This window comes from Amphiprion ocellaris, chromosome 12 (assembly GCF_022539595.1).
Source record: "Amphiprion ocellaris isolate individual 3 ecotype Okinawa chromosome 12, ASM2253959v1, whole genome shotgun sequence".
Lineage (NCBI taxonomy): Eukaryota > Metazoa > Chordata > Actinopteri > Pomacentridae > Amphiprion > Amphiprion ocellaris.
Genome location: NC_072777.1, coordinates 32,336,618 through 32,609,127, shown reverse-complemented (window position 1 = coordinate 32,609,127; position 272,510 = coordinate 32,336,618). Strand labels below are relative to the sequence as shown.

Below are 272,510 nucleotides of genomic sequence, written 5' to 3'. Positions count from 1 at the left end.
GGACGCAAGTTTTACTACAATAACAATCAAATCTTAGCCTAATTCAGATGTGTTATTGTAGGACGGTTATGTTATTGTATTGCAACTTCACTAGAAAAACTTATTCACACAGGACTACTATTACTATTGTTGACAATGGCCACAATTTAAGTAAAAAATCCTCCACACAAAAAAATCCTCCAAGTCTTTACAATACAAAAAGCAAATGCACTGTCTACAATAAAATAATTCCAGAGGTCAATAGGATCAGAGGATATATTAGTCCTGTTTGAATCAGCATTTCAAGGGGTAATTTTTTCCTTTCATTTGCATGTTTTTTGTTTTTTTCCAGCCTTCCTTTTGCCTCTTTTCTATTTGAGAATTTTGGAGGCTGCATTGGCAATTATAAATTAAAGTATGGAGCATTCTGGGTCGCTACATCGCATGGAGACACAGTCTTAAGATCCCATTTTGTCTTTAAGCATCACAAAAGAAAATTAACCTTTTGCCAATCTAATACAGAAAGATATAAAAGGTGGAGTGGATGTAGAGACCAACCCTATCCATGAATGCTGCTTTCCTAATTGCAGCTACCATTACATGACCTAACTTTGCTTTAACACTGAAGTGAGTCTTCCTACATTTTTTCATACGTTTTCATTGGCTTAATATGTTAGTATTTTACTATAGGAATTGATCTTACAAGTTACATTCACGCTATGTCTTCTTTTTTTTTTTTTTTTTTTAAACAACTTTACATTTATTTATTTATATTGACTCATGTATATTCAAGTTTTTATCCTGTTTTCTGACTTGCCTTATGCAGTTGCCTGACTTTTAACATATACAGCACTTTGGTCAGTTCTGGCAAAATGTGCTATATAAATAATCTTGATCTGATTTAATACTAAATATTTTTTAATGACTTATATCAAGGGGGGTTATTTTGTCCCCCAAAAATAAGTTTAGTCACTACAATGTGATTAGTAAGCAGGCTTATGTCCTCACAACATGAGTAATACCAGAGTAGAGGCTGACTCAGTATGTCTACACAAGTACAAACTTGAGGTATCTGTACTTTACTTTAGTATTGCTACTGCTTTATACTTCTACTCTGCTACATTTCTCACCACCTCCAGCAGCATCTACTCTGGCTTCCCTTCCAGTCTTCCCCACATTGTTACCTGTACAGGTACAGTAGCCAATATTCTTATGTCTTATAGTTCAGTACTTTGTTTCTCCTTTAGCCTCAGATTCTCTCTGACCTTAGAGGCCAAAGGCTCGACTCAAATCAGCCATCTGCTTGTCTGTCCATTCTCTTCAACAGCCCGGTTCACCTCTGAGCTTCAGCCTGCCACTTCCTTTCCAAGCTCCATTTCCCTGCCAGCTCAACCACTGGATCATTCCGGTCTGAATCCAACCCCCTGCCCTCCGTCAGTCATCACCCAACTTCTGAAACTCACATTTTGCCATAAAACCTTTTCAAACTTCCCTCAGAGTCTGTGAGCTGCATCCATTTGTTGCTGAAAGTTGACACTCCACTACATTTGTCTGACAGCTTTAGTTACTTAACAAATGAAGATTTTGCATATAAAAGTCAATGCTTTACTATAAATTAAACCAACTACACAACTACGTCACAGACAGAAAATTATTTAGTAACTATTTGTAACTAATGGAGTCATTTTTCAAAAAAAAGTTGCAAATAAATTCTTCATTCCAGCATCTCAAATATGAGGATTTTCAGTTTAAATGATTGGATTATGCTGTTTTTACTGAGCTTGGAAAATCCAGCTTTACTCATTGTGCATCTCCAACCTGGAACAACCTGCGGGAAAATGTAAAGCTGAACCCTGGTTTTTAATTTGATCTCATTTTGCTTCCAGATCCTCTTGTTTTAGTTCATTTGTTATTAACTGCCCTAAATTATGCTTATTTAATTTTACGAACTTTGGATTTTAAGATTTCTTTTACATTTTTTGAGTGTACATCTTTTATTTTCATATTCGGCTACATTCTAATGGGGCCGTCATACCTCAACATTCCTAGTATTCTAAAATGTAAGATTCCACAATGTGGTCCTAGGATTCCAGAATGTTGTCCTAGGATTCTAGAATGTTTTCCTGGTATTCTAGAATGTTGCAAGATTCTACAATGTTGTTGTAGAATTCTAGAATGTTGTCCTAAGATTCAATAATGTTGCTGGGTTCTAGAATGTTGTTGTATGATTCTAGAATGTTGTAAAATTGAACAATGTTGTCATAGGATTCTAGAATGTTATCCTAGTACTCTACAATGCTGTAAGCTTCTAGAATGTTGTAACATTGTAGAATGTTGTGCTAGTATTCTAGAATGCTCGGTGTGCTCTGAGTTTAAATAAAGGTTGAATAAATGAACCTCATGTGAGTTTCCCCGTTTTATTCCTACTTTGGGCATTCCGTATCCTTAGCTTGTTCCTCACACTGCATCTCCCCTCACCTCCAGATACACAAATAGCCTTGAGAGGCTCGTGGTAATGTGTTGGTGTTAGCAGTGTTGGTCACTGTCACACCTGATGAAGCCCGTCTCACCTGTGCAAGTGTTAAAGCTAAATGTGTGCTTGTCATATCTCATGTTGCTAAGCGGTGGCCTGCACGCTGTTATCAGGACTGTAAGTGTTGGAGTGGGTGAGAAAAGACAAACAGGGTCTCTTTCTGTCATGTGTCTCTGTCACAGCCTCTGGGATCAGCGTCTGGTCTGATAGCAGCCAGGAGCATCGTTTGTCACTTACTACATGCGTAAGAGCTTTTTGACGCGCAGATACCACCGATAGTCATGTATTTATGTGCAGGTGTTTGCCTTTTCTGTACTCATATAATGCCATAACCACCAACACAAACCCAAAAGTTATGTTTCTAAACTGAATTTTCATTTATGTTTTGAAAGGAATATATTTTGTCCGAAATACTTCGAAAGTCTTTGTTATGAGGTTGGAGGAGGCAAATACGTCCAACAAGACTTTCAGGTACGAGATGCATTTGGAGTGTTCTTAGACTTAAGTGGCATTTTCATGTGATATTTATTTACATTTCCACCAAAAGCGTGACTCAACTTTTTATTTCATATTGTTTTCAGTGGTCTCATTGGTCTTAATATGTTAATATCTTACTTTACAAATTCATCTTAGAAGTTGCTATCCACAACTATCCATTATGTTTAAATAGTTTTTTATAAGTTTTAATCCTGTTTTCTGTCTTGCCTTTTTGCATATATTTTTGTTGTCTAACTTATAATGTGCAGCACAATGGTGGAGCTCTGTTTTTATTTTAAAACATGAGTAATGAGTAATGTTAACCACAACCGTGCTTTTTTTTTTTTTTTTACACTTAACATGTAAATAAGCACTTTTTTCCTGAAACTTTTAATAATTATTTGCCATTTCCAATCATTAAAATACAAATACATATATTTACTCTTTCAAATAACAGCAAATATCTGTAAAATACTATTGTTTGCTGATTCAGATACAGTAAAAATAGTGTCATTTTATGGTTAGAGGTGGTAAAAGCACAAATTACTACTTCTAAAAATGAACCTATCAATACAAATTATTGACATAGACAATTTATCTACAGTTTTGGAATGTTTACATTTAGCATGTAAATTATTTTGGCTCTGTGATTTTACAACTTATCTGTAATTTAACAACACAGAGAAAATCAGCAAAATAACAGAAAATTGTTTAAAAAGTTAGAGCTAAAAAAAAAAGTTTGGCGGATATGTATAAAGTCTGTCCAATCGTGCAGTCAGTTACAGTTCAGCAATGCATTAAAATTTGCACTGTAGCAACACCTTGGCTCAAAATAAGCCACAACTTCATGGCTGGATGCCAGATGGTGGAATGCAAGTGCACTCCAAGGTACACCTTGTTACTTTAAACATTACTACAACTCTGGGTTTAGGCACCAAAACTACTGGTTGGGTGAGGAAAATGTCACGGTTTTGGTCAAATTATGACCCAATCACAAGATGTTCAAAACTTCTCCTCTATTCATAACCCATAAAAGGGTCACAAGTCTCATCCCATCTAATGTGTGACAGGGTGACAGAAAAGGCACAAAGGTAAAGTCATCAAATAAATGGCAAAAATATGTTGACTGTAAAGGGATTTTTAATACCTTGGAAACAAATATAATCTAGGAGAAAGTACACTTCCCTCAGCATTCAGTATCTTTGCATGATCACTATTTGTGCAAGAAATGACAGTCCGGAAGTGAAAGCAGAAAATGTATATCAAGAGCAAAGGCCACTGGTTTCTTTGTAATGTTGTCCAAGTCTTGCAATCTGCCTGGGAACAGAAATTCTCTCTACTCTTAAAAATACTGAGGCTTAGCAATTTCTTTGGCATGAGACCGACAGACCAACCAGGCACAAAGCCCTTCACCAAGACCTTAGATTTTGACATCGATCCAGGCTCTTAACTGTGATGTTATATGTATGAGGCCACTAAAAAAGATCTTTCACTATCATCCATATGCAGCAGCTTTTTCCTTCCTCCCAGGCAGCAGCGGTTGAGGGCTGGATGCTCCTGTCGAGTCCTCAGAATCCGACGCAGTGATTTCTTAATCTGTTTTCTTGGCCTCCGCTGCGGATACAACAGCAAAGTGTTTCTTATGTGTGTGCTTGTGTTTGGATTTCTGTGCGGATGTGTGTGAATATGATAACTGTGATGGGGTTATTTTAGAATCAGTTCCTCTGTTCCTCTGAGGCCGTCAAAGAGACAGAGAGGCAGGATGAAAAAATGGAAAAAAGAGCAAAGGAAGAGTGTGTGTGTGTGTGCGTGTGTGTGTGTGTGTGTGTGTGTGTGTGTGTGTGTGTGTGTGTGTGTGTGTGTGTGTGTGTGTGTGTGTGTGTGTGTGTGTGTGTGTGTGTGTGTGTGTGTGTGTGTGTGTGAGTGAATACAAACTGGCTGTATTTACATGGCAAAAGTTCATTTCTAGTCTTTGAAGTGGGGAGTATCAGTGTCTTAAGAAAACACTCAGAGGAAAAGGCAGTTGGCTGTGTTTGTGGCTGAGAAGGAAAGAGAAAAGCATGAGAAAAAAGATGAAACCATTAATAACTCTTTTATCTCAGAGGTCTCTCTTTGCCTTCATCTTCTCCTCATCCTTCTTCTGCTGCTCTCAATCTCTCCATTGGCTTTTCTTTCACTACTTGTCTCATAGCAGCAGAATGATGAGCCTCGGTGACTCTAGCCCTCATAAATTTGATAATGAGTCTCTTCATTACGGTAAAAAGTAGCTCCTCCCATCTCCTTGTGCATTTGCGTTTCGTTTCCCCCTGTCTTCACCCTTATCTAAGCCTCCTCGGAGACAGATTACATGCACAGAAAACAGTCAGAGACGACAAAGCAGTAGATTTATGAGAGGACGATAAAACACAAGTAGTGAGAAAAGTAGTGAGAGAGGGAGGTCCCACAGTATGAGCAAAGACAAAAGAAAATCTGAGAAATGCTGCTTGAAAAATAGAGCTGGACAGAAGTTATGGATGTTGAACTGCCCGTAAGTCGTGCCAAAAAGAGCAGAGGTTAAAACATAAAGCTACACAAAATCCTGAGTTCATACTGCTCCGTGTATCAGCACTTATGACACATAATATATCATATTGTATATATTCCCATCAGCCTCAGCTGTTCCTTGTGTTTAGCGTTAATTAGTGAATGCCAGCAAGTTAAATTTAGATCAGGACTTTACATACAAGGAATCCTTACATACAAGGAATTTGACTCCAGCAGTTTCTTTACTCTCAAATTACTTCAATAAAATAAAACATACATGCATTTGAGCAGGACAAAAATGTGTGTTTAATTTCGATCTACAACAATAGCTATGTGTAAAAGAGCATGTTCAGTGAAACAAAGATGTTGAACATGGTTAATAATATCCATCACATTATCAATTTACTTGCTAGTGAATGGGAGTCCTACATGACTGAGAATAAATTGTTTACATGTTTTAGGACATTTTCCTGCAACATATTTGCCATGTTTAACAATATTCTAGAATCCAGCAACATTCTAGAATCTTGGCCTTGGACAACATTGTAGAATCTTTCAACATTCTAGAATGCCATCATACACCAACATTCTACACTGTTGTCCTGGGATTCTAGAATGTTGTAAGATTCCAGAATGCATTCTTTGTATTCTAGAATGTTGCACGAGTCTAGAATGTTGTGGCATTCTAGAATGTCGTAGGATTCTAGAATGTTTAAGATTCTAGAATGTTGTCCTAGTATTCTAGAGTGTTGTCGTAGGATTCTAGAATGTTGTAAGATTCTAGAATGTTGTAAGATTCTAGAATGTTGTCCTGGGATTCTAGAATATTGTAATATTCCACAATGTTGTCAGATTCTAGATTGTTGTAAGATTCTACGATGTTGTAGGATTCCAGAAAGGTTAAGATTCGAGAATGTAGTCCTAGTATTCTAGAATGTTGTTGTAGGTTTCTAAAATGTTGTAAGATTCTAGAATGTTGTCCTAGGATTCTAGAATGTTGTAAGGTTCACAAGTGCTGTTGTAGGATTAAGACTGTTGTAAGATTCTAGAATGCTTTAAGATTCTAGAATCTAGAAGAAAGAAAGACCAAATAAATGTGTTTTAAAAATGTTTTATAGGTAGACTTGTGATGACACACTGAGTCTGTTACTCTGATTTTATCTAGAATGTAAAAACCTATTTTTCACAACATCACAGCCTCAGAGCAGACAAAGCTTCACGCCCCCCCTCAGATCTCTGGCGTCCCCCCTGGGGGGGCGCGGACCCCAGGTTGGGAACCACTGCTATAGACTGTACATAAAATATGGGTGTAGCCTCTGTGATATCACTTACTGGTTAGTGCACTACTGTTTTGAAGCCTTGAGATTGAAAGCTGGCCCTTAACATCTGTTTTTTTTTTTTAATTGATCGTGATGAGTGAGGCGTGGCTCATGCCCACACGGTAGAACTTGTGAATAACCACACCTTAAAGCACATCCTGGTTTATCTTCTATTTTACTGTAACTGGGACCATAATTTGCATGATGAACATCATGCTGTTTGGAAATTTACCTGAAATTAGTAATTAAGACAGAATGCAGGTGTAAGACACTTCATTTTTCAGACCTGGTGGCTATTTCCACCTTTATGTGTATATATATATATATATATATATATATATATATATATATATATATATACTTCATGAGCTGTGCACTCTAGAAACACTTTTGCCATCAGTATTTTTGAAATCAGTACTGTGTTAAATCACTGAAAACTATAGCTGTTGCAGGAAAGATCAGGATTCTTTGCAAATGTCATACCTAAACATTGCCCCACTTATATATATTTAAATATAAAACTCAAGATATGAAACAATGAGAATATCATCTGTCTAAAGCAAGGAAATTACAAGAAACACCTAGACTGGTTTTCCCAGATTCATCCACCAAATACTTGAAAACTGTTCACCCCAACAAAGACCCCTCACCCTTTATCCTCTCCACGTCATCCAAAAAGATTGTCCATAAAACTTTTGACAGGCAGCATGCGGGACTTCAGATGATGATACCATAAGATCGCATTTTTGGACCATTTGTCCATTAACAGGCGCAAAGACACAGCTTTGCGTACAACTACACACGGTCAACATGTGCGCGCCGGTTTTACTAACTCTGAGATGTCTCGTAATAATTTTTATTGAAAGTGACCTGTCTCCCCCGCTGCTCTCTCCTCATGGGCCGGATCCACACCAGACTGCCTCTTACTGTGCACTTCACATACTTCACACATCACTGTATATAGTTACTCTTAGGCACATATAGGGACACAACAGTTAGGGCCCCGAGAGCAGGTGGGGGCAGGAACGATGGGCTCTGTGGTGGGGTGGATGGCAGGGCTCTACGGCCTTGTCTCTTCCCCATCACCCACTTGCTTGCCTCCCCTGCTCTCTAATTTCTTTTTAATGCACCACACACACTCACACCTTGGGGGTAGGTCTGGGACGGCTCAGGGAACTTGGGCCAGGGCAGGCTGCAGAGTAGCCATCCTCTGTGGTCCTCTGGCCCGCCCCCTGGACGCCTCACCCAGCCTCCCCACTTTTAATGCACCACATGACACTCAGGGTTACACTATCACGGTGCAGGGATAATGTCTCCAGTCTGGGATCGGGAGACATATTAATAGGGAGTAATGGGGGGATTTCACTAATATGGCCTCGCTGGTGGGACCCGGCCCCCTTATGGCTATGGGGTGGCGGGGGTGGACCATCATCCGTGTTGCTGTGGCTGGGGGGTCCCCGGGACCTGGGGGCTGTGGTCGGGGGGGGTTCTCCTGCGTGCCCGATGGGTCCGGGCAGGTGCGATGGCTCTTGGTGGGCTGCGGGGGCTGGATTGGCCGTCCTGGTGGGCGCTGTGGCTGTACTGCGGGCTGGTGGCATGTGGTGGCTCTGTCCTGGTGGGTTGTCAGGGCGCATTGCGGGGGGTGGGGGCCCTGGGTGTACTGCGCTCGCCTGGGGCCTGGTGCGGGGGGTATGCGGGGTGCCTCCCTGTCGGCATCGCCGGGCCCCACCACACTGTCCATTTTTACTCTCTGGACTCGCATCGGGTCCCGGCTCCGATTTCCTCTGGCCGGCTCCCGGTGGTGGCCTGCCTTGTGATGGGCTGGTTGCCGCCCCTTCGGTGGGCCGCTCGGCCCCTGTGTCTGGCTTCCTGGCTGTGTGGGGCTGTTGGCCCCCTCGGGGGAGGGAGAGGGGATGGGGGTGGGCGGGTCGGGTGGTGGGGTGGGGGGTTCGGTGGGGGCTGGGGTGGGCGGGGTTGGGGTTTGGGTGGCGGGTGGGTCCTCGTGCCCCGGGCCGCCTGGGTCGGTCTGGGCGCGCTGGGGGTGTCGGTAGCTGCTCCCTCTTGTTCTCTGGGTCCTCGTCATTCACGGTGGCCCCGGTGGCTCTCTGGGGGTGCCGCCCTGTGGCTCCTACTGCCTGGGGGGAGGGGTGCCCTGTTGGCTTGGCCCTGCCTTGCCGTGATTGCTGTTCTGGGCTTCGGGGTTCTTCACACTTGCATGTTTGATCAGGTCTCGCCAGCTACTGCCGAGTCCCATTTCAGCAAATGATGGGTCCCGCCAGAATGTGCTGAGAATCTCTCCAGTCTCTACCCTAAACTCATTCTCTCTCGCACTAGCATCCTCTTCGGGCCTATTCTATTCTATTCTATACTATCAAGACACACACAATTATGGTGCTCAGTACCGTTTGTTCATTTATTATTGAATCTCTTTTTCTTTTGTGTTGGTTTGGTTTTCTTTTCTTTTTTCAAATTTTTATTTATTTTTTTTTTTTTTTCTATTGATGGACAGTTAGTAGTTGGGCATAACACACCACCTTACAATCTTTAATTGCAATAGCAACGCCTGTTATTTTCTATCCCTGTTCATCCTGTTCGTCCTGTTCGTCCTGTCCAGTCTTTGTTTCCCCCACACATCACTGAGGTGTAGCACTGCCCTCCCTGGCTCATAATAGGGAATTCTAATAAAGAATATCTGCTTAGCTTTCAGGGAGGGCTGGTGATGGTCACACACATGCACTAAATATTAAAATATTTGGTTGCAAGACTAAAATATGCATCGATCTCATATAATGTTGACTCCCCTTTTGTGGAGTTAAACAATGAGAACAAATGCAGACAAAAAAAAAGAAAAAAAAAAAAAAAAAAAAAAAAAAAAAAAAAAAAAAAAAGAAAGTGAGAGGGGGAACGGCGAGATAGAGTCAGAGCGAGACAGACACGTGGAGACAGAGAAGTGGGGAGGTCACTGCAGGAGCTGGTATCTCCAGATAAAATAATCTGGTTATTCTCAGCAACACCAGGAGGAGACATGCCTTTTACATGGCGTGGACCTCTGAGTGTGTGATTACGTATGTATGTGTCTTAATTACATCCACAGGGAAAAGATACGGTGCATGAACCCCGAGTACTCAAATAACTGAGGAAGTGAGAAGATGCTCTGAAATGTCAGAATGTTTATATGCATCCTGCACAGAAACACGTATAGTCATCGTAAAATTATAAATATATACTGCAGAGCTTGTTTGTGTCATGTGCTGACTCTTCAGAGTTAGAGTGATATTATTTTCTTATGATTTAACATAAAACTAGTACAGCTTCTTTGTGAAAACTGGAACAGTATCATGTGGTGAACTAACAGTTTCATTTTCTTATACTGCTGGTTAAGGCTTTTCATTAACAGCACCACATGATTTATGATTTTACCAAATACAATATGCTTGGTGCCCTCTAATTTTCTCTGTGGCATAATCTTGAAACAAAATCTCTCTGATTCATATTCTTTCTGTGTTCAGGCCAAAAGTTGGTTAACCTCCTGCGGGCCTCGGCACAGATCACTGACACTCAAATGTTTATGAGGAAAAACAGGAGTCCCTGGAAAATATTGACAATAAGTGGATTTTCCTAGTAAAATAAAGGTAATTGCCTTTGGAATTAGTGTTTTTCTTTTACAAAAACTCAATATTTTTGAGTATTTTTGTGGGATCTGAGAACAGAAGTTCACTTAAAAAAATAACGGATTAATCTTCTAAGGCTGATTTCTCCTTATGGAATATAAAGAAATTGTAATGAAATACAGAGAATTTGGCAGGCTAAATTCCAACTAACACATCAACTCAGACACGACACGACTATAGTGGAGTTTTCTCTCTTGTAAAACAGCACAATAATGCAGATTTAGCTTCAGTAACATGGAAGCAGCATCATTCTACGTGTTTCTAGAAAACTGTGAATGTCTTATAATGCCAGTAATTATCATTTTTTTGTCAAAATGGACCAGATGCTATTTTAAAATCTGCACCACCGTGTGAAGAAATCATTCTTCATTTGGTGCTTTGGTGTAATGATAAGATGAAGCTAAAGTTGCCTTTTTGTCCTTATAGTCAGTTATAATGACTGTGATTTTTTTAAAAAAGAAGACTAGTCAATACCAGTCTATGCTGAATAGAAAATCTAAATACTTTCATACTGCTTTCTGAATCCCACATTCACATTGAAGACCTGTGATGTGTCACACTTGGCTGATACTTTTACCAACAGTGAAAGCATGGTGTTGATCTTCAGCGCTCATGATGTAAAGGCCCTTTCGGCTCTGCTCAAATATCCTACCGCTCACACATTTTCAGGACTTACTGACTGTATTTAATGACATTCAGATGATATAAAGACTTCATTTCAAGGTTTCTACCCGGGACACAAATGAGACCTTGGCTGCAATCGTCACATGGAGACCAACCAGAAGAAGAAGTAAAAAAAGAGGCCTGTGACTTATTTTGGGTGCTGAGCCATAGCTTAAGTAACCACTATCATTGACAGCATTCAATAAGTCTATTTCCAACTGTTTTAGTGGCTCAATTTTCACTGCCCCATTGCAAACAGATTGTGGGTTTAAGGCCAGGAAAATAGTCATAGGTTGAAGTTGCATCCAAGCGTTTTAGAGCGTAGAACTTTTGATGAAGGGTCAAACTCTTTAATATGCTACTTCTGTTGACATAAATTATAAATTCAAAGGATTCTGTTACTGTTTCGGTACAAAAAAAATGGCAGCAGCACGAAAGCAAAAATGGAATAGTGTTATGAATCATCATAAAGTTTTCTATGCTTTTATATAGCCTGCTGGTCTTCGTCTGTCCTCCACTGGACACGTGTCATTTCAGCTCAGGAGTAGATTCAAACGCTGTCACTGAATCAGACTTATTGTGATTTCATTTCAGTCATAACTGTTAATGAAAATCTTCTCATGTGCCACTTCCTGAGAGACCGGGCAGTACAAAGACACAAAAAAAGGACAGAAAAAGAGAACTACTGTTGAATATTATGAGTGTTTTTCTGGATGATTTTCTCTGGAAACCCATCAAATCAGCTCAATAAAGCCAGAACCATGTGAGACTATGGGAGGTATGCGGTAGGTTTTTGTTCTCTCTCCATACAGCTAAGAGTATGTGTCTACAAACGCGTGTGTGGGTGATTGTACGACTGGTTTTATCATCAAATTTCTCAGAAAATGCTCAACTCTGGTCGTGATGATGTCATAGCCTAATTCTAACTGACCCATCAACATCTGGCCAATCGCACCTCACCACCAGCTATCACCATCATCATCATTTCATGTCATCGGTTTTGTCTTGGAGCCCGCATTCGTTGAGGTACCGCAGCTCTGCTGAAACAAGGTTTTATGTTGAGGGGAAAGGAAGAATTAAAGAAGAATCCTACAGCTTTAAATCCGCAGACAGAAAAAAAACTGAGCAAACTTCTGCCTCTGGTCCAGAATTATGTTAAAACTGCACCTTTGGGAGTCAAAGTGATCTTAAACCTCAGCGTTGTTGAGGTCAGGGAGTCAGTCAGTTGAAATACCACAGAGGCACATTTTCAAGAAGCAGGACTGTTTAGTAGCAAGATAACTGAGCATTATCAATGAATACCTCTGAAGGCCATGCCACACCAGGATGCACTCGCCCAGCATACAGAAATGGAAATGTGATACGCTTTTACAGGCATGCTAGAATCATTTCTGAAACTATTCTGAAATGGAGACAGGTTTCTTTAATGTATTACTGTGAATGAAGCCAGAAAGAGGCATACATGACTGGCTAAAAGGTCAGAGGACAGAGATATCACCACTGCCCTTAAACATTTGCATTGACATTGCAAAATGATAAGATCATTTCTAGGGCCAGTGCCTCACTGGGTCAGTTATCAATGAACAGATGTTCCCTCTTAAGGCCAGTTCACGCTTTGCAGTTGTACACATGACTAAGTTTGGTTCTTCACTCAAATCCAGACTACAAGTGTGCCAACTTGTCAATTAAAAGTTAGAATTGGCATGAGAAGACTGTGTGAAGAGATTTTTGACTATCCACACCTTTCTAATTCGTCATTAACAGAGTTGTAATTAAAGCAGTCGGTGCAGGACTTCACAGGAGCTTTGATACGTACGTTTTCCATCAACGGAGCCCAAACATAACGGGAAGTTCTAAATTCTCCAGATATCCTGTGTTACGTTCGCCTCAACGCACCTCAAGTATATTTACTGATATAATGCTACAGCCCAATCTACAAGTAGCTGCTATATCATGTTAAAACTGACCCAGGTGTTTTTGTGTGTTCGACATGAGGTCTAATGCCACCATCTGTGCAGACCACTTATTATAGCATGAACCACCTATCAGCTATTGCTCATGGAACTGGCCCTTGATCCTTACAGTTTTATGTTCTAGTTTAACCATTCAGATCAGTTGCGTTTATTTTTCAAGCAGCTACACAGTTTTATTACATATTTTTGTTTAAACATATAAAAGCAGCTTCATCATAGCAACATTAGCTAAGTTTGCTAACTAGTGTGATCTCAGGTTTTTACGCCATCAAACAGACAGTCTACTACTTAGAACATTCAAGTGAGTTTTTTATATTTATCGTGTCTCCAAACTGCATATTTGATAGAAGGTTGCACATTATATCATTTTCATATTGACATTTTGTTTGATGTGTGTATGCACAACAGTCACATTGCAGCCAAATGAACTCACAAACAACATAAAACACCACAACCTTATTTTTCTACTTGATATAAAAAGAAAAGTCCCACAGTTCGAATTCTCAGTGACTAATCTACAGGAGAAATCTGTTTGGTGCTACACATTTACTCTGATTTAAGGGTCCTTGCTCACACTGAATTCTGTTTTTAAGTTTATTTGCAAGACATAGAGTTTGTTGACATGCAGGTGCCACATGTGCACAGCAAAATGAGCGAGAAATGGGAGAGAAACACTAAAAACAAAGATCTGGTTCCAAAAAACAAAGCAAAACAAAAAAGTCAGCTGTATTGAAATATTTCATCTACAGAAGGGACGATGTTTATTAAAAACAGCGACTCTGCTGGCAGTGACTTGCAATTGTTGTCACCACACGAGGCAACACAAATAATTTGTTTGACCATTTAAATCAGCACCACAAAGGTCTGTAGAAAGAGTGCAAAGCCAGATCTGAATGCCATCCAAAGCAAGAAACGATTTCAGATGCCTTTGTCAGCGTTACACCATATGATAAAGATTCTGTACAGCTTTAACAAAAAAGAATAAAAAATTATTTTCTATGCGGCTGCAATCCCCCATGATCTTTCTAGAAAGACAATTAATTCCAAATAGAGTAATTCAGGACATCTGCAGAAAAATCTTGTTTTTTATGTGTATTGCAGAAAAGCTGAATATCGCAACGTCCAACATGTTCCAGTGTCATGCAGTCTTACTTTGTCATTGATGAATTTAAAGTGTTCCCACACAGCTAAAGTCTTCGGGATTTTGTCTTCCCTCTACTGCCTGGATGAACTGTAGCGTGACGTTTACTGCTAGAGAGAAGCGTGTCAGGCTAAGATGTATGTCTATATTTTAACACTGCAACTTAAAATTATAAATATAGTACAAAAATAGTTTACAGTTCACCTTCACTGAAAGCCTACATTTAGCAAAAGAAAAGGATCATCTGACTCCCAAAATTCAAACCTTTACAATTAATGATTTTCCAAATAGTATAATAATAGTATAATATTCCAAATTTCTTTCAAGCTCTGTTTCTATTAAAAGAGTGATGAATCAACATTTGATGAGTTTTTAAAAAATGTTGAATTCTTTTACTTTTATTGCATCATTAACACATTTTACGTAATAAGTTTATCTGATTATTTTACAATGCCTAATTAATGTCATATACATATAATATCTTAATATAATGTCAAACATTTGACACTTTGAGGTTAAAAGATGACTGGAACAGGCAGATTGAACACATGAAGTTCACCCAACTACTACACCAATTGTAATTTTAATTACAGATGAAGCAAATTAAAAATAAATCAATTCATAAAATGTCATTATCCTGCTTTGTTGGCATTGTTTTTCTTCTTTTTGTTTCTTTAAGAGGTAGCATTGCAAGAAAGAGGAAGAAATTGCAATGAAAGGCAAAAAACAAGGACTAAAATAAGAAATTAAAATCAATTCCAATACTGTTCTCTCGTATATCTGCTGAAATGCATCAGTGTGTAATAATATATGGAGAACTCTTCTACATTCTTTCCAGTAGAGACTGTTAAAGCATGTCACAGACCTTTAAACTATGTAAAGGTTAAGCGCTCTTGCATGGCTATTAAATCCTAACAATTACATCTGCTGTGTGAGTGTGTGTGAGTGTGTGTCGCTGTGTGTGTGTGTGTGGGTCTCACACAGGTATCATGGCACATTGAATGCATATAAAATTGAAGGTGAAAATTCATTTTTTCCTACCACCTAACTTTGCCCTGGTTTTTCCATCATGAAGCTGATCAGAAGTGGCACACACAAATATGACACACACTTTCTCCTGTTTCCTCTCGCGCACACACACACACAAACCACAAGCCCTCACAGACCTGTAAGTGCCTGTCTTTAAGCATTAAAACACTCCGAGGTCTCCAGGATGGACAGAAAGAGGGAGAAACAACATGTCGGTCAGCCAAGATCCAAAAGAAGACAAAGCTGGACTTGTCTCTGACAAACCTATTATACTAGTATTATCATAAACCTCCTATTGCTGCAGCCATATCAAGCATAAAAACTGCTACCACCATGACAACTTACATTCTCTAAGTGTTCTTCACTTCTTCTTTGATGTGTATCTGAAAAAAAAATCCTCAGTTTTCACTGGAAATATGGTCCATTCAAAAGCAAAAAGTAGGTTATTGGAGGTGATTTTTTTTCTTTAAACCTCTTTTTAAAAGAAGTTTGGAATATTAAGAAATCCAGCAGACCAGGTATAGTATCTGTGGAGAATGGTCTGACCCCATTCATTATCATTCTGCTAATAGGGGAAATACACTCTGGCTTGTTTGTATTTCTTTAAATCAATCACAATCATCGTGGGCGGCACTGAGCCCAGGATGCAGCAACAGTGTCCCTGCAATCATAGCATCAACAAGAACTTGTTAAAGTGGAACAATAAAGGCAGGGTTATGCTTTCTGCACAAATGAGCAGCGCGGACCTCGCAGATGAATCAAGCATAAAACAAGCTTTACACTCAGGGAGGTGAACATTATCAATAAAATAGCTAATTCTGAAAGAGTAAAGCAGGTCTGCCTAATGTCGCGATCCAAATATTCTATAAATATTTACATATTGTTATATATTTTATTTAACGTAATACACTTTTTAAAAAATGCTATTTTCATCTAAGTTGCTGTTTGGAGGTTCTTGTTTTTCTTAGATTGGATTTTGAAAATGGGAACATACTGATAGCGACAGGGAAGTAAAATGCAGCTTTAAATACACATGCAGAAATTTACATGAGTACAAATTTATACCCGCCATCTACATTCGATAAATCAGACTAATTGCACATAAACTCTCTCAAATACTCCAGCCATTAAGTGAAATTTATACTGCTATTATCGTGCAACATTTTAAGAAATATGATTATTTTCTTATAAGTGCCATGTCTGCGTGTAGGACAGAGCTGGAGTCAGCTTAGCCTAGCTTAGCATAAAAACTGGAAACAGGAAGAACAAGAACATACTAGTCTGTCCAAAGAGACATAAAACCATTCAAAAAGCTCTAAACTAAAGGATTAACATGTTACAGTCATGGAAAAAATAATTAGAATACCCTTGTTTTCGTCCATTTCTTGTTCATTTTAAGGCCTGGTACAACCAAAGATACATTTGTTTGGACAAATATAATGATAACAAAAATAGCTCATAAGAGTTTCATTTCAGAGCTGATGTCTAGACATTTTCCATGGTTTTCTTGATAATAACCAAAATCAGTTAAGTTCTTACATCAATAGCTATGGCACTGTTCTGCCAAAAACAGCTTTTAGGATTCCATGTTTTCTTTTCTGTCTGTTTTAGTCACATGATGCACACAGGAGTTAGTACTGATTCATATCCATTGTTTTTGATGAAATATTATGGAATCAGCTGCATTTTCTGTCCTTTTCATTGTATTCTTCAGGTAATACACCTTTAGTGGTACCAGGAATTAAAATGAACAAGAAATTAAAGAAAACATAGGTGGTCTCAATTTTTTTCCATGACTGTATATGTACTTGTTTAACAAGTAGAGAAGCAAAAATTTATGAACTTTAGGTGGAGTTGCATGTTAGAACTATTTGTTGAGAAAAAAGAGCCAGACTATTGGACAGATACTGTACTCAGCAACTTACTTGTTAATTAAGAAATAGTTTGATCAAGTAACTGTCAATTTTTACATTCTTGCTTCTCTATAGGTGAAATAAAAATGTCTACTCATTCTGTCTGTCTGTTTTAGAGTTGTTTGTAGACTTATTTTTAACTTTAGTCCAAATCAGGCTAAAGTTTAACCTGCCTCTAGTCTTAAAAGTTGCTTTTAAGCATCTCCACTGAATGTACACCGTATATTGAAGCGTAGTCTGATGTGCACCTCGTCAGAAATATAATCATAATACAAGGCAGCAACACTGAATGGAAGTGATTCGCCTGTTTGGTCGTAACCTGCTGTGTTCACACCACGTATGAATTTGTGTAAGGATAACACTTTAGTGACACACAGATGCTGTCATTGTATCTGACTTGGTCATGATGCAAACACAAGAGATTCTGGTTTTTATAGCTCTACCAGTCCTTGTATAGGCGCAATCGGTTGAGACATACTCTCTCTTTACCTCTCTGCATTAATTTAAGTGAAAGTAACTGTAGTTCAACGTTAATTAACTCCAACTCAAACATGATCTGCTCCATTACAGCTGCCATTGTTTTCTAGGACATGAAGAAACTCAGCGACATAGAAACTCCAGCGCTAACTAGTGTTTTGGTGGTGATTCAGACACACCAGCACACCGCTATAAAAGCTCGCAACGTGTAGATTTAACATACACCAAGCTCAATGCTCAGCTAGGCTAACCATCCAAACTGTAGCTCTACTATCTTCTCATCTATCCCTTAGAATAAAAAAGTAAATATACACCAAAATGCTGAACTGTTCCTTTTCCCTTTACTGACACAGAAGAATGTATCGGCCTGTGTTCAAGGTGCTGATGCATGCAGAGGAATGCACACAGTCGCTTTGTGTGATTCTTTCTTGAGAAACAAAGAGTACAAAATAAACAATATTTGAAGTCGACACAACTACAAAGTGGAAATCATCACATTGGCCGAACCACATGAAACAATAACTATTAAGTCATTCTCCCGTGCTCTTAAAATCCATAATATGTCCAGTCTGTTATTCGTTTCCTCGCTTTTTAAGATGACATGCTGAAATGTGCTGACAATCAAAATAGCATTTGGTTTATTTTCTCTCCTCATGGTTACTCTGTATACATGAACATAAAACATGAAATGCAACTCATGGCACTGGCCTCAAACCCTGCCAAGCAATGACTCTGTGTGTGTGTGTGTGTGTGTCTTTACCCTGTTGGGCTTCAGATTTATCTTGATTGTTTCCTTCCACGTCCCTTCAAAAAGTTTTCATGTTTCTCGAGGGTGAAACTTTATGTCGACTGTGGTCTCGGGGTTTGGTTATTTTTGAAAGCAAATGCGGAGGAAATATCCCAAACATTTTAACGGGCTTTCTTCAAAGGAAGTCAGCTCTCTGTTGAATTTAATTAACAGACAGAATTGAGATTGGCCTTAAATAGCTCGGCTTTTTACTGCACTTTTTCAAAAGTAAAACATAAAACCACATATAGCAGTCATCAAGTCTGTGAATCGCCACCCCAGTTTATTTAAGCACAAAATTAGGCTAAAATGGGAGAAATCTTTATAAACATAGCGGGACATTTCTGGGACAAGCTCGACTTGAGTGCAGGCATTCGCAGCCAACGTGCACCCTGCAAGTTTTTAACAGCTTACATTACTAAGAAAAATATGGAAATTAGAGAATTACTACTTTGCTGCAATATAAAACACTTTAAAGAACAGAATAAACAACTTGATAAAGTATTTGTTGACATTTTAGATGGAATACAGACTTATGGTGACATTTTAATTCCAGGATCAGCAGCTTTAACCTCTTGGCTCCCAGTACACCCAAAATAACCACTAAAAACCTTGTTTCTCCAAAATATCAGCTCTTATGAGTGGCAGTGTCAAATGTAGAGCTGCACCATTGTGGCCAAAATGCTATTCCTCATTATTTTTGATCAACATTTTGTATATTTATCCTGAAAGTGCTGCTTTAACTTTCATGTTGTGCTACATTCCTGCTAGAGGCAACATTTTTGCATCAAAACTGAAATAATACATAAGATTGTACTGAATGTCTTTACCCATATTTAAAACGGCTTTTACATTCACATTTCATGATGTAGCTTCGCTGTTGGATATGTTAGTAGACGCTATAGAAGCCTAGAGATACAGTGAGGTAGTGTTCATGCTATTTTATCTCTTTGCCTTCATGCATTAATCTTTTTGCAGTTTTTTCAGGAGATTGAACACACCCGTTGTGTTGCATTTTTTGCATTTGTTCTCGCTTAACATCTCTTTCCCTAATTCAAAAAGACTTCCAAACAATGGAATATGATCCATTTTAGCAACTAGCACAGCTTCTGTTTCAGACATCTGATTTTGCCTGTCTGCTTTCTGTTGTGTATCATGCTTCTGCTCTGGACTGCAGCTGCAACATGCAGGAAACTTTTGTCCAGGCTGCTGTTGCAAAGATGCATGGAAGGCGGCGTGACGGCTCCCCAAAAGAGAAGCCAAACCATGTCAAACCAGTGGCTGGTTGTTAGGATAGGAAGCGCTTTTTTCTATTAAAGACATTAGCTTTGGTTTTTTAAACATATGAAAGGAAGTAAAAGAAGGAGAAATTGTTCAACCCTGGAATTCCGTTATGATCCATTATCTGCCTTATCAGAAGTGGTGCACAGGGATGGAAATGACCAACAGTCGGACATGTTGGTTGACATCTAACATGTGATCTCCTGCAGTCCCAAACCAATGTTGGATTTGGAAAAAACTTTTTATAGCTCCCTATCTGAAACTTCAGATTTAGCATGTATTAAACTTTTGGTATAATGGAGTGGGTTTGGGCCTTCTGAAATATAGCAAAACTCCATAACAATAAGTACAGATTTTTCATTTGATGCAGAGTTTTCTTTGAGTCAAGTGGCATTTTAAAAATCCATATCACATTCAGTCATGGTTATTTAATCATGGGAAGCCAAAAATGTGATCAGAAATAATATTTGGTCAATTGTGCAGCCCGGATTGTTCAACTATAACATATCTTAAAAAGTGTAGGAGTGTTTTCGAACATCATCTCGATAACGAGTGTCAGTACAGCTTCAATAGCGGGCGACTGGACTTCTTTTTTTATGGTTCTATGTTCTGCCTCCCATCCAAGGTGTCGTCAGTCGTAGTACTTATTAGTCACATATTATACAAAACTGAGTCAGAACAGCTTCACCTCCATCTGCTCAACATGAGAAAGAGCTCCCCCCTGAGGCCGGCATCGATGCTGCACACAATTTCCCCTGAGAGACAATGGAGGAGAAAGGATGGAGGGCTCCAGATATGACAGAGAGGAATAAAAAGGGTGCAAGGGCAGGTAAAGTGACAGCACTTGTACATGTGTGATGTCTTCATTGGTCCAGTGTGTGTGTGTGAGATGTCTTCATGCTAGTCCCAGTGGGCTGCAGATTTTAACAGAGCATGGATCACAATTACTGTTCCTCAGAGGAAGAACAGCAAGAAAGGGACCTGAAAGCTCCCACTCTCACTCATACATCCACACGTCAGAGCTGCACAGCACACACACTACAGACATACTAACACACACACACACGCTCTAACACACACATCTGCTTTGCTCCTTAAGTCCAGCAGCTGAAATTCCCATCAGAACTTTAACATCGTAAAGCCCCATCATCATCACTGCTGCCTCTCTTTGGTTTCCTCCTTTGTTCTTCTGCCTCGCTCTCCATTCCTTCATCTCTAGGTCACACACTATTCTCTTACAGTATTTATTAAACACAAAAGAATAGTGTTTACTTTCATTGTCAAATCTAACACCGTTCAGCCCACTGGCCGCAAAGACGACTTCGTGACAATGGAAGCTTTTCAGCAGATATGAGAGTGTCAGCGGGTTTGTCCCCTCAAGGCGCCATCGAAGAGGAAAGATGGTAAAAGTTTTACTCGTCAACATGCAAAGCTCCCTAAAAGAAGACTATAATCTACACCAGTGATGCTCAACTTAGGGCTCATGGGCCAAAACAGTCCCTTGCTTGGGTGCTGGGTACCGGATAACTGACCGTTTTCTAATCTTAATGAAAAGAAATTAATTCATGCTACAGATGTTTTGTTTGTTCATGCTGTAAATGTTCCTTGGCTGTTAATTTGAATATTAATTGTTAATTTTATCTGATTAATATTATTATTTGTTTATTAAGAATGTGAACCCCAAGCAGTTTCTGCTCCTGCCACATTTTCACTCAGCGTAAGCCCATTTTTCACTGCAACATAAAGTCCAGCATCTCTATGGAAACAGCACAACTACGGCTAGAAGCACAAGCATAAAAACTTGAGTTGTTACTAATAATGATAGAAAACTGAGGCTTCATTAGCCATAGATAATTTGTCATTTACATCTCTGCAACCTCTAAATCTTGTGTTTTTTATACTACACTCTGCACATCACCTCTAGAAAGATATTTCACCATTTGGAATGTATCCTCCAGTAACTTGCTGAGTATATGCTACTCTACATACCATTTATGAGCCAAGCCACATATAGTTTTTTGAAGAAGTATGTTTTATTTTTCCTCTTCTTTGGTCTGTGTAAACACAGCTTGCAGTTCATCAAAAAAATTAACTAAATGTTTGTAACGTGACACAGATGACTCATACATAACTTGTACATTTTTTTTGTTTTTCACAAAATCTGGTGCAAATAGTTGATTTTTGTTGATGTTTCTGAATGAGAAATGTACAATAAAGTGATTAAATATCTAGATTTAAGGTCTGATTTGGTTGATTTTTCCATCTGATAATTCATTTGGTTGTTGCAGTTTCTTGCTCTAGTAAATGGTGTCATTTTTGGTGATATAAAGAAAACAAAAAAAAAAAACAGGGCTTTCAAAACCTTGCCTTTGGGTTTGTTGGGTTTTCTGTTAAAATTTATAGTCTTCACCTTGTTATGTGAAGCACTATGAGATGATATATGTTGTGAGTTGCCGCTATATAAACAAACTTGAATTGAACTGAATTGAATTGAGAAACCGGCACAAGGTTTAGAGCTTTAACTGGTCCTTCTCCCCCTGTCATTTTGCAGAAGTGGCCCCCAGACAAAGCAAGTTGAGTATCCCTGATTTACACCGCGATATAAGTGTGTGTTGGCTGCTTAGAAAGTCACACACAGTCTTTTCAGGCTGCCACAGCTTCACTAGAAGTCTTCCACATGGTCGTTCAGGGTGTCACAGAGGTGACAGCAGTGATGACTAAAGCAGAAGTCCCATCAGTTGGTGACACGAGGACACACAGGCGTGAAATGAGCCACCTCGGAGGCAACATCTTGCCAGCTCATTAGATTCACTTGGACAGTGGCCTTTAACACCCAGCGCCACCAAGAGAGCTGCACGGCCCCCCCACACTGCAACGTCCTCACACACACACACACACACACACACACACACACACACACACACACACACACACACACACACACACACACACACACACACACACACTCCGAACTGAGCTCAGAAAAACGTTAAATTAGTGAGGATACATGATTTTAGCTACATTTTACATGATTTATCTAAAAAAATGCTTTAGAAACCATCAGATGAGGGTTAAATATGCCTACAGTGTTTCTGCTGTATCACATGATCGTGGATGACTAATATATTTTATAGTGTTAACGGCCTTTTGCACTTGACAAGCTGTTTATTGCCTTCAACTAAAATAAGATGAGATCTGAAGGTCTTGTGTACAACGTGCTCATCCCTATAACATGCCACTGTCCAGGGTCAGAGGTCACAGGTCATCGTTAGGGCCTGCTGACATTCTGCTGACTGCTCCTTCAGCCAATCATCAATCAGTTTCCACTGTCAGGCTGCGTAACTGCAGCGACCAGCTCTGTCAGCAAGAGTGTGTGGGTGTGTGAGTGTGTGTGTGTGTGTGTGTGTGTGTGTGTGCGTGTGTGTGTGCGTACATTCCAACCACTGAAGTGGTGTGAGGGTTAAAGGTGAACCTTACGCAGCTCCTCATCAGCTCTCCTGGGGGGGGCTCGTCCCACAGACACAAGTAGATCCACACTTGTTGGCCACTTACTATTTAAGTGACACAAGTGAGTGTGACATAATGGTAACACAAAGACACAAAGTCACTGTTTGTTGCTAGGTGTGTTGACAGCAATCAGCTGTGTGTTCAGGGGTAAAAGATGAATGCTTTACTTCCACACAACCAGCTTTCTCCATGGCAAACTTGGTTTCATGTTTTGTAGTTCAAAACTAGTGCTGTCAAATTATTAAAATCTTTAACCAGTTTAATCACAGTATTGCTGTGGATTAATTTTGAAAATCACGATTAAAAATCATTCATTTTTAATCTAAAATGAGCTGATTAGCTTAGCTTAGCATAAAGACTGTAAACACATGAAAACAGTATGCCTGACTTTATCCAAAGTTCAAAAATGCACTTAATAGTATTTCTAAAGGTTTGTGCAGTGTGTTAATTCTGGCATCTGATTTTGATTTCATTTTAATGCTAGTCTAGTCAAATTTTAGTCATTTGATTGTAAGTAGTTTTAGCATCTTTTTAGTCAATAAAAACTAAAAACTTTGCTGTCTAGTTTTTGTCTGTGACATTTTTGTATCTTCGCATGCACAGCGGTAAGTCTACTGGGACAAACTTCTTGAAATGCTTTGCCAGAGACATTTTAAGGATTTTGAGTCATTCTGCGCTGCAGATGGGTTAACTGCATCAAAATTATTTATCAATTATTAATCCGCATTAATGCATCAATTTTGACAGCTCTATTCGAAACATTTAAACGGAAAATTAAATCGCTTTGAAATCTCATTGTCATTTTTCCATTTTTGTCCATTGCTTATATAAGGTAACACATTTTGCTTAATAATGTTCTTGCAAAGCTCATTAGATGACTGACCATTACCAACAAATCCACCATTCTGAAAACTTGAAAGCCTCGTAAAATACAGTACAGCCAAAACACTAATCAACAGAAAATGTAGGCATGCAAAAACAAGAAAAAAAGAGAGATAAAACTGGCAAAAAAAACACTGAGGGGAAAAAAGCTAATTAATAAAATAATAGACCTTAAAAATAAATGGAGCAATTAAAATTGAGGAAATTAATGAGGAATTTTATATGAGCAAATATTCACCAACTTTTATCATTTGTGCTATTCTCAGGCTATCTCTTCATGCAATATTTATTTTATTTGAAAAAAAAAACGATTTACAGTACATAATTCAGAAACATAGTTTGCATTAAATTAGGGCTGTGATACTTCTGGGAAATTTGATTTGCAGGCTTCAATGTGTACTGTGTAACAGATTTAAAACATGATAGAGCATTACCACACAGGACACAATCAAAAACTGCTCAATATCCTTGTGCAAAAAGAGAACTTAAAGATATGAAATGCTTCCAAAGTATACTAAAGGCAAGTTTTTAATTTGCATTTTATTACAGAACAATCAAACATAGAATAATTATCACCATAAATTACTAAGAAAAGAGTGAAATAGTGTGTTCTTGTGCATTATTTTCTTTTAAAATGTAATTTTATCTGCACTGACTGTTTTCTATTTCTATTTCAATCCTGTTCATTTAATTATGAAAAACTATAATCAAGATTTTGATTAATATTAGATTAACTGTGCAGTCCTGGTTCATGCTGTCTACTGCTCAGCTTCAACTAAAACAAATAAATATATAGCATAATGAAGCAGAGTCCAGCTAGGGTCTATTAAAGCAGCTCTACTGATGTTGTGCTCTTAACCGTCCTGTGTAATTTGAGTATATGACTGTCAGAGTGTTTTCAATAAAACTAGTTTTTTCATAGAAGCCCTTAAGTGAAAACATCCACCTGCACTATTTCCTCTCTGCATCCCCTCAGTCGGTTGAATTCTGTTAACTTTCCCTGCTTTCATCCTGTGTTTTCCTGAATCCACACGCCCACATCTAGCGACTCCCCTCCGCTCGGCTTTAAAGCGTTGCCTATCCAAACAGGAAAGTGGCCTCTGCCCCTGCAGCAGTCGAGGGCACAGCAGTGGAGATTTCATTAGTCACAGCTAACAGGCAAATTATCCGCTTCAGTGCACCTGTAAAACTTTACAGTGTGTCAATCTCGCGCAATCACAGACGCAGCTCGTAGGTGTGGGTGGGTGGGTTTGTGGACCTGTGGGTCTGTGGGCGGGTGTTAACCGGTGGGTGTGGAACAAACCCGTCTGGTTCTGTGTTAATATGTGAACTGTGTCAATCAGGGCTCTGTGGGCATGTGTGTGTTTTATATGGTATGAATGGCAATCAAAATCCAGGAGTTATTTATTTTTCAAAAGATTCTGTGATTAAACAGGTGTTAAGTTTGTGGTCTCACCATCAGCTTTTAGGATGTCATAAATTACTATTAACTAATATTTTAATATTAAAGGTCGAATACTTTCTAATTCCAGCCTCCTGTGCAGGAGTTTAAGGCGGTTTTTTGTCATACAATAAGTAGTTGGACAATTTAAGTAATTTGTGACTAAAATGTTGCCATCCATATTTAGCTCTTTGGAAAAAAAAAAAAGCAGGAACGCCACCCTCTGAGCATCTGCTTTGAGTCATTCACATCAATAGTGTGAAGAGGAAATAAAGAAGAAGCCTACAGGAAGTTTGGCTCCTTTTCATGAATGAAAATTTCAATAAACTCCCTCAAAGTGACACAGAATAATGAAATCTGTGCGCATTGCAAGTGTGGCTCAAACAAGACCAAAAAAGAAAAAAACACATCGAGCAGGTAAACTGTTCTGTATGATATAAATGAGATTCAGTGGCTCCATTAGGGGGATTCTGTGATGCTCAGCAACAGTTTTTTTAGTTCACTGTGAATTTGTGTTGATACCAAGTTAATGTACACATATAGTATTGTACAGGTACAGATGTAACATTCTGCAGATGTGTCTTGTTGGTAGTACAGCTGAACCCGAATATCCGAATATTCGGTCCCGACGGTGGTATCCGGATATTAATTTTGAGATCTGAATATTCGCCAATCCCCCCACCGCCACCCCCACACGGGCGTTACGAACTGAGCCCTCCGTTAGCTCACCACCTCTGACCTCACGGACCAAACCGAATATTTGCTTCGTTCCTCCGTCCGTCCATCCGACGGTCCATTTCCCCATCTCCCCTATTCCTGAACTCAAACACACACGGGACATGATGAAGGTACAGTACGAGCCACTTTATGCATTTACAGACCAAAGGCTGTGTACAAACACTGAATTTTTGTCCAAACACACAAATATTGCACATCTAGCAACATCTATTCACTGACTGATTAAATCTGTGTTGAAATAGAATCGCTGACTTTACCTTTAATGGCTAAGTGGTCAAGTACTTTTGAAACCTGAGAATATTTAGGCATTATTTGTTAAAAAGCCGATTTCTCACACAGTTCTTTCAACACTGGTGTAAAGTTACTCAATTTAAAGCTGAGTCTTGGCACTTCAATGCAGTATCCATTACTTCAAAGTGAATGTGCTAAATGTGCAGAGTCTAAAGAACTAAATCTAATTCTCTTTTACATTGGTCTGACTAGATGCCCTTTGACACTAATTGGCAAAGAGGAAGAGGAGCGAAAGAGTGGATTGCATTAATCAAATACCCCCGTTTGAAGGTTTAGGATTTCTGTGTTTAAAATAGCCTCAAATGGAGGGATGAAGGATGTGTGTGAAAAGTCTTTGAGGTCGAGGGAAATTCTCACCATTTTACAGTGAGCGCCAAAAACCCGCATCCTGCCCCATGAATAGAGCTGGAGACTCACAGCAAACACCGACACACACAGACACCGGTACCCCCTGTCTGGAAGCCCCTTTGTAGCCGTGTTGTGATTGTATCAGATGTGGGGCGATGGAGGCTTGAAGTATGGGGGTGTCGGTAGGGGCATGTGTGAATTTGTAATGTGCTTATGCTGGAACCGCAAAGACAGGAGATAGGGGCTCCGAGGCTGTGTTCTACTCCCACACACTCACTCAAACACTCACTGTGGGGCAGTGCAACTCTAGCTGCCTTTCATCCTACTGAAGGTGGAAGTGAGTGCAGGGTTTCCTGGAGTCACAGCGAGATACAGCGCTCTATATCCTCTGCAAAAACTGCTGCCAGCGACTACGTGTGTGTGTGTCTTTGCTCAGTTCAAAGGCTCAGGGTGCACAGTGTCGAGGTGAGCTATCAGTGTGTGATCTCTGTGGATATATATATAGCACATCACAGTTTGAATTGTTGCATTAGACCGTATAGCAGCTTTATTAAGGCGGCCAGCGGAACGGACGGTGAACAAGACGGGAGTTTTTAGCGATACTGTACATGTGTTGCTGATTTTACGGTCAGGATTTTAAGTTATTCTGGATATTTTTCTTCCTTGTACTGCTTTTAAGATCACACAGTTGGGCCTCCATGTGTGGTGGCAGTCGAGGTCCCGGAAGGTCACCGGGAGCTAAAGGACAAGCGGCAAATGGTGTCACTTCAGTTAACGGCAGGTTAGAGGTTAAAGGATACCGCTGGACTGGACTCAACATACCTACAGCACGCTGCACTGGTACACAAAAGCCATAATATTCTGTCAAATTAGTTTCCTTTGCTTTTATATAACGTGAAATTATATAGTAATGTATCTTATTTATGTAATTCCAATAAAGTCTATCTCACACATATCTATATAAAATGTACTGACTGTAAAATATCTGTTGATACCACATTAGTACTTATTGTGTAATAATGTGATGTAAAATTGGTCATAGGAAAAAGCAAAAGTGCAGTAGCAACTAGTTACTAATATGCCTTCTTAGGTAAACTTTTGTAAAATATGATAAATTGCAACAGTAAAATCAGATGCAATAAGCCTTTAGCATTTCACTTTTGAAATCATTAGTCAAGTTCTGTCACATTCAGCTGATGTGGTGTCAAGATACAGGATACAAGATCATCTACTTCTATCCTCTGGTTCAGATTCTTTCCTCACTTACATTTTCATTCTGGATGTTCATTAGTGAATGAATGAGCAAAAACCACCATGTTCTTTGTGTCTTGCTTAATAAATCCTTTTTTAAAATCCCTTGCATCCTAAAGTCTGGGAGCCAGACTTGACGAGTGCAGGGATTTTGTGTGTTCCCTGCACCACGACACACCCACAGCCACATATATATACACTTAACGTATGGGTGTGCCCCTCAAGCTGAGGACACACTACTCAACCTACTCCACTGGTCTTGTGACTGTTCACCCATCAGGCACAACATTAAAACCACTGATGGGTGAATGAGCATCTTGTTACAATGCAGAGTTCTGCTTGTTCCAGACCAAGCCCCCATCATTGCAACAGGACTCGCCTAGCAGGACAATGAGCTCTCCCAACCAGAAAAACTTCCACAGAAGGACTCAATGAAGGGTTGACCCGGCGCCAAACTCTCCACATCCCAATACATCAATCAAACACAGAACCCAAAGGTTCCCCCAACGTCTTGGGGTCAGACACCACAAGACATCCCCACAAGTTTTGCAGATGCCCCAATAGATCAGAGCTGTTTTAGCAACATGAGTTGGACTTACACAATATTAGTCAGGTGGTTTTAGTGTCGTGGCTGATCGGTGTGTTGCTGTCGTTGGGGGTTCTGAGCTTGTGATGTGGCACAGTCAAGCTTTTACTATTTGGGACCATAATTTAGCAACGTAAATCAACCTATCTACCCATCTTTGTCACAAATCTAGCTATGCTCAGAGTCTAACAAGAAAGCATGCACAAAAAATGATACGCAAGAAGTTTTAAGAATCTCTGGAATCGCTCAGTATTTCACAATTTGATGCCCCAACCTCACCTGTGATTCAGTTTCTCGCTGCTGATTCCTTCTTCTCTCTTTTCGAAAGAGGCAAACATTTTTATTTCGGATATATATCTAAGAAAATTACCCAGCAACTGCGTATTTAAGCTGCTACCATACTATTTATTCTATATGTGTGTTGCTGGCTTAATGAATCCTTTCATCGTTTTATTTTGCACTTTAAATCCTTTTTGTACCACCGAGATGAGTTGCATCTTACAGCCATGCAATGAAAATAAAAGGCATTCTATTGTAACTACAGAACTTGCCATTAAAATATGAATCTATTGTGATTTTAACAACCTAGACAAAGTATAATCCATCCAAAGTCTTGCAATGTCATTCTATTTATAACTCACCACAACTTGACCTCAGCATTGGTAGAAAATGCCGTTTACTTAACACCACTATAACACCAGCGCCACATTTTAAAATCTCTGTCCTGATAGATGGATTTAACCACTTGTCAAACTGCTGAGCAAGTTTTCACTGCAGTGTAGGATTGTTGTTACATTTGTAAGTGTGATTTTGAATGAGGGTGTTCTTATCGCAGGAATCTCAGCTTCCCTGCAGCTTTCTATCCCAATTATCCTCAAACTGCTGCCACCCAGTCCTGAGAAGCACAGACACACACACACACACACACACACTGAGGATTTCCTGTTGCTTGGTGTGGCAGTGTGAGGGTATCTCCTGGCACCGTGCCGTAGCCGGACAACTCAGTGGGGAAGAGGAGAGTGTTTACACACCTTCACCGCCACCACCACACAACACTGCCGGCTCTGGCTCCCGTCTCCCTCTGCTTCTTCATATAATATATCAAAGCATCTCTGGGTGTCTGTGGATCTCAGAAAATCCGCCCTCACTTCCTGAGCCGACATACTCTCTTTATCTCTCGCGCACACACATCATGCGTGGTGATGAAGGATGGTAACTCTCCTCTCTCCGGTCTCCAGCTGATTTACACACTCCGTCCTGGACAAAGCACCTGGAATAACACCTCAGACACATATACACACACTGGCAGACACACAAAGAGGCCAGAGTCTTCGCCACGGCTGTGCCAAGATAATCACGAAGCAGAAATTACACAACATTATGCTAATAAATGAAAAATAGTTTGATCTTTTCTCAATTTACGACATTCTAACTGAAGTTCTCCTCGTCGTTCAGTTACCAGATAAACTTTCATCACAGTGATCGTGGTGGGTTTAGATTTTCAATCACGTCAGCAGCATTAATGTCACGGAAAACTCCCATGAGCTAACATTATTCATTTGACCTCAGTTTCACTTGTTCCTTAACATGACTTCTGTTTTTTTGCCAAATGGCAGACAGGAGACTTCAGAGGACAAATCTGAGCTGGAGGACGAAATGGAACAAATGGAGCAAAGAAATTAAAAGAAAGTTTATGTCTTTTAGATTGTCATAGCCACTTTTCTGCACATTGTGCACATGTAGGGTGAGTAAAGACACCTATCTATGAATCCGCTTCCTGGTCAGGAGGAGGAGGAAGAAGAGGAGGAACAAAGATAAGAGTAAAAACAGTAGATCCATTCATGCAGCATTGGGGAATGTGGAGGTTTGTACAGGGAGGAAGAAAGAACGGGAGCAACTTCAAGATCAACCAAAAATAACAGAAATGATACAAAAATTAAATATATGGAAAAATTCTGAGCCTGTTTGATCTATATGTAGACACATATACAGTATACAGTGTGCCATGCGTGTGGTCTCATCCGCTCATCCTGTTTAGGAAACAGAGAGAGACCCTTGTTTCCTTTGGCTCTGAACCCTCTGTTGTGACTACATTACAACTCCTCCATCGCCACCCCCAACACCATATGTCTCCCATATTAAAGCCCTCTTCAGCAGAGTATAAATGAACAGGGGTTAATCCCTCATAGTGCCTTTTCTGGCTTTTAATTAAACACATTAGGGTTTAGGAAAACACATGGCAAATACAGTGTTGCTCTGCTGTCATTTTATCACACAGACAGTTCAGGTGACTACAGAACAATTAGTTTTGTTTTCCATGTTTCCCTGACATTTAATTTCAATTTAGATTCATTAATAACATCTTAACTTTGTGTCTTTCAGTGGTAACTTATCTTATGCAACATAGCCTGCATTTCAAAGAACTGAACATTTTGGGAGCTATTTTTTATTAAGAAGCCAGGTGCAGTGACAACTTAAATCTAAAATCACCCACTTTTTCATGCATTTGCTATACTCAACAGTGAGCTGTAAAACAAGATTTTGGAGTCTGACAAATCATGAACATTTTGCATCATCACCATCAGCAGCTCTGACATCTGTAAAATGTGGCTTAAAGCAATGTAGGATTGATTTAGTTTGAAAGAGTAATATACATGGCACTGGCAACAGAGTCACTAAATTTACACTCAGAATTTGGACACTATAATACAATAGCGGGCAGTAATTGTAGTGTACTGTGTAGTAAGTAGGGAGGGATCCTAACGGTGGACTTGCCAGGGAACCAGCTGGAGACACTCTGAGCAAAAATACTGCTCTTACATGATGAAATTGAACCTTTTTTGCCAATTTTCTATATTTTTGTGTATGTGTGCTTTAATAGAAGCAAAAAACAAGATGCAAAAAGTAGTACAGTCATCAATGAGCAATGATTTGTTACCAACCTATTTTTATGTCAAAAATGAAACTAAATTCAAAATTATAAGTTATATTACAACGTTGTATTTCAAGACGGCACCTATGACAAAATGCCTTACTCTTTTCATCAAAGAACAAAAACAAAAAAATAACGTTCAATTTGGACAAAAAACTAATCACTGCTTTAATGTAAAATGATTTTCAGCAACCTGCGGCATCTGTGAAAGTTTCCTCTTCTGCCAAATCCTTGTCTTGTTCAGCAGATTTATCGGTTTGATCTGTTGAACTGCTGTTAATTAAGGAGTCTTTGCATTCAGTGTTGTTACTTGTTTATCACTGCTGTCAAACAGTGTTTTCAGATTTATGAACTAAATTTATCCACAAATTATACTGGGCAGTGACAACAAAGCAGCCGAGACAAACTACAAACATGTTGGCAGCTGCTGACATTTATTAAACACTAACGCTAATCTAACACCGCTAATGTACCACGAGAGATGTGGAAGTGACGTTACTTTCTGTACGTTCCAGGATTAGTGATGGCGCTTTGTCTATGTTGTTCTCCAGATGTTGGCCAAAGAATTGCTGCTGGACAACTGTGTTAAGGTTTCCCAACAATTCAGCCTCTCAAGTTAAACCCAAACAGCAAACAGTGAAAAGGTGAGTGAATTATCTAGTTGGGCAAGTGAACATTTTACATTCATCTCTCCAATACCATAGTAACCATGCAAAAAGCTTTTTAAACACCCATTTATAGAGACATGCATTTAAATAACATTAATCTTTCTCTAATGCTCTGTTATTGCTTTTTAAAAAGGTTGCACTGTCTTTACTAATGCTTTCTTGTCTTCTTTTAATGTTTTGTCATTGTTTTCTTATGCGTTGTATACTTTATTGTTTCATAAAGCACCTTGTAACTACAGTTTTGGAATGTGCCATACAAGTAAAGTCTATCATTATTATTATTATAATGATGTCGGCAGTTATTGCCCTAAAATGCTTCGATGATGAATGAAAAAAGGCCAAAATTCCACAAAAATGTCACACAGAAAAATTAGACAATAAGGTTTTCTATTAACTATAAAGATACTAAAACTACTTAAAATCAAACAACTAAAATTTGACGAGACAAGAACTAAAATGAAATCAAAATCAGATGCCAGAATAAACACACTGCAAAAACCTTTAGAAATATTAATAAATGCATTTTTGAATTTTGGATAAAGCCGGGCAAACTGTTTTCATCTGTATACAGTCTTTATGCTAAGCTAAGCTAATCAGCTCATTTTCTGCTCCTTCCTAGAAAGAAAGTGAATAAGGCTATTTCCCAAAATGCTAAAACTAAGGAACAAAGGACTTTTAGATACACAGTAACATCTTTGTCTTGTCAAACTGATAGGAAATATACACAAGCAGTAAGAGAAAGAGAGGAAACCTGGAGCGAATTTCTTCATGTTTACCCAAAATATACAGAACCCAATTCCCTCCAACCCAGCTGAGCGCTGACAAATCCGCCAACCGCTTATCAAATTAAACCCCCATTAGCAGCATAAACATACAGGCTGACACACACTCGCACAAACAACCCATTACCAGCACAAACATGCTTGTGCCTCACACATGTTTAACTACCCTTCCTGCTCTTGGGCTCTTCAAATAATCCTGCACATCAGAACCAGACACGTTCTCCACGTCCAGGTAACCCAGCCTCCATGCAGTGAAAGCTCCTGACCTGTGCCTTCCACTGTCAGCGCCTGTCACCCCGCGCATCCGGAAGCGCTGCAGATTTACCCCCATGACGTCACACCTGATGAGACACGGCACCCAGCATGGAGTCGGCCGACTAATTCTTTCCATGCGCGCTTGTTAACATGTAGGATTTTCTTTTCAGCCGCCGTAAAGCAGAGCGTGCAGGTAACACAATCTCGGGAAACTTCGCGTTGTCTGGCAGCTGCTAGAGGGATTTACCTCGTAATGTAGTAATGCAAACCCCAAAAGTGAGACATCGGTGTAAAAAGGACAATTTCATTTGTCTTCCTGTGTGGCCCCCGGGGAACGCTCGGCCGGTAGTCAAAGGTGAGAGATTGGGGGAAGCAGGGAGTAAATGGAACACTTAATATGCACTCCATCAGCGTAAAACAGTCATCAGATGATTTTCAGGTGTTTGCATGAACATACGTTTATGGAGCGTGACCAGGATACAGGAGGAGTGGAGGAAAACCCAAGGGAAAGTTTTGGTAGAAGACAGCCAAGATCCAAACTTAAAGAGAATAGGGACAAAAACAATTCAGCATGGCTTCCAGTAAAGACAGTCTACGCATCATTAAGCAACGCAGCTAATGCTCCCTCGATACATTTCACACAACCGGCACGCGTTTCTCATCCATATAGCCTGGCCCAAACACACCAACGTGAAATGATTCACTCAAACATAACAGTAAACACATGAGGAATATCTGTTTTCCACACTTTGCTCTTATTAAACTGATACAAGCAAGGACAGCCACGTCTCAAGGTCTTAGTAGATGTATTAGCGGTTTGCCAGAACGTCTTTCACACTTCATCAGGGGGATGAGTTATTCTGGAGGCCTGTGGAAACAGAGGTAACTCATGCAGCTGCTCTAGCTCTTTTTGCTTCATCTTCATTTGGTCTTGTTTGTAAAAAGTTTATAGACGCTTGCTGAAATATGTTGTAGAGCCATTTTTTGCTGCTGGCCATTTTTTTCCTGAAAGCAGACCAACATTTGGATTACATTCTAAGTGAAATTACATTACTTACAGTGCTTTATAGTCTGGAGGCTTTCCATGCTTACTGCTGTAAAAAGCATCCAGTCACCTCTATTTAAGTCTGCTCCCTCATAAAAAATGGATCAAGAAGCTATTTTCATTGTTTATTTGCATATTGCACTGAGATACAATCTGTGGCTTTTAAAATGAAATGAATCCAAACAAAAACACTGCAGTCCTGCCTCCTTTTGTCCTCTTTCTTCTTTCTCCTCCTCTCTGGAATTCTACTCTCTCTCTATTCTAATAAATCTAAAGGGGCCTTTTCCTCTTTTACAGGAACAGCAACTCATTAAATGGTTGATTTCAGATGGCAGAGTGTGAATGTTTTGAGTTAACTTTATTGATCTGTGAGTGGGTCTGTGGGCCAGAGAGAAACGGACGTCCCCTCCAGCACATGGGCAGTAGATTTACACCTCTGCGTTTAAAGACTCCTCTAAACCCAGATGGCCACTGGCCTGCTCTCTCCTGAGCTGCACTGGAAGGAAGGGACACTGTGATCGTCTCTCCTGCACACATAAGCCCTTTTCAGACAGGAGATATGTAACATTACTGGGTTCATCAATCTGGTAAACCGACAGCATTCTGTCATTCAGAGAGGTTTTAATGTTTCTCACAGCTTCATTCAGACACAACAGTGATGTAGAGACTGTGCAATATTTGTCATGAACAGTACATAAAGTGATGTATCATACATAAAAAACAAAAGACTAACAGCAGCTTATCAAATTGTGAAAATATTTAATAGCCTAGTTTATTTATAATCTCCTAAATACTTCATATTCTGCTACTTTACCGATCCTGTCTCCATGTCAGGGATCATTTCTAAGTGTACGTAATTAGTGAAGGTACTGCTGTTGTGCACACATTAGGCGTTTTTCCACTAGCACCTACTCAGCTCAACTCGGTTTAGGTCGTTTCCATTACAACTGAGTACCGCCTCACACACAAACGCAACACAACAATGGATGACATCGAGGCGATGGTATACCTACTGCTCGGTTTATGGCTTTTAGTCAGATTCAAAGTAAAACAAGGGAGTCAGAGAAAGCTGAGGGCGGCGAGTCGAAACACTCAGGAGAACAGGAGAGTTTGGGAGGTGATACAGCAGTATCAAGCCAAAGACAACAGAATACAAACTAGACAACGTATCAGGGTAAGCTAATGCTCGTTCACTTCAGTTATTGTATATCAGTCCTGTGTACAACCCTGTAATGGCTGCAATTTATCGCTATTAGGTATTAAAATATGCATGCTGTGTAGTGTCGTCACTTCCTATCCAATCAGTGGCCTGCACTCCGCTGATGCCACATTATCGGCTCGACTCAGCTCGCTTGGAACCCCAGCCGAGTAGGTCCTAAAATAGCACCTAGTACCAGATACTACATCCTAATGGAAAACCTCACAAACCCAGTAGAGTCGAACCGAATACTAGTTTTTATTGTTTAATTTTGGAGACGTTTAGATATATCCTGCTGCTGTCTGACACTGCAGGTATTTATTACACTCAGAGGAAAGACTCCTACAAACAGCTGGAAGCAACAAGCTTCAACTTCAGCTCCTGTTATGATTTTGTCAGTACCCGGATAGCATTTATTATTGGTGAATCTCCTGAATCTGACCTGTTTGTCCCTGCTTCACACCTCAGTAAAGTTTTATTTTTAACACAAATGAGGAAGGTGAGGAATAAAGTCAGATCAAGTAAGACTGCCATCGCAACTTCTACAGAAACGTGAGCAGCACTTCTAGCTCCTTAAACTTGAAATGAAATTAAATCAAGTAATCAATTTACAAGTTACTCCCAGGGCTAGAAATGTCTTTTGGGGTGCGACTACGTACAATAGCAAGCATGATCATTATTTGACAGAAATATACAGATTTTCCTGTTATTTCTGACCATTTGGTAAACAGACATGTCTTATGCTCAAATAAATGAACCCCACTCAACAAAACTGGCTTACAAACACAAAGAAACCTACTTAATTCTCAGTTTTCAACAAATTCACATGCTGTCAGATAAATAGAAAGAAGCTAGAAGAAACTATTTTATTGTCTTACCTGCATGAATTCATGTTCTGAGGACTGCAGTGTTTCCTTTCAGCTCACGCCTGGTTTCCTTCAGCCTCCTTGGAACTTCAACTCTGGCTGCCTGTAGGACATAAAGAGGTTGTGTGGCAGCGAGTCAACAAACCCAAGCAAAAAATAATTAAAACACAATAACACTAAAAGTTAAACAATTATTTGAGGGGATTTTCTGTTTTATTAGACACTATATATTAAGACGTAATGATGGAGAAGTTGCAGATAAACTCAACGAGCCAAATATTAGCATAAAATTAATGGCAAGCAAGCTAGCTTTCTGAACCAAGAGAATTGAGCCAAATGATTTAATACTTCTGTGACATGTTTTTGAAATATAGCAGCGCCTTCGGTGAGCAACAATGAGAACTCAGGGGAATACAATTAAGAAGCCTTTGGTGTTTTCGAACTTGTATTCACCCTCCCTTCACCGTATCAGCCAGGGAGAACTTGGTCCGTCTCCTATGTATGATATCACTCCCTGACTATGAGCCATTTCCCATAAACCTCCAGGGTCCCCAGGGTTTCCCACCCACGAGATCAGGGAATAGGCTGGGTGATTGTGAAGACTGCCTTTTATCAGTAGTAAGTTAAATTTTATCTCCTCTATAACCGACCGACCAACAGGCTCCTGCGAGAGTCGACCGTGGAGGATATCATTTATTTTGCAGCTGTTTTACGCGCATTCAGTCATGTAGTCGCCATCTCTGTGTATCCTATTAATCTATTTAGACTGTCTTTGTCTCCATCTCCCCCTCAGGGCTGAAAGCATTGAGGCTGTGAGGTCCCTCTCTTCCCACAACTGCTCTCAATCACCCCTGTGACTGCTCGCCTGTCAATCACCTCCACATCAGACCCACACTGAGCAGATCAAGCCTGCTGGCATTCGCACACATACACCAAAAAAGAGGGATTTGAAGGGGTAGTGCAGAGATGAAGGAGGTCCTGTCAGCACCTGCTGGGCCTCATCGGAGAATCTGTGGACACACCGATACACCAGGGCACGTATATACACACCGCAGGGCACTACTTGTGAAGGTACCATTTTAATTTTGGTCATATTTACTCAACCTCCCTCCATGTCGCCTCCAACCACGCTGTCCCACAGTGTCAGCATGAGCCGCTCTGCCCTTTAACTGCAGCTTCAACCCGCTGGGCAGCTGTTGCAAAACACATACATGTACGGAAATGACACAGAAACACGTATGTACAGGGAGAAAGTCATACGGTTTCGCACGGCGAGCTGACATGTCAATGCACACCTAAAGTCAGGTATTTTCTATGAGCGACACAACCCTTGCAGAAGTGCAATTCTCAAGGTCTTGTGAATGCAAAACCTCCCAATTAATTTCATCTGTTTCTGCCCAAAAACCGCACTCGCTCACACACTGATGTGCAGACACGACGCATGCACACAAACATACACACAGAGTCCATTAGGCTCATGTGTTGGGCCCAAACCACGGCCCAGAGTGCTCTTTCATGGCTCCATCATTACATCAATAAGTCTTCACATTAATCTCAGCAGCAGAGCAGAGCACACAGGCTATTACCAGACCAGCCCTGCACCACAGAGGCTCACTCCGAAAGCAGACGTGGGCAAAATGGTAGTCGAGTATATTCTTAAAAAACACACAAAGGCGTGCTCGGTTTGTCTCGTTTTGCAAAGGGATGTGTCCAGTTCTGAGCGGAGGATAAATTACCTTCAAGTAGTTCAAATGCATGAAACCGTATCTCGATATATTTGGCCATGTGTGCTCTGAAAAGCTCTCAGAAAGACTCCTTTAAGAGTCTTCGGAGCTGATTTAATACACAGCCCAAATTATTTTTGAGGAGCTGGTTTCAATAGTGACTAACGAGAATCTTTCGCCAAAGCCTTTTCGAATCTGTGTAACATAAGATCATGCCCTTTTAATGAAGCTCTTGAGAGCAGTTTGGAAAAAAAAGAGATTAGCTTACTGCACTGCTTATTATTAAATCAGTCTGCAGTAAAAAGCACCTGTAAGAAAAAGGCTGGTTAATAATCAGTAGGATGAGCTGGAGGGGGGAGGCAGCTGCCGTCACAAACACGTCGTCAATCAGAACGCTGAAAAGCTGCATTTTTAGGGGCAGTGCAATGAAGCTCAGATGGAGAAAACAAGAGAGGGATTGAAAGGAGGCCTCGTCTGTCTGGACAGGAAAGGGGGTTCTTTAACCTTTAACCCGGGTTCGCTATTTGTCTCCGGGTGTGTATGTGTGTTTATCCCCTCAGAACAGGTTCCTTCAGACGCCGATCTGATGGACAGATGTTCCTCGTTGTCATGGCAGCCCATGCAGGTGCGTGGACTTTCCTGCCCTTAAGGTGCAGCAGGGCGGCTCGGTGGGATGTTTATTATCCGCTGTGCCAACGGGCAGCGGATTCCTGCCGCTCCCAAGGAACGATAGGGGGAAGGAAGTGGAGGGGGGAGGAATGAGAGAATGTAGGGTGAATGGAGACAGAAGTGGAGGAAACAGAGAGAGTGGTAAGCTGTAAAACTTTGGAGGAGCGTCCACTTTTATCACTCTGGATCTGTTCTTGGATGAAAAAAGCTGTGAAGTATGTTTTTCACTTGTCTCTCATTTTCTGCCATAATAAAAGAATAAAAGAATATTGCCTCAGAAACCTCCGCTGTTCCCGGAATGACGGCCTCAGCGCAGATGACCTCAGATATTGTTCCGTTTCTATTCTTTTTACTCTCTCTTCAACATTTTCGGACCGCAAGACGGGAGGAGGAAGGAGGAAGGAGGAGGGTGAAAGCGTGGAGGGAACTGAGCTGTAAGGCCAAGGGTCACCACTGCAGAGTCTCCCCTGAAGGCAAGTCCGCTGCAAACGGGGGTAATAATAAACGTTTGGCGTTTTGAGTTTCTGAAACCTCCACCACCACCCCGCCCCTCCGTCCTTCGAGGCCACCGGCTTCAGCTCTAGTACCGAACACACACACATCCAAGTCAGCACCAAAAAACTCGCTGTGAACTCAAATTTGAAGACTGTAAAACGCTCGAATAAAACTGTCCGTTTGTAGTTTTTATCTTTTTGTTTAACAGCGTGCACATTTTTTTGGTCAACTCATTCGACCAATCTGTTGCAGATTCAGCCCCCTGAACTCAGCAGCACTTTTACTGCCATTACTGCTTGCAAAGCTTATCTGGAATTATTTGGGTACATTCAGTCAGATCTAGTGTATTTTATTTATGCAGCTTTAAATAATCAAAACTTTACATTGATTTAATCAAACCGCATATACTGGGGGGAAAAAATCAAGTCAAATTTAACATTAAATTACGTTGCAATGTGCAGCCTCTAACATCTGCTATAAAAAAAAGGTACTTTAACCACAACAAACACCATTTATAGTTACTTAGACTTAATCTTGAACTGAAATTACATCAAGCAATCAATTAACAAGTTATTTCCATTTTTTTCTGAACATTTGGTAAACAAAAATGTCAAAAATTAAACCCTGCTTAACAAAACCGGTTTAAAAATCTTCATTATAATTTTGTTTCTGGTAATTTTCCTTTAGTTCTGCCCAAAATCTATTTTTTAAAGGGGGCCAAAATGCCTCGATGCACCAAAAAACCTGCATAAGTTAGGTAAATGTAAAAAAAAAAATAAGAAACTGTTTTACAATATTCAGCATCTAACATGTTCTTGAAAAACATGTATTTTTTAAAGTAATTTCATAACAAAAATACAACTTATAGCTACTTATACCTCCACTTGAAGTAAAGTTAAATTAACTAATCCCTTAATTTCGCTATTTCCAGGTTCAGAATGGGTCTTTTGATGGTGATTATGCACTACAATAAGCATAATCAGTCTGTGTACAATGAAGATACTAGTCTATGTAGCCTTATTTGATAGAACTATATGCATTTTCCTACTATTTATGGCCATCTGGTAAATAAAATTGTCAAAAATGAAACCCTACTTGACATAACTGGTTCAAAAATCTCAATTATAATTTTGCTTCTGTTAATTTTCCTTTGTTTCTGGCTAAAATGTCTTTGTGAGAGGGTGCCAAAAATGCCTCGATGCAGGAAAAAGCCTGAATAAGTTAAGAAAATTTTTAAAAAGTCAAGAAAAAAATAACATCACATCTCTCTGAGAACTAATTACTAAGGAAAATAAAGCTAAAACAGAGGATAAAAATCAAATAACCCTAGAAAGACATGTCCCTGCACATAAACATGGCTTGCCATACTAGAAATATGTCAGTACCAGCCGTCTAATCCCAGGCCTCGCTGTCTGCACTGTTTGTTTTTGTGTTTACTCTGGAATGTCAGCTATCCGAGGACGCAGCAGAAAAGAAAGTCCCCAGATCTCCGATGGCTCGACAAACATGATTAAATTCTAATTTGTTATAACAAGTTCACGTTGTGTAGCGCAGTGAAACCATTAACCGTTTCTCTGGTTATTTTCGTGTCCTTAAAGGTCTTTACCCGCTGTGAGAGCATGTCGGACAGAAAAACAGCAGGTTTGCATATCATGTGGGATCTCGAGCTTACAGTACATCATGCAAAGAAATCTGATTACAAGATAGAGCGCCATAAAATGCAGAACGTGAAACTAAGGAGCAGCTGAGGAAGTGAGGGCTTAAAGGTATAAAGGAGCTTAAGCAAGACCGCGATAGGGTGACTCAGTGTGTTTAAGCTGATAGTGAAAGAATTCAAAGCCTCAAAAACACAAAATTTACATTTATCTGTAAAAATATAAGCATGAAACGCCACAAGTGGAATTATTCATGACACAATTAGAAGATAATGAGATAAAAAGCTCTTAACCCTGTAAGACCCAAAAATAAATAAAGAAAACTTTAAAAAGTAAAAATAAAAAATAAAATAAAAAGTATATATTCAAATATAGAAAAAAGTTAGCAAAAATAAAACTAAGCCATATATATATATATATATATATATATATATATATATATATATATATATATAGAGAGAGAGAGAGAGAGAGAGATAGAATGTGGAAAAAATAATAAAACAAAAAATAACATAAAAATATAGAAAAAAATTGCAAGAAATAAAACAAAAATGTTTTTTATATACATATATATATATATATATATATATATATATATATATATATATATATATATATATAAAACAGAAAATAATTAAAAACAAAATTGATGTATTTTTGCAACAGAAAGGAAAAAATTGCAAAAAACATAAACTTATAAACGAAAATAATAATAATAACATATCAATTCAAATATAGAAAAAAATAAAATTTAATTTTTTTATTTTTATATATATATATATATATATACACATATATATACATACATACACATATATATATATATATATATAAATACATATAGAAAAAAATTATAAAAAAAATAAAACTGATGCTGTATTTTTTTCAACAGTGGGTTTTACAGGGTTAAGAAACTGATTTGATAATGCAGAGATCATAAAAGCTAACACTTTCCAGCTCATCTGTCAGAAAAATAAAACAGCCTGATGTATTGTGTGGAAGAGGAATGCAGTGCTGAAAGGGTTGTAAAGTCATTTAAGGCTCTGATAGACCTTCTGGCACTCCAACAGACATGATGGCTGTAATCATAACGACGCACTAACGAACGGGGAATATCGCTGCGGCCTCCATGAGGGGAACATGTGTTGCTGCTATGTGTGTGCACGAGTGTGTGGTGTGTACGGGGTGCACTCATTAGCGAAAAGCCTCGGTGCAGACTACCTCCAGTTACAGTAGTAAACGCTGCCTTTGAACTTTTAATAGAGCCCTGAAACCCAACTAGGCCTTAAAAAACACAGATCTGCTAGAGAAATGGAGAAGAAAAAGGGTAAAATGTTAACAATAAATAAATTCAAAGAAAATGTAAGCAAATGGAAAAGCTGCATTAAGAATGAAGACTGCTACTGTAATTAGTCACAACATGTTAAATGTAAAGAAGCACAACACACCTGTTAACATGTCTGATAGACTTTCTCAAGTGTTCACACATGCCAAAAATATTACTGGTGTATCAAGTATCTCTAAACTCTGTGTTTCTTTAGCACACATCATTATCATGGGAACTGGCTGCACCTGTATCTACGCCTGGACGCAGTAATTAAAACATGCAGACGTTTCTGTGTGGGTGTTTAAGGCGGTGAGTGTTTACCAGAGTGGGTGTCTGTGCTGCACAATCTCCTGGCATGCATTGCAATAAACAGATGTTGAGCCTTTATGAGGTCTTTACAACAGGTTCAGCGAGTGTGTGCGTGTACATGTGTGAGTCCGTGGGCCGAGTATGGAAACCTCTCATCAGCAAGGCATGAAAGACACCACAAATGGAAATGTAAACGTTCAGAGTAATTCAATTACTGCAGTGATACTTCAGGAATAAGGTTATGAGTTGTTATGGTTGCAAATATATTGAAATCTGCATATACAAGAGAGAAGTTGCATACCAGTATTATATCTAGTGCACTATAAAACAGCAAATTCTGTAAAAGAAAAAATGAAAATCTGTCTGCAAGAATGCTGGAAAAAATACATTGACAAATTAACAAAAAAACTGCAAAAACGGTGAAAATAGTGGCAAATATCTAAAACCATAGTGTAAAAATATTGATTTTCGATAGCTGATTGATTAGACATTATGCTCTCTCTTTGTGACTTTACTAGATGTTACCTGTAATTTAAAAATCTATAAAATTACAGTTTTAAAATGATCCATCATTTTTCATTCCTGAATGTTCATGTTTTCTTTTAAATCAAATGTCAGTTTTTATTAATTTTAATCATGTTAAAATAGCATAATTTTATGGTCAAACTTAAAAGAGCAAAACATCATTTCTAAAAATGCAGCAATTCAGCAATTCTGTAAATGACAGTAAACTGGCTAAGCCAACGTGAGATTCTTTAGTCCAGATCCAACTGTAATCAAAGTGTGTACAATCACTGGGGGAATATAGATATAACCACCGCTGTCCATGAGTACATTTTGAGATAAAATGTTCTGCAGGAAAGTGATGATTTTGGTTCAAAACGTCACTTGCAAATGACAGTGTTTGAGAAGATTTCTGCAGCCTCACAGAGCATCACAAAAGGGATTTACATTGCTGGGAACAGTCACACTGGTTCTGTTGTGCCAACCAAAAACAACAAAAAGCAGCAGTATAAAAGGAGTATAAAGCAGTACAAAAACATGCAACAAAGCATTAAACCTCTGGGAAATTATATAACCTTAAAAAAGAGGCAATCTATAAATGAGTTATGAAATACATCTTGTCTTGTATTTCCTGTTGCTGCAAATTAGAGACAGGTTGTAGTACGGGTAGAAAAACTTTTTTAAAAAGTTGCAAAAGGGTAATTGTGAGCGGAAGCAACAAAAACACTAACAAGCCTCCTATATTTTTCTACTCTACAATTTTAAAGTACAAAATATTGTGTATAACTGCAGTAAATTTCTGCAAAATAAAATAACCTTATTTAAAATGCAAATATATAGATGAATTATGAGCTCTATCTTTTCACATCTGCCTTTCAGTCCTAGAGTCCTTCTCATTAGTGAAATCAGAAGTAGATTTTAGTGCAGCTAGAACAACTTTTTTTTTTTTTTTTTTAAACTGTAAACATGAGGTCATTTTTTAAATTTTCTGATCGTCCGTCATTTTACGTAATCACATGTGATGTACGGTTCTGACACAAATTAACCATTTGCACCAGGCAAAAATTCTGCACTTCTCAGCACAACTTGAGAAGTTCGGCTGCAACCATCCGTCACGACAATAATTCTGTGGCTTTTCACCTGAACTGCAGACTGTGTTTACATACAGCAGAGAGGAGACAAGTATGGAAACAAATTAGCAACACTTGATAAAGAAAATAAATGCAGCATGGCTAAGAAATGGAGTAAGTTGTCAGCAAGTTGTTGGAAGATACATTCAGCATGTTGAAATGTTTTTCTAGAGCTGGCGAAAAGACATTTCTGAGTTCTCTCTACTTCTAGCCGTAGCTGTGCTGTTTCTAAAGAGCTGCAGGATGTCATATGAAGAGAGTACAAATGCTCAGAAACTGCTTGGGGTTCAGAGAGGTAACCAGAAAGTTCCTTTATATGAAGATTTCCAAGAAGAAAATAACCATAAAATCGAGCAACAACAAACATGAAAACATCAAAAGTAAAGCACATTAAAACAGCCAAGCGACTAAAGACACATAAAACAAAAATGCAGCTTAGAAACAGCAATGATCAGAACTTTGAACTTTCCCAGGAGACAAAACCATTACGCTGTAGTGTGATCTGAAGGTTATTCCAGGGCGTAAAAAAGGAGAAAGTCTTTCTAACAAAGCAAATCCTGAGCACCCTGCAGAGCAGCTGTTCACATCACAACAGCTGTTGGTAAGTGATAGAAGATTGCACAAGTAAGAAGAGAGTTTATGCAGCGTTGCTTTGTAAATAATAAAAAATAAATACTTAATGAAGGCCAAGAGTCCAGATCATAAAGTGCACAATGATGTGAACTGGACAATAAGTTGGATATAAAACATTAAAGTAGGTCAGTTCCAGCGAGCTAACATGCCAAACCCACAAAACTTGCACTAGTAAACATCTTATTATGGATGTAATTAAGCACACGTGTGTTTTCGCTGCTATCACATGTCCGAATCTCTGCAGATACAAAGATCTGTTCAGTGATGAGAGTGGAGACGGCCTGTGAGCCCGACTGTTTATTTGACTATGAGCTGTTTACAGAGATGGACGCTGTGGAGCTGAGTGACAGCATGAGAAAATACCTCTGATAATACACTGACATGCAGAGAACTCAGCAGTGAACCTGACTCCATGTTCTCCTCTCAGAACCTACGGGCATCACTCCACGTCCTGAGTCATCATTATGTTGCTAATTCCATTAAACCACATTGTAAAACGCTATGACATGTTTTAGAAAGTCCCGTCCAGTGATATAATTTGCATTATTTATTTCATCTGGACCTGGGTGTTGTAACGTAACGATGCGATGGACGTACAAAGCTATCTAAGTTTCTGTAATTATCATGTCGCCTCGTCCTTCTCAGCTTCAAAGTTACACCCTCGCCTTGTGATATGTGATTATCTGTACAAGATAAACACACATAAGGTCTGAGAGAGAGAGAATAAAACGACTACCAAGTGGCTGGACAGGCAAATACCGTTAAAATATTCTCACGTTTTCTGTTATTTCTCCTTTTTGTCCACACATCATGATGCAGGTCAGAATGTAGGAATGTTCAAATTGTTTTTATGCGATCATTATACTAGCTTTTTTGCACCCTCCAAAGAAATTCTACAGAATAATACATGATAAGACACTTTAGATGCCAATTAACTAGTTAATTGGCATCTAAATTCCTCAAGTACAGTCAACATTTGTGCAAATGCAATGGTTTTCTGTCAACTAATGTAACAGATTAATTACCTTTTCTGTACCGATCATATATGTATATAACATAGAAAAATAAGCTAAACTACAACTCACAAGTCATAGTTCAGTAGTAAAGTATGTAAGACAAAACATGACAACAAAATCTGTATGTGGTCTACCCTTCAAGTAGGTAAATAACAATAATATTAATAAAAATTTCCTGAATGATATACGCTGATCATAAATCCTCATTGTTCAGCCAATTGTCAACAGTGCAATATATTTACCTCTGTGGTTTGTTGTCACGCTTGTTCTCACTGTCTTATCAGCTCCTTTTGTGTGTATATATATATATATATATATATATATATATATATATATATATATATATATATATATAATTTCACTGTATATTGTGTGTGTATAATTACACTAAAAGCATTCTATTCTATAATAGCATAATATAATACATTGAGTGTATAGTATAATTAAATTTCAAAATATTTAACCAGTTCCATTGATTGAGGATTCACTAACTCAAGAATAATAAACATTTTGTGTATTAAAATGTCATAAATAACAGAAAAATGCATAGATATGTGTCATATAAGATAACACAGGCTCATTACCTTTACTATGCCAGCCACACTTATTGTCATAAACAGTCACTCCCAACGGCCCATAGTGAGCAATATATACTCTTATAAGTTCTGTATCGGATATTTGGTCCATTATTTCACGAATAATCTTTCTGGTATATGCACAACATTTAGAAAATTTAACTAAACTGCAGTGACAATAAACCACAGCACAAAAACACGACAACAGAAACTGTAGTGTGTGGTCTACCCTTCAAACAGGTGAGTAATATTATATCTTATTTCTAAATATTTGCAGTTTGGTTAATTTGGCTTTTTTTTCCTGCAGAATAATAGATGATATGGTTTAATAAAATGTCAGCCCCAGTCACCCGTCAAAGGCTCATTCTAAGCCTAGAAAACACTCTGCTATATGTTTTGTATTTGGTATTGTCTATATATTATATGCACAACATTTAGAAAATCAAACAAAGCTACAATTTGTAAGGCATAGTTAAGTAGGTGGCAATAAAGTAGAGCACAAAAGCACAAAACCATGACAATAAAAAGTGTTCAGTGGTCTGCTCTTCAAAGAGGTAATCAATAATACATCATCTTCTTTTTGACAGTTTAGTTAATTGGAATTTCATTTCCTGTAGAATAATAGACAGTCACCCCCCAAAGGTCCACTCTGAGCCATGAAATACAAGTAAAGACTGAAAAAGACATTTTATACATTATATTACAATTAAACTACAATTACAAGGCATAGCTAGGTATGTGACAATAAACTATACAGTATTATGTTATTTTAAAAAGGGCAAAAATGTCAGAAGCGACAGAAAAATGTCCAGATTTCTGTCACGTAACTAACACAGGCTTGTTTTTACGGCATGTGGAGCAATCATGCTTATTATCATGCACAGTCACCCTGTAAAAAGGCCCATCTTGTTCCAGGAAAATCATGTTTACTGTCTTAAAGCTGTTAACTTTCCTCGTAATTGTGACACAACATGATAACGGTTCAACTCATCCATCTGACGAATGACCCTTTTCTGAGAGTTGACTCTGAGCCTGCAGGTACAAACAACCTCCTGCTGCTGAAACAATGATCACCACCTGAACCTATTGTTAAACAGGGCTGAACACCGCTGCTTTTATAAGCAATAAAAGCGTTCATCGGAAGAGTCTGCAGATGTAAACAATGAAAATCCACATTTATTGTGTTTTCTCATTCTATCAGCATCTGTTTTTAACAGGGAGAGAGATTTGTGCAGGGGAATAAAAAATGAAACTCCACTTTTTCTTTTTTTTTTTCCCCTTTTCACAATAAAGTCCTCGACAGATGACAGCTGTGGACACACAGAGTGCAAGCTGCATGTTTTATCGCCTTCACCCATAAATAAAAAAAATGTAGAGTGGAAGAAATACAGTCAAAATGTAGGATTTATGGCAACGGGCACAGAAGGGAGTCTGGAGATTTCTTGGACAATATGAAAATAAAAGTGCAATAAAACTGCACGGGCCTTGATTGTGGTCTATGGAGAGACATGGAGGGACTCCAACACGGCTGACTTTATTACTTCATCAGAGAGAGCGAGAGAGAGGGAGACACACATCAACAGATTCAGAGACCATTACAGGCAAATCTTTTTCCCTAAGTGGCCACAGTCTCCATCTAAGAACCCCCAGCCTCCTTTTCACCCAGCGAGCGGGGGCACAGTGGAGGGCAGATCCTCCTGAATGCAGTTTATTTCTTATTTACATAAATCTTTACAGCATCATTTCATGGTAGGCATCACAGTAAGTGCTATTAAACCGATGGCAGTTACATAAACATTGGGAAAGAGGGATTAATGCTTCGAATTGTAAAACGGATCGTTGTTTATGTAGGCGGTTGGTAACCTTGCGATGTTTGCCAACTGAACAAATAATTTACCACCATTTTCATTTACCACAACATCACAGCGCCCAGCGAAGCATTTAAAATCACAGCCAGGAGGGGTAAAAGAGGCACATTTATGGAGCAATAGATAACTAAAAGATGCCTGACAGTGAAACAAAATGCTTCTGACTTAACAGTAAGGGTCTCCTCCTCGTTCCCTCGTATGAAAATAGCCTATTGTACACTGCTGCATCCCTCTTGGCTGCAGCTTCGCATCAGATGTGGGGTTTCACAGAGCCTACCGGGGGACCGGCGAAACCGGAGACAACAACAACAAATACAGTCTTGTATTTTTAGGTTGTGATTATAAAGCTCATTTCACAGTTTAATTCTCGAGGGAAACCAAACAAACTCCGTTGTATAAAGAAACCAGCATCCACAATCGGATCGAATATCTTCTGCTCTCAAATGCCCTCGAAAAAGAGAAGAAAGTACAGTACACGGAGAGGCCTCAGGTCGTAAAACACAGCGACAGATTTGTATAAAAGACACTAAAATACAACGTCCCCTGTTTGTGCAGAGTAATACAGTATTTCCTTTACACTTCAGTCTGTAGAACACAAAGACACAACTGATTACAGATGCACTAAATCTGATTTTTAAACTTTTATGTCATGGTTACTGCTATTATATACCATTACTGAGGCTGTTCACTATTTATGAAATATTGCTTTAAATATAAATAAATAAAAGTCAGGAAATGAATGTTTTATATACCCTTTTATTTATTTGGGAGCAACTTATAAAATATCCATAAAAGTATCTAATAATGTCACATAATTACAACTATTATTAATAATGTAAATCTTAGCCTCCTCTTTCAGTTACAAAAATTTTCATTTATTTTTGGTGTAATTGCAAATATTTACAAAAATATTCTACAAATAAAATTATACATTATACATTTTAAATAATATTTTAAAGTAACTTTAAAACTATCACTTCCTATCTGATTTTTGTTAGACTTTGCTGCCACCTGCTGTTCACACAGAGGTACCAAATTATTCTTTTGAATATATTACATTACTGTACGTAACCTACTAACACTGCTTGACTGCAAGAGTGGCAAGAATCTGTGGAATCAGCATCATGTATAAAAAAGCGCTGGTGAAGAAATGACACTTGCAGAAACAGAAAAAGTTGTGTCCCATTTCTATTCCTTTATAGATTTTTTATTGCTTTATAGCCTGTATTATTTTCCATCCATTATTATTATTATTAGTATTTTATTTCTTATTCATTCTATTCATCTTTTTCCTCGAACTTTATCCTAAATTCAGCGTCTTTGAGTTTTTGGAAAAGCGCTTTATAAATAAAATTTATTATTATTATTATTATTATTATTATTATTATTATTATTATTATTATTATTATTATTATTAAATATTGTTATTTTTCCTTCTGGATGTCCAACTTTTGCTTTGTCTGTCAAAACATTTGTTTTTAAAAGTGCTATAAAGTTAGTAGTGTACTATTATTATTGTCATTATTGATGAGTTATTATATCAATGAGCTCACATCTCATCAATACCATTGTCAAATTTAATGCTCTTTAATGCCATTTTAATGCTATACTGTAAAAATTTTAATGCCACGACTGTGAACTCAACAAATTACATGGGTTTGTGTTTTTGTAAAAGATGATTTTTCTATGAAAACTGTCCCTACATTTCATTATTTCTGAGTCCAGAAACCACCCCTGACCACCCACGGGCTGCAGTCATTCTACATTTCCCCATTTCCCAGCTCTCCTCCACCTGGTCCAGCCTGCTGGCCACTTTAAAAACATTACTTACAGTACTTTTTGGCAACTGTACCCGACCGGCCGGAACAATTATCGCAATGCTTCGGCATTTTTACGCAGATGCACATATCTGACGATTCTCTGTCTATAATTATATATTATTACTGTCAAATATTTTTCTTGAAAACTGCAGAAAGAATTTTTAATGCCACCGAGGATCAAATTTAATGATTTTTAACGCCATTTAAGGCCTTCATTTTCGCAAAATCAACTTAATGACTATTTTAATGCCCTGCAGAAACCCTGATTTTGGTCAATATTTCTTGACTCCCTTTTCAGAAATAAACTGCGGGTGTGAAACATTCATTTGAATTTCACAAGGAGAAATAAGCTTCTATACCAATATATATTATAATTTAGATTAGGGTTGAAAAAATTGTCAACTTCAAATCAATATTGCGGCTTAGAGAAATTACCAAATCACAAAGACTGCAGTCTAGCATATAGTCATACAGTGTCTGATTGATGTTTGTAATCTATTGTACAGTGAACATTTAACTGAAGCTTGACTACAGGTCAGAAAAATCACAATTAGATGCTTTCCTAAAATTATTGTGCCCTTACACATTCATGCACCATACTTCTAACGGTGTTATTAATTTGCATTTAGACCAGGTGAGACAACAACATACCTGCTGCTGTGCGCTGTCAGGTCGCTCCTCTGTGCTTTTGGTCAAAGCTAGCAAGAGGGAAAGAAGGTTAAAATTAGTATTTAGCCCTTTAAATGACTTAAGTGAAAAAAAAATAAAAATTAAAAGTTCGAATTGACCTTAAATGTAATGTTTAGAAACTGAGAATTTATGTTTAAGTGATAATAGCAAGTTGTTTTTTTAGCAAGCTAACCTGAGCTACATGTTAGCATTAGCTAGTTTTGCTAAGCCTTAAAGTAAACAAAATCAGATAATAGCAGTAAAATTCACCCATTTCCTGAAAACCTACAATCACACAAACTAAATTCAGCTCTGGACTGACTTAAAACTTCTTGACATTTATTCAAGTGTTCCTAAAGTGAAGTTTATGTTGGCTAAAGTTACAGAAGAAAGCGAAGAGTTACTCACATTACTTAGCTAGCTTAATGACAGGTGGGTTCTGGTGTCACAGGTAACATTTCTGCACTTCAACGTCTGAAAATAACGACACCAAAGTTTCCTATTTCACTTAGTTGTGTACTTACACTACCTCGAATGTCTCCAACAATGTTTAAAACTGTTTTATTCAATGAAACGGCGTGTTTTTCTGCGGTCGGACGTCAATTGCGTCATGACGTTAACCGTGAAAAAATGTACGTCACAGAATGCGAGAAGAAGAAGAAGAGGAAGGAGAAGAAGAAAAGAAGAAGAGGAAGAAGAAGTAGTTGGTGAACTAGCTCTGTTGTTTTTTCAATACGTTTTTTCTTAAGATTTATCGTAAACGTATTTTTCTTCTATTGTTTTGTCCACAGTAAGAAATGTACGAATATAAATATATAAATATACATATAAAATAATATGTTCATGTGTAACCTATGAAAACAATAAGAAAGCTTATTGTTACAAAAATAAAAATAAATCTTGTTGCACTTCTGGATATTGCTGCACATTTCCATTTGAGCCTAAACCTTTTAAAAGAAACCAGAAAACATTCTATTTGAGAAAAACTGTGACAGTAAATTAATAGTATATTTTCGGAAATTTTGGGGAATTGTTTTTGCTGAATTTTTAGATTTTTTTTTCCGACAAGAAAACAATATTTTTTGGTTCTGGTAAATAAAGACAACAGGATGGTTAAATATTACTCAAATGGATTAACTAATTATGAAATGGTTGGAGATTATTTTTGATAAGTGATAACTCATCTATTATTCCGATAATTGCTGCAGCAAGAGATGTGTCATGTATACGAATATCTTCTCTTTCTTTTTTACTCATAAGATAGCATTTTCTGTTAGTAAAATCCTTACCATTAAAGTAACTATGTTTGTGTCAGATTAAAGTAGCCTATCACTGTTATTTTCACTGTTGATTAATCTGTCGGTCATTTTCTTGATTAATTGCTTTCATTTTATTACTAATATAACACACAGGGTCCTTTTTATATAGAGAATTTTACTTTGATGTTATGTGATTAAACAAAATAAATAATAAAATACAAATATAATTGTAAATATATATGCTGTGTTGTAATTTTACACACTCTCAGCATGAGTGGAGCATCAAAATACCAATTAAATTTTAACAAATTGCTTTAGTTCATATCATTTTTAGATGTGTGGAATAATACCTTGTTGTAGACGGTGGCGTCCCTTTTTGTAGTCCATTAGCGGACTACAAATCCCGAGGTGCATTTCGCGTATCGCCATAGCAGCGGGAAGTTAGTTTGAGCTCGCCTCCATCATGGAGAGTCCAAGTCGGGTCTTTGCTGCGATTTTACCGGCTGAAGTGGACCGGGGGCTGGAAGTGAGACCAGCCGGCAGAGACAGAGCGAGTCACCGGCTCAGAGAGCTCCAGGTGACCGGCACAGCGGAGGTGTGTTGTCCGGCGGACCGAGCGTCGCTGCGGGTCGGTGTGAGCAGCAGCAAGGAGTCGGTGAGCGAGGCGACCAGCAGCGTTTCACGGAGGCTGGAGTATATTTTACAGGCTCTCAGGTAAAAACAGCCAAGATAAAGTTCATAGTGAGACAGAAACAGCTTCGATATTAGTTAGCTGCTGTTGTATTAGTTGTAGTAGTAAAAACATATAAATATTAATCGACCATTTTTCATGCACAGATTGGAGGACACAGGTAGAAAGACAACTTTCTATTGCACATAACAGTGTTACATTATGATTTATAATATGCTACTATGCTATTATATGCTACCTGTGTGTAAAACTAGTTAACTGTAAATAGAAGTCTTGCTTTATTAATTTGGATTGAAGCACTAATAACAATAGTGTGAAAAGAAACAGTGATTATTGTTCCTCAAAATAGCCCATCTGACTGTTCTGTCATTGTGTTTTTGCTACTGTTGCATTAATGTTGTATCAGATTTAGGTCAATCTTTTTCAAGCTTAAAAGAAAGTCATGTATTCTGTATGTAAAATTCACACCATTTAAGTACCTCTGTAAAGAATATGCAAGGAAATGAGAACTTCCTCGTGAAATATAAGAATAAAGTAACTTAAAATAAACACAAGCAGGGGCACAACTAAGGATAATCAGTGTGAATCATTGTTTCTAAAAGACCAACATGATGTCCTCAGAAGCCACAAATATACGATTAATTTACTGTCACAGAGGAGTAAAGAACACAGAAGATATTCACATATAGATAACTGGATTTGGAGAATTTAGGCTTTTATTTTTACAAAAATAAAGAAGCTGATAGTTAATTTGATAGTTGACAGTTAACTGATTATTTGATTACTAGTTGCAGTTCCAGTTGTATCTGATTTGTAAGATCATATGTTTCATCTAAAATTCTAACCATTAAAGTAACTCTGAATAATATGCAAGGGAGTAAAGGTGGAATACTTTCATCTGAAATCTAAGAATAAAATGTCTTCTAATATCTAGTAAGGCTGCAACAAATACATATTTTCCTCACTTGTTAGTCAATAAATTATTTTCTCAATTAATCAATTAGATGTTTGGTTTGTAAAATATCAGAAAATGGTCCAAAATGTCGATCAGTATTCAGTTTACTGTCATAGAGGAAAGGAACCCAAAAATATTCACATTTAATAAACTGAAATCAGACAATGTAGAATTTTTTTCTTTACAAAATTATCCATATCAATTGATCAGTTATATAAATAGTGATCAATTAAGTCAGCTTCTCAAGTTGTCTTTTTTTAAGCAACTTCAAAACAATGACAAGTTTTTCATAATTAAATGTCCACTGATTAGCTACTGCATTAAAACCACCTCCCCAATACCGTGTAACAGTAATAATAACAATAATAACTTTATTTTTTATAGGACCCTTAAGAACAGCGTTCATAAACATGCAACACAGACAATCAAACAAGATATAGGAGACAAGTCAGAGCAGTCAATTAAAATAAATAGTAAAAATTATAATAAATTAAATCAATAATTAGCTCGATTAGCTCGATTAGCACTCATATCAAACAAAGGAAATAGGCAGTTTTGAAAATTAAAGAATAAGACTGAGGGCTAAAATCAGAAATTAAAAATCCAAAAGTCAGAGAATAAAAAAAAATTAGAGAGACGACATCACACCAAAGAACCAGGCAGCTAAAAGTAAAATAAAACCAGAGAGAACGTTTAAAACAAACAGGACACAATACAAAATAAAACACTAGAACTAAGTAAAGCTAAAAGTAAACCTCACATAAAAGCAAGTCTGTAAAAGTTTGTTTTCAGAAGTGATATAAAACACTTTGCTTTCATGTTTCCTGCTTCTAGCATGAGATAATCTTCTCTTCTTTTGTCATTCTGCTCAGACAACACGGCCTCAGGGATGAAGACACATCAGTGAGGAGGTTCCTGCACCGAGATGCAGAGCAGTACTGTATGGATGCAGAGGTGGAGTATTTAGAGGAGCACTAACACGCTCATATATGTTCAGTTTCATGTCACAGAGTTACAAAATGTTCCCACAGGTGACGGTTACATTCTCAGACTTTGAGAAGATGGAGCGAGTTTGTAGAATCCTGCTGGAAAAGCTGGACAGGAGCGTTTATGTCGGGACGCCTCAGTTTTACCACAGCGCTGAATGTCTCAGTCGGATGAGGTATTAAAGAAGAAAAGCGGTTTTGTAATATCTGTTCAGATGCTCATTTTAATCCTAACCGGTGTGTGGGTGTGTTTTGATCTGTTTTCTAGGCAGCGTGCATGTGTGTCAGCGGTGGAAAACGCTCAACAGAAGGCCGGAAAAGTCAGTCAGCTGCTCGGACAAAGTCTGGGCTCCCCGCTAAACATTAAGGAAGAGAAAAGCAAAGAGTGGAGGACTGAGGAAGAGGAGGACGAAGGCAGGAGGCAGCGTTTTCACTTCCCTCATGTCCCTACGATCACCGCCTCCTCTCAGGTGTCTGCGTCCTTCAGCCTCAGAGACAGAAGCAGGAAAAAACTCTCATAAACCCAGAAAGTGGATTCTTTAAAACACTTTATTGCATGTTTGTGATGCTTAAATATAAGGTGCAACTTTCATCCAACACACAAAGTCATGTAAAGCATTTACTGTCATTATTTTACAACATTTCCAGCCTTTCAAGACTGTCGTTTAAAATCAGGATTTAAATTAAAGGTTTTTCTATATTTGTGAGACATATTATATTAAAATACTGTAAATTTGTGCATCTTAAAAGAGCTACTTCTTCTTTTTTTTTCAATAATAACCTCCAGATCCTCAAAAGGAACCATCACAAACAGGAGGAATTTGATCATTTTTCTTGTTCTGCACAAATTTTGGCACTTAAATCTACCAACCCTTCCTGAGGAAAACCTGTCGGGCATTTTACATCCAGTAGACTCCACAAACAATCAGCTGGAAGAAGAACACCACTCGAGTTAGAAAATAAAACTGTGTGTGGGATCAGTCTTTCAGGGCCGAGCAGTCAAGCGTCCTCCTCCTCGTCTTCTGGGAAAAGCTCTCGGAGCCACGGCTGCATGACGAAGCGTTCGCCGTCGAAGTGCGTGAAGTAATTCTCCAGGGTGGGGATGTCCGGCTGCAAACGTCCGGCAGTGGGTGAGAGATTCACTGCGTGTGTGATCGTGTGTGTTATTTCCAGGACTTACCCTCATCCCGGTGATGCGCTCCAGTTGAGTTTGTGGTAAATATGCGACCATCAGAGAAGAAGGTCCAGGACCATTGAACAGCACCTTGTAATGAGGCGTTCTCTCTGCTTTGGTGCCCTGAAAGAACACAAACATGGACAGTGAAGGGGCTGATTTTCAACCCTTACATGCAGATTAGATGCTTTCACTGGAATGCCTTCATGCGTTATACATGAATTTTGAACTGGGTCAATATATAATTGAGTCACTTTTGAAGTCCATGGGATATATCTTACATATATTTTCATTAAAAGTAAAAAACTAATGTTTTTTATGTTCATTATGATCATGTCTTTACAAATTTCAGAATTATTTATTATTATGGAAACAATCACTTAACAAAAATGATTGGATATTACTAAAATGTCAATAAATAACCGTCCGAATTTAATAACAACCACCTTCTAATTAGCTGAACAATAATAAAATTAGCTTATTCAATAATTGTTTTGATTGTGTTCTTTTTATTAAGTTGAAATAATCATGACAGATATTTCTTTTTTGGCAATATATCACATTTTATGTGAAAATAACTAATTGGATCTGTGTCCGAGAAATCACTTTCAACTAAGTTCCCCATCACAAAAACACCTCTCAAGGAAGTGTGTTAATTCCAGATCACATGACCTGCTCCACATGATGTCATTTCCTCTTGAAGAAAAGACTGGCCAGACTCCAAGGCTTTCTGAGTTATTTAATATAAAGTAGTCAACAGGTTGACTACAATATCTTTAGAAATGACTGAATTTTAATTTTATTCAATATTTAGAAGAATCTTTGTGTAAAAATGCCATGTGGTGTTTGGTTATAGGCGGCCATGTTGATTTTAGGCCCGAAAACAGCAAAAATGTCAACTGTGATAGAAAAAGTCCCGCAATTATATATTGACCCAGCTACAGCTCTATTTAGAATCCATAAAGAGCCTATTTTACATTAATGAATGGATAATTAATCCCTACCTTATGTTTAAGACTGCAGGAAGAATATATTTATTAGATTTACACCACTCATTTTTGTGAGTAAATATCTACTATCACACAATATCAAGTCCTATTTTACCTGAAAACATAACAGCAATAATGATTTAAGTATATTTTAGTAGCCCCTCTTTTTATCTGTGTCTTACCCTCAGGTATAGATCTTACGATTGTGTCAAGACACTCTCTGACCCCTGTATGATTTCTGCAAGATATGTGATCATTCCTAAGCAGTTTTACTCTTTCAGTATGTAGCGACTTAAACGAACAAGAGTTACTGAGAGACGGAGGCTGGGCCTGTTTGTCTGACGCGCTAAACAAAAGAATCCACTGAGATTCCAAACAATATATTTAACCTTTTTTAAAAAAAAAAAAAGATTATCAGCTTATGATAACATGCGCAAAGTCATAATCAAAGTAATCAAAGCGATCAATGGAAATAGCGGTCAACAAAAAATACTGTGACTCATCTCATTCCCTCTCAAACAATGAAAAAAGTCAAGACAGGTGAATATATCTGCTTAATTATCCCCACCTGTATCCATGTGATGCTATCCCTCTATTCAGTTTGATCACAACATAACATCATAGACAAACAAACACAAACAACATTTAATATGCCCCTTAACCTAACAATAAAACAACAACTCATTCATGGCTCCTACACAGTGCTTCAGGATTCCCCAATGACTCTTTATAGACTAACAGCTGAGTGTCTCTGAAAAAAACTGGGCACCTATCCATAAAAACACACAGGCATGGCATGTAGATTCCCCAAAAATCACTGTTTTCTCGATTTGACCCACACTGGAGGATCTAAAATCCATTTCAGTAGACAGGAGTCCAATTTGACCCAAAACAGCCTGAATGTACACACATTTGTAGTACCTGAACAAAAGAATAACATTTTTGTGTATTTTGGGTGACTTTAGGAAGTATTTAGGGTGTTTTCACTGCTGTGAAATGTCAAAATGGGTCAAACTTGACCCGAACAGTATGTAAGGGTGTAAATAATAGAAATAAATTGTGCATAAATTGAGCAGCTGCTAACCTCAAAGTCAGAATAGACTCTGTCCACCCATTCTGGAGGAGCTCGTAGCTCAGGGTCCCAGCTCACCACCACTCCCACCATCTGGCGATTCCTCTCCAGCACAACTTCACCCACTCGTAAGAAAACATATGGAGGTCGAGGGCTGCGAACCGTCTTAGAAGCTGCATAAATGAAGACAAACAGAAGCACTCATCTGCTTTGCTTCAGTAAAAGTACCTCTTAGGGCTGGACAATTTAGGTTTCATTTGTGATTTCTCTGACATATTGTAATTTTTACGATACACTGTTTTTGTTTGGGGGTTTTTTTTGCAGTGCAGCTTCAGAACAATATTCAACGTATTATAGATTTGAAATGTGTTGGAGGTTTTTTGTTCTTTCCCACTTTGGCCAAGGGTTTGCTTAAAGCGAATCCAACTGAAACTTTGGATTTGTTGGGTTTCTCTGTTTAAAATGTGGAGGGTCTTCACCTTACTATGTCAAGTGCTTTGAGATGACTTATGCTGTAAATATATTAGACTTGAATTGAATTTAATGGAGCAATTCTACATGAGACACCCTCAAATAAGTGACTGTCACTCAAGGAAGACGGTGTAAATTTGTAAATCCACTGACACAATATTTTAAACTCTGGGTTGAATGTGTTGCAGAATTCACAATTCACTAAGTTTATAGTTTCAAATATGGATTTAAAATGTATTTATTGTTGAGCCCTACAGCTAAACTGTGAAAATACTTCACTACAAGTACACGGTCATGGATAAAATTATTAGACCACCCATGTTTTCTTTTCTGTCTGTTTCAGTCCCATGATCCACTCAGGAGTTAGTACTGATTCGTAACCATTGTTTCTGATGACTGCAGTCATGCATCTTTTCATGTTCTCCACCAGCTTCTGACATTGTTCTGCTGTCACAGCAGCCCATTCCTGTTCACTAATTCTAACTAATCTGCTTTGTTTTTGGGTTTGTGGTTCTCCATTTTGCATTTGATGATTTTCCACAGGTTTTCAGTTGGATTTAGATCTGGTGATTGAGCAGCCAAGGCATGGTACCAATGTTCTGGTTCTCCATCCAGGCTTTAACTGACCTTGTCTTGTTGGAAAATCCAGTCATTGGAGGAAGGAAAGAGTCTTCCAGCTGATAGAAGTAGACTGTTTTAAAGAGTAGCCCCAAACATGACCTGGTTCATTTGCCCTGCTCCATCCAGACTGAAACTACCCCAGATGGTCACTGATCCACCCCCATGTTTTACTGTAGGGGCAACATAGTCTGGTTTGTAGCTTCTCCAGGCTTCCTCCTAACCAGGAAGTTGGCTGGAGTGGACATCAGCTGAAAACTGGATTCATCCCTGAAGAGAACTTTAGTCCAATCATCAACAGTCCAATCCTTGTGATCCCAGCAAAGAGTAACCAGCTTTCCTCTGCCTTTCCTTGATGAAGGGCTTCTTCCTGCCCCGTGTGACTTCAGACCAGCTTCAAGAAGTCGCTTTCCAACTGTCTTTGTTGAACAAGTCCCATTTCTCCACAGTGTTCACTCATTTTTAAGGTCCCTGGAGGTCTGATGATGATTCCTGACACAGGAACAAATGAGTGACGGTCATCTGGTGGGTAGAAAGACGTTTCGTGCTGCCACCAGCTAGCAGTTTGGTAGAACCATGTTGGGCATATTTTTTCTTGGTGTAATGAACAGCTGTCTTGGAGATCTTCAGTTTTTTAGCTACCTGTCTCTCACTCAAGATGGCTGCCTTGTGGCTTCATATAATTCTTTAGTTTTAGGCATTATGTGAGAGCTGATAACTTCTGAGTTGTTCTACGGCTTGAATGTCAGCAGGAAACCACTCTAGACCTTTGCATGTGCTGCTGATGATATGAAATGTCCTCTTATATACCCTGGGAATACAATGAAGCTGAAGCATGTCAAATAGGACATAAAGTATTATGGAATCAGCTGCATTTTTTGTTGTGTTCATTGTATTCTTCAGGTAATATACCTTTAGTGGTACCAGGCATTGAAATGAACAAGAAATTGAAGAAAACAAAGGTGGTCTAATCATTTTTTCCATGACTGTATATATTGACCCAGCTGATGTCCCCTGATCAAATCTTTCCAGTTTATCGTAGCTACAGACACAAACCTCCAAAGAACCCCTGGTCATTGTCATACATCATGGTCTCTATAGGAGGCGACTCTGGAGCCGTTTCACCTTCTTGTCCAAAGCCAAACAGAGACCTTCAGGAAGCAAAAATCATCACATATGTGAGTTTATTTCCATGCTCCTTTCCTGAAGTGTTGCCACAAGAACTTAAAAAATCACATTTCCAGTGACTAGAGCTTGAAGAAAGGGCTCAAGCAAATCAGTGTGTCTTTGATCCTGATGCTTCCTTCCTCCACTCACATGACTCTGGACATCTGCTGGTTGGTCCAGTCCGTCCATGCCGTGCCATTCAGGTAGGATCCTCTCCACTCTTTCCAAATTCGAAGCAATCTGGAACAGTATGGTAAATTAATACATTCACACTGCATAGATAGATAGATAGACAGATAGACAGATAGATAGATAGATAGATAGATAGATAGATAGATAGATAGATAGATAGATAGATAGATAGATAGATAGATAGATAGATAGATAGACACTTTATTAATCCAGAGGGAAAATCACGATTACTTGACATCACTACAATCTTTTAATAATGAGTCAAAAGTGATGCAGTTTGCACTATATAAAATTAAAAAAATCAGTAAATGAACAGTAAAAATCTCACAGCAAAGGTGCCAGAAAAAATAAGAAAAAAAGGATCAAAATAAATATCTGTGAAATAGTGATATTTTAACTCATTAAAACGCAATACCGATTTTTAATGTTGACATTGTCTGCATAATTTTTTATGGTTAACGTGTCATTTCAGTGATTTTACTAGTCATTGTCGTTAATTTCTGCAAAACAAGAGTTTAAAAAGTTAATTAGCATTTTTTAGTCCTAATTATTATTTCCACCATTTTTTCCCAACTTAAGACTCTTCCTCCCCTTGCAAAGCGTTGTGTGATGCAGAAAGAACATTTTTACGCACCGGGTGGTCGCATGGAAGCGCTGCACTGCCGTGGATCCGCTCCACCGGGAGATGAGGTACTGCACGGGCACGGCAGAGAGCAGCAGCGCGACCTGCAGCACCACGGCGGCTCTGAGCTCAGGCATGACAGCGCAGTTGTCACCTGAGGACGGAGAGGCGCGTCACAACTAAAACTCAGCTCAACACTAATGTAGAAATCACAACAAGGTGCCCTTCTTGTGCCAAACGGCGTCTGGAGGTTCGTTGACGCGCGTAATTTGGAGAATCTTAACGAACATATGGCACCACAGAAACTTCAACAAAATTTATATATTTCATATTTTTTAAATCTGGTTTCTTTCAGTAATTATGACTTCTTACCTCCTCTTAAAATCCACAGTGTCTCCTCCAGCTATCTGCCAAACATTGCGTCCGAGTGCGTCTTTTGCGCACAGAGACCAGCCCGGTGTGACACTTTCACTTCTGTTTTATTTACATAAACCACATATGCCGCCACCTGTGTATTTACATTGTTTTCTAAAACATCAGCCAACAGGTGCTTTGCCCAATCACCGCAGCCCACGGAGAAAGCAGCGGGCCTTTAGCGGCGCGCCACGTCAGTCCAAACCGAACGCGGAGCTCCGCGTTTGGGGAAGTCATTTTTCATGCAGTAGCGTTTTGACAACACAAGGTGGAGGAGTTGTTCATTTACTGTGTGAGCAGTAAATAAAAACCCACATCCATCCAGCTGCACTGGAACTGAGTCGTGTTGTATTTTTTTTTACCGCCACAAATGATAAAGAACTTCGGTAAAGTTGGAAAGATATTCACAGATACGGACTTACGGCGTCAATAATTCATTAAATATACGTTGTCAAAACATAAACGGTGCCTCTTTTCCATCGTTGTAAGGCAGACAATGTGCAAAACGCCCATTTTTTATCAGAAGTAGCTGTCTTTCAAGCTTTACAAGTAACACTGGTGTCTATGGCGTGCACAGGGACCGTCTGCAAATTGCAATAAAAGAGAGACACAAATATTCAATAACTTCACTCTTATACATTGTAGTGTCACCAAAATCACTGCAGCCTTCAGTTGACTCCTGCTGGTCATACTGCAACTCTTGGTTTGATAAAAAAAAATAAATAAAAAATTATTATCTATTTACCTCACTCCTCCATCCAAGTGCACCCCACAGAGACACTGTTCTGGAGGCACGTGCACGGCTTCCACTGACTTCAGTTTCGCTGGATTTTGGTTGATTTTTATGTGAATGTTCTTAAAGAAAATATTATAAGTGTTACTGATATATGTAATCACTTTAGATATTTTTAGGATTTTTTTTGGAAGATTTTTACTCTTTTTGAAAATATTTACAATAATTTTCTTGCCAAATTTGGGTGTTTTTTTGTTTTTTGTTTTTTTAAATAAAACTTTCAAGGGAAACTTTTAAGGAATTACTGGAATTTTCTTCCTGAAGGTTTGGAAAAATTTCAGAAATTTGTGGAATTTTTTTTGCTGAATTTTTGGATTTTTTTTCAGACAAGAAAACGATATTTTTTGGTGCCCGTAAATGAGGACAAAAGGAGGGTTAAATCCTGAACAGATGAGATCGTAATTTCTCTCTACGAAGCACAGCAATAACAAACAATCAGATGCTGAAAATCATACTAGAGAAATGAAAAGTTCTGCCTTAAGAAAAAAACTGAACTGAGCCATGTTGGTTTTCAAAAAAGCTGACTTTTCAAATTGAGATCAAAACTTCACTCTTAGTGTCTAAGAGTGAAGTTATTGAGTTTTTTTTTACTATACAAATTATAATAATATTTTTCTATCAAACCAAGAGTTGTAGTATGACCAGCAGGAGTCAGCTGAAGGTTGCATTGATTTTGGTGACACTACAGTACATAAGAGTGAAGTTTTTGAATATTTTATGTAGTGTCTCTCTTTTTTGCAATTTTCAGACGATCCCTGTACACTCCACAGACATAGAGATTTCGGCAGCTTGGCAGACAGCTACTTTTGATTAAACTGGGCTTGTAGCACATTGTCTACCTCACAACGATATGTTATGTTTTGACGACGTATATCTAATGAGTTATTGATGCCAAAAGTCCAAATCTGTGAATATCTTTCCAACTTTACCGAATTTAATAAAGAACAGGAGGTGAAAGTGGATATGGAAACACAACTGTTTATTTACTTAAAATATTGGTATGAACTAACAGGACAGCAGTACTCCCCTACACATACATTCTAGCTTTATGCTTCTTTTTTGCATTAATTCCTTTATATATAAAAAGTATCCAAACAAAGAAAGACAACCTCGTCAATCAGTGAGACGCCCCTTTATACCCCCTTTTCTCTTCGTCCTTCCCCGTCCCGTGTCCCCTTAAAACATCCCAAAATGCTTCCTGGTGGCTTACGTGTAGCCACTTCACACACACACACACCCGCACACACACAAACCCTGCCACACGTTAGCACAGGCCGTGTTTACATGAGCTCTGAAAATATCACGGTAGAAGTGCAGCTCTGAAGCCGCCGATTCCAAACTTCTCAATAAAAAAATAAGCTTAAATCAAAATCTAAAAATGGAATAAAATGTGAAATGTGAGCAGATGAACTCACCAATTCCTGCTGTCTTCTCTTAAGGCCCCTTTCGGATGATTTCTGTGGTTCAGGTGATAAAACTAAATCAGCTCTTCTACTTTGGCAGATCTGATGAACACAGATATCAATGAAGATGGTGTTTACTTACATATTTCACTGGAAAATAAGCAGAGATACAACAAATATTCTCCTTTATCCCCTTATTAATTGGGGATACTCTGGCTGATACGTAGTGGGCCAAAAGTGTAGTTATCTTTCCTCAAGCACGATGGGTACAATTCTAGTTTTTTTTTCTCCCATGTAAACATCACAAGTGAGCTCATATTTCAAGTTTGAGAAGCCTGGATCAGCAAATTTAGGTTCTGCACTCTACTCATGACAGTCTGTGCAGATACATATGAGTGACAAATTAAAGGAAAAAGCTCAGATAAAGGGTCTCAGTAAAGCTACACTGTTTCCTGATCTGTGGGAGGATTAAAACAATTCTTTCAACATAAATTCCCTCATTTGGTGAAATGTTCAAATGGAACAAGTGGATCCAAATGATGCCACAGAAATGCCACCAGATCTCCTCACTGTAGAGGTCGAGAGTTCAGGGTTTTCCTTTAATTTGTCACCCATCTGTATGTGAATTTTGTGACTGAGAGAGAAAAAAAAATCCCAAACCTTGAAGTGCATGTGAAGAGTTGATAGATTCATTTGAACAATTAAAACCAGCAAAATACACCAATCAGCCGCAACATTAATAATGTCTGTCCTTGTTTTGCAAAGACACAAGACGTCTGGAGGTGTTCTGTGGTGCAACTAGTGACTAATTTAATCAATCAAAAATATCAGAAAATTGTCAAAAATCTGTTTCCTAAACCCCAAGATGACAAATATCTTGTTTGGTCCATAACCTAAAGATGATAAGTTTACTGTTAAAGTGAAAGAAAATATTCAAAAGAATGAAAAAGTAAAGCAAAATTAAGCAAATATTTGAGTATTTACACTACTTTCTCCCAAAAAAAATATATAAACTGAATAATCAGTTATCCAAACAGTTGGCAATGAATTTTAGAGTTGAAAACTAATTAATAAATTGCTGCAGTTCTAGTTGGTTCCCAGCAGAGCATTTTACTGAGATAATCAATGGTATTTACTTTAATTTTGTGGCTGATCGGTGTATTTTTATGGCCAAAGATCACCACTTTTAAATCCAAATAATAACATTTCCTTTCATTTCTGTCACTTGTGAAGGAACGTGTCCTTAACTGGATTAAAACCCTTCATATACACGATGTAAACGAGGCGTTTGTGAAGCTAACCGACGGCAAAATTTGTGTAAATGATCCCCTAAAATATGTGTGGCAGAGTGTAAAAACACCATCCCATTTCCACAGATACATCCTCCTGTATGGCAGGGACACAGACAGAAAACAGTTGACACGTAATATGTAAAAAGAGCTCGACACACTCACTATGGAGACGATAAAACCTCTTTAGAAAATAAAAACACATTCAAAAAGCCATGTTCTAAAACTTCAGTGCCCAAAGACAGAATTTGGCATTGACATAACAACGAAAAAACCCCAACGATGAGCAGCTGGGATATATGTTTAGTTATATGTCTGATGGAAGGTGGATGTAGATGCTACCGTCCAGTTCTCCCCAGTCAACCCCACAACACAAGGTGCAAGATTTTGGCTCTGTGCTGGAGGGCGAAAACAGAAAAAGTTGTTTAAAAAACAGTCCGCTTCGTGTTGTGTGTACAAAGTGTGACGTAAAATGTTCGTCTCCCCCTGTCGCATTCCTCAGTCTTTTCTCGTACGAGCCTGAAGTCCCAGCAAGAACCAGAAGTCCAAAAAAATAAAGAAACAAAACAAAACAAGGCCCCAAAAAGGAGAAAAAGCGTGGATTCAATATGCCAGAGTAGCAAAGGCACACGATCAGAATGATGAATATATGACTTGTTTCTCTCTCTGGTTTGCTTTCCGCCCTGTTTGCTTCAGACATGAGAAAGTGCTAGAACATGCGAGACACAACTGTGTGTGTGTGTGTGTGTGTGTGTGTGTGTGTGTGTGTGTGTGTGTGTGTGTGTGTGTGTGTCAAAAGTTAATTTGTATATGTTAACAGTTTTAAAATACACATGATTCCTCCCTAAGACTGCATTGATAACCGGTCTGTGGTAAGTGCATCTCAAAAGCTAGTCGCCCCAAATCCTCCGCTCTCCGTACCTTAGGTATAAACTGATGATAGGTTGGTTATAGGATAATATATCGACATGGATAATGGTATGTTTACAACGACAGTAAATTCTTTTTTCCACTGCTATAAATACATTTCTTTGAGAGGTTTCACAACGATCAAACTGTATGCCACTGTTTGTACGCCGAAAGTGAACGACACGCTCAGTTGTGTTATAAAAAAACACGCGCACACCTTCAATTTACTCGCACGACACACACACACACACACACACACACACACACACACATATACACACATCGACAGGCACATGTACTTTGCAGGGCAGAGGCCAAGCGTGCGCGCGCGCGCACACACACACACACGCTGAAGACATAAAGGCACAAGGTATTGCTAATGTTGAGGACGCATTGAAACGTGATCTACATCGACATAAATGACCCCTTTCACCCACGCATCCTGTTCCTCCTCCTCACAGTAAAAACAGCGTCAGGAAAAAGAAAAAAACTTTATAACTGACATGCAAAAAAAAAAAAAAACACCCACTCACATCAATAGTAAACAAAACCTACAGATCTACAGTACCTACAAAAGGTACACCATTTGGTATTTTAGCGCAGACAGACACGCTCAGGTCAGCCGACGTGTAAGACTTCCAAAAACAGACAGCCCATCATCACGTACAAATCTTAGAAAAAGCAGAGAGCGGGCAGTATAAAAAAAGAGCGGGGACCATGAAGAAGAAGGTGGGGGGGTTTAGCACGTTTGTCAGGCCGGCGGTTTGTTGTCCATCACCAGCCTGACAGCTTCAGCTCCGTGGGCAAAAAGTCGTCAAAAATAGCGAGATAAAGATACATCCGGTCTCCTCATTTTGTTTTTTCAAGTACTAAAAGTCTTTGCCCAGCTGCGTTTAAGGTCAGACGGAGGTTCAGAGTGGTTCACTGGACAGGAGTGAGTCCCGACACCACCAGCGTAAGACTCCGTGCGCTCCTGTGGGATCCAACATGGATCAATAATGTAGGAGGAGTTAGAAGAAGAAGCGACTCTCTGTGCTGATGTGCTTACTGGGCAGAGGAAGGTGAGGAGCAAACACCGCGGGTTTCCCTCAGAAGCCACAGCTTCAAATAGTAGCAGCCACACCAGCATCTCCACACACACAAATGCATACAAGCAGGACTTCCACGATTCCTCCGGCGCTTAAGCTCAGAAATCTCCGCCAGATTTCTTCAGCCAGCCTGCGTGTCCTCTCTGTTACCAGCCGATCAGGTTGGCTTTGGCCTTTTCTGTCAGTTTGCGGACGCGACCCTTGGAGGAGGTGCCAAAGGTTATTGATGAGTCCTCAAACAGCAGCTGCCTCTGTTCCTCCTCAGAGTCCTCCTCCATGTACCAGGCCGACCGTCGCCCCTGGTTACGTGTTCGCATGGACCCTCCTGCCCCATCCTCCTCCTTCGGCGACTCCTTCCGAACCGCTCGCTGTGAAGCGGCCTGAGGAGGCGTCACCTCCTCGTTGGCTTTCCTGCTGCTCCTCCTCAGCGGCGAGGGTTCAGGTGACTCGGCAGGAGGCGGGGGTTCCTCAGTTCTTACAATTCGGGGCCGACCTCGCCTTCTCTGCGTCGTGCCAGAGTCCGACAGAACCGAGGTTTCCTGCGTGGAAGATGTGCCGCCTTCGTCGCCCGTGGATTGGTCGAGCTCATCATCGGGGGTGGAGCTCCTGCGGTTGCCACTCCTCCTCATCTCCTCCAGCTCCTGCTTGCTCTTCCTGCCTCTCTTTTTGCCGGGCGGTCGACCTCTGGGTCTGGAGGGGCTCGCTGGAGTTGTGACTTCCGGAGGACTCACCGGCGGCTCCGTCTTGGACTTCCGCCCCCGTCGGCCGACACCCAGAGTCACGTGACTGCTGTGGCCGTTCAGGTGGACTGTGCTTTGAGATGCAGGAATGACAGGAGAGCCTGAGAGGGAAAAGGATCGACAGGACGAAAAGGAAGAAAATATAGTTAAGTGTCAGGCTGGTGAGATTAAATAATCCATATAATGCACATTTAATGGTTTCTAGAGTATGTTTACTCTATTGTTGAAAAAACACATTCTTTTTCTCACATAATAATCTTCTCACGCTCTGTCTGAAATGCTCAGTTTTACCAAACGCAATGTAACATTGGTTATGTAGCAAAACCTCAGATCTCTGAGTGTAGTCAGAGACTTATCTCTAGTTGAAGTGGCTCTAGTGGGTCTGGAAATAATTGCAGGAGGCTTTGTATGACGGCCAAATTAGCAAAGCGTTACGCAAATGTGTTATATGGTGATGAAGATAAGTAACAGAAGCAAAGCCTGGACTTGAAACAGGGTATTTCAGACAGGTAAGGAGCAGAGTTTTCAGAGTCTTTGCTGTGGACTTTTTCAGACTTTTTACGAGAAGAGAAAAGCAGCCTTATAAGAGCGTTAAAAAGTGTTAAAAAGTCATTTCTTTATGACAGTATCTCTCACCAGGTGTGTGTCTCACAGGCGTCCTGAGTTTCCGACGAGTGCTTCCACCGCTAAACTCTGTGGGTTGGGACAGCGTCACCTTTTCAGGAGCTGGTGGTGCAGAGGCCGACACAGAGTTGTGAGTCCGCAACGAGCGAGTGGACTCTGGTGACAGCAAAGAGACAAAATAAATAAGTCAACTAATCAAACTTATCTACACAGAACAAGTCAGGCATTAAATGGAACTCCAGGTGCTGAACATAAAGAGTTCAAAACAGCATAAGTCTAATGAGAAATCAAGTATTAACATGCAGGAACAATAGTAAAATAAGGAAAAATAAATGACAGTAACTTTACGAGCCAAAAAAACACACTAGATAAAGGTCAGGCTAAAAAGTTAACTTTTAAGTGTTTTTTAAAAGATATCAGGGTCAATATATAATTGTGGGACTTTTTGTAACATAGTTGACATTTTTGCTGTTTTCAGGTCCAAAATCAACATGGCCGCCTATAACCAAACACCACATGGCATTTTTACAGAAAGATTCTTCTAAATATTATATATACAGTTGAGTAAAATTGATATTGAAAGTTATTGTCAAGATATTGCAGCAAATCCACTCTTAACTCACACACTACTTTATATTAAATAAGTCAGAAAGCCTTGGAGTCTGGCCAGTCTTTTCTTCAGGAGGAAATGACATCATGTGGAGCAGGTCATGTGATCTGGAATTAACACACTTCCTTGAGAGGTGTTTTTGTAATGGGGAACTTAGTGGAAAGTGATTTCTCTGACACAGATACAATTTGTTATTTTCCATACATAATTTGATATATTGCCAAAAAAGAAATATTTATCTCAAATTAATAAAAAGAACACAATCCAAACTATTTTAGAATAAGTTCATTTTATCATTGTTTAGCTGATTAGAAGGTGGTTGTTATTAAATTGGGACGGTTATTTAGTTGACATTTGAGTGATATCCAGTCCTTTTTTATTAATAAGTGATTTTTTTTCATAATAAATAATTACGGAATGTGCAAAGATTTGATCATAATGAACATAAAAAACATTTTTTTTCCTTTTAATAAAAATGTATGCTAGATATATCCCATGGACTTCAAAAGTCCCTCAATTGTATATTGACCCACCACACAAAATCAATCCTCTAATTCCCAAAAAGAAAAGGCAAAACTAAGCATATCTGCGAAACTTTTTTTAGAAACATACACACTGTGCTATCATGAGCTCACCTGCTGTGCTCAGTGTGTTGTTGGTGATGCTCTGTGAGGAGGATGAGGAGGGTGGGGAGTGCGTGGAATGGCGTGCTCCGCTGCGAGTTCGTCCCGGAGTTGGAGCGTCCGCCTTGCCGTTGACCAGCTGAGGAGGCTGTTTCGGGGGGACGCTCTGCCTCAGAGATGGGGGTCGTGAAGGAGGCGGTGAGGGCTCCTTCTTTGCAGTCACCCTGGAAGATACTCGCCTCTTCCTCTCTGGACTACAAGATTAAGGGGAAAGAAGGGAGAATTAGCATTTCTTTACCTGAGCCGTGATAACTCCAAATAAAAGGTCTTTCTTTTTTTTTTACCTGGACGCAGTGCTGCTGGCAGGAGAATCGCTCCTCCTCCTCCTCCGCTTTATCGCGTGCCGTGTTTGTCTGTCTGTAGTGTGTCGTGTCTGTCTGTCTGAGCCCTGTCTGGTCAGTTTATCTGTCAGACCGTGGATGGCTTTGTAGTCAGCCAGGATGGAGCTGACGTGTTCCTCAAACAGTGCAGACAGCCTCAGACTCATACTGTATATCTGGAGACACAATTAAAAAAAATACACTGAAACAGCAGTTCTACAAAAAAAAAAAAGAGGATAAATGTTAAAATGCACTGGCTAACTAAAATACAATGCATGTAATATGTGTGTTGGTGTATGTGGCTCTCACCCGAGACTTCTTGCTGGGCGTGTAAGCTTTGGAATTGCTAAAAATGAGCCTGACGTCTTTGCAGAGCTCGATGGGAGACTGGTACTTCCCTTCTGTCAGCGTGTTGAGAACAGTGCCAAAGTCCATGGGTGAGTCGACTATTTGCAGGTAGTCCTTGGAAAAGCAGAGGCTAGTCAGGATAATTCATTTAAAGGGTTCAAAAAATGAGAACAGCAGAAGGAGCAGAGGAGAGGCAGTGACAGAGGTTAAAGCAGTGAGAGATTTGGGGTTTCATTTCAAGTGGACTGGAGGAAAAACTGAACCAACAGCAAAATAATTAATCCGTTCTTGTGTTAAGCAGAGAACTCAAGGTCACTGAGGCTGTGAGTCTCTTCACACAGTTTTTCCTTCACAACTGATGCATCAGTTTGATTTGGTCTTCATTAGAGATGTTCAATGAAGAGGCCTGTTCTACAGACCAAACAATTACTTTGCCTCATTCCTGGTGTAATTGAATTGTTGCTACTTATATCCCAGACTGACTGTACAGAAAGACTCAGGGACCACAGAAGGTAACGGAAAATGCAAATGAATGTCAACCTAACAGAAATGTACACTGAGCTCAACTCAGATCAATGCCACAAGAGCTCAGTTTGTTTCTGAGGAGGTGTTTGCATCAGACTCAATTATAAAAAGTGAGAGTTTTGGTGTATATTTACCGGGTATTCTTGCAGGTCCACAGGTTCTCTGAAAGGCTCAGAGTCTTCACACTGAAAGATGAGATCCAGCAACTCCTTGCAGCGACCTCTCCATGCGTGAGGGTCGTATGAAGGAGGTCGGGTTCGCAGTGTGCGCTGCATGGGTCGACGGCCCTGCATAAACACAAGTTAACGGAAGATGCTGCATTAGCTGACAGACAACAGCCTCCTCTTGTTAAAATGCAAGATTATGCGAGAGTGGACCAACTTCAAATGTGAGAAGTTACACCTTTCAGTTAGTTTGGTTTGTTTCCACTAATGTGGGCTGCAGTTTAGGATAAATAGTAGGGATTGGCCGATTATTGGATCCAGTATTTAGCAGGTAACATATAACGAGTAATAGTGTATATCAACATTAAAGGCAACTGTGTCACAAACTGGCACAGAGTACGTTGTTTTGCAGACTGAAGCAGCTATAACGAATGATTACAGCTGTTTTTTGAATGTAAGTAGCAGATAACATCAAAGTTAGAATGAAATCACAATTTATAATCATTTCTATGATGACCACTTACCTAGTTTCCCAGTTAAATTGAAATATAGTTACATCTGTGAGTAACGTTGGTGTCAGTCCAACTAGAAATTTATTTCAGCTACCACGTCTACAAGGCTGAACTGAGGCCATCACTGAGATGCACGTCAGTGGCTAGCATTATCTCAGCGTTATCTTGGAGTTTCAATCCAAATACCAACATTTTGATTTCTATTGCAAATGCATATCAGTTCCAAATACACGGGGTCCTTGGTGTACGACATCATCGACCTACTACATTTCGTCGTTGCGTCGGAACTGTTTACATGGAACTAGTTGACGAGCGGAGCGGACGAATACGTCGTCACGCGGTGTTATAAGCCACCTTGGATTGTGTTACATTCACTAACTTTTTGTCCTTCATTATGGCTCCCAAGTGTAAGTCAGACTCTTCTGATGGCAGTGCTTCAAAGAAAAGGGAAGTCATCTCCATTAAAGTGAAATTAGAATGAATCGCTCGGAACAGGGCGAAACACTGACGAACATGGGTCAAGTTGTTTATACAGGTCAACATACTGTAGTGACCCTCTGTGATGAATGAGTGAGACTTTATCTGCTTCTCTGCTGGTTTATTGAACCTTCACACAGGCTACTGTGGACCGTAACCAACGCCAGAATAACTAGAAAAACCCCATAACTTAGCTCCAGAATTAGCCGCCGTTCCCAGCTCTCTCTACTGCTGACTCTCAGCCAATCAGAGGTGAGCTAACTAAACATGACACGTTCACTGACATCAGGTAAATCTGGAACTGAACAATAAACATTGAAACCTCAACAACAACATCAGTCCGTTACAATATTATGTTATCTTCTTGTAAAATGATTCATACATGCATGAAAGTCGTTGGTATTCATCACTTTTTCAAAGAACTGATCGATATAGCGATGCATGCAACAGCTTTGTTTACATTTTCGTTGGAGTTCCAACTTATGGTGAAAATCAACTTGCATAGCTCAGTAGCAACTCCAACGTAAGTCGAGGACCCCCTGTATTATCAGTATCCTTGATTACTAATCAGTATTATAATCGTCCCTGAAAAAAACATCTTGTTCAACCCCTAATAAATGGTAAAAAAAAAAAATGTCAGCATCAGCTCTGTTACCTTGTGGTTTCGTGTGGATGTTCCAGGAGTATTTGTATCTTCATCGTCTTCCTCATCATCCTACAGGAAAAAAGAATAATGTACCACAGATTTCTCTACCAGGTTTATGCGTTATAATCTGCCCTGCAGCAACATTTTCCTGCCTTACAGGTGTAACTTATGGTTTTATGTGTAATGGAGTCTTTGAACTTCCAGTCTACATGAACTAAAGGCTCCAGCATACAATCTGTCAAGTGCGACTAAACGGTTTCTTTGGTTGCATTGGTGCGTCTGACATTTACCAGGTTTGTCTGTGTGTGTTTCTGGGCAGCCTGCCCAGGTAGATGAAATCACTTGGATTCAACTGAGGTAAATCTTCACATCTCATTTCTTATTTCACTCTTTTCACGTGTATGAGTTGCTGCGCCGACTTTAAATGTAAAAGTTTATTTTGGAGCACAAATCTGAATGTAAATACTGTCTATAGCATCATCATTTACACAACAGATTTACTGCTTGTTATCAGTTGCTGTTTGATGCATTAAGGCTAAGTCAAGTTAGATTAATCAAGTAGTACTTCTGGCAGCGACTAGCAAGAGTAGCAATCGTACCTATCCCTGTTATAAATAAATTTACCGTATTAGCAAACTCACCTCATCTTCAGAGTCAGAGAAGGTTGCTTTCTTCATGGTTTTGTAGAGCGGCATGAGGTCGGTCAGACTTTGGTCCCTGAGGAAGCATAAAGAAAGAGGAGAAAGGAGAATAAAATTACTTCATGATCTGAGTCAGGACGATGATAATGTCGTGGAACTCTTAAAATGAAATTTAATCTCTTAATTTACATATCAAATCGCAGCAAGTTTTAAACCTATTGGAGTTTTCAGAGTTGCTACTTTCAGCTAAATTTGAGTATTTGATTAGTTTTATAAAAAAAAAAAAAACCTCACGTAATGGTACATTTTTGGATGATTCTGTTAATAGATGTTGAGCAGTATACATTATTTGCCCTAAAAACACATACAGAATGATGATTTAATGATACTCACTTAATGAACTGCAGCATGAGGTCAGAGACAAACTTGGCGGTGGTGACGATGAATGATCCCGGCTCATTGAACGTCTGAGCATTGTGTTCTATGTAACGAACCTCCCACATCAGAGAGGAAAGCCGTCTGAAAGGAGAACAAAACTGTGCCAAAAATGTCGCTGATTTGCGTGCAACATGGTGTTTTTCTGACAGAACCTGAGGTGAGATACCTGTAGAAGCGGTTCACCAGCCTTTGGCGTATAGTGCTGAGGTCGGTGACGTAGGCCACCACTGTGCAGTATGTAGGGTAAGCTTGGAGGTCCACTGGGAAGGCAAACGGTGCTGCCACATCTGAAGGAGAGTAAAAGACACAAAAAGAGGATTATAACTGGGGCACATCAGATGTATGAAGCCATATTTAGTGAATAAAATAATGGTACAGAGGGTCCTCGACTTATGTCGGGGTTTCCGTTGCGACTGATGAACGTAAGTCGATTTTTGCTTTGTTTACATTGTCGTCGGAACTCCGACGACAATGTAAACAAAGCCGTTAGATGCATCACAATATTGATCAGTTCTTCGGAAACATGAACACCAATGACTTCCATGCATGTATGAATCATTTTACAAGAAGATAACAGAATATTGTAACGTACTGATATTGTTGTTGATGTTTCAATGTTTATTGTTCAGTTGGAGATTAACTAATGTCATGAATGTGCCATGTTTAGTTAGCTCCCCTCTGATTGGCTGAGAGTCAGCAGTAGTGTGTGTGTGTGTGTGTTACTCCATGCCGGTGTGTGTTGAGCGAGAGAGAGCTGGGAACGGTGGCTAATTCTGGAGCTAAGTTATGGGGTTTTTCTAGTTATTCTGGCGTTGGCTACGGTCCACACTAGCCTGTATGAAGGTTCAATAAACCAGCAGAGAACCAGATAAAGTCTCACTCATTCATCACAGAGGGTCGCTACAATATGTTGATCTGTTGTTAGAACTTGACTGATGTTTGTCAGTGTTTCACCCTGTTCCAAGCGTTTTATTCTGTCTAATTTCACTTCCGTGGAGACAGCTTTCCTTTTCTTCAAAGCACTGCCATCAGAAGAGTCTGACTTACGCTTGGGAGCCATAATGAAGGGCAAAAAGTTAGTGAATGTAGCACAATCCAAGGTGGCGTCCACTGGCAAATGTGAACAAATCCATCTTAAAGCAACACATGACGACGTATTCGTCCGCTCTGCTCGTCAACTAGTTCCACATAACCAGTTCCGACGTAACAATGAAACGCCGTAGGTGGAGGACGTCATAAACCAAGGACCCTCTGTATTTATCTCCATTGAGTGCTACATGTGTATTTTTCCCAAAAGTCACACAGTATCCCACCACTGTGGTTCTGATATTGTCAGATTCCAGACAATCTCTCCTACACAATGACAAAAAGATATCTCTACTGCCAGCCTTCTACGGTTTAGCAATAATAATAAATTTCCTACGTTTTTCTAAAAAAACATTTAACAATACTGCAGGTTCTTATTTTTTTGTGTATTGTATTCGGGTAAAACTATATTTTATTTCATTTTTATAGTGTTTAAATCATTACAATATAAATGTATCGGGTAAATTCACATCATAAACAAAACTCTAGAGCCTTAACCTCATTACTTACCCTTGTAAGGTTAATTTAAAATGCTAATCATGTTTTTTTTTTCTTTGTTATTTCGCTGGAAAGCAGTTTGGCACAACAGCCTTTGTTTTCAGAAATGTATAAATAACAGTGACTTGACTATGAGATACATATAAACACATAATTTCAAGATATGAAATATTAAATGTCTGTATGATGTGCTCTATATAAAATATGCAATTATTTTCATATCAAGTGAGTACGATCTGGATAACTGAGACTGTTCTAAAAAATATATACTTCTTGCATTCCAACCGTTATAATAACCACAAAAAGGAGCCATAGTAACTCACACCTTGATCCCGTTTTGCTTTTTGTCCTAACTATTCTGAATGCTCTTCTTTCAATGTAGATGCACCAAAAAGAGTTAATATAAATCCTGCAGCATGAAGCGTAGGAGTAACAGGGAGAGATCTAGAAGGATTAAGTGTGCTGCTGTGGATGTCTGTGTGTGTTTAATCCCCAAACTGTCAGTAGGGGGAGCGCTCAGTCCATCGTTCCTCCACTGGGGAGGATTGCAGTAATGCAAAGTCCATGCATGATGTGACATTACATCACTTAACGGGAATCCAAGCGAGCACCTCAATATTTATCACAATGTGTTAGCGGCTTATTCCCTTTAACATCTGATCCGCGGCTCTGGCAGGCTCGTGTTGATGAGCTCAGAGAGGTGACTCGTGTGGAGTCACGCTGCTGCTCGTTTACGACAAATCAGCCCTCGTGGCTCAACTTCACATCCGTGCTTACGTGACAATAGTGGACTGTTATTTTGGTGGGGAGGGGGGCTTTGCTGACGTCATACCGAGTGTGCAGAGCTGGTCGATGGCTTTGATGATGCGTTCACACTCCTCTGCACGCGTACGGCAGCCCCATTCTCCGTCCAGGGGGACGTACAGCAGCTCTTTCTGCTCTGCTTCGACCAGCGGGACGCTCATGCCCAACTCCTCAGGGAACGTGGCTGTAGTGAGACATTAAAAGAAAATCTGTCAAAACTGTAAAATACCAAAACTGTAAACAAATTCTGTTGGCTTAAATATGTGTGCGCAGTAGTGCGTGTATTTTTTAGACCCCTACCATCATCAGGAATGGGCTCCATATCCCAAGGACTCATCTTCTCCGTGTCTCCATTATCCCAGCTGGATAGGAAACAGGGTTGATATGAATCATCAGCATCATCACTTTCTCGTCGTTGTGTTTGTTATTTCTTTTGTGTTTTTAAATTGGTGAGCACCGCGAGCGCTGATGTTCCTCTCTCACAACCTAAAGTGCAGGTCATCATTCGCTAACTAGGTTTTTTCAGATAATGTGACGGTGAATCACTCAGCGCTGAGAGGGGGAAAAAATAACTCGAACAGACAATGCGCTTATTAATGCTTCCAACCGGAATGTCACTGACAATGAAAGTCCAGCAACACAAAACAAAGGGCAGCGCTAGTAATTGTAAATATCAAATCCAAACCATCATGCAGGATAAAGTTTCCTGAATGATTCATGTCTGGAGGTGTTTATGTTGTTAATGAAGCTTGTGAGAGGAGATGCCAGCAGTATAATCACACGAAGCCGTTTGTCTGTATTTGCCTGGAATCTGTCCAAGAAGACGACCTCCTGTTACATGTAAACCATTTTAATGAACCTCTTTGAGATTTCCTATTCATTTCCATCATCATTAAACAATTACCTATGATCCTGTGTATTAGGAGACCAACTGTACAGTAGACAAAGTGAGAACTGATTCAAAGTTTTCACACTTTTGCACTGGCCAACTTTAGTGATTTTGACCAAAAATAATCATAGTTGAAATTCCTGTGACTCATATGGCTTTATTAATGAAATTGTAGGTTGACTTTATTCCTGCAAAGCCAAGAATAAGAGCTGCATTGGCATGTGTAAAATAGGAATCGCAAGAGGTTACATTTTTACACCCATATTTCCTCTGCAACCTCCCGGGGCCTTTAAGTGCCTGTCAAATATCTCCATAAGCACCGTTAGTGTAGCAGAGACTTTCTAGAAGTGATCATGATATTTATAATTTTATTATGATGCTTGCTGGTGTGTTGTTTTAGCACAGGGCTCCAGAGTGCATCGATTTTGTAATATGTGGAGACAGCGGTACTACGTTTTTTAACAAGGAGCACAAGTGTGACATGCAAATATGCCTCTGATTTTTTGTTGTTTTCGTTTTTTAATGATCGTCATTTATCATGTGGGACACCATGCTGCTTATAACCAAAGTCCACATCCAGAGTATCAGATTACAGTCCCAAATTTCTGATAACACTTTAGATGAGGAATCAGCAGGGGATCTCATGTTGAAAAAAGACAAACTCTTTACAACAGGAATGACTCATGCAATAAACGTGGCTGAGATAATGCAAGGAGAGGAATGCCATGTGTTGTGTTTACTGCTCTTGGTGTGACCCAACATTTGCCCAAAAAAACTAAGCTTGCAAATGCAAACTTTTGAATGTAAACCACAACAACAGGATGAGGCATAAAGTTAAACACTGCTTCATTTAGTCACTTTTTGATTTACAACAGAAAATTGTTATTTCTGCAAATTGTGCATTTATGTCCTACGGGTTTCTTAGTAATCCAGTTAAAAATGAAAAACCATGAATGTGTTGTATGTCAATTTAATTGGTGCTCCTAAAATGTTCAGAATGGAGCAGCAGTGTAACTATTGGAAAAAAAAAAAGGAGCTGCAACTACAGCAAAACACTGCAAGTCTGCAATGGCTACCATCATCACCTTTGGATCTGAAAACAGACAATGTGACACTTCACTCTACTTCCTTTTCCTAACTGTCAACAGCGAGTTCTTTTGAATCTGATTCATTTTGGTCTTGTTTATGTCGCTTCTCTGAGGCATTTCCTCTGTTTCGGTTTCACGCATGTCATTTGCATTTCTGCCCCTTCTGCCTGTTTGCTAATGCAGTGTTGTTATTTGCTAAAAATTGCCTACACTTAATTCAATACTATGGATTCCCTTGCTAATGCAAATACAACCCCAAATTCAACTATATTTATCATGTGAAAATAAGATTGTATAGACAAATTTGAATGTGATGAGATCCCTACTGACAACACAGTGAATCCAACTGTGATCTTACCAGACATTGTAGCACTGGAACAAGCTGTCCTGATACTGGGACTGGTAGGGTTCCTGGCTCTCAATGGTCCCAAACCACCAGGCATCATCAATCACAGACCGAAACCTGTCACCTGCACAGACACCAAAGAAATATATTAGCCTTTACAAAAAAAGAACTTAAATGTAGCCAGATAATGTATGTGACACGTTGTATTTTTGATTTATTTCAAATACTTCAATTGTTTTCGTTAAGTAACGCCAAATCCGGCTACAAAGGTTAAAGCATCTAACCTATAGCCCACTGCCTTTTTCTGGCATTGTCAAACTGCTGCCGCAACACCAGGAAGTCGATTACATCAGGCATGTCGTGGTACCTGCAGCAAGACAAAAGTGAAAAATTCAGTCAGAGACTTTAACAAAGCACTAAAATAACGCTCGTAAAGAAGCAGCATGCATTTGTACTAACAGTCTACTGTTGACATGAATGCCAACTATCTAACTAATCTGCACTATTTTAATAATCGATTAATCTGTTTGAGCATTTTAAAGACTGAAAGTCTCAGATTCCAGCTTCTTAAATGTGAATATTTATTCTTTTTCCACCACTTTGACAGTGAACTGACTAGCTTCAGGTTGTGAACAAGCAAGGAGAACACACATTGTCATTTTTCACCATTATCTGACATTTTATAGACCAAACAACTAATCAGTTACTTGAGACAATACTCAACAGATTCATCAAAAATTCAAATAATAGTTGCAGCCCTGTTATGCTGTCAAACTATTTTGTGTGACTGAGTATTTTATGAGTAACATCCTGTCTTGTGTAAAAATATAAATTAATTTAGAAAGACAAAGCTATCTTTGCTGAAATGTGAAATGTACAGATTACTTCAAAGACTAGTTTCTCACTCGGTTGGTGCGAAAAATCTGCATATTGTTGAAAAAAAGGGGAAATTTTTGATCGAGCACAGGACACGACAAACTGTAAAGTAGCATCGGGACCATATTATAATATGAAGACAAGAGTAACATAATGGACATGTCATCACTGAGAAATGAGCTGAAATAAATACTGCAGTCTTTATAAAGACGTGTGACTGCAGGCTCATTTGTGGCAGCACTTGTCCTTGTGCGGAGTGGGATGCTTACTTCATAGAAAAGGATCCTCCGGTCAGTTTGCCAGTGTCAGGGTCCAAAAACGAGAGCTTCAGACAGCACAGCGTGGGCAAACCCACTTCATACTTGATGCCAACGATCTTCATCAACTCCTGCTCCTGAGTGCCACAAATAAAAGAAGAATGAACAGTACTCTCATTTCCTAACAAGAAAGATCCATTCACATACCCCGGAACCTTATTGTTTTAAACACAATTCAACGCAGTACTTTCACTTTCTAATAATACATTCTTTCTTTTGTCACTTCTTTCCAGTAGGGAAGCCCCGAGCCAAGCGTGTGTGTAGGTTGAAAAAGCGCTGCTAAGTCTTTTCGGCTGAGAAAAAGTGCGACTGAAGGCAGTGATGCTTTAGCGTTTTAGGAATGTGTGGCTGTTCAAATTTTTATAAAAAAGATATAAAAGAGAAAGCAGCATTTCACACGCTGCAACCGGCACATTCACAAAGAAGCGCACCGTGCCTGCAATGCATTATGGTCCACCGTCTGCAGTGAAATTGCTTCCTCACAGGGAAAAAAAAAAGAGAAAAAGAAATGTATACCAAGTAAAAATGCAATCCTATAAGCTGCTGCTTTCAAGTGTCTGATGGGATTCTTTCTCAGTTCTTTCAGACGCAGTTTCATATACGAGGATGACACTTTGCACTCAGCAGGCATTTTTCCTTTAGTGGAGAGACATTTTTAGGACAGAGAGGATTAAACTCTACATGAAAGTGTCTCTGATAAAGAAGACACACCCATGAGAGGTTTGCGAGAAAAAGACCGTGTTGAACGGCTGATAGCACTGAAACAACAGTGACTCATTACACCATCATAGGCTGCTGATGTGCATGAATTCCTGGGAATCACTATGTATTCTGAGGAAGATGGTGTCTTTTTTTTCCATTCATAGTGGGTTTAGCCATTATCCTAAAAGAGAAATGTCACTGAAAATGTTACACCCCAAAATGTCAGTCAAGATGTTGGATCTCCAAGCAGGATATGGCTCAGGGGTGATGTTAGGAGCATTTTAAAGAGAGGCCAAGTTTTCAGAGGGACATATCTTTTAAACTTCTACTTAAAACTTAATGAATAACTCTCCAAATGCAGCTCCTCTATGTGAACTCTGCATTGATTTTATGTTCTATGGCTCAGTTATGATATTTATTGGGGCTTTTCACACACAAACACAAACAAAAAGGCAATATAAATCTCCAGATACAGGGGCTTTAAAGAATGATGTCTTCCTTCAGAGAGTAATAAATCCATCTTTGTCGAACTGTTCCTTACCCGCAGCTCCATCTTGTGCCAGGGTTGCTTCTTAGGATTGATGCTGAAAATCTTTTTTTGTTTGGCCATCTCCACGTAAGCTTCATGGCCCTGCCTGAAGTAGTACACCTACACACACAAAAGCACAACAGATCATAGCTTCAACTGTATATCTTCTGCTGCATGTCTCAACAATAAGGCTTAATTCTACTTAAAATTATAAGACGTGTTTGCTACATACTTAAAATACATTCTATAACTGCTACCACTGAGTGGGTCCTTTGTATTCTGCAGTGCAATGAGCACTACATTCTCATGGGCCCGCTAACTTTGGTGTAGCTTTGTTGCTACATAAAACACGGCCCTGTGTTTTGGTATCGGCAGACATGTGGTGTACATGTGGTGAAAACAGAAACAGAGGGAGTGTACCTCATCTCCCATCTGGGGTATGTAAGGACATCTCCGGGGGACCGTGTCCGTGATCCAGGCAGAGGGAAGCCATTCCTCCAGAGTTAGCCCTTGCTCCTGAAACTCCGTCCTCTGAATGACACACAATGCAATAAATATTACACTTACAGTGCTTTGAATGAGTTTTGGTTTTGCGTATTTTCTCGTCTTTTCCAAAGCTAAGTGAGAATTTTGTATACATATAGTCCTGCACTTTCTAAATGTTAAAATGTGAGTCTTGTTTTGGTTGGTCAGTTTGTCACAGAAATACCAAGAAAAGCACTCAGAGAGCGCAGAAGGCTGTTCATTCCCCCATATGGCATTGTCAGAAATGCAGCATTTTTTTGTAGAAATGCAGCATTTTTTTATTAGCTATTGATGATCTGATATGGCAACATAGAAAGTGCCCACATAATATAAGATGTACTCACAAACAAAACGTTGCTGAGCACAGGTGTGTGTTATGCATGTGTACGTTATGTACGGATACCGAATGGTGTGACCTAAATATGTAGCGGGTGGTGGGAATTGATGGGACTCAGAACAACCCTCACAATTTAATCAATTGTTCCTTGTATCATTTCCAATGGATAAGTCCCGATAAGTCCGCAACGGTGGATTTGTAGTAGGATCACAATCATGTGATTATTAGCTGGCAGAATGTAGTGTTCACTTGTTGTCATGGTTACAGTGACGACGTGTCAGCCGATGGGAAATCCTTAACAAATCGGTGGATCCAGAGTATAAGCCACATCAGACCCAAAATCTAATGAGGTGGTCCTTGTGTCATTTTTGACCTTCCCTGACAATTTCATCCAAATCCGTTTGCCCATTTTTGAGTAATGTTGTGCACAGACACATTCACGTATGCCGATCGTCACATAACTCCACCGTGTTCCTTGGCAGAGTAATAAAGCTTAAACTCCACAGAAAGTGAAAACTCTTAGTTCATCATACACAGACATGATCCTTTACACAGCTGCTCCTCGTGGTTACTCGATAGTAATTCCATATGTCTGCAGGAAATCCAAAGTGTAAAGGATGACCCCGCATAGATGAAGTGCAAAGTCAGTTTTTCAGCCAGAAAAGTCGTCAGATTTGGTAGTTGAGACCGATTCGGGTGGAGCTCGCTAGCCCAGTCTCTGAACACAGCACGCCATGTTGCAAACCCCAAATGTCAGGCACAAAGAGAGGCCAAAACACAAACAGGGCCAGTAAAAACTCTCTGGATTTTCTGACAGTCCACTATTGCAGCAGCCAAGTGTCTTTTTTAGCAGGAGGCAGCGACAGAGCGAGGGCAGCATTACGGTCAGGTCCTGTAGCTTCAGTGATGGCTTAGTGAGAACAAGGTGCTTTGTCAGCCCATAGTGCTCTGTATGATCAGGCTTATTAGAGACACATTTAATCTTCTCGCTGGTTTTTCCGACACATTCAGAATCATAAGCTGCTGCGGCAAAACGTGTATTTTAAAGCTCATTATTAGCTGCGGTTTGGCATTTCCCTGCGATGCATCACAGTGTTAACAATGTTAGACTACTCATAACATCCTCTCAGTCCTGGAACTCAAATCAATTGAGATGCCCCCCCAAAAAATGGATATTTAGTTAATCAAACTAGTATCAAATCAGAGGCAGCAAATGGCTTGAATGAAGCCCCATTACTTAACCATCACGATCCTCACCTAAGATGAGAAAGAAAGACTCTCATTTCTAAACTGCCCATTTTAACATCATTATCAAAAGGCTGAGATCATGTCTTCAAATTCTTTAAAAGGTCAATATTTAGCCAAACTGAAAATAATTCAATTATTTTTAATCATTTTAAACCTGAACACTTGTTTGGACAAACCACTAATGGGAATAACTGAATCGTGCAATTAGTTTACTTGTCAGTCTTCCCGTAACGATGAGGCGGAAAATCAAACTTCAGTCATTACTCTATAACCCACCTTCCTCTTCTCCTTTGGCTTCGTCTTCTTTGGTAATGCGCCGTCTTTGTCTGGTTTGTCCTTTTTCCTTTCTTTCTTCCCCTCCCTCTTCTTCTCTCCGTCCTCCTCGGAGCCGCTGCTTTTCTTTTTCACTTTAACGCTCTTCTTGGGGGGCTCAAGGTTGATTCCTGCGTCAGCTGTCCAGTCGGAATAATCGCTGGAGTAGTCGCTGCAAATACATCACAGACTGAAGATTAAACACACAGATGTGCAGTGCAAGTGACGATAAATTTGTGTAATAAACTGTTGGTATTTCACCTTGAACTACTGTGGTCATCGGGCCAGGGCTCCTTTTCTTCCTCGTCCTTCTCCTCCTCTGAAGAGTGCCCATTAATTTGTCGTACCTCCACCTCTGCCTGAAAACACACTTTATGTTAGTGCGCAAATAATTGATACAGAGGTGCAGAAAAAGACTCAAGCGAAAAAGAAATGAATGAAAAGCCTTAAGATAAAACTCTGACACCTCTTTAAAAACATAAAAAACTACTTGCTTTAAGTGTCAAGGAGAAAACTCTCCACACAACTCACCCATAAAGTATTCAATTCAATCCAAAACAACACAGTGCTGTATCTACCTCTGAGGTGCTCTCATCATCGTCAGCAGCCTCGGCGCTCTGGCGGCTTGTTTCCTCCATGGCGGCGCGGGTTTGGTAGCCATGGTTACCCTGGCTCCTCCTCCCCTCGTCCACAACACACTCTGATGTCGGATGAACCTGCAACAGAGCCAAAGTCGCATCTATTTATAAAGCACATTTAAAAGTAACAGGAGTTCAAACAAATTGCTAGACAGTGAAGAAAAAAAGAAAACATGTTTAAAAGGTAAAAAACTAAATGAAATAAAAAGAGGAATAAAAATACAACACAGTATTAGATGAAGTCAGGGTGTCAGGACCTATTTGAATCAAATGACAAAGAGGTGGGTCTAAGATGTGATTTAAACATTTTTTACAGTCTCAGCAGTTCTTAAATAAAATAGATAAACTACTGCAGCAGCTTGAATGCCTTAATTTAGTTCTTTTTTGCCTTTCAGCTTTATTAGACAGGACAGTAGACAGACAGACGGAAAGGTAAGGAGAAGTGTGGGGGAAGGACATGCAGCAAATGGGCTGGATTCGACTCCATGGCCGCTGCATCGTGGGGCTTTTCACTGGTCACCTGCTCAAAAAGCTGAGCCACTGAAACGCCTCAATTTTTTGACCTTCAGGAGGTTCTGTTTGGTCAGCCTCAGAGCTCTAACTGAGGTATGAAAATGCAAGAGTTTAGCTAAATAAGATGGTGCTTTAAAAGGAAACGAAAATCTTGAAATCAATCCTGAAGGAACGTTTTCGAGCTGCAGACGCTGAAGGGACGACTACAAATACAAGGGACTACAATAGCCAGGTCGTGCAGTAATAAAAGCATGAAAAACTTTTTCAAAGTTGTTGAGAGGTAGATGGGGCTTCCCCTGGGCTAAAAGTGCAACAGGAAAGAGTGGTGGTGAGTGGAAAGGGTTTAAGAGATGGAAATGTGTGTAAGAGATGGAAATTCCCAAACAAAAGTTCAAAAGAAGAAAAAATAATGCCAATACTTCACTTACCCTGCTCTCTTTGGGGAGAGAGTGGATTGTACGCCTTCTCCTTTCTGACTGATAAATATTGATCTCCTCTTCCCCTTTAGCTTCGCGCCAGTTCACCTGTCTCCTACACAATAAACACACACACACACACACACACACACACACACACAGTGGAATCATCTCTGTAGGTTTGTGACGTTCTGTGCTCCAACTGTGACTGTGTGTACATCTGTTACTGGTAGTTACCTGACGGAGGCGTCCTCCAGCTCGGGGACCAGCACCCGGCGGCTCCAGGCCACCAGGTCTCCCTCTGTGGCCATCTGGCTTCGAGGGGCATTGCTGTGCATCTGGCGAACACCCTCGATCTGCCCGCTGCGCCGGAGACCCACGTTGGGAGGCGAGTGTACCTCTGTGGGTGAACCCACCGATCCTGAGGGAAAGAGAGGTTTTACTGAAATCAGCAGCATTAAAGGGATAAGCCTGGTTTAGGGGAAAGCTAGTTAGCACACTTGACAAATGATGACACTAAAACCCTTTCCAGTCGATCATTCACTCAGGTGCTGCCTATGCAAACACTTTGCTGTACCATACGAAGGACCGTAGCAAACTCAGATACTCTTAATATGAATGGGAGGAAGGCTACAACTAACGGTTCTTTTCATTTTTTCTCAGATATTTATTCAGTCATTTATTTATGTAATTTTCCCCTGTGTTGGTACACACGTGTAAAAAAGGACTCCTAGGCTGGTGAGGGATGGGGCCGACATTGGAGAGGTAATAAGATCAAGAACTGGGCTGTATGAAAAAGTATTTATAATAGAAAACCACAGAACGCTGTCAAACCGTTATTCATTTCTGTGCAAAAACCAATAAACAGAACTCTGAATATTTTCATTATCAATTAACTATGAGATCATTTAAAGTATTAGTTTGGCCAATATACTATTAAAAAATAAGCCAAAATCAGCTTATGTCCTCAGTTTGATTGCTCTGTCCAGCAAATAAAAGCAGGTTAAAAAAGGCCAGTGTCAATTAATTATCTGTCCGTTAACTATTGAACAAACTGTCTCAGGTCTACAGTAGTAGGATCAAAATAGTCTGTTTTCAAGAGGTGAAAAGAGAGACAAGGGAAAAACTAATGATGTGAACTAGAAGTGAGTCAGTTTGAGTCATTGTGAAACCGAAAAAAAATCACCAATAAAAGCACTTATTTTGTATTTTACGCTGAAGCTTTCAGATTCTTTTTTGTTAAATTAAACCTGTTGCAGAGGAAAGAAGAAGAAGTTTTTGGACTTATTCTCAAATTATTTATTTTTCCGATTTTACATTTTTATTGACATGACATCACATGAGAAGTTTGGAGTTGTGAGCCCAAGTGCACGCTGTTTTTTGAAAGAAGCCAAAAAGGCTGGCGACCACTGGTTTACTCTTTAATAGTAAGTAGCATTTTTAAAAATTGGCTTTACTATCCATCGTGTAAAATCTTAAAAGTGACTAAAGCTGTCAGATACATGTAGTATGAAAGTAAAAATGACAATATTTTCCTCTAAAATGCAGTCGAGTGTAAGTATAAAGTAGCATAAAATGGAAGTAAAGTGCCTTAAAATTGTACTTAAATATAGTACTTGGATGAATTTACTAAGTTCTCTCCATGACTGGTGTGTCGCATGCAGTTAAAACATTCTATATGCTAATGAATCAGTATGGTGCACCAGAGCTGAGGACACAAATGATTTTGATCCCTTGTACTCATCACAAAAAAATAAACCATACCTCCTAAACACCTCCTACCTACATTTACTGTGTTCTATGAAAATCAGTTCTCTGTATTACTGACTCTGTGCTGGGGGAGTTTTATTGAACTTTCTGTATTTTCTGTGTTGATCTCACTGAGATGGATAAAAAACTTGTTTTGCATAATTGTACATTATGCATGCTGTATGCTCCATGTATTTTAGGTTCACCATACAGAATACACAAGTAATTATAGTTTACGTATGATTAAATACTTAATACAAATGTTTTGTGTAGCGCAATCTTTAGAGTTAATTATATGAATTCATGACAACTTCAATAAAATAAAAAGTGTTAACACTTCTCAGCTTCTGTTTTGACCTGCTTTAAATGCAAGAGACCTCTACAAGTGTCGAGACGGCAGCACGTTGGTGAAATTGCTGTGAATAATGCCTGAACCGCAGGCGGATAAAAACAAACACTAATTTAAATAGTATTTGAAGCACAGTTAAAAGCCAGTGTGATTTTAATGTCATGTCTGGGTCCTGACCTCGGCTGGACCTGGTGTTTGCTGCAGTCGAGGCAGGAGCAGAGGAGTCGTTGGTTCCCAGTCTTTGGTCCTGTTCCTGCTGCAGCCTCTGGATCATCGTATCCAGAGGACTGGGACCGTCCACCGCCTGCTCGCTCACCACTTGGTTCAGGCCTGACACAGACAGGAGGGGAGCAAAAGCCAGACAGAGACTTAAAAAGGAAAGAGAAACCGAAACTAGGGAAGTTTCTGGTGGAATCAGAAAAGCTTAAAACCAACCAGTAGTACAGGTATAAGGAATACCAGACATATCTTGTAAGTTATATATTGAATTCATTTATAAATATGGATAGTAGGCGATAGGTTTTCCCTAAAAATCCTGGCAAAAAATTCTGATAGCATTAAGTCATATTGTCTCACTTTCAATTCCTCTTTCCCTGCCTTTGCCTCCTTCACCTATCTCCGTTCTGCCCTACTAATGCATTTCATTAACCACTGATTGTTTCTGTTTATATCCCTCCCAAGGTTTTAAAACAGCCTTATTAATTCAGACTTTAATTGCCAATGCTCGAGTTGTTTCAATCAAAGCTTTAAATTAAGCACATTTGAGAACAGATAACATTATCGTCAGGCTATGAGAGCGGTATGATCAGCTTGATAAAAGTGCCTTTGATTAGCTGACAGACGAGCTGTGATGAGACCCAAGACGACAGCATCACCTCCAGGCAAAGATCTGATCTGAGGGGTACAAGCAGACAAGGGCAGCGCAGAACTACGACTGAGCTTGTGCCCTCAGGCCGTGAAGAAAACATATTCTTTGATTTCAGCCACCGTACCTGAAGAAGTGACCCCCATCTGAGGGATCAGCTGCTCGTCTCTGCAGCCCTGCCTGCCAGGCACCAGCCGCTGGTATCGAGGTGGGTGAGGGTTCCCGTCCACGTCCACCAGGAACGGGGGAGGCATTAGGTGTGGAGCCTGCTGAGTCTGCTCATCCAGAACGTAATTGTTGGCATCGCGGATAAGTGGCCGGTAGTCGGTATGGAAGAACATCTGGTCCGCTATCTGGAGCAGGTGTAAAGTTAAGAGGTAGAGGGCATTTGTTATTACTAATAACATTTAATTAGTTGTTGTGCATGTGTATAAATATTAAAGGCGAGCTTGTTACCTTGTCATACTTGCTGCTTGAGCCGAAGCCAAAGATGAGCAGGTGACCGTGGGAATCGGTGGCTGCAAAGTGCTGCCCATCTGGACTACATTTGCAGTCAAACAATGCTCCGTGCCCTTGGCCTTCAATCTATCCACAGAGAGACAGAGAAAAAATAGGTGCACACTGTAAATCATGATATGACACTACCAGGGGAAATTCCAGGGAGCTATACCAGTTGTATGACATGGACACTATCAGCTCTAAACATCTAGATCCACTCGCCAGCCGAACAGCACATACAAGTAATAACACAGAAGAATCTCCAAAAAATTAAATAGAAAACAAAATCATTTACAGGCTCAACAGCAGTCGGTTTATGAGAAATGACAGGTCAACATTGCCTGACAGAGTGCCACCTACAGAAACTGAAACTTCATCAACAGAAAATTGAACAGACAAAACCCCGTAACTGTTGTGACCGTCAGCCAGCTCTTGCATCTATTTTGATCTGGGAGTTTTCCTTCACTCTCACAATAGCTCCATTCAATCCCAAGATGAGAAATGTCTTTATCGTTTTTTGCCTCTTCATTAAAAAAGACTTTGCATCTGCCAACGCACCAAACTAAAGCAGCACACAGCCTACTAAGAGGAACCTGAAGCTCGGTTTCAATCATCCTTTGCTTAGTTTTGTACAGGAGAGTTGTGTTTTTTTCCCAGCCGAATTACAAACAGCTCCACAAATTGTTAACAATGCAACACAACTATCCAAATGTTGTGTAACAAAACAATATTGTACAACCTTTTCTGTCAGGCTTTCTAGACAATTGAATGTACCTCCCTGTTTGATTTGCAGCAGCTTCAACAAATAATGAATGAGCCACTGTGTTGCAAAAGATGTATTAGATACATGATGTAGAAAGTAAATTATGCCACATGCTGAGATGGTATATAAAGATGGACAAAATTACAGTTCTGCAGAATGTGAACCAAAATATAGTACTGATGGGAGGGGGTGGTGATGTGTTGTCCATTTTTATATACAGTTTATTATCACAGCAGCATAACTCTGCAAGAACTAACTTCAAAGCTTTGCTCCATTAAAGCAAGACTGTAACTTTTAAAAGAAGAAAAAACAGTCTTTCTCAGTGGCATATCTTGACTAATAATAGCCAACATGGCTTGTAATCAGGTAGTACAGAAATCAGCCTAGTCACAGGAACATGAGTTCAGTTCCTCTGCTGGGCAGGATGTACATTAGCAACTTTTAGATGAATAATACTGTGTAACTGACATTAGGGAGTCCGTTCTCTGCCTTTATGAGTGCTTTCTACTTTTACTAATCTTACACAACCTTTAAAAGTGCTGTATACAGCATTCAGTATCAGATCAAAACAAATTGATACATCTGGTCTCCCTTTTCCATTTCATTTACAACTATAAATGGATGACAAGTTGCTGTCAACTCGAGTTCTGTTATCTTTGCCTGTCACTCCACTCTGCTCAATCTGCTCCATTTTATGTGTGACGGTTTAACCATGAGTCTACGGCACACAGTCACAATTAGCAAACAGTCAGAGCAGAACTAGTCTCGTTCAGCCAACCCATTCTGTAGTACATAATGGTCTGGCTCCACCATATTATCATTCTGCTATGGGGCAAAATCCAGTGGTTGTTTGTATATTATTAAACCAATCACAGTCGCTGTGGGCGTGGCCAAGTGAACAATGCAGCATCAACGTTCACTGAAATCAGTCAGAGAAACAAGCAATGTGATTAAAATGCAGAATTCTGTGACAAAACTAGCAGGGCTGCCTGACTACACGATCCAAATCCTCCACAAAACTTTTTTAGAGTGGCAGGTCGTCATTGGAAGGTTGCTGAGGTTTGTTTGTTCCCATAGCAAAGAAATGGCTACCACACAGATAGCAGACAGGAAGGAGAGAGCCAACTGATATTGTCCACCAATGGCAGGCTTACACCTACATGTGGTAGGTCACATAACAGGAAATTAGACACAGCAAAGCAAAGGAGAAGCAGAGGAGAGCAGCAAAACAGGAGCAGACTCTCAGACTAAGCTGCAACAAAGAGAGCCCACATAAATTAAGCAAATAAGATGAATATAATACTTTGCTTTTAAATTGTTTGGCACCAGCTGCAACTCTCCGGACTGCGCTTTAGCTTATCCAAAGTGATTTGGGAGGTCACTCACAGTCAAAACAGTTTCAAAGGGAGGGACTCACATGCTTTAACAAGCACTAACATATGTGCTTACATAGAGGGAGCGTGACTTCATGATAAGGATACCATTACTCCACTATAACTCTACATAGTACATTTTCTGCTATAATGATGTTCCAATTCTCTAATGTAGAACCTCTAATCATTCACCATGATCTTGTAATTGTCATCTGTGTTCTTGTGTCCACAGCAGCTATGATTCCTCAGAAGTCTCACAGTGAGTTTCAGTCTGAAATTCAGGCCTTTTCACACACACTTTGTGTGGTCAAACAACACCCTTCACTGTCTACAATCAACACTGAGATCTGGCCGAACCACCAGCTCGCTTAGTGACTCACATGTTCTGAGACTGCGATTAATGCTGTCCTTGGTTACCATAGAGACAAATGCAGGAAATACAACAAGGATTACCGCACAAGATGAACACAGGATGGCATATGCACTTCAATCTGATGATTCTACCCTAAGCTTAGCTCACGTACACGTGTGTGTGACTGCACTGAATGCATTAAATGATAAAAGAAAATGCAGGAATGGAGGTGAGAAAAGTGAGGAAGCAAAGAGAGAAAGTGAACGCAAAGAGGGAGGGGGGCAGTAATGGGCGAAAGAGAAAGAAAGTCAGACAGTGGAAAAAGATTGTGTGGTGGAAAAGCAGCAAATAGTGAAGAAATATTCGTAATTAAAATCACATAACTATGCAGTCCAGAGAAAGTGCACTTTTAAACAATTCAAGTATCTTTTTATGTGAGAGAGAAAACTATCAGGTCTTCAGTGTGAATGACAGCAAAGAGGATACAGTGAGTGAAAGGAAGCGATCCACAAAGATTTGGAGACGTATGATGAAAAAGAGTCTCACCATGTTGAAATAGGAACGGATCTTGACTCCTCTCGCCAGGTCCCACACAATACAATTCCCATCATGCCCCGCTGAGAAAAGGATTCTCGGATCAAAGGGATGTGGCTCTAGAACGAACACCTCATCCTCATGACCCTGTCAACAAAAGGAATGAAAATCTAGATTATGATTGAGATTAAGAAATAAGCAAAGAGGAAAGATTTAAAAAGCAGCAACTGTACATGTTTTAGTCCATTAACACTTATGTACATTTTGTGTCATTGCATTATTCTCTCTGGAAACAAGTTTAAGTTTGTTCTGAGATCCAGGAACTGATCCTGACATGACAGAGCGGACCGAATATTCGGATAATCATTAATAGGGCCCGAACATCCGGAGCCCAGAAACTGCTAATTGGGCCAGCCCTACAAAACCACAAGCTTTTTAGTTGAGGAAGCAACACAAGTTCAAATGAATCTTTACTCAAATATGTCCACATTTTTATTTTAATTCTGGATTTATACACTATAAAATAACCCAGGCTTATCATTTGGAGCTGCAACTAATGAATGTTTTCATTGTCAGTCGATTTGCTGATTACTTTCTTGATTCACTGATTAATTGCCTGATCAATAAAATGTGACATTACAGTAAACAATGTCAATCAGTGTATTCACGTCTTGTTTAGCTGCCAACCCAAAGATATACAGTCTAATGTCATAGAGGAGGGACAAAAATAGAAAATAGGCAAATTTATGAAGTTGCATCAGAGAATTTAAGCTTAAACTGATTAATCAATTATAAAAAAAAAACAGTTGAAGATCAACTTCATAGTCGAGGAATAATCAATTAACTGACCAAACATTGCAGCAGCTCTACTCTAAGTACCGTACATTATCAGGAAGACTTTGTGACACTAGGCACTAGATTACCATCTGACAATAATCCACAGCCATGCTAGCAGCACTGTGGGGCTATGCATTGACTGACTGCTAGCTAAGATACCCACATTGACAATGCAAGCATGGTAAAGACAATCAAGTGCAAGTTTACCATGATCTGCATGTTTAATGAATTGCAGGCTTTTAGTTTGCAAAAAAACACACAATGCAGGTATTTGCTCAAAAACGAAAATGCTGAACAAACTGGAATTTTGTCAAGACCACATTATTTGAAGATTTTCCATTATTGACTGATAATAGAACACTCAGGGTGATCTACCATAATTGGCACGCAACACTAAGCATGCTTGCAGTGTCAACATCAAACATTTCACTGCAGAGTTGTGGAGGGGTGCAGCAGGAGTGCATGTAGCAGGATATCCTCCCAGTAAAGTCAGTGCTTGCAGGGCTGGGAAATCCCACATTCAGAAAGTTTTGCTGCCTTCTGATCACGTCCCTGGGAGAAATGCTGCCCGACTTCAAAACTGTGGCTGAAGTGGTGCCAGTAATAGCGGCGGTTTGTCCATATTTCAACTGTTATTGACTAATTGTGTAAACTTGCATTGCTCATATTTGTGTGTATTAGGCAGAGTGGCTGCAGTGTTTCAGCGCTCTGCTGTCACTGCAGGAATTAAAAAGACAAAAAAATCCTTCATTTGCTTTGTGTAGTGGTGACATGAAAAGTCAGTGTGTGTTCATTTCTTCATGCCCTTATAAATATGTAATCTGTAAGACTGTTCTGTAGATGTATTATTGTGATCGAGTAGTTTTTGAAAATGAAATGCTGTTAAAAATGTCTCATTATCATTCATTTAGAGTACCACCACAGGCATTGATTAAAGCCCTCTCTAAAACCTCATCTCTGTTTATCATAGTTACATATTTAGACGCTTTTTCTATCTTGAAATGATTTACTTCTACAATGCTTTACCTCTATATATTCCCTGCCTCTCTTTCTGCCATTCACTGCAGCTTGAGCACACCAGCTCACCTACAGCTCTGTTAAAATACTATAAAACTACTATATGATGCACAATAGCAAGTTGTAAAATTGTAGTAATTCAGATATACATGGTGAAAATAGTAAGTAATTCTGAAGAGAAATAATGATATAGAAAGCCCTACACAGTAAAATGACAGGATTGACTGATTATATTTGTTACATTTGAAGGTTTGGAAGTCAGAATCTGTGTTTTTGAGACTGCAGTTTCAAGGTGTAAATGCTCAGCCATGACTCAGATTGCTTGCTTCACTCATAGTACGTCTTCTAGCATTATAAAAAACACCATATGGGCATTTAACAGAGAAAAAAAGCTTGATTTTAACCAGAGGGGGTTTATAAAAATTAAAACGGCAGGTAATAAACAGATTATGATGGAAATTTTATAACCCTGTCCATCGAAATGCAGGAGAACAAGAAAGTCTAACACAGCCTCCGGGTGAAATATAAGTTGCATGATTCTTACTATACCATTAAAGTAAAATTTATGCTATAAAATTAATGTAAAATTAATATCTGCTTTGCTTTTGGAATTTAAGCTTATATCTGTGTTTGGGTGTTTTAGTCACTACATACCATCAGGACATGGACCAGATTTCCGGTGATGGAGTTCCACACCTTCAGCGTCAGATTGTTGGCCGCTGTGATCACCGTGCTGTCATGGCGATCCCACGCTACCATGGTAACCTTCAGCTTGGTCACCTTGTCTTCCAGCGGAGGAGGGTTGTACTTCCTGAGGGGAAGATGTCAATGTCATTTAGACCTACTACAGTGCTTGTATTTATTACTTTACACATTAAACAAACATAAGAACAACCCATTAAAATATTGCGAAATTGTTAAAATGACACAAAATGAAAAAGCATCCTCTTTTTAAATTTATTAATTACAAAAGGTTAAAACTGATCACCTGTCTATTCCTGTTGGGGAGTTTATTCTAGATTACCCTCTGTCCTATTTTACACTATTAATGAGCAGCTAGACCTCATCTTTCAACAGCTTTAGATAATTATTCAAAACCCCAGCTGTTACTGTTCACATATGTAAACTGTGAAAACAGCACTTTCAAAACATTATAACACTTTTTGGCGCAATTCTCTGACTTATGTACTCTCCAGACTAGAAGAGAAGTCTTGTTAAGTTAAAGGGCTTACCAAAGACAGTAATATATATCAGTTTGGCAATATTTTGAAGATTGAATACCAATACATCTTCCAAGTAACATCTATTAATATTTTAGTTTGCATTAATGATAGCTTTTTATAGCTAATGTGCTTATTTTGGAGGAGTTATTCTCATCTCAGCATAGGACCTGTTGTGTCTATTCAGAAGAGAAAGATATAAACAGCCTGTCAGTACTATCTCTATTCTCTCCCTGTCAGTGATGCCCACAGTAAATCTATACTCTATCTAGAAGCAGTCAGGTAATCAATCACTATGTCACACTTTATGCCACAGGTGTAAAAGTGCTCCTTTTTTCTTGATGTTAATTATTTATGTGCTGTACATTATGCAGTAGGTCACTAAATAAATGAATGCAGATGCAAGAGCAAGATGCAAATAAAAGCTTTCTGCTGCTGGCACAAATGCCATTAACGTTCCTTTAGCTGTTCCTATATAAATATTTGTACTTTGAAACATTGAATCATTTTCGTCACTTATTACGGGTTGAGGACTTTTGTGCACGATTGATTTTTTTAGAACTGAAACTGACATCATAACCTCCTAGGATCATTGCAGCTCACAGGTCTGAGCTCTAAGCACAACAGCGCTGATGGAAAGGCCAGGCTTTGACAGTCGCGCACACACACACACACACACACACACACACACACACACACACACACACACACACACACACACACACACACACACACACACACACACACACACACACACACACACACACACACACACACACACACACACACACACACACACACACACACACACACACACACACACACACACACACATACCCTGGTAATTTGGTCTGCATGTCCAGCAGAATGCTCCTCCAGCCCTGAGGCTGCAGCTGCCAGATTCGTGCCGTACCATCCCTGCTGCCGCTCACAAACCTACAACACAGATTCATGAACACAGATTTGTGCAATTTGAAATAGAACATTTCAGGTTTCATTAGTACAAGGGTTCCCTCCATCTCCACATATGAACACACACAAATTATATGTGTCTCCACCTCTGCTGCCTCTGCTCCTTGCATAGACAGTCTACCTCCCTCACTGCTTAGATTACAGCCACCCAGGGGAATTACAGCTGAGCTTGTTTTTCCTGCAAACTCCATCGAAATACACAGTTTAACACTCACAGCGCACGATATGTGCAACCATAAGCGTGCGCCTGTGTGTGTGTGTATGAGAGATTGTGTATTAAGAAAATGTATTAGACAGTAAGTAAAGGCGGTGTTTCTGCTGACACAATCAAGTCACATTACAGCACCCTGAGGCTCCATAAAAAACAAACAGTGGGGCCCATACAAAAATTAACAACACCAACTCTGTAGCTCAGACACATATATAAACTCACAACACGTGCAAGCTTACCTGTCACTGCAATGTGAGAATTGGATGCTGTCAACTTTGTCCTAGGTGGAAAAATATGAAAGAAAAGTCAGCACAAGCTTTTTTTCCCCCCTGCCTGCCCAATGATGACAATTTCAAATCATGTTGTTAGCAAAAATATCATAACTCAAGGATAGCTTGGTTGCTGTTTCTGGGGCTTTTTAGTGCATTTGTTCAAGCCATCGTAAATGATGACAACTCTCTATATGACAAGTCGATTTACACCGATCAGCCACAACATTCAGACTGCTGACAGATGAAGTGAATATTGTCCATCTGGTTACAATGTTCTGTTTGGGTCCTGGCATGTTGCTTTGTCTAGCATTACCCACCTCAACATGGTTGCAGACCAAGCACAAGCATTAAAACAGCACTCCCAGAAGGCAGTGGCCTTCTCCAGCAGGACAATATGCCCAGCCACTCCACAAAAATGGCTCAGGGAACTTGGTTTTCACCCAGCCTTCAAAGTCCCCAATCAACTATTCAGAAGGCATACTAGAGCAAGTCCAATCCACGGAGACCTCATCCAACAACCAAAAGACCCAAAGGATCTGCTGTCAACATCCCAGTTCAGGACACCACCAGAGATCCAAAGGTCCACAGTACAACAATTCAAAGCCGTTTAATTGTTTTTCTGGGGTGGGTTTTTGTTATTGTGTCTGATCAGTATAAACCCTCTATAAAAATGCTTTTGAGCAAAAACCAAAGCTTTAAATTTAAAAAAACAAAATTTACGCAGAGGTGTTATTTCTGTTGTCAATCTACTTTTTCCACGATCAAGGGCAAACTTCGCCATTAAAAATACGCTGCTCAAACTGAAGGGAACACTTAAATTATTGTTGTACAATTTGTAGTTTATTGAGAACAAAATGATGTAAGAATGGTCACTGAAAAGGAATATTATTAACCCAGAGGGGGGGATTCACAATCACTGGACAAATCATTGATATCCCAGAAGTTTAGCTGAATTGGTGTTGTATTGTGATCATTAAGTGTCCCCTTCATTTTTTTTAGCAGTGTATACAATGTATTATACACCAGTTTACCCAGCTGATAAACTTGCTAATTAATAAGGCTGAATAACCGCAGAATACTTATACAGTTTTATGCATCTTATTGTACTTTTTTATTGTTTGTTTGTTTTTATTGTTCCATGTTGACTCACTGTATGGGACTCAAGTTCGGAGATCTTCTCTGGTTGGCCTGATCCAAAGTAGTACACCCTGATGATGTGGTCCGTGCTTCCTGTGGCGAGGAACATACCACCTAGACACATAATTAAAGAATTACAATAATGTCCGTGTACCTATTGCATACATGGATTTGTTATTCTTTAAAAGGTTTCATTCATTCATTGTCAGTTTCTTTAATAACATCATCAGTATTTGTCGTGACTTGGGCAAAGTTTACATACTAAACTACTTTTTAAATTTATTATGATTCTACTGTATGTAATAGTTAATATACACACACATTTGTCCTGTATTTTCAGTTGTAAGCTTTGCAAAATTTTAACTAATTTATCAAATGCTCAAGGTCAGTGACATCTCAAAAGAGAAATGCCCTCTAAACAGCTGAAGGACACAGTGAACATTTTCTGAAAACCATCAGGCATGTTTGAGTGTGTCTGTCTGCAGTGTTTTGCTCTTAAGATAAGCCTGGCTAATTGTGCTTTTTTAAAAAAAATTCTGGTCTTGAAGTGTGCATGAAAATCAAAGCAGGACAGAGTGTCACCTGCGCTGAAGGAAGAGCAGATCATCTGGACACCAGGTCTGGAGCGCTCTGTGAATTTACTGGGCCTCTGACTGGAGAAAGATGAGAAACAGAAATTTGAAATGAAGCACACTGAGCTACGAGTTTGTGTGCTTTTAGTGGAACAAGTGAGCATGTTAGCTGAATTTGGATTCCTCTAGCATTGTATCACTTGTACGAAGCAATTTTTGAATTAGACATCTTCAGTACACATACAACAGTAGCCATGAAATAAAGTGAAAAATACTAAATCCCATTTCCATGTATACATATTACAGTCTTGAAGAATCTTCAGCACATGGTAAAGCCGCGTGCAGCACACTACTAACCCAGTGTGGTGTGATTTTCACCAATTAGCTAACAAGCAACACAAACACAAGGAAAATGATGACATGCTGGCAACATGCTTGATGCAAAAAGTGTGAAAACCACTTGTGCAGATGAGATCTTGTACACAGTGGTTCTGTGATTCTCACCCAAACTTGAGCGTCCGTGCGTCCCACTGCCAGAAGCAGATGGTGCCATCAGCGCCGGTGGAGGACAGGTAGCGCTTGGAGCCGCTACAGAGAGGAGAAAACTGCAAACACAAGCAATTAGAGGTTACAGCTCAGTGTAATGGGCGATCAAATGACACTACAGCAAAATAAGGGAGAATTAACCTATATGGGCTCATAAAATTTCCACACTAATGCAAGCTTGAAATACACGAGTGGACAAAATAAACAGAGCTTTAAAACAAATTGATAACAGGCAACACAGAGGCCACAAATAGTACGGGTGATCATAGCAACACAATATGAAACTTCTGCCAGTTAATATAGTTTATTCCTTTCTGCTATAGATCTCCACTGGGGTACAAAAATTATTCAAAACCTGCAGGGTAGTCATAGCGTCATAATGCAAATTTCCGACTATAACACATCCACTCAGGGTAAACTGATCACTGAGTAGTCAGGCCACATCCTACATGATCCTTGCTGCACGTCATTCCCCATGTTTCCTATATATTTTCGCTTATACCATCAAATAAAGGTATAATATACCTCCTACAAAAAGCAGAATCATAGAACAAACACTGGCGTTTCATTACATGATGGATTTCAGACAAGTATGCCATCTCTACTTAAAGCTAGAGTATGCAGGATTGAAGAAACAGCAACAGTGAGGTCAATTTTGAAAGAGCACTAAAAGATGCACAAATACTACAGCAAATGGACATGATGGATGTCAAGTTCAGGTGGAACAGTAAAATGTGGCTGCCATTCTTGTGCTATCTGCTCCCCAGCTCTAACAATGTGTCTGCCTGGCTTTGTCAAAGACTCCAGTGATGTGCAATGAGTGCTTGCAGGCAGGCAGTTGGTTAGGCAATCCAATCAGAGTGGCCTGATTAGACAGTCTACTGCCACAGATAACAGATTTTTTTCCTTTTTAACATCAGAGCACATGATTTATTGATTGCCTTTGAGTTGCAAAGAGATTTTCAACATATACAAGAAAAAAATGCTCCTTCCATATTCTTGCTTTGACATGTAAAACCTACAGCGGATTGCAGCTTTGGCTCGTCATAACATAAATATTGGTGGTAGTATGATGACAGAATACAAAACAGAAACAGATACAAGCATAAAATCAAACAGCACACAAAAATAACAACAAAAACACCAGCTAGCATGCACTTTTATCAGAGTTTCTGTCCACTTTGAAAGAAGCTTCTACAGCTGTTACAGACTAGTACACACACCGATTACACTAGTGGCTTTCAATCATCCTTTTGGGGCGATCAACTACATACACAGAAACCCAACACACCTACAATCCTCTTACCTGTAGTGAGGTGATGGAGGCAGCGTGTCCCTCCAGCACAGCCAAAGGGGCACAGGTTTGTAAGCACCACACTCTGATGGTTTTGTCGCAGGAGCCGGCAGCGATCATGGTGTTCTCATAGCTGACGGCCATGTCTGAAATCTCAGCAGCATGGCCGCGCAGAGTCGCCAGCAGACGCCCGTCATCTGTTCCCCAGATCTTCACAAGGCAGTCATCTGAGCCCTGGGAAAGAAAGAAAGAAAGAAAGAAAGAAAGAAAGAAAGAAAGAAAGAAAGCAGCGCCAACATGACTATCAGACATGAGTGAAGACTAGTGTTAGACATAGTTTGAGGAGCGTCTGCTTCTGGGCATCCCTTCCAGTATGACAAATTAAACATGTCAAGTTCAAAAGGACTTTTAAAATACATCTGGGCACACTTCAGCTCTAGACTGTTAGCAGACTGACAAACTTGGAAGACAAACAGAAGATGAGAATGAGAGTCTCCAGATGTTAAAAAAAAAAAAAAAAAAAATAGTTGTGTGATTAATTTGCGCTGGGACAAAAAGGAACAACGATCATTTCACTGCGCTGCATTGTCAGTGCATGCACACACAGACTAATAAAACAGTATCATTAATAAGAAAAACACTGCAACTGGCATGTAAACATATTTACCAGGTTATCTTAACAGGATAAAGTAACAGTGAGCATTAACTGGCAGACTGCTACTGTGCTGTGTAGAATATTTTAGTCAGACTGTTTGATTCAGTGCATGCACCTGTAAAGACCCAAAGCTGCATTTATGTACACAAAGAGCAATTCAGTTGAATGGAAAAACATTCAAGTACACTAATTACTGACTGATTTCCACTCACTCACAGGATAAACTGTACATTTAAATGACCAGTAAACACACTGTGTAATTTTAGGTTGATGGGAAATTCATACAAATGTTTCCTCAAGCTGCTACCATTCACCCACCCAAATGATGCACCCATCATTTGGGTATTCACAATGATGGGGTAAACATTTTACCACAAACAGCAGGTAAAACAAACCCACTGACAACTACCCAGACAGTGCAGGACAAAGATTTTTCACACCACTGTGAAATAGGCAGGCCTGCACTCTGTATGCTCTCCACTCTGGCAGAAATAAAGCAGAAGTGCACAGAAGAAAATAGAGTCATCTCAGACTGTGGAGGAAAAACAACTGTATTGGCTGAGGCTTCCCTAAGATGTCAGAAGATGTCTCATTTGACAAAAATGGTTTTGGTGATTTATAGAAAAAAAGCAATATTAGATGGGAGGCATTCTTAGTGGCATATAGAAAAGAAAGGAGCACAAAGGAATACATCTGAAGAGCTAAAGGACAGTTAATCTGCTAGCCTGGAGGCAGCTCCTTAAACATTCTTTAAATGCACGACCAAGACCTCAATCAAGACATGAAATCCGCCTTTGGGGACTCGGCTGAGGATTCCTGGCTGTGATCCAAATTGTTGGGGGTTAAAGTGTTTGTGATTCAACATGAAGACAAATCCATCTGTGCCTTGATTAAGATCTCAGCATAGTCTTTCAACCAACAGGTAACATCATCAAAATGCAAAAACACAGAGGAACGTGATCAAGGATTTGAGAATGTTATTTTGAAAAGCTGACTAGAGATGTCAGGGCGTAATGTTTTGTAAATTTAACAAATGCATGCATTTAAAGAAGAGTTGCTGAGATTAATCTGTTAGCTGTCAACTACCAATTAGCAATAATTTAATGATGGCTTTGAATAATGTTTGTGTAGAAACAAAGGTCAGTATTCTCTTGATTCCAGCTTGCTAAATGTAAAAACTTTCTGGTTTCTTTCCTGCTCTGTGACAGTAAAATGAAGGTCTTTTGATTGTGGACAAGAAGACATTTGTCATTTTGAGCTTTGAGAGACAGCGATTTGACATTTTTTTAGCATTTTCTGACATTTTATAAATCAGAAAATGAAATTAAAATAATGAGTAGCAGCCCAAATTCAAATAGTAATTTCAGATAAACTGTGGGTGAGACAGTACTAATGGTATCAGATCAGAACATTCTTAATAGGTGCAAAGCATTTTAGAAGACAGGCCATGCAATCTGCATCAGCATAGTAGAGCTGAACAACTGGTTTTAAATCAAAATCTGAATTTGAATCAATAAATAACAAATAAATAATGAGACTAAGGTATTTAATTATGTCTAATTCAAGCAGATTGAAACTTTCAGGACGCTGCTAGTCATGGTTCAGGCATGCACGCTGTGGTTCGCTGACATAAGCCCGTTATTTAATAGCCACACCTCGTACATTTTGCAGCGTCTGACGCAGAGTTTTAAACTGTCATGTAAATAGTTTGAACAAGTCATTCTTCCTTATGTGTCACTGGCATGTAAACACATTCAGCAGATGATCTTACCAGGACAAAAAAAATATCAGTGAGCATTGCCAAGAGATTAACAGGCAGACTGCTACTGTTGTCTGAGTATATCTTTGTCAGATTGTGTTTGATTCATCACATGCACCTGTAAGGACCCAAAGCTACATTTATGTACACAAAGAGCAGCTCAACTGAATTGTAAAAATATACAAGTACACCAATTGCTAACCAATTTCCACTCGTTTAATCTGTAACATCATGTACTGGATAAACTGTACATTTAAATGAGTGTTAAACAAAGCACATCACATAAGGTCGTCCTTATGTGACGCTTCTGACGGTGTCTCGTGATTATGCTCTTTCACATGCTTTAAATCTATTAAACAGTGAATACTGAACTGATTTATTTTTTTTTTAATATTGCAAATGAATGCACAATTAGATACTTCCCCAAATTATTCACTCGCTCCTATATTTTAAAGAAAAGCGAGATCCCCTCTCTTTTGGATAATAGTTTATTCCACTGCGAGTAGAACAGAGTCTGACTTGAGCTGTTGGTCTGTATGGCCTGATCAAAACCAGTCTGTGAGTGATTTAGAAAGAGACAAATTACGAGTGTGAAAAGATGGAGAGAAAACTGATACGCCCCAATGAGAGCTGCTCCTAAAAGGCCAAAGAAAAAAAGCCAAAGACTTGACATAAAGTTTCCTTACTATTATAGATGTTAACTACTGTCACAGGCCCAAACAATCCATACCAACTAAGTCTTAATTTGTCCTCCTCAGTGGCCATGATAATGAGCTGTGAGCTATTTTCTAAAGCCATATTACACAAATCAATAGCAATCCATTGTTAAAACAAACACACATGCCCCCACTCATTGAACACAATGATCAGAGTGAATATTTAGCCAACGCAAAATAATCAGTCTGCCCGCAACTGCAGCAAACCCAGAGTCAAAAAAAGACTGAAGAGATCCAAAAATAAGAAAATATATAAATAAAAATGATCTTCTGATGAAAGGAGACAGCGAGAGAACAAAATGAGCGGAGAGAGAGAGAGAAAAAAAAGAGGGAGAAAGGAGAAAGTGAGGGAGACCAAGAATGAATTTTAATTCTGGCACTTAGCCAGCACCTCAGAGGAAACATTTTCTCCAGTTATGATGAGAAATAGCAAGAAGAGGGGAGGGAGAAGAGAGGAACAAAGGCAGGGCAGCAAAGGATGAGGAAGGGGGAGAGAAAAAGAGAGAGATAACAGGAAAAAAAGAGAGAGACAGTCAATCTAACCCACCCTCCTCCCTCTCAGCAGCCAGCCATTTTTAGAGATTTAAGAAGTGAAAGCTGAAAATGGTGTACAGCAGCAGGCAGTGTTTGACTCGAGGATCCAAACAGACGGACAGCAACATTAAATCAACACTGTCTCAGTGCTGGGTCAATATTTAACACGTTACCAAACGCTGTACCTTTATCACAACTGCATAGTGGAAAAAAGCAGCTAACACAGCACATGTGTACGATCCAAAGGGCAGAGGTCAAATTCCTTCCCTTTAAAACCTAGGGAATCCCTCCTTTCCCTTCTTTAAAATATCATTACCGCAAAGTTGTGTGAATTTTCTCCCCTGCAGGTTGTAGCCGTGAGTCATTGAGTACAAGCATCCCACCGCAGTTAGGTAAACAGTAATTACCTCCTACCAGAACCGTTCCTACATGGAATACAGATGCTTGGTAAGCAAAAGACACCTTGCAGCAATCAAACACATGCACGGCGTACAAGAGGTGACTCTAAATAAACTGCTATCGAGCAGCAGCAGACTAAATAGACTCCTTAAACGTCACGGAGAGGCGGCTGAGGTCAAAGTCGCGCCGTGCATGCAGAAAGATGCGGCCTTTACCGTGAAGATGCGTCGCCCCGTCCGGTCGAAGGTGACGCAGTACACGGACGACAGGTGACCCAGGATCCTCTTGTGCATCTTCATGTGCTGGTACACGGCTGTGGGCACCAGCTGCCGGAGGCGGTAGGAGCCGTTCAGTCGACGGCCGTAGCTCGTCTCCACTGGGTGTCAAAAAATGACAAATAATTCACAGAGGAATCAGAAACACGTCCAGAAAAGATTTTAAAGAAATTGGAAATGTGTGTGCAAAAGTACACTGCGATTCTGAAGCATCACTGTCAGATACAATTGCTGTGGCAAACAAAGACAGACTGGATATAAAAGGCACAAACAATGAATAAAAAAATAAATTAAAGTGTTTTCTTTACCAATATTAGGTGGACTCCCATAGATAATAGGCGGCTCCGGTGGTCTTCCACAATGTAACGCTGCCAGAGCCGAACCCTTCCACACAACATGCTTGCAACCTGGAAGAAAACAGCACAATGCAAATCTGAATTTGAATCTGAATGTGTGTACCTCCATTAGAAAATCTTCAAGATACAGATTGACAAGATAGAGGAAGTAAACAACTTCAAGTTCTTACATCCACAACTCCAATTTGATGAACATTGTGAAGAAGTTCAAACTCAATTGTTTAATCAGGCGCAACAAACCCACTCAAGCAGCCCAGTTATTTATGCACTCTGTGATTTTGTGTCATTTTTCTTCTTGTATGACAGCACAGGCTCAAGCATCACCATCAACATTCAGACACCTTACATCCTTCTGCAGCCAGGCCCTGACAGTCATGGACAAAAAGCCTGTCCAGTGGCATCACTATCACATCCTGAAAAGGTACAATTTACATAGCTCTGACAGATTCCTTTTTTTTTTTTTTTTGTCAAATTAGTCTTCACGTGCGTCAACAGTTTAGCTCAAGAGCCTCTTTTCACATACATCCAAAGGCAACACAGTAGCAGTTACCCCTCAAAAATGGCTGTCAACTCTAGAACACACTGTCAACTCAAATGTGAAATATAAAATCTTTCACAACAAAGGTTAATGCCTGGCTAAAGGCAAGGCAGAGTCATGTTTAGCTTTTTTTTTCCCCCTTACAAATCATACTTAGTGCATTTTGTTCTAAATATTTCATTGTACTTGTGTGTCTGTAGAGTGCTGTGGTTTTACGAGAATGAAACAAGAGTATTTTAATTGCAGTGTGTATGTAAAAAGCCAACTAGGGACAAGAATTATTTTAAACCCTCTGTGCATGCTCTCTATGTTATGATTAACTATGTTAATCTGCATCATCCCTGTCAAATTAAATTCAAAAGCATAAACACACATCCATCAGATGAACTGCTCTGTATGCACACACTTCTACTCGCATGAATTACTGCATACACACAAGATCTGTTAGTCTACACATGGAAGCGGTAATAGCTGCGTGAGTGGGTGTGTTCGCATGTGCGTATCGTAAAGCGGCTCGTGCACATGTGCTGTACGTCCACTCACTCTTGCTGGTGCGGAGGAGATTCTGCCTGCCGGCCCCCAGCAGGCTGGTGAGTCCAGGCACGCTGGCTGGGACCTCCCTCTCCAGCAGTGGGCAAACTCTGGAGCAGACCTGCAGCAGGTGGTCTGGAGTGATGTGCCTGTAGAGCTTCACCTGAACGCAAGAATACACTCACTTAGGTGTGGAGTCGGGCAAATTAGTGGGAGCAAGGTGGCGAAGTAAAAAGGAACACGTGTTCGAGTTAAACTCCTAGTCACACAGTAGAGATTAACATTTGTGCACCAAATTTGAAAACACTATCAGACACTTCGGGAGATAAAAACATTTAAACTAGGTCCTAAAATAGTAAGGAATTTACAAGCAACTATGCAGACAAAAGGGGTTTGTTTTCTGCCTTGTGTCCATTTAGTTTTAAGATCATAAGCCAACACGAGAAAAAATTATTTTTAGCAAAATTAGAAGAAGCAAAACACAAGACAACCACAAATGCCTCTTGGATCACTAAGCATTTGCAGCGAATTTCTAAAATGCACCCTTTTACCGACTGTAATCTCGAAGGCTTTCTATAGAAACAAACGTAGCAGGGGTAATAACAACAAACACAATTTTATATGAACGCATTCAGTGCCAAACTGCATCCATCATCATTTCAAACACACAACAAGCATTCTGTCTCTATATTCTGACAAGAAAATTATTAATCAAATATGAATTCAAATTAAAATTCACATCACTGAATGAAAAAGATGCAATCTGCAGCAAAATGAGGGCTGAAATCCAGTTGCATTTTTTTGTCTTTTCAGTGAATACAGCAGCGTAGTACAGCAGCAGCAGCAGCAGCAGAGAACGGGGGGTGTGGCATGCAACACAAGCATGAAGCAGAATGAAATGCACACTGTTATAAACACACAGCGCCTCTGATTCCACTGACACATGGGGACACTCCTGCATGGCCTACTTCTGAAGAAACACACACACGCACGGACGACTGGAAGAGCATGCGATCCACCACAGGATGAAAGAAATGAAGGGAAAAAACACAGCAGCATGCAGCAGGGTGTTTGTTACAGGAAGCAGCACTGTTTGAAATGTATTAATTTCACTCAGACATGCGGTAATCAGCTTTGTTTGAGACACATCTGATTTAAATATCTGAACGGGGGTCAAATCAGCTTGAAATTAAACAATTATTTCTCACACACACACACACACACACACACACACACACACACACACACACACACACACACACACACACACACACATTTTCTTCATTCCTTTATCTGACACTGATACTAATTCTCTGTCTCTGTGACACACACACACACACACACACACACACAAATAATGACCCCTTAATTGCTTTCAACATCCTTGCTGGTTCAGAGACGTGATCTGTGTTTCTAAGCACATATCAGCTCCTCTCAGGTACGACGACACACACACAATAACTGAGTGATGTGCAATAACAATTTGCTCCATTTTCCCTGCGTCTGAAGGGGAACGGATAACATTGCTCCGGCCACCACAAAGCACATGGTCCCTCACACCACTGCAAGTTACCCTGGGGTGTGCTCAAAATACACCTCTAAATATCTTCCACCTAAAATATCACAGCCTCTTATGTGGATTTATTTTAATTAAAATGCATCCTGTGTTAAAAATTGAAATATCATTAATTAATAATTTGGTGTAAATGCATTTACTGTCATAATGAAGACAGGTTTCTATTTTCTGTTTTTCCCTCCACATTTTAATCGTGCATTGTGCTCCTGATCAGTCAATTCAAAACGAAAATAATCATACATCTAATTAATCCGCCTTAATTAATTAGCCACAATTAATATTGTTAATTATTACAATATCATTTGATTCCTCATTGTTGCCCAACCCCCTTCAGCGAGCAGACAACCACTGACAAAACACATCCACACTGGATCCTTCTGCTTCCTAAACACCCCTTTTCTCTTTTTTTTCTCCTCCTCCATTTGGTCTAATAATTAAAACCCCTCCGCAGTATTTTTTTTTAATACGGGAAATTATGCACAATAGACAGGAGGCAGGCTGAACGGCTGGGGATGGGAGGAGGAGGAGGAACGGAGGAGCCCAGCGAGCCAAGCAGGAAGAGAAAAAAAAAACACACGAGCAGGCAGAAAGACGCTGTCAATAATTTCTTAAACGTAAAGATTTACATGCTGCTCAAGCCGCACTTCATGCGCCTTGGATGTTCATCCATGTGCGTTTTGGGTAAGGGGTGGAAAATCCGCACACATGGATGCTTTTGTAGACTAAATAGGCCATAGGTCATTATTTTTATATTAATCTTAAATTTAAAACTCATAAAATAGCATAACAAATGGGGACGCATACTTCCAAGCGATCAGGTTGAGAAATAAATACGAACGCGATGATGGATTCTCTCCACGCCCCCATGCGTAAAAAACGCCGCTTTCAGGCAAGTCCCCTGTTTGTTTACATGACAATTAGTGCTTCAATTAATAGATTATCAGATATCAACTCAACGTTACCTCGCATCTTCACATCTCCCCTCTTCAATCCGAGCCTGCACCGCACTTTCCCTCCTCTCCAGAAAATAAAACTGCTCTCCAAAAAAAAATAAAAAATCCACAAAGCAAAGCCAGCAGCAAATGAGAGCCGAAAACTCCCCAGCTTTACTGAACATACTGTTTATATTCTCCCAAAAAAAGTCCTGTTTTCTAACTCTTGCCCCCTGTGTGTTTTCAACCCATGCACACAAATTATGGTTTCTTTGCAGGACAAGAGCGCCTCCATCTCTCTCTGGCTTGTGGCGCAGGGAGTCCCTCCTCCGGATCCTGGCGCTCCTACACCACAACACTCATGACGTATCAACATTTCACACACATTTTCCCAACAACTATTACAACCTTTTGGACATGCATGGCACCAAAGTACGCACGGCACTGGCGCACAAGGAGGTTGGGACCCGAGCCCCCTTTGGTGCTTTGCAAAAAAAAAAAAAAACACAATCCCGACCTGCAGCCTAGTCGCCCTGCAAAGTGCTGTTTTTTTCCTCCACCACCTGATTTAAAAATTGCGGGAAATTCAATTTTTATTTTGCTCTCTAAAAACTTTTTCCTCAGTTATAGAGCTCCCTTACCAAATTTTCGTACGTCCCGGGGTGTTCCTGCCCCGTCCAGTCCAGCCTTTTGGGCAGCAGCTGAGATGGAAAAATAGTGTCGACTGTGATCATCCGGTGTATAAATGCGCAGAGTGATGTTTTAAAACGTTAAATGATAAAACAAGAGTAAAAGCAACATGACAAAGTACAGTGCGGAGAGAAGCATCTCTCTCGTACTGCTGACTGCTTACCTCCTTCTCCTCCACCTCCCTTATCAGGGTCTGAAAACGGCATAAAAATACAAAAATTACACTTCATGACAATCTCGGACATGTTATAAATTCACCCGAAATGCAAAAACACCAACCTCGGCTGCTTTTTGACACGGTCCAGCTTCTAGAAATCGGGCTATTAGGAAGTACAGTTCTGGTATGGTTGGAGGGGGAGAAGAGGACGGGAGCTGCGTTAGAAGAGGGCACCGAGGAAATTGGTGGGGGGGATATTACAACAACCATGACACATTTTCCGAACCCTTTTTACTCACCAGAAGTCAACTGCGCGATGTGTGTACTGTCTGAAGCCATTTTGGTTGTTGTTTGCCAGGGCAGCGCCAGAGCCTGTGTGCTGGGTCTAGGTGGCTGCCCTGTAGCTGTCACTGTTTATCCACCAGGAAGAGGCTGCCTCCATTCAGCTCCGCTCGCACTGAGTCCCGGCCGCGTCCGTGTAGTCCTCCGCCTCGGCGACAACTAGTGCGCGCTGGCGACCGTTACCCCGGAAAACGCCGCTTTCCTCCGGTAAAAGGCGAGCCACGTCGGTATATTGTAACTCATTAGGCATCGCGGTGAATTTTAACGGCGGTTATTTTCTCGTCGAGACGCGTTTATTCAAATCCCCCTCCCCCTCAAACAGGAAAAAAAAGAGCCCTCTGCGGAGGAATACGAGCGGCACGCCGCCGTTAAGGGGAGGTAGAAATGGCAGCCTGCTAAAGGAGAGGACACTTTGCTGCAGAATGGCTGTAACTCCGTAGCTACCTCATATTTATCACGTTTTATCACTCATAACGTCGCATCTATGTAATTTAAAATTCGCTTTAACGTAACTCCCGTTGTGTTTAGCCTACATTTCTAGCTGCGGATGTAGAATATGGCGTTTGAGAGAGAGAGAGGGATTTACAACCCGACCATTACAGTTAGCTTCTTTTTTTCAAAAACAACGTAGCGAGGTAACTGCTAATTTTTTCGTGTTTCTCGTCGCTTTCAGCTCGTCGTTATTGTGCAACAAGATGTCTAACCTAACACACCCACTCTCTCTGGTGGGGAAGTCGTCCATTTCTCTCTTCCAAATACTGCCAGGCAGTAAAATGGGGGAAGGGTTTTGGAGAAGAAGGGGGGAATGCAGCTTAATGAATGAAAAACCCTCCGTGAGTTACAGCAATTGAATGGCAATGATGCAAGATCCAGCATCGAGGAAGACTGTAAAGGGAAATACACGAGAGCACACTTTGTCTGTGGTCACTGCACAGCTGTGAATAAAAGGGAAGCTGCACTTTATTTTTTTGGCAGTCAATTAATATTATCCTATCATTTTTATATGGCATGTGTATTATAGTTCAATTAACAAGCAGTTAACCCGGGAAAAACAACCCCCAGCATTTTTCCTGAACCCATAAGGTATTTACTGTTCTATTGGAACTTTATTTGTATGGCACAGTGTAAACAGCAACTTAAAGTGACCAAAAGAACTGATAAAATGCAAGAGCCCATATAAGAAGTAATAAATAGGTGTTATACCAGTAAAATAACACAAAACTGCATAAACATAAGCCCAGAAAGACTGATTTCAATATGTTTGATGCTATCAACTGAATCAGATGATCTGACCTCTGGAAATTTATTCCAGAGGTGAAGGCCGACGACACAAAACAGCATCTTAAAACATCTCAGTTCAACATTTAGGAGACTAAAGTTAGGTCAGTATTTTAGAGATCAGGGTTAAGATTTAGAGGAAGCATACCAACAGTCAGGAGACCTAAAATCTAAAAGCAAAATCCTAAAATGAAGAAAGAGCCCACAAGGAGCCTCTAAGTGGAGGAATGTGCTCTCTAAATTTAGTTTTGGTGTGAAGACGTTACGCTGTGTTCTGGATCATCTGACGTTTGTTACAAGATGTTTTTATTAGCTCAAGAAGAGTCAAAATCTGCAAGAAATAAAAGCATGAATAAATCGTTACATGGACTGAATATTTTTACATTCAGTTTCAAATTAACCTGCCTCCTAAGTGAGGCTAATACTGTGTTTTGTTACAGCAACCATATTTACAGGGTGTACGTTAAATTTTTTATTTTTATTTCTCACTTTCACCTCAGCATAAACTAGGGCTGCACAAGGAAATATACTAACATCTAAATAACAGAAGCAGCAATTATTTAATGAAGGTCAAACTCACAGCATATAATTAGAAATGAAGCAACATGGTGCTACAGAAAAGCCCCGGATTACAAATCTTATTTTTCAGATATAACGGAATGCGTTTGCTACAGACCAAAGCTAAAATCACATGATCGTTTTCAGATTTTCTCTCGGTGGGAGCAAATAAATAAACTATTGTCCCTAAAATTGTGACTCAATCATAATATCTGTCAAAACCATTATGTGATTTTTTTTCATGTTGTTCAGCCCTGATCTCAACTGTGTGAATGTGTTAATTAAGATTTACTCGAACACTTCATCGTTGTACACAATATAATGCTTCTGATCTAATTGCATTATTTCGGAAATCAGAAACACTGCTATGGAAACCGCTCCTGTTCATATATCTAATTTAAATCCTGTGCAGAGACTTAAGTAAACAGATGAGCAAGATGCTGATAATATGCAAAATCAAAAATAATATATCAGTTTGCAGGCACACTTGGGGTATTTGTTACACACTTAGTGTTTTGCTAATTGAAATAGAATAATTCAGGTTATTATAGCTAACAAGGTGTGACTAATAGTGTGAATAAGTATATGTAATGTATAGCCAAATTATGAATGGACTAGCATTTGTTAAGCTAAGAGAGACTTGTTTTCCTGCTCAGTGCTGTGTGTAAATATAATTTTTGTGATTTACATTGCTCTATTGAACATTTCTGGATTTATATTGGCAATGTGAAGCACAAATAGTACAGATAATATCACAGATGTACAGAAATTCGGCAGAGTAGCTACACCACCTACCAGTTTTCCATATCAAAAGCATTCTGGCAGAACGGTGGGTGTTACACTTTATTCTGAGAGGAAACACAAGTCATATTTTAGTTTTTGTGCACTGACCATCCACTGAGAGAGATTTAGGACATTTATGCCAAGTGTAAATATCAAATAAGGCCAAATTATTTTCTTACTAGCTGCGTTTGATCACAAGTGAAGTTGACTGATGAGCAATTTTCCTTACAGAATATGAACTAAAATCAGGTCTTATAATGGAAAGTAATTAAGTACATTTACTTAAGTACTGTACTTAAGCACAAAGTTGAGATACCTGTACTTGAGTATTTCCATGTTATGCTATTTTATACTTTTACTCCACTATTTTCAAAAGCAAAATAAGATAAAACGTTATTAATTCCGAAAGAAATTCTTGTGCCAGATATTGTTCAGAAAAACAAAATGACATAACGTAGGAAATGCAGTGATATTTGAGACAATGAATATTATAACAAGCTTGAAACATACAACACAGCTGCAGATTAAAACAATATTTACTACCTTTTTGACTTATTCCAAAAAAACAGGGTGTAGTCACATTTCACATGTCTATTAGTTGGTAAAAACCTCCGCTAAACACAGATTTTTTTTCCCTCTAAACTTCTCACATGGTTTCGTTTAATTCAAATGATCCAACATCTCAGCAAAAATCAAAGATTAGAGAAAAACTGAAAACATTTGTGGATCAGACCGTTGTTTTTTTCTTCCTTCCTCTCCCATTAATCACACTTGGAGACCTCTTTAATTGCATTTTGCTGCTTTTACTTAAGAAAGACTTCTTGTATTGGAACTATATTAGTACTTCTACTTAAGTAGAAGATGTGAATACTTCTTCCATTACTGCTTCAAACAGCTCAATCACTGGTATTTCATGTGTTGCCCTGAACCCTCCAGTGTAAATGTATTTGTGCAGGCTGGCACGGCCACAAGGAGGCATCCTCAGCCTGCGTCACTCCACTTAGCACAGGGCCATAAAGGAGTCAAAGGTTATGAGTACTGACAACAAATGTTTCTTTTACTATAAATAGGAATTCACTGTTGAAGTAGTGGCCATATCAGAAGGGACCATTGAGCTTTGAGCTTATCTGGACACAGTCCACCAGAAGACCATTTGTTTGTAGGGTCAATATATAATTGTGGGACTTTTTGTAACATAGTTGACAGGTATCATAGTTGACATTTTTGCTGTTTTCAGGCCTAAAATCAACATGGCCGCCTATAACCAAACACCACATGAAATTTTTAGAGAAAGATTCTTCTAAATATTATATATACAGTTAAGTAAAATTAAAATTGAAAGTTATTTCTAAAGATATTGTAGTAAACCTGTTGACTACTTTATATTAAATAACTCAGAAAGCCTTGGAGTCTGGCCAGTCTTTTCTTCAGGAGGAAATGACATCATGTGGAGCAGGTCATGTGATCTGGAATTAACACACTTCCTTGAGAGATGTTTTTGTAATGGGGAACTTAGTGGAAAGTGATTTCTGGGACACAGATACAATTTGTTATTTTGTGTTATAAAATAAAACAAATGACCACAGAAAAACACAAAATGACTCAATGAGACACAAAATTATCACAAAAAGGACAAAATGACCACAAATAGACTAATAATGTCCAAAAATGACCACAGAGAGACAAACTGACAAAGAAACACAAAATGACCAAAAAAGGCTCAAAAAAACACAAAATGATCACAGAATAACACAAAATGACTAAACGAGACACATAATTATCTAAAGGTACACAATACAGAGAGACACAAAATAACTACAAAAAGTTGCAAAATGACCACAGAGACTCACAAAAGGACCACAAAAAACCTAAAATGGCCACAAACAGACTGAAAATGGCCACAAAGGGGTACAAAATGACCACAAAAAGACCTAAAAATTCCACAAAACAGACTGAAAATGACCAAAGAAGAAACAAAATGACCACAGGGAAACAACGTGAGCAGGTCATGTGATCTGGAATTAATACACTTCCTTGAGAGGTGTTTTTGTAGTGGGGAACTTAGTGGAAAGTGATTTCTTGGACACAGATACAATTTGTTATTATCCATATAAAATTTGATATATTGCCAAAAAAGAAATATCCGTCATGATTATTTCAACTTAATAAAATGAACACAATCAAAACAATTTTTGAATCAGCTCATTTTATTATTGTTTAGCTAATTAGAAGGTGGTTGTTATTAAATTGGGACGGTTATTTAGTTGACATTTTAGTGATATCTGGTAATTTTTTATTAATACGGGATTGTTTCCATAATAAATAATTATGGAATTTATAAAGACATGATCATAATGAACATAAAAACACTAGTGTTTTTGATTTTTAATAAAAATGTATGCAAGACATATCCCATGGACTTCAAAAGTCCCTCAATTATATATTGACCCGGCTGCATTTTTGAGAATGTTTAAACTCGCTCAAGATTTATGATCTTTGACCAAAAACATCCACACCCTTCACCAGACTGCATCATGTAGGTTTTATTGCATTTTACTGCACATATGCTGCAAACAGTGACGGTTTAAATGGATTCAATAGTCCTTCCCAGCATGTAAATCTTTCAGAAAGGCAGCAGTTGATGTTATTAGGATTCTGATGTCTTCATGTACTTGTTGAGTGAAATGTGTAGATCTTTTGCTAAAGTAGACATAGCAAAGGTTGCACACAGGAAATATTTCTCAAATGGTAAAATTGCTTTTCTAGAGACTTGAACTAAGATATCAATGAAAGCAAAAGTATTCACTCTAAATACTACATTCCAATATAAGCACTACATCTTTTAACATTCTAACTGTCTTGAGATTTCATTATTAACTGCAAACCACCTATCTTTTAGGTTAGGTTAAAATGTCACAGCAAACTAAAACCCAACATATTTGCACACTTAAGAAGAATCAGCAAGCGTCCTACATTCCAGTTATTTCAAGTAAATTAGCATTATCTGCAAAATTAAAATATAAAACTATTCATTACACACCAAAATGGGCTCTGTCAGCATTCTCTTTTATATATTTCATAATTTTTAAATGTTTTTCTTCTGCTATTACTGATGCATCAACATGCAAGCAGCATTTAAATGTTGCAGCTGAATGATAGGAGATCTTTTATACAGATTTAACTCGTTTTATAAGCTGTCAGGTGGCTGATTTTACTGTATATCAATTCATTGTGTTTTCTATCAGTCATTGCATCAGGATAGGATTTACCCCTTAACATTCACTCCTATTTTTTTGTTAAAATCAGACTAAAAACTTGAAAGCATTTTGTCAGTTGGTGCCTTAGAGGGAAACTAGTGTGCAGCACATGTGCTCTTATAAAAGGCAGAAACACCGTTGATGCAATGGAAAGTGTAGCTTGTTTTCAAGTACTACAGCAACTGAGTGTTACCAAGAGCATCAAGGGATAATTCTGTCATGCAAATATCTATATTTCACTGTCAATAAGTTCTTCTAGTTGCTGAGGTTTCCAAAGTTGAATTTAATCATCAGTATTGTAACATTGTAAAAGAACACATTAGGATCTGTAAAAACACACAATTTTGGATGTAGACATTATGCAAGTTTCAGCCTGTTTTATTTTTTTTCCACACTCAACATGTAAATTAAAAGATTTCTGTAATTTTAGTAGATAGCATCTGTACAGGAAATCCATAATTTTATTATTTAAAAATGATTTACCATCTTTCGGTCCCTAATATTAATAATGTTTCTTTCAAATAACAGCAAATATTTTAAATTATGACATTTTTCAGTTGACTAAAATGTAGTAAAACAGTTTACCATCATGTGTCTTGCAAGAAAAAATTATTATTTTTAAAAATGCAGATTCCTGAGTTGATTTTCTAGTTCTGATTATCGAACTTTTGGGCCTTTTATTTATTTTACAGTGAACGTGTAAATTAATGCTTTTTTAAAAATGTGATTTAACTGGATATTATCTTTAACATAATAGGTAAAAATCTATTAGGGAAATACTTAAAACATTATTTACCCCTCTTCGAGCCTCAATATACATATTTTTTCTTTCAAATCATAGAAAACACCTGTAACAATATTTTTTGCCAATTTAAACTTTACATTTTTATGTTGTAAGAATAAAAGTACAGATTATTGTTTGTACTATATCTCATGCGGTTTTATTCTGCATGTACTTGTATCACGTATGGGTTAAAAGGTCACTTCAGAGCAATATTTATACATATTCAGCGCTGATCCACACATTCCCTCTGCTGTCAGATCACATTAAAAGGCATCATATTGTTGACCGAGGCTCCTAGTGTTGCATTTTAATTTGTCCCTTCAGTGTGTGTGGAAATTTGGATATCACCTCTCCACACATCTGCATGCTAAAATAAATGATCTGGCCATTGGTTGGTGAGTGTGAGTGACAGTTTGTCCTGCAATGAAGGGTCGTACAGTTTCACAGGTCCCACCGTTTTGGCAAATGCTGACCTTTCACTTCCTGACGCAGCAGTTGTATTTAGCTCAGCCACGTGCTCCCGACGACCTCACACACACATGCACATAAAAGACGTACACAGACACACAGTGGCGGCTTTGTGTTGGTTTAGAAAAAAAGAAGTACTCGTAAAACCTGAACACATTGAAAAGGAACTCTGGAACACAAGCAGAAAACATGCATGTGCAGTTTTCTAACACCAGCAGAAGTTCAGTGCACCACAGTCCAACTAGAGAAAATATACGTGCTGGGTTTTTCACACAGTAGTTTTATTCACCAGTAAATAAAGAGACACTGGAAAAACAGAAAGGAAAAAAAACTCCCACATGACATCAACTTTTTCTTTTATTTCAAAATATTCTCCCAACAGGATGAAACTCAGAGAAGCCCAGAGGGTCCAAAGCCAATAGAGCCGTCTAGAACAGAAGCACCACTCATTATTGCTATGTCACTCTGCTGCAGGACAAGGCGATCAGGAGGGGAGGGGAAAGAAAAAAGAAAAAGAAAGAAGTGGGGGAAACAAAGTCAAACACAGAGACCCACAAACACATTCACTCCGGCACACACGTACAAAAGGAGCTATGTGGAACACAGTGGTGGGTGATTCTAACAACAAAGATTTTTTAAAAGCTGCAGATGTTCCCCAGGGCGACTGTGGAACCGGATTCTCGTAGCTCTGCGTCCAAACTTTTGCCCACAAACCTTCACCTTAACCGTTAGGGGGGTAAAATTGGAACGTGTCCTCATTACAAGGCCAATAATAACGATCATCTTTTATGGAGAATATCTAGAAACAAAGGCAGAGCTGGTTTAAAGATCATAACAGTCACGTTTACGGCCCCCTTCAGGCAAAACAAAGAACATCTGCAACCTTCTGATGGAACCGCTTCATTCGGCCTTTTCTGCTTCTAAGAGGATTCACTGTATACAGAAATGGAGGAGGGAGGAGATGGGAGCAAAAAACGAGGGGTGGAAGGAGTGTGGAGGTATGGATGGGGGGGGCTGCTGGTTGTCCGTCTCTACTATCACAAGTCTAAAAAAAATTCAGCATGGTACAAAAATCGTCAGTAAAAAAAGATGCTTTTGCTGCCATGGAGTCAGAGGGGACGAGTCACGCCCGAGTCTTTACGCCTTCTCCTCAGTCGCCTCCTCCGCTGCTTCAGTTTCCTGAAAAGAAGAAGACGGGAAACTTAGATTACACAACCACAGGTAGATTCCAGCAGCGACTGCAATTAACTAGATAAGAAATTAGAATCAGCAACTGTTATCTGCCCGGGGGCAACGTAGGCCATCGCCCTGCGCTTCCGAATGGCGTTCGCCCATCGTTCTCCACTTCGGCCTTCAAAGTTTCTGGTTTGAATATTTGCTACCATCACCAAGCTCTGCACCCACGGTTTGGAGGTTAGCACTTTCACCTAGCAGCTAGAAGATCCCTGGTTCACGTCTCGGCCTTCCTGGGATCTTTCTGCATGGAGTTTGTATGTTCTCCCTGTACATGCGTGGGTTTTCTCCGGGTTCTACAGCTTCCTCCCACAGTCCAAAAACATGCTGAGGTTAACTGATAATTCTAAATTGCTCGTAGGTGTGATTGTCTGAATACGTAGTCCTGTGACAGACTGGTGACCTGTTCGGGGTGTCCCCTGCCTTCCCCTAAGTCAGCTGAGATAGACTGAAGCCCCCCACCGTGACCCTAATGAGGATGAAGCGGTGTATAGATAATGGATGGATGGAACTTTTATCTGGAGCAGTTTGGTGAGCCAAGGCACTGCAGGTGAAAACCAACCGTATTCTGCATATACTGTAGCTAACGGAACTCTGTGGTTCAGCAAAGTCTCTTAACTCAGGCTCCAGTGAACAATTAATTTCACTGTTGACTAATTAAGGGTCGACTCGACCAACTACCAAATCCAGTATTTGTCAATATTGTGATTTTTTTTACTAATTCTAGGTCAAAAAAATTGTTTTTAAAATTTGCTACTTTGGCTCTTGCAGAAGTCTCTGATCTGATTGGTTATAGGTCAATCAGGAACGATCCGCACTGAAAGATCAGTGTTGAAAAGTTCTCTTGCAATTTAACATGTAAAACCTAACTAGACAAAAGTCTTTCAATCATAACTAATAATCATTGTCAGCCCTGAACAAAATCATATCAGCCGACCCCTCCACCTAATATATAGATTGTTTTCTTGCTTAATTGTTTTTTTGTCTACAAAAGTGTAAAAAGTGGCAATCTGTGTCCTGTTTTTTGTCCACAACCAAAATATTTTCAGTTTACTCTCATACAGGAGGAAAGAAACCAGAAAATATTCAAATCTAAGAAGCTAGAATCAGAGAATCTAGGCTAGTTTTTCTTAAAAAATTACAAAAGCAGAATAATCAATTACCAAAATAGTGGCGATTAATTTCAAATATAGATATTATGCTACTATTTTTTTATAAACCTCTACAAACTAGTTTCTGCACATCAGGTCTACAAAGACATTCCACCATGCAGCATGTATCTTCCAACAACTTGTTCCTCTGTATACTGTCTTTGAGCCATGCTGCATTAATTTTGTTGTTCTAATATATTTTATTTTGCTGTCAATCTCTCTAAATGGCTGCATTTCTTGTCTTCGCTCTGCTTGATGTAAACACTGCCTGCAGTTCAGCCGAACAGCGAATAGAGAAAAATGTTTGTTTTTAAATAATTACTCAGTCAATCAATTACCAAAACAGCTGGCTATTAATTTAATAGTTGACTTTAAGAAATTATTTGAGGTGTTTGTTCATGGGTTTCAAGAGTTAAAATGTGACTGTTCACTATAATTTGCTGATTGGCTCATCTTCAAGCTTTCAACTCAAGAAATCAAGTACGGTTCTTATGATCTGACTGGAATGAACCTCTTCTTTCTGCCTGGCCACTGATTGATCCAGCTGTCTATGAACAGAACGAGCCAATCACAGCTGTGTGAGCAGCAGCAAACCTTCCTGTTAATGTAAAAAGTTGTCCTTGTCCCACTTCACTGCACACAACAAGCAAACAGGACATCCTCAACCTCACCTCTTCTCTTCTTCACATCACTACTGTTGCTTTCATTCGCTCTCTTGAACAGGCTAATAAACACAGCACTCCAAAGCACACTGAGTAAATGTTTACTCTGTTAACCCTCTGAAGCCCAAGCAGTTTCTAAGCATTATTTTTATGCTCCTGTTACATTTTTAGTCACTGTAGGCTTCTTTTGACTGCAATAAAGTCCTGCACCTCAGTGGAAACAGCATAGACATGCCTGGAAGTAGAGAGAACTCAAAAATGTCTTTGGTGAAATGCCGTAAATCATTTAAAAAAAATTAAAGCTGAATTGCTTAGATTACACATTTTACAAAAAAACTGAGAATCAGCATGTCCAACATTTGTCCAAGCATTACCAGTACTGGAGGAGAAATGGCTACCCTACAACCACTACAAATTCATGTTTTTCACTCTACTCTGCACATCAACTCTACAGACATTTCATCAGCTGAATGTATCATCCAACAACTTGCTCCTCTGTATACCATATTTGAGTCATGCTGCATGTATTTTACTGATCTAAAATGTTTTATTGCGCCCTCAATCTCTGTAATTTGTTTCCATACTTGTCTCCTCTCTGCTCTGTGTACACTGCCTGCAGTTAAGCCAAATAATCCCTTTTTTTCACATTGCGGTTAGTCGCATTCGACGAGGAGCATTAAAAATTTGCTTTCTAAAGAATCTGGTACAAAAAAATTTAAACAAGTAGATTTAAGTCATTTTGGTGTTGAAATCATGGTTTTAAGTTTAGATTTGGTTAATTTTCCATTTCAGAACTGCACGTCAAATTTCATGAATCTTTTCTGTTCTTGTATTTTCTGGTTGGGGTAGATGGTACTACTTGCCGTTTTTTTTTTTTTTTTTTTTAAAAGCATGTCTTTCAAACCTACTGCCAGGTTTTGGGGTTCAGAGGGTTAAAATACAATTGCTGCAAAAGTGTTAGTGTCCAAATATCACACAAACAAACCAAAAATGGATGAAAAACACTCAAGCATACCCTTAACTCTGACTGTCACACTCTGCCCTCTCACTGACATCATGGAGGGAGCCATGCTTCGGATGGAGGACACGCTGACAGACGGACGAGACACATAGATCTGCGTACGTGTGCGTGTGTTTGTGTGTATAAGCGTGTACACATGTAAGCAACAAAAGATGTATTAGTGCAGTGGGTTATGGAGGAATGTAGGTGTTGTACATGCACACAAGTGTTGCGTACACAAATTGACAAAATGAGGGAATAAAGATCGTTAATTTCTTGCCTGTTCCTAACTAAATATACATTTTCATCTTTTGTTATTTGTGTATTTTCCCTTCTTTGTACCTCATTGGTCTTGGTCTCTCCGTTCTGGGCAGGACCGTCGTCCTTCTTCCCCTTGGCGCCGCCTTTCTTTGCCTTTGCCCCCTTATCATCAGCCACCTTCTGCACAGGACAAATGAGTAGAACTTACACTGCATAGAAACTCAATGGCAGCAGACACTATTGTGCATGGAATGTTTTCTCTGTTTGACCTCTATATTTATCTTTTGTACATGTGACACTCCTTATTTTGACTGTTTTACTAATTTTCAAGAAAAATAACATGCAAAAATACACAAATTGTGCTTTTAGAATATGTTGTCAACACATTCACATGAATTTTTTGCTTTCTGAAGGAAAATAACAAGACTTGGATGCTATATGCGTAGCTGCAAAGTATGCTAGGAGTGTTTTTCACATCCAGCAGCTTTGGTCATGCAGTGAAGGCCAACTAAGCGCCTCAGACTGTTGCAAATTCATGTGGATATAAATAAATTATAGTGGGATTGCATGTGCATGTTTGTGTGTGGACCTTACCTTGACGATGGGCTTCTTGGGCTTGGCGGCCTCGGGCTTGGGTGGAGCAGGTTTCTGTAAAATACACAAAAAACATTTAGAGGTGATCGTTCTCACAGTTCAATCCTTTTTGGAGAAATATCCATAGTTCCCCTCTCTGCGCTACACACTTACTGTTTAAAATAATATTGCTTTAGCCACCAGAGCTGCTGAGCAAAGTCATTTAGGATGAACACAGAGCTGGAATGTCTGCACTGTAAATATTAATAACAATGAAGGACTTGTATTTCCCGTGCAATAGCTCTCTGCCGATTTTCTCATGCTGCACAGTTTTAAAATATCTGCATCTTGTAAAAAAGTGAGCTGACCTCAGAGCACTGTGAAATGACTATATCAGATGGGAGCAAAGATTCTAGAGCAAGTTTTTGCTGCAGAAATTTTCCAGGCCGCTGAGTGTGGACCACGTTACCCTGAAGCCACCAGCTACAGTAACACTGCTGTAACAAAATTAAACCATGTGACTGTTGCTCAGAATATCTGTTTTTCTTTAGAACTATCCGACACCGCACATGAGACCTAAACTGAAAGGCACAAATAACCACTTGACTACAAGTAATGGGGCTGAACATTTACAATTATATATAGAAAATGACTTGCAGCTTATTAGAAGCGGAAAATCGCAAGGAAGACGATATGTTTTCAATCATGCAAATCAAATTGTAGCCTGTAAAGCAGATATCAGTGCTTGGTAACTACTAAAAATGGTGACTGGTGAAGGTGTTCAAAGACAATCGTATCAGCAAACATGCAAAAAAATATATGTTCAGACACTGAACACTGATTTCACAAAAAAAGCAGAATATTTGGACATTTTGGGAAACAGATAACAATATACCTTCTCTTCTATGTTAAACAGCTCATATTATGCACATTCACAGGTTTACATTTTTAGTTTTGGGAGTCTACTAGAATATTTGAACGCATCTTCTAATACTATACATTGGTGCAGCAGCTCTTTCTGAAACGCTCCATTTTAGCTCCTGTCTCTTTATGTTCCCCCTTCCTGAAAAGCCCAGTCTGCTCTGATTGGTCAGCTGGCTCCATAAAAATGAGGTAATGTTGGTCACCTAATTTAACCCCAGATCTTTGAGTCAGACCTTTAACTACACGTTATATTCTAACAATTTGCAAATTTATGGAAGTGGTATAAATCTTCTGATTTGTGAATCTTTTCTGAAGTGATTTCTCGTATTTTTGCATTTATTATACTTAATTAGATGATGTTTAGTTGTGATTGGGTAAAGGAATTGGGTGAGTCTCAGTTTCTTCAGCAAATTTGAAGGTAAACACAGAAAATGCTGCTTACAGTTTTTGACCATTTTGTGGCCACTTGTTCCAACTTCTTCTTCACTTTTTTACCTTAACTTGTGCAAAATAATCCAAGTCTGAACGCTACAGTAAAAACAGTCGCTGATTCTGTTTCCTTCATTTGGCTAATTTATTTTCACATCAGACTTAGAAACGATTGTTATCTTGTTCAAAGAGAGAATCAATCAGATGAATGAAGGCAACTTAATCAGCAACTGTGGCTTAGTGTTGGGATTTGGACTCCTGAGTGAAGAAGCGGAACCATTTGAGGTGGTAAAATGCAAAAGAAGTTAAAAGATCAAAACCAAAACAGACCACAAGACCACGGGAATAAGCAGAGAGATACAGCCGTAGCAGAAGCATCTCTCATGCAGAAATAATGGCGAGGAAGCTTCTCATTCTGTGTCTGAGGGCCAAAATAGCTGCTAGGCAAGTGTTACGCGAATATATTACACGATGATGTAGATAGGTAGCAGAAGAAAAGCCTGGACTTTAAATGAGGCGTTTTAGAACGGTGAGGAGTTTTCCGAAATGGAATTAGGGCTTTATGAGTTCACAGCTCTTTAACATGCCAAAAATAGCAGCTATATAAAAAGAAAAACTACAAGTACAATATGGTGTTCTTTAAATGTGACACTACAGCTAGGAGATGGCGAGCTAACTTCAAGTAACTACTGAACACTGGAGGGAAACAAATAGCAATAATTGGTTTCCTGTAGTCTCTGCTAGTTGCTTAGTGATCATACCAAGTTAACTGCCAAGAAAAGGGCGCACACAAAACCACGACTTGTTCCTTTTATAGTAGACTAACTACATTTAGAGTGCTAATTAGGAAGCTTTAAAAGTGCCAGTAGGCTTCTTTTTTTATTTTTTTACCTTCGGACAATGCCTGGCTAGCTGTTTCCCCGTTTCTAGTCTTTATGCTAAGCTAACCGCTAGCTGCTAACTTAAGAGCTACAGAGTTGAGAGTAGAGCTGCAACAATTAATCATCTGATGTCAACTTAAGAGTTAATTCCAACTGTTTTGATCATGGATTAATCAGTAAATTCTCTAATTGCACCTTCTTAAATTTGAATATTTTCCACTTTCGTTCCTCGTTAATGAGAGGAATTTGAATATTTTTTGAGCTGTGGACAAATCAAGACATTTGAGAATATCATTGATAAACATTTTTTTTTACTAATTTTGACAAGATATAGACCAAACAACTGATCGAATAATTAAGAAAATAATTAACAGATTAAGCGAAATCAAACTCCTGCCAATAAAGAGGCTATGTGGGTTTCCCAAAATGTCAAACTATTCCTTTCAAGTGAACATGCAAATATACAAACACATGCAAAGACTCAGCACAGATGGGTTCAACATGCAAAGTACACAGACCCACACGGCCTGCATGGCAGAGTTGCACGACCACATTAAAATGATAAACACATACTAACATGCTAATGATACATTTGCTGGATGATATTGTCATGGTTACCATCCATAATCATCTGCTTTAATGCAAATTGGGCACATTTCAAGTGTATCTTAGCATTTCAGTAAGAAAAAAATGATTTATTCTTACTGATATGACAAAATAATTGACCCTCTGGACTACAGGGGCATTAAAATTCAAAAGTAACTGTTTTAGTCATGCAGCCCTGCCATCAACAGGCAACAGACTGGACGAAGACAACAGAGAAAAGACATGCAAACCAAGCCAGAGCCAATCATCCGGGAGCACGTTTATGGAATGTGTAAATGCTGATTGCCTCGATCAAATCCATAAACCCGGAGAGAACTTTACTCTGAGGCTTAGTAACGTGACACTCGAGGGGAGACACCGAGAGGAAAGAGAGGACAGAGACAGAGGTGAGGACAGGAAGGGAAGAACGATAACTTACCGCCGACAATCTCTCTGACCTTCTGGTTGGCTGCCGGAGGAAGAAATGATCAACAAGAGAGAAAGAAAGAGACGGTGACAGAGAGAGAAAGAGATATCAGTTGTACCTTTGTGTTGCTGATCTGAAGCTGATCTATGTGGTTAACAGCTACAAAGAAATCCTAATCATTAACCTGTCATGTGGCTGTTCACACACACTCACTTACGCTTTCAATACAGTAAGAACAGCACAACACAACAACACACCCCCGCACACACACACACACACACACACACACACAGCACACAATCACGTACCTCCTGTTTTGTGACTTTGGAGGCCTCCTTTCCCTCAGGACCCTCGGGGGACTGCAGGAAATAAAGAAGCAGCGGTTTAATCATCATTTTCATCAAACGTCATCGATTCATTTTACTTTTTAGATTCTGAAAACAGGATTTGGTTCATTCTGTTGCGCACAAATCCTTTGTGTGGAGCCAGGATGGATCATAAAGGTGAAAAATGCAAATCACTAAAATGTAGAGCTGCACTAATTGTCAACTATTACATTAATCGGTTGCAATTTTGACAATCAATCAGTTGTTTGAGTCCTTTTTTGAAGGAAAAAAAGTCAAAAATCTATGATTCCAGTTCCTTATATTTTAATATTGTCTGGTTTCTTTCCTCCTCTTTGACAGCAAATTGAATATCTTTGGGTTGTGGACAAAACAAGACATTTGTCATCTTTGCTTTGGGAAACACGACCCAAAATTTCTCATCATTTCTGACATTTTACAGACCAAACAACGAATAGATTAATCAAGAAAATAATCAATGGACTGACAATGCAAATCATCATTATTACCTACCTAACAATATAGCTTCACAAACAGAATAAAATGCTAGAAAGAGACTAAAAAAAGACCTGAATTCTTAATTTTCTGTGAAGAAATACCATTTTTTGACAGAAATCACTGACTAATAACAAAAGCTGAAGCAATTATTCAGTTGACTAAAAATTTTTAATTCTTCTACAAATATTTTGATATTTTTATTAATCAAAACATCATTTGACCTTTGTTGAACCCCACTGACAGGCAAAACTCTCTTTAATGATAATTTGGTAGTTTTCTTTGTTATGGGACTAAACACAAAGTCTTTGGGTTTCAGATTTTGACTATTTTTAACATATTATTGACTAAATGATCAATCACAAATTAAAATAAGTGTCCTTTGCAGGGAAATGTTTGAGTTTTTTGGCCACACCAAGTCGTATATATAGAATAAAGTCATATAAATGAAGCAGCAAACGGCACAGTAACTTCTTTCTTAAGCTTCTGGTAGCATCTTCAGTGTTTTACTGACACTGTGACTGTTTTTGATAGATTCTCATAGAATTATACATGTGAGCATCGTGTTGCCATTAAATTAAGGATGCCAAGGATTCTCAGAATTGTAAAGGTCTTACATGTAATCATTCTTTGCCTTTTTAATTAAATACCAGAAACTACACGTTTCCACATAATTAAATCCCAATTATCATCTTATTAGTCTAAAAAAAATGCTGCAAATTTCACATCATGTCATGGCGACATATGATGCTGCTGCTGCTGGAAGCTCCCTGGTGGTTTCAACCCTAATGGAGGCATCTTGCTTACAGGCCAATAACTGAGCTCCCTGAGGAGAAAACAGCCCATAAACACGCACTGACTCAGGTGCAGTTATTAAGCAACAGCGCCGTGTTCGCTTTAGTGGGATCATCTAATGAACGCTGCTGCCTACGTTCCGGCTGCAGGTGGGCAAAGGACTGCGCACCGGAGAGTTCACCCCCACCGTGGAGAGAAGGGGAAAAAAATGTTGGTTTAGCCCGCAGGTTGGCAATCGCATCATTTGCATGTGGGCGACCTCCGCCCCTAGAGGCCCCCCATTCTCTGTCCTCAAAGGCGAATGTGCGCAGACAATGGCAGTTTTCTAGGTGGCAGAAAAGCCAGTTTTCATGTGTGCGCCGGTACAATGCGCCGGAGCTTGTCGAGCAAACGCAGTTTTTTGGATCCTGTCACGGCCTCTTTTTTTTGACACTGATCCTCTTTCTTTATTCTCCTCATGTGGATACGGGCTTTGGCGCCGACCATTCATCACCCCTGGAGATCCAAAATTAGACACAGAGGTGGTGATGTGTATCTCCCCCCTCCAAATGTTACATTACATATGCACAGATTCTATACAGATGTGTGTGAAATGCGCCACAACGCACGTCTCCTCCGGGATTTACGCGTCCATCCATCCGGCGGCTCCGTCTGACATTCACCAGTGCGCACCGTGGGCAGGGAAGTGGCACAGAAAAACGACCACAAGAACGGCCATTGACATGAACGCAGAGGGGGGTGTATTTATGGTGTGAAAAACGACACAAGGTTGATCACCAAAACGTTTTCCACACAAGCCGCGACGCGTTCAATACACCTGGAGACGGCTGCGGACGCGAAGAGGCTTCCTCAAAGTTTGGCATCACCTCACCTGCCTCGACGCAGAAATCGCGCACCGCTATTTTCCTCAAATGCGAGAGCAGGAAAAAACTACAGTGAAGTGTTTTGCTGGGCGGCAGGAGACGACACTCACCTTTCTCTTCGGCATTTTTACGCGTGAATTATTCTCCACCAAGCTCGGGGAAATAAAAAAAAATTAAGGTCAGACCCGGAATGACCAGCAGAGGTGAATTTGAACTACCTCGAAATACAGGATCAATATCTAAGCACCTTGGATAATATGTTGATTATATGCACTCCCCAAAACTCTATACCTCCCACTGCCATTGGGTAGAGGGGTCAAAATCCTCTCCTGTGCCGACTCCTCATTGGCTAGTCTCGCCTCTATGTAAATAAGAGGCTTGTGCGCATTGGCTGAGATTTATCCGAGTGCGTCTGCGATTGGCTGCGCGCTCTTTGTGCGCAGATCCACCAGGCTGAGAGGGAAAGTGGAGACAAGCCAATAAAAGCGGGGCCTGCTCTCGGTGGATCTGGGTAATGTAGGATGAAAAAGAGAATGTTGTAAATAAAATACAAAGGACGAGAAAAAAAGAAAGCAAACAAGGCACAATGGCACAATGCCGGCCACAGACGAGCTCCAGAAAAGCTGCTGGTTATTGTGTCTTGTGCTGTAAAGAACTAGAGGAATCATGCAGCGTATTATGTGCAAAATAGCCTCTACTACCTGTAGACACAGAAACATGGCACTGAATGCAACAATATTGCATATAAGATCACAAAATAGACCTTTCAGTGCATCTTTCATGACGAGGAAACAGTTTAATGAGCGTAAAATATAAGGATTTCAGACAGGTGTATACATATGAAGGCCAAACTGTGCACAAGTTCCATTTTAGATCCAATAGTGCTTCATCGGTGTGTTTTAATGCCAGATATTCATTTAGTAAGTCAATAAGTTCACTGTGAAAGAGATGGATTAATAAAATAAATATGTTTTTCTTGTATTAATTTCCATTTTAAAGCTTTCTTTGAAGATGTGGAACACAAATGTGTGTCTGAATATGATGAAACTCAGTGGACAAACCGGAGAAGTGGTTAAATAATTATTTAGATTAAAAGTTAAAATACCAGCACAGCAATGTAAAAATACTCCATTACAAGTAGAGGTACAAAAGTGCACAGCAGCAAAATATAAAGTATTAAAGCAGAAGTGCTGCTTTGGTGCCTTTGACATGTTATTATATGTTATAATCATACTATCAGCAGTGAGGCATCAGAGTGTCAACAGCATGTTACTGTTGTTTGAACTATTTTATATCCAGTTTTATATCCAGAGACAGCAGATAAATCTGAGGGTTCCAAACATGATTAATGGGAGGAAAAATAAGAAATAAGTTCTGATCCACAGATCTGTTTTCAGTTTTTCTCTAATCTCAGATGTTTGCTGAGATCATTTGAGCATTTATTAAAATGAAACCATGTGAGAGGTTTACGGGGATAAATCACTGTTTGGTGGAGCTGTTAACAACTCAGAACACATGAAATGTGACCCAGACTACACACTGGTTTAATCTTTAACAATGAGTTGTGCTATAAAAGCTTGTTTTATTAATCATTGTGGAAAATCTTCATCTTAAAAGTAACTAAAAGCTGTCAGTTAAATGCAGCAGAGTTATAAAACAACAAATACAAGCACATCAGAACCCTACATAAGAACAGTACTAAAGTAGTAATTGTGCTTAGATACTCGGCTCTCATAGTGCTCACAGAAATAGAACTTTAATCTATTCTACAACAACCATGCGTTTATGTTACTGGTTTATGTTGTATTATGTTGCATGATGGACAAAGGAAGAACAAACTAATATTAAAAATAACACTTTCAAGATGTTATCAAGGCCTCAGGGGACATGTTTTGTCTCTGTTGTTATGTTAACAAAGGTGGAACATCTTGTCTGCAATATTCTGAGGATGTTCTGGTGATGTCAGGACCACAGATTATGTTACACGATAAAAATGGAAGAACATTCTCAAACCGCATCTGAACTGTATTCTCACAATGTTATCGAGGCCTCAGATAATGGGACGTTTTTAAAATGTTAGATTAATAAAAGTGGAACATTCTACCTACAAAGTACTGAGGGTGTTTGGGGTAGTTATCAGGGTCACAGATTATGTGAAGAACATTCTCAAACCAACATTCAAAAGATGTTTTCAAGATATTTCAAGTTCTTGAGGTGTCCGATGCCAGAACGTTTTTTGGATATGTTTAGAATAAAAAAAGGTGCAACATTTTGCCTGCAATATTCTGAGGATGTTTTGTGGATGTTGACACGAAGACAGATTACGCCGCATTATTATGCAAGAGGAACGTTCTTAAAGCAACAGCTGAACAAGATTCTCAAGAAGCTGTTGAGACTTCAGATGAGAGAACGTTTTAAAAATATTACATTACAAAGGTGGAACAATTTGCCTGCAGAATTCTGATGGTATTTTGAAATTCTCAGGGCCACAGATAATGCTATGTGATAAAAAAAGGAACAATATTCTCAAGCCAACAGCTGAACAATATTCTCAAGATGTTATCGAGGACCTGGATGGCAGAACACTTTTTATGTTATTAAATGTAACATTTTCTCTGCATTGTTCTAAGGATGTTTTGGGGATGTTGAAAGGACCACAGATGATGAAAGAAGAACTTTCTCAAACCAATATTCAAAAAATGTTTTCAAGATGTTATCAAGGCTTCTGAAGATGGAACATTTTAAAATGTTAGATTAATAAAGATGGAGGATTCTACCTGCAATGTATATGGGATGTTTTGGGAACATTATCAGGGCCACAGATTATCTTACATGATTACAGAGGAAGCACGTTCTTCAAAAGATGTTCTCAAGATGTTGTCAAGGTGTCAGATGACAGAATGGTTTGGGTTTTTTTGGTAATGTTATTTTAATAAAGGTGGAACATTTTGTCTGCAGAATTCTAAGGATGTTTTGGGAACATTGTCAGGATCACAAATGATGAAGGAAGGCCGTTCTCAAACCAACATTCAAAAAATGTTTTCAAGATGTTATCAAGGCTTCAGATGGCAGAACGCTTTTTTAGATAATGTTATATTAGCAAAGGTGGAACATTTTGCATGCAACATTCTGGGGATGTTCTTGGGGCCACAGATTTATGGAAGCAAATCAGACTCATCAGATTCTGAATTTTAAAAGCTGCTGAATTTCTTACTTTGAATTTTTTTTTGCATCAAAATTACGTATGTGAATTTTTAATGTCTGAATTTAGCTCATCAAAATTGTAAAAAACAGTTAAAAATTCAATGTCTTTAAAATTCGCCATCAATAAAAATCAGTCTTCAAAATTCGCCGTCAAAAAATTCGATTTGTTCAAAATTCGCCATCAAAAAATTCAATGTTCAAAATTCGCCGTCAAAAAATTCAATGTTCAAAATTCGCCGTCAAAAAATTCGATTTGTTCAAAATTCGCCATCAAAAAATTCAATGTTCAAAATTCGCCGTCAAAAAATTCAATGTTCAAAATTCGCCGTCAAAAAATTCAATGTTCAAAATTCGCCGTCAAAAAATTCACTGTTCACATCCAGGGGACTCAGGCGTAAACAATCGATCTTGACCAAAATCGCACCAACGCCCAGCCAATCACGTGAAGCTCCTCCGGTCATGTGACGCGGTCGGTTCACCTCACAATATCGGTGTCAACCACGGCTACCAGCATGAACGACGGCGCTTCAGTGAGTGTATTAATCCTTTTTGTCCTGTATGTGGTTTGTTTTTGTGAGAGTCAGTAACCTGTAATGCATGCTGTTAGCCGCGCTAGCACAGCGCTAGCCACGCTAATACAGCGCTAGCCGCGCTAATACAGCGTTAGCCACGCTAATACTGCGTTAGTCGCGCTAGCCACGCTAATACAGGGTTAGCCGCGCTAGCCAATACAGCGGTAGCCACGCTATTACAGCGTTAGCCGTGCTAGCCACGCTATTACAGCGTTAGCCGTGCTAGCCACGGTATTACAGCGTTAGCCGTGCTAGCCGCGCTAATACAGTAACAAGGTCACACTGACAGCACGTTCTGCAGCTGGGTAGTTGAGTAACAATTTTATAAACGCACAAATGGGTGAAAGTGTGATTTATGCGCCCGAAAATGCAGTTAAGTCACAGAGCAGTGTAAAGAAGCTGGTCACCTAGCAACCTGAATTAGTCTAGGTAACATTTTATTATGTGTTTTCTGCTCAAGTTAATGATCTGGTTTGTTTCATTTTAAATTACTCCTCATCTTGATAGGTTTTAAACTGTGCAGTCAAAGTAGTTACAACTGTAAGTGAATAGCTTGAAATGAACTGCCCGAGATTGCTCTGTTCATAACCGACCATTCTTTCACAGAATGCTATCTCAAGAGTTATTGTGCAATGATAGTGATAAATGCGGCCCATTTTTTCAACTGTTTCCTGTTTACTATGTGTATCCTCCTTTAATTTTTTCTAAAAGAAGTGTCTAATGGGGCAGTCTAGACTTTCACTCAGGTTAAGTCATTTATCCCATTGGTGGTTTGTATTATATAATTTTGTTTTTCTCTATTCTAGGAACTATTGTTAAATCATCTTTATGTGAGACTTCCTTCTCGTTTGGAGCATATTCTCGGACGCATGCCTCTGGAACTGGACTTCTTAGAGTTCACTTACACGCAAGAACTTGTGTTTTTAAATGCTTTATCCAACCAAGTAGAAATTTGCCCAGCTATTTTAAATGCACTAACACAGCTACACAATCTCATCAGCTCAGAAAAAGAAAACAGGAATCAGTACATTGCAACTGTGCACTCAGAGAGAGGAGCAGATGGGCGACAAAGAATGGTCACATCCCCAGAGCACCTTTGTAAGTTACTGGAACTTAATATGTCTGTCTCATGTATAGATAATGGTATCTGTGAAATGTTAGCTGAGTATGTCAAATACTTTTAGATCTTTTTTAAGTGGACCGTAGACCTAGTTTCAGTATTTTTTTTCTCACATTGAAATTTGAGATTTTTATATATATATATATATATATATATATATATATATATATATATATATATATATATATATATATATATATATATATATATATAAATATCTCAAGAATAATTCAAGATAAAAGCCTGAAATTTTTACTTATTTGTCTTGCTAACACAAGCATATCAGATTGCTATTAAATACAGCGGTGGAAAAAAGTTTTTGGACACCTTATACATTTGTGAAATATTGCTTTAAGAATCCCTCTGAGGTCTTCAAATGCAATTTCTATTAGTTATGTCACAGCCATAATACTAAACAAATCCTAAAAAAGCCAATAAAAACTTAAAATTGATTGGTTCCTTAAAAATAATAAATTTTGACTATTGGGTCATTTTGGTAGAATTTAGTTTTGTTATTCATGTAAACAATAAACAAAAAAAGCATAATTTGTGTCTGTCTAATGCAGTCAAACCTTTTGAAACACAAAAGAATTTCCAACAAATATTTCACGATAATATTTGAGATTGTGTAAAATTTCAAGGGTGCCTGAAAATTTTTTTCCACCGCTGTATCTGTCAAAGCATGAAAATTTGCCATTAGAAAAATGCCACTATATTCAGAACGATATATGTGGTCATGGTTCCATTATGCCAATGTCATGGTAATGACTGGATGCAGGGCTAATTACACAAAACAACATGTCAGGTTTGAAAGACTGGACTTTTCATAGCCACTTCATTTTTTTCATATTTCAAGTCACCCATAATCTGAGATTATTGATCTACTTGTTCAGTATTAGATTCTTCATCATTGTTCTGAGATAGTGTCATTCAAACAATCTCAAATTTCAATGTGCAAAAAATGCCTGTCAAAGTAGGTTGATAGTGACGGGACATTTAAAAATATTTTTTGCTCTGACAGTATTTGGCATTATATATATATATATATATATATATATATATATATATATATATATATATATATATATATATATACATATATATATATTTATATATACACACATATATATATATATATATATATATATATATATATATATATATATATATATATATATGTAGGCTGTCGTTTTGTAATATTGCAACGGATTTTCATCCCATTCACCAGTGACAAAATAAAGTCAGTTCAGTCCAGTTCATTTTTAACTCCTGCTTTAATGCCGTGATTGCATATATTGTTCACCAGAAATATCTTAACTTCAGATACATTAAATGTATGGCAGAAACACGCATACTTGAGCCAGATGACCTGTCAGGTGAGTTGGAAGAACAGGTAGGGGAGGGAATCCAACAGTGCACTTAGTTTTGTCAGCTAAGTAAAACTAACTAGAGAACAACACATAACATATCTTGTCTGACAAGTGCAAATACAGGCCAGGATGTCAGTCTTAAATGATGTGTGGTCCTTGTAATGTCCTGGGAATGTAAGGTCTCATAGCAGGTGGAGGCTGTCAGGTATCTGCCATTCACTACTTCTGAAGAGAGAGTTCTTGGTAGAGTCTCCCATCCAGTCCAGAATTTCACCAGACTGGTCAGTTCAGACGGTGTTGCTGTGGAGTGGACTAAAATGGATTAAATAAATGGCTACAACAAATTAAATTATCAAAACAATCTAGGATACACATCCCAAACAGGAAACAGTTGAAAAAAATGGGCTGCATTTATCACTATCATTGCACAATAACTCGATATAGCATTCTGTGAAAGAATGGCCGGCTATGAACAGAGAAGTCTAGGGCAGTTCATTTCAAGCTATTTGCTCACAGTTGTAACTACTTTGACTGCACAGTTTAAAACCTTTCAAGATCAGGAGTAATTTAAAATGAAACAAACCAGAACATTAACTTGAGCAGAAAACACATAATAAAATGTTACCTAGACTAATTCAGGTTGCTCGGTGACCAGTTTCTTTACACTGCTCTGTGATTTAACTGCATTTTCGGGTGCATAAATCACACTTCCACCCATTTGTGCGTTTATAAAATTGTTACTCAACTACCCAGCTGCAGAATGTGCTGTCAGTGTGACCTTATTACTTTGCTAGCACGGCTAACGCTGTATTAGCGCGGCTAGCACGGCTAACGCTGTAATATCGTGGCTAGCACGGCTAACGCTGTAATAGCGTGGCTAGCGCTGTATTAGCGCGGCTAACGCTGTGCTAGCGCGGCTAACAGCATGCATTACAGGTTACTGACTCACAAAAAAAAAAAACCACATACAGGACAAAAAGGATTAATACACTCACTGAAGCGCCGTCGTTCATGCTGGTAGCCGTGGTTGACCCCGGTATTGTGAGGTGAACCGACCGCGTCACATGACCGGAGGAGCGTCACGTGATTGGCTGGGCGTTGGTTCGATTTTGGCCAAGCTCGATTGTTTACGCCTGAGTCCCCTGGATGTGAACAGTGAATTTTTTGAGGCGAATTTTGAACATTGAATTTTTTGACGGCGAATTTTGAACATTGAATTTTTTGATGGCAAATTTTGAACACGTCGAATTTTTTTGACGGCGAATTTTGAAGACATCGAATTTTTTTGATGGCGAATTTTGAAGACATTGAATTTTTAACTGGTTTTTAGAATTTTGATGAGCTAAATTCAGGCATAAAAAATTCACATACGTAATTTTGATGCAAAAAAATTCAAAGTAAGAAATTCAGCAGCTTTTAAAATTCAGAATCTGATGAGTCTGATTTGCTTCCATACAGATTGTCGTACATGATTGTGATGGAAGAATGTTCTAAAATCAACATTCAAAATATGTTCTCAAGATGTTATCAAGGCTTCTGATGGCAGAACGTTTTATACACACTACATCAACCAATGTGAAACATTTTCCCTGCATGTTTTGGGGATGTTGTTGAGATAACATATTAATGGAATGTTCTTCTACAGAACATTCCCACAATGTTACATAACAACGGAAGGACATTGAAATTAGCTGCCAGTCAACTAACTGCTTTAACTCTACTTAATATTCATATTTTCTACCCGAGAAAGGCTCAGTAATCCTCAAAATTCTGTATAAATTGTGTTATATCATAAATATCTGCTGCCCCAACATGCTTATTTTTCATTATCACAATCAAAACAATATTGTGCTATTTGCTCCCTTTTCAGCAGTGAACACCCAGAACTTGGCGTTCCCTTATGTTCTATGATGTTTAAACCTTGCAGCATATATTACACCATGTTAAACACACAACGGCCAACTTTGTACAGGAATCAACAAAAGCGACCTCCACATTCTTATGTAAGCTCACAATAGGCAGAGAAACCAGGAGACGGGCAGAGAGCTTTCCCAACAAACAAACAAAACCCTTCGTTTCTGCATACATGTGAATACTGTTTCAGAAGTCAGACCAGAACACACAGGAGCAGGTAGCTTCATGGCAGCTCCACTGTTCTCATAGATTCACACTGTCAGCTAAATGGAAGACAAACACAATGAGGAACACCTACAGCACATACAGTACATACACGAAAGAACGGGGTTGAACAGGTGAACCGATGCGGTTCTTTTTGATTCAGGCATTTTCTCATGGTGGCAGTGTTTCTGTCACATCCTATGTATGTACATTAGTTGTCTTTCTTTTGACGCTTTTACTTTATTATTATTTTGGTTTTTCCGTGTTGAGTCTTCACGCCTGAAACACTTTTGTTGACAGAGAGCATCCAAAAACATGCATACGCACGCAAAAACACACACAATAAATCGACAAAATCCTGCCAGCTTGGTAGACTTCACACAAAACATCACAGTTTAGCTTTTAAAGTGTCAGAATGATGTTTATTGTGGCTGAAAAGTTCCTGAATTGCACTTTTGAGTCAGTATTCTGCACTCAGTGTGACAAATACTATTACTTTTTTTCTCTGTCACATTCAGTGAATGTTTGCTTATGTGCTTGAATGAAAATAGAATGTGCTGGTAGATGCTCTGCTGGACAAAGAAAACTAATGCTTAAATATAGATCCCCGATCATGTTAGACACAGATGGGCTTGTGTAATTGAATACTGAAAGAGGATTAGCCCTCTGAATCCCTCTAAAAAGCATATTATCTTTAAGGTTGGTTATTGAACTAATCATGTGTAGCGTGCAGCTACATCATGAAAATGAACCAAATCTGAGCTTAAAATTGTGATATTTCACCCAAAATAGACACCTGATTCCTGCCAAAATAAAAAATTCTGTGCTTTTCAGCGTAAACAAGAAGCTAGTGAATCTATTAGTATTTTTTTAAATTTCTTTTTAATTTTCTCACTTTATTGGTTTTAATTACACCACCATTGATTCTTCAGCAGTATTGTTAACCTGACACTGATGTCAGTAAAGCTTATAAAATTGCAACATGACAAATATTCAGGTTTGGGCACCTTCAGTTGAACTGCAGGCTGTGTTTTAACACAAAGCAGCGAGGAAAAAGAACGTAAATAATTAAAATTGTAAGTAGCAAAATATCTTTAGTATGTAAAGTTGTTTTTGTTTTTTTCCAGTCGGTCAATATATAATTAAGGGACTTTTGAATCCAGCAAAATTCGCTGGATTTTGGTTGATTTTTTCCTAAATGTTCTTAAAGAAACATTTATTTTTTAAACATTTCTTTTTTTTCCACCAAAAAAATGTTCAAAAAATTCCCGAAAATGTGGAAGTTTTCACTGTGAAAATTTTTTTTTTTCCCCCACATTTTCAAACTTTAAAATGGGTCAATTTGACCCGCAGGACGACACGAGGGTTAATCTGGACCTTGATGAAACTATTTCAGCTTAAGATCTCTTTATTAACTATTCTGGAGCTTTCCATCGTAACACATGATCTACATTAATGGATGGAGTCACTGTGCAATAGTATACATTTCTATTTGTGTGCATTTTAAGGACTTGAAATAATGGAGATTTTACACATTGCATAGTAGAACAGGCTGTTAAAATATAACATGTTAAAGACTGAAGCAATAGCTTCCACTAACATTTGGCTGCTTACAAAAATCTGTGAACAGCTCAACCAAATAATGAATATTCCTACTAATTAAAGTCCAAATGACCCAATAAGTGGCTTTTATTCCTTTACCCAGTGCCATTAATCATGTGATGAGCCCTCAGACTTACTTATCTACTGCACTGTATATTATTTTTGAGTATTTTTACATCACTGTATTGCTATTTTCACTTAAGAATTTTCCATCAGCTTTGTCTTCTATGTTTCATTCCAAATTACCCTATTTTGTCTCTCCGTCTTTTACAAAGTCCTTGTGCTCACATGCTATAAATTCCTAATGAAGCTTTATTTTATCAAATTGCCATAAAAAGGGTCCAGCAGAAAAATATTCTAAAGAGGCCTCCTAACAGATTAAACCAACCATTTCTCTGTTTGCTTAAAGTTTGAGCTTCTAACTTCATACTTGACCCGGAATCAGCAGCTGCCAGAACAATTAACCCCAGATTCGTTAATTAGCTTCAGATTTAAAATGGTGCGTTCAAGTGCCTGTAAAGGAACCTGGCTGTCTGTACAGATTCCTTTATTCCTCGTCATGGTCATAAATAGGCTCACACTCACCACGCAGCGACATGACTGAGATGTCATTTGTCTTTACAACAGAAAGACCAACTCTGGCCTGAATATGGCAACTTGTTGAAGGACTTGAGCGACACCTTGTGGGGAGTTTTTGTCATGGCTGTTGCAGGGCTGCTGTTCCTTCACACTGTTTCAACATTATCACAAAAAGGAAAAGAATCTGAGAGATTTATAGCTGCAATACATTTCAATTTGGCCATTTCTTTTGAGTTTTGAGTGCAAACCTTGTTTCTCTTTAAATGTCCATCCATCACAGTGATCCATTTCATCAGGCAAAATTATACTGTCCTATTCTTAAATCTAATTTTTTCACAAGATTAGAGCCAAGTTCTTTGTAAGATCCAGATTTTTTTATGTTCTTATTCCTTAACTTTGCATCTTGTTCCCCAGAACCTTTATACAGTGTACATTAGAAATGACTAAATCCCTGTGCAGTATCACTGAAATGTCAAATGGTTCAAACTTATATTACCTTATAATTATCACATGACATCTAAGTTGCCAAGTAAAGTATTCCCACTTATGAACAATCAACAACAGATCATTTAGAAAGATTATTTACAAGTTTAAAACAAAACTAAACGCGTCTGGCTGTGGTTTCCAATCAGCCTAACTGCATGAACACAGTTATAAAATGAGCCGTGAACACCAAAAGAATTCCCAGAGGAACTGAAGATTTCCAAAAAAAAATCTGATTACAAGACTTCACAAAAATGGAAAAGGATGCAGAAAGATCAGTGACCGATTAAAAATCAATTGAAATACAGTCGCAGCAGGAATCAGGAGATACGGAATGAGCTATATAGCATTAATCAGCACTGCAGTGATCATCCTGCCTAAAAGGGCCCCGTGGAATGTTGGCTGCTATAACAATCTAGCTCAAAAACAGCCAGCAATTACTTTAGATATGGGACAGTGGAAATCAGAGCTTCTGTAGCCGATGGATGGATGGATGGATGGATGGATGGATGGATGGATGGATGGATGGATATTTTATTAATTGCGAGGGAAATTCAAGTATTCAGCAGCTTACATACAACCATACAACAAAAATAGTAAAAAGACAAAATAGTCAGGTTAGTAACATTAACTTTAAAGGTTAGTATATACTCTTAAAAAACTTGCTGTACAATACTATAACCAAAACACTTCTAATTTTAAAATCTATCGAAATTAATTGTATTAAAAATCAATAAGCAGTATTTACAATATTCAAGGCACTGTGATTTAAAGTGATTTAAGTAGTATAAACTGATTTTGACGGGTCGTACGAAAGCAGTTGTCGTAAACTACATAATAATCACATTGGCTCAGTCCTAATGTGATTATGAAGGACAGTTCATAAGGTCAACACCCTTTCTCATTCTACAGCACAAAACTGTGAGAGGAAAGTCTTGCTCTAATCTGACCAAAGAGTCTTTGATCAGATTAGAGCGACATAAACTTGTTCGGCTCATATGGGCTCTGACAGTTGTGAACCTGACCAGGACTACCACAGTGACTGCATAGTCCTGACAGTGAAGCATGGAGGTGGAGGTGTGGCGATATGGGGCTTCAGCAAGTGCAAAAAGTGTTGGGGAGATGCCATTCATAGATAACACCATGAAGGCCTGTGAAATATTCCCACATCATAATGATCACTGCAAATACACCATCAACACCGTGAAGCATGGCGGTGGCAGCATCATGATGTGGAAATGCTTCTCAGCAGCAGGTCTTGGAAAGCTTGTAAAGATAGACAGTAAAATCAGTGCAGCAAAGTATAGGGAGATCCTGGGAGAAGGTTTCCAACAAGACGATGACATGAAGCATAGATAAGATAAAACTTTATTAATCCCAAAGGAAATTCTTGTGCCAGATATTACTCAGAAAAACATATTGGAAAAATGCAGCGCCTCTAAAGTAGAAAAGCAATAAGATTTAAGTACAATACATTACTGAAATAATAAGCATGCTAAAATAAGACCAACATAAACCTGTAAAAAGTCATGCTGGCAATGATACTGGGGTAATAAGTAATATCAAACATAATAATAAAATATCGTACCTGATAATGAAATTAAAAATGAAATATTGCACACTACACTGACAATGTTGGACATAAACATTAAATATTCCACATGAAATCAAAATATTGCACATGGAAATGAAATGTTGCACATGACACTGCAACCGATATTGTACAAACTATTGAGAAAAGCAATATTGTGAATGATATTGATATTATTGTTCAGATATGTTCACGTGTCTAATGTCTCAGCAAACAGCCAAAGCTAACCAAAAATGATTCAAAGACAATAAGGAGTGGCCGAGTTAAAGCGGAGACCTAAATCAACTTTTCTAGATGTACCTGTTGGATTACCTCAGGGCTCAGTACCTGGCCCTCTGTTATTATCTATGTATATTAATGACTTGCCAAATTCATGTGCTAATGTGGAATTTCAAATGTACGCCGATGACGCTGTCATCTTCAGCAGTGCCAAAACTACTCAAGAAGCATCCTCTATTCTTATGCCAGCTATGGTTCCTGTAAATGAGTGGCTTTTTAAATCGTGCCTGCTTCTGAATTTAACTAAAACTGTTTGTATGATGTTCACAAAGCAACCATCAGGCATCAAACATTCAAGAGTCTTTTTGGGAGGATAGGAACTAGAAGTTGTCTCTGAATTCAAATATCTCGGTGTGACTCTTGATTCTACACTGTGTTTCTAAAGAATAACGAATACAGTGAAATTCAACCTGAACATTTTTAGACAAATTAGACCTTTCATAACACTTGGTGCTGCTAGAATGTTTCTACATTCCATGATATTATCACACATTGAATACTGCATGTTGGTCGCTGACAGATGTAAATACATGCAAAATCTGAGAATGACTTTATAAAAAATCGTTAAAAGTCTTCGTTAGAAAACCAATGTCATATCATACTGTAATATCTTAGAGAAGTACAACTTACTAAGCTTTGGGAATTTTAAAAATTTTAAATTTGCTTGTTTGATCTACAAGGTCTGACCAATGTTCCCTCTAAATTTTCATGAGTCTGAGCAAACACACAAACTCCCTGAGCGTCCCTTGGACCACTGTGAGCAACATCAGACGTGTGCACTGTGGTCACACCAGCATCACATCCATTCAAGTTACATGGTTCATTAAAAGAATCACATTACAGCATTTACATTTCTGTTAAAACACTTTGTCAACAGGAGCCAGTTGAAGGCTGCAGTGATTTTAGTGACACTACAATGTATAAGAGTGAAGTTATTGAATATTTGTCTCTCTTTACTGTTGCAGAGGTTTTGCAAATTGCAGACGGACCCTGTTCACTCCATAGACACCAATGTTATTCCTGTAGCTTGAAAGACAGCTACTTTTGATAAAACTGGGCTCGTAGCACATTGTCTGCCTTGCAACAATGGGAAAGAGGCACCGTTTATGTTTTGACAACCTATATCTAACGAGTTATTGATGCTGGAAGTCCGAATCTGTGAATATCTTTCCAACTTTACTGAACTTGGGGCCACTACCACCTAAGGAGTGATATATTTAATTTTGAAAAAAGCATTTAGCCATACTTAAAGCTTTAAGTGCTTTATTAACACGGAACTAAAAATTTTGTATTGTTTTATTATCACAGGTTCTGTCTGAAAAGAGGTGGCATCATTTTAAACAGTGAAATCAAACTAACAAAATGTAATGACCAACCAGTGAGCAATACTGGATTCTGCAGAAACATAAACAACTTTTCTTTTAAATCTAAATCTTATCTTAACACAGTTAATGTATTAACTTATTTTTGTGTGTATGCATGTATTTATTGATTTATTTAGTACTGTTAACATATCAGAGTTCTGAGTGAGTTTTTCTTAAGATAGGCAAAGGCCATTTATTGATTACATATAGGCTGTTAAATGTTTATTAAAAACTAAAAAGCATTTAAAAAAACAAGTTAGGCATTTATTGAGTCACTAAAATACTGTAGAGTACAGACCACATCAGCATGATTATAAGCATCCTCTGGTAAATGAACAACCAGATACTGATGTCTCTCACCATATGGACTTCAGGAGATGACTGGGGGATGATAAACTGTGACCTACTGGTTGGGTTCTCTCTGTTCTCATGTTTCTTACATGTTTGTCCCCTGACAGCCGGGTCCTAATGTTTTTTGAGCAACACACCATACTATGACGTTTTTACAATGATGGTTCTACTATGAAACCAGTTTGACATGTTCAGGTGTTCTTTGTGTGAAAACTCAGAGATTTCAGGGATCAGAAGGTGGTTTTCAACTTTCTTTATTAACTTTCTGCTTCAACTTTAAATTAAATTTCCTTCACTAACCCCGCCCTCTGGACTTCCAGGAAGCTGTGTTCCTATTGGCTGTCCAGGTGGCTGCTTGGTGTTATCAGGAACACCTGAGCAGCTTGGTGTTATCAGGAACACCTGAGCAGCTCAGTGTCTTCCTGCTTTATTTAGCTGCAGACAAACATTTCCTCTGCTTCTGTTCACCACAGAACCGGGTTTGGCTCCATTGCTTTAGCTTGTTCTTTAGGCGTTGGCTTGCAGCTTCCAGCAGTAAAATCATCTTTAATGTGTTTCTTGGTGTGTTTTAGGGCTTTGTACTGGATAGTTGTCTTGGTAAATGTGGTTCTTTAGCCACAGTTAGCACATGGTGCTAATGTGTGCAGTGATTAGTGGATTTGATGCAGCTGAGTTGTGTCTTTATCTTGGCTGTAGTGAGTCTTCAGAGGTTTCTGGTCAGACACATTCTGTATTCTTGTTTGTGAACCAGCGTTGGTTGTCCAGAAGGTAAGAGTTCCTGTCCTGATTCTCTGTTCTCAGAGGTTCTCTGGTAGGCTGCAGGAGACTTTAGCGTTTGGGTTGTGCTAGTTTGGTTTTTGTATGGTTTCATTTGGACGACTATCTTGAGGCCCCTCCATGTGGTTTAGTGAGGTTTTCTGGAACAGTTCTACAAAGCAACCTGCAGCAGAAGAGACTTTGAGAGTTTTTAGGAAGTTCTGGAGCGCAGACTTTAGAGCAGCAGAAACATTTGTCAGCAGTTTGAGCAGGAGAAGGTGAGCTTCAGAGTAGAAATGAGGAGAAGGAAACCTTCTTGACCCGTGTGGTGAGGTCCTGTACCAAGAGTTTGAGCAGGTTGTGAAGAGTCTGTAGTTCTTTGGTCTGAAAGCACAAGAAGAGTCGACTCATTAAAGGAGAAAACGGGAGATATTGTTGGTTCTTCTGTTGCTCTGCAGTTTCCAGTTTCCTTAGACTGAATATCAAGTTTATATTTTAAATGATTTCCCATTTGAGCCCAAGAAGACTTCAATAAACTCCCTCCATCCCCTGGACACAACAGATTTTTATTACCATGTTAAATCTTTTTTTTTTAAAATATGCTTGAGTTTTAATCATAGTTTTAGTGTAGTTTTTTTCCATTTGCTTGTTTAGTTTTGTCATCTGTGTGAAAGGTGCTAAACAAATAAAGTTGAATTGATAAACTGAATAATTGACTAACTCATGATTGTGACAACAGAAGTATTTTCATTGTGATTTAAGGGTTTATTTCATTTTTAAGGTTGGGGTTAAAATCTTGACAAAAAAAGATTAAAGAAATAAATTGCATTTAAAAAGCAATTAAATCAAAGGAAAAAACATTTAATACAATAAAACTCTTTAATTAAACATTAAATACAATTAAATTATATTAAAGAGACAAAATATTTAATTAGATAATTAAATGGAAGATACAAAACATGTAATTATGAAATTAAACAAATGTTTTTAAACAAAAATATTAAAGATGAAATATTTTAGATCATTAAAGATTTAAAAAATACAATTAAACAAGAAGAATATTAAACATTTTTTAAAAATGCAAAACATTTAATTAGATTATTAAACCTTTAAAATGACAAAACATTTAATTAAAAAATTAAATGTTTAATTCAAAAATTTAATCTTAAAGACAATAAAACTTTAAATAGGAATTAAACAGAAAATACAATGAAGCATTTAAAAAGAAAATGAAACATTAAAAGGTGGTAAAACATTTAAAAAGAAAAACCTTAAAGATTTAATCAAAAAATTAAACATTGGGAAAGAAAAAGGAATTTTTCAAACAAGCCAATAAAATATTTGAAAAAAACAAACATTAAAAAGACAAAACATTTCAAAATCAAATCAGACATTAGAAAAGAATAAAAGGTGAGAAAAGAGCAAAACTAATATTTAAGAAGAATGAAACTAAAGACAAAACATTTGAAAAGACAGCAGTTAAACTTTAGAAGATCAAAATAAACAAAAGAGACAATAAAAGGATGAAAAAGCAACAACAGATAAAGGTCTTATAGTTTTTTCTAGTCTGAAATGAAAACATCAAGTTTTTTCTTCAAACATTTCCTCTTTCTATGTTCTTGGTTTAATTGTGGACAGATTTACTAAGAACTCATTTCAGAAAACTGCTTTCCAGATAAAGTCTACTAGTAGTTGAAGGCATCGATCAAACTAATGTTACCTTCTGATCTCCACAAACTTTACTGTTCAGTGAAGAGAATCAAAGTTTGTTGAGGATTTCTAAAAAACCCACAGGTGAAGGTCCGAGAAGAACTCAGATGGATGATCTAAATGTGAAATCAAGACTCATGGTCACAAGTTTTAAGGCTTCTGTTAACCAGAAAGTTCAAACTAACAGAGAAGTAGTGAGAAACTTTTAAAACTTCAGTCCTCAGACTGTCTGAAGGTTCAAACTAACAGAGAAGTAGTGAGAAACTTTTAAGATTTCAGTCCTTGGACTGTCTAAAGGTTCAAACTAACAGACAACTACTCAGGAACTTAGAGGATTTCAGTCCTTGGACTGTCTGAAGGTTCAAACTAACAGAGAACTACTCAGGAACTGAGAAGATTTCAGTCCTTGGACTGTCTGAAGGTTCAAACTAACAGAGAACTACTCAGGAACTTAGAGGATTTCAGTCCTTGGACTGTCTGAAGGTTCAAACTAACAGAGAACTACTGTGGGACTTAGAAAATTTCAGCCCTCAGACTGTGTGAAAGCTCAGGTCCTGAGGACTCGGGAGGTGTGGAGGCTTTGGAAAGTCTTGGAACTGAGGGTTCCACCCTCCAGCACAGAGGCTGAAGTCCAACCTCCTGAGAAAAACGGTCGAGTCGAGAGCCGAGTTAAAAAAAAACTCGAAAACGACAAAAAATAGATGATAAATGCGCAAAAAAAAGAAGAATTAGTATCTGAGCGAATAGCTCAGGGGATAAGAAGACGGACTACCAAGTGGTAGGTCGCAGGTTCGAGTCCCACCACCGGCCTTTTTCTTTCTTTGTCTTTGTCAGGATTTTCAAAAAGTTTAAGAAGTGTCTGGTCTTGAACCAGCGACCTGCAGCTCCATAGGCGAATCCTTAACTCACTGAGCTACAGATCAGATACAAAGAAATAAATTCGTCGTCCCTTTGGCATCGTAGTTCCTGAAGTGACCACATGGGTGGAGCCAAGGCGGAGTCTGGGTGGAGTCAGGGCGGAGAGTAGGTGGGGAGGTGGGTGGCGGCCTTCCCCCTCTACTCCCCCACCTCCCCCCACCACCCACCACACCTTCCCCCGCCCGACGAGTTTTTCGAATCTCCACGAGTTCTTCGAGTCTCCACAGGTTTTCCCGAGTTTCTGGAGTTTCCACCAGGTCGGAGGCAGAACAAGTTGTCATGAAGAGGTGTTGAAGTCAGCCAGGATGGACTGACTTTTTACAGCGACTAGAAGGAAGACCACTAGAAGAGCAGGTCTTTAACCACCATCCATAAAATCCATGGAGTCGCTCCAGAGAAATGGAGGGAGAGAAACTTTTATCAACCTCCATCCAGATGTTCAACTTCAGATCTTGGACATTTTTAGCACCACAAACCTTTAGTATCACACTTTATTATCATTTATTAGGACTTTAATGGAATCCACCAGCAGATTTAGTTTTTGTTGACAAACTTTATTCTTGTTGTCGTGGGACTGCAGTATTTAAAACTGTTCCTTCTATTTGACCTCATGTTTATTAGTTTTAGTGGAGAAAGTTATTTTAATTGTCGATTAATCTCTTGAACACCAAATAATAAATTGGGTTAGTCAAGAGCTTTAAATTTCTTACTTTGTCATATTTTAAGTATGACAAAAAAATATAAAAATAAAGCGTCTTGAGACAATTTGACCTGTAACTGGCATTATATAAATAAAACTGAATTAAAATTGTATGCATCTTGTAATGTTGGAGTAATTCAGCCATATATGTTGGAAAACACATTTTCTTTGTCCATTAATCTGTTGATTGTTTTCTCCAGTAATTCATTTCTTGTTTTGGTTTATAAAACGTCAAACTCAAATATGTTCAGTTTACTGTCATAAAAACCAAAAAGATTTACATTCATGATGCAGGAATCAGGCAGTTTTTCACTTTTTATCTTAGTTTAGTCAGAAAGATAGTTGATAATGTGTGAATTGTTGCAGCTTGTGAGCTGTAGAAGGTTTTAATCTTTGGGGCCGAGTGTCAAAAAACAGTTAGAAACCAACATCAACAAAACACTCAACAAAGATTTGAACATCATTAAAGGGAAATCCAACTTTTGCATGACAATGTCTAATTAAAGGACATTAATTTCCAATGTAAATGTGTGATATTCATCCTCTGGAGCTTTCTCTTCACATCGTCTTCCACCTGAACTGGTTTGGTCGGGAGCATGTGCAACAAACATTTGAAAAACTGCACTTTAACATCAATGAATGAAACTGAAGTTTAATCTCTACATAAATGAGACTGAGTCTGGATGTGCTGCTCTGTCATTAACTCCTAAGTTTAGGGAAAGTTCAAACAAAAGAGGACGGTTCAGATAAGACTTGAGAATGAGCTTATTTTGAACAAACATCTCAGACTTTCTGAGCTTCAGCACCTCTAGCAAGATATTTTAACAACAAGCAACTCAAGAGATCCAGAAGTTGGAGAGAGTTAGCTTTAGCTGAGCCAAAGAACATGTGGGACGCTAACCTAGCAAACATTTCAGACTTTTCTCTGTGAATTCTGAGAAATAATTTCCTATTTAATGACAGAGCTACACATCTTAACTCAGTCTCATTAAAACAGACTCTAATTCAGTGTCATCCATCCATATTAAAGTGCAGTTACCCAAAATGTTTGTTGCATGAGCTCCAACAAAACCTGTCCAGGTAGAAGGCCACTTTGACAAACAGGAAGTGGAAGATTCCAAGCAGATTTATAGAAGGGGGAACCGGACTGTACTAAGTGTCGTCGAGTATAGAGGGGTGTTTTGTGGGTTTTTAAGGCTGATAATGATTATTAGTGAGACATTTGGAGTAGATATTCATTTGCAGTAAATGAAAGTATTTAAAATCTTGACTTAAACTTAGAAGAACACAAACTCTAACAGAAAACTTTGTTGATACGTTTTTGTTTTGTTTACAGATGTTAAGTTAAAGGAGTTTTATTCGTGATGTATAACCAATCAAATCACTCCAGAAGACAGAGCGACCACAGGTAGATAAAGGTTCAGAGCCAAAGTAGCACCATTTTTAAATGTATTTATTACCGTAAATCAGTAAAAAATAAAATACTGATAATCAGTAAATCAGTCAGCCCACAATTACTACAATTCTACAATGTATGTCTCTTTCCTTTGACTTGTTATTTGTACAATATACGATGTATATGATGGTGTTTTTTCATAGCAAAGGCTATACTATGATGTTTTCTAAGAGACATACCATGCTACTCTGGTTGTTCTGGTCCTGCACTCCTCCTCTGTTGTTTTCTGGATTGTACTCAGCTGCATGCCTTCGTCCACCAGGCCTCCGTTGACTCGTCCCGCCTGCCGTCTCTGGAGCTGAAGCTGGATTGGAACAGACCAAAGTACAGTCCAATCACGATGCCAGCTGCCTCTCAAAAGGCTCCTTCATCTGGCAGGTGACAGCACTTCTTCTGAGGGGAAGCTGAGCTGGCCCGGCAGAACTTTGGAGATGTGTTCCAGTGGTTGGTGGATGTGTGGGGAGATAGAGAGGGACCTTTGAATTGTTCAGAAAGGAAAACAGGGAACCCATTGGTAGTTTTAGTTTAGGGTGCTACTGTGGTGTGTTTTTGGGTTTTAAGAGGTGAACAGGAAGAGTTTTTTTTCGTATTGATTATCTTTTACTTTGTTCCTGGTTGGAATGACCATCAATGTCAACATGAAGTTCACTTTTAGTTCTGTTTGTTTATTTTTATTTTACTAACGCCCATTTCTTTTTAACTCCCTCACATGTTGTGTTGTTGTAAACTTACTCTTTCAAATAAATACTCATCTAACCCTCTGGAAACCAGCGTTTGGACTGTTTTTGTGTTGCTCCTCACCTACTGACAGCTGTGGACTAAAGGCTATACTGTGATGTTTTTAGAGCCACATGCTATACTATGATGTTTGTTGGGCGACACGCTATACTATAGGCTTTTTCAACTGACATATTACTGTGACGTTTTTTTTGTTTTAGTTTTTTTTGTTTTTTTAGCAACATATAAGAATTCGAACAGTTTCAAAAGTTACTATACTTTTACTTGTGCAATGAAATTATTATTCTATGGCATTTTTTAGACGACATATTATACTCTGATGTTCTCTTGAATTACTTACTATTTTGACAATATACTGCACTATGATATTTTTTGAACCACATATCATACATGACAATTTTAGGCAACAGCTGAAAGTGAACCAGTCTAGTGACCGTTGACCTTTAACTTCTTTGTGTACTTTTTGTAATATGCTTTTATTGTGACCTATTGTCCTATGTATCATTATGTCTTTTTTTTTTTTAACCTGCCTGGGGACTGTGGATGTAAATTAGCATTGTTGTTACATCCATTGCTGTCATTTATTAATGCACACTGTCCCTATCAAATAATAAATAAATAAATAAATAAATCCAACTAAGGATTTGAGCCTGGACTTGAAAATCCACTCAGATTTAAAAAAAAATAAAAATCCAACCTAAATTGTAAATAAAATAAACACTAACAATACTAAATACTAACCCAAAAGGGGTGAATTTACATTATAAATGTTTAATTAATTAACATTACTATGTAGATATCTGTTTTCACTTTGACATGAAAGAGTCTTTATTTGTAATTTCTTGTAGTTTCTTGTTCCCAAATGAACCTGATCATGATTCAGTGCGGAAAAGCAATAAAAAGGGAAAACTTCCATGCAGGGTGATTCTTTTTATAGGTTCTGGTGCACAGTTAGTCGACAATTCTCTCTTTAAATCAAAGTGAATGCACCCTGACTGACACCAATGTGTCTATTTATAACAGCCACCCACCCTCGTCTCCCACATTACGTCATTGGGACCCATGCACTTTGTGAAAGCTGCAGCTCCTCATGAGGCGAATCATGCAGCTGCAGGAGACACCGGACCGCCTTTTGTCTTCCCGGGATCCGGTTCGGTTTCATGTGAGTGAGTAAAAAGCAGCAGAGACGCAGCAGCAGCAGCAGCAGCAGCAGCAGCAGCAGGTTAATAGGCGGGACTTCCTCCGACGACGCTTGTGTTTATCAGCTGGGTGCAGCACGGATCGAGCCAGTGCAGGATCTGATAACAAGGTAAGCAGCTTGTTGACACTTATTTTGAATTTATGCATCTCCTCCACCGTCATGTCGCTTTATGACTATGAACCGGACTCGCTGCTGTTCGTGGTTTTCCTTGCAGCCACAACTGCGCGTTTGAGCGGTTAGCACTGCAGCACAGATGCTAAAACACGGTTTTACTGGCAGGGACGAGGCTCACTTTAATTTATGTGGTTGTAAGTCGCTCCCACACAGATGCACCGCAGTCTCTCTGCTATATTACCAATGACATCATGGTCCGGAGCTCTAAATGTCTCCACAGATCATGCGTCTTGGTGCCAAACTGCTGCGTAATGCGCGTCTGGATATAGCAAACTAATACCAACATTGTGATACAAAGCGGACTATTAGTATTATTCAAACTTGTGCGTTCTTGTCATATGCAGGCTGCTATTTTATGTTAAAACAAAATAAAAAAATTAATCTCCTTATTAGTTTTTTGATTAATAATTAAAGGGAGAGTATTAATTATATTCTAAATATGTTTAGTTTGAGAGGTGGAACAAGTACCTTAGATCTTGTACTTAAGCAAAAGTACTAATATCACAGTGTAGAAATACTCTGTTACAAGTATAAGTCATGCAGCAAAAATAGAAAAGCGTGAGCATAAACATATTCTTAAAATTCCCAACGTAAAAATGCTCATTATGTAGAATGTCATGTTTCAGAATACTGTCTATTATTGGGTCCTAATTATCAATTTGCATTAATATGTTCATCACTGTAACATAATATATGCACTGGGATCAATGAAGGTTTATCTTAATTTCTAATATTAATGCATAACGTATTAGTTGATTATATTATGTATATGGGGCTGAACAATTTCGGGAAAATGTCTATTTGCAGTGTTATTGAATGTGCCTTTCTGTATTTTTGTGTTCTTGCATTGTGCGTAATAAATTAATCAATAGCCTTTAAACGGTGCAGGTTTAGAACAAAGGTTTGGTGCTGTATCTAGTCCAGATTTGGAATGAAGATGGGGTTGTAAATGCGCACAGGGTCTAAGGAGCAGACTAATTCCTGGGTAGGTTTTCCGTGGGTCAGATGAGGAAGAATATTTGACAGTTTGGTCAATATTTGTACAATACTTTTGTCACTGAAATAGTAAATGCTCTTTTAAGATTCATTTTACATTGAAATTTTTTGCGCAAAGTTACTCTTTTAATGTTGAATACAATCTTTTAAATTTTTCCCCTTATGGTTTTTGTCATATTACAATGTGTGATATATTTTTTGTATTTTTTTTGTAAAGTCAAGCTCCAGTTCAGCGTCCACAGTCTAGTAGATTTAAAACATGGTGGAGCACTATTACCTGAGACACCACCCAAAATATTAACTGTACTATATTCTAATACAAGAATGAACAACAATTAAAGATATGAATTCCTTGATTTTTGTTTTATTTTGCATTTGTCAAAAAGTGGCATAAAACCCAACAGTTACGACATCCATAACTGTCTATAGTTAAATCAAATTGAAAATGATAATGAATCATAATAAAAAATGAAACAATTACAATAAAAAAAGCAATAGAACCTTTCTGTAAACAGTCTGTGACATTAGAATAGGTAATGTAGGTCATTCACTTTTGGCTCTGAAGCATCGACAAAGTATTAAACATTCTGTAATCAAGGTTAATAAAGTAATAAAAACTCTTAGTCTAGGTCAGACACACTGTATAATGCATGATCTAAATTGCAGTCTTTGCAATTTGCTAATTGCACTGCTTTAAAATATGATTTCTGTTTTAAATCAATTAATTTTTCACCCCTAATAAGTATTACTGAACTAATGTACTGGGGTAAAAAGTTCAATTTTATATATATAATATTGTGTAGAAATATAATGTAGCAGAAAGCAGAATTACTTGAGTACAGTACAAGTAACTCAAAATTGCACACAAGTATTTTTAAATGTACTTAATGCGTAGTTTTGTTTATAATGATGTAAAACCAAAAAAGGCAGCAAATTCTCGCATTGAGGCAGGAAGTGGGTGGATTTTTCGCTTTATTGACCAAATAGTTCTCAATTAACTTTCTGTCAGTCAGTCGATTTGTTGCCTCAGCAGTTATCAGCATAAATGTCTGAAACCACTGAAATTACAAGTAGTTGCTCCAAAATGATTGTTGCATCATTGGTGCACAGCTAATAGAGAATAAATGAACATTGCATCTCATTTCAAAGCTAATTATAACTGCTCATAAATTTCTGTCACATGAAGTCAAGTCACCATTAATCATACAGCACATCTGAAAAAACAGGTTTTGAATCAACATGCTTTCCAAACAGAGAAATAAGACTGACATGATGAATTTAGCTGACAAGTTTAAATATTAATACAGTATTATTTACTAAATAAATGTTCCTGACTAAATTAATTATTAAGAAACATAGGACAGTAGGTCACAATAAAGGACAATAGGTCACAGTCAAAGGAAAACAGATCACAATAAAAGCAAGTCGCAAGATTAGTTCACTTTCAGCCACTGTTTAAGGTGAGTTTTGAAAGTTGGCAATGTGGGACACTCCCTTATGGAGAGTGGAAGGCTGTTCCAGATCTTACTGGCCTTCACAGAAAGTCCGAAGGCTGTTTTTCTGTGTGGGACCTCACAGTCCCCTCTAGAGGAGGCCCTGGTCCTCGGACCGCTGTGAGCCCTTCTTTCCAGAAAGTCAGACATGGGTGGTGGGGTGAGTCCATGTCACACTTTGTAGATCAAACAAGCAAATTTAAAATTTTTAAAATGCTCAAAGCTCAATAATTGTTTAAGTATTAAGTATAAAGTGTTAGCTGAAGGTCACATTGTTCATTCCTCCAGATAAGAGGAGTTATTTGCTAATCTTTAGTCATTTTTGTCTCAGTTTTTAGGTTGTGTCTTGACCTCCACACCATGCTGGGCCTCTCGCTGCTAGGAGGCTGCAGTCCTCTGCTCTTCCTGCTGGTCCTGCTGCTGCCTCTGGTTTCTCTCCATCGCCTGAACCACCAGGAGCGCAGCGAACCCAGCGTGACGGACCGTCCCAAGCTGCTGCTGGTGTCCTTCGACGGCTTCCGCTGGGACTACATCGACCGCGTCCCGACGCCCAACTTCCGCAGCATCATGGACGAAGGGGTGCTGGTGGAGTACGTGGAGAACGCCTACATCACCAAAACCTTCCCCAACCACTACAGCTTGGTGACGGGTCTGTACGCCGAGACGCACGGCATCGTGGCCAACGAGATGTACGACCCCGCCCTGAACATGTCCTTCTCCATGGAGACGGACAGCATTTATGATTCTCGGTGGTGGGAGGAAGCTGTTCCTCTCTGGGTGACCGTCCAGAAAGCTGGAGGCCGGAGTGGAGCGGCGATGTGGCCGGGGTCCGACGTGAAGATCCACGGCTTATTCCCCAATCAGTACCTCCAATACAACGCCTCGGTCTCCTTTGAAACTCGAGTGGAGTGGATTATCGAGTGGTTCTCTGCACCTAAAGAGGAGGCGGTGGACTTTGGAGTTCTCTACTGGGAGGAACCAGATGAGAGTGGCCACAACCTCGGACCTCAGAGTTCCCTCATGGACGTGGTCATCGCCGGGATCGATGAGAAGCTCGGTTTTCTCTTGAATGAGCTGAAGAAGGCCGGGCTGTATGAGAAAGTGAACCTCATAGTGACCAGTGACCACGGCATGGCTCAGCTTTCTGCGGATAACATCATAGAGCTGGATGAGTACGTGAGCAGAGACATGTACACCTGGGTGGATAAGAGTCCAGTGGTGGGAATCCTGCCCAAAGAAGGTATGCTAACAACATTCTCAGACATTTATTTTCTTGCCAATCGGCTGTTTGCTTGCTGTAGCTTCATATTTATCGTCCAGACAGACAGCAGTACATTTGTATCCCAGATTGCTTCCTCCAAATTATTGGTTTCTCGTTTTTCATTAGCTTAAAAACCAAAATTGCGCCTATGACAGTGCTGTGCAACTAAATCCATGATGTTAATGCCAACAGATGCTCATCAGTCAAACTGTAGACATGTAGTGCTTCAAGATAAATATTTGGAGCCATTAAACCACAGAAGAGGTTACAAGTAGAAGTAGAAATAGTAACTGATGTGACATATCTGTTAGTCTCAGCCAGTTGTTTTGTATACAGGTGAACAGGAACTATTAGGCAAAATGATCGCAATTAGCTGAAATATTTTCAGCCCCTACTAAATAACTATAATGGGCTTACTGATCTTTTCATTTGACTCTCGACAAGACAGAAAAAAGGCTTTTTCCTGAACTGGGCTGCTGGTAGTAGCTTGATATTTACCGTACAGAGAGATGGTGGTACTGATTTTTTTTCTTCCTGAACATTTTACTTGACAATTAATTGTCACAAATCCAACAAATTTTCCTCCAAGTTATTTGGTTCTCTTTTTTTCATTTAGCTTGAATACAAAATTGCTCCCACAGCAGTGCAATACAGCTAAAATCATGATGCATCGTAAACATTTGCTGCCATTAAACCACAGAAGAAGAGAGTGGACTGGATAGTGATTTATATGACATTTCTATTAGTTTCATCCAGCTGTTATATATTTATGCAGTGAAATGGAAGCTTTTCTTAGTTATGCAAAATAATTGCAGCCACACGATTATGTAATAATTGTAACAGGCTTACTGATCTTTTCATCTTACTCTTGGCAAGACGGAAAAATCAGCTTATTAGTAAAATGTTGAACCATTCTTTAAATGTTCATTAACAGCGATAAGCTTGCAATCAGTACAATAAAAGAATAAAATAAGCACAGATGTATGCTTAAATATAGGTGTTTTGCCATTCTGTGGCAATGTACATTGGAAAATAGAGATTTGATCTAGAATTAAATAGGATATAGGATAGAAGAATAAAAGATTGAATTTTTCTGATTACTCAATAGCATGTGCTGCTTATCCCTAAATCTTATACCTGCACACATTTCCTACTATTCCTTGTTTTCTGTCTTGCAGGAAAGTTTGACGAGGTGTATAATTCGCTGTTGGATGCAAACCCGAACATGGCAGTTTACAAGAAGGACGACATTCCCGAGCACTTTCACTATCGGCACAACATCCGGATCATGCCCATCCTCCTGGAGGCCAAGGAGGGCTGGACCATCATGCAGAACAGAACCGGACACTTCATGTGTATGTACAGCTGAGACGATATTCTGCTTCGGGGCTGAACACGTTAAACAAGAGCTGGTTTAAACAGCCTGCTTTTGCCCGCTCTAATAATAACTTCACAGGAGATTTATTTTAGTCGCTGAAGCAAAGCTAGCTCATGTTATACCAGATGTAATTAACAAAGGAAAGCTGATTTGCTTTCCCGTAGGGACGGCAGAGGAACGTGTGTGTGGGTTTGGAGGTTTTTGTCGCATTGCCTCTAAGTGCAGATATTTTATTTTAATCCTACGCAAATCAAGCACCTTCTCTTTAAAATTTCTCTCCATCAGATAATTTGATTGCTTAATGCCTCCTCTCTCGTTAAAGCCTTGTTAATTAGTAAAATGATGAGGTGGAGTCTGCAGCTGGAAGGAAAACCTGCTGATTGTTAGTCTACAGTGATACGAGACTACTTAGCTACGTGTGTAGCTTGATGCTATTCTGATTATCAGAGGTAGTTTTTATCATCATACTATAGTATATAGTATCGAGAGCAGTGGGGCTTGATGATAAATCATGGCTGTTACTGTGTAGTAGTGGCCCCCTCTGCTTCTTAGTGCATTGCAGGGAGCTACTAAATAATACTGTAACATAAATAATGCTGTAGATCCACTTATTGATAATTACGCTCACTTATAAATAATGACTTTAGCTCATGTAGACTCAGTCTGCACTGGTGGCTGAAAATGAAAGTTCTGCTATATGAATATTCACCTTCTATTTCTGTTTACTTTAATAGAAAAACACTGTGCCTGCAAGATTTTATTGTATACAAGCAGAGGTTATAATGCAATATAGGGTTGACGTTATGTTAAAATTTCCCCAAACTGTGATATATTGATTATATATATATTTACAGAGATGTCAATTTGGAGTGAAATCTGTATTCAGTGCCACACACAGATTTTCTATTTTTTATTATTTAAATGAGGTAAAATCCTATTTCATTACAGAACTGTGCCCTCTCTCTCACAAACACATAATAGACTCATCTGTGATCAGCTGCCTCTCTGTGCACACTCTGAATCATAATGTACATGGGAGGAACAATTATTTTTGGCTTTTCCCCACAGAACAGAATCAATCGAGAGTTTGTGGTTGATATCATAAACCCCTCTGCACAAATTTTAAGTCTTTAACAACAAGGGATGTCCTGATCAAGTTTTTTTTGCTCAGTCCGATCTTGGCTATTTAATATTTAGTGTCTGGCGATTTTGACTCTTCATCTAAGACAATTTTTTCTAGATAATACACACTTCAAGTGCATTAAAGTCAATAAAATCAATTTCGCATATATATTTGGCAACATTGCATTCCTGCATGCACCCCATCAGCTCCAAAAGATGGCAAAACCTTTATTTTCTACATGCATGTCAGAAAATAGATTGTACATTAGCTGCAGTACCTGGTTGCCCCACTATGTGAAGCTTTATACTGTTTAACACTGTAGTGATCAGAGGAGGTTGTCACTCTGAGAATGGGCATCTTGTGTGGAGAGCGTTGTGTGGGTTTAGCTAACAATGGGCACCATGAGAGAGACTTCTATGACAGTTAATGTTCTCCTGCCAGAGCTATTGTGTGTTAAATAATGTGACCTCTATGCTTTCTCATTATGATGTTTGTGACAGTGAATTTAAATAAAGGATTGGGCTTAGGAAAGAGCTGATGTCAATAAATTACAAAAAGCTATGATCATTCCCCATGCTGATTCTTGACACTGGCTTGGGACATCCTTAATTTACACTATCAATCTGGGAGACCTCACTCTGCTTAGCTCCTAACCATGGCAGGGAGACCTCTGGTTTTAGGCCAGGTTTCTTTATTCTATCCTGGGTTGTAGCTGCTTACTAGCCTTTACTGTTACAGGAAACATGGTCTTAACATTGCATGAACTGGACCTTTTTTCCATCCATGGGGCAGTAAACTTGGGGCACAACATTTGGATTACTGTGACACTGAAATTTGGGTCTATCTATACACTATATTGTTGATGCTAGTAACTGAACCACCTTTGTCGTTGTGTACCACAACACATAACACAAACATGCAACTCCAAATGCAAGTTACTATTAGTGCATGCACTGAATTGTGCTTTGTAGTTTAAATATGTATTTACTCAATTGAACTCCCAAAGAGGATGTACTACAAACTATGAATCCCTGTCAAAAAACAACCAGAAATGAACTTGACCAGTTGCTCATTTGTCTAGTCACTCAGCCTTCATGCAATATATCCATTAGAACACTTCTTTGTAGGTTGTCTTTGCCATAAACCTGCAGAATAATGTTAAAGCACTGGCAGAATGCATGCACGTCGCACATGTGCTTTCATGTGAGCATCCTCATGCGTGTTTTAGTTGAAAACTAGATTCCTCTGTTGTATTACTGCCAATCAAAAACTACAAAGTATCTTTGAGGCACAGATTCATCTGAATCTCACTGGACGGTTGCTGTCGCCATCACAGGCAGCTCTGATAAGCTGTATTGATTTTACCTGCAGCACACTGAGAATCAGGTCAGGTATTCAGGAATATTATAGCAGTGATTTATTTTAGGAGCTGCAGTTAGTCTGTCAAAGCTTTCATCTGAAGTCTTTGCGCTTGTGTTGTTTGATTTAATTCTCAGTTTTGTTTGTGCGTTGCAGTGATTGATTTAATCCAGTCGGCTGAGGCGAGCACTGACGGTAGTAAATCAGCAGATAGAGCAGCGATGCCAGATCTCATAACTATGTGAACAAACAGAGCTGCTGCAGATTAACAATGCAGGAATAATTAACTTCAAAGCATTACACTGCCTCATGCAAATGCATTTCCTGTCTTTTCTCTGCAGTGGGAAACCACGGTTATGACAACACCTTACGCAGCATGCAGCCCGTGTTTGTGGCCAGAGGTCCGGCCTTTCGCCAGAATTACGTCAAAACCTCCATGCGCTCCGTCGACCTTTACCCACTCATGTGCCACATCCTGTCCATCCGGCCTCTACCCAACAACGGCTCCCTCCTGAATGTTCAGGACCTCCTCTCCTCCCTACCAGACTCTCCCACGCCCATCCCAAACCACCCCCCACCCACTCCTCCCAAGGCCAGCGGCTACTCCTACGCCCCTGTCGTGGGCTCGTTCCTCGGCGTGGTGATGGTGCTGGGATTCCTGGTCGTCTACGTCATACTAGTGACACTGAAACAGCGGCCGTCGCTAAAACACAGAAGCTGGGAGATGTCGCAGCCCTTACTGCAAGAGGACTTGCACCTGTAGCTACAAAAACAGACAGGATGACCGACACAAAAGAAGAGGAGTTACCGCTCCCCAAGGTACTACCGCTATGTCCAGGAGCTTCCCCTAAGCGCCTTCCTTACACCACCCAATGCAAACGCGCTGCTCTTTTTATTGGTTGGAGATCAAGGGAGTCTAATCTAATCTCCTAATCATTTACATCAAGTGTAAGGGAAATGTCTAGTGCTCGCTCCTGGTGTAGGCTTAATCAAAATAATAAACCTTTACTTGTTTTTTTTTTTTTTTTTTTTAGTGGCTTTGCTTTGATTGTGAATTTTACCTACTATCATCTTTAACATGTTCATCGTCACTTAATAGTAAAGGTTCAAAGCTAAGAGCGAGTGTGAACTTTTGGTTGCCAAAACTGTGATAATATGAAGGCGTCAGTATGCTGGAAACAAACTCAAGTGTTCACTCCATGGCAGGTTGGAAAGCTTGTAATCACAGAGAAGCGGGAAGCAATAATTGTTGAAATGCGGAAAACTGCGCAAACGTTCAGACAATCTTACCTTGATGGCATTCATAGTGCTGCACTCATTTGTACATAAGGAAAACTGAAGTAATGAAGTGTGAGAAGTTTAAACCCTGCTTACTTTCTCACCTCCACACGCCTGGATTTGTAGCAGCGTGAAGTGAGTGTGAATGAAAGTTGCTGGATGTTCGGAAAAGCACTGTCTTTGAAGCATACTGACACCTTCATAAAGCAGCTGTGGGCTTAGATAGCAGCCAGTTTGCTTTATTTGACATTTTCAAATCTATGCAAAACAGATTTGTGTGTCATGAAGTAAAGAAGAATCAAAGTCTTGTTAGATTTTTCTTTCACCACTTGTTCTACTTGTGGTCTGAGCACTGAATAAGATGCTACTTTGATCTACATACGCTGTGATTAATCTAAAGTATTTAAAAACCCAGCTAGTTCCAGGTGATTGGCTGTTGTCAGAGTTACTTTTGAATGCCATTTGAGCCGCATTTCCACCACAGGAACTTTCCCCAAAGACGAGAAACCTACGGCAGAACTTTCCACCGCAGTTACCAGAATCTAAATGAAGTCAGAGAGAAATTATGTTACGCCTTGAGGGGTAGTACGTTCTAAAAGTTCTAGAACTTTATGGGATGGGGCTTGTAGCATTAAACATTTCTGATTGGTCAAGTACTTGCAGTATTTATTTCAGGTGCTACGTCTCCGGCTGGTGCTATGTCTTCTTCGACTGTGAATATACGAGGTTCCACGTGACGTAAATTTCGTCTTCTCCCCCAAAGTCCGCGCGAATTTGCACAGATATCTCTGCACATGTCCACGTGCAGCCCAGAATGTGTGTCCATGCACCTACATGCTATTAAGAAAACAGTGCACATGTTTGGCAGTAATGTGCATGCATGATTACATAGATATGGAGTCTTACAAGCAGGCTCCAGCCAAGTTATTATGCATCCCTGGGTGTCTGGAGTTGTTTGTGTCCAAGTATAATGAAGTTCTTGTGCAGTCATTAGGCGTCTTTCCACTGCAGGAACGTTGGACAGCCATGAGGTGGCATGAATGTTTGCAGTAACGCTACTCTAGTTGGTCCTTTCAGCCTTTGTGTTTCCATTGTGGTGTAGAATCTCACAACTCTGACCACGATATCAACTCAGAGTGGACAAAACAATGGGAACTAGTGGTGACTGAACAAAATGCCAGTTCTATGGTCAAGTACGAAATGGGGATTGTTATGTTAGCCTATATGGATTTGACTTGTTGAGGCCACTGTTAGAGAAGACTGCTACAAAATGAGGACATGGAGTGGGCAGAACATATTGTTGTTCCCTCCAAGTTTAGCCAATACACATCTAGGCCCATACAGCAGTTTTATTAGGAACTACCCTGGAGTAGGTACTTTTATCTCACCCAAAATGGTCCTCCAAGAGGTACTACAGGGGCATTTGTTGGAGGTAGAACCTACACAAAGGTTTGGATTTCCTTAAAATGGCCTGCAAGTTCTCTGTTAATAGCTTGCTTCTTGTCCAGGGTTCAGTCAAAGCAGTGAGAATCAATAGTAGCATGACTTGAATCCCCACTGTGCTTTCAGTGGTTGTGAAGTCCCCTGTTCTGTTTTATTTGTGCTGTTATTGTAAAGTCTTCAGCATCACTGCCACCTACTGGACTGGAGCGCAGCAGTTTTTTAAAATAGTAACTCTCTAAAAATTCCATGTAAAAACAACAACTTCCGCTGGTCTTTAGACTGCAGTGGAAACGCAAACAACCAACAGTCCAATGGAACCTTTAAGTTCCTGGAAAAAAGTTCCTGTTACTAAAAGTTCCGTTTACTTTGGGTGGAAATGCGGCTTTGGAAGCAAATGTTCCACTAAAGACTCACTCAATGTGCCAAGCTACTGCTCATATGTGCTCGTCATTCCATGAGCTAATCGCATCACAACCTTGCTCTTAAGTAGTCGGTTACCATTTGCCTTTTAACTTAACAGAGAACATCTCGTTAAGGTGTGCAGTTGTTTGTGTGTCGGTCTGTTTTTTGTAGTTTGTGTAGGTAGGGCATTTTTTCCTGTATAGCTGACTGTGTACTGCCCTCCTCCTCATACGTTATAACCATGGCCATTTGTTGGTGAAATGTGAAGTGCAATTGCTATTGGTCAGTATTTTGTCTTAGGGATTTCAAGGGTTTCGTTGTTGTTTGGTAGAGAAGACTATATCGGCATGACTTGCAAGAACTGTTCCCCTAATTTGCACTACAGGATTGAAATGAAACAGAATGAAGGGGCAGTAGTTGGATGCATTTTAAGTCATGAGTAAGTTGCACTTCTAGTTTGTAGTTGCTATTTGAAAGATTAAAAAAAAAAAAGTTAGGTGCCTCTCGCCAAAAAGCTTTTTAATTAGCATAACCATAGAAAGAAGTAGAAGACGTAGAATCCAAATCTGCAAATAAATCAGAACAATATTTTTTCTGCATCTTTTGAGAAGAAATCGATTAAATTGTTTCCTTTTGCTTTTTGATCCATTGACTAAATACCTGTGCCCAAAAAAAACGACAGACATCACTGTGATATATACTTTTTACGAAATTTAAATTCATAAATTGAAAGCATTTATATGGAAATTGTTAATTTTCTGATGATTGTATGGTTTTATGAAAGAAAGGTGCTGTCTGATAATTTCCCCCTGACTTGTTAACAGAGACATAAGATATATCCATATTATATTTCAAAATGGTTCATTTGAAATTTCTAGAGAAGATGAGTATTAGATGAGGTTTATCTCAGTTTATTCTTACCTTGGATTTGAAATGTGGATATTTAATATTATTTACAAATTAACTATCTTTGCCATGTTGATGCAGTTAAAGAGTCTTCTGAAAATAAAGGAACTTATGTGAAACTGACTGTGTTGTGTTTTGTGTGTGTTTGTGTTTAGGCTGTAAGACACTTTCATAAATTCTTTTCTTGAACATATTCTCTACAAGTGATAGAGATTCGCGGCTGCAAACCTGTCAAACTATAGGTTAATAATTCCACCAAACAGAACTGAGCGGTTACAGCAACCAAACTGTTTAAATCACGTTGCTTTGGGAACTTAACTGCATTCAGTTGGTGATGCAGAAAATGCTTTTATGCTTGGTCCTGATTTAGTGCTCGGTGTTTTACACTACTGGTATTGCAGTTAATAGAACATAAATTGAAATTGATAAGCCTATTGGTATTTTTCACTACATTGTAAAAAATGTAAATTTTCCGGTCAAAAACTGTCAAACTATGACAGTGAAAATCTGTAAACTCTACAACAGTTCGTTGCTGTTTATATGACACCGAATCACCGTAAATAAGTTAAATCAGGAGAAAACTGTGTTTTTTAAATAGTTTCTCTTGAAAAAAAAATACCTTTCCTGGCTCTTCTACAGTTACTGAAAGGAAAAATGCCGTAGTGTGTGTAACATCAGTACTGAAATTTTTGCATTTATTTCTCAAAAAGAATAAATACCAGTTTTCACAGCTGTGCTGACAATGGAAACATGCTGTAATATTTATAACAGGTAATGAGGTGATTTTTGCATTCGCCTTATTACCTGTTATAAATATTACAGCAGTGGATATAAAAAAATACAGTTTGTACTGGTCAAATTAATGTATTTTTGTGTTAATGATGGACATATGCTTGAACACTTATGACAGCTATAACTGCAATTTTTGCTAAAAATATATATATTATTAAATGTTAAATACACCAACTGTTGTGCTGATAATGGAAATATTCATGTAATATTCATAATAAGTTATACAAACTTTATTTTATATGGTATTTTCATTTAAATCTTCAAGTTTTTAAAGGTTAAAACTTTTTTATCAGTAAAATATGGAATGAAGCACATTTTCTAACTGTAAAATCAACAATATCAATACATTTCTTTACCGTAAATGCAGAAAATGTTTTACTGTAATTTTACGGTAGCATTCTGGCAACCACAGATGCCGGAATTTTACGTAAAAATAATTTTTTTTTTTACAGTGTAAATATTCAACAATTACTTTATTTTCATTTTGATTTGGCCAATAACTAAAGTGCTTTCAACATATGCTTCATTAAATGCATTTCATCAATATCATGTTTAAATGGATGAAGGTTTAATTTAAACAGCTCTAATGTGGAGCTGCATTCAGAGTGCACTGAGCAGTAAAATAAATACAACATTAACAGTTTTCTCTGAGCATTTCTTACTTTTTACTGGATATTTGGATTCTTCATAGCTCTCCATAATAAACAGTCTGTTCCTCTTGATTGATATGGACAGAATGCAATGGGTAAAGTTTGTAGAGAAAAAGCAACAAATAATTCATCAAATGTGCTCACAGTTTGGTAAAGAAAGCTTGGTTTAAGTGGGGCTGCATTAATTGTTTTTTCCCCCTTTGTTGGCTCATTTTTTTGATTAATTGATTAGTTGTCAATCAATTTCTCAAAGCCTGAGATGTCTTTAAATCTCAAGGCAAAGCTATTCTGTTTACTGTCATAGAAGATGAAAGAAACCAGAAAACATTAAAATTTAAGAAGTTTAAATCAGAGGATTTAGACGAACCTAATAATTATCAAAAAGATCAGGTAATTTAATAGTTGATAACTAATCAATTAATTTATTCATTGCAGTTCTAGGGTTAACAAAGAAGGGACTATTCAAGCTTCCAGTTTGTCGATGCCATTTGTGACTTCACTTTCCTCACGTGCAGAAAAAAATCAGACAGGTCAGGATTTCTGTTTTAAAGGTCAAAAGAAACTCCAAACATAAACTAAACTATGTTCACCGAAATGAAAATTCTAAATTCTGACAATTGCTTCAAGTTGTCAGTCACAGGAGTGGAAAAAAGTTGAACAAACTCAAAAATCTGACTTAAATTAAGTTGAACTGACCAACTTTTTTAGTTTTGTTTTTGAGTTTCTTAACATTTCTTTCCTACAGTGGATCAAATATCAAAAAAACGGAAGCTTTTCCGTGTTTTCCTGCTCTGTTCTGACCTTTAGGGAAGTACCTGATCTACCTCCATGTCCTTCAAGGCTCATGCGTCCGTTGCTGCATTACTCATTTGTTAACTTTGCTGGATCAAAGGTCTTTTACGAGTTATCGCTGGAATTTGCCCGGACTCTCAGTCAGTCGGAGGCAGGCGGACTGTGCGCCACGACTTCCATCTGTCCAGCACATTTACCACCAGAGTCTGACCTCCAAAAAATAAATAAATAAATCAGCCAACATGGACCACATCTATGACACAATAGATATAGAAAATGCGCAAGAAGAGCGCCGTGAAGCAGCTGACAGCCCCGATCCGGAGCCCAAAGACGAGAGCGCAGGTGAGCCGCTGTACAGCCAGGTACAGGTCCACGTCTCCGCGGAGCCAGACCGCAGCTCCCCGGACTACATGGCCATCAGGGACGAGGACAAACACAGCTCCTCTTCTTCCAGCGACGACGAGGAGGGTAAAGATGAAGAAGTAAAAGCAGAGGTGACAGTGGAGGAGCAGCAGACTGTGGTGGTGGAGGAGGTGACTGAGCAGGAGGTGAGCGTCGAGGCGCACGGCGGATCCAGGCGCTCCTCGTCCTCCTCGGATTCCCCCGGAGACCCGTGCGACGACGCGCCCATCCAGCAGAGGATCCAGGAGGAGGATAACGCCGAGGATGGGCTGCTGATGGCCTACACCTACACTGCAATCGAGCCGAAGCCGGTGGAGACCGTGGACTACAGCCTCAAAACTCTGGAGAATGTCAGTCTGGATGAGAGCGGCGCTGCGCCGGCTGACCCAAGCCAGCCTGAAGTCGCCCTGTTCGTCAAGGTAAGACAAGGAACTCCAAAATGCAAAACTTCAGCAGTCACATTGCTTCAGTTTCCGGCTTCAGAATGAGGCAGAAAATTAAATAAGCTGAGTTTTCACTTTTATTATTTGAAGAACTGGTGCATTTTGGCAAAAGTCGCCAAAAATCATCTGTTCAAAATGTCTTGTTCATGATGAAAGACCATTAATTCTCATTTAATTTAACTACCATGTTCTGTATTTGTGGATAATAATACTGATTGCATCCACCCAATGACTGCCATATAGATGAATAATGAGGAGCTAATGTTACAATAAAACAGCATCATGCCACAGCTCCTGTGCATTTAGGCTGTAAATGGTGTCAACTGCAATAAACCTGATATCTGGCTTTTAGATTACACATTAGTGCATATATGGCCATCAAAGTATGTGTTTCTGTCCTTCAGTTTGTCTGATTTCTGATGGTGCCAGTTTTTAGAAGGCAGATTCAGAAAACTTTGTCGCCAGGGCCAAGGCTAAAAACATGACAAGTCGCCCCATTAATTTCTGAGGTCATGTTACCATAATCGTACATAATTATCTTATACGATTATCTTGATACAATGATTGCATAAGATAACGTGAAGCAGCACCAACCCTGAATTATGAAGCTAAAGGTGACAGTGTTGTCAGCTTAATTACACACATGCTTCACTGCTGAAGCCTAACAAATTATAAGGGTTCGTCTTGTGCACAAGTAAATTCCAAATATGTTAAATATTCTGATTTCAGAAATGTCGAGGAAACATTCCTCCTGAATCCTCGGCTGTCACTTTAATCTGGAGGCCTTCTGATGTAATAATTAACCCATTTACTGTACAGCCATTGAAACCAGGGGTGAACTCCATGCCTGTGTAAATCCATGTGTGTGTTTTGCTGCTTTTGGGTGATAGCCGGTCGGTGGTTTGTACTATCAGCTCATGCACGGGTCACTTTGCTGATTGGGTTTGATTCAAGGAGCCCAGTTAGGTAATGGCATGTAGATTTTTGCAAATCTTAAAACTGGCATGTCCTTGTATAGTATTGACAAGGACATTGCTTTTTAAAAATCGAGGTAGACAATCAAACTACATACAGACAAACCATGTGCAAACAATCTGATCTAAATGATGAGTTCTGCAATGGAAATCAACATTTTCTACCTTGTTAAAACAGCCATATGCTGTTTTTTAAATGCTATAAGACATCATGAGTGAGCATTTCCACCTTGAAGCTGCAGTTTACTAATGGCTGTCTCATAAACACAGATTCAGACTTCTTCTTTCATACTTAAAGAGCAAATCCTGTCACTGTGCCGTGTGGAACTTCCTGTACCTTTATTCTTCTTTAAAATTGATTTTTAGTTCCATCAAGTATGGCTGAAATTACCCCAATATTGTAACTTATCATTGTGGAGCACAGAGTAGTTTTACAGCGTTTGAGCAGAGTTGCAGCTGAGCTCAAGCTTCAAAAACTCAGTAGATCTGCACATTCAAGAAAAGCAACATACGAGTACATTCAAGCCATGTTAAGACAGGAGTGGATTATTTTCTTTAGGCAAAACTTCCAAATTTGGGGAATTTTTATATACAGACGAGTTTTTTGAACAGAGTCTTAGGTGAGCTGGTGTGCTGAAGACTTGAAATTCTAGAGGAAGCCACAGTGGAGAATTACAATACATCTAAATCATTCCAAGGTGGGAATGGATTATTTTCATGGAAGAAAACTTCAAAATATGTACGTAATCTTCAAACATAGAGATGGTTTAATGGACAGACTTTAAAGCTGTCATATCTTTGTATAGTGTCAGACAAGGCCTCGGCTATTTAAAAATGGAAGTATTCAAGCAACACTGATGCAAACAAGCCAAGTGATTGTTGTAATCTCACCTGGATGAGGAGATCTTCCAGGCCTTCCCATGGAGCTTGTTGGTAGCCAAATGGCTTCCTGGTTTGATTCCAGCTGGAGATTTGTGTTGCATGTCATATTCTTCTCCCTCGCTGCATATTTCCTCTCTGAATCTTCGCTATACAGGTAAATATCCATCCTATAATGGACACAGGGACAGGAATGAGCTCCAGAAATAGCATTAGTTTGCAAAAATTCACAAATGTGCATTTCTAAGAAGATAGTTTCATCAACACAACATCATTTCTGTACTCTTTAGTATTATTGATTAATCTTTCTGCTATTTTCTTGATCAGTTGATTAGCTGTGTGGTCTATAACATGTCAGAAAAGGTGAACAATGTCGATCAGTGTGTAAGGTTTTAACTATGGCATGTCCCTTACTTAGTGGCACCAGCAGCATACAACCAGCAGAATGAAAAACAGCATCCAAATTCCAGCAAAACTTTGTCTTTTACTGAATTCTGAAGTGTAAAACAGGTACACTTACACTTACGCAACACTGACTGAAAGGTTCCCCCTATACACAACCAAAACCAGGAAACACTGAAATCAACCAGGATATGAAGGCTTCATTCTTTACCATTACCAAACAGGAAGAGGTGGAGTCTACAACAAAGACTGCAATTAATATCTACATTATGCTCAGTGATTTAAAGTTACCTCAGCACAAATCTCCCAAACAGCATATAAACACTAACTTTCCACTCAAGCTAATTAATCCAACTTGAAATGCACAAACAATAAACCAAACAGAACAACTCATTGTTAACCCCCCCTTTCTCCTCGGTACACTTGGTTTGCTCCACTGAGGTTGATTGAAACCACCAATACCTTGACAACACTATGAAAGGCCTCCATGACACTGCTGGTCCCCTAAAATAACCTCAGAAAGTGATCAGAAACAAGAAAACATGGCAAACAAAGCAGCTAATGGCAACAGATTTAACTAATGTGTCAATCAGCTGAACAGAATCCATCTTTAGCAGGTCAATATACTAAAAGCAAACATTAAACAGACTGTTTTGAATCAACTCAGCTATGTATCAGTGTTTTTTAATTGTCAATTAATCTGTGGGCTGTTTTTTTCAATTAAGTAATTAGTTGTTTGGTCTTTGAAATGTCAGAAAATAGTGAAAATGTCAATCAGTGTTTCCAAAAGCCCAAAATAACAAATGTCTTGTTCTGTCCATCAACTACACACTTTCAGTTTATTGTTACAGGGGCAGAAAGAAACCACAATTTAGATACTGGAACCAGAGGATGTGGGCTTTTTTCTGTGACAAAAACACACAAACCAAAGAAGTGATTATCAGAATAGTTAGTGATAAATTTAATAGTATCTAATGTATTAATCATCGCACCTCTACTCACCCCTAACCCTAACTGGTTGTGGCAGACATCCACCTTCCCTGTGCCTGGTTCTGATGGAGGTTTCTGCCCATTGATGCCAAGTGCTGCTTAATGGGAATTGTTGTGTTTGTCTCGATAATATAATATTGTAAGCTGTTGAAATGACTCTGTGAACTGAATAGCTTATGTTGTGAATTTATGCTACATAAATAAATAGAACTAAAAGCTGTGAATACATATCATTATGAGGCTGTGTTTTGCAGTATCGTCCATTGTCTTGATGATCTTGATGAACATAGGTGGGATTTTAGAGTTGATCTAAGTCGTGTAGTTTAACCACAAATATGATAATCATCAACCATAGTTCACAGTGGAAGTGACAACATCCTTGACCCCCTCCCAACATACCACCCTACCCTCTATCTGAGTGAATCCAACTCATGGGTGGATTTCCCAACTGTTTAATCTTCAACGGTGCCATAAACCAAACTGAGCTGTGCTATAAAACCTGGGAGGAGGGTTTGGGAATCATCTTTTTGTTCTGAAGGCTTCCTCGACTCCTCCTTGGCTCTCTGGACTAAAGCAAACTGCTACAGAATAGTCTATCACTGTTATCACCAAACACTCTATGAGAAGCTGTGTTCAAGATAACTCTTCCAGCACTCACTCAGGAAGACCAGACGTCCATTTAGTCATATTCAGAAGGATCATTTCCTCTGGTGGTTCATGTCAGGACCTAAAAAGTTAGATAATGCTCATAAGTCTGTTTGGTTAACACATTTGGTGACTGTGTGTCAACACATGAGAGTTCAAACAACCCCCTTCACCTTGGCTCCGGAAAGATACAGATTTCTGTTACTGTTTGATGTTGATAGTGAATGATTAGCCCAACAAGTCAGTGATTTGAGCTTCCTTTTGTCATAAAGGGACACAAAACCAAGGCCTTGTCAGAGAAGCCCTGAATGGGTTTTATTATCATCAAATATTGACAAACCAATGAAGGAAAAGCTCAGTATACTGGGATAAATATGTTTTTGCTGTTTTGCCCAGAGTTAGAGGATAAAAATGATGCAACTCTTGTGTTTGTTAGCTAAATGTAAGGCAACAATCAGCAACTACATAGTATGAAGGCTGAAAACAAGGAACCATTTATTCTGGTTAGCCTGTGTACAGACTGTATATTAAAGATGGACGTAGCCTCTGAATCTGAAGAGTGAAGCCGAGCTGAAATGCTTTTGACTTGCATTCTTCTCTAACAGCCAGAAGAGGGCGACTAGCTGGGTTGCAAAAAAGTCTGATTGCATAGAAGTCAATGAGAAAGATTCTACTTCTGATTTGATTTGTTACCTTAGTACACATTTTCTAAATTAATTTATGGTCTCAATCACTAGTTTAACATCCCCTTTAATACAGCATGATGTTCTGTTTGTAAATTATATTTAGAGTAGAATAGACAAAAACAGTAGCTGCATTTTGATTGGAAGTTCATCATATGGGTGCACAGTGTATGTAAGTGGCAACCTCTTAGGCTGAAAAATAAAACCAACATGGAAGAACAGTTTCTTCAATGACCACTTGAGCCTGGCTCCAAAATTCAAGTCAATCCTCATAGATCCCTGTGTTAAAATGCACAAATTTACAGCAGAAATAAACACGTCTACACCCTGGTACAGAAAATCATATTGGTCTCTTTGCTCAGTTTTGTATTTGCAGTGAGTTAAGAGGAAGATTCAGGCACTGCTGAGGTGGCACAACGGCTCTTCAGGAAACTTAAGGGTGGTGGGTGGGATGGTGAATTTGTATTACCTCGTATACAGTAATTCATAAAGTCATTGAGTTGTCAATCCACGTGTCACTTGTCATTTCTGGTTTTAAAGAACCAGTATGGTAAGAGACATGGATCCAAACTGGTGTCATTGTAGCTGTGTCCATGTTTTACATAAAGTCGATGGTCTGGTTGTGTTTCTGCACAACATTCTCCTGTCAGGTCACTAAAGAACATGTCTTATCTGTGTTAGAAATCTCTTAACCAATTTATGGGGGATTTTCACACTATGGATAATAGTCTGGTGATGGAAATAGTTCCCAACAGTAGCAAATTATGTAACTATAAAAAAAGCATTTGATGAGCTACACTCCCTGTTTCCAGTCTAAGCCTCTTGTCCGCTGCTGCAAACATATATTTACCCAACAGATATGACGGTTGTGTCGATTTTCTCATCTGAATCTGAACAAGAAAACATGTATCCGTCCATCAGTTATACCCGACAGTCACGATTAGTTCAAGTCTGTTCCAGTTGACCCTTGGCGAGAGGTGGGATACAGTTTACAAGTTTACCAAAGCGCTGACAAAAAGAGACAGACATTCACAACTACAGCCAATTTAGATTCACCACTTAGCTTACTGTGCATGTCTTTGGACTGTGGAAGGAAGCTGAGGTTCAAATCCAGAACCTTTTTCCTGTAAAGCGACAATACCAACCGATCTACCACACTGCCTCTTGCAACAAAAGCAAATCAGATTATCTCCCGAAGTTTTAAGCAGTTGTCTTCAGACTTTAAATATACTTTATTCTGAGGCCTGTTGGGAAAGATTCTAAAACATGAAGCTTTTTCAAAACCAGTTCTGCTTTTCTGCTTAATGATTCCATTTTTAGCCATGTTTGGAAACTGTTGAATGAGATCTGAAGCTGAGAAGACTTTTGTGCTCGGCTCATTACTGGGTATTGTTTTCATTCTGTGGGTACTGTAGAGTTTTCAACTTCACGAATAAACTCACCAAACCCCTAAAATAACATGTTCAGAGACTGCTCAACATTTCCCATCATAAACACCGATAATGAACACCTTCTTCTTCCACAGCGGCTGGTAATTGCTGCATGTTGATTTGTCAGCCAGAAGAGGGAGCTGCTCTATAAATAGAATGTGTTTAAAAAATTCGCTCCAACCCCATATATGTCTCTTTTTATGTGTCCATTTGACTTTCAGATGATGAGTCTATTTTTTCTTAGTCTCTCAGTATAGTTTTTAACAAGCCAGTTTCTTTGCTGTGAGTGTTTGCAGAATGTACCTGCTTTTATTTGTTGTCCTACATAACCTCTCTTTGGAAATAGATGCTAATTCCTGCCTTAAAACCAAAGCCAAGCATCAATAATTCACAGAGGAATCTTACTCAGGTCTGCTGCTAGTGATCAAATATAACCTGCCAGAGTCAAACACATGTGCACATGAATTAAATATGAATCCTGCTGCTCTGCTACTCAAAAACTGACAGACACAGAACCTAAAAGTGGCACACATATCTCATATTTTTTGGCAGTGATATGGGATATGATGCTATTTTTGACAGTTTGTGTATTCTGAAAAGGCCTCTTTTTTATAATTTCACTTGTTCTAATCGACTTCATGCAATTGTGAGCAATAATGCAAAATAAAACTGTGAGATTTGGGTCAGATAAGAGTGTCAGTGCTGGAAGTGATGTGTTTCAGTGGAGGTTTGGTTGCAGCGGTGGGAAGAGAGAGATGGGGCTCCTCCCCCTGGTATGAACTGACACCTGTTTTACACTTTGTGTCAGTGAGAGCTGGCTCTGCTCTCCATCTGTGTCCAAATCAGAGCTCAGGGCTCCAACCACCACCTGGACCAACTCTCAGCCTCACTTGGGGGATAGAAACGACGGAGAAAACTAACTTTAGAGGAGCAAGCTGTGGTGAAAATCCTGAATTGGGAGCTGAAAGTGAGCTATCAGTCCCACTGGAGAGAGGATAATCCTCTTTTTTTTCTTTGTTTTGGTTTTGTTTTTCTGGAGGATGTAGACCTCCAGGAATAAAAAAGGACTCAAGTTAAAAAACAGAAAAACATTTTTGAGGTGACGTCATGTCCACAAACGGTCAAGACAGAGACCCTGATATTGAGCTTTTTGTAAAGGTAAGAAAGAGACAGAACTCTGAGTTGCAGTGTTTTCTACAGTCTTAATGGGGACAATATATGAGCAGAATTTTCAGCCGAGCATCAGCGTGTGTTATGGAAAGCTTGTGTAATCCAATAGTGGAGGTAGAGTTACAGCGGCGCTGTGCTCTACCTTGACCTGGGATTTCTGTGACAGTGATACTGAAGCTGCTTGTTGAAGGTGGGAAGCTCGAGTCAGGCTCAGTGGTGGCGACATTAATTCAGCTTTTCTACAGGAAGGGTTGCATTATGTAATTGGCTGCTTTTCGATTGTATTTAGCCGTGCATGTCGGGATAATTCTGTTGAAAATGAAAGAACTGGATTTTTATTCACTCTCTTTCATCCCTGCTGTATTCACTGATGACGAGATGCACATTAAATGAAGCACAGCTGATAAAAGAGATGTCTTCAAAGAGCCACCTTCAGCGCATGTGTTTTGTTCTCGATAACAAGATGCACTTCAGCTCCCCCGAGCAATGTTAGAGCCGCATGAATGTACCTGAGGCAGGTGAGGTGGAAGCAAAGCTGATGCGCTCTTTGGATGCACTGACTCAGTTAGCTGGTGTGGCTTCATACAGACACCTCCAAGGAAACAAGTCAGCAACTTAATGTTCGCTGACAACACAATCATCGCCTTCAAGCTTTGATATTTACGCTCTGGTTTTGCTTTGGTGCATGAAACTATTAACACTAGAAAGCAAAATACGTCAACTTACTAATGTTTTAAAGGCCCGAAGCTGCTCTTCTTTCAGTAAATGTTGATCTTAAAGAAACTAAAGTTACTTTTGGACAGTTTGATGCACAAACTTATATATACAGAAAGAGCAAGACAGAATGGTTTCCATAGTAGCTGCAATGCTAATATTAGTTTTTTCTGCCATCTGAGATGTGACCTAGATGGACAGAGAAGAAACCTGCAATTCCAGACAAGAGCTCCACATAGAAGAAACACTGGAGGATATTGAAGCATTCTGTGGTCTACAAGCCTGAATCATAGCTGATTTTACTTTTAACTACATTGCAGAAGTGAAACAATTGCAGGAAAACATCATAATTACATACTGTGGCAATATCTGTCAGTGCTCCAGTTATAAATCTCAGGATAAAGACACTTCTTGAGTCTTTACATAGTGAAAAAAAGGGGCACTGTACAAGTTTTGCACATCAAGATCAAAAAACCAAGTACCATAAATGCATAAAAATGTGAAAAAAGAGGGGAAAAGGTATGCTGAAATTGAAACAGCAGCTTAAATTTTCAATCTGAGGCAAGAAATTAGATTTTCTTTTGGAGCAAAGTGTGACTTGATAGATTTAACAGCCCAATATTGCAATTTCAATGAATACTTTTGCAGGAAAATTTTAAAAATTCATCCAGCCAAGGACACCAGAACCCAGCTATAGTGTAGGATTTACAGTATGTGATGGATCATATGAAGTAACTTTGCCTCATCGCATCACTCAGCAGCTCTATAAACTGTCTACACGTCCAGTTGTGTGTGACAGCTTTTGTCCTCCGTGTTCTAGATGTTGATTGGCTATTATCTGCGGACCTGTGTATTGTGTTACCGCCGTACAACCGAGCCGGGCCACAACAATGCAGCAACAGAAGCGTCACGTGCACACAGACAGCACTGAGGGCATCAATGGCTGGTGGACATACAGTCGGCTCAGCTACTTTCAGACCGACAGCTCTCTCTCTTTTTTCTGGTCTTTGCTCGGAGCTGTGGTGAAATAGACACACATAGCCAACGGCAAAATGTTTCCAGTGTTGTATCTGGTCTTGTGTAGTGATTTCTGGAGCTACTTTCAAGTTGATGTTATATTAATCACCTCAGGACCATAATTTAATGAGAGAAATTGCACACAATGAAGTTCATGCGCTGTTTTTCTTTCAAGTTTCAGAGACTAATTTCCAGGGGAGGCTGATTCTGTGTGTCAGATCTCACCCCGTTGGCCACGAGGTCACTGCCCTCACTTTGCTGTGTGTTGTGTTGCTCGGCGTGACTGACTGCAGCCTGCAGGTCAGGTCCTGCACTCGGTGCCCCAGTGGCCACTGAACCAGATGATGGAACCACCATGTATAATTCAGCTGAACCGGTGGATCAGGTGTCGCTGTTGGAGCTCCGCTGTGCCTCCAAACATGCCGACACATGATATCACTGCATGTATGCAAGTGTGTGACGGGGAAGAAGTGACTCTATGTAGCATTTCTCTAAGAATGTAAACATATGGGTCGTATTTGTTTGTTTTCATGCTCTAGCCTTTTCAGAACAGTTTGGATGATTGCAAAGCGAGCAAAAGTTTTTTTTAGCATGACTGTGGTGCTTCTTTTTCATACATGAAGCTTCATAGACACAGTTTAGCATAAGAAGTGATGCACATTTATTCAAATGCACTATTTAAGAAACAAATTTGAGCAACTGTGCTTTAGCATTTACTTTAACATTTTTATTTCATGCTAATTTACGCTTCTAACTCAAAATAAGGCAAATACTGTGCTTTTTACTTTGCTTTTATGCAACACAGCTTCAGATGTTTGTTGCTTAGCAGAGTTTACAAACAAAACCTGGTAAGCTTGTACAAAAATCCCTCACATTAATTAATCGAAATATTACCAAAAGGGGCCAAGTGCAATATCCAAATCACAGGAGTGACTTAATTTTTTTGCTAAAAGTAAAATATGCTACAACATACCATTATAAATGAAGGACTGTGGAGCTACGGAGGTGTTCGGCCTATAAACCATGCTTTTATATTTGCCCCAATGGAAAGGAAGGGAACACATATTGCAATATCTGCCAAAATAATCTCAATGTTATGTTATTTTGTTGTTATTATTATTGCATATTATACAGCTCCAACCTTAAGCCACATTTTTGGGATTATTAAATAAAACTTTCCACCAGAAAAAACTAATTCAATCAGCGGCTGCTTCACAGCTGTAAGGTTAAAATCAGGTCAGTAGATAAGAGACTCTTTATCTGTCTGAGACCAGACTAGAGTGAGATCAAATCAATATTCAAAACTGTAAAAAGTAAATAACATCCCAGTGACATCAATGTTACTGAACCTGTTCTAAAAATTCTCAGCTGCAGGTCGAATACAACTGAGGTAACAGAAATAAAACATAACAAACGCTGCATCTATTTTAGTCACATCAGTTCCACCTTGACCGGCTGCAACAGTAAAATGTTACTTAAACTTTACTGTTTTAGTAGCCTGCTGTCTTTCTCCACATTTCCGGACTCTCTCCACTATTATATGCCTACATCTTTGTTTTATTTCTGTCTTTGCTTGGCTATATTGTCAACTAGGCCTCCACCTTGATGGAGCTTCAAGTTGAGACAAAAGTTGACATAGCTGATATTTTTCTAAATAAAAAAGCATACTTTTACTTAGCTGAGTTTTTAGTGGAGCACTTGTACTTGCCATGGAGAATTTACAGTTTTACTAATTCTACTAGATTATTATACTATTCTTTTGCAGGCAGGTGTGTGATTGCAGATTCTGTCTTCATCATAAATTTGCATTTAAAGGTGACACATTTCTATGTTTAAATTTTGACAGTAAAACAACCGTGTGGACTTTAAAGGCAGTTTGTGAAATTTTGGGGGAGATCTCTAAAACACTGAGAGCATGATTGATGTATGATTCATGCATGACAGCGACAGATTCACTTTATTAAAAACACCAATACGCATGCTATTATTGCCATCACTCACTGAAACTTAAAGATGTGGAAAAAGCTCAAGGGCAGGAGATAAGGTTTGCAGAGTCAGTAACTTCTATTAAATCACTTCTTAAAACCCACCTTTCCAGACTTGCTTTTATGTGAAGTTTACTTTTATCTGTATTTAGTTTTAGTGTTTTATTTTATATTGTGTCCTGTTTATTTTAGATGTTCTCTCTTGTTTATTTTACTTTTAGCTGCGTGTTCCTTTGGTGTGATGTCGTCTCTTGTTTGATTTTTAATTTCTAATTTTAACCCCTTAATCTTATTCTTTAATTTTTAAACTGTCTAATTCGCTTGCTGTTATGATTGCTAATGTAGCTAATTATTCATTTAATTTATTATCATTTTTGCTGTTTATTTTAATTGACTGCTTTGACTTGTCTCCTGTATTTTGTTTGTCTGTGTTGCATGTTTTGACTGTCAAAGCACTTCGTTAACACTGTTCTTAAGGGTGCTATAAAAATAAAGTTATTATTAATATTATTAAAAGAAAACAGAAGCTTAAACCTCATCCAGTGTGGTGCTAAAAGCAGGCATCAGCTACCTTTCATATCTTTTCTTATTCTTATTATTCATATTCTTGCTAATTGCAGTAGTCTGCTTTTTAAATGTCCTATCTGTCATTTCTGACTATGAAAAAGTCCAAAAATACACTGTGAAAGCTCCTGTGTAGTTCACACGCTCAGTAAAACCCTTGACTCCTCTTTAAACAACCATGTTCCACAGTTGGCAAGATAGCAGTCATGATAACAGCCCCTTAATACAAATATGTATTTAATTGTTAGCAGCAAGGTTGCGACCTTGTGAAGGAAAAGTGTCACATACTTGATTTTCACAGCATTAGTGCCTGTGAAGAAGGCAGCAAATAGGTCCTTTAACTCTGACACTTTGACCTGGAACAAGACTTTTAATCGCTCCTTAACCTCAGAGTTCAAGGTCCTCCATGCAGAATGAGAAGCATCTGGGTACTTTGTCCTGGAGACACAAATAGAGTATTACATATAAAGAACACCTGCACAGTATACTGCTGTCCTGCAGCATTGCAATAAATAAATACGAGTGCACTTTGAGAAATAGTTTGAATTTTAAAGACCCCCTCCGGTGACGATCAAATTGTTGTTTTCGTAGCTTGTTAATATGAACATATGGTGTTTTCTACATGTTAGAACACAGATCATGAGCAAAATAAACAGTCAGTGTATCTGCAGTGCACCGATATTAGTCTAAAAAACACGAATTTAGACTTTCATGGTTTCATATGTAACAAACCTACCTACCTAGGAAACAATGAAAGAAACTTGCAGTTTGGGACTTTCTGTGTCATTCTTCTTCCTCAGAGTTAGTTTGTGGGTCAAACACATGACTGAATTACTCTAATGTCTACACAACTTGCCATTGTGTGGGTGAGCTGTTGTTCTCCAGCTCCAGAGATTTTCACATTCAAGAAGAAGTAACATTGGAGGAGTAAATTAAAGTCATTTTAAGGGCCGGAGAGCATTATTTCCATGGGAAAAACTTTTTAATATGTAATTTTTATATAAAGACATGAGTTTTTAGGGGTTAAATCAACCACACACTTTTGGCTTTTAGCAGAACGCGACACCAACACAGCATGCTAGCCGCTGATCTGGCCCGCTGGCCACGCTGATCAGGTTGGCTCAGCTTTTTACCATCTCCACTGATTGTCAGGAGCCACAGGTGCACCTGGCCCCTCCCACCAGGCGTAACCTGTGAGAACAAGGGAGAAAACGGAAACAAACAACACAACCTACCCTACCTACTCACATACACACACCAAGGACCGTAACATTTGCTCAGACTGCCACTGGGTTATCATCTCCCTCTAATGTGCTGTTTTCAACCATTGTTACTGCTACAGTCGCCCTTTTTCTGGTATTTTATTCATCCGCTGTATGCTTATATAAACTATAGTTTCATGTTATGTCAAAAAGCACTGATCAGACTTACTTTCTGTCACTTTGCGTGCAGGCCGGCAGCGATGGAGAAAGCATCGGCAACTGTCCCTTCTCTCAGCGTCTCTTCATGATCCTCTGGCTCAAAGGAGTCGTGTTCAACGTCACGACCGTCGACCTCAAGAGGTCAGGAAGCAGAAATGCAAACCTGCATAAAAAAACACAGCGGAATTTGTTCTTCATGACGTTCTGCTGTCTCTGTTCTCTACAGAAAACCTGCAGATCTGCACAACCTGGCTCCAGGAACACACCCTCCCTTCCTGACCTTCAACGGAGAGGTCAAGACAGATATCAACAAGATTGAGGAGTTTCTGGAGGAAACGCTCAGCCCCCCAAAGTAATTCAGCCAGAAAGTTTTACAACACTGAGAGTGCAGTATCGGATTATACCGCCGACTACACGCATCCTGCTTTTGGCTGGATTTATTTCACTCCAGCAACATAGTTGAAAGAAACAGGAAACACTTTAGTCCAGTAAAAGAGTGCTGTGTTTGATGAAGACTGACTGATATAACTATTTATTGTTTATGGCGACTGTAAATCTTTTGTGAATTTATACATGTAAGTGCATGTGTGCTTCAGGTACTTTTGCACATTTCTTTCTTAAAAACAACAACTTAAAGTATCTGCATGCAAAGATTTTTTAATAACCGCCATCGTTTTCTGCATGATTTTAGCAAAGTCAGGAGAGTTTTTTTTGTCGCTGACATTCCAAAAAAACATGAGAGCCGGCATGTGAGAGCGCTCGCAGAGAAAAACGTCAGATTAACTAAATCTTTCTTTTATTGCCTGTAAAGTTTTTAGTGTGAGAGAGCTTAAGGGGCGAGCGGCCAACTTGGTGTGTAACATGCTTAAAGTCTGAAGCTGAGTTCCAGTCCAGGTGTTAATGCCATCCAGATGTTTAGGTTCTGACTGCGTCTCCTGCCTCCGTCTGCTCAGGTATCCCAAACTAGCCGCCAAGCAGAGGGAGTCCAATACAGCTGGAAACGACATCTTCGCCAAGTTCTCAGCCTACATCAAGAACACCAAACCAGAAGCCAACGCCGGTGGGCCACTCACACAGCAGAACAAGATGAGAAAATACATCACGGGCATTATTTCAGTCCTCCACTAGGTCGTAGCAGAGTCCAGCGTTTGAGGGCTTCACTCTGACAGTTTGCTCTGCTGCCACCTGGTGAGGCTGCACAAGCTGTGTCACTTTGACCTTCATTAACAGTGTCTATGCTTGTATGTTATGTGTAGTTCTGGAGAAGGGTTTGACCAGAGCTCTGAAGAAGCTGGATGATTACCTGAACAGCCCCCTGACGGATGAGATCGATGCCGACAGCATGGAGGAGGAGAAGGGCTCCAGCCGAGGCTTCCTGGACGGCAACGAGCTCACGCTGGCAGACTGCAACCTGCTGCCCAAACTGCACATAGTCAAGGTAAAGAAGGAAGAAAATATCAATATAAGGAACAAAAAAATATTCATTTTCACAGTCAGAATCAGTTTTGTTGCTCAGCAAGTTTTCACACGAGGAATCTGATAAGCAATGCAAGTAGAACATGTAAAGAAGGATAAAATTATTTTAAAACAATGCAAATGCAAGTCAATAGACAGTAAGAGGGTCAATATTTAACTGTGTGACTTCTTGTAACATAGTTCACAGGTATCATAGTTGACACTTTTGCTGTTTTCAGGTCTAAAATCAACATGGCCGCCTATAACCAAACACCACATGGTATTTTTACAGAAAGATTCTTCTAAATATTATATATACAATTGAGTAAAATTGAAATTGAAATTTATTTATAAAGATATTGTAGTAAACCTGTTGACTACTTTATATTAAATAACTCAGAAAGCCTTGGAGTCTGGCCAGGCTTTTCTTCAGGAGGAAATGACATCATGTGGAGCAGGTCATGTGATCTGGAATTAACACACTTCCTTGAGAGATGTTTTTGTAATGGAGAACTTAGGTGAAAGTTATTTCTCACACACAGATACAATTTGTTATTTTCCATATAAAATGTGATATATTGCCAAAAAAGAAATATCTGTAATTTAAACACTGTGAAATGTGCAAAAAGAAAGCAATTGATGTGTATTGGTGTAGTATTTGTGTAATTCCTCTCACTGCCAGAAGGGGGCGACAAAAATTCCATCCTGCAGGTTTAACTTAGACTTTCAGTGTTACTATTCAGCACAGAAGAGACCCAGGGGCATTGTTGAAAGTCAGTTATTCCTACATTTATGAGCTGAAAAAGCAGTAAATGTGGGAGTTTTGAGGTAAGGCAGGTTACACGAAGGTAAATTTTGCAGCTTCTCATCCAAAAATGACCTCCTGGAAACAGAATGATGATGATAAAGGCTGGGTGATGAGGTCTGCTTCACATAGTTACAGCTTTTCCTTCTCTTCTAGGTCGTTGCTAAGAAGTACCGAAACTATGACATCCCCTCCGACATGACGGGGGTGTGGCGGTATCTGAAGAACGCCTACACCCGAGACGAGTTCACCAACACCTGCGCCGCCGACTCTGAGATCGAGACCGCCTACAAAGACGTGGCGAGGAGGCTGGCCAAGTAACCGCCAGCTGATCCGAGCTGCTACAAAATAAACTAGCAACACACAACATGTCCAAAAAAACCAACATCCCAAACGACACCCTCCATGTGTCCCTTTGAGTCTCCTTCAGTTTCATTTACAGAAACCTGAGATTTTTTAGTCTGTTATGGTACACAGGTCAGATGTCTGTGTTGTAGAGCAGCTCATGGTGCTTTGCAGCTCCAGACTTGATGGATTTCTGAAATTTTCACTGTGCATATGGTATTTCAATCACACAAGCAGACATTGCAAAACAGCAGTGGAGCAGGAGATAAATCAAACACATTTAACTTGAGTCGCAGTTCAAAAAGCGGGGGCTCGAATTTTGCTGCTGTGAAACTTCTGACATAACTCTTTTTTCGCTCAAACATGATTGTGTCTGTCTGTATTTATTCCTCATAACACAAAGCTCTCTTTCATACGTCCTCCAGCGCACGGCCAAACATTTTACTAGCTGCTGATGTCAAGGTCGTTCGCTTTATTTATTCCCGAGCCCACAGAAGTCTAGTCTGACTCCAGTGTTTATTATCAAGCTCTGGCTCCTGCGGAGACACCTTGATTCATCTGTGACCGATGATTGATGCTAATTGTTCGCTGAATGTGACTGTTCCAATCTGCAGTTTCAATCCCGTCGTCACTCATTCCTGTGGGTGTTGCTGTAGTTTTTTTTTTTTTTTTTTTGTTTCCTCGAGCTTCCATGTGTCTCTGGGTCAATATATAATTGTGGGACTTTTTGTAACATAGCTGACAGGTATCATAGTTGACATTTTTGCTGTTTTCAGGTCTAAAATCAACATGGCTGCATATAACCAAACACCACATGGCATTTTTACAGAAAGATTCTTCTAAATATTATATATACAGTTGAGTAAAATTGAAATTGAAAGTTATTTCTAAAGATATTGTAGTAAACCTGTTGACTACTTTATATTAAATAAGTCAGAAAGTCTTGGAGTCTGGCCAGTCTTTTCTTCAGGAGGAAGTGACATCATGTGGAGCAGGTCATGTGATCTGGAATTAACACACTTCCTTGAGAGGTGTTTTTGTAATGGGGAACTTAGTGGAAAGTGATTTCTGGGACACAGATACAATTAGTTATTTTCCATCTAAAATTTGATATATTGCCAAAAAAGAAATATCTGTCATGATTATCTCAACTTAATAAAAAGAACACAATCAGAACTATTTCTGAATCAGCTCAATTTATTATTGTTTAGCTAATTAGAAGGTGGTTGTTATTAAATTGAGACGGTTATTTAGTTGACATTTTAGTGATATCTAGTCAGTTTTTTATTAATAAGTGATTGTTTTCATAATAAATATTTCTGGAATTTGTAAAGACATGAACATAAAAAAAACATTTTTTTTTAACCTTTTAAGAAAAATGTATGCAAGATATATCCCATGGACTTCAAAAGTCCCTCAATTATATACTGATCCCTCTACATTCACACCAGCTTCTGAAAGCTTGATTTTAAGTTTAAAAAATTTTAGTTAAAAGAACAAAATTTAGCTTGGAACAAAGCTCAGTCCTGAATCGCTTGCATGCATGAATCTGTAACCTGATAAAGAAAAAATCTTCAATTATGTGCCTTTAATTTGAAAGCATTAGAAATCCACACCAATGTCACTGATGGACTCATTCTGAAAAAATGTATCGCAGCCAGAGCCGAGACATTTGTTTTGCCTCTGGCTATTAGTGTTCGGTCGACGGTATTGATTTTGTCTTGAGTTACACATGATATTATAAATGGAGAGAGTATTTATTCAGCAGCCCCAATCAGGCCTGATTAGCTTGAGCCATTAGCGCCGCGATGAAAAGCGTCTTCCAGGGCCAGGTCTGCCACGATGGTCAGGAGCCCTGCCCTCCAGCCCCTTCATCAGAAAGACATTTCCGAATCGACATCCTAAAAAGTTAAAGTTCAAAAGTTTCATTGTCCACACAGGAGGAGGAAGGAGGAGGATGGAAATTTGTCTTGGGGCTTATCGTCTTTGGCTTGTTGTCAGGCTGCAGCTACAGCGAGACTTCCTTGAAGAACCATAAGACTCTTGTGTGGTTTTGGACAAACGTGATATGAAACTGGAGCATGATGACTGAGAGGCTTGCACACTGCGAAGCTCTACAAATAAAATAATATTTTCACAGATCTGCTTCTGCTCTTTTTTTCTTTTTTCTTTACCAGTGAGGTGATCAATCAACACTGATGCTTGCAGGTATCATCTGGGCAAAAAGGTTCCTGCCTGGATTTAAAAACGGGGTTAGACTGAACCGATCAAATCCAGTGGTGCAGGTTTGTTTCTTCATCCATAGCAGAGAACGAAGCAGAAAGAGAGGGAGAGTGATGACCGTTGACAGGCTTAAATAGAGGCTTCCATGCCAGGGATCAAACGCCATCCTTCTTCTCCACTCTCTCATTAAGACGGAAAACCCAAGCGCCGCCATCCGATCTGTCTCCATTTTTCCTCAAAGGAGTCTAACTTGAAAGATCTGCGCCTGTCGGATTTACAATGGTGGGCGAGCGGTGTTTACTGAGACGCGGCCTTGCCAGAAACAACAGTCAAAGAAAATAAATGGAGCCTGCCTAGTGTTTCCACAGGAGTAAGGAAATATGGAGCGAGACTTGTGCCTTGCTGTTTGGTAATTAGTACCTAAACATCCCCTGTCCTTGGATCCCATCGCTCACATCCAACATTTCTGCAAGCTGGATAATATACAGTGGAGCATTAGCGTCAAACACGTCTGGTCGTGGGGCCTGGCACGCCACATTAATCTGCTCCTACACTCCCAGTGGATCCACCAGTCGCTGGCCTTGGCTCGGCCACCGTCCGTCCGTATAGGCTGACAGCGACTCACACACAGCCAACTTTTATAGCCGGCTTTAGTAAACCTTCTCAGCTCGGGCATAAATTGTGTAAATTGAGTCTCGCTTTGAGACCCGAGCTGATTAAAACAAACTGGTGCGTTTGACGTGTGTGGACCCACCAGAAACAGACCTGTGATCCAATTAAAGGCCAGACCCATAGTTTAAGAAATACTGCCACACAGGCCTCCGAAAGAACAAGTGGAGTTTAGCCGCTGCTCACCGTAGATATTGCACCCGCGAGAGAAAGACATACTGTATATGTTTCAGCCTGAGGTGAAGTTTAGTTTCCCCCGTCTCCTGTCTTTTTCAGCAGAAAGGCTGCAGTACGCATGTTTTAAAGCTGCAGCAGTCAAGGAAAGGGCTTCATTTGTTGTATTATCTGAAACAATTTAGACTTCTTTGAGAGTTATGCATCCTTATGCAACCCTTCTGAATGAAAATATGGTCTAAAATATGCACAAAACCCCCATTTCTGTACATTTTTGACCTGCTACTTCTTCATATTTCGCAGACAAAGGTGGCGACCAGAATCTCCTTGGTGAATAAATATTTTTCTTACGTCATTTTTGGCCCATCCAAGTCATCACTTGCAAATAGATTAAAGGACGTCTTCATTTAGTCTGCAAAACACTGAATATTTTTATCCAGTTGGGTGGAAATGCCCTCAGAGCAGAACAGTGGTGACTTTTGTTAAATGACCTTCAGTGATGAAAGAAGAATTCAGATCCTTAAGCAAAAGTAGTGAAGCAGAAATGTAAAAATACCCTATTGCAAGGATCAGTCATACTTCAGTGAGTATAAGCAGCAAAATGTAGTGAAAATATGAAAGTAAAAGTTCTCGTTTGGGGCCTCTGATTGATATATTATTATATCTGCCATCATTAGATTATTAATAGTGAAGTGTAAGTATGTCAGCAGCATGTAACTCCAGGTGGAACTAGTTTGAACTAATTTAAATCCAGTTTTATATGCAGAGACAGCAGATAAATCCGAGGGCTCCGAGCATGATTGACGAGTTAATATGTTCTGATGCGCAAATCTGTTTTCAGTTCTTCTCTAATCTTGATTTCTTGGTGAGATCTTGGATCACTGGAGCATTTATTGAAGTGAGGCCATGTGAGAAGCTTAGAGGGAAAAATCACTTTTCGGTGGAGCTGTTAGCAACTCATTGACATCTGAAATGTGAGTCAGACTGCACACTGCTTTTTTGGAAGAAGCCAAAAAGGTTGGAAACAATGTGCTGTATTTGAAAAGCTGGTTTTACTATCCATTATGTGTGAAATCTTAATCTAAAAAGCTGTTGGATGAATGTAGTGGAGTATGAAGTGACATTTTTCTTTCTAAAATGGAGTGGAAGCATAAAGTAGTATTAAATCGAAATACTCAAGTCATTTACCTCAAAATTGTACTTAAGCACAGTATTTGAGTAAATGTTTTTAGTTAATTAAGTGTATCTGAGCTGTAGTTGAAGTAAAGCAGTGTTTCGAATGAATCTAATTTATCTTTCTGCTTTCTTCTGTCAACTTGAAATTACAGCTTGTTCCTTTAAATTGGTGTTCTAGTTCCAGTGAAAGTTTCAAAATTAGGTTCTGATGTCGTGATGTCCACATTTCTTAGTTCCTAGTTTGCTCTGACTCAACTACTGTTGTCTTTCAGTACGATTACAGAGTAAAAGCAAGGAAAGAACAGCACATCTAATGACCAACTTGTGTGGAAATTTGTCGTAGGTTTTCAGAATAAAGAAAATGAAAAAAGAGCAAATCTATTGACAAAATCATGTTTTACATTTTATTTTTTGGTGAAGCAAATATTTAAATTGGAGAAACTGAAGTTGAAATTCCATAAAATTAAGTTGGAGCAACGCAAACTGTTCATTAGAGAGGAGTGAAATTATTTAAGTAGATCTAACTTAAAGCTGTGATTTAAGTTACTGCTCTTCTAGGGTTGTACATCTGATGACGGCCACATTTCTTCATTTTCTGCTGCAACTTAACCACAATTTTACTGTAAAGAGCAGGAAAGAGCAGCAAATCTAATTACAAAATTCAGTTTACATTTTTTGTTTGGGTGAAGCAAATACTTGAGTTGGAATTGGAAACTTCAAGTTGATTTAGCTAAAAAATTAAGTTGCAGCAACACAAACTGTTCATTTGGGAGGAGGGAAATGATTTACAGCGGGGAAAATAAGTACTTGATACACCGCTGATTTTGCAACTTTTCCCACTTACAAAGGTCTGTTGTTTTTATTGTTGGTAAACTTCAACTGTGAGAGACAGAATCTAAGCAAAAAAATCCAGGAAATCACATGCTATGATTGTTAAATAATTACTTTGCATGAAATAAGTATTTGATACAGCAGAAAAATGAACCGTTATTTACACTTACAGAGGTCAGATGTCTCCTGTAGTTCTTGACCAGGTTTTGGGCCACTCCTCCATACAAATCTGCTCCAGATTTTTCAGGTTTCAGGGCTGTCGCTGGGCAATATGGAGTTTCAGCTCCAAACCTGGCAAGTGGAGTTTCTACCAAAAGGTTCTATTACGGTCTCATCTGTCCACATGATCTTCTCCCATCCCTCCTCTGGATCATCGAGGTGATCACTGGCAAACTTCAGACGAGCCTGGACATGAGCTGGCTGGAGCAAGGGACCTTTAATCCATGATGGAACACTGTGTTACTGTTGGTAACCTTTGAAACTGCGGTCCCAGCTCTCTTCAGGTCATTGACCAGGTCCTCCAGTCTAGTTCTGGGCTGATCCCTCACCTTTCTCATGATCATTGATACTCCACAAGGCAAGCTCTTGCATGGAGCCCCAGACTGAGGGAGACTGACAGTCGTCTTTAGTTTCTTCCATTTTCTAATAACTGCGGCAACAGTTGTTGTCTTCTCATCAAGCTGCTTTCCTATTGTCCTGCAACTCATCCCAGCCTTGTGCAGGTCTACAGTTTGGTCCCTGAATGTCCTTAGACAGCTCTTTGGTCTCATCCATGATGGAGAGGTTGGAGTCTGATTGACTGAGCGTGTGGACAGGTGTCTTTTATACAGGTAACGAGTTCAAACAGGCGCATTTAATAGAGGTAATGAGTGGAGAATAGGGGGGCCTTCTTAAAGACAAACTAACAGGTCTATGAGAGCCAGAATTCCTGCTGGTTCATAGGTGATCAAATACTTATTTCATGCAATAAAATGCAAATTAATTATTTAAAAATCATACCATGTGACTTTCTGGATTTTTTTGGTTTAGATTCTGTCTCTCACAGTTGAAGTTTACCTACGATAAAAACTACAAACCTCTCCATTCTTTGTAAGTGGGAAAACTTGCAAAATGGGCGGTGTATCAAATACTTACTTTCCCCACTGTGAGTAGATCTCACTTAGACCAGTTCTTTAAGACACTGCTCTTCTGCATCTGATGTTGTGACGTCCACATTTCTTCGTTTTTCTGTTGCAACTGAACTACTGTGTTTTTATAGTAGATTTACAGAGTAAAGAAAAGGAAAGAACAACAAATCTAATAGCAAAATTGTGTTTTACATTTTACTTTTGGGCAAAGCAAACACTTAAATTGAAGAAATTGGATAATTCAAGTTGACTTTTCCTTAAAATTAGGTTGCAGTAATGCTTATTTGACAGGAATCAAATGATTTAAGTTGATCCAACTTGTGGCACTGATATTACTTTTTAAGTTGGATGAACTTAAGTTGGTTCAACAGGTTTATAAAAACAGATGCTTTGCTCTTTGATTTCATGATAATGATAATACAAGAGTGAAGTTAGGCCGGACACGCAGATGAAAAATAATTCTTTAAAAGCAGCAGAGATTCAGCCTGTTTTTGTAAATGGAATCCTGCTTCCATTCACTGTCCTCGTGCCGGTTAATGACTGACATGTGACATCCAGCGTCGACCCGTTTAGAAGGTGACAGCTGAGGTCTTTCAGGCCCGAGTAAGGAAGCGTCTAATCAGAGCACAGGAACATGGTGTCGTAACAGGAGATCATGTTTAAAAAAGGGAGACAGGGCTGCTGAAGACGAGTCCTCGTCTCTTCCACTCGGAGCATCTCGGAGAGTATCAGGTTCCCAGCAGGTCCCCCAACCCTCCTCTGCTCGCCTGCCCTCCGAGGTTTGACTGACTTGTGGTGAGGCTTGATGGGGATTATTGATCTGCCCGGCGCACGCCTGCGGTTTCAGCGTAAGACTTGACGACCTCACCAGAGAGAATTCTTGGCACTCGCCGGCTGCTGTCTTAGACGGTGGAGGAGGACGGGACAGGCCTGTCGTGGCCTGAAGTGTGGACTGTTTGAGCTCGGAGCCAGGTGATCAAGACATTTTTCTGTGTATTTAAATAATCAGGCCTCGAATTCGGGCCGAAGATAACAATAAACAGATCTGATTGGGTTTTTGGAGACGAGTCGCTGAAGTGAGTAACCATGTCTGCAGACAGCAGAGCCCAGGGGTATTTATGCTCTTGGTTAGATTTACTGGTTAGGGTTTCAGTTCCAGTTGCGAACCACATGAAATAATCCTCGGTCACTGGAGAAGGATGTGGACACTGTGCTAATTATGTGAGATGATGATGTCAGGTATTGATACCTACTCGTGAGCCAGAACTTTTCCCTCTCTGCCCCGTTCCAACGTATATAACCGCACTGTGGTGGCCACACTCGCTATACGACCACACTCATCCACATGTCGGACATGTCTGGATCCTCGGCAGCCCTCACACATCCGCACTGTCAGGCAGGCGCTCACTTTATCACTCATAGTTGTAAATCATCGCTTCGCCTGCAGGAAACGCGCAGCATTTTATTTTCCAGTCATAAACCATAAAACCTGCCTCTAACACGAGTTATGATCCTTGGAGACAGAGAGGATGAATGTCTAAAGCAGAACCAGACACGATGGCGGGCATCCTTCATCCGTTTTTTCCCCCCAGCCTGGCATCCCCACATGACCGTGGTCATATGGTGGATTTTCCAAAAAGACCCAACATGATCTAAATGTCACCAGAGCTGTAAGTCAGTCAGCTGTGAACTGGATCATTGTGACTGCTCTGAATTACCAGTCCATTAGTTCTCAATTAACACTCGCCTGATAAAGTTTTAACAGCCCTTCATCTGACACAACGAGCACACAGAGCTGCTTCATGGTCCGATTCAGGAGAAGATGGGGCCCCTGCCCAAATTTTTGAAATTTTATTGCCTGGCTGAAACCTATGGAAAAGGCCTGTTTTGCATGAATATTTGGCACCGAGCGGAGGTTTATCCTGTCTTATGTTCTGTACACTCAGTCGTGCTGCAACAGTTTGCCATTTTCTGACAGCTGAGATGGTGCATAATTTGAAACACTGACATGAAGCGAAGGCTCTGGACAAAGAGGCCTTTTGTTTGTGTGTTTGGTCGCTCTCCATGGTCCTGACACTCACATTTTCACAGTAATTCCTCCTTTTTTTCTGTGTGTGTGTCAGGCGGTGTGGCCAGTATCAGATTGCATAATCTGAACTGGCAGAAGTCATTAAATGTAGGCATTTTAAGGTTTCATAAGTGCACTTTCTTTGAGTTGTGTTTCACTTAGCAGCAAAATGGTTTCATGGAATCGAATGTTTCCAAAGCAAGCTGAAGACACAGGCATGCTTTAATCTGGTGATGAATGGATTCTGGTGCAGGATGTCAGGCTGCCTTACAACCTAGCATGTCTGCAGAGTTCTGGGCTGCTGCCTGGATGCAGCTCGCCTGCCAGTCGATCGTTTCTTTTATTACGGGTCAAAAGACAAGTCGTCTTTACAGCCCCCTCTCTGCGAGGGTGAACAACTTTTCATATCTGGCTTTCATTTATACGGGGGACAAGCTCGTGTGCAGTCTGGGGTGTTGGAACTGCAGCACATAGTCTCACTAACATAATAAGTTTGGCTACATGGAGCCTGAATGGAGCAGCATGTACAGTAGGTGGGCCTCTCACCCTGGTCCCTGTGGCGAGATTAAAGAAAAAAACCACTAGAGTGCGCCAAAGCACACAGTTATTGTTGTCGCAGGGTTAAGAATCTCAAGCAGGGGGGTGAGTAGGTGGGTGGGTGGTTGTGGGGAGTTGTCCTTTAAAATCAGACTGAATTAAAGTCATTGCTGAGCTCCGAGATGATCGTCCTCATCAGGTAACGGCGGTTCACGGAGGTCAAGGCTTCCAGTTGAGAGGCCACACTTTAGAGCTCATTGCTTTTGAGTTTATCCAAAGAACTAAATGAGAAATCAAGATGCAGTGATTCCAAACATACACACGCACGCATGCACACACACACACACACACACACACACACACACACACACACACACACACACACACACACACACACACACACACACACACACACACACACACACACACACACACACACACAGGCCTGTTAGTGGAGACGGAAACATAAGAAGAGATATACAGCTCTGTGAGTGGTATGAGACCCCTGAGGATCACTTCCCGCCTGAGCTGCTCCTCTGAAACGTTTGCAGAGGTCAAGTAAACAGTTTGTATTGGGCTGTCAGCTGTGCACTCGCTCGAATGGAGTGGTTTTGTCTCCTCATAAACTCTTGTTTGTACTCCTCTCTGCTGATTGCATAATGTAAGGAAGGAAAGTCTGCTTTGTGCTGCTGCTCCTGCTAAACTACTCACAACCTGGTATAAAAATCAAGCGTACATCATCGCTGGCATTATGTTCAATCGCCAATTTTCGCATAAAAACACTATATACCAAAACCCTCTTTAAATGAGTCTGCTGTCTCTCCCGTGCATGCAGGACATTATGCTAATTTCCCTGGGTGTCTGGGTCCCACTGCTCCTCCAGGGTTCATTATTATAATTGCTAGACATGGCTGAGAACGCTGAGAATGTGAACCTGAAACCAGCGGGAGCTTTTTTTTTTTCCACGCAATCTATATTCAGGGAAATCCCGAGAATGTTCCCAATCTAAAAAACCTTAAAAAAACACGTGGGGATGGTGTAGATCTCCCTCTCTCTTTTCTGTGTTTCAGCCCCTGTGTGTGTGTGAGCACTTAGATTGGCTCTATTATGTCTTGGAATAATGTAAAACAGCTTCTCCCTGGTTCTCCCTGTCTCTATCCACTTTGGTTTTCTCAGTGTACCTTTGAAATGCAGCCATGGCAGCAGCAGCAGCAGCAGCAGCAGCAGCAGTAGTAGGAGTCTGGCTGGGCGTGCAGGAGGCCCCAGCCGGCCTCAGTCCCCCGTCCAAAGACAATGTTGGTGCAGACGAAGTGGCAGACCAGAGATGACACCATGAAATGTGCTTCCTACGCTCAGCACACTCAGAGATGTGCTTGTTAAGCGTTTCGGAGGAGATTAAACGAGTGATGACTGTTAAATGTTCCTGGAGGATCTTAGACAGTTGTGGCGCTGAGCAAAAAACATAAAAAAAATACTCCATTTACTTCCAAAGCAAGTATTCAACGATGTATTTGAAGTATTAAAGGTCTAGAGCCCCTGACTGATATTTTATTATATACACAGATCAATCATGTTAATTTAAAACCAAGTGAGTAACATTGATCATCTTGTTACACTGCAGTATTCTGCTAGGAAACTTTGAGTTCTGCCATTCGTGGACTTGACATATACCAGCCAATTAAAAGCATTCCCAGCTTCTCCCAGCAGGACAACGTGACCCGCCACAATGTTGTTCCGCCAGGAACACGACCAAGAGCTCAAGATGTTGACCAGGCGTCATTTTCTAAAGATCTCAATCCAATCCAGCGTCAGAGGGATGAACAAGGAGGTCCCACCCCAAAAGATCTGCTACTACCAGACATCTCAGAGCTGTTTCAGTCGCATTAGATGGACCTACACACTACTATGTAGGCCGTTTTAATGTTTGCCTGAAATGAGAATTGAACAGCTATGGAAATCTAAATCTTTTTAAATTAAACATCCTCTATATCTCAGTGTTTGTTCACTACAGATTTTAAGTTCTCACATCACACTTGTTTAGGTTGCAGTGTTGGCGCACAAGTAAATTCATGCTTGTGTTCACCTCAGATTAAAGGTGAGCAACTTTTCCTCCCTTTGACAAAAATAGCCTACAGGCATCAACCGCTGCATATTTTGTACATTATACTGGAGTAACACTGAGCAGAGAGGGACTGTAGCACCCAGTAATATAATAATGGACTGAAAATGTAGTAAAATTTGCATTTAATTTAAAATATTTCAACTAATTTCACCAATCAGAATTGTGATAAAACCCAATAAAGTAATAAAATATCCCAACTCATATTGTAATAAAATGTCTTTAAGGATGTAGTCATTTTGAAAGATAATGTTTGTTTTTTTTCTCTCTGAAATTTAAACTGTGGGATAGTAACCTGGGGCTTTCAGCGCTGCTTACAAACATATTTAACCTTACATCTATAAGCCAGGGATGTTTGTGCACGTCCCTGAATTTGACTACATGGTGCTCCAATGCCGCACTTTAAAGTAATAGTCATTCCTTGACTTCAAATCTAATTCAAATAACTCTAAATTTAAAAAAAAAAAAAGAACATAATCCTACATTTTTTTGTCAAAATTGTTACATTATCTGTTTAATTTTTTTATTTTATTTTTACAAGACTCGCCTGAAAGGTGTCACATTACCAGTAAAAATGTTATTACAGTATCAGTGAGGACATTTTATTACATTATTGGGTTTTATTGCATTTTTTTGGTCAAGTTAAGTGCACATTTAATTACATTTCCAGCAAATTATTAGACTGTTGGGTGCTACTGGGACTGGAAGTGAATGTAAATTAACAGTAAGGCTGTCACAATATCAGATTTTAACCACATATTTATTGTGGCCAAAAGTATTTAAGATAATGATATTATTGCAATATTGGTTGAATTATTTTTCAAAGGGTATATCTGGGGCAATTTTCACTTTGATTAAATAGACAGAGTGGAAAAAGAAGAAAATATGGGGAAAAGAGCAGGTTCGGGGACGCCGGGAATGGAAGCAGGGACCCTGACCTTTTGGGTAATGGCCCACCATCTAGGAAGGAAAAAAGGGAAAAAATCAGGTGTGGGTATCTATGTATATACTGTATTAAGATGCAGTTGCTATGTTGTAAAGGAGCTGGATTACCATGTGTATATTATTACCATGATAGCAATATTACATTATCATGATTATTTCTACATCACAATACCGTGATGAAATACTCAGAGTTCCATATGTCCTTTAAAATTAAGCAAAAACTGTGACTTCAGTGCAGAGATGAGATTAAGAGGGAAAAAATTAAGTTACAAAATTCCTATTTTATTCTTAAAATAAACAAAATGTACAATCACAATGCCAATTTCACTCACTGTTGTCAGGTCTGTTTGTCCCTTTAAAAAAAACAAAACAAAAAATAAAACAAAAAAAACACCTTATGATCTTAATGAAACGTACCAGCAAAATCTAACGGAGTCTCCGTCAGATTCAGTTTCCTGACAAGTGTTCATGAGAAGAAGCATAGCAATAGAAATAACAAGTAAACTTTACATAAGAGCAAAGGTAAAGTACAATTCCTGGATATCATACATGTTGATCATTAAATAATACAAGGTTTTTAATGACAGTTTGTACGCAACACACTGAAACAAACAAAAAAAAAGAGTTTTCTGAGGAGGAAAAAAAACAACACAAACAAAAGCAGATGAGGACAGAACGGGATGTCAGTGCTGCGTCGGTGTGTAAACAGTTTTTCCTGTTCAAAGGTTGAAAAGAAAAGAAGGTTAAATAAATTCCAACAGATGTGCATAGTTATTATGGAGACACTGGATATAATTGTCATCAGGAAAATGCTATAAAATCACAAAAATCGAAAAGGTTTTTATTTGCTTTCTCACTGTAACAGCAAAAATACTTTTCTTTTTGGGCTGGAGCAGTCAGGGAAATGTAGTGTGACATGTTCAATTCCATTAACCGAGTTCAGAACATCCTCTGCGTGCAAACCTTCAGTGAAAAGTTTGAAGTCTGATCCTTGGACAGGGCCGTGTTTTTCTCAGCTTTTTCAAACTGGGTTATTATATTACCTACATGCACTGAATATCATATTGTACCAAAAGCAAAAAAAAAGAAAAGAAAAGCTTTTTTCAAACAAATGCCAACTGCCTTGTGAGATCAGATTCAGCTCCAATGTAAATGGCTTGTTTGGCCAAGTGTTATCCATTCTGTGTGTGCATGTGTGTGTGTGCGTGTGTGCGTGTGTGTGTGTGTGCGACTCCAGTGGCGTTATATCTGCACCGAGGACCAAAACCACGAGCCCTGCTGGCAGCCCGCCGCAAGTGCTGCTAGAAATAAAACAAGAAATAAGTGCTCTATGAAACAAACATACACAAGTCTCCCATATTTTTTGGTTACCAGTTTGCTGCCAGCAGCTGAATCCAATCACGTCAGTTTTTGCACTTTTTTCCTTTAACTCCAACACTTTTTAGAATCTCACTTGGTAAATTCAGACTCTCCTCGGCCACAGAGTGATTTTTAGGCTGCGACATGAGTCGGCGAGGAGGGTACAAATCTATCTGGCAAAACAAGCCAACGATAGCAACACAATAAATAAAGGAATGTCACAGTCTCTTCTCTCTTTAACTGTGAGATTTTCCTTTTCAATCTCAAAGACCGAAAGAGAAAAAACAAAAAACAAACCTGTGTGTGTGACACACTAAGTAAGACAAACTTTTTCAAAGCTATCTTTTGCACATGATATGAAAGCTATAATAGACTTGGCATGTTGAAGCTATAATCTGCACAGAGCTTTCAGCCAGGCTGGATATGAAAAAAGAAATGCAGATACAGCAAATCTGTGGGATCATCCGAGGATCATTCCAGTCCTGAGGAGTTCATGTATCACAAAATAACCGGACCTGAAAGTCTGACCTGCTGCTTTAAAGTGCACCACCATGCGTGGCAGCGCTCTAATCATCTTTGGGCTGAGTGTCAATTCGTGTGTAAATGTACCATTTCGTATTTGGATTAGAAAACACATGAGTATCTGTGTGCATGTCAGATGAGACAGAGTAAAGAAATCAAGCAGAATTTCCCCCAACGGATAATTATTTTTCCCCCATTGAAGCTCTCTTTCACGGTATGTTGCCAAGAGGCACAATACGAGTTATTGCTCAATAAATACCAAAGTTTTAATTCCGAGCCAAATGTGTGTCAACGCCCAGCGAGGATGTTGGGCTCTTAATGTGTAGAGCAGTTAAACTAAAAGTTACACCAGAAGAAACATGTTGCAATACTCTTTGGAAATTACATTTCATACTCGAAACGATTTAAATCTTTGGGTGCTACAAAAAAAAAAAAATTAAACCTCTTACTCTCTTAAATTACCTATCAAAAAAAATCATTTTAACTTAGTCATATAGATGCATCAAAAATATTCAGATTACACTTCTTTGACTCAAGTTTCAAATACAATACATAATTTATGGCTTTATAAGTTAAAACTAAGAAAAAAAACGCCTCAATCTACATCGTTTCACCCACAATATACAAGTTAAATTAATCGGTTTAAAGCAAATTTACTGTCCACACCACTTTAAGGTAACATATGTGTCACTCTTATCTTGCTACTCAGTGCTTAACTTGCATCTTGATATTGTCGTAGTACAAAAACATGCTCTGCAAAAAAGCCGTAATGAAATACAAACACTATACAAAAGAGGCAGTCTTTTACAAATATTGTGTGTTGAAGCATCCCTTAGCTCGTGGACTAGAATAAAATGGAAATAAAGTCTCATCCACTCGGGCCTAGTAAACCAGAAAGGAAAAAAAATCGTCTTTCTCATTATTGCTGTGAGAATGACTCCCTTTGTAGTGCCTTTGGTCAAAAACACATTCCAGGAAGACGAGTCCATACAAGTCTGGTCTTTTTTTTCTTTCTGTAAATCTCAATCTTAATTTCCAAGCAAAAGGTAGAGACAGGTGATGAGAGCTCAAAAATCCCCTTTTTTCACTATAAAAAAAAGGTTTTGTGCTTTCAAACCATGACATCAGTTGCCTCCTCATCCCTCCTCCTTCAATATGGCCTCCACACCGCTTCATCCATGCGACCTCCGGGGTTGAGGACGGTCGGGGAGTTACTGTGGCTCCCGTCTCCGTCCACGCCTCCCTCCGTCTGGCTGGGCAGGTTGGGGTTGACCAGGGAGGTGCCGGTGGAGGCGCTAGTGCAAGGCGGGATCATCCTGGACGGAGAGCGGTCGCCGCCGGGGACCATGGAGAACTGGTAGGAGTTGGAGGAGGCGCCGTAGTAGAGATATGGCGTGCTGCTGGTCTGGAAGGGGCCGCTCTGGCTCTGGGTGGAGCCCGGGTACGGAGGAGGAAGGTAGGTGTGGTAGTGAGCGCTGCCCAGCGACATGGCCGAGGTGACGGGCGGCGTGTAGGTGAAGGTGGCCGGGTAGTGCATGCGAGGGCTGGAGAAGCGGCTCTCCGTCAGGGAGGACAGACCCGGGAACTGACGCTCGAACTGACCGGGGAACGGACTCAGGTCGGACGAACCTGGACAACACACAAACGCTTTCATTTAAGAAAAGATAAGATACGTACACGTTACAGCAGCTACAAGGCCTGATGGGTTTACATATGGATATGTACACATATGTCAATATGATCTTTATCTCCACATGTTCTATTTCTTATTCTATCTTATCCTATTTAGCTACCGCATGGCTCCTACTATTATTGTACAATTGTTGCTATTGCTCTGTTTCCAACTGCTCTAAGTGCATTTGAATTGCCCCTGGAAGGCAAATAAAGGTTTTTAAATTGAATTGAATATGACATAATGAATTTACATATGGGTGCCTACAGGTCTGGTATGGTGAGTATAAATATGGATCTGTGCACACGTGACATGGTGAGTTTACAGCTGGACATGTACAGGTCTGACTTCATGAATATACATATGGCTATGTATGGATATGACATGGTGAATTTACACATGTAGAGCCATGAAATAGTGAATTTATGTCCAGATAAGTACAGATATGACATGGTGAGTTTACAGCTGGATATGTATGTATACGACATGGTGAATTTTCATAATTTTGACATAATATAAATATGGATATATACAGGTATGACATAGTGAATGTACATATTGATATGTACATATATGACATGGTGAATTTACATAATAAAATGTGCAGATATGATATGGTGAATATACATGATATGAAGGGGTATGACACAGAGAATTTAGATAAGTACAGGTATGACATGGTGAATTTACTTCTGGCTATGTACACATATGATATGATGAGTTTAAATCTGGATATATATAGATATGATATGAACAGGTATGGATACAGAGGATAATGTACCCACATTTATGTTATTGCTGTTGAATATCTTATTGATAGAAAAGAGCTGCATTGACATGATGTGATTACACATGAAAAGCTGTAAGAAAACAGTGCTGTACGTTGTTTCTTAATGTGAAAGAGCTGTGAACAGAGAACACAGGTATGGCATGAAGAATAATACACCCACAGTTCTGTTGTTGCAGTCAAAAACGTTACTGAGACTTCATTTCTTCAGGATTTTCCAACACCAGCAACACAGATATCACTGTGAACGCCAAATATTGACATATCTTTTAACCAGTTTGTCAGTTTTCATTATGTGGCTTGGACTCTTAAACTATTTCGCACTTTGTTTTTTAGACTAATTGAATCTAGCAAATAAGCCTCTTGAGAGACGAACCACTTGTGAATCACTACTGAGCAGCGTTTATCAATAATATGGCGCTTTTTCACTTGATAAAGCTAAGAAACGCACCAGCAAAGTCCCCCCTGCACGCACAATCTGTTTACACCTCTGCATATTTATGTGTGTGTTGGCGCATGTTTATGTGTGTGACTGTTTATGCATGCAAATGTGTGTGTGTGTGAATGGTAGAAGGAGGTGTGCAGCGTGTGTGTGTGTGTGTGTGTGTGAATACTGTATGCACATAAAAAAATAGCAGTTGGGATGAATCAGGAGCTGCACATGTGGAAACACTTTGAGTCGAAACAGTTTCCATGAGATCCATAATGAGGCAGGGCTGAGCTCTGATGTGGCTCCTCTCCTCGCCTCCCATCGGCTCCAGCATCAGTGTGTATGTGTGTGTCCGCCAGCGAGTGTGCGAGGCAGAAAAAGAGAGGAAAAGAAAAAGAGAGAGAGAGGGAGAGAGACGAGAAGGAGTTGCTCCATCTCACCCTTCGTTCCTCTTTTCGCTTCATCCCTTAAAAAAAAACAAAAAAAACCCCGAAAACCACTAACTGGCTGCGGCGAGCTTCGCGCTGGGCGAAGAGTTTAAGGAGAACAGGAGGTCCTCCCTCCCCTCCCGTCTCCTCTCGGTGGTTTAGTCCAGCCATGGCGCTCTTATCATAAATCACCAGGCGTCTTCCGTGTCACCATGTCTGCTGCGAGAGGACAGGGGGTTTGGTGGGGAAGAGGAGGGAGTGTTTATGTGCAGGCGGGGAGGGGAATTGCGAAGCCGGGGGTTCGTCGCTAGCGTCAGATAGCATATGCTGCCAATTAAGCCCTTTTAAACTTCCTCTTTTCCATGAGGATCTGCTTGATTCTAATAGAAATAGTAGGTGACTGTCTCTCTCTCTCTCTTGCTGTGGAGGAGAAGTGTGATCAATAAACTTCTGGTATCTGTGACTGTGAGCCAGATTGAACTTTGTGAAACTGACTAAATATTCGGGAGGATTTTCTCCATCACTTCCAAGTTAGTGGCATTTCAACACGCATCCATATCAGCTCCTGCTCGGTATGTTCTGCGGTGGGATACGGTTACAGAGCGGCCCAGGCGAGGTGTCAACATGATCTCTGGAGATCTGAGAGCCTTAGTCACATCACTTAGGAGGCATTAAGTGCTCGAGGTGCGCGAGTGGGTTTTAAAAAAAAAAAGAAAAGAAAAAGAAAAAGGCGGGAGTTTTTCTGGTACACGTGTCGCCTTGATAGAACAAAAGCCCCGACGAGATGAAAGCTGAAGAGGGGAAAAGACCAAACTAATCAAAGCTGACAAGGCAGCTGGCTGGATTTTTTAAGCCTTTTTCTAATGCAGAGTCACACGGCTGCATGGCTTAATCGCTCCGCTCGGGGCGCCGGGAGGAGGGAAGGAGTCGGGGTGTGTTAGCACAAGGGGGTAAACAGAAAGAAAAAAGCAGGAGAAAAAAAAAGCTGCTCACATGGCAGCGAGTCAAACAGGTGTACGGGGGAGAGAAACTTGTCTGGCAGCATGGAAGGGTTTTAAAGGAGCTTTCACGTTAGGAGGGGTAAAAAAAACAGAGGACAAATTGGAACACAGATGCTGCCGTTACTGCAAACAGACTGGCTAATGCAATTACCCAGAATGCCTTGTGAGAGTGGCGTATCGCTGTAAAGACACTTTATTTGTCAGTCACGAGCCTGTTATTATCCCTGGGCCTGTTATTACCCATACTCCTCTGGGATCAAAGGCTTAGAGCGAGGAGGAGAAAAAAAGGAAACAATTGCTTTTTCTTTTTTCTTTTTCCTCCACTGTTTGAAAAACTGCTCTCTGGAGAAACTCTGACAACAACACGCCCCATCCCTCAATCTCAGCAGATGTTCTGAGTGTGAAGCTGTGTGAATTATCTGACGGTACGAGGAGGCTGTGGTGGGTTTTTCTAACCTGGCAATCGTCGAGGCACGTCACTGATGGCAGGCAGGCCCGTGCCTCGGCTGGAGGATAGAGGGGTGGTGGAGTGGACTGAGGGGGACGCCATGGGACTCAGGTAGGATGGATACGTCTGTTCATATGACCAGGGAGGAGAGGACTGGGACTGACGAGGGTCTGATGGAGCGAGGGAAAGGAAGGAGCCCAGAAAGAGAGAAAAGAAAGAAAGAATAATTACCAAGTGGCCCGAAGGCTGCGTCAAATATAGCTTTGTGTGCTGAAACTGGACAACAACATTCACAACAAGTCTGTCTTGACATTATTAGCGTGTGCGTTCAGGGGGTAAAGTATCAGTTGGGCCGCGTTATGCAACATCCTCCATAATGACACATCTAATGTTTACCTCTGAAGAGAAGATCTTCCTGTTTGCCTTATAAAACACTGAGCTCGCAGCTGAGGCACAGAGAGCCTCGCTGGCACTCGCCCAGGCTGTAAACACACCAAGCAGACAACCGCACCACACTTTATCATTGTGTCTGTGCAGTGGCAACGCAGGAGCAGGAGGCTGGCTGGGATGGCAGTTCATGTCATAGATATAGATATAGATATAGAGATACAAGATAAGATAAGACAGGATGAGATAATAAGCCTGCATTAACCCCACTGTAGGGAAGTTTGCAGTATTACGGCAGCAAAAGGAGATGCAAAAACTGTGCAGACATCAGTAGAAAAACAGAAAATTAACAAGAAATATACAGAAATACTGATTATTTTATATGTAAAAACATAAATACTGCACAGGTTCCTTTAAATGTGGAAAACTAAAGGGTTATTTTGTATGTCGAAAACATTGGAATAGCACAGATTGTTCAAAATACTGATAATAAAAATACTGATATTGCACAGATTTTACGGGTTTTGCACATATTCCTCTCATTGTAGATCAAATCACAGTATTTTGAATGTGCAAAATATTCATAAATGTAGGTTTAAAATGCACTGATGTTGCACCAGAGTGAAGCGTGTTTGTCTATGTGTGGTCTCATAGGAGGAGTGCTGGTTGTAAATACATGAAATGTAATGCAATCCAATACAACAGCTCTGCCATAAATCCTACTTGTACATCAACATCCATAAGCAGGGCAGAATATTATCGACAAATTCAAATGCAGTACAGCCCACTGTAATGTCAATAATTAACAAGTTGAGGACTGAATAGCTTATCGATTTCTAATATGCAGCACATCTTAAAGGCTGCAGTTTAGGATATACACGGTGTGCCTGTTGAATAATGAGACGTATTTAATTCAAACAGATACAGGTTGTCTATATTTGTCGATGTGAACTACGTAGTTCAGTCAGTGGTTCGACTGATGAATTCCTGCCTTCTTCCTTATCTGATGTCTTTGATGGTGTCTCGTGATAAAGCTCCATCACATGTTTAAAGTTATTAAGAAATGAATAATGAACTGAAGCTTAGCTGTAAAATGTTATTTCGCAGATCAAATCGAGATTAGAACTTTTCCATGAATCATTTAGCCCTACGTCAACAAAAACTGAAAATGTAGAAGCTTTGTTAAAGTTTTTAGGATTTATGGCAGAGCTGCTCTATTGGATTGTGATAATGATTGTGTGGATGCAATAAAGTAACTGGTGAGTATGTGTGTGTATTTGTATTATATTTACATGTTTTGATCCAATTTCTTATATAATGTGATGTATGACGAACTGAAGTTGCTTGTACTTGTAGGAGGTGTGTAGAAACACCAGCTAATTGAAATATAAGTTAATATTTCATTCAAAAAACACAATTCCTTGAGTTAGTTGTGCCTTCTGGGATTGTTGTAATTGAGATTGCATGTGAGGAATAGAGAAATATCACTAAAAATAATGGTTAAAAGGTTGAAATAGGTTTAAAAAAAAAAAAGATTAAACACTTGAAATGTTCAGCAAAGTTAGACTTTTATAAAGATGGGTAGCATAAATGGTGGCTAAATAAATAAATAATGTGGTCAAACCAGCTAAAAGTGGGGAAAATGGTTAAAGTAACTAAAAGGACTTATGGAAAAGTGGTTAAAAAGTATTTGTTTTTGTAAAATCAGTTGAAAATATCTGCAGTGTGGCACCTGAAGGTGCATCAGACGGTGCTGTGGAGGGGTGCCAGACTGAAAACACTAATTATTAAAGCTGCACTCCTGTATATTTGCACCAGTTTGCTCACTAGGTTCGTTCATTCTAGTGTTTAATTCTTGTTACGCTGCTCAGCCATCCCTTAAACGATCCGCTGGGCAGCATAAGTCACAGCTAAGTGACGGCGGGTGACGGACGTCCACAGACGATCAGGTGGCAGCGTGAGAGATGCTGTTACCCTCCCAGATGGAGCCTGATAAGAGTGACGGGGTGGAGAAAGACAAGACGAGGAAGAGGCGACGCAACCGTGGGAGTTCCGTGGCTCAAACGCTGCTCCTGGCTTGGGTTGGGGTTTGATATTTCACCTTTATGTTCAGTTCGTGACTCTGCTTACTTGTTTAATCAGTTTAGAGCGTGATAAATCCAAGTGTGATGTGGATTCGTAGTGAATATGGTGCTTTTTTATGGTTGGTAAACGAAAAAAATAAATGTATCTGAATGCAAATCTGAATCGTATGTCTGGATAATCTGTTTAGAATCGGTTTTGCAGCATTACGAAGAAGATTATTCCAATATCATAACACATAATGACATATACAGCCATGAAATTCAATCTTCAAAGCCATGGATTGCATTCTATTGTGGTGCATTACGTCAGACGAAGCTCTTTGCAAATGCCAACCGGTAATTGTGGTGACTCATTTTAGATCTTTTAAATTACAATTCTGGAGTGGTTCAGTTTGACAATTTAATTTTGTAAGATGACAACACAATATGATCTTATTATTAAAAGAATACCAGCTAAATGATCAACAGAGTGTTCAGGTGAGTGCTATTATTCTTGTATGTAAGTGTTTATAATTGATTTAATTGTACTATTTTACATTTGTTAATTAGTTTTTATTTGATGTTAGCTACACTGATCTCTATATTCTAAGGAGCTGAGTGTCTTTGCTTGAATTATCAATTAATTTTAAATTTTAGAATGACTCCACCCGCCTCTAAATATTAAGAACTGGAGAGTATAATGTCATATTTGCTTTTTGTAAAACTATACTGTTCTTTTGATAACAGTTTCATTAAGAAGTTTTTCACAACACTGAAATCCAACAATGTTTCCACTGTTCTCTGAACGTCAACAGGGGAAAGAAATGTCATGTGATCTTCAGGCTAATCTTGAATTTTGTCCTTATTTTGCGATTAGTGGTTTTTCACCACAAACCTCGAATCCTTTTGCTCTTTGGAGTTAAAGATGATTAACAGTTCTAAAAACCTTCTTCCTTTTTTCTTAACCTTTAACCTCTTTGGCTCTGCAAAAAAAATGAGTTCCTCTTTGATCTTATCTGAACTACTGTATATCCTAAAATTCATTCTGAAATTCTTTAAAAATTGACAGTATTTCTATACATTTAAAAGGTTTGTCTCTTTATTTTGCTCATATGTTTTTCCCATCACCCTTTCTGTCTTTGTTTATGGGCTGAAAATGATTTGGTAGCTGCTCCCTAAAGATTAAAAACCTGCTCTAGTACAACTTTAAGAATTTTGGAGGTATGATTTCAGTTCACTGGCCATCACGTAGCCGAAAAAATAAGACAATCTGACAAGTAAAGCTTAAAATGATTGATTATATAAGATTTTAGTGAGTTTTTGGTATCATTTTAAGGTGTGCATCACTACCTTCAAGAGTTGCACAGCAGAAAGGTTCTGCATTTGAGATTTCTAATAACTCACTGGGTGCTTTTCATGATGCTAACTTTTGCTTCCTTGCATCGTCTCTCCTCCCAACCTGGACGATCTTCCACTTACTTAGAACGCAGCTCGAGGAAACCAGGAGAGGAGCTCAGAGCGAGGAAACACAGGTGGATCCTACAAAGCAGGTTTCATCAAGTGACACGATGCATTTATTAGCTGTCGGTTTGATCTGACAGCTGATAGAGCTGTGCAGCACACCTTAAACGCCTGATGCAGTGGAACCAAGGAATTGTCATTTGACAGCTTTAGCATGCCCAAAGGAAGCATAGAAACACATTAGCATAATGAACAGCTCCTCATATCATCCCAGAGGTCCAAACCCGCCTGTGAGCTAGCAGGGACTCTACACTTTCATCAGTGGTGCTTCTCCATCACCTCCATCATGGGTTGAAGCTGCCTCTATAGGAGCTCACCTGTTATCTGTGTCTGTCCCTGCGGGTTGAAGGAGTTTGCCGCCGTGTTGAGAGTCGGTCGGGGAGCCTGAGTGGGAACCGTGACTCTCACCCTCATCCTCTCCAGCTCGCTGAGGCGGTCCGAGAACAGGCCGGTTTTGGGAGGATCCTCGAGCTTTTGGCGATGCCCTGCGGGACAACAATGAAAACACAACTTTATTCAACCACTACTGCTCTGGCGTTGCATGCAAACCATATTTTCATCATGGTAACATCAAACACACTGTGTGGATGTTTGCTGTTCTCTTGGCATGCAGTTTGCCAGTTAGTCTGTGTGATGCACGACGCGGTGACTCAGTTCTTCTGTCCAACTTGGTAAACAGTTTGAGCTCCAAAACAAAGACGAGGCTTTCGGGAAAGGGATCCTATATCCTGCTAATTAACTTATTAGGCAAATATCTCCTCACACCTTGCACAAGAGAAAAAGAAAGATAAGATGTATTCAGGAGGGAGTGAGAGGCTGCATGTATGTTGAGTTTTAACCTGAGGCTTCTTTGTCAGGTAAACAGCAGCTCTCACGTCATTCCTCTACTATCCCCACAGGAGTCTATGCCAAATATGTTATGCCCACTTTTGTTTTCTTTCCTACATTCCTTTGCTGATAATTTTACACCCTTTATATCCCTGATTCTATTCTCATCGCTCTCTCAGGCTGGTAACTCTACACTCCTGCCATCTAAGAATGCATGCAAACACAAACACAAACACAAACACAAACACAAACACAAACACAAACACAAACACAAGACAATGTGTCAGTCTGAGCCCGTCCCGGCAGCCTGATCAGCCCCATAGAGGGAACCAAATCAAAACCTTCCCAAAGGCCCCAGGTGGAGGCTATAGTTTAGCAAAGGTGGGGTAGAAATATAGGCCTGTGCACACACAGTTCTTTTCAACACTGACACAGGACTGTGTCGGTGCGTCTGTCTGGTCTTGCACTAGTTCCCCTGTAAAGGCGGTAAAGTAAATATCAAACAGAGGAGAGTAGAAACTCCTGCTGTGCTTGGCAGCGCTCCAGCTGGCTCAGGCAGAAATAGCGAGCTACTTCAGAATCCTGCCCAACCTGCTTGCTGCCTGGGCTGGGAACAAAGGCCCGGCACAACACCTACAACACTGGGTGTCGAGAGGACGAGAGAAAGAAAAGAGGGAACAAAAAAGAAATCTTTAAAAAGGATCATCATCTGAAAGCATCATTATAAAGATCAAAGACAGTCTCCCAGCGTAACCTGTGTATTAACTACATCCCCGCTGAGGAACTCTGTTGCATGTCATGCCCAGTTTTCTGTCTCTCTGCAAATAAATGCAACACGACAAAGAGAAAATTCTTCATAAACCGCTCATAACAGCTTAAAATGCCTCCACAGCTGCAACAAAACATTATTTCTGCATGCTTTTGCAAACCATCTGACTTCTCACAACAAATTCATTTACTCCGGGCGCAACTGTTTGGAATTTTAATACCAAAACGCTGCTGCCATGAAATGAGACTCGAGAATGGCAGCAGTGAAAAAGCAGCCCGTGACAGTCAGACAGACCATGATTTTTTATTACAATGACGTTACCCGACTGGCATCATCATCCGGCTGAAAATAAACAGACAATCTCATCATCGGCTTCGTCTAGTTGCCTTTGAAACGGAGAATAATATTAGCTACTTAAAGAAACCTCAGCTTATTGAGGACTTTTCGAACATAATTCACGTCCACATTTCATTAATAACGTTTCCCCCCGTCGCTCCTTGCGGATAATTTGTGCCTCTCGTTGGCGTTCCTTGTCTCTCTCTCTGTGCGAGCTTTGCCCAGTCAATCATAGCGTTTCCACTTTCAACAGACCAAATTTCTATTCTAAAAAAGCCTCGGGACACAGTGCAGGCTTTGTGCAGGCTGTCTCCTAGTGATGGGAATAAATAGCAATGGGAGACAGACATAAGTGAGGAGGAGGCTCATGGAGAAGAAGAGACCCCGATGACCAGTAAATTAAAAGCCCTGGATGATGCAGTCAGGCGACACAGACTGAGTGCTGAATGGTGAAATAGTTAGAGAGGATCTTGGAGGAAGATCCGCAAATACATTTTTAGATGTATATTTAAGCAGTTCAGATACTAGTAGCTTAAATTCACAACTTCAGGAACTCTCAGCTTCCATCCTGAGCCACCGTATTGTCAAAAAAGAAAAAAAAAATCTATGTATACAAACCAGTTTAAAGTGTTTTTTCTCGTATAGGAATGCAGCAAGTCAACCACCACATTAAGGTCCAATTTACACTCCAAACAGCCAGACCTCAAGTCCATTAGTTTAGCAGGGCCTGACAGTAAATACAGTTTTTCATGAGTTAATTACACCTTTTAGAGGACAACTGTTGCCAAACACAAGACGTCTCAGCTGTTTTATCGGAACCCTAGCAGGGCGGAGGAATGAGCCGGGGGTATTTAAAGGAGCGGGAAAGGCGGATGATTTCACTGCCGTAGGGAAAGTCCCTGAGATTCCCATCATCCCTGTGAAAACAGCGGAGATTTTCGATAGCGCCTGCCACTTCCCTGCCCTGCCAGCGGCCGGAAACATGGACAGATTCAGACCAGATGTGAGCAACTTGCACTGAAACACACGAAAAAATAAAAAGGACGTATGGAAACACGCTCCTGCACAGACAACCATGCATGCTACACCCCCACACGCACACACTAAAATAAGATTAATAATGATTAGATAACACCTCTATAGATAGTATCTCCAATCACACAGTTGCACACTGATCCTACAATAGTATTATTTCAGCCGTCCCAGAGACATAAGTCTGGATTCAGCTCACCCCTGCTGATCTGATAACAGTTAGTAAGAGCAAGTAGGCAAACAGAATATAAGTCCTCTGTAATTAATGGCAGCATTAGATTGAATCTGAGCTCTGAGCACCGAGATCTCAGGCGAACGCTTCCCTCATATGTCCCGGCTGAAAATATCCCACAAATACCCTATAGTTCTCAGAGCGAGGGAATGATTTGTGTCGGGATTTCACATGACAAGGGTATCAATGTACTTTTTAAATTCTTAAGTGGCTCCAAAATGTTATGAATAGTGAATGAATTTTCCTGATATATGCTTATTCGCTTTCTTTCCAAGAGTCAGACGGGAAGATTTATACCTCGCTCATGTCTGCACGGCAAAAATTAACATACTAACTACAAGGCTGCAGCCAGCAGTCGGCTGGATAAGCTTAGCAAAGACGAGAAACGGGGGAGGGGGGGCAGCTTCTAGTCTGTCTAAAATTCAGATTTTGTACAGTATGCGGGGTTAGCACTGTCGCCTCACTGCAAGAAGGTTCAGGGAGTTTGTATGTGTGCCTCTGGATGCTCTGGACATGCCTGCTAGCTAACTAGTGGTTCTAAATTGGCCATAAGCATGACTGTGAATGTGAAAGACTGTGGCTGCTTTCCAAATTGCATACAGTTTTTCACTTTAAATACTGTTTACAGCTGCCCTCGCGAACTATGTACAGTTTCATCCATTATGCAGCCAAAACCTATAACTTCATCACAATATTGTGCTTTGAATGTCGACTGTTGTGTGAAATATATTGATTCATGACACAGTGAGGCAACTATGCAGAACTGAAAGCTCAAATAGTCAGGAAAACATGCCAGCTCACAAACTGCAGAAATCAATCAAATACAGTAGGACATCCCGATATTTTTGGCAGAATACAATGCAATAAGACGCACTAAATCGTTTTCTGATGTACTAAACAACATAGAAGTATGGATATTGGAAAACACCCTGCCTCTTTGTCTTAGTCTTCACATGAACAACTATCTGAGGCAGTCTAGTTTCCCGAAAATCATGCTCCTATAAAACTAAACTGTATTCTCAATTACGGCTTGAGGAAAACGTTTTCTGCCAGATTATGTTTGTGACATATACAAAAGAGCATTTCTTATTAATTGTTGCCATGTATTTTCTATTCTACTGTAACCCTTTTTCATCCAGTCAGTCATATATTAGATAGGGGGGTAACCCAGTTAATGGAGAAGACTCAAACATGTAGTGAAAAGGTCACATTTTAACACAAACCATGATATTTTAAAATCAAATCATTAACTAAGCCTCTAAAATGTAACTACAACTGTAAAAGTGTCCACCAAAGCATGATTGTTTTCCTAAAAAGTGATTGAAATCTAAAAATAATCAAGTGAAAATGAAACTTAGGAATAATGGTGCCATTTGGGTGAGGGTTTGGTGGTTGACCGACCCCTCCATCGGCCCGGCAGCCACCTTACACTGACTTTGTGGCACTTTCAAAGTAAAGGCCTTAACTAGACAGTCACAAGTGGGAAAATGCATTTGTTTCATGACAAAATTGCAATTCCCTCAAACTGAGAAGGATGTTTAGACCTAGACAGACTTTATTAATCCCATGAGGGAAATTCTGTAAATTCTGTAATCTCTGTTTAGTTGGATAAGAAGGTCATTTTGTGGAGAGGATACAGCAGGTATATTCTAATTAATGAAAAGATGTTGAATGGAATTAAACAAACAAGCGATAAGATGTTAGTGAGTTTAGAGATGCTGGTATTTGCATGTTGTTACTACAGTACAGAACCAGGCTAGTTGTTTCCCCTGTTTCCAGTCTTTATGCTAAGCTAGGCTAATATCTCCTGTCTACAGCTTCCTTTTTATCTGAGAGAGACAAATATAAATGCATTTCCAGAGGGTTTGATCTATTCATTCTCCGTACTCGAACACATCGACAGACGCATCAGTAGGAAACTCTCCTGCCTGACTAAGGAACATGTGAGGAAAATGCGGAGCGCCAGAGAAATCCTGAATAAATGGGATAATTTATAAATTTGCTGTCACGTCATGCCCTCTAAGCCCTTCAGTCTGGTTTATGATCACCGGGTGGATGAATGTATCTTTGGGGCTTATTCAGAAACAACCCCCTCCCTCCTCCAACAGGCTCTTGGAGCCTGGGTTGAATCAGTCAGTCTGTATTTGTGTGTGTGCGTCAGTCATCTCACGGTGGAACAGTAAAGTCGATGAATGAATACACTGGGTCCATATTTCACTTTTTTATTTGGAGCCCTCACAGTGGCCGTGTTGTGTTTTTTTTGTGTTTTTTTTCTTCCTCGAGAAACAATGAATTATTTCAGGTGGCGACGCCGAAGCTGGCGGAGCGAGTCGAGCATGGGGGTCTGGTGTAAAAAAGGGAGAAGAGAAAGAGAAAAGAGAGTAAAAACAGAATTTGGAAAAGTGAAAAGGGAGAGAGGAGAGAGGAGAGAGGAGGTGTGGGAGATGAGGCAGCGAGCGAAAGGGGGAGCCAGGCAGTCGTGGAGCTCTGCCAGCCGTCTGTGTGGTCCATGAGTTCCAGCCTGGAGGAAGCTGGCCAGGCGAAGGGAAGGGCACACACACACACACACACACACACACACACACACGCACACACACACACACACACACACACACACAACAATCCCCAAAGGCAATACATTTATTGAACGCACTTTCCACACTTCATACACATTTGTGCAACATTGTGCAAAGTTTAAAGACTCTTTGGCGTGTGTGTGGTTTTTCAGGCAGCACCTCTCGGCTCGAATTAAACTGTTTTGATTCAGCTTTTTTTTGTCGCCCAACCAGATCCAGACTTTGTCTCTTTATCTCATTTTATGATTCACTTTCTGCCGCGCTCTTTATTCCTCTTTGTCTCTCCCTCCCACTGAATAATTTTGTGTTTTTACATTGCAGAGGCCTTGGCACCTCTTCAAGGAACTTCATAAGACATTCAAGTGACTGTCTGCCTCTGGAAAAGCCTGAAGAATTTCTTTTTTTCTCCTCTCTTCTTCCCCTCCTCCCTCCCTTCGTTTTTCTTTTCTTTCCTCCTGATGTTCGGGTGAGTTTTATTTGTCCGGCTCCCATTGTTAAAAGCCGCTTGAAGCGAGGCAGCAAGCAGCAGAAAGGTGAATTTTCCAAAATCCTCTTTAATCACCTGGACGCCGAACAAAAAGTTTGCTCTATTTTTGAGCGGACTGCTCGAGGCGGTTACTGACAGATAAAGGGGCTTCGTCCTTCTACATAATTCAAGGAAATTAAATGGCAGCTGACTGACATCATCTAAATATCAGTTTAATTAGAAACTGCGAGGCTTTTAGCATTTAGCACCGAGCGTAAATGGCTGTTGTATGAAACAAAGCCAAGGCCTTGGAGCAGGTAATAGTAGCCTACAAGCACATGTAAAGGCATGTGTGTGGGGGGCTGAGTGTGATGACACCGAGGCCTGTTGGTGTCATCATGACCGACGTTAATGAACACAGCTCACTTACTCATATTGTTTCCAGGCAAGCAGCGCTGGAAGTGGCAGCTTTTTAAAGGTTGTAACTCAGCAACCACTACAATAAAGGCAGTTTATAGGGGTGGGAACTCTCAGGAACTCTTACACTTCAATTTAATTGTGATTTTTCAGAGCGGGAAAATTAACCAAACACAGAAATGTCAAAAACTGCAGTTCCTCAAATGTCCACTTGAGGCTGGCTCAAAAAGCGAGTCAATCCCCGTAGAGCGCCATCTTAAAATATCCAACTTTAAAGCAGAAATAAACACGTTTACAGCCTGGTGCGAAAAACGGCTTTGGTCTCTATAGCTAACTTCCCCATTTATGACAACTGCACATCTGTTAGATTGTTACATAAATGTCCCATTTAAATTGTATTAAGGCTTAAAGTTATGCATAATTACAGGCGTAGTTTCTCTGAGTAACAGGTGGGTGCTGTTATAAGGGAGTCTATGGCCCGTATATGTTTCCACTCAAGGTCCACTTCTTTGCGCATTTTTAAATCAAGGAGCCAGAATCACAACACTGAGCTTCAAAACTACTCTTTGGGAGGCCTATGGGTGAAATCAAGAAGGCTTTATATTAGAAGTTGACCAATTATAGGCCTGACAGATTATCAGATCCAATATTCCGCAATTTTCCTTTCAAATGTATTGTTTTTTTTTTTTTAAAAAACTGATTCCCAATAAAATAAATTATTTTCAAAAAAATTGGCTACTTTGGCTTTGACCAACGGTCTTGAGCAATGTTTAACCCACAGATCTGAAAAAATCTGATTGGTTACACATCATGAGCAACAGCCTATCAACACTGAGGGATGAATGTTGAAAAGTTCTCTTCTAGTTAAACACATGTAAGACACAAACAAATAAATGTGTTGGAGTTTATGTACATATCGACCCCAAATGTCACTCATCGGTCTTCTTGATTACTAATCATCAGTATTGGTAATGGCCCTGAAAAGTCCAAATCGGCTGACCCCTGCTTTATATACAGTCCTTGTTACTGACTCAATAAAAAGCCACTATATTCTGGCTCCCACTCCGGTCCACTGTGTGCCAAACCACTGACTCCTGTCTTTTGCCCACTGAGCTGCAAATGAAACATAACTGACAGCGAAGCCAACTGGTTCTGATGAGACTCGTTGTCTGACTAATACTAAAAAATCAGAGAGTATGCAGCGTTTTTTTTTACTGGCAGGGGTCTCCAGGCTGCTCCCGTGTCCAGGTTAGTAACTCAAGGTGACAGAAGCTTCGCTGTGAGGGCTCCCAGCGTTGTGGAGAGAAATTTACTACTTCTATGTCAATGTTTAAGTCCCTCAGCATAAATTGTCATGCTCACAATTTCCAGCATCTTCTGGTGTAATTTGCTATTTTACTATATTTAGGGTTCTAACCCTGAAGGGGTAGAACCCTGTTGAGCTTGTGCCAGTATATTATTATTGTTTTCCTTCTTATGCCAAGGCTCAAATTGCCAAAAGCTGGAATGAACTAGAAATATGAAACTTGGCCCAATAACTGGAAATGATGTGCAAATGCTTCCAAAGCAACATGAGCCCAATCTGCCACATGATGGCGCTGTAATTAAGGACCAAATTGTAACTTTGGAAAGGCTAAGACGCTCACAGCGTAAGACCCTCACACCAGATTGAAATTAAAATTCTACACACAATTCCAAATCTCTCAATACCCTCTTCAAAAAGCCTCCTGGACCGTAGAAGTCCACCATGATGGATTATTTGTGGAAAACAGTAAAATGACATCTACTCTTTGGATTTTTACTGAATCAACACCAAACTTTGTATTCAGCATTGCAGGACTGAGCCATATAATTCTAGTATAAATAGACAACATCAGACAAAAAATATGACTGCCATTAACGGGAAAAAAGTCCAATCACAATAAATCTTTGTAGATTTAAAAACAGATCTATCAAAGCGTTTGGAGCCCAACCCACATGGAGCAACACAAATGCCACACAAGTTTATCTGCAAATGTGGAGGAAAGAACTTGATTTGAGGACAAGTATTAACCCAAATCTGAAGCACCACGTTGACTAGTCCATGCAGGGGAATTCTATTCACTATTGTCTGATAAGCAATTAGCCTGAGGCAATAAAATGAAGGCATCATATACCAGTGACGGATACTCCATAAATAGAAATCAGAAAATAGAATGTTGAATAGTTTCACTTAAATACATCAGTTGCAAACCGCCATGAAAGCACATGACAAAAACGCCAAGTTCAGTGAACAAACCCCAAGCATCTCCCTCTTTAGTTAAACAGCATTCATTTCCCTGTATTTTTATATTTTCATTGCTGTGTTAACATTCAAATGATCCTCTGTGGAACTTGATAAATAGAATAAAGTGGTTTAAATAAAAAGTGAAGTGTTTTCTGCTGGGCTTTGTTAGGAATAGGTCCTAGAAAAGTAATCAATAATTATCATTATCCACCGAAAACTTGCTAAAATTTCTACACTTTTTCGTGTTCTTGCTGCACATGGTGATTTAGTTTGGCTTTGTCAAACCTAAAACTTGCTCGTGGCTGCTCATGGCTTTAATTTTGGCCACTTTAAATGCTTCCTCGTCTTGAGCCCAAAAAGGTTCAAACCTGCAAATTGCCACTTGCAACTGTATTTTCCTTTTTGTGATTATATTTCTGGTTTTTACGCTATATTTTGACACATATTCTTGCCTTAATCTGAGCTCCGTGAAGCTATTTGTAACTGCAAATAAAGCTGCCACTACACTGAAAACACAGAGAAGCTCCATATGTAAGTATCATGTGTGTGTCTGAGTCCATGTGTGTGTCGCAAGAGTTTGGCTTGGCAGACAGGTCTCCCGAACCACTAATATTGTCTGCAGGCTTGTAAGTAACCGGGGCCTCTTCACCAGACTTGTTAACACCCTGACCAAAACCGAACCAAAACACGACCCCGTCCCCGAGCCCAGAACCCCCCAAGAACCCGACGACTTCAAACGCCAGCGAGCGGAGACGGGGTCTGACCACTAACCTCCACCACCGACACACAACACACACACTTCTCAGTAATGCGGAATAACCACTGCAATATGCCCCAGTGAGACCCAGTGTGTGACGCCACAATGGTTTTTGTCACCTTCCATGTTTGTCTGTCATCAATTAACTCTAATGAGAACAGTGGGTTTGGACAGAAAGCCTTGTATATTGTGTTATTACGCCTCAGCTATTATCGCTCAGGAAGTTTGTCTCAGTCGGCCACCGTCAGGAGCAGCTGAAAGGAGACAGAGCCACCTATAAAAGCATATTGGTTTAAACAGCCACTCCCTGTCTATTAGCTCAAAATGACGTTTAATGAGGCCTATTAGCTCTGCTCCAAATCAGCACTGTGGCTACGCTAGACTAATGACACCAATAACACACACTCTCCTTGCAAAACATGTCATGTGGGCGCACACATGCAGACACACACATTTCCAAATCATATCTGCATCAGCAAACAGACATGCATGAACACACACACACTCTATGGAGTTGCTGGTGCAGTGGCAAACCACAGGGTAACCAAGAGCTGTCAAGCGATTAAGCACAATGCGAGCCGCAGAAACCGAGTTAGCCTCCCGCTAATAACACAGTGGCCAGAGGGACCTGACTAACCACTTTCCAAACCCCGCACACACACATACACACTGTAAAAACCTCAGAGGGAAATCATACCGCAGATCTTTAAACTGGGCCCCCACCGATATTCGTCACTCTGACCACGCAATTAATTAACCGGGGCTTCAGCTCTGCAGTTCAGAGATACGAGGCCCAGTCGTTCGCTGGGTGGTCCTGCTTTATTCTGATATTAGACGAGGAGCCGCTGGGGAAATGACATCCCTCAGGAAGACTCATATGGCTACCATAAGACTCATCAAACACAAAATATCCTTCCTGAAAGAGAGAGAGAAAGAGAGACCCACCACCACCAGCACCACCACCAGCACTTTAACAAGGAGAAAAATCGCCAATACAACTGTAGAAGGTGTTAAAAAATAATCAGCACAGAGAATGTTCTTATTGGCCTTATTGTCAGCTTCTTTCTCCAGGAACAACACAGCAGCGTTTTTACCGTAGAGAGCCACAGAGTGCCAGTGTGTGTCAACGTTAAAACGGCCTACTGTTCCCCTCTGCCCTCCCTGCAGGGGCCCGGTGCACGGCAGGCCTCCTAATTACCCACTCGTTTAACACAAAATAGAGCTGTAATGGCCGACAAAGCCCCCCATGTCTCAATGAAGCGTTCACACAGATAGAATCGCAGCCCTGGAGACAGCCGGTGCTCTCAGCTCCGAGTCTCTGTGCCTAAAAACCCTGGAGGAGGGGTGGCCCGGCGGAGAGGGCACATGTGTGTTTTGCCACCCTTCGACCTCGGCTTAATGACCCCTGAGAGGGAGACGTGTTCTGGCTGTAGTTTCTGGGTAAATTATACCACCACTGTAATTCTGACCACTTAACAGCAAAGGAAAGAGGTTCAGGGGTTATGTAGGATGACATAGTCTTTATTGCTTAAATTACTATCCTGAGACTGAGGTGCAAACTTTGACTTTTTCTAGAGGCACAAATTGAGCCAAAAGAAAGGAAAAACAACATGTAAAGTCGTCTTATTGCACCAGAATCTCCTCACCTGATGTCAGGTAGAGTCGGGTTTGTCTGTCTTGGTGGCTCAGGCTGTCCTGTGAGGAATTCTGGACGCAAATCCGACACAGCAAACTTTTGTTAAGACCAAATTGAGCTTTTCTAAACAATCTCGGTTCCGGCTCCCATCTGCTCGCCACCAAATAACAGGACTTGTTTGAAAGTCATCTGACAGGGGACAGCAGATGCACAGGAAATGCTTTTGATCAAACAAGATGGCTCGAGAGTGAGAACGGATGGCGGTGGGGGGAAAAAGAAAAAAAAAGAGAAAAAGTGGGTGTGATTGCGAGTACATGTGCGTTTGAAGGAAAGCATATGCCTTTGTTTTCAAGGGGCGCATGCTGATGAGCGCCGAATGTCGAGGCAATTTTTTGGCACCACAGGCAGGTTTTCCTACAACCGAGAGTGATGGTGGTACTAATCCTACTGTCTCCCGGCTCCTCGGCGTCTCCTGCGTGTCCTGGTGCCATATGTGACAGGGCAGGCTGGCGGGTGGGTGGGTTGTTTGTGATGTGATATTGTTCATTGAGACGCCACGAGATGAGAATATGTTTTTTTTATGAATAGGGAGGAGGGTTGTGGAAACAGCTGCATGCCAGACCAGTTGGCACTGATGGCTATAGTAAAGTTTTTTTTTCCTCCTCAGTTGTTTTTATATGGCCCATTAAAATGAGCTGATGCTAGCACTCTGCTACCCAGTGTACCCTCGCAGGAATACTCTGCCTCACATATTATTCCTCGTCTTTCTCTCAAACCATCACTAGACGGATCAAGCTGTTTCTTCTCACAAGTTTTCTTTAATTAAAAGCCGGTTGATTTGCTAATTAACACAATTTAGGGCTTTTTCAATAACCTTTTATTGTTAATTTCAAACGCCTGGCTGCCATTGGCTGGCTGCACAGAAAGTCACGCCCACAACTTATTTAAAGGGCCACTCCGCCACATTTGCACATCAAACCACATTGTGGTTGTGGTTAGTAAATAACCCTGATAATATCATCAGAAATCTGTTCTAAAATCTGGTCCTACATCACAAACTGGAGTTTCAGGGTTGAGTCTGCAGTGGTGCATTATGGGAAATGTAGTATTCACTATTTTTGGAGCTTGATGCAGCTTAGGGGCTAAAAATATAAGATATTTGGTGCTTTGCAGCTTCTGCTCTGTCTCTTGTGGCTCCATGATATTTAATATATACAATACTAAATCGTTGGTGTACCCCTTTGATTGCAAATCAACCCCATAAACCCCAAGCAGCTGGGTATTTTTTGCTGACCGTGACTCATTTTTGACTGCAACATAAAGTCCTGCACCTTTGTGGTAACGGCACAACCGTGGCTAGAAGTAGAAAGAGCTCAAACATCTCTTCTGTGCAGCTTGACACAAACCTTATCATGCCATAAATCAGAACAAAGCATCAGAAGTATCATTTCATTTCTCTGATTATTCATGTTCCAAAAATGAAAAAAAAAAAAAATCTAGCATCAATATGTACAACATTTTCCACAGATGTAACCAATCCTGGAAAGCTGGAAATGCTATAGATGTTTAGATATTTACATACTACTACAAACTTTCGGTCTACCCCGCACCTCGACTCTATTAGGCTGTTTCACCATGCTGAATGTATCTTCTAACAATTTGCTCCTCTGTATACCATTCTTGAGCCATGCTACATTTCTTTTATTGCTCAAGTATGTGTTGATATCGTCTAAACCTGTCTAATTTATTTCCATACCCGTTTCCTCTCTGCACTGCCTGCAGTTCAGCTGAATAGTTTTGGCTTGGCCACAAGTTGCAGCATTGTGAATCTGGACACATCAATTTATTTTTTGCAAATAAAAAAGTTCTGATGAAATATCATGACTTTACGCAAAGATCTTTGTAATTTTTAGTGATGATGGCCAATGAAAAGAGCTGACTTTTTCTATTTTTACAGCTGCTACATCTACTTTGGGGATTTTTTTTAAAAAGACAGCATGTCTTTCACACCTACTGGCAAGGTTTGGTGTTCGGAGTGTGAAAAGAAGAATGATGCCGTTTGCTGTGTGCTAAGCATAGAGCATGCTGTACTGCGTGTGCGTGCGTTGGTACTCACTCCTGGGCTCACGCGGTCCGTCCACGGTGACCTTTATGGCTCGGTGGTAAGTGGCCACTTGTGGTGGGTTGGTGAATACTGTGATTGTCAGTGTGAAGCTCTTGCCTGTGGTGACATCAAACAACATCAAATGACATACCATCCGTGGAGACAATGACTGGTATTCATCTGTAAACCATCCCCAAGTCACAAGTGTGGTTGTGATCACATAATACAGAATACAAACTAGGGGGGGAAATCGACTTTAAGAGGATTAGTGACACACAACATTGGCTGTTTGAGAGGATCTATTTAGATTTTTTGGCAGCGCCTAAATGGAAGACTGACTGCAGGAGCCAGCATCTTGTTATCCAGAATTTCTAATGCAGCATGAGGGGGCGAGAGGCATTTTAATAGTCACTTCCTTTCTCGATAATCCCCGGCAGTTGCTGCCTCAGGGTTGAGTGTTTGTCTGTGCAAGTGTGCACGTTCTTATGTGCATGCACAAGGAATGTTCTGAATCAGAGCGCAACAGCCAAGTCAGCAGCAACACTAACGTCTGAGGTATGCAGACGCGTCATGTCGCCATGGCTACGTACAGGAAACAGGAAGAAAAGGGGGCAGCGACTCATCTGAGCAGCTGTCCTGTTCAGCCATTCACCGGTGCGTGTCCTCCCTTCTTCCGCTGCAGCTCACTATAAACAGGCTTTTCAAAGGGGGCGATAAGACGGAAGATATCAGGGCGCAGATGCAACAGGTGTTCCACATACCTGATCTGAGGTGCATGTGGGTGAAGCAGAGCCGCTATCCTGCTTCCCTGCTGCCATCTAATCCGTGCTTACCGTCGAGGGAAGCCTGTACAACACTATCAATCCTAATGACGCTATCAGCAGTGTCTGATTCCTCATTAAATTAGCCGTCCGATGCATGCATGCCACTATCAAACTGTTTCATCCCTGCACCCATCAATCCTCGTCCATCTCTGCTGGCTCCGTCCACCTCTGTGTGCATGACTTTTAGCTATCTAACATCCTATCAGTTCGCTCTGCTTGTACTTATCTGTCACTGCGGGGTATTCATTTCAGACACCTCGTAGTCTGATCCACCCTGGCTCCTATGTCACTTCCGTTTACCGGATTCCGTGTCACAATGCGAGGTCTCTGTGGCAACCGGTGCCTACCTCACCCCTTCATCCCTCCCTCGCCTTCCTCGGCTTCTTCTGCTTTCTGACAACGGAGCAGGAAACTGAGAAGTCACTGCTGACAGCATTTACCACACTCAACTTATTGTAAAAAATGGGAAAATAGTTCCAGAGGGTGAGCGAGGGCACGTCGTCAAACCGTAAATAAGATGATTTAGTATCACGACGGCAAATGACACAAGGAGTTGCGCTGGTGATGCCAAACATTCAGGGAATGCCATTTGACTCAGTAGTATCTGCATTTTTAGCGTGACAGCCTGAAGATATGTGCGCAGAGCGATGAGCCGTGGGGCTGCAGCACCACCCAACATGTTTATGAGCCTGAGCTGAGCAGGGTCACGTCAGGTGAATGGTACGGGAAAGGTGAAAAAAAAAAAGGCAGCTGAGGTCCAAAGATCTGTGTGTCATCTGGTTTTAAAAGATTTAAAACATATTAAAGAGCTTCACATTTGACCAAAGTGAGGGGAAGCAGCCACTCAGACTTTAGGGGAGATGGGCGGTGGGGTTTAGAGTGATCATTATGTGGTTGCCATGTTGGGAATGTGGCCACTAATCCACACCACTGAAGCTAATAGCTCCCACAGAGAGCTCCGAGGCCTCACCTCTGCCACTGCGGCCCACGAAGCGAAGGTCGTTGAATCGTGCTACTTGGTTCTTCATCACACCTGAGGCGTTCCGCAGCTCGGCCGAGTAGTTCTCGTCGTTACCCGCCATTACCGTGACAACCGTCCCGTCAGGTATGTCTCCCAGGGCGACCACCTGTCAGAGGTCAAAGGGCGGAAATTCAAGAGGTGTTTTAAAGGGATGCAAAATTTTGACTCCCTTGTCCCTTTGTGTAATTAGAACCACAGTCTGCTCCCCTCGGCTTCTCAAAAAGGTTCAAAACTCTCTGTTGCAGCTCACCACACTCATGGTCTTAAATCATGCCATCCTCCTCCAAATTATCTTGATAAATGGATTTAATTTTATCCCTCCGAAGCGGTTTGATATATCATGATAAATACGATTACGTGACTCATCTGAAATGCTGTGTCTTCGAACAAAAGGCGCCGAGGCCTCCTCGTGTTATCATTTAGATTCTTGGATGCAGATAAAAGAGGATGAGCAGGCCTACAGAGCTGCAGTAATTACAGAGCCGTAGAGCTAAGAATGGCTAAATAACACTTATATTTTATAAAGTGTCACATTTGATTTGGAGCCAGAACTACAGCTACAAATTTCCCACTTTGGAGCGTCTTTGATGCATCCTTTAAATAATGTCTGTCGAGTAATTAATAGGGCCTTTCCCGTGGAATATCGTGGGAACAACAAAAAAAAAAAAACATGTCGAGGTTTCAAAAGCAGCTACAGAAGTCAGAAATATGGGAAACGTTACTCTGTGGTGCATTTTTTTTAAAAAAGGTTTTCTGTGCATTTTAGCAAATGACAAGCTCAGTGAAAGTCAACAAGTAAACACTTATTACAAACCTTTCGCACAACCACCACAACAACTTTTACAACAAAGCAAAATCTGAGTGTAAAATATGAATATAATATACTGTAGAATTTGTTAAATCATTTTCACATTTTACAGGTAAAATAAGAATTCACCACCTTCAATATGATGCTTCTTAATTTCATGGATGGAGGTACGTTTTAAATGACCTCATATAATTAACCACATTTTCTGTATTTTTGAAATAAATAACATTTTGTTGTATTTAACAGAAAATGTAGAAAGAAAAACACGTGATTCCTTCCTTTTTTAACATGTTGACATATTCAAACTACCCTTTAAACAGAAAGTGGACACATTTTCTTAAATTTTTTAAAAAGGTTGCCCCTGTAATTTGTTTGTATTTTTAGATTAATAGCCTTATTATTAGCATGCACGTTAATAATAATTTGTCAGAAATTCAAATGAGTTCAGATAATAAAAAGTCAAGTTGGACACGAAGGAAGAAAAAAATCTTAAAATTCACATTTAACAGCCTAAAAACAAACTACTTTCAGCTTGTTTCTTTCTTTGAAATCAATGTTTGGCTTCATGTAGTGTCTGTTTTCCTTCCAGCAGCTCATCCACCGTTTAATTTAGCTGATCTTCTCTGCGTCGGGACTCACCTTAAAAGCGACAGGCAGCGTCTTGTTGCACCGCCAGTGGGAGGGAAGGACCGAGCACAGAAAGTTGGGGCTGTCGGTCCGAACCAGCTCGGCCGGGTGGTCGGCGATGATCTCGGCCATGCTGCGGTTTTCGTGGGGACGCAGTCTTGGCACCGCCGCCGCTGCTTCCGGCTGCCCGGTTGGAGAGCTCACATCGTTCATCTTCCCTGGGACCGGCTGGAGGCTACTGGACGGCGGACTGAACCTCCGACTGGCGCTGGGATCTACGGGAATTCGCATCACAACACCGTGGATTATCAGAAAAAAAGGCACCAAATGCTCTCCAGCTCCTCTCCTCTCTTTCTGTCTGACTTTCTGTCTGTCTTTCTGTCTCTCGCACGCTCAGGGAGAAACTCGGAGAGTGCGCCGCTGCTCGCTGAACCTCAGCGCGCCTGCCAATGGAAAATGGGACTTGGTGAGCGCACACCGCGTTTCAAAAACCTTCTCCACTACAAACTTTAGTGGTCGCCTTCAAACGACATGAAATAGACTTCTCCGGCAAGAAAAACAACCCTTGAAAACTCGATGATGTTTTAAATGACAAGCTCTGTTTTTTCTGTTCAAACTTCTCGGGGGAAGAGTCCATGTGCCATAACGCAGGCGTAGTTGCTCATGTGCGAATATAAATAACATCAAATAAATGTCCGAGCGCGTAACAGAGGCTATACAACTACAGAAAAGCAGGTCTGAAATGGAACAGTCGACCCAGATGCTCAAAAAAAAAGTTTTTGTCTGTCTTCCTTTAGTGAGAAGTCAAAAGCGCTGCTCCAGGTGCGTCATTGAAGTCTTTGTGCCAAACTGAAAAGGCTCTCTGGAAGCCCGCAGGCTATGTACACACACAAAAAGTTTTCAAAGTCAAAGGAATAAGCTTTAACAATACTTAACAGGGCGATTTATAATCCCACGACGCCTGCAAATTGTGCGTATTTTGGTGGAAAGTCTTCCGGCCGAGACGCAGGTTTTTGTATAGGGTTAAAAAAAAGGTTGATGAAGTCGGGAAGAAGAAAAAAAAGGAAAATCATCGCCGGTGAGATGAAGGGAGGCGGAAAAACGAATCCCGTTTTTGTAGCCGTAAATGTGGTTAGTGTTTGGAGGCCGGGGTTTCCCGTGCTCAGGCTTTTTGTGGTTTATATAGCTCGGGCGCCCAGCAATTATTGCGCTGATGCGACTCCAACACGTGGTGTCTGGAGTCAGATCCATTCCCTCCGCCATAATCTATCACGCCTATATAGAGTGCCGGACAGCTCCCCGTGTAACGTCTATACCTTCACGAAACACACAAGAGGCTACACACCTCACGCCTTTTCTCTCCCCGTCGTTATTCACACTTTCACGCACAGCACCCCGCCGTACATACCGACATGTTACCGCTCCCCGGTTCCGTCCGCACGCTCCTAACTATGGAGGTGGTCATTTCCAGTCACCGGTCCATCACACCGTGTTGTGTTGCTGCTGCGTCCCGACAATGTTGCGGCTCACGGCAGCGTCCACGGAGCCCAGCCTCGGGTGTAGCAGTGAGTAACGCTGCCACAAGGTAGGAGGGAGTGAGTCACCGGAGAGCGGTGAGTCAGGTACAAGGCGCAGGAGTAGAGTTTCACTCGGGCGCAGGGGAGAGCTGTTGTGCAGGTGTGCAGGTGTACAGGTATTCTACTTTACACGGGCTTTAATTTATGTTCACCCACCCATGTGGCCGTCTCCTGATCCGAGGCGCTCATAGTAAAGTCGTTCATATAAAAATCCAACTTCGCCAGTTTTTTTTTTTTTTTTTTGTGCCTCATGATACCTGTAAAATTTACTACATGGCTGTTTCATTGCATGTAAATTAAACCATATGCAAACAGCAACGAGGGATGGATCAGTTCGACTGTGCGTAATTACGCACGACTTGCCAATAATTTATTTTCTCATATTTTAAAATGACAATGGTAAACTAAGCATAAATATGAGACACGGTACTTGCATTTTACTTGAATATTTCAATTTAATGCAACTTTTTACTGCTTGTACACATTTCAGAGGAAAAAATAGACCATGCCACATGTATCTGACTCCTGGATTTTTTTTCTCTCTTCCTTTTTTTAGATTTGTCTCCAGATTTTTACGCATAAAACGTGTGAAATTTAAAAAAAAAAAATATATATATATATATGATGAATTGCTGTAGAATTATCTGCTCAGCAGTGTATAAAATGCTGAAAATTAGAAGTATATCAACCACTTCCAACAGTAAACTGCTACTTATACACCATCTGTAATAATAATGTAAGATGATACAGTGAAACCCTCACAGGAGCTGTTTTTCTGCTTTAGAAATGCTTGCAATTTCCACAGTTTTAGTACATTTTAAATAAAACTGATGCATTGTTACTTGTTTTATTTTCAAAACTGTAATTTTAAAAGCGTGGCAAAAGCAAACCAGAAACAAAGAATTCATACTTTTTAATAATTTTTTAAAAAGCATTAATTGCAACTTTTCACTCATGTATCAAAGCCACACTATGAGGACAAAAATATTTTAGGTGAAAAAATATTTCATGTTTCAGTTTTTATTGCTGAAATATTCAGACTGTATTCTGCTCTAATGCCCCCAGTGAAAAGGCCTCCTCTGCCTGCCCCTCCTGTGTCTACTGTAGAGGGCATCATCTACCCTCTGTGAGACTCCATATCTCAGCCGGCTCTCATCAGCCACCCCACCCTCGGCCCTGATTACCCATCAGTCTCCCAATGAGACTTTTCTGAGTGCCACATCACACAGCAGCATGTGTATTGCCACTCTGTGTTCCTTTTTTCCGTTGCTCCCAAACAGGCTGTTTTATTGCAGCGACTCTTTAAGACAAAGGTCTTTGATACTCCAAGGCCTGCTTCAAAAAATAAATGGCACTGACTGGGAGGGCACAGCTGTCGGGGTTATTTGGATCCTGTCGGGGCTTTTTTGTAGCTTGTTTTTTATGCTGTAAAGTTACTTTTTACAAAATAGATTTCTGGGCACAGATGGGGAAAAAAAGGTTGACTCTCCGTCCGTGCTGCAGCACTTGAAATAACTCGACTTCTTATGTTTCATAAGTATGTACGTATGTGTGTGTGCGCATGCATGCACGTCTGTTAGCATGTGTGCGAGTGTGAGGATGTGGGAGGGATTTATATAAAGCCTGAAAGCACTGACACGCATCTGGCACCTCGTCATGTGGATGGGGTGGTGGAGGGGAAGAAGAAGGAAAAAAAAACGAGTGATTGAGTTACACTTCCCTTCTGTGTGCCCCAAACACCAGAAATATGGTTCACATTGTCCAACATTCTCAAAGATCAACTAACAATTCATGGATGGATAAATGCGAATTGTAGTAATTAAATCTGTAATAGCGATAAACATGGCCTTGCAGGAACCGTGGAGCCGGTTATTCCAACAGAGTTAAATTTCAGCTCCGATAATATTGTCTCTCTTTTTTTGGTGGGATACATGTGGAATAATGTGGAAAACATCCTAAATGTTGAATTTAATTTAGGAAATGTTAGGGATGAAATAACATGCCAGCAGCCTAATCAGCTCTATTACTTTTAATTCGGACTCAAATTTGAAATGGAATTTAATTTTAGAGCTGTCTACTTGTATTTGTGCAGTGCAGGAACTCAGCAACTTTTTCTTTTTTAAGGCAAACTAATCAGTCTCAAAATTTGGATTTGTCCCATCGAGAGGCAGCATATTTTCCCCAGGCCCCCCAAAAACCCTTCCTCAGCCCTAGTCGTGACTTAAACCCTGACAAGCTCAGCTCATCAAAGACTGTTTGTCCCATCTGACTCCGCTTTCCTTCACCGCTGCACATTCAGCATCTGTCTTGCAGCTCCCTACAGGATCTGTTCGTACAGCCGAGGCCCTCGCTGTCTGGCTCTCTGTCATTCAGAGGTACCGGGCCCGAACCCTGCCCAAAAAATTCACCATTTGATGTTGCTTAGATGTGAAGGAGACAGCAAGGGAAGGCGTTAATGTGCCAGAATATACTGTTCAATCAAAAAAAAAAATCCCACTTCCCCGCCTCAATGTCACGGATTTATTCCAACTCCTCTCCAAAAAATTACATTTTGATTAAATGTGAACGCTTGGAACATTTGGACTTTTTCGGATATGCGACCGATCCTGCTCCGTATTAGCAGATTTAATATGATGTAGTAATGAATCTAGCATAAAGCTGTTCAGCTATCCAGCGGGGTCTGCTGCTCGCCTGGTGCACAGCTGGATCGTCTCTCTCAGCTCTGGTATTATTCATCTACTGTGTTACACTGGCTTGGAGTCATTGCACAGTAGGAGAAGTCACTTACAGTGAAGAACCACAGCGTACCACATTGAGCAGGATGTGCATTTTATGATTTATGGTAATATTGTATTTCTGCCGCTCAGTTTCAATTATTTGTTTTCAATAAAAATCAAACTCGGCTGACATCCTCCGGCTAATTTTCCCTGTCGAGATATCAAGCATGTAATAAAAGTTTCTGTTCTCATTCCCACTTGGAATGACAAAGACTGTGTGAGCCGCTAATATGTGCGCTGTCTGTAATGTTGTCAGCAAACTGGAAAACGTGCAGAAATCTTTCCCTGTGTGTCTTCTGCAGTGGTTGACATGCACAGATATGAGCAACACCTCACCAGGGAAGATGGCAGAGCTCAGAGCTAAAGCTAAAAAATCAACAGTTTAAGAACACAGGCTCTTGCAAATGCACTCGCTTTAATTTTTAAGCAACATTACTGTCTCCTCCTTGCTCCTTCTTCTCACAAGCCGTGCTCTCATCCTTCAAGAAGAAAAGTACAGCCACTTAAGGCTCAGGATTAAGGCTCCATTTCACAGTGGTGCATTTTTCAAGACACTTAATTATAGCTTTCTAGAGGAGTGCATTGACGAGGCCCAGGCTTTTTCAGCTCTAACGGGATGTTTCCATGTTTGGCAGGCCACCAGGCGGACGCTCGGTCTGCCAGCAAGCCAATCAGCGAGGGCCCACCGGGCTCGACGGACAGAACCGGCCAAAGCCCCCGGTCTACTAGCCAATCAACCGAGGAGCCGCAGAACCAGCTAGGCCGGTTAGTGGACCAATTAGTGAATCAGAGAGGAGGAGGCTGACGAGGACGGGCAGAAACTTTACTCCTCCTGACCTCATCGACTCACTGAATCCCAGATCACAGCTAAGACCTTAATGACTGTTTGCGATCGAGCCCCGTGACATCACGGTGAACTGCCGGGACGACGACGGCACGTTCTGCGGTGCGTTTAAGTGTGTGTGCACAATCCCAGGCTGTATTAGACTCACTGCAGCGTCCTTGTGCCGACGGAGTTTAATATATTTCAGCAAGAGATGCAGAAAGAGTTTGCCTGATATTTCACTCTGCTTTTTTTGAGAGCAGCATGGAAAGAGATGGAGGGGGCGGCTGCTCGCTGCTTGTGGCAGGAGGGTAAAAGAGAGAGGGAGGCAGGGAGGAGGGGTATAAAGACAATTTCCTCTCTGCTCTTATTGCTCTGACTGTCTGCCGCCTACCGCCTTCATGGAGGTCCCTAATTGAGATCACTTGTACTTAAAAATAGGAACAAAAAAGGAACTTCTGCGGGCCGGGAGATGGAGAGGAGAAAATAAAGCAGTAATATGTGACGAAGGCTGCCATTAAAGAGTCCCAATGATAGATCTGAAGGGGGTACTGAGCTGAGAACTGGTTGTGTGTCTGCCAGGGAGCCTTCAGATGTTGACGTGTCACACACCACCTGCTGTCACGCAGTGTATTTGTAGTGTTTCTGTGTGTGTGTGTGTGTGTGTGTGTGTGTGTGTGTGTGTGTGTGTGTGTGTGTGTGTGTGTGTGTGCAGCTCTTTGATGGGGTTTGAGTGACAGTGCTGGGACTCAGGCCAGAAACATGCCAGAAAAGTTCCACTTCATGTATGCATGTGTTTGTGTGTCCTTTACATAGCTGCAACAGAATATCTTATATTCCGCCGCCCCTTCTGTGCCATTAGCTCTGCTATTATTAGTCCTTCACTTCAATTCATCCGTTCCACCAATCAAACCATCCCTCGAGCCGCCTCTCCCAGCCTCGCTCCCCGAATGTCCCTAAAGTCGAGGCTGGTTTTCCCTTCAAAACCATCTATCACTCAATCAGGGCAGATCGAGCTATTAATCAAACAATGAGCCCCCCTCCTCAGAGACCAGTTTGAAGGAAACGCAGCGTATCCAGGAGTGGTACCGGACCACGGCTGGGAACAGGAACCCTGTAAAGAGCGTTTTTCTTGGATCGAGACTCTCTGTAGGTGCTAAAGACAATACAGACACTCGGGCTAGGCCAACATTCCACTTTACACTTTTCCCTTCCTCTGTGTATTTCACTGGTCTACTTCCCCTCTGCAAACTAGCCGGCTAGTATCAAAATATTTATAGTACATCTGCAAAACATGCTGTTCTCATGTATCCAGGACCGTTTCGCCCTGTGTTCATTATGCGAGGTAAAACTAATACCAGATTTACAGGGGGATATTTCTCTCTGTTCTGGCTGTCCGTGCGGTGCGATTGAGGATGATTTATGTGAGGCGAGGACGCTCAGGCGAGATAGATAGAGTGACTGAGCGGCGAGAGGCGAACACAGGCAGCGGCCCAGACGAGCGCTCGCAGGGGGGCTATCGGCTATCGGTCGGCCCCGTTTCCAGCGCTCCAGACTGGGGAGGAAGGCATTAAGGACAGGCAGTGGCTGGAGGAAAAGGAAGGAGACGGGAGGCAGGGATGTATGTATGTATATGTGTGGAGGGGCAGGGAGAAGGAATGTCAAAGTGCACCGGGTCCAAATCGATGAATGCAGAAGAGGGGCCAGATGGGGAAAAAACTCTGTCATGGATGCTCAATTGCACACAGACATAAACATTTAACCATACATGAAGTAAACCCACGTCTGGAAATGTCTCATATACGTTTTTATTTTGGAGCCATTTGTATTTGTATTAAATATACCGTGTGTTTTGTTTGGCGCTTATCTCAGAGTGGGCATCCTGAATGGACTTTTACAGCACATAGGAAAGCTTAAGCCCTGGCGCTGCTCAGCCGCTTCATTTCTGGGGGGTAATCGCATCAAAAGTGTCAGTCAGTGAAGTGTCCAGCATTGAAATAAAAGCCAATCAGATAAATAGAAAATGAAAAAAAAGAAGAAAAAAAGCAGCACTGGGCAGGCAGCACGAGCAGCCACCGCAGCGGGCGTGCATCGAGAAACTTCACAGCGTTTTGGATCTTTTCTCTTTTTCCTGATCTCTTCCTGATCACGGTCCAGCTCGGAGCGCTTCCAAAAGCACCGAGCATGAACTCTGCAACCTGGAGCCACACATGCTAGTTAGAATTCCAAAACCATTTAGACGTCAAAAATGGCACCAGGAAGCCTCGAACAACTGGAGAGGCTGCACGTGGAGCGTCTGAGTGGTGAATGAGTTAAAGAGTTAAGCCTTGTTGCTCACTCAGAGATGGGCCTTTGCCTTAAAACCTTAGCCTGTAATTACACTGAGCCTATTAGGCTACTGGTCAGAAATGACTCACAACAAGGTGGGGGTGTAGAGAAAGGAGACGGATGGATGGAGTTCACTTTCATAGCTTCCAGCCTGAGATGTCCTCAGACAAATTCAATCCCAGCCACGTTCAGAAAAGCGACCCAAATCAAAGGAAACATCATCAAAGTGGAGGGAAAACATGATTTCACAGCAGATAACTGACTATTGTCTGATTATGTGACCTATGACCCTGTATTTTCCATTCAGAAGTCGCTGGTTATTCCAGGACGAGGCTTTTTACTCGCGTTCTGCTCTGCTCCTGAGCTGAGACTTTCATGACGCCAGCTTTATAGAGCCTAAATCGAGTCCTGAGCAGAGACTCATCGACTGCTGGGTCCCTCAGGGAACATCAATTACGTTGTGAAACGCTGTCCTTCAAACACAATCTATTCTGTGGGGTTGCATTATGGCACAGCTGAGAATTTCAGCGTCTCACACACATAGAAAAAAAAAAACCCTCTCTGGCAACGGGCTTGTTGGGATGTGGTCTCGAGCTGACAATTAAATTGTCCGCTCAGAATATGCTGTCACTCTGGGAGTGCGAGATTTACAGCGAATAATTTTGCGAGAACTGATCATCCTAAATATTTTAACTGGATTTTATGGCACCGTAGATCATTCTGATATGTTCTCACGGCCTCCTGGGACTGAAAACTGTCCCCAGTAGTTGCAGAACTCATTTAGAGACAATTAAAGAAGCTCCATACAACCCAGCCTCATTGTTCCTGCAGAAGAGACAAACATTTGACGTCTGACAAACCGCAAACCCTCATCGTGTGTCTCCACGAACCGTCTTTCAGGCAACTTATACCAGCAAAGAATCATAAAATCGGAGGGTTAGAAGCTGTAAACATTAAACCTGTGTTTACCTTGCAAGGGGCTTCTTTTTCATCAGTAATAGTCTCACACTGTGAGCCTGATGATTGGGTAATATTTATTATGGGCCCTGAGGGTGTGCTTCCCTCTCAGTTGCTCTTATGTCTATAAAACCTTTTACCCTTCGCTCAACTGTGGCGCACACGAGCTCCCATTAGAACCTGATTGTATATGTGCTTTTAAAGTGTGCCTCTATAGTGCCTTTAGTGTGCATATGTGTGTGTGTGTGTGTGTGTGTGTGTGTGTGTGTGTGTGTGTATATATATATGCGCATATGCATGTGTGGGTGTGTGTGTACAGTAAATGTGTGTAGCAGTAAAGGGGCTGGCTCTGAGACTTTGGTTAACCAGGCTATAATTTGGAGGCCCAGTGAAGACTCCCAGCAGCCTCTCACTGTTTGTTTACCAGAGAGACCAACTCTACTGTTTCTGCTGCATCTGCAGGGTCCTTGCAGGAAAAGGGTGTGTAGATCTGTCTGGCTGTGTGTGCACAAAGAGTGTGTAGGTGTAATCCGGTGCAGAATGCATGTGAAAGTGGCATTTTTTGGAGATTAAGTGAAGAAAAATTCACGTGTCGCTTTAATTAAGATGTTTTCTGTTGTTTTTAAGGATCCAGCCACCCAACTGAGCTAAAACATGCTTATTGCCCTGTTTTTGCTCAAACTTCCCCGGTAAATCAAATATAACTGCTCTATCCTGAAATGGTAGCTTTGTCATAAATAAGAAAACACAAACTTCACACCCTCGCATTAAAAAGTGTTTGTCAGCAAAAAATGACTGCTATTTTTGTTTGTGCTGAGAAGAATTCTCCCGAGACTGAACTGCTCGCTTTCTGTCCCAATTGGGGCTTTTTCTTTTCTTTTTCTTTCTCACCAAATCCTCCCTCTCCCGAGCCGGAATAAAAAGAAAACAATGCAATTCAAAAGACCGGAGCTCCCAGCCTGTCATTTAGCTGTAACTTTGAATTGCCTTTGCTCTGTGTGAGCTGTTTTCTTTCACACAGACAGAAAAGTTGCAGCATCCTAAAATTCCATCACGAGAGAGGAAGAAAGACCGAGCAGGAGGAGGAGGAGGAGAAGGAGGAGAGGAACTTTCAAAATATCACTCTAATAAAATATTCCTGCTCCTCTGGGATCCTCCTTTGCTCATTCAGCATCATGAGAAGTGGAAAAAGGGCCCGTTATTGGTCTCTGTCCAAAAAGGGAGAAAAGAGAAAGAGAGAGACCTATTTCTTAGGGGGGAAAGACGCAAAATAGGATGAACAGAGCAACAGTTGAAGGAAAAACTTTAAACTGTGACAACAAAATGAACTACAGACGACTGTAAGGCAGCAGCTGTCTGGCTGAGTGACAGGATTCTCCGGCTCCAGTGAGGATCAGAAGCTTCGTACGTATACAGGCTTTGATCAGGCCGAGCTGCTTGTCGCTGCAGCGTGATTGAATGTGTGTAAACTGGAGCAGCTCAGGGGATCAACATAAAAACAGCAGCTAAGTTCTCCAAAGGATGTCACAGGAACACAACTTTGAAACAACCTGAAATGTAACGTAGGGGATTTTTTTTTTTTTTTTTTTTGCAGTTTTGTAACATTGCTGCTCAAGCAGAAAATGTTCAAAACTTTTTTTTTTTCCAGAGCAGGGAGTCGTGCAGACTTCAGAATATTTGCAGCAAAGTTGCAAAGAGAGAAAAGCTGTAACTTTATATCAACCCCCTTTTTGGCACTTTTCCCCCCCTTTAACAAGTTCTTTATTGGTTTTTAACATGCAAAGCTTTCACTCTAACTATATGCTGTCCATTTTAGATACTGCTTGACTTCTCCTATCTCAGGCTCATCAGTTTTTCCCCTAATGTCATAATAAGTCTCATTGCATCCATTAATTACACATTACAAGAGCGTTAACTGGATGTAGAACAGAAAATGTCATTTACGCACAACAGACATACTTATTCCAATGATAAGTGATAACAAAACACAGAAAGACTGCAAAGGAAAAAAAAAAAGAGTCTCCTCCACATTAGGTCTCCTTTGTTAAGAGGTGTGTTTAAGTCCATGTAGCATTGTCTTTATCTATTTGTGTATTGTATTCTGAGTGTGTATTTGCATTTCTTCTAATTTTAAGAAATGCATAGTCTCTAATCTATCGCCCAAAGCCAGGTGGAGGTAATTACGGCAGTAAACTTCATGACTTCTTGCCTTTAAAGGGACAGGGTTCTGGCAAAACCCCAAATATGACACAAAAATGAGTGGTAGAACTTGTTTTTTGACATTTTTTAAAAATAAACATCAAAAATATTCATCCAGAATCTAGAGAGTTTGGGGTAATACCAGAATATATATGCATAGAATCTTAATATCGAGGGCATTAGAATATATGGCCGCCAGTTTTGCATTGGTCACCTATTTAGCATTTATAAGAAGTACATTAATAAATAATCCAGAACAAGCTATAATGCAATTATAAAGCCGGTGTAAACAAATATAGGTAAATTTGGAGCTGTGGATGTATTTGTCAACAATATATGTAAGCATTTCTTTGCACAGATACACGTATGATAAACCACATTCACTTATAGTATTATTTGTTTAAAGCCAATTTTGATTTGTTGCTTATTATCCATCATTTTTTATTTGCGTATGATACACATAAAGATGAGATGTTGAGCAAAAGTCTCTAGGATTTTTCTTTTCTCACCTGCTTTTGTTGGATTGTGAAAATTAACAAAACTTTTTTTTTTTTTTTTAAAGTATAGCTAATGTATAACTTCCTCTACCGAGGTATCTAAACCCCGTTACACTTCCACTTTCTTGCTCTGATAGTATTTATTAAGCACTACTTCAGGTATAAATTTGTCTCCTGCTGAAGACCAAGGCATGCAGCAGAAATCTCTTTAGTTATTTTTATTTCTATTGTTAAAAATGAACTTTAAAACTCAACATGTCCTTATGTGTGATCATAGTCATCGCATACAGACTGGTGGCAAATAAAGGAAAAACCTGAACATCTGACACTTAGTGCGATGAGATGTTGGCATTTTGCTGCCATAGTTTGGATCCATTTGTCCCCTTGAAGGGAAGAACAATTGCAAATCAAGTTGTTCTGAGTGATCAACCTTTCCTCTATGATAAAACATTTCTATACTGAGGATCTCAATGTTATGTTGTGGTCTTCACAGTCATAAGATCTCAACCAGACTGAACACGTATTCAGCAGTGCTCTCCACCACCATCGCTAAAACATGGAGAGAGGAAGAACAGTGTTTTACACCTCCAGTAGTATTACAATGACTTGGAGAATGAAAGTCAAGGTGGTACGTTGAGACCCAACACCTTAATAAGACACTTTTTTGTTAGTTTTTCCTTTAATTTGTCACCAATTTCTGCTATGTTTTACACACCAATTAGGGCTGCTGCAGAGAAAAAGTTATAATTTTGAGCAAAAATGCATATAAACAACAAAAATATGTTTAACTATGTCACAGTGTATTCTAAACTACATTACACTTCTTACAAACACTTAACAGGAAGGTTAAGTCAAGCTTTAACCTCTTCAATTTTTCAGTTTTTATCCAAATCATCTGCTCACTTCTTCCTTTCTCTCTCTCTGGAGGCCACTTTACAAATGAGAGCTACCTTTTCCAGCTTCCCTCTTCTCCCCCGAGACTTGTCAATATCAGCTACACACACTGTTCAGAGTTCAAAGCCTCGCGTCCCACCGCACACACACCTACACACACTCTCCTGGCCTCCTCTTTTGTTGTCTCTGGGGGCGTATTTCATTTCGGTGTCTGAATTCATGTTTGTCACAGGTGGCGCGGTGCCGGTGACTCTGATTATTGACCAAAGCATTACCGCCCCATCACATGTGTCATCACCCCCTGTTCCTGAGAGCGTGGGTGGGAGGCGAAGGATGAAGGCAGGACAGGAGGGGAAGGAAAGGAGAAGAAGGGGAGGCAGATGATGGTAAACGGCCACCCCCACAGTGCCATATGGGAGGTGGCTTTGAAGGAGATGGTTGCTCTAACTGGATGCCTCGCGAGCGCAAACCGATCCCTCCCCTTTGTATCTCTTTTTTCTTGTTTCCTTTTCTAATTTTCTCACATGTTCTCCAACATGAAAGCACAAAACTCTCCATAAAAGGCCGGCGTGGGCGTTGCCGAGTGGGTGGGCTCTCTGATTTTCAGGTGCATTTGATCTGTTGTGTTCACACCTCGGCGCTGGCAGGGCGCCCGGCAGTGTGTGGGCAGGTAATTTGAGCAAATTAGGAGATGGGGCCTGTGTGCTGCTATTAATGTCACCCCATACCCTCCAACTGCACGTCCACCTATTGTTCCGCACACCTTTCTTTTTCTTTCCGCTCAGAGTCCCCCCCCATCTGCACCTCCTCTGGCTCGACACCCACCCAGAGTCGCCCTAAAGGCCACGGTGTATGGAATGCACGTGAACATGCAGTGCACGTGGGAAGGGATTGGTTCCAGGTGGCTGTTTGAGTGAGAGCATTAATCAAGCAGACATTTAGCACACACCTAAGCTTGTGTGCCGCTAACTCCAACCTGCGCTGTCATTACTTCATGACAATGCTACATACCAAAACTTCTCCACAACTTTATGAATGTCTGCTTGAGTGATGAATGATTAGAAAGAAAGTCAGCGCTGATGCACCGCCTGAAGACGCGTCGTAACAAGGTGCACTTATCTCCTCACGTAGATCCACTGATGTGCTGCCAAGCTATTGATCTTTTGATGAACAATCTAGCCTCAACTTCATCTATGTTATGTCACAAGAGATCCAGATTCAGAAAGCATCCACCCTGGTTCTTGTGGAAAGTAAGCTTATATACATATATATATTTGGGCCTGAGTCAGAGGGGATACCGCATTCCTTAAAGATTAAACTAACAAGGCGAGAAACCTGCCCTTTTCTCCGGCGTGCTGCAGAACAGGTAAGTCCTTGTGTAGGTTTGCTCTCGCTCACGTCGTTACAGGCTAAACCCAAACATCCAGAACGCTCCACACTCCATATTTCCCCCATATAGAAACACCTCCACCTCGGCCGTTTCTTGCAGGAAAAGGGGGCTAAACAATCAGCTTTCCCTGCGGTTTGCTATATCAGCTCTGCTTAAAGCCGCCTTCTTACTTAAACAACCAAAATAATACAAAAAAGAGGGAACATGACACAGAGGGAGTGGGTTATAATACTGGTGTTGTGTTTCATTAGGGTGAACCGGTTCCAAGATAGACCAATTTTCAAAGTGTTAGGTAGTTACTTCCTCTCTGAGGGCTTATATCGGATCACGGTAATTCGCCCAGCGTGATGCTATTGAAATGGATGAGGGGCTGCAGGATCTTGTTAAGTGTGAAAATAGTACAAGGCTGCATTAGAAGCTCCACTGTGATGGCATTAAGCTACCTGGTAATTATGGTGCACGCAAAGAAAAAGCATGAGTTTGCAAGAGATTCAACATTTGCAACATTATTTATGAGAAACTTGATGTTACAGCGTTGAACAAGTGTTGCTTTATCTTCCCTTTGAGTGTTTCTGAGTCGATTATCAGCACTTAAACAGGCAGAACTCTACAGCAAGCACATTAACTGGTAGGTCATCTTAGTATAATAGTGTAATGAGCCCTACAGCTACTGAATATGTGGATGAAACGCAGGATAACACACACTGAACTCTTCATTTGTTGTTGCAGTCTCAATATCACAGGCTTGAGTCTCATTTCAACAAGTTTTGGCTGCTTTATTGAGACAGAAGAGACACTGTGCAGGAATCAGAAGTTGGATGAGCGCAGCAGGAAAGATACCATACTTCATATGAAATTACAGGTTGGAGCAAGTTGATTAAATTATTTTTAACATCAGCACATTTAAACATCCTTGAAAACTCCCTCCAACGTGAGGGAAGATGTATTTCTAGCCATTAAAATCACAGGTTACAGAATTCCCCTGACGCCCCCATTCGGAGCTATTTCTGGCCACAATCAGCCCTTCCATTTACCACGAGTACATTCGAGCTGAACTGCAGACCAATTAATCTATCTCTGATTAAACACTGATCACATTAAAACTCAGCAGCTCCCCTGATTACCCCGAGGAATCGTCACACAGACTAATGTGAACTGCCGGCGTTAATAAGTCATAATAGCTGGCACAGCTCGCAAACACAAACAGCACCATTTTGCTCCATCAATGTGACCCTGCTGGGATTAAATAACATGTTTGCCTCAGAGGTACAATTAAGCGACGCTTAAATAGAGTTCCTTTGAGCCCCAGAGTTAAAGAGGAAGAGTCTTGAGCTTGCACAGTAGCAGCCAGTGAAGCGCTCGGATTTTTTTTTTCTCTCCCCCCCTTCTGGCATTTTCAAATTACCTATTGATGAGTGGGCTTCACGTCTGAGGGGGAGGAGGTGGGGGAGACAGGAGAGAGAGAGGAGGGAGGATGTCTGGTTCACTTTTAAGATGTCTCCAAGAAGCAGGCCTGTGGTTAGATCTAAAGGCAACACTTATGCAACAGAAGCTGCCTTTCTCAAATACATATACGGTTTCCCCTGCAAATTATCTGAGATTTTCTTTTTGAGGGAAAGTTTTCCGCCTGGAGTCTTCAGATATTTACCCGCTTCTCTTTTGATCGGGGTCTGTCTTTGTAAGCGCTTTTTTCTCGCCACTGCTACTACGACTTTTACTCAATGATAATTGCTCCCATGACTTAATTGTCTATATGTAATTAAGTTTGTAATAGAGAAAATAGGCACTTAAATGTTCCCCAGAGAGACGTCGGTGGTTGAGTGGGTGCCACACATGTTGAGGATTACTCTGCCCCTCTCCATCAGAGTTATAAAAAAATGGATTCAAAGCAATTAAAGGAAAACTCTGCTTGATGTAAAAGCCAAGACAAATTTTAATGAGACCCCCTTTTTTTCCTCAATTTGGAATATTTTGCCCTGCTCCCCTCAAGTCAGCTCAATTTATCGCTGGGAATGTACGTTCCGTTCTAAATTAAAAGTGTCCTTAATAAACACAAATATATGGACGGAATGGAGCGATGTGGCTTTTCTAACTAGCAAAACAATATTTTGTAGCTCAGCAAACTAGCTGACGCCACAGAAAGCAATCCAGGAGAAACACAGAGGCAGGGCAGCATGAGGATGTTTAGCAAATGGATTTAAATTGGGAGCTGATTCTTCTAAAACTCTCAACTACATTTAAAATGATAGACTTGAGCTCTCATTCCAGTTTAATGAACTCCTTAAACTCGGACCTTCTCTGAGCAAAAATACTCACGATGCCAACCTCGGTTTTTGACACAGAACAGTAACAGTACATTTATTTATCCAGAATTATAAATACAACGGCTGGTGGTTTTGCAAACTTTGCCATCAGGGGGGCTTTTTGTGGCGATAGATTTACTGCCCCAGATGTTCATAGACAGGGTCAATGAGCCGCGGCGCAGGATCAATCACTTCATGGGGATCGATCAGTGATTATCTCCCCTCTGGACTTTTCTACCTGCACATCTGCACACATCTGCTGCTCCTCTCCGTCTGTCTTCTACACTACAGCATGCTTTCAATTTCCTGCGGCGCTGCACTCTTCTCTCCTCGCGACCCCCGAGACACGCCGGCAGGTCAGGGGGTTAACGTGGTAATAGGTGGTGGTGATTGGTAGAGGACGCTCACTCTCTCCCAGCTTTCAGAGCGCATTAAGAGGAAGCCACCCTCGCTTCTGCCGCCCAGAACAGCTGTGTCTGACCACTTCTTAAAAACATCTTTTAAACATTTGATTTGGACAGCAGCAGAGGAAGGCGGGTGGGGTCTATTAAAACCCTGTTCTGTTCCTCGTGTCGCACGGGAACGTTTGTTTAAATTTTGAAAATTCATCTGGTAAACCTAAAACATCATTTATTCTGCTGATTAAATTAGACTGTGTAGAGAAGCTGTCACAATAGGACACAGCAAAGCCAAAACAGAGGCCCGCGAAAGTGGAGCGTGAAAAAGTTGGCCTTCACAGGTAGTTGGAAATCATTAGGCTGTCACTGCTACTGTTTGCAGGTCTGGGATTTATTTGTTTCTGATAGATCAGATCTCGAATATGCACAAACACTGAATAAATATTTTAAAATGTAGCTTTTCTACGAGAAGACACAAAAAACATTGCATTTTGTGTTTTTAATTCTTTGCGTGGAAGCTGCAAATCATAACAAAGTGATTATTTTAAGTTTAAATGAAATATTACAGGCTTCGCTTGTGAATTCTGAGCATGAAAGTCGACATGGATCAACTTCCCATTGAGTGTGGATTTATGTCTGCAGATTAAATGCTCCCTGGAGGCTGCAGAAATCGACACTGATTAATTAATGGCAGCAGCGTGACTGAACAATTTCAGGAAGCAATTACAGATCTGTTCTTGGCAAAGCGATCGATACACTTCTTTTTCCTCCACGCACAGCGCAGAGACACCCAGCGCACACAGCCACAGTAATCCCCACATCTTGTTTCAATGCTCAACTGTAAACTCTCTTGTGCAGCGTCTGTTTACGTCTGTCAAAAATATCACCCCGTGCTTTTGTTTTTTGGTTCCGCAATGGCATCGGCTTTGTAAATCTAAGGGCACGTTGCACAAACATGTCATCTCCCTCTTTCAGAAATATTTATAAACATCACATAGAGTAAATACTGGAATTTCTAAGAGCAAGAGACTTTTTTAAAAAGTTTTTTTTTTTTCTTTTTTTGTGGATTTGGGCGCCACATGAAGCCTTGATGATAGTCGGGTCCTTCTTGAACCACACAAGCTTGGATTTTGATATCAAGAGTCCTCATTGACCTCAGCTCATCTCTTTTCTGCTCATCTCAACGGAAAACCTTCCATCGGAACCAAGACCTTCAGTCCCTTTACTCAACACCTGACCCCGAGTCCTCCCCGTGACCTGGAACCCCTTTAAGCCAGACACAACAAGCAGAGCATCACGAGCAAGTACTCACCCCAGAAGAAGCTTTGTTGACATGGTGTCACTGTGCTGAAAAGGCTGTTAGATGCCATAGCTGCCTCTGGTCGCAGCAAGCCCCACTTTTGTTCCTCTGTGGTTTCCGTGACCCTTGACACGTCCTAAACCAAGAGCACGCAGCATGTCATGAGGGGGAAAAAATGGAAAAGCCATCCACAAGACATGCTTTTACGTATCAACTATTCGGATGACCACAAGTAACAACCAGGTCTGGTTTTATAGAGTAAAAAAAAAAAAAAAAAAATAGGCAAATATCGCCTTTGCGGATAGATCAGATGGTGTCGGACTTGCTTGCTTGGCGAGTGTGGTTGGAACGTACTTACTCGCTTAGCGCCGTCCTTGTGACTGGTGCTGGCCCGCGACGATTAACCATTTACACTCCGGGTCGCCCTCAAACACCAACCCCGAGCCGCACGTCTGTGGTTCTGTGGTTGTTTGGGAGGCGAGCAGAGCCCTCACACAACCCAAAAGGCACCAGCTTTAAAACTCGTCTCTTTCCTGCCCTCCATGTGCCGTCACTGGAGAGCCTGGGTCACATGCCCCCTGACGTCATCACGGCACAGCAGTCGAGCGGGACAGCCTACCGTTGTGGCTTCTCTCGTCTCCTCTCTCGGACTTTTTTCTCTCTCTCTCCTCCTTTTTGGTTCGTTTCCAGGCTCCCCGGGGATCGACGCTCCCATGAGTCAGGAGGCTTTAGTGGGGGCAGCTTGTTTAGCCGCCCATGCCCTTCTTCCTCAGCATATGGGGAACAGTGCTCTCTCTGCTTTGCTTCACTCTTTCATCCCCCTCCTCCCTTCTCTCTCTCTCTGACTCCGACTGCCGCTGCTCCTTCCCTCAACTCCTTTAACAGGCTGCCGTGCTGCTCCTGTCTGCCTCTGAGCAGGGAGAGCTGAGCTTGGTAAGATTTGAGGGTGTGAGCGAGGAGCGAATGGCTGGCTGGCTGGTGTGAGGCTGGGTGTGTGTGACTGTGTTTGTAAGCAGAAAGAGTTGGGAAAGAGAGGGAAAACTGGAGTTTGTGGAGGTGGTGTGAGTCTAATTTACCGCGAATCCCGTCTTACACTTTTGCTGCAGGCAGTCAGTTGTGTGCATGTGCATGTAACGAACCCAATCTGATCTTTTGCCAGCTTCCATAGAAGCGACAGACGTAGGCGATTCCTGCAGGACGCCGTAAATCACCTGTCTCTCTGCAAACACAGATGCCCCCCGCGAGAGTATCCTGCCGACATGTAAAGCAGCGGCAGCAGCAGAGCAGGCAGGTCATAACAATCTGCGATGAATCACATGCAGATTCCCACACATGCTGCTGCACACGCCCTCGCACACCTCTTTGATCAGGCCATCGCAGGTGTTCGTTACAACAGATCAAAAAATGCTGCACCGTCAGCGCAGGAATGAGCGGAATGGAGCCGGGAGTTCAGTCAGGTTGGAAAGCGTTAAAGCTCCCACCTATCCTGTTGTCACGAGCTGATTGTGACTAAGCAGTAACGAGTAGAGGAGCGGCCTCGGGCGTCTTTCTCAGGATTTTCTTGTTGCCAGTTCAAACGGTCTTGCCTTTCAAATCAGTCATTTGCATAAATCTATCATTTCAGTTTAATTTGAGGCTGTGATTAAAAGAAAACAAAACCTATTTTCTCACTCACAACATGGAATGTACCTGTGTAGGTCCAGACGTCCTTCGAGGACACCTGCGCTAAATTACAACAGAGACGAAGAGAATCTTGTTAATCAAACACAAAAACATCTTTCTAGACACAATAGTGGTGTTTCTATACCAGATTTTTACACACAGTTTGAAAAATCGCATTGGAAAGAGTTAATGGAAACACCAAATTCTAAAAACATACCCCATATTTAGCAAAAAAGCTTGTTTGTGGCAGTTTTTGACTTTTGAAAGGGAGTTAATGGCCTTCACTGGAGAAAAAAAAACACCTTCTTTGAATAAATTCTGACACACAGACCATTGAAACCACATGACTGATCAGCTGTTTCGCGTCGTTCGTTGTCTCTATTTCCAGATAACATGAAACATGGCCGATGCCAGCCGACGTGAAAGAAAAATTAAAACTTTCACAGTTGAGAAGAGTTCCTGAAGACTTCTTTTATGACTTTGCTCACATAAATGGACACAAATTTCTTAGCAGTTCTCAAACTGGTTTTGTTTCTGAACTTACCTACTTACTGTACTCAACCTTTTAATTAAAGTACCCAGTCTAGTTTATTTGTTCCCAAATAATTGAATGCAAACAGGCCTTTATTCATTCTTTTCTACTTTTTTTGCAACATTTCAAAAGATTCCTTCAAATTTGCTTCACAATCACATGGAAATTTAACTATCATGTCGCCTCTTGCCATGAATAGCTTTTATTAAAGCTAATTCCTGGTGGAAAGAATTTATAAAAAAACCAAAAAATTGTACTTTCAGTAAAAACGTATCCTACTGTGGCCTGTGGATTATTCATGCTGCCTTAAAAGTCAATTTATAGCCCACCATAAACCGCCTTATTTGAACTCAACTTGTTTTTAGGAGGCAGTGGAAAACTCATTTTAGATTTATTCTAAAACTCGGTTAAAGGCAAGTGAGAAATATGTTTTTTGTAGGGCTATCAAAATTAATGTGTTAATGCAGATTAATCCATCATAATGATTAATCTGATTAAAAATTTGAATGCAATTAACCCACCTGCACCGCAGAATGACTCAAAATCCCTAAAACGTCTCTGGCAACACATTTCATGATTAATATAGATGTGTAGCCCTGCGATAGGCTGGTGACCTGTTCCTGCTTTCGATCTAAGGGGTCAACTGGTATAGGCTCCAGCCCCCCTGTGACTCTACTGAGGATTAAGCAGTAAAATAAATTTAAAAAAATAAATAAATAAATATATACACACACACACACACACACACACACACACACACACACACACACACACACACACACACACTACAGTTCAAAAGTTTGGGGTCATCCAGGCAATTTCATGCTTTCCATGAAAACTCACACTTTTATCCATGTGCTAACATAACTGCACAAAGGTTTTCTAATCATCAATGAGCCTTTCAACACCATTAGCTAACACAATGTAGCATTAGAACACAGGAGTGATGGTTGCTGGAAATGTTCCTCTGTACCCCTATGGAGATATTCCATTAAAAATCAGCCGTTTCCAGCTAGAATAGTCATTTAACACATTAACAATGTCTAGACTGTATTAATTAACTGATTAATTTAATGTTATATACGTATATATAAATATAAATATGTATATATATGAGTAGAATTAAAAGTGCCTTAAACTGTTTCTGTTTGCAACAGGAGTTAACTGATATGATTTTTCAGGGCCGATATTGGTACCATTTATTAAAAATCAAGGAGAGTTATATTTGGAGCCAACGCATGTTGGCTGTAAAAATAAAAGCATTTGTGTCAGAATTCAGAGCAACACAAACTCTATCACAAAATCTCATCTTTTTTTTTTTTTTTCAGGTGACCGGTCTGACATATTGTGACTGATCGATCAGACTGGTCACCTGACAAAAAAGGACACGTCATCATACGTAGGATGACGCTCTGAGCAAGACTGCAGACGTAGTCGAAACATGTCAGCAAGGTAAAACCATACTTTCCTTATTCCATTGTAGGTTTAAAAGTAACACTATTCTATGAAATATTGAATATCGGATCCGATAAACAACCCATAGTTGTTGGAAAATGCAGCAGCAGTTTTGCAAAAAATGTATCAGCGGCAACATAAACTGAAAAAATAACATATAAAATCAATGTGTATCAGTGTTGCACAGTTTCCGGCATTTAATCCAATTGAGGTCAATAAACAAATTAGAAGCTGTAACCTGTGTTTGCACATTCAATATGAAGAAAATTTGTCTTAGACATTCAGTAAAAACAAACTAAATACCACCATTCTATCTAAATGTTAAAAACTAAGCATGTTGTCATATTTGAGCAATACAGTCTGCAGTCTTTTTCTTTCGAATACTACTGACCTTAATATAGGTTTAGAGGAAAAAAAACAGTACACAAATTCTGTGGCACAACAGCATTTCTACAAGTCTTTGCCACGTACCTTATTTTTGTGCAGTGAAACATTTTCCTTGGCGTGCTGCTTTGTAAATATTTGCCATCTAAAACAAGAACATGCCTCTTGAGTTGCAGTGCATGTTACAGAATCCTTAAGGAACCCAGCAAACAGAACGTACACAGCACCTATTCCCATTCACAGATTTAATCGATCATGTCACACATGCAGTTTAGCTTCACTTTAAATATTAAAAAACTCCTCAGCAGCATCCTTAATGACTGTTCTGGATCACCAGTGCAACGGCAAAGACGAGCTGTACGTACGGATTAGTTTGATACTCGATGCTGAAGTATTTCAAGAATAATATTTAAGGTCACGTATAAACATTTTTAAGGTTACTGCAAATGGATGCTTTTCTGTCAGAAGCATTAAACTTTAGGACAGAGTCCAGCACTGCTCTGCTGAGCCACAGTAAATTACATGCAGTCTGATGGGGATATAATTTGCACATCGTGATTGAATCTAAAACATGGAATGAAAAATAAAGCATAAATGTCAGACCCCGGCTCGTACGGCAGGAAACATAACTTCTTGGGTGGCATGGCACGTGATAAACAACCTTGATGGCGAAAATCCCAACTGTGATGATGTTGTAGTCTCGGGTATCTCTGCGTGAATTCTTTAAGATTGCAGCTAGAATAAGCGCTGGATGTTTTCCCCTCCTGATACGGTACCAAAGTTTAGTTAAACTTGGCCAAATATTGTTTTACTTGCCCGGCTCTCGGTCACGTCGGCGGTTTAGGCACCTTAAGAAAACCACAACAGACTTTTCCATCATTCGACTGAAGCTGCTTCTCGTCTTTATGAGCAAATCTGAAGATTAAAATCAACTTTACCCCTTCAGCAAATCCAGAAAACATGAAAATTAAAGGTTTTGAAGGGGGTGATGTTTTCGGAACATTTGACAAATCGACTTGAATAAGGTATTTATCGAATTTATTCCAGCCTGATTGGAAAGATTTATGGAAAAAATACAGAAAGAGGAGCTGAATGAGGCTCTGTGATGCTTTCTTTCAATGGTTTCAACATATCTAATCATGTATGTATATAAACCAGAGGGAAAAAATCACTTGAAGCCTTTACCGCCGGCTTGGAAGCTCCATTTTGCTGCAGAGACAATTTTGTAATATATGTAGTCCTTGCTGTCAAAAAAACTTGCATTTATGTGAAGGTAATAACGTTAGAGGCTGGAATATGATGTGGAATATAATATTTCATTCAGTGCCGGTTCTCCACTGGTGGCCGTATGCTACACTTGCTATACTTGAAGAGCTTGGCCATGCTCTGAGCTCTGGCCAAGGTCTGCCCTGAGGACTGTGGTTGAAGGCCCACCCTGCCAGACACTTTCACTCTCTCTTCTACCACTCAGGACCACACACCTTCAAATGGACTCACTTTGTTATCACAAGCTCTCAAAGAAACATAATAGACGTATCATGTGTTGGAATTACACATGCTATTAGCGCATGTAAGTCTGACGGGTGCCGCTTCCTCGTTTTTTTTGTCACTAGCGGATGACCTTCGAGTGTTTTCATAGAAAATTTGTGAGTATTTCTGGAAAAATATTAGAGGATAATGACAGCTAAGATGGGTTAAAATTAACTCAGACAGATTCTGAGAGTACCGTCTGTGTTCGCATCTCTGCTCTGAGAAAGCTAAAAATGACGTGACATAATTAGCCGTGGAGCAGACATGACACACGTGGAGGGATTACAGTATTAGAAAAGGAAGGGCTTATTAATAGCCCCTTTTGGCCCGTGTTGTGTACTCTCTCTGGCAGGGCATCAGAACGGCCCCCGGTTGGGGCAAACAGGCAGGTACAGTGATTCACTTTAACAGGCGACATCTGTAAAACGCCAAGGTAGTTTACACTGCGGCCGAGCCCGAATTAACGTGCTTTCATTGGAAACAAACACCACTTGCAATCAGCTCCTGTTGGCCCGCTGGTGTGAACGTAAATATCTCCTCGCAGGGCTGCAGAGCAGCGACCTGAAGCCGCCGAGAGGTTCACTTCAACGCCGTCCAAGACTCATTGGGAGCGCGGAAACTTAATCTGTGACGCCGCGTCGCCAAAGAGGATGTTGATGTTCTATGTGAATTGTTTGGTGAAGTACGGTATGGGTATAATCTTAATGAAAAGTAGATATTTTTCTTCTGGAGTCCAGCAGTGGTATCTACATCTTCCAGTGACTTAAGGCCCCTTTCTTGTGGTGTCTGGACAGCTGTTTTTGGAGTCACAGCTTTGAGGGAAAATAAAGTCGGCCTTTAAGTAATAAGGGGAAATGTTTAATATCGAATGGCGCACGCACAACCTAAACACACATTAAAAATAGCTCTTGGAGTTGTGATTACATAAAATCGCAGAAAAAAGAAGAAGAAGGGGGGGAAAGTCGGATCATTGGAGGAGGCTGTGGCTGACCACCGAGAGCCATTTCTTTTTTTTTTTTCCTCGATTTCTCATTTTAATCATGGGTCCGCTCCAGGATAAACAGTGCCTACCTACACTGCAGTTCAAACAGCGAGGCCCGCTGAGACCCAAGCGATGATTTCTAAATGTTCACTGACAAGTTGGTTTAATTTGTGTGCTAAGTAGATGGAGTCGGACTTATATATATCTTCCATACTTTGGCAACATGCTACTCTCCTGCTATTTCTCCACCACGAGGAGTCCTGCTGTCTGGTTTATATATGCCATGCTGTGTTAAAGGTGAGGACAGGTCCGGCCGCTGAGGCCTTGCAGTGGCTTCTCCATACCTTAAACTTGCAGTTCCATGACTGAGGACCTCGGAGATGTTCCTCTGCTCCTCTCTGATTCTACAGTGAGGCTGGTACAGTATAGCTGCGGCCCGCTGCGAACCCTGTCATTGTGTGGTCAGTCGTCAACAGCCGAGAGATTTTTTACAATAGCAGCTTGGGTGGAGGTCAACACAGTTCAAACTCCTAAACTGCCAAGTCAGCATCATAATTACCCTGATGATACAACTCCACAACTAGAGGTCACATGACACCCCACCGGGTCACATGACGCCGTCACCCTGAGCGAAATGTCAATAACAGAAATGACAGTGTTTTGGAGAATACATTAACGCCGCGCTGGCCGTGACTCAAACGTGGGGGTCAGAAGCAGCCAATCAACAACCTGAATGAGCTTATAGATAATCCGCTCCATTATGAGTCTCAGAAAAAACCCTGGTTTACTCGGCGAGGAGAACAAAGTGCGCCTGATAAAGGCAGACAGCTCGCTGGAGAAACAAGCTATTATGAGGAGGAGTTCGGCACTGTGTCACTGACAATGGGGCAAACAAAAGGCTCTGTTGTCTCCTCCAGTCGGTGGGTTATTTTTTTTATTTTTTTCTGTGGGGCTTTTGTGATGGATAATTGCCCTCCTCACATGATTTCATAACGCTGTGACTCGTCTTTCAGTCCCTGTGTAACACAATAACAAGATAAAAAAAAGAGGTGGAGGAAGGAGGGAAGGGGGGGATCTAAATCTGAATTTTTGACAATGTTTAGAAGTGGCCGCTTTTCTTCATTGTGGTGTATAATTTTAGAAAGATGTATGAGCAGGACGCTGACTTGAACCAGTCATAATAGAGCCTGGAGCGCAGGCAGGCCGGCCGGCCAGCTCCCAGAGTTCACTGGCTGCATTGTCTTTGGATAATCATTTGAAAAAAAAAACTCCACCACAGTTTATGGCTTTATATCTTATTCCTGTCTGAATATCAAATTCAAATCAGATGGGAATTCTTCAAGTCAACGCAGATTTATGCTCAATAAAAAAAGAAGGAAGCTGTCTTTTGTGTGTTTTACATTGTACATGTGTATTATCTACATGCTGAACACAGCAGAACAATTAATCTGGCTTGTTTGAGTCGATGTTTATCACCTGCACGTCTTGTAAAATTTGTGTTTCTTACTCGCTGACGTACTGAAGTCTGCAGAAACACAGTACAAATGAGCGTCTGTGTTTCTACCCCAAGGACTGGGCTGAACTGTAAACACTGTTCTGCACACAAAGCTGTGCACAGAGGTAGTAACCCCCGCAGGCCTTGTCTATTAGACGCTTGGTAGGTGTGCGATCTTTCCTCTGAGTCAGCAGAGATCAATTCAGGACAAGCCAGCCGAGGAATGTATTTACTCCTCAAAACTTCAAACTGAATCACGTTCAAATGTATGTTCGAATTCGTCTTCTCGGGATACGGTGTTATATAGCAGGGCAGCGCTTCACTGAAGGCATTCCAATATGTGCTGTTAAAAAATGCATGCAAATTAAATTTTCATGTTCAAAATTAGAGTGCAGATGGGAGAGAGATACACTCAGAATTCCAGTAAAAGAGAAGTGGGTGTTCTGCGTTGTTACACAATGTGGCACAGGAGAAAAATTTGAATTTGCACACATACCTGAAATTAATTTAATGACGCTTTTTCATCAGTGGTTTCTTCCACTACGAAAGATTCAAGAGTTGCTTTTTGTCACATGCTCATTCAATGACTGTTCTTAATATTGTACAGTAAAAATAAGGCATTATAGAAAGAACAATTCTTTAAAAATATTAGAAAATTGGAAAAAAATTCACAATGTCATAATAGTGAGGTTGACATTTACTGCTAATGTGCAATAAAAGTTAATACAACTACAATGTAAAATACTTCAGTACAAGTCAAAGTAATGCATCAAAAATGATAAAGTGCAGAAATATTAACAGCAAAATGTTTAAATTGTCAAGTAGTGTATTTGCATGTTAAGTCTTTATATGCAAATATATGCAAAGTAGTATTTGTCAGACAAATGTAGTGGAGTAACAAGTAGTAAATACAATAAAATAGAAGTAAAACGTAATCTAAATAGGTAATGCTCAGTTAAATATAGATTCTATACTGGTACAGTCTACCTGGGAGTCTTTTCTCATCACTGTTTTTGTGATCACATAGACTAGGGATAAGGTTGCACTGCAAAATAAAATGACATATTTTAATGAATATTCCTAAACCTGTATCATAATGGATGCATTTTTAAGAGTTACCAATATGTCGATCAAATGTAATAATTCTAAAATGAAAAACTCAAATAAGACATCTATAATCGAGTGATTTAACATTAAAATTAAGAACTGCATCCAGCACAAAATCCGTTCCATGTGTTTACTCTTGAAGGTTGGTTCCACTTCTGAACTGTGCAGCAACACATCTGCCTGCAGCAGGAAAAATCATTCATGACTTCTAAGCTGGCAAGAAAAAAAAAGACCTAATGCAGCTCTAGTTGCTGCGGACTTCTAATTGCACATCTCCCTGTAATAAGTCTTATTTCTAAACAGTGTACAAAGTTACAAACTTCTGTACAAACAGTCCCAAAAATACGTAAAGAGCCCAGCTGCAGCTAAATGACTCCTCTAATATGTGCGCTTTGAACAGCACAGTCACATATTGTTGCCTCTCCAACACCATTTCACAGATGGTGGTTTTGGGATGTGTAGTTGTGAATTACAATGACTCTCCTTTTTTTACTCTCAAAACATTCCTGCAGCCTGCGAGATGAAATGCTGGAATCCGAGGCATGATGCTAATTTGAAGACAGAATAAATCTATAAATCTGACTTAGTCTCTCGCCCGGGGATATACAGCCATGATAATTACAGGTTGACTTTACAGACATGCAGACATCTCTCATCTGTATTGCTAATAGTATAAGCAGCAGGCTGCTACGTGCTCGCTCGCTGTCTAGCAGCAGGGGTGAGCAGAGGTAAGCTGTAACAATGATATCATTACAAAGTGGGACCGGGTCTGGCTCGGGTTGCGTGTTGTTATGACAAAGATTTACTGCAGTTTAAAAAGAATTATCTGTTTGTCGTTACACTGCGCGTCAGCCACATTAATGAATAATTCTGAAGTCACACATGGAAAAAACATATCCAGAAATGCAAAGCCAGATGTGCGGCCTGTGCCATGGCATTAGCTGGCAGCCAGAATTAGAGCATATTTGCGAATTCACCGCCACGCTTTGATTGTCCCTCGCCAACAAACAAACAGGCATCCTTGTCTACTGGCAGCATGGTTATCTGAGGAAGATCTGACACAAAGCATCACAGATGATCTGGGAGGACAGTGCTGCATCTGGTTGCACTTAAATCCTTGTTTTGCTGTGTCCTTCAGACTTGGTGCCATAGGCCCAACTGCTCGAGCAAGCAAGAGTTCATAAGAACACAAAACCAACATGTGGTGCCTGGAAGACTCCCCACAGAGGTCAGCTCCAGGACTCACCGGGCCCAGGAGACGATGGATCAGGACAGGCTGGATTAGATTCCTGGTGCAGGCAATGAAAGAAAAAAAACACTAGAAAGACATTAAATAGATCATAGGCCACATGGGGAGCTTTACTGAGCTAGAATTCTGGAGATGAGGCAAAATGTAGGCCTGCTCAGATTTAATCTCAGAAATGTATTCTTTTCCTGTTTCTCATTTTATTTCTCCGTGAAGTTTTGGGTTTTCTCGGCCGACTGGGTGGGCTGGATGACTTCTACGCTGGTGGCGAATCAGGACAGGTGAACGCTTTTTTCATCCGAACTCTCTCATTATCTAACACATGACAGATTTTCGGTGCCCTCTCCGCTGACAGCAGTTCCACTCCCGCACCATGTCGGCCTTTTTCTGCCTCTCCTGCTGCATTTTCGACGGAGTTCATCAGAGGCAGTTATATTGTTTTTGCATGGTCAGACTTTTTCCGGGTATTTTTGCGGCCTCCTGTTTGCACACCTGGCGGAATTGTGAAAGTTTGTCTTGGGTCATGTGTGTTTACCCACCCCGGGCCCCAGAGGTGACCCCATCACGCCACCGACAGGGAGGCCAGCACTTGCGTGTGGCGATTTCCAAAGTGGCCAGGCTTGGAGACGGGCCACGCTGCCTGTGCTGCCTTTCAGCAATCCGGCCCCGCTCTGGCTGCTCCGGCCGGGGGTGAGGCGGCGGGAGGAGAGGGGAGCGGGGGAGACTTGTTGGCAGGGCGCTGCAATGTTTTCAGAAGCACAGACTTCTGGCAGCATCGCTCAATATGATGGAGAAAAATGCCTGCTGCTAATGAAAGCCAGCAGTGTCTCTCCAATTGGACTACAACCCAAAAGGCATTATGTAACTGAGATACCGTAAACATTTCAAAATTGTCTCTCAACAAATTATCAGTGTTTATTTTTTCCACATTATATCTGATATTTTTGAAACAGTTTGTAATTGAAGGAAAAGCTCCGAGTGAGGACTAAGTTTCTTTTGAAACCAGGGACATTTAGTCTGCAATTATTTTTCTATTTCATTATCAAATAGCAGTTTAGCCAGCAGAATTCAGGAGGGCGAGCAGCAGACGTGGCTTCTAGATGTTATTTGTAAGGAACCAATTTGTAGCAATAAGCAATCAAAATACAAAGACTGACTTTGTGGCTTCGGGTCAGTGTTCGGTGTTTTATTTAGGGGGTATAATTTGAGTTGAGTCACTCCAACAGAATCAAGATCCTGCCTTATCAGAGATGTGCAAACACTGCATGTGCAATAATCAGCGGCTGGTGAATGCTCCTCTTTCACTCATGTTTTGATAGCGGTGCTTCTGGCCTGAGCCCAGTTGCTGCAACCTACAGTATGTATTAGTCAAATATTTATCTTGTCCAGAAATACGTGGCTATATTGAGATGGGAGTAGGGCTATGATGATTTAATGGGCACACCAGAGGACCTTCTTGGGTGCCAGAGTTTTTGCAGTTTTGGTGGTCCTTGCTGCGAGATCAGGGTCGTTTAGGAGACCACGAGATGCCGTGATTCAAGACCCACTGAGGGGACATGAAAGTGTGCAGATGATGGAAGGGTCTGGATCGCAATTACTGCTCATCAAGGCAAATTTCAAAGGGTGACTAAATTGTTGAAAGTGTTGCATATGAAAGATTTAGAGTTTTTTCCCTTGGTGACTTCCCTAAAGAGTCGGGGTGGGGAAGCAGCATTTTTATGTCTGCGCAGACATCACTGCCACGCAATTAACTATAAACTCTTCTTCACTGGATGTTTTAAAGCTTAGGAAGTTAATCAAAACTTACATTTGCAGCGCAGAGACATTCCAGCTTGTCCAACATACATATTTGCTGTACTGTTTACTGACTGTAACCATGCGATCCCGCTGAAATAACAGGAATGAGACATTAAAGACAAAATCTGTCTCAGACTTTATTTGGAATTCTAAATCTTCCCGTCTGTGACTTTTATGCTGCAGACCAGCATAGAAAATGTGATTTTCCAGTATATTAAATGAACCAACTTTCACTCAAAATAGATTGAAGGAACACTTCATCCTTAAAGCCGCTTCCTCTGGAAGATTCCTCGGCCGTATTTGAGAACTGAAGAAGTTTCTTACTTAAACATTGCACTTCATATATCACAGTTACTGTCAACTGTCATAAACTTAAAAATAATATTTGTCTTGTTGTATTTTTCTCCGTGTCATGAAATCTGATGAAATGTTCTTAAGTGTCTCTTTGTGTTGTTCTGTGGAGAACCAACCACAGGAATAGATATTTCCAGAAGGCACTACTAAAGTTTCAGCATGAGGGGAATGAATCAATACACCCAGGTTCTGCTTTTTCACTTTAAAACGTAGTAACTCTTAAACACTGTTCAGGTCTTGGTCAAAAAGCACTGAAAGTGCTTGTGAGTCCGAACATGAATGGCAATTTATGCAGTAATGCAGAGCTAATCTGCAGAAATTGAGAGGCCAAATCAACGTTATTAAAATGATTTCACACAGTCTTTTTTTTAGAACTATGTAATTTATTGTTAAACACAATAAATATATTGTCATTCACACAGCAGGTCTAAAAATGTAACAGATATGTAGTGTTTTAATTATATGTATGTATATTTTTTTGAGAATTATATCAAAAAATATTGTTGTGTACAGTTATGTAGTCCGAGAAGTTATCAAAAGCGTCCATTAATTATTTATTATTATTTTTTCTTTAGCTATGTCTCTATAAAAAGGGACAAACAAACAATACTGTTAAAACAGCACTCATGCTGCGGGCTACAAAATAATGTTAAACTATTTAAATCAGCATAAGACTTCTCCTCCTTCACCACTTAATTTGGTACAGCTCTGCAATTCAAAGTAATTCAGTGCAATAAAACTGCCATTTAGGAACATTATACAGAATATAGAAAGATGTTAATTCAACTATCTGTTTATTATTTAGATAGTAGTCATTGTATTGGACTGATTTGCATGTTTTTAATATTAAATCCACACATGGTTTACCAAGTGCAATTTCTAATCACACTATACAGTTCATGGGGGAGAAAAAACATGAAAAAAGGCCAATGTGTGATAAATACCATGTACTACCTTTAGTAAGTGATATATATATATATATATATATATATATATATATATATATATATATATATATATATATATATATATATATATATATATATATATTTATACATTTATATTTATTAATACAAATAAATGTGAAATATTTACCTATTAAATAATTCTATTTACTCCAGTCATTTAACAACAATATTAAAGGAAAACTACCAATTCATTGTTCTCTAATAATGATTAATATTAAAAGTGTAATTGTATTCACTGATACCAATTTGTAGCAATAAGCAATCAAAATACAAAGACTGACTTTGTGGCTTCGGGTCAGTGTTCGGTGTTTTATTTAGGGGGTATAATTTGAGTTGAGTCACTCCAACAGAATCAAGATCCCGCCTTATCAGAGATGTGCAAACACTGCATGTGCAATAATCAGCGGCTGGTGAATGCTCCTCTTTCACTCATGTTTTGATAGCGGTGCTTCTGGCCTGAGCCCAGTTGCTGCAACCTACAGTATGTATTAGTCAAATATTTATCTTGTCCAGAAATACGTGGCTATATTGAGATGGGAGTAGGGCTATGATGATTTAATGGGCACACCAGAGGACCTTCTTGGGTGCCAGAGTTTTTGCAGTTTTGGTGGTCCTTGCTGCGAGATCAGGGTCGTTTAGGAGACCACGAGATGCCGTGATTCAAGACCCACTGAGGGGACATGAAAGTGTGCAGATGATGGAAGGGTCTGGATCGCAATTACTGCTCATCAAGGCAAATTTCAAAGGGTGACTAAATTGTTGAAAGTGTTGCATATGAAAGATTTAGAGTTTTTTCCCTTGGTGACTTCCCTAAAGAGTCGGGGTGGGGAAGCAGCATTTTTATGTCTGCGCAGACATCACCGCCACGCAATTAACTATAAACTCTTCTTCACTGGATGTTTTAAAGCTTAGGAAGTTAATCAAAACTTACATTTGCAGCGCAGAGACATTCCAGCTTGTCCAACATACATATTTGCTGTACTGTTTACTGACTGTAACCATGCGATCCCGCTGAAATAACAGGAATGAGACATTAAAGACAAAATCTGTCTCAGACTTTATTTGGAATTCTAAATCTTCCCGTCTGTGACTTTTATGCTGCAGACCAGCATAGAAAATGTGATTTTCCAGTATATTAAATGAACCAAGTTTCACTCAAAATAGATTGAAGGAACACTTCATCCTTAAAGCCGCTTCCTCTGGAAGATTCCTCGGCCGTATTTGAGAACTGAAGAAGTTTCTTACTTAAACATTGCACTTCATATATCACAGTTACTGTCAACTGTCATAAACTTAAAAATAATATTTGTCTTGTTGTATTTTTCTCCGTGTCATGAAATCTGATGAAATGTTCTTAAGTGTCTCTTTGTGTTGTTCTGTGGAGAACCAACCACAGGAATAGATATTTCCAGAAGGCACTACTAAAGTTTCAGCATGAGGGGAATGAATCAATACACCCAGGTTCTGCTTTTTCACTTTAAAACGTAGTAACTCTTAAACACTGTTCAGGTCTTGGTCAAAAAGCACTGAAAGTGCTTGTGAGTCCGAACATGAATGGCAATTTATGCAGTAATGCAGAGCTAATCTGCAGAAATTGAGAGGCCAAATCAACGTTATTAAAATGATTTCACACAGTCTTTTTTTTAGAACTATGTAATTTATTGTTAAACACAATAAATATATTGTCATTCACACAGCAGGTCTAAAAATGTAACAGATATGTAGTGTTTTAATTATATGTATGTATATTTTTTTGAGAATTATATCAAAAAATATTGTTGTGTACAGTTATGTAGTCCGAGAAGTTATCAAAAGCGTCCATTAATTATTTATTATTATTTTTTCTTTAGCTATGTCTCTATAAAAAGGGACAAACAAACAATACTGTTAAAACAGCACTCATGCTGCGGGCTACAAAATAATGTTAAACTATTTAAATCAGCATAAGACTTCTCCTCCTTCACCACTTAATTTGGTACAGCTCTGCAATTCAAAGTAATTCAGTGCAATAAAACTGCCATTTAGGAACATTATACAGAATATAGAAAGATGTTAATTCAACTATCTGTTTATTATTTAGATAGTAGTCATTGTATTGGACTGATTTGCATGTTTTTAATATTAAATCCACACATGGTTTACCAAGTGCAATTTCTAATCACACTATACAGTTCATGGGGGAGAAAAAACATGAAAAAAGGCCAATGTGTGATAAATACCATGTACTACCTTTAGTAAGTGATATATATATATATATATATATATATATATATATATATATATATATATATATATATATATATATATATATATATATATATATATATTTATACATTTATATTTATTAATACAAATAAATGTGAAATATTTACCTATTAAATAATTCTATTTACTCCAGTCATTTAACAACAATATTAAAGGAAAACTACCAATTCATTGTTCTCTAATAATGATTAATATTAAAAGTGTAATTGTATTCACTGATAAAATTGTCTTTTCTGGTCATTTCTGATAATAACAAACTGAGATCATCTAAATCGACCCTTTCGACAGTCTCTCCTTTGGCCTAAATTGCGTTTCACAGCATGACAGGACAAGTTGCTGCTCAGCTCTTGTGATTAAAAGTCTCAGATAAAAGCGATCAAAATATTTAAGTGATGTGCGTAAAAGAAGCCAAAGGAGTCGGCCTGGTGATGAGTCAGTAGTCAGCTGCTATCTAGGTAACATTTATTTGGCTGTAAAATTAGGTGTGCAGGCTGCTAATGCTACACTGTCTGTACACAGACAGACTTCTTTGCAAAACATAACAATTGCTTATAGTGTTAGATGTAAAAATGATAAAGGGCGGCAGTTCTTTCCTTAGTAAACCAGTTTTACCGTAACACCAGGTGTGCAGTTACTAGGTTGCATGTTTCAACAATTTCATGTTGTCATTTGAGGGTGTAACTTTGGTCTTATCATTGCTTGGGATGCCAAAATATCTTAGCAATATTTGTATAAGAGGTGGAACTTAAACAAGACGAGTTAACCATCTATTTACCCATTACACTCACACAACACTGATGAAACAGTGGTTATATTGTTATTTTTTGATTAAAATGTATGCTAGGGACAATTTAATAGTCACAGAATATTGGTAGGGTCAACTGACGATACATAAAGATGGATGAACCCTGCATGGTATCACCGAAAGTGTTCCCAAAGTGTAGTTTTAAAGTTACATGTGGCAGCTCCGGCGGTCGCCATCTTGGCAGTGTCGTACTGTCTCACTCATGCAGAAGTTGAAATAGTGGAGTTGAGGTGGGCCATGGACTATCTTAAAAAGTAGTCCTAAAAGTGGCCACAACCTTAATGAAAGACTTTATGTCTCAACGCAATTTAAATGAGTGATTTTTATATAAATCCACCCCTGCTAAAGCTGCCATGAATGGTGAAATGAACTATAGAGACCAAAATCATGTTTTGAACCAGGCTGGAAATATGTTTATTTCTGCTCTAAAGTTGGACACTTTAACATCGGGGTCTACAGGGATCGACTCGCTTTTGGTGTCAGCCAAGTGGCCATTCAACGAAGTGCAGTTTTTGGCATTTCAGTGCATGCTTAGTATTTCGAATCTGGAGGTTGCTGCTTGGCACGTCTCTACAGCGTTGCCAAATTCTATGCCTTTGATTTGGCTAGCTCAAAACATAATGTCAACTGGCAACAGCTGGTGAAACGTAAACTCTAACAGGCTGCGAGGTGGACTGATCTTGTCCATGATTTTAATACTCAATGGGGTGCAGAAAAGTCAGGGTAACGAAGCATTTTATGATTTGTCAATGGCAACCTCTGCCTAAAACTCTGGTTCTTCAGTGTTTGAGTTCATGTATGATTTTGCCCACCACTGCTGAATTTTGTTGCCAGGCATGTATGTAGCTCAAACATGGAGTGTTTATACAGTATCCCGGGACTGTCTAATATAGAAGGCCAAATTTTAAAATGCAACAAAGCCAAGCATTATAAAAGAGACACCATTTTTACCCAGTTTATGTCATGTATTATTTTATTCTTTCAAATACTTACATTTTGACCATTTCAAGGCTTGTGTGCTTGTTCAAGAAAAGAACTCATGTTGCATTTTGATAATCCTCTGTGAACCATCCTAAAGGTTTCAAAACATGGAGAAACTTGGGTGGCCGTGATAAATGACATTTGACATTTAGAACTGCTTGCATTCATAACAGTCATTACATCAGTGTTCCCTAATGGTGGTTCTTATTTTAATGGGCAGGATTATATGAAAAGGCCGTGACGTTTATATTGAATCTGTTGCACCTAATTAGAGTGGAATGGTGGATGGAAGGGTCTGCTTATTCACAGGCACAAACCGCCCGATTCACAAATATCCGTTCCTCTAATACGACCGCAATGCCTTTGTGTTGTTTCAGGTACAGTATCCTCTCATTTCATTTAGTTCAGCAAACCTCAAACTGAACGAGGAAATACTTCTTGTATTTTTCGAGCCTAAAGTCTAATTCGGCGAGACATGAATTTCTCTTGGATGGACTAATTTTGCACAAAACTCCAGGGCGTCAGGGAGTTCAGGTTTCAGAGTATCAAGGCTCTGAAATTGACATTGTCTTTTGTTGTGAGAGCTAAACTGCCACAGGGGAGCCATCTGAGGCCCAGTGTGAACTGCTATTACAAGGTCTGTAAGCAGCAGCAGTTATCTGCCCTGACCTTCTCTTATAACCAGGGCCACATTTCCCTAAAGCATCTCCGTGCTACATTAAGTTCTTCTAAGTTTCACTGCAAGCTAACATGCAAACATGATCTCAGTGCAAAATGCTTTTCAGGTCGAGTGCCCCCATGGCACACGTTACTTTAAACAGGACTATATGTTTTACACAGAAAATTTATAAACCGTAACTCTGGCCTCAGATAAACTCACTCGCCATGCAAAAACAAGCCTCAGGGGAATGAAGTGACAGATCCCACCCACTCGCTTTCTCAGCTGGAAAACAGAAAGACAGACCATAGCAGATGCTCTGTGTGTGTAACGTTGCCTGTATGATATACAAGTGACTCATCCCTCTTTAACAAATGCCTTCATTTTAATTTCAATTTATTGTCATGACAGCTGCAAGATAAAATGTCACCAGTGCAGATATCAGCGCTCACACAGCCGAATCTGAAAACTCGATGACTACCCACCTATTGAAGGCATGACTGCATCTCAGGGCTGCTGCCAAGGGAGGGAGATCCCCTGCTAAACAATATGATATCACTTAATCCGGCTCCTATTCCCCGAGCAGTCAAGCCCACATAGGCTTTCCACTCAGTAGTGATGACTGGGCTCTCTGCTGATGAAAGAAAGCAGAGGCCCATTAAACCTTAGGACTCATCGGCTCATCTGAGTAATCTGGAACAGGCACAGAGTGGGGGGGAGGCAGTTGAAGGAGACATATAATAGAGACACAAACAACTGAATAACATATATTGGATTTCTTCGGTTTTTATGGTTCATTTGGTAAAGCTGAACTGCGAATACAAGCCATTTCTTTATGAAGAAATTAGAATATATACTGTAGATACTAGTATATAACTGCAGTGCCTATAAAAAAGCATTCACCATCCCTTGGAAGTTCTCCCCTTTTATTGCCTTTCAAACTTGGCTTTTTTTTTTGACAACAATTACCAAAAAAGACACTTTCATGTCAAAGTGAAAACAGATTTCCACAACGTAATGCCATTAATTAAAAATATAAAATCTAAAGTAAGTGATTGCATGAGTATTTATCCCCTTTAAAGTGACTCAACTAATTCAACACAGGTGCAGTCAATTGGTGCTATAAGTCACACAATTAGTCAAATGGAGATCAACTGAGTGCAGTAAATGTGTCTAAAGTGATTGTGGTATACGGGCACCTGTATCTGGAAGGTCCAGTCACTGATGAATCAGTGCTGATGGCTATAACTACACCATAAATCTAAACAACATTCCAAGCAATGCTTTAAAAAAGGCCACTGAAAAGCATAAGTCAGGGGATGGGTTCAAGGAAAATTCCAAGTCACTAAATATATCCTTTTGAGTACAGTTAAATCCATCATTAACAAACGGAAGTATTAGAGTACATGTGTAAATCTAACACTGAGTGACTCGTCAAGGAAGGACTAGTGAGGGAGGCCACCAAGACACCTATGACTCCCTCAGAAGTAGTTACGAGCTTCAGCACCTTTGCTTTATGAGAAAGTGGCAAAAGTAACCCATTGACCAAAAAAAAAAAAGCTCACATTATATTTTGGCCAGAGTTCACCAGAAGGCGCATTGGAGACTCAGAAGTCAACTGGAACTTTAACAAGACCAAAATGGGGTTTTTGGCCATCAAACTAGACAATATGTTTGAAGGACACCAAGCACTGCACATCATCACAAACCCACCATTCTCACTGTGAAGCACGGTGGTGGCAGCGTCACGATGTGGGGAGGCTTCTCAGCAGAAGGTCCTGGAAGGCTTGTTAAGTGAGAGGCTAAAATGAATGAAGTACAGTATAGGGAAATCCTGGAGGACAACCCGATACAGTATGCAAGAGAAATATGACTCAGGAAAAGATCTGTTATCTATTAAGACAATGACCCGATGCACACAGCTAAAGCTACAGAAGTGGTTTAAAGGCAAACAGGTTAATGTTCTGGAGTGGCCAAGTCATAACCCAGACCATGAACCAATTGAGAATTTGTGGCTACACTTGAAAAGGGCTGTTAACTCATAATCCCTGTGCAGCGTGACAGAGTTTGAGCCGGTTTCCAAAGAATAACTGCATAAAATCTCAGCTTGTTCGTGTCTCACTAATGATTGGTTGGCTAAACCGAGCGACAGTTTCTGGGAATGAAAAATGAAGCCAACATGGACATGTCACAAACAGCAGTTCCTCGAAGGTCCACTTGAGTTTGCAGCTCAGTCCCCTTAAACTTAAACTCACATTCAAATGCCCAACTATTTGGGTCTCTATAGCTAATTTCCCTTTTTCATGACAAAAATGTTCTTCCTGTGCATGTGTGGGTTCTCACCGGGTTCTCCAGCTTCATCCCACAGTCCAAAAGCATGCTGAGGTTAATTGGTAATTCTAAATTGTCCGTAGGTGTGACTGAGTGTGTGATTGTTTGTCAGTATATGGAGCCCTGTGATAGACTGGTAACCTGTCCAGGTGTCCCCTGCCTTCACCCTAAGTCAGCTGGGATAGACTCCAGCCCCTCACGTCCCCAGTGAGGTTTAAGCGGTGTAGAGATAATGGATGGATGGATGCCCTATGCCATGCCAAACCACTGGCCTGATGAAGGTCCAGCGTCACAGTTTGGACCATTTGACTTAAATGTTTTCCCTCAGACGTCTCAGGATCTTCAAGTAGAACTTATCACTGACATTGGACAACCACATGAATATTGAAGAAAAGGATGACCTCTTGGTGCACTCCTGACCTGACGTGCCTTAATTTCAGAGACTGTGGGCACTTCCACTGGAAAGACTGCTGCTTGAACTCTGGGTTGTAGCTGTAGACCCAAATCCCATCATCAGTGATGCTTCTCAACATGAAGGTTTGGTCAGTTTTGGCCAGTTGATGGACATCCTTGCAGATTTTGACTCGGCACTGGAACACTTGTAACCAATCTACCAATGTTGACACCTCACGAAGTCCTCACTCACAAAAGTTACTGTTTACACCTGTTGCATGTAGATACTTTTTGATCGGATCTCACAGTGGAACAAAAACAACACAGAAAAGGGCATGATGTGGGTGTTTAATAAAATGAAGGAAAATCACATCTAGCTGGAGTCATTGTTAACTTCAGCAAGCAAGGCTAACTAGCTTCTACCTTGTACATAAAATTAAAATTTAACTGCACAATGGGAGCTGCTGCTGCTGCTAATGTTGTAAATGGGTAATAGCCAGTGGTTTCAGGGGATGCCTTTTATTAGTGTTTGTAGGCTATTCAGGGCTATGACGTTCTCCAGTGAGTTGTGTACCACAGATGCTGACAGTGTGTCTCCTTGCAACGCCAGCTTTCAGATGTCAGTCAGCTGCTGCCATGGGAAATGTTCAGGCTTGTAGCTTAAACACATTTTCCACACATATGTCCATAAACAGTTTTATCCTGTCTATACAAATGGAAGAATATGAAAAATAGCTGCAGAATGTGGCACCCTGGTGGTAAATCCTCCTCTCCGGCCTCGGGGTTAGCTCATTGACCATAAACTACATCCGGCTGGGACCTTTGTTTCATGTACTTTCCAAACTTTTTCGCCGCTCATTTCCTGCGTTCTGTCTACTGTTGCAGAAAGTAAAGGGTCACGAGAAGTCATATTTCAGCATGAATTTAAATGAAATGACAAACTTTTCACTGGATACGATGACCCAGTCCTCCAACACAGCTTGAGGAATTAAACTCTGCTCACTTGTATCAGCTTTATTGAAATTCCAAATGTGCAGTACAGAGCATCTACTGTGGCTCATTTAAAAGTTGAAAGACTTGTTTCAGCCTGCAGTTTCTCCAACTTCCGGACTATATAGGTCAGGGAAACCTGCCAAAAGCCTTCCTGCATATTGGGCACATGTGTTATGCCACACATCCATGACTGACATTTGATGTTTTCTACCTATCCACATCCACTCCTCTCACTTCTCTGTTCTGCTCTCCTCCTCTCCAATTTTTTTCTCCCCTTTTCTCTCGTCTTCGTCTCCTCTTCCTCTGGGTAGTGATTGTGATGGAGAGGTTAATCCGGCCGGCATATGGTTGCCATCGACAGCAGATCTCCCCATAATGGTGGACGGACAGTGCAGGCTAATCACGATCTTTGATCCTCCATGAAACCCTCAGCTCGCGTGGCTCTGATTTCCCCGCATCGCTGCCACGCTGAAATGAGGAGGCCTGCCGCTCTGGAAGTCATTTTGGGCTTATTACTTAAGCCTCAGCGTATCCCCATTGTCTTTGCAAGCATTGGAAATGACTAGAGGCTGTGCTTCTGTGCAGTCGGCGGTACGGGTATTTCCTCTAACTGTGCTGCTTTGTTGGCCAACTTTGTGCCTTCTCGCCCTCTTTCCACGGCAGCCAACTTTTGATGAGAGCTTTAATTTGATGTTGTTAAGGTTGTATGGTTTCAACTTTGCCATTTCTTTGGCTTATAACAGTCGAGGGTTTTTTCTTTTCTTTTTTTTTCTCCCATGCATGAGCCTTTTGGGCGACGTCCTAAAATGGCCTCCAGATTTATTGGTGAGCTTTTTTTCAATCCGAGCCAAAGCGAGAACATTACTCAGCAGCAATTATTACGGCAGTTGACAGGGTCGCCGCTCGCCACAACCTACGCACATCCAAACGTCAAGGTGTGCAGTGATTGAGCGGTGCAGTGCTTTTGAAAATGCACAATTACAGCTTACGGACTCTGGGTTCTTGTGACAGTGTCATCTTGGCCAGGCTGTAACAGCACACCGGCCGAGCTCAGGATTGTCACCGGGGCAATCACCAACACCTCAGCAGTAATTAGAGTAAGTCTTAGAGAGGGCATCAGTCACGTCCGTGTTCCAGTGACTCATGACCCCCTCAGTGGAGTAACACAACCACACACACAACACACACAAGTCAGTGCCGCCTGCACACACGTGGAACCAGTCAGCGGACACTGAGCCTGGGCTGGTCTTAAGTAAAACGTAGAAGCTTTGAATGGATGATCTGTTTACAGGGAGAAGAAAGCCAGGCTATCGGGTTGCCAGATCTGGAACGCATTGATCTTGATGCTACTCCTATTGTCAGATGAAACTGTGGATCTATTTGATATACAACAGATGATTCACAGAGATATATACAAATACTCTCAACAGGCTGTACGGAGATTCAGATCTGTGAAATGTGAATGAGCACAGGGTCGCTCGATTTCATTGCTTCTGTTACTGTTTATTTCTAACTGGCACGGCTAATTAAAGGACCAATTTCGAGTCAATATTTAGACCATAAATTCTCCTGCAAATAAAAACCCCAACAGATGTAAAACTCTATAACTTATTTGTTGCATGAGGCGAAGTTTTCCATCAAGATTAAATTAAAAATTTTGACAGCTTCAGTCCAAGTCACTGCCCCTTTTTCATCGGGTGGCCTCCTTAAAAAAAGTCTTGGCAGATACATCCATCCCCGAGAACCAGAAACAGGAGGGATATTTGACACAGCTAGAGTGACGGCGTGTGTCAGCTTTTCTATTTCAGCCCGGTTTGAGGCGCACCTTTGTGTGTTGCTGCGAAGTAAGTGGATATTTTCCTCAAGGATACCTCACAGCAGAGTTTGTGTGTTCACCAGGAGCTTTCAGTGCGTGGTTGGAAGACAGACTACGCTGCAGACAGATCTCTGGTTTAGCTCTGGGTTTGCCTTCTCCCCCCTGCTTCAGGCCAAAACTATGCAGATGAAAGTTTGGAGTGTAACAAAGTGATTAACAGCGGTGCAGCATGAATGGCTGAGGTTTGCCATATTTCTCCTGCTGGGTGGTAACCTAATGGCCATATTAACATTAATTCAATTTTCTCCCATCCTGTCTTTTCAGAGAGCTGCTTCATTATGGCTGGGACATTCCTGATTTTTACAGCACGAGAGTGGGAAAAACAGCAGACTGCACAGTTAGAGAGGAAAAAGATTTCACAAAGCTTCAGCGACACGGCAAAGTTTCCCAGGAAATGGGCGGCTGCTCTGTGACTCTTTGTCTTTCTTTTTTTTTAATTTAATCAAACAGAAGCAGCGTTTTATTTTAAAGAGCTGTTTGTGCACATTTTCAAAATGAGAAATGCAGACCATATCCTGTTATTGAAGTCCTGGGTGTCTTTATTGCCTGGTGAGGCAGCGGTAGGAGCACATGGCAGTGTCCCTCTCTGCATATCAGGGCAGCTCGGTGAAGGGGCAGCATGTTTAGTCATACATTAGGGCGAAGGACACTTAAATGCTACCTGATGTTAGCGGGAGTGCATGTGGACACTGTGGGGTTTTTTAGGCGTGCCTCAGAAAGTATGCACAATAATTTTGCCATTTACTGCGGTCTTGTGATGGTGCACTGCCGCTGTTATATTGGTTTGGAATGTACCATTCTATTTTTGAGCGAGCCCACTCAGTGGGTTGTGGGCCACTACGGCCACTGGCCCACTCGCGACTCTTAAAACAAAGCTCGGCGATTGGATCCGAACCAGCCGACGAAGCTGCAAGGTTTGACGCAGAACATTTTTGAGGTGATTGTGTCAACAGTTCTGCAGTGCAACATCCTTTATAAAGAAATATGAGTGACAGAGCGGACGTTGAATTTCACCACAGTGTTTTCCCGAATTCTATCCAACAAATTGCCCATTTGGGATTTCCACGGTTTTCTAGTTAAAGTCGCAAGAAAAGATTGATACAAATAAGATGACTAATATGATGAGGAAAATTATCTCTTTTCCTTTCTGATTACAATTTGACCACAATTTGTTATACGGCTTCGGATCTTCTCAGGAACAATCCTCATTCTGTGGCTGCGCGTCCCAATCATGTGTGTGAATGGAGCTCGTAATTACAGAGCAGAGCAGTTGTGTTTAAATGGCAATCCAGTTTGCAGTTTTTCACATAAACTGTCAGGAGCTTGAATCTGAAACGAAGCAAAATAAGCAATATTTCCGCGGAGAGTCGCTGCCAATAGCCCGAACAAAATAACAACTCCCCATCCAGGCCAACTGCTGTGGCTGCCCTGTTTATTTTTCTGGACAGAGTTCATCGATGGAATTTCAGAATTAACTGACAGACGTAAAAATATTTATTGAAAGGGCACCGTAGCAAAAATGAACATCAGAAAAAAAAAAAAGAAGAATCAAAAAGCATCCATCATCACCGTATGGAGAAGTATGTGAGAGAGTGGTACAGCTGTCATTTAATTTCCACTCGCGCTTGATTAAATAAAGAGCAAAAAAAAAAAAAAAAAATCCCTCTGTACTCTGGAGTCTCCAGTCCTCTGGCACACCATTTGACTGACCACTTGTCAAACTGAGAATGAAGAAAGGTACACTGCAATCACGACTTGCCACAAGACTGAGTAGTTATTAATTATAATAAAACATATTAAAAAGAAAAAAAATACCATTTTATCTTGATCACTGGAGCCTAATTAGTTCGGAAATACAAATGTATTAATATTGGAGTTTCCCTATAGTTCTGGAATATTTATCCATCATCCAGCCTCGGTAATAGTAGCTGCAGTAGTTGCACCAGTGGTATAGTTAAGCTTTAAACCTCAAAAGCATTTCATATGTGAGCTGGCTTTGATTTGGGAGCTCGAATGGGGGAATAATGGGAGGCAGACAAGCTGGGGGAGCGCAGCCACACAAAGGCACCGAGCCTCTCTAAGGGGTCTGGCTGCCTGGCTGTCTCAGGGCCCTGGGCTGAGGTTGAGACTGAGGCTGTATGGCTGGGGTTTCATGGAAGATGGAGCTGCATGGGGATTAGTAATGAAAGGCCCTGGATGGATGAGGAGAGTCAGAGGCGTGTCATCCTCTCCTGCAGCCTGACCCTCACCTCCAAGATTATTTTATCACAAAGAAGCATCAGCGGAGCTTTACCGAGTGCAGCTCCGAGGAGGCAGGGGTGGGAGGGCTTGAGGTACTCTGGGGTGAGATGGGACACGGACCGGGTGGGGTGATTTGGGGTTGTGGCCGCTCTTTCCTAAACAGCGCTCCTTAAAAATAGATCCCTCCACTATTTGAGCATTCTGTCATGAAAAGAATCATGAAAGGGTTTTCTTTTAAAGCAAAGCAAATCTTGAATTTAATGCAATATTAAAGTTTGAAAAAGAGAGGAACTTGGAATTTTCCACTTCTCCTGGAACAAAGTGACATTACTAGGAAGTAGCTGTTGCACCTTTAGCACATCTGAATGGCCAAACAGGAGCTATAACTAAGAAATAAAAGAATATTTGCAGTCTGAGAGGGATGACGCAGCCTAATACAGCTGCAATAAAGTTAGAACATCAACTGTGGCTGATTTATTTGAAGTGGAAGGGAAGTGTTTAATATGAGACACATGGTTTCAATAGATAGCTGAAGTTCCATGCTACGGATTGCAGAAAGATGTAAAACGGGCTCTATTGGAATTGGTCAGTGATAAGTACATGATATAAGACAGACACAGAGTGATGCCATATGAGTCCATTCTCATGCTGACTATTCACTTTCATTTTAGCAAAGCAGTGCTGACTTTCACGAGAGATTTAAAACAATTCAGATGTTCTTACAGCACAGAACTTTACACGAATATCTTTGACAAACTTACTTTAGTCCCTGTCCCATATGGGAGTTTGCATCTTGGTTATATCTACGGACACAGACAGGTGCAAACAAATATATACCGCAATGCGCTTCAGTGCCTCTACTGTACACAAGTAAGGATGTCCAAATATACCATCTCCCCACACCAAATCTACAGTCTTTGTTCAGTGTCTTGAACTAACACTCGGTGCCTCCATTGCTAGAAAAATAAACTCAGTCACCCAAGACTGGGAGATGAATCTGAAATAGTGTCTGACACAGAGAGGTTGGGCAGCAATGCCAATGTGCAAATCCAAACATCTTTGAGGAAAATCTTGAATGTTACAGTGATAAAATCTGCACTTTCCAGGAAATATCAACATTTACCAACTATAAGAAGGATTCATGTGAAGTCATATTTAGGTATTTGATTTTTATCAGTGTTTTAGTCTAGTTTTAATTATTGAACACTAAAGCCATTTTAGTGTAGTTTTTATCAGTGAGAAACAAGAAGCAAATTCTGGGGCTGTAAAATGAAAATGTCAACGTATAAGTGACAAGAGCTGCAATTCCTCAAATGGCCATTTGAGGCAGGCCTCAAAAGCGAGTCAATCCCCATTGACCCCCATGGTACAGACCCATTCTGATGAAAATCAACTGTATAGATCTGCACATTCTAGAATTCTAAATAGGCATCTTTAATACATAGAGATAAGTTTTGTAGGGGTTTAACTGACAACTGAAAGGGGACTTTAAAACGTTCATCATCCCAGCAGAAGTAAACATGTTTACAGCCAGGGAGCAAAGACGCTTTTGGTCTCGATAGCTACAGTACTTTCCCCATCTATGACATCTGTATGAGGGTGAATTTCAACAAAACTCACACGTTTTGAATAATATTAAGCCTTAAATTTGACAGCCTATGGCCCAGAGTCGTTTGCATGGCCTGCCTCGGCTCCGCTCCTGTTCCACCTCATTTTTGGATTAGCTGGGAGTTAGAAGGCGTCAGGCTCTGCCAAGATGTCCACGGCTGGAGTGAACATACTGAACCTCAAAACTGCTCCTCAGGAAACCTATGGGTGACGTAACGGAGGTTTTGTCCATCTTTAGTCACAGTCAATGGTGAGAAAGTGTGAGGCTACAACTGTTGATGTTGTTCATGTTTACAGCTACCATGGTTACAGGCGCTGTTTTTTGTTACAAATGTCATTCCCAAACTCAAGCTGTTCATTCACTGGGGTTAAGATTGGGTTTCCCAGTCAGCATTAATGTGCCTAGCAGTGCTTTACATTGCAAAGCACAGGTTTAGCTTGGGACAATATTAAAGAGTCCATGTTAAGCTTTTGTTGATTTTTCATTTTCCTTCAGTTTTAGCAAAAGCTATGCAAAGTTACAAAATCCACAGCTAAAAAAGTTATTTTCTCTCACAGAAAACAATGCTGCCTGAAACACTTTGTTTAAAGTTCAGGGTTTTTCTCTGTTACTTAATGACATCACCATGCAAAGCATTTGCATAATGCCTGCCTAGCAGCTAGTTTGGCCCCCAAACAAAAGATAAGCAGCCTCCTCACAGCCTGAATGGATATTTTCTCACTATATTCCTCAAGGATCTGCAGTGTCAATGTGTAACTAATGTTTTCTTGCTTTCGTCTGGCCAGCTGACCAATCAGAGCAGACTGGGCTTATTATGAGGGATTCCTAAAAGAGACAGGAGCTAAAACAAAACATTATGGAAATGTGCTGCAGCAACGCACAGTCTGAGAAAATTTATGTGTTTTTGAAACATTAAGTCATGTAAAAATATTCTAATAGACCCTCCAGATAAAAATATAAATCTGTAAATGTGCTTAATATGGGCTCTTTAACCCTAAACTGTTAACCTGGGAAAAGATTTAGAGCTTTGACAGTCGACAGCTGCTACTTTTTAGCAAAACAACTGAAGCAGCTACGTCAGCCTCTGACAACAAGATGTTTGTGGGTAGCAGAAGATGCCGTTTCACCAGTCAGGACCATATAAAGTCACTGAAAGTCACTGTTAAAAAAGTTTGCAAAAGTTAAAACAGTTTAATTGTTAATAAGTTGATCTGTCCACATTTTTACATTATCATTATTAAACTTAAAATCTATTTTTCCTGAGTTTCTGTCAATGTTTCGTTGATGAAATTAACGCCTATTTTAAGCTTTTATTTTTTTTAGTGCAGCACACTTGCTCTTTTCAGATGCTTCATTTACACAGTTAGACACATTCACACCTGGTAGCTGCAAATATAACTCAAGTCATCAACTACTGGCCACAAAACAGCTCTACTGGACTGGACGAGGGTTAAATCCCTGGGACAAGGCAGCCTGACTGCCATTCCAGCCTTTCAGCAACTCTCCCGTCACAAATCAGCTTCTTTAACCTTTAGGCTGCAGCGTACAGTTTAAATGACCAGTTTCCTGCGACACTGTCTGCATGCAGGACAGCTGCTAAATCAAACACTTCTTTCTCACTGCTTAGCATTATGTTGTGGCGTTGAGGCTTCAAAAATTCAGTCTTTTAGTGGATGTTTTTTTTCTGCTTGTTTATGGGCATGTGTGTTTTTTTGCGAGCTGAGCGAGAAGAATCCAGAAGGGAGGGAGAGCTGTGAGAGCGAGTGGGAGTCCTGAGATGAAACGCTGACATGGAGTTTCCTTATGATGCAGAAACGGACCGTGAGTTCGGAGGCGTTGTTGAGACTACAGAGGAACGGTTTCCTCGTTTTTGCTCCGGAGGAACTGACTGATCGGCGGCCAGTCTGCTCGCTTTTTCGAAAGACAGTTGTCTCTGATCCGGACCAAAGCCCTTTGTGACTAAACAAATGGAATAAATTACCCAACTGGAGTGAATTATAGATTTTCCCCCTAGAAGTTGCTGGCATTTATTATATTACAAATGCCTTTATGTTAGGAGCAGAAATTAAATGGGGAAGTCGTAAAAGTGCACTCCCAGACTTATGGCAACAGCCTCCATTATACTGTTAAACAGAAACGCTCCTCGTGGAAGGGTCAAGCATTTATACTTCTGTATATGTTTATATCATTTTGAAGATCCCGGTTATTAGTTCAACCTGGTGACCTCGCAGTCGCTTTTCCTTCTGTCACAGACGACATTTCCTACAGTGTCAAATGGGCTCCAGGCTTAAGCCTTTGAGCTCGGCTGCTACATCTGCTCTACATATTCATCCCAGGGCCTCTTTAATTCTTGCCCTGCGCCCACACACACACTCTCCTGCACACACACACACACACACACACAAACAACACACACACACACACACACACACACACACACACACACACACACACACACACACACACCTTCCTACACACAAATGCACACTCGCAGCTTTGTGCACAAGCAAAGGGCTGAGCGTACATATTGAAGTGCATGTAAAGGAAGCACAAAAAACCCTACATTTATCACATCAAGAGGAAACACAGAGTCATCTTCATTTGAAACAACTTCTTAATAAGCTCTGACTACTTCAAACGTCCCACTCACTTAATACGCAACATCTACAAATAACTGTTGGAAAGTTTTAATAAATATCCAGGAGCAGCCAGCTTCTGGATTTATGGATACAATTACGATTCATTTTAGCTGAATATTATGTCGCAATGCCAGATTGGTGCTGAAATCAATAGATATTTAATTAAATGATCAATAAAAAGAAAATTGTGGTCAGTTTATTCATGAGTTGTAATTGATTAAATAATTGTGATTCATTGCATCCCTCCGGCTTGGTGCTATATTAAGAATGTTGGATCTCAGCTGTGGCAAAGTCAAGTTCTGTTAAATGGTTTGACAGCTGAAAGTTCGAGCCAATGATACTTATGATCCGACAAACGTTTGGCTTTGCCGGGCATTGAGGGTGCAAAACAAGGTAAGACGGTGAAATGAAAAGGCTGGTCTGAGAACAGGATTCGTGACTTTGGAGGCTTTTCAGATGGTAAAACACTGAGCGTCCATATATGATACTAGAGGCATGATTTTTTTCACAGCAGCATTTTATCATCTGTTGCAACAGTTGCCAGGTAATAGGTAGAAATCTATATTCCTATTATAAATTCAAGATTATTTGCATCACTCCAATTTGCAACATACTGTAAGTAGTCTCGGGGCACTTCACATAGTACAATGTTATCAAGTAAAAATACAACAAATCCAACAATTCCTTTTGAGAAAGCAACAGGGGGAACAAAGAAAACAACTTTTCTTTTTACAAGAAGAAACACCCGGCAGAACCAGGTTCCGGGAGGTCAGATATCTGCTTCAGCTGATTAGGGTGAGGTAAAGGGGAGCGAGGAAAACGTAGCAGAAAGAAACTATTTTAAACAATCTGCTATTCATTTTCACACCTTAAAGTCTGAACCAAGGTTTCGGTTTTACTTTGCAATTATGCAAGCAGACTAAAGATGGGCTGCATCTCCCAGAACTTGAACTAGATTAGCTTGCAGAGAAATTCCAAAGGTGCCATCAGATCATAATAAAAAGGAACTTTGTCCTTCTCATTGGTTGATGTTTTCTAATTTATGTTCATGTCACTACTCTCCTGTTCTTTGACATACTCTCTCTTTTTGATTCTCACCAGAAATGTCTGAAAAATGGCTTTATTTTTCTGTTTGTCCAATTTACTTTTTATGATGCTGTTTGAACATATTTCAATTAAAAACCTGGTCTCATCCTGCCTCTCTGTGCTACTGCAGCTCAGTTTTCTTTATTCTGCTCTTAATGATAGCTTCCTATAATTGGTTTAAATATCAAAGCCACACATAAAATGTTTTCACACTAGAAACTAACCAAACCATGTCTCGATTTAATCCAGACCAAGACCACATTTTTTTGACTGTTGCACTGTGATCTGTAGAGATTTCACACTTGTATTTTTGGTTCAGATCAAATCATGATGTAGACCATAGGAATGAGCCTGACATTTTACGCAGCATTCTCTTCCCCTTCCACTTGTGCATTACCATTTTCAAAATCGCCTTTTCTACAGGAAACAACAAAAGCCTCCAAGCAGAAAACTACATACTTTGAAAGTTTTGACCATGTTTTGGATCATGCAAAAGGACAAATCTGCTTGGTCTTATCAGTTAGTTAGCCAAATTAATGACAGCGCTCACCTCCCTGCATGTCAGTGTTCCACCAGCACAAGTTTTCCTGACACTATTTTGAGGGGGGCACCATCACTGCATCCTGGGCTTAGCCTTGCTGTCGCTAGTCTGTACAACTATTTCATAATAAACTGAGAAAGTCTGAATGTCAGGGCCAAACAACTTGGATGTGAAAGGACCCTAAATGTACTTTTGAAACATTTTTTATTTTTATTTTTTGTACAGATCCTTGGCTATTGCCTGCCTATACTTGACAAACCTCCTTCCGACCTCCAATATCTGTCTGCTGTGTCGTTTCCCTCTCAGAGCAGCTTCACAAAAAGAAGACAAACAGTAGGTTGATGGCTGACATTTAGACGCCAACTTAATTTTCCAACTTTCCAGTTTAACTTCAGTCTCACTGTTTAAAGTGCTGAGATGCTGACTTATGGTTAGGAGAGAACAGCGAGCCCATGTTTCTGTTGAATCCCTACCTAGCTCTGGAGTCAGCCATCCAGCAGATAATTATTAACTTCTGCATATTAAATCTGCAAAACCTCATGGCTTGGAACAGACACTCTCATCTCGTGTTGTGTAGCGTTGATATGAAGCAGATGACATCAGTGCATGGATACAAGCTTTAGGTTGGCAATGAGTGAGTGCAGCTGAGTGTGCTGGAGCAGTGGTGTACAGTAAATCGTGAAACAGGAGCTGGGCAGTTCAGATTAAATAACAGTATGAAAAACAGTGAGAAAAACTGTCAAATAAATCTGTTACACTGAGTTTAAATATTTTCCTGTTTATGAAGCGTGTTGAGAAATGTGGCTGTGACTACCTGACTTGTGTGTCACAAACTCATGTTGAATTTCCCATGAGGCCAACATACAGGAAAGGAAAATAATTTTGTGAGTACGCCACATTCACGACAATATTATGACTGGTAGAGATGTGAGTTTGCACTGAGCCAGTAACCCCATGAATAGGTCTAAAAAATTCTATTTATTCTATTAATTAGAATTGCGCCATTGTACTTGTGCTGTCAGTCTGAACTAGCTATCATTATTTGCTCCATTGGGTCTCAAGAAAATGCAATGCAGCTGACACAAACCAGGATTTTTAACATTGACATGTTGGTGAAAATTGAGGTTACAGCATCATTAAAACACAGATTTGTTCATTTCATTTGTTGATGTTTTTTCAGTTGTAGGTCAAAAGTAAGGCGATGTTGATTAGCACAAAGGTATTTCTCTAAAGCCAGTTTGCACTCGTGGGTCAAATATGGTCTACACCAAGATACCAATTCAATGCATATTATATAATAACTATTATATAATAACTTCTTTTGATGTGGACTTTGTCAGTTTGCTGACCTTTTACATGAACAAAAAAAGCGATATAACACTAATAAAAAGGACCCCCCCCCCCCCGAAAAAAAAAACATATTATGGGTACTTTAACATACAAAATCATACTAATTTACCAATTTCAGACCATCTTGACAAAAAGAAAGCTTTGGAGAGTTGAAATGAAGACAACTATCATATTAGCTAAGTTGCACGATTTGCAGACAACACATCAAGAGACTCCCTGCACCACATATCCACACAGTCAGAAAACAAGGAAAGCACTCAGAGAGCACAGTACTCCACCATGGCTGCTCAGTCACTGCATCATTTCCAACTATTAAATTTGAAAAAATTTGTGGCGGTAATAACGGCACCATAGGATGTGTCCATTTAACACAGATATACCCACATACAAAATGACCTTGTGTTGAGCACAGGCGTGTGTTATGCATGTTTACGTTATGTACGGATACCGAATTGTGTGACCTAAATATGCAGCGGGAGGCATGAATTGATGGGTCTAGGTAACACCCCCACAATTTAATCAATTGTTCCTTGTATCATTTCCGACCAATAAGTCCCAATAAATCTGCAGCAATGGATTTGTAGTAGGATCACAATCATGTGATCGTCATCAGGCAGCTGACGTAGTGTTCACTTTTAATCATAGTTACAGTGAGGCTGTGCTTCTATCTCGCAATAACACAGAAATCTTTAACAAAATCTAATCAGTTGGTCCTTGTGTCATTTCTAATCTTCCTTGACAATTTCATCCAAATCCATTGGTCCGTTTTTGAGTAATGTTGCTAACAGACAGACAGACAAATGTACGCCGATCGTCATATAACTCCACCTCCTTGGCAAAGTAATAATATTACCATCAGCATATTCAGTCATTCTTTAGCCATTAGGACTTAAAGCTGCATACTTCTATGCCACTGTATTTACAGTAAAACACTGGATTTGCAGAAAACTCTACATGCATTAGTACATTTTTGAACAAGTGTTTTGTTTGTCAGCTTCTCCTCAGAACCTTCGTGGGTTTTAGAAGTCAGCCTTTCCTTTGTGTGTTAGAAAGGTTATGAAAATGAACGTGGGTCATGTGCAGTGTTTTGTCAGCACAACGCTGCAGGCTGTGAGCTACTGTTTTCCTCGAGATGGAGAGATAGAGTGCTGTTTGCCAACGTGTCATGGTTTGTTAACAAGTTTCTGATTACCTGCATGCAAATAAATCAGCCAGGTTCCAGCCACATGGTTTTGTTATTGGTTATTTATAGTGTTTTTATATGAGAAGCCATAACTCTTTAAACAGAGAGAGCCTGCTGGTTTGAATCCACCACAATGCTCAAGAAAAAAAAATCTGCAACCTGCGGGACAAATTGCTCCTGAAGAATAATGAAAAAACCTCCTGAACCTGAGTAATTGAGTTACACAAAGCAAATAGACAAAATCAGTATCACACTCAAACAAAGTCTCTTCCTCTCTCGTGTGTCTACCAATCTTCTTCTCCTGTCTGCCACTCTAGTCTCTGTGTTCCCACTGAGTCATATTATTTCCATATTTACGTCGGCAGCAGCCCCTCGCTTTGATCTCAAGGCCTTTTTCAGAGGCTGATCCTGTTATGGCTTGTTCCTGTAAATACTTTGAAGTGCTCCAGGATTAGAAGATTGTGGACCCAGTGAAAAAACAAACAGCTCTTTACACAGATTCATTTATAAGGTTCCTTGAAACACGACAAAAATCATTTGGTAACTGTAGATGGAAGTTTACTCTGTAATTGTTGGTAATTGTGGAGCCACTGTTTATGGGTTCTGACAGAGTAAGATTCTGAGTGATTGAACTCGGAGGGTATTTGGCCTTTGAAACTTGACAGCAGCTGGAGTTTGCACACAATAACCATCTTTCTGCTGACCGCTTGCCTGATGCGGGTGAGGCTAGAAATTTAAGTGAACAGGATTACACTGAGCATGCACACATCTTATACAAAACATACCAACAGGCCTCAGGCTTGAATCTTCAGCCATGCTAGCAGCTCTGTACAGAACTAAGGCAAAGAGATGCTTTGAATTAAAAGCCAGAATACTCATTATGACAATGCCAAGCAGACACGTCAAGAGCTAAAGAATAAAGCCAGTGCGGGAAGTGTGATAAACTGCAGTTCAGGCTCCAAAATATGAATCCCTACAGACCCCCATGTTTAAATGCCCAAATTTAGAGCAGAAATAATCATGTTTACAGCCTGGTACAGAACTGCTTTTGGTCTCTTTAGTTAATTTCTTATGTCATAATACCTGAACACTGGTGATTTTTAAAAAATAATTCAAACATTAAAATTATTTTAAAGCTTAAAGTTATGCCAAAGAGCCAATTTGAGTAACAGGTGGGTGCTGTCATAGGACCATCCATGACCCAGAGAAATCTGAAGGGCCTGCTCATTTGTGGAATAGCAAGGACATGGCGATGGACCTCAAAACCACACTTTGGGAAACCTCTGGGCAATATTATACAGTACATGTATGCTGTCAATGGACAATGTTAAAATGCGAATCATGAAATGTTCATGAATTTAGTTTAGTGTGTTACCATGTTAACACTTGTGCTAATTCACACAAAACACAGAATACAGTAAAGGGTAGTGAGATGATCATTAATTTAGCTGGAATATGGTCAGAATACAAACTACTGGACAAATGAAAATTGACACAATGGTGCCACTACAGTGTCAGTCACAGGAAAGTGACAGTTTAGCCTGATGAGGTAAATTAATTTATGTGACAAATGTATTTCATTCAAAGTGACAAATGCCAATTTGATGAGGGTGCTATGGAGGAAAAGTCACAGGATTACATAAGTCATCAGGATTTGTCCTCTGGGAACCAGGCTTAGCTGTACCAAATCTAATGGTCATCTATCCTAATGTTTGTCAAACTGTAGTGTGGAACTTTTGTCTCCCTCGTCTGGCAGTGAGAGTAATTACACAAACACTGTAAACGTGCTTTACTTTCTCTGTCAGATTATAATCATTAATCTGTACGCAAATTGTCTTTTTTATCTGGAGCTTTAGAAACTTTTCTTTGATGCTTCCTACAGTTTTCCTCCAAAGGTTCCACCATGATCCTAGCTACTGTAGACTACTCTGTCGTTGTTCCTCTTTTCAGCTCTGGCAAACCAATTACTGCTGTGCCAGTGTGAGAATGTCACCCCAGAAAGCAGACTTGGAACTCTGGTATAGCAGGAAACAGAAAGACTTACCGGGTGTCAATAGGCTCATCAATATTGTGCAAACTCTCTCTAGTTTTAAGGCCAGTGTTTCAGTATCCATGAATATACCATTGTCTGCTACAATCCATACAGACACCTGTACACAACCTACACTATAAGGGCAGTAGTTTTATATGCAAACATCGATCTATTGTGCATGAACCAAAACCTCAGCACGAACTCCAAGTGACTAGAAAGTAGTATTAATATCTATGC

At 40.0% G+C, this 272,510-nt stretch overlaps 7 protein-coding genes and 1 long non-coding RNA gene across 19 annotated transcripts; 3 read left to right on the top strand and 5 right to left on the bottom strand.

The window, feature by feature from the left end:
- The first annotated feature begins 52,648 nt into the window (after positions 1 to 52,648).
- Positions 52,649 to 55,580, top strand: irak1bp1 (interleukin-1 receptor-associated kinase 1 binding protein 1). The gene is made up of 4 exons (XM_023277742.3): positions 52,649 to 52,923; positions 54,728 to 54,809; positions 54,887 to 55,017; positions 55,110 to 55,580. The coding sequence occupies exons 1-4, from the start codon at positions 52,673 to 52,675 to the stop codon at positions 55,360 to 55,362; spliced, it is 717 nt and encodes a 238-aa protein (XP_023133510.1). The 5' UTR covers positions 52,649 to 52,672; the 3' UTR covers positions 55,363 to 55,580.
- si:dkey-261l7.2 (uncharacterized protein LOC569751 homolog) lies at positions 55,373 to 63,907 on the bottom strand. Of its 2 annotated transcripts, none has more exons than XM_055015907.1 (7): positions 63,769 to 63,907; positions 61,159 to 61,300; positions 60,483 to 60,572; positions 60,222 to 60,316; positions 58,089 to 58,249; positions 56,022 to 56,138; positions 55,373 to 55,951 (listed from the first exon to the last, which is right to left on the bottom strand). In XM_055015907.1, exons 2-7 carry the CDS (start codon positions 61,281 to 61,283, stop codon positions 55,841 to 55,843), a joined length of 699 nt encoding a protein of 232 aa, XP_054871882.1. In that variant the 5' UTR covers positions 61,284 to 61,300; positions 63,769 to 63,907; the 3' UTR covers positions 55,373 to 55,840. The 2 variants fall into 2 exon arrangements, with proteins under 2 accessions (XP_054871882.1, XP_023133511.1); XM_023277743.3 differs by lacking the exon at positions 63,769 to 63,907 and adding an exon at positions 61,519 to 61,853.
- Positions 63,316 to 109,029, bottom strand: phip (pleckstrin homology domain interacting protein). Its single transcript, XM_023277722.3, has 40 exons — positions 108,873 to 109,029; positions 108,696 to 108,754; positions 108,580 to 108,609; positions 108,368 to 108,427; positions 105,231 to 105,381; positions 104,102 to 104,200; positions 103,734 to 103,894; positions 99,468 to 99,689; positions 98,120 to 98,220; positions 97,626 to 97,696; positions 97,057 to 97,157; positions 95,874 to 95,914; positions 95,289 to 95,387; positions 93,886 to 94,042; positions 91,390 to 91,524; positions 88,314 to 88,442; positions 87,985 to 88,210; positions 87,170 to 87,322; positions 85,132 to 85,315; positions 84,907 to 85,009; positions 83,906 to 84,043; positions 83,589 to 83,686; positions 83,292 to 83,499; positions 81,326 to 81,436; positions 80,918 to 81,025; positions 79,627 to 79,751; positions 78,766 to 78,848; positions 78,494 to 78,605; positions 76,459 to 76,520; positions 76,187 to 76,342; positions 73,937 to 74,057; positions 73,726 to 73,851; positions 73,333 to 73,408; positions 72,701 to 72,760; positions 71,027 to 71,179; positions 70,329 to 70,481; positions 69,984 to 70,195; positions 69,652 to 69,893; positions 68,419 to 68,562; positions 63,316 to 67,883 (listed from the first exon to the last, which is right to left on the bottom strand). Exons 1-40 carry the CDS (start codon positions 108,910 to 108,912, stop codon positions 67,189 to 67,191), a joined length of 5,505 nt encoding a protein of 1,834 aa, XP_023133490.1. The 5' UTR covers positions 108,913 to 109,029; the 3' UTR covers positions 63,316 to 67,188.
- A 7,353-nt stretch (positions 109,030 to 116,382) lies between these two features.
- Positions 116,383 to 126,969, bottom strand: hmgn3 (high mobility group nucleosomal binding domain 3). Of its 6 annotated transcripts, none has more exons than XM_035951624.2 (7): positions 126,777 to 126,957; positions 124,478 to 124,528; positions 124,182 to 124,211; positions 120,945 to 120,998; positions 120,432 to 120,527; positions 120,105 to 120,204; positions 116,383 to 117,222 (listed from the first exon to the last, which is right to left on the bottom strand). In XM_035951624.2, the coding sequence occupies exons 1-7, from the start codon at positions 126,789 to 126,791 to the stop codon at positions 117,215 to 117,217; spliced, it is 354 nt and encodes a 117-aa protein (XP_035807517.1). In that variant the 5' UTR covers positions 126,792 to 126,957; the 3' UTR covers positions 116,383 to 117,214. The 6 variants fall into 6 exon arrangements, with proteins under 6 accessions (XP_035807517.1, XP_035807516.1, XP_023133506.1 ...); XM_035951623.2 differs by having other exon boundaries at positions 120,432 to 120,530; positions 126,777 to 126,950; XM_023277738.3 differs by lacking the exon at positions 120,105 to 120,204 and having other exon boundaries at positions 126,777 to 126,969.
- A 19,851-nt stretch (positions 126,970 to 146,820) lies between these two features.
- On the bottom strand, positions 146,821 to 148,746 carry LOC129350179 (uncharacterized). Its single transcript, XR_008603492.1, has 2 exons — positions 148,609 to 148,746; positions 146,821 to 147,315 (listed from the first exon to the last, which is right to left on the bottom strand). It is a non-coding gene; the product is annotated as an uncharacterized LOC129350179 (long non-coding RNA).
- A 1-nt stretch (position 148,747) lies between these two features.
- On the top strand, positions 148,748 to 160,714 carry enpp5 (ectonucleotide pyrophosphatase/phosphodiesterase 5). 2 transcript variants are annotated; one of them, XM_023277740.3, is made up of 4 exons: positions 148,748 to 148,886; positions 151,773 to 152,681; positions 153,881 to 154,057; positions 156,904 to 160,714. In XM_023277740.3, the coding sequence occupies exons 2-4, from the start codon at positions 151,802 to 151,804 to the stop codon at positions 157,323 to 157,325; spliced, it is 1,479 nt and encodes a 492-aa protein (XP_023133508.1). In that variant the 5' UTR covers positions 148,748 to 148,886; positions 151,773 to 151,801; the 3' UTR covers positions 157,326 to 160,714. The 2 variants fall into 2 exon arrangements, with proteins under 2 accessions (XP_023133508.1, XP_023133509.1); XM_023277741.3 differs by having other exon boundaries at positions 148,754 to 148,886; positions 151,780 to 152,681.
- Positions 160,715 to 162,958: 2,244 nt separating this feature from the next.
- On the top strand, positions 162,959 to 181,288 carry clic5b (chloride intracellular channel 5b). 2 transcript variants are annotated; one of them, XM_023277728.3, is made up of 6 exons: positions 162,959 to 163,646; positions 176,576 to 176,685; positions 176,771 to 176,896; positions 177,498 to 177,604; positions 177,801 to 177,982; positions 178,961 to 181,288. In XM_023277728.3, the coding sequence occupies exons 1-6, from the start codon at positions 163,068 to 163,070 to the stop codon at positions 179,123 to 179,125; spliced, it is 1,269 nt and encodes a 422-aa protein (XP_023133496.2). In that variant the 5' UTR covers positions 162,959 to 163,067; the 3' UTR covers positions 179,126 to 181,288. The 2 variants fall into 2 exon arrangements, with proteins under 2 accessions (XP_023133496.2, XP_035807506.1); XM_035951613.2 differs by lacking the exon at positions 162,959 to 163,646 and adding an exon at positions 170,547 to 170,831.
- Positions 181,289 to 191,279: 9,991 nt separating this feature from the next.
- On the bottom strand, positions 191,280 to 236,757 carry runx2b (RUNX family transcription factor 2b). Of its 4 annotated transcripts, none has more exons than XM_035951611.2 (8): positions 236,133 to 236,733; positions 235,791 to 235,914; positions 218,348 to 218,610; positions 216,850 to 217,006; positions 215,068 to 215,172; positions 201,954 to 202,121; positions 197,674 to 197,835; positions 191,280 to 194,528 (listed from the first exon to the last, which is right to left on the bottom strand). In XM_035951611.2, the coding sequence occupies exons 2-8, from the start codon at positions 235,846 to 235,848 to the stop codon at positions 194,050 to 194,052; spliced, it is 1,392 nt and encodes a 463-aa protein (XP_035807504.2). In that variant the 5' UTR covers positions 235,849 to 235,914; positions 236,133 to 236,733; the 3' UTR covers positions 191,280 to 194,049. The 4 variants fall into 4 exon arrangements, with proteins under 4 accessions (XP_035807504.2, XP_023133491.2, XP_035807505.2 ...); XM_023277723.3 differs by having other exon boundaries at positions 236,137 to 236,731; XM_035951612.2 differs by lacking the exon at positions 197,674 to 197,835 and having other exon boundaries at positions 236,137 to 236,757.
- Between the last annotated feature and the right edge of the window lie 35,753 nt (positions 236,758 to 272,510).

Bases quoted from the DNA above. Each gene is read 5' to 3' on its own strand.
- irak1bp1 (XM_023277742.3), top strand. From the start codon at position 52,673: ATGGAGAGTCCAAGTCGGGTCTTTGCTGCGATTTTACCGGCTGAAGTG. The intron at 54,810-54,886 runs GTGGAGTATTTA...ATGTTCCCACAG, and splicing joins AGTACTGTATGGATGCAGAG to GTGACGGTTACATTCTCAGA. The intron at 55,018-55,109 runs GTATTAAAGAAG...TCTGTTTTCTAG, and splicing joins GAATGTCTCAGTCGGATGAG to GCAGCGTGCATGTGTGTCAG.
- si:dkey-261l7.2 (XM_055015907.1), bottom strand. From the start codon at position 61,283: ATGCCTGAGCTCAGAGCCGCCGTGGTGCTGCAGGTCGCGCTGCTGCTC. The intron at 58,250-60,221 runs GTTTGTGTCTGT...TCATTTATGCAG, and splicing joins TGACCAGGGGTTCTTTGGAG to CTTCTAAGACGGTTCGCAGC. The intron at 55,952-56,021 runs GTAAGTCCTGGA...GGACGTTTGCAG, and splicing joins AGCGCATCACCGGGATGAGG to CCGGACATCCCCACCCTGGA.
- phip (XM_023277722.3), bottom strand. From the start codon at position 108,912: ATGGCTTCAGACAGTACACACATCGCGCAGTTGACTTCTG. The intron at 99,690-103,733 runs GTAAAGGCCGCA...TTTCTTTCCCAG, and splicing joins CGGGGCGACGCATCTTCACG to GGCTCAGATGACTGCCTTGT. The intron at 76,521-78,493 runs GTAAGATCACAG...TTTCCTATCCAG, and splicing joins TTCCAGTGCTACAATGTCTG to CTGGGATAATGGAGACACGG.
- hmgn3 (XM_035951623.2), bottom strand. The intron at 124,212-124,477 runs GTACGTGATTGT...TTCCTCCGGCAG, and splicing joins CCAAAGTCACAAAACAGGAG to CCAACCAGAAGGTCAGAGAG. The intron at 120,205-120,431 runs GTACAAAGAAGG...ACACGTACGCAG, and splicing joins GAGAGACCAAGACCAATGAG to ATCTATGTGTCTCGTCCGTC.
- enpp5 (XM_023277740.3), top strand. From the start codon at position 151,802: ATGCTGGGCCTCTCGCTGCTAGGAGGCTGCAGTCCTCTGCTCTTCCTG. The intron at 152,682-153,880 runs GTATGCTAACAA...TCTGTCTTGCAG, and splicing joins GGGAATCCTGCCCAAAGAAG to GAAAGTTTGACGAGGTGTAT. The intron at 154,058-156,903 runs GTATGTACAGCT...TTTTCTCTGCAG, and splicing joins CAGAACCGGACACTTCATGT to TGGGAAACCACGGTTATGAC.
- clic5b (XM_023277728.3), top strand. From the start codon at position 163,068: ATGGACCACATCTATGACACAATAGATATAGAAAATGCGCAAGAAGAG. The intron at 163,647-176,575 runs GTAAGACAAGGA...CTTTGCGTGCAG, and splicing joins AAGTCGCCCTGTTCGTCAAG to GCCGGCAGCGATGGAGAAAG. The intron at 176,686-176,770 runs GTCAGGAAGCAG...TGTTCTCTACAG, and splicing joins ACGACCGTCGACCTCAAGAG to AAAACCTGCAGATCTGCACA.
- runx2b (XM_035951611.2), bottom strand. From the start codon at position 235,848: ATGGCATCTAACAGCCTTTTCAGCACAGTGACACCATGTCAACAAAGC. The intron at 202,122-215,067 runs GTGAGTACCAAC...GTTGTCCCGCAG, and splicing joins CGGACCGCGTGAGCCCAGGA to GGCATCGCCAAAAGCTCGAG. The intron at 194,529-197,673 runs GTTAGAAAAACC...TGTGTTGTCCAG, and splicing joins CGTGCCTCGACGATTGCCAG to GTTCGTCCGACCTGAGTCCG.